The sequence below is a fragment of the Oryctolagus cuniculus genome, chromosome 2 (assembly GCF_051225735.1).
Source record: "Oryctolagus cuniculus isolate XC-2025 breed Fujian yellow rabbit chromosome 2, ASM5122573v1, whole genome shotgun sequence".
In the NCBI taxonomy this organism is placed as follows: Eukaryota; Metazoa; Chordata; class Mammalia; order Lagomorpha; family Leporidae; genus Oryctolagus; species Oryctolagus cuniculus.
This window is the reverse complement of record NC_142868.1, coordinates 99,770,342-100,058,699: the sequence shown is the minus strand read 5'-3', so window position 1 is coordinate 100,058,699 and position 288,358 is coordinate 99,770,342. Positions and strand designations below refer to the sequence as shown.

The 288,358-nt window shown below is 39.3% G+C and overlaps 1 long non-coding RNA gene and 1 pseudogene across 1 annotated transcript; one reads left to right on the top strand and one right to left on the bottom strand.

The window, feature by feature from the left end:
• Window positions 1-103,509: 103,509 nt before the first annotated feature.
• On the bottom strand, window positions 103,510-105,190 carry LOC138843199 (nuclear receptor subfamily 1 group D member 2 pseudogene; annotated as a pseudogene).
• A 50,749-nt stretch (window positions 105,191-155,939) lies between these two features.
• Window positions 155,940-266,564, top strand: LOC149127937 (uncharacterized). The gene is made up of 4 exons (XR_016229637.1): window positions 155,940-156,143; window positions 263,605-263,721; window positions 263,965-264,057; window positions 266,503-266,564. It is a non-coding gene; the product is annotated as an uncharacterized LOC149127937 (long non-coding RNA).
• Window positions 266,565-288,358: the final 21,794 nt, after the last annotated feature.

The window sequence follows — 288,358 nt, the reverse complement described above, 5'->3', positions numbered from 1 at the left end:
TTGATTGTTTGTTGTTGAGTATCTTGAGCTCTGTATAGACCTTGCACATTAACCCTTTATCAGGTGCATAGTTCACAAATGTTTCTTACTATTTTGTGAGTTGCCTCTTCACTTTTATGAGTGGTTCTTAGCTTCTTAGCTTGATGTAATCCCATTTGTCTATTTTTTCTTTGACTGCCTGTGCTTCTGGGGTCTTATGCAAGAAGATTATGCTTATTATATGTCTTGTCCCATTTTCCCAAATGTTACTCCAGCAATTTGGTTGTATCATGTCAGGAATTTAGATTCATTGTGAACTGATTCTTCTACAAGTTGTTAGGTAGAGCTTTTGCTTCATACTTTTGCAAGCAAAAGTCCAATTTTCCAACACTATCTAATGACGAGATTGTCCTTTATCCAGGGCGTGATTTTGGCTTCCTGCTCATTTTCAATTTGGTTTGTTCTCATTTCTCTAACTCTTAAAGATGTATAATTAGCTCTTTACCTTGAGACATTTCTCTTTTTTAATGTAAGCACTTAATGTAATAAGCTTCCCTCTTAATACTGCTTTACTGTATCTTATGGATTTTGATCTTGTATTTTCATTTTCATTTATTTCAAGAAAGTTTTTGCTCTCAGTTTTTTTTACCAAGATGCCAATGTGTTCTGCTATTTGTACTCTCTTCATTATTTCTCTTCATTAAGCTTCCCTAGGATGCTCACCACTACTCTCTGTATCACATCTGAATCATTTTTGTGTGAAGGCAAGAATCCCAAACAACTGATCCTTGATCATGGAGCACTGGCGAGGGCCAGTGGTCAGGGCTGAGCAACATCATTCTGAGGAATGCTACTTTCAGCATTTCTTTGGCCTTGTCTCATTGCAACAAAATCTGTTTGCCAATATTTCATGGAGGCAGAGTCTTGCCTGCTTTCTTGTAACTGAGCCACCTTGCCCACATCCTGTTCTGTCTCAGCTAGCCACAGTGTCTCTGCCACATACTTGTGCAGTAAGAACATCTTACAAGAAGTCGAGGCCATCACTTTCTTTCACTCTCTGGGCTCTCTTGGCCTTCCCTGGCTTGACTGATGGTTCCAGGGTCTGTTTACTGCCCCTCTACTTTGTCTCTCATGTTGGAGAGTGGGGGAAATGTTGAATCTGGCAGCCAGTGCCCAGTTCCCAGCCTCAGTCATCCTTCTCTGCTGTCCCCCATGCCTCATTTCTGTTATCTCCTAGGCTGCCATATTGATAACATAGTTAATTTTAATTGCTGTTTTTAACTAGTTCCAGATCCCTGCAGGGTCATGGGTTACAGATCTCTCCTATTTTTTTCTAGACTAGCAATAATGGGCCTCCTGGCCTTTCTCATCCAAAGGGTTCCCACTCTCTTGCTTTCTAAATGCCTGAAATGGAACTCAAAAGCATTCATATAGAAGCAATAGAAGCGAATTCATGAGCTAAAGAAATCTGTACATGTCATGGATGAAAAGTTTTCTACTCAAATAGAAATTTTGAAGACAAATCAAGATGAAATATCAGAAATAAAGAATTTGCTATGTCAAAAAATACAGTGAATAACCTCAAGAAGAGAATTGGAGATGCAGAAGGTGTATCCCAGCTAGAAATCCTTAAAAGACATCCTTAAAAGTATCTCAGATCAAAAAAAGTAAGAAAAATTAGAAAAATTTAAAACAGTGTTCAAGATATATGGGATTCTATCAAATGCCCCACCATACTGGTCTTAATATGTCCTGAAAGTGTGAAAATTGAAAAATGGACTAGAAGGCCTATTCAGTGATATAATTAACAACAGAAAAATTCCCTAATTTGGAAAACAAAAGGGACATCAAAGTACAGGGAGCCTGTAGAAATGCTAATAAATGTGAACAGAAAAGATCTGCACTGTGGCCTATTGTAGTCAAACTTTTAAGAGTAAAACATGAGAGAAATGTCAGATTACCTTCAAAGAATCATCAATTAGATGGACAGCAGGTTTCTATTCAGAAACCTTAGTCTAGGAGAGAATGAAGAGACATCATCCAAATATTAAACACAAAAAAACTGTGATTCTATAATACTGTATTCTGCAAAGCTCTCATTTATGAATGGAGGTGTAACAAAGACCTTTCATAGCAAACAGAAATTGAAAGAATTCTGCAACACTCATCCAGCCTTACAAATGCTGTTTAAGGATATGCTAAACACATAAACACAGAACTGTCACCATGGTCAAATAATGTGAAAGCATTAAATTTAGTAAAAGTACAAAGGAAACCTAGAGCAAGCAATAAGAATATTTACAGAAATAATGTCAGGGACAATTCATTATTTATCAATATTAACCTTGAATCTAAATTGCCTAAATTCTCCAACTGTATCTGGGAACATGCAGACTGAATGAACATGTCCATATACTTGCTGTCTACAAGAAGCATGCCTCATCAATGAAGATACATGCAGACTGAAATTGAGATCATACTATGTATATTTTATCACCACAATGGACTGAAGCTTTTAGTAACATAATAATCCAGTGGCACTTGTGCAATCCATATGAGACAAAAACATGGGGGTATGTCTTCTTGGAGTTTAATAGCATGTGTTTGGGTGGTCTCCAATCAATTGGTATGTGTATCTACAGCAACATTATGTTTTGAGGTTGTGTTGGAATGACTTCCAGGTTGCTCCTGTGGCCTAATGTGTCTGCTCAACTATCAGCATCATGGGAAGATGGAAGACCAGCATGCACAGCACCATGTGAAATGGGTCCTATGGCACTATGGCGAGAAGCTCCCAACATCTCCAAAGGGCAGTATCTCCTGATTTTCACACTATGTGTAAAATTCTCTTTGTGGAACACAGGACTCCCTTCTACTGAGTAGTGACGGAGCAGAAATGAGAAATAGAATGTCTCAGACTATGATAAATAAAAATATTCAGGAAAATCAATTTAACAGAGTGTATTTAAGTACTTAAAGGATTCATGAATCATACAACACTCAAAACTAGAAAACATTCAGAGAACTCTGTTTAGCAGGATGAACATGGTGGCAAAATAAAGATATTGCTTGATAATGTATAATAAGTTACTTGGCTTGTGTGGATATAATCCAGTGGCAAGTCCTTATTAGAAGCTCATAGTTAAACTTAAGTTTTGTTTCTTTGTTTACATTAGACTTTAGTAAACTTAGTGTTTTCTAAATATTCCTGTAAAAATTTTAAAGAAAAATGCATCATAAATGAGTTTCTAGAAATCATTGAAAATTGAGTTTTCCATTTTCCTGTCTTTGTGGTAAATGTCAGCAACTTGAAATTTGTGCTTGTAATTTGTTTTCTAAATTAGTATTCATAGTTTTATTTAATTTTATAATTTTTTGTATTTTTAAAGAAATATTCTTTTATATTTTATATATATATATGTGTGTCAAACTTCATATACTTTTGTAAATGCCCTTTGCTTTTTTTACTTTTACTTCTTTCATACTAAATATCAATATCTGTTTCTCATTAATTTCTTGCTTTTATTTTGGCTTTAAAATATAAATTAAATTTTTTCTTGATTATTGACTGAACTTGTTAAAGTTATCAATGATGGCTTGTATTATTATGAGCAGTGTCTATGGATGCAAGAAGATGAAAATAAACACATAGCCTTAAAGGTACTTACTTCTGGCCAGCATCTCTCTGCTGATGCTTCATTTTATTGTATATGGTTGTTTATTTTTGTTAGACTTATGTTTTATTTTATGAAATTTTTAATATAAGTATAAATTATATTTAATTAGAAAAATTCTTTGCTGTATTTGATAGTTGGAGGTTGAGGAATGATTTTATGAAAATGACTGTAATGAATAATGTAATTACAAAAACAAAAAAAAACCAGAGTGTCTTGGCTTTCCATGCCTGAAATACTCTCATGAGCTTTTCAGCCAGCTCCGAATGCCTTTAGGGCTGATTCTGAGGCCAGAGTGCTATTTAGGACATCTGCCATTCTATGAGTCTGCTGAGTATCTCACTTCCCATGTTGGATCACTCTCCCCTTTATTTACTCCATCGGTTAGCGTTAGCAGGTACTAGACTTGTCTATGTGTTCCCTTTGACTCCCAGTCCCTTCACCATGACCAACTGTGAACTGAAACTGATCACCTGGAACAGTGAGATGGCATTGGTACATGCCACCTCGATGGGATTGAATTGGAATCCCCTGGTATGCTTCCAACTCCACCACTTGGGGCAAGTCCGCCTGAGCATGTCCCAAATTATACATCTCTTCCCTCTCCCATTCCCACCACCATGTTCAACAGGGATCACATTTCAGTTAATTTTCAACACTTAAGAATAACTGTGCATCAATTACAGATCTAAACCAGTCATATTAAGTAGAACAGATAAAAAAAAACTACTAAGAGGGATAATGTATTAAGTTGTTCATTAACAGTCAGGGCTATGCTGATCAAGCCACCATTTCCCATAGTGTCCACCTCACTCCAACAGGTTTCCCTCTTGGTGTTCAGTCAGTCGTCACCGATCAGGGAGAACATATGGTATTTGTCCCTTTGGGACTGGCTTATTTCACTCAGCATGATGTGTTCCAGATTCCTCCATTTTGTTGCAAATGACTGGATTTCGTTGTTTCTTACTGCGGTATAGTATTCTAAAGAGTTCTTATCCCATAATTTCTGGCCTCAGAATTAGCCCTAAAGGCATTCGGAGCTGGCTGAAAAGCTCATGAGAGTATTTCAGGCATGGAAAGCCAAGACACTCTGGCAAAAGATCTCTGCGAGTGAGATCCCAGTGGAAAGAACAGGTCATCAAAGAAGGAGGTACCTTTCTCTGAAGGGAGGAGAGAACCTCCACTTTGACTATGACCTTGTCTAAACAAGATAAGAGTCGGAGAACTCAGAGGGCTTCCATAGCCTTGGAAACTCATGACTGGAGCATAGGGAGATTACTGATGCCATAGACAGGAGTGTCAATTGGTAAAGTCAACAACAGGAGTCACTGTGCACTTACTCCTCATGTAGGATCTCTATCCTTAATGTGCTGTACATTGAGATTTAATGCTATAACGAGTACTCAAACAATATATTTCACTTTGTGTTTCTATGGGGGTGCAAACTGTTGAAATCCTTACTTAATGCATACTAAACTGATCCTCTGTAAAAAAAAAAAAAAAGAAAAAAGAAAGAAATTATCAATTCCCAACTTGACTCTCACTGGGATTAAACATGACAATAGGTCTGATCTGATTTCATCATCATTTAAAAAAAAATCATCTATTATTTTTCACTTTATGTTTCTGTGTGGGAGCAAACTGTTGAAATCCATACTTAATGTATACTAAGCTGATCTTCTGTATATTAAGATAATCGAAAATGAATCATGATGTGAATGGAAGGGGAGAGGGAGTGGGAAAGGGGAGGGTTGTGGGTGGGAGGGACGGTATGGGGGGGAAGCCATTGTAATCCATAAGTCGTACTTTGGAAAATTATATGCATTAAATAAAAGTTAAAAAATAAATAAATAAATATAAAACTCAAAAAAAAAAAAAAAACAAAAAACAAAAAAAAAACCCTGATCTCACTAAAAACGCTTGCTTTTTTGGTGAAAATAATAAGGCCCTTTCTCATATGAAGGAATAAAACTGAAGTTATGGACAGGCTTAATTTGTATAATAATTCCTTATCTGACTATAACCCCAGCTGTCTGAGCCAATGGTATTAGAGAGGGTTTAATTTTGTTATCCTCAGATCTTCTTAGTTCATGATGATTTCTCTAAAGTAGTAGAAATGCTCATAGACATTTTTTCCTTGTGTAGTCATTACCATGTGGCTAGGGGTTCTGTGTGAAACCTTATTCTAACTTTTTATCTTGTAGTTTAAACCAGATTCTGACCTATATCCTGGTTATTACTATAAAATATAAGAAGGAGACAGTAGTTTATTGGCTAACTATATTAATGTGATATGAGTTATAATGATACAGGTAGTGATAACAAAGGGATTGTTTTTTCCCCCTACCATTGGGGTTATCAAAAAAGTCTAAAAGTTAAGTAATTTTGTGGGGGATAGAATTCTGAGGGAAAGTTCTATAGCATTCTATACTAAGTAGAAAAGATATCATTGCCAGAAATAGAAGGAAAAAGTGGCCATGTACTGGTTGAAGAGAGGAGCTGCCTATCCATGTGATTCTTATCATCAACAACAAGTATTCTCCTTGGCCCTTAATTTCTTTCTGCAGTTCCCATTACTGCTTTCCCCCTCTTCCTTTCTTCAGCCCTACATCTTTTTGCAGAACCTAAGTCAGGCTATGGCTGCTTGTTAACAGACTTCAAGCCTGTGCACTTTTCTGCCTATTCTGCAATGGTAAAGAAAGTATGTTATTATAAAGTTTCTCAATTAGAAATATTTCCTTGTTTAAGCATGTTATTTTATTTGTGATATTTAGGTTCTATAAATAGTATCTTACATATCACTTTTGGACAGAGCTATAAATTTCTAATAGTAGAATTGAATTGTACTGACCCTGTTTATTAAACCTCTACCCTGCTTTTGAATAGCATGTATCACCATATATGATTTTATATTTTATTCTATTCTGTTAGGGCACATGGATGTAAAATTCATAAGGCTGTGATTATTTGATTTGTTTAGCATTGCTAGAACCAGTGCTAGAACAGTTCCTGGCACAAAGCAGTGCTTGATTCATATTTGTTAAGATGCATAAATGAATAATACAGTGAACATTATGCACTAAAACAAAAGATCCTAACCACTGCTTGGAGTATTGACTCTGAGAAAATATATTGGAGGTCCAGATAACAAACTTTCAAGCAACCTTGAAAAATATATGCATTTATAGGTTATAATTTTCTTTTACTGAAATGTTGACAACAGTAATAAAAAAAACCATATATTAAAAAAAGAAAATATAGGGCGGAATAGTGAGGGTGCACACCGATAGTCCAGGAAAATTTAGTTTAATAAAAGTGGAGTTACGGTAGCCTCAGAAAAAGGACCAGGAAAAAATTGCAGAGGAAACTCTTCAGGATCTAGTAGCTGTGACTCTGAGGGCCTACTGGGAGAGCAAGGTCGCCCACCGCGTGGAAGCTGAGCTGTGGGAGCCGCAGGGTCTGTGTGCCACTGTGGGAAGGGGAGTGGATGTGACACAGACACCAGCGGGGAGAGGAGGGATGCCCAAGGCTCCGAGTCCACACATTGGCACTGGAAGGGGAGGTGAGCTCAGTAACCAGAGATATTGGTGGGGAAACGGCGGACAGACTCTAGAGGGAAATGGGCTTTGAAGCAGGAAAGTTCACCAGACTGACTACAGGAGAAAAAAAGGGTGGGGGGATACTGGTACAGACAAGTTTCTCTCTCTGCCAACCTTGCAAAGGCAAGCAAGAGAAAAAGAACAGGCCCCACTCGGGATATACATAATAAAAGGGGAGAGCTAAGGCTACAATTCAGTAGCCTAGGCAACCCAGTGGGAGTCCACAGGACAAACTGAGCTGGCACAGACTCTTTGGGTAGAAGCCAGAGATCGGAAGCTAAATACCCTCAACTCTGCTCAGCCATGCAGTATTACTTACCTCCTGAATAAAAAATAAACTAAATACATAAATAAATAAATAGAGAGAGATTTACCACGCATAACCTGAGGGTGTCACCTTTGCACACCTGTAACCAGGAAGAACCAAGCAGAGCTCTCAGGCCACACCCATCTCAAGCCTCCAAGGCTCCTTCAACAGCAGGCAGTCCACTTAACACAGACATAGTATATATAAAAAAAACTCAAAGCGAGGGAAGAAGAATTAACTATGCCAAGCAACAAACACAAAAATCGAGGGAACAAGATCAATGACAACACTGACACCTCCAAATAAGCAAAACACCCCAATCCAAGATTATGAAGATGATGAGATAGAAGAAATGCAAGATACGATATCAAAAAATTTATGATAAGAACATTTAGAAGTTTTCAAAAGCAAATCCTGAACTACAGAAATCCTTATTGGACAGGATTGAAAATCTCTCTCGTGAAAATGCAATATTAAGGAGGAATCAAAATGAAACGCAGAAATTAGAGGAAGAGGAAAGTGTGATAGTGAAGAGAAATCAAAATGAAATGAAGAGCTGAATAGATCAAATAACAAACACATTAGAAAGTCTAAAAAGCAGATTCAGTGAAACAGAAGAGAGAATATCAGACTTAGAAGACAGAGCACAGGAAAACATACAGTCAAACCAAAGAAAAGAAGAGGAAATTAGAAATCTAAAAAATATTGTTGGGACTCTACAGGATACTATTTAAAAAACCAACATTCGAGTTCTAGGGGTTCCGGAAGGCATGGAGAGAGAGAAAGGATTAGAAGCCCTTTTTAGTGAGATACTAGCAGAGAATGTTCCGGGTTTGGAGAAGGACAGAGACATCGTAGTACAGGAAGCTCATAGAACCCCCAATAAACATGACCAAAAGAGATCCTCACCACGACACGTTGTAATTAAACTCACCACAGTGAAACATAAAGAAAAGATCCTAAAATGTGCAAGAGAGAAACGTCAGATTACTCTCAGAGGATCTCCAATTAGACTCACAGCAGACTTCTCATCAGAAACACTACAGGCTAGGAGGGAATGGCGAGACATAGCACAGGTGCTAAGAGAGAAAAATTGCCAGCCCAGAATATTATATCCTGCTAAGATCTCATTTGTGAATGAAGGTGAAATAAAGACCTTTCATAACAAACAGAAATTGAAAGAGTTTGCCGCCACTTGTCCAGCCCTACAAAAGATACTTAAAGATGTGCTACACTCAGAAACACAGAAACACGGCCATCAATATGAAAGAAGGTAAAGGAAGAACACCTGTGGGGAGAAACTCGGACTATACTGTTACTGGAATTAAGACTTATTCTATACATCTGCTCTCCCACAATATGGCACTGGGAGAGGACCAAACAGCTTCTACCCAGCTGCCTCTCACCAATTTGACAAGCTGCAGGAGCTGCTCCTGATTGGAGGAGAACAGCGTGCTCAGTGTGTGGGTAGCAGAGCACGGATTGGTGGAGAGGACTATATAGGAGGAGAGAGACGGCATAGTGGTGTGGGTTGGTTGGAGAGTGCGTTGGAAAGCTTGCGGGGAAGTTCGTTGCCTCGTTCTTTCTCATTTCTCTCAACTCATTCTTGCTCTGGGAGTTTGCTGTTTGCTTATTCTTACTTTACTATAGAAAGGACTTGTGAAAAAGGGAACAACAAGCGTTCGGTCCAGTGCGGCTCCTCCGCGTGTGGAGGAGCAGCAAATGGTGCCGTGACTCAGATAGGAAGCCTAGGCAGGATTTAGTGTCGTTCCTCCAAGAAGAGGGGGAGCGACAAACAACTACCAGTAAAAGATCATGGGAAGCTCAAAGCATAGACTAGAAAATATCTCCGGGAAAATGGCAGGGCAAAGTCACTATGTATCAATAGTCACATTAATCGTTAATGGACTTAACTCTTCAGTTAAAAGACACCGATTGGCTGATTGGCTTAAGGAACAAAACCCAACTATTTCTTGCCTACAAGAAACACATCTCTCTAACAAAGATGCATGAAGACTGAAACTGAAAGGTTGGAAAAATATATTCCTAACCAACAGAAACCAAAAAAAAGCAGGTGTAGCCATATTAATATCAGACAAAATAAACTTTAATACAAAAACTGTTAAGAGAGACAAAGAGGGGCACTATATAATGATTAAGGGTTCAATTCAACAGGAAGATGTAACTATTATGAATGTATATGCACCTAATTACAGGGCACCGGTCTATTTAAAAGATATGTTAAGGGACTTAGAGGAAGACTTAGATTCCAATACAATAGTACTGGTGGACTTCAATACTCCACTCTCAGAAATAGACAGATCATCCATACAGAAGACCAACAAGGAAACAGTAGATTTAAATGACACTATTGCCCAAATGGATCTAACAGATATCTACAGAACTTTCAATCCTACATCTACAGACTTCACATTCTTCTCAGCAGTGCATGGAACCTTCTCTAGGATTGATCACATACTAGGCCATAAAGCAAGTCTCACCAAATTTAAAACAATTAGAATCATACCATGCAGCTTCTCAGACCACAGCGGAATGAAGCTGGAAATTAGCAACTCAGGAAACCCCAGAAAGTATGCAAACACATGGAGACTGAACAACATGCTCCTGAATGAACACTGGGTCATTCAAGAAATCAAAAGAGAAATCAGAAACTTTCTGGAAGTAAATGAGGATAACAACACAACATATCAAAAATTCTGGGATTCAGCAAAAGCAGTATTGAGAGGCAAGTTTATAGCAATAGGGGCCTATACCAAGAAATTGGAAAAGCACCAAATAAATGAGCTTTCAGTGCATCTCAAGGACCTAGGAAAACTGCAGCAAACCAGACCCAAATCTAGAAGGAGAAGAGAAATAATTAAGAAGAAATTAACAGGATTGAATCCAAAAAAAAAATTACAAAAAATCAGCCAAGCGAAGAGCTGTTTTTTTGAAAAAATAAACAAAATTGACACCCCATTGGCCCAACTAACTAAAAAAAGAAAAGACACAAATCAATAAAATCACAGATGAAAAAGGAAACGTAACAACAGACACCACAGAAATAAAAGGAATCATCAGAAATTATTACAAGGACTTGTATGCCAGCAAACAGGGAAACCTATCAGAAATGGATAGATTCCTGGACACATGCAATACACCTAAATTGAACCAGGAAGACATAGAAAACCTAAATAGACCCATAACTGAAACTGAAATTGAAACAGTAATAAAGGCCCTCCCAACAAAGAAAAGCCCAGGACCAGATGGATTCACTGCTGAATTCTACCAGACATTAAAGAAGAACTAATTCTATTTCTTCTCAAACTATTCAGAACAATCGAAAAAGAGGGAATCCTCCCAAATTCCTTCTATGAAACCAGCATACCTTAATCCCTAAGCCAGAGAAAGATGCAGCACTGAAAGAAAATTATAGACCAAAATCCCTGATGAACATAGATGCAAAAATCCTCAATAAAATTCTCGCCAATAGAATACAACAACACATCAGAAAAATCATCCACCCAGACCAAGTGGTTTTATCCCTGGTATGCAGGGCTGGTTCAACATTCACAAATCAATCAATGTGATTCACCACATTAACAGACTGCAGAAGAAAAACCATATGATTATCTCAATAGATGCAGAGAAAGCATTCAATAAAATTCAACACCCTTTCATGGTGAAAACTCTAAGGAAATTGGGCATAGAAGGAACATTCCTCAATACAATCAAAGCAATTTTTGAAAAACCCTCGGCCAACATCCTACTGAATGGGGAAAAGTTGGAAGCACTTCCACTGAGATCTGGCACCAGACAGGGATGCCTACTCTCACTACTGCTATTTAAAATAGTTCTGGAAGTTTTAGCCAGAGCCATCAGACAAGAAAAAGAAATTAAAGGAATACAGCTTGTGTGTTTGCCAATTTAATTTCCTTTGGGTAAATTCCAAGGAGTGGGATGGCTGGGTTGAATGGTAGGGTTATATTCAGGTTTCTGAGGAATCTCCAGACAGACTTCCATAGTGGCTTAACCAGTTTGCATTCCCACCAACAGTGGGTTAGTGTCCCTTTTCCCCCACATCCTCTCCAGCATCTATTGTTGGTAGATTTCTGAATGTGAGCCATTCTAACCCGGGTGAGGTGAAACCTCATTGTGGTTTTCATTTGCATTTCCCTGATTGCTAGTGATCTTCAACATTTTTTCATGTGCCTGTTGGCCATTTGGCTTTCCTCTTTTGAAAAATGTCTATTGAGGTCCTTGGCCCATCTCTGAAGTGGGTTGTTGGTTTTGTTTTTGTGGAGTTTCTTGATCTCTTTGTAGATTCTGGTTATTAACCCTTTATCTGTTGCATAGTTTGCAAATATTTTTTCCCATTCTGTCGGTTGTCTCTTCACTCTCCTGACTGTTTCTTTTGCAGTACAGAAACTTCTCAATTTGATGCAATCCCAATAATTGATTTTGGCTTTGACTGCCTGTGCCTCCCGGGTCTTTTCCAGAAATTCTTTGTCTGTGCCAATATCTTGAAGGGTTTCTCCAATGTTCTCTAATAACTTAATGGTGTCAGGACGTAGATTTAGGTCTTTAATCCACGTTGAGTGGATTTTTGTGTAAGGTGTAAGGTAGGGGTCTTGCTTCATGCTTCTGCACGTGGAAATCCAGTTTTCCCAGCACCATTTATTGAATAGACTGTCCTTGCTCCAGCAATTGGTTTTAGATCCTTGGTCAAGTATAAGTTGGCTGTAGATGTTTGGGTTGATTTCTGGTGTTTCAATTCTGTTCCATTGGTCTATCCATCTGTTTCTGTACCAGTACCATGCTGTTTTGATTACAACTGCCCTGTAGTATGTCCTGAAATCTGGTATTGTGATGCCCCCGGCTTTGATTTGGTTGTACTAGATTGCTTTAGCTATTCGAGGTCTCCTCTGTCTCCATATGAATTTCAGCATCATTTTTTCCAGCTCTGAGGAGAAGGTCTTCGGTATCTTGATTGGTATTGCATTGAATGTATAAATTGCTTTTGGGAGAATGGACATTTTGATGATATTGATTCTTCCAAGCCTGAGCATGGAAGATTTTTCCATTTCTTGGTATCTTCTTCTATTTCTTTCTTTAAGGTTTTGTAATTTTCATCGTAGAGATCCTTAACGTCCTTGGTTAAGTTTATTCCAAGGTATTTGATTGTTTTTGTAGCTATTGTGAATGGGATTGATCTTAGAAGTTCTACCTCAGCTATGGCATTGCCTGTGTACACAAAGGTTGTTGATTTTTGTGCATTGATTTTATACCCTGCTACTTTGCCAAACTCTTCTATGAGTTCCAATAGTCTCTTGGTAGAGTTCTTTGGGTCCCCTAAATAAAGAATCATAACATCCACAAAGAGGGATAGTTTGAGTTCTTCCTTCCCAATTTGTATCCCTTTCATTTCTTTTTCTTGCCTAATGGCTCTGGCTAGAACTTCCAGAACTGTATTGAATAGCAGTGGTGAGAGTGGGCATCCCTGTCTGGTACCAGATCTCAGTGGGAATGCTTCCAACTTTTCCCCATTCAATAGGATATTGGCTGTGGGTTTTTCATAGATTGCTTTGATTGTATTGAGGAATGTTCCTTCCATACCCAGTTTGCTTAGAGTTTTCATCATGAAAGGGTGTTGAATTTTATCAAATGCTGTCTTGGCGTCTATTGAGATAATCATATGGTTTTTCTTCTGCAGTCTATTAATTTTTGTATCTCATTGATTGATTTGCAAATGTTGAACCAGCCCTGCATACCAGGGATAAATCCCACATGGTCTGGGTGGATGATCTTTCTAATGTGTTCTTGCATTCTCTTGGCCAGAATTTTATTTAGGATTTTTGCATCTATGTTCATCAGGGATATTGGTCTGTAATTCTCTTTCAATGCTGCATCTTTTTCTGGTTTAGGAATTAAGGTGATGCTGGCTTCATAGAAAAAATTTGGGAGGATTCCCTCTTTTTCGATTGTTCTGAATAGTTTGAGAAGAATTGGAGTCGGTTCTTCTTTAAATGTCTGGTAGAATTCAGCAGTGAATCCACTCCTTGGAATTTACCCAAAGGAAATTAAATTGGCAAACAAACAAGCTGTCTGCTCATTAATGTTTATTGCAGCTCAATTGACAATAGCTAAGACCTGGAACCAACCCAAATGCCCATCAACAGTAGACTGGATAAAGAAATTATGGGACATGTACTCTATAGAATACTATACAGCAGTCAAAAACAATGAAACCCAGTCATTTGCAACAAGATGGAGGAATTTGGAAAACATCATGCTGAGCGAATTAAGTCATTCCCAAAGGGACAAATATCATATGTTCTCCCAGATCGGCGACAACTAACTGAGCACCAAAGGGGAAACTTGTTGAAGAGAAATTGACACTATGAGAAACAGTGACCTGATCAGCTCTTGTCCTGACTGTTGATGTAGAATGTAACACTTTATCCATTTTAGTACTTTTTTGTTCTAGTACTATTGATTGAACTCTGTAATTAACACACAATTATTCTTAGGTGTTTAAATTTTAACTGAAAAGTGATCCCTGTCAGGAATCTGGAAAGCGATCTTCTCGGGGCAGAGCCAAGATGGCGGAATAGTGAGGGCGCGCACCCATAGTCCAGGAAAATTTAGTTTAATAAAAGCGGAGTTACGGTAGCCTCAGAAAAAGAATCAGGAAAAAAATTGCAGAGGAAACTCTTCCGGAGCTAGTGGCGGTGACTCAGAGGACCTACTGGGAGAGCAGGGTCACCCACTGCATGGAAGCCGAACCGCGGGAGCCGCAGAGTCTGAGCACCAGTGCGGGAAGGGGAGTCAATGTGACACAGACACCAGCGGGAGAGGAGGGATGCCCAGGGCTCTGAGTCCACACATCGGCGATGGAAGCAGAAGTGAGCTCAGTAACTGGAGACATTGGCGGGGAAACGGCCAACAGAATTTTATTTTTATTTATTTATTTATTTATTTTTTGACAGGCAGAGTGAACAGTGAGAGAGAGAGAGACAGAGAGAAAGGTCTTCCTTTGCCATTGGTTCACCCTCCAATGGCCACCGCGGCTGGCGCACTGCGCTGATCCGAAGGCAGGAGCCAGGAGCCAGGTGCTTTTCCTGGTCTCCCATGGGGTGCAGGGCCCAAGCACCTGGGCCATCCTCCACTGCACTCCCTGGCCACAGCAGAGAGCTGGCCTGGAAGAGGGGCAACCGGGACAGAATCTGGCACCCCGACTGGGACTAGAACCCGGTGTCCCGGCGCCGCTAGGTGGAGAATTAGCCTAGTGAGCCGCGGCGCTGGCCGGCAGACAGAATTTTAGAGGGAAGCAGGCTTTGAAGCAGGAAAGTTCAACAGACTACAGGAGAGAAGGGAAAAAAAAAAAGTTGGGGCGTACTGGTACAGACAAGTTCCTCTCTCCACCAACCTTGCAAAGGTGAGCAAGAGACAGGGAGCTGGGATATACATAATAAAACGGGAGAGTTAAGGCTACAATTCAGTAGCCTAGGCAACCCAGTGGGAGTCCGGAGGAGAAAGGGAGCCTGCACAGACTCTTTGGGTAGAAGCCAGAGATCGGAAGCTAAATACCATCCATTCTGCGCAGCCTTGCAGTATTACTTACCTCCTGAATAAAAAATAAAATAAAATAAATAAAAGAATAAATAAATAAATAGAGATTTACCATGCATAACCTTTGTACACCTGTAACCCTGAAGAACCAAGCAGAGCTCTCAGGCCACACCCATCTCAAGCCTCCAAGGCTCCTTCAACAGCAGGCAGTCCACTTAACACAGACATAGTATAAAAAAAATAACACCTCACAGTGAGGGAAAAAGAGTTAACCATGCCAAGCAACAAACACAGAAATCGAGGGAACAAGATCAATGATGACACTATGACTCCTCCAAATAAACAAAACACCCCAAACCAAGATTATGAAGATGATGAAATAGAAGAAATGCAAGATATGGATTTCAAAAAATTTATGATAAGAACATTTAGAAGTTTTCAAAAGCAAATCCTTGAACTACAGAAATTCTTATTGGACAGGATTTAAAATCTCTCTCGTGAAAATGAAATTTTAAGGAAGAATAAATGAAACACAGAAAGTAGTAGAACAGGAAAGTGTGATAGTGAAGAGAAATCAAAATGAAATGAAGAGCTCAATAGATCAAATAACAAACACATTAGAGAGCCTTAAAAACAAAATGGGTGAAGCAGAAGAGAGAATATCAGACTTAGAAGACAGAGCACAGGAAAACATACAGTCAAACCAAAGAAAAGAAGAGGAAATTAGAAATCTAAAAAATATTGTTGGGACTCTACAGGATACTATTTAAAAAACCAACATTCGAGTTCTAGGAGTTCCTGAAGGCATGGAGAAAGAGAAAGGATTAGAAGCCCTTTTTAGTGAGATACTAGCAGAGAATGTTCTGGGTTTGGAGAAGGACAGAGACATCGTAGTACAGGAAGCTCATAGAACCCCCAATAAACATGACCAAAAGAGATCCTCACCATGACACGTTGTAATTAAACTCACCACAGTGAAACATAAAGAAAAGATCCTAAAATGTGCAAGAGAGAATCATCAGATTACTCTCAGAGGATCTCCAATTAGTCTCACAGCAGACTTCTCATCAGAAACACTACAGGCTAGGAAGGAATGGCGAGACATAGCACAGGTGCTAAGAGAGAAAAATTGCCAGCCCAGAATATTATATCCTGCTAAGCTCTCATTTGTGAATGAAGGTGAAATAAAGACCTTTCATAGCAAACAGAAATTGAAAGAGTTTGCCGCCACTTGTCCAGCCCTGCAAAAGATATTTAAAGATGTGCTACACTCAGAAACACAGAAACACGGCCATCAATATGAAAGAAGGTAAAGGAAGAACACCTACCAGTAAAAGAGCATGGGAAGCTCAAAGCATATATTAGAACTTATCTTTGGCAAATGGCAGGGCAAAGTCACTATGTATCAATAGTCACATTAAACGTGAATAGACTTAACTCTTCAGTTAAAAGACACCGATTGGCTGACTGCCTTAGGAACAACACCCAACTATTTCTTGCCTACAAGAAACACATCTCTCTAACAAAGATGCATGCAGACTGAAACTGAAAGGTTGGAAAAATATATTCCATGCCAACAAAAACCAAAAAAAAGCAGGTGTAGCCATATTAATATCAGACAAAATAAACTTTAATACAAAAACTGTTAAGAGAGACAAAGAGGGGCACTATATAATGATTAAGGGTTCAATTCAACAGGAAGATGTAACTATTATGAATGTATATGCACCTAATTACAGGGCACCGGTCTATTTAAAAGATATGTTAAGGGACTTAAAGGAAGACTTAGATTCCAATACAATAGTACTGGTGGACTTCAATACTCCACTCTCAGAAATAGACAGATCATCCATACAGAAGACCAACAAGGAAACAGTAGATTTAAATGACACTATTGCCCAAATGGATCTAACAGATATCTACAGAACTTTCAATCCTACATCTACAGACTTCACATTCTTCTCAGCAGTGCATGGAACCTTCTCTAGGATTGATCACATACTAGGCCATAAAGCAAGTCTCACCAAATTTAAAACAATTAGAATCATACCATGCAGCTTCTCAGACCACAGCGGAATGAAGCTGGAAATTAGCAACTCAGGAAACCCCAGAAAGTATGCAAACACATGGAGACTGAACAACATGCTCCTGAATGAACACTGGGTCATTCAAGAAATCAAAAGAGAAATCAGAAACTTTCTGGAAGTAAATGAGGATAACAACACAACATATCAAAAATTCTGGGATTCAGCAAAAGCAGTATTGAGAGGCAAGTTTATAGCAATAGGGGCCTATACCAAGAAATTGGAAAAGCACCAAATAAATGAGCTTTCAGCGCATCTCAAGGACCTAGGAAAACTGCAGCAAACCAGACCCAAATCTAGAAGGAGAAGAGAAATAATTAAGAAGAAATTAACAGGATTGAATCCAAAAAAAAAATTACAAAAAATCAGCCAAGCGAAGAGCTGTTTTTTTGAAAAAATAAACAAAATTGACAGCCCATTGGCCCAACTAACTAAAAAAAGAAAAGACACAAATCAATAAAATCAGAGATGAAAAAGGAAATGTAACAACAGACACCACAGAAATAAAAGGAATCATCAGAAATTATTACAAGGACTTGTATGCCAGAAAACAAGAAAATCTTTCAGAATTGGATAGATTCCTGGACACATGCAATCTACCTAAATTGAACCAGGAAGACATAGAAAACCTAAATAGACCCATAACTGAAACTGAAATTGAAACAGTAATAAAGGCCCTCCCAACAAAGAAAAGCCCAGGACCAGATGGATTCACTGCTGAATTCTACCAGACATTAAAGAAGAACTAATTCTATTTCTTCTCAAACTATTCAGAACAATCGAAAAAGAGGGAATCCTCCCAAATTCCTTCTATGAAACCAGCATACCTTAATCCCTAAGCCAGAGAAAGATGCAGCACTGAAAGAAAATTATAGACCAAAATCCCTGATGAACATAGATGCAAAAATCCTCAATAAAATTCTCGCCAATAGAATACAACAACACATCAGAAAAATCATCCACCCAGACCAAGTGGTTTTATCCCTGGTATGCAGGGCTGGTTCAACATTCACAAATCAATCAATGTGATTCACCACATTAACAGACTGCAAAAGAAAAACCATATGATTATCTCAATAGATGCAGAGAAAGCATTCAATAAAATTCAACACCCTTTCATGGTGAAAACTCTAAGGAAATTGGGTATAGAAGGAACATTCCTCAATACAATCAAAGCATTTTTTGAAAAACCCACGGCCAGCATCCTATTGAATGGGGAAAAGTTGGAAGCATTTCCACTGAGATCTGGCACCAGACAGGGATGCCACTCTCACCACTGTTATTTAACATAGTTCTGGAAGTTTTTTTAAATCTTTTCTTCAGTGACACTTTTATATTTAGTATGTGCTTGTATGTGGATTTGTGTTTGTGTGAAGTAGTTGATATTGTATCTTCCTATAACCTAATGAAACAATTGGTATCAGATATAGCATAGGATTTACATGCCAACTGGGTAGTGCCCATGAGAACAGAAATACTTTACCTTCCCCCAGTGTTTCCCAGGGCCAGGGACCCAGAACTTCAGATCATAACCAAGATTTTATTGCTCAGAAGCAGTCAGTTTTGGTCAAACTAGCATTTGCTTTAGCCCAGACTATTAATCTCATGCAAACATGAATGTTTCTGCGTATCAGGAACATTCTGTTTTTGTCATTGTTCCTTGCTTCATTGACCAGACAGATAAATATTTCAGAAGGTGGTGCCATAACAACACAAGGAAATGAAAAATCCTGTACTGATGTCTTCATTTAAGGGAAGGGGTGGGTGATGATATGTGTGAGCTTATGTGAACAAACGGACTGACTCAATCAAGGCTTAGAGAGTTCTAGGCTTTGAGTTGTATGATGTTGGCCACCGTTGTAATGTCTATAAGCCTAAAGTCCACATATGTAAAATGTAGATGAAAATGGACTCTTATGGTTGTTGTGAAAATTAAGTGTGACAATGCATGTTCAACCTTTAACACTGTGGAAAATCACATACACTCCATGAATAGCCTCCTTGAAAGAAAGGGATTCCAAGGCACTGAACACAAACAAGCAACCCAGAGTGCTAGGTTAGGAGGTTTCAGATCACCAGCTACCTCTTTCTCATATGGGTGTACTGAGGATTGCTCTCTTTGGTCAAACAACTCAGCTATCCCTTGACTCTGCTCTCCTTCTTTCTGTCAGGCACTTATAGTACATATCACAGTCCATCAAATTGTGAAAACATTGCTTACTTGCTTACTTATCTCCCTCTACCATTAGAACATAAGCTTCATTTAGCTCAGGGATTTTGTGTATTCTGTACCCATTTTGTACAAACACTGGGAGCAGGTGAATGTACTGAGTGATACATCCATGATTTTTCATTGAATGAATGAATGAGTTCAATGTTATGATTGTTGAAATTTGCATATACACAGGCAGCCATCACCAGATCTTGCCCTTTTATTTTTTATTATTTTTTGTATTTGTCTGCGACATAGGTAGAAAGAGACAGATGGGGAGAGACCTTTTTTCTGCTGGTTCACTCCCCAAATGCCTGTAATAACTGGGACTGCACCAAGCTAAATCCTGGGGCTGAAAGATCAATACATGTTTCCTACATCAGTACCAGGGCCCCAATTTTCTGCCTCCCAGATACTTCCTTTTTAGGAAGCTGGGGCCAGGAACAAGAATCAGACACCAAACCCAGCTAATCAAGTGTGGGTTGTAGAAATCTTAACCACTGTGCTAACCACTTATTCCAACCCTTCCATTTAAATATTATAATGTAGGACTGTGAATTTCTGCTTTATTTTAGGGCCCTTGAGAGGGAGACAGACCTCTCACTATTACAAATCATCATTAATTTATAAAAGATTTATTTGAAAGGGAGAGCATGAGAGAGGGAGTGATGGAGAAGGGGACAGGGAGAGAATGCACACACAAGCAAACAGTTCCATTGCATCCATTGGTTTACTCTCCAAATGTCCCCAAGAATAGCAGCCTGATCAGGCTAAAGGCAGGAACCAGGATCTCCATACGTTCTCCCAGGATGGTGGCAGGGTCCAATCACCTGCTGCCCTCCTAGTCATATTAGCAGGAAGCTGGATCAGAAACAGAGTACCCAGAACTCAAACCAACACTGTAATATTGGATGTTAGAGTTGCAAGCCATGGCTTACCCAAGTAATTCACAAGGCCAACTGCTATTGCATTTTTGAAAAAGATTTACTTATATTTGAAAGGCAGAGGGGCAGAAGAAGAGAGAGAGAGAGAGAGAGAGAGAGAGAGAGAGAAAGGTCTTCCATATTCTGGTTGACTCCCTATATGGCCACAATGACCAGAGATGTGCTGATCTGAAGCCAGGAATCAGGAGCTTTCTTGGGGTCTCTCACACAGGTGCAGGGGCCCAAGGACTTGGGTCACCTTCCACTGCTTTCCCTGGCCATAGTATAGAGCTGGATTGGAAGTGGAGCAGCCAGGTCTCAAATGGGATGCTGGCAATATAGATGGCAACTTTACCTGCTACACGACAATGCATACACTACTATATTTTATTGAAGGGATTAAGCTATGATAAGCTGAAGCCATACCTTCTGTAGCCCTTTTCATTAGATTCTCATGGAAAACATAATTTTAGTAAGTTGGCACAGGTAGTCAAATATGATTGCTGTTAATTCATCCTTATAGGTATCTGATGAGAACAATCCTTATAAAGTAAACATATCAAATGTGAAGTTTCTTATCCTCATCAATGTTAGTCCTCTAATCCATTACTAACAAAGAAAGTAAAGGAGAAATGTTAAGTTCTAACAGATAGAGAAGACTTTGTGTCAGAAAAAACCAGGTTCCACTCAAGATAGCATTGCTTTGGAAAAGTGCCCAGTGTCCATAGGGTCTCAGTTCCCTTAGCCATAAAATTGATGAAGAGTAACTACTTGATGTGGCTGCATTTATAGTGCACAAAATGTATATTTTATACTGCTAGTTTTGTGGTAAACCATCTGTGGCAGTTATGTACCCCTTATAAATGAGAGTAGGTGTGAGTGTGTACGTGTGTTTGTGTGTGTGTAAGAGAGAGAGAGAAAGAGTCAATTGTATATAGAGTGGGAGAACCTTAAGTGTGTGTGTGTGTGTATACATACATATATATATGTATATATACATATATATGGCAAATTCCTCTTTTTTAATGGAGTCTTTCTGTTTTTTAAGATTTATTTATTTGAAAGGCAGAATTACAGAGAAGGCCGAGGCCGAGGTAGAGGCAGAGAGAAAGAAAGAGAAAGAGGTGTCTTCCATCTGCTGGTTCACACCCCAAGTGGCTGCTAGGGCCAGAGCTGAGGCAATCTGAAGCCAGGAGCAAAGAGTTTTTCCATGTCTCCCACATGGGTGCAGGGGCCCCAGGACTTGGGTCATTTTCTGCTGCCTTCCCAGGCCATAGCAGAGAGCTGCATCAGAAGCGAAGCAGCCAGGATTTGAATCGGTGCCCATATGAGATGCTGGCACTGCAGATGGTAGCTTTACATGCTATGCCACAGTGCTGGCCCCAGTCTTTCTGTTTTTAAAGATTCATTTATTTCTTTGAAAATCAATGTTACCAGGGCCAGCACCACAGCATAGTAGGTTAAGAGTCTTCCTGCATTGCTGGCATTCCTTATGGATGCTGGTTTGAGTCCCAGCTATTCCACTTCTGATACAGCTCCCTGCTGATGGCCTTAGAAATCAGCAGAAGATGGCCCAAGTGCTTGGTGCCCTGCACCCACATGAGAGACATGGAAGAAGCTCCTGACTCCTGGCTTTTAGATTATCCCAGCCCTGGACATTGAGAACATACATGGCATAAACCATCAGAGAGAAGACTTCTATCTCTGTCTCTCCCTCTCTCTGTAACTCTACCTCTCAAGTAAATAAATAACTCTTTTAAAACAGAAACTCTTACAAAGAGAGGGTGAGATAGAGAGATAGATCTTCCATCCAGTGGTTCATCCCTGAAGTGTCTGTAATGCCCAGAGCTGTGCTGGTACATCTCCCACATGAGTACAGGAGTCCAAGGATTTAGCCTATCCTTTACTAACATCTTAGGCAAACCAGCAGAGAGCCAGATTAGAAGTGGAGCAGGCCAGACTTGAACTAGTACCTATATGGGATGCCAGTGCTGAAGGTGGCAGTTTTACCTGCTACACCACAGTGCCAGCCCCAGCAAATTTTTCTAATTTTGGTTAGAAATATTAAACTGTGGTCTGTAAAGAAAAATTCCATCTGTGTACAACCATAACTGATAAGTAAAACAGGTCAGAATTTGTGATACAAGTGATATAAGTGATGCTATCAAATGTAAGCAAGGATTAAAAGGCAAAAATTGTTATTTAGTTTTTTTTAACTTTTATTTAATGAATATAAATTTCCAAAGTACGATTTATGGATTACAATGGCTTCCCCCACATACCGTCCCTCCCACCCACAACCCTCCCCTCTCCCACTCCCTCTCCCCTTCCATTCACATCAAGATTCATTTTCGATTCTCTTTATCTGCAGAAGATCAGCTTAGTATACATTAAGTAAGGATTTCAACAGTTTGCTCCCACACAGAAACATAAAGTGAAAAATAATAGATGATTTTTTTAAATGATGATGAAATCAGATCAGACCTATTGTCATGTTTAATCCCAGTGAGAGTCAAGTTGGGAGTTGATAATTTCTTTTTTTTTTTTTTTTTTTTTACAGAGGATCAGTTTAGTATACATTAAGCCTGAAGTATCTGCTATATGCTGGATATACTACCTCAGAAGTAGAGGGAGCCATTAATGTAACAGAGCAGTCTGTTCTGTTCACTTGTTTTCATTATTACTTTTGTGACCTATCCAGTCCATCCTCACTCATATCTCTTTGGCATGTGTAAATACCTATAGGTGTTTGTGTGTCTGTTTGTGTATAGCGTTCTCATTCTGTGGATTTCTACTTATTAATGTCTTTGCAATTATTTACTTAATTTGAAGGACAGAGAGACAGATGAAGGAGTTCAGTAATAATGATTGTTGAGAGAAAGTTGCATATACACAAAAACCTGTCACCACATCAACTCTGCCCTTATTTATTTATTTAAGAGAAGGTACAGACAGATAGACTGAGATCTTCTATCTGCTGGTTCACTTTCCCAAATGCCTGTAACCACTGGGACTGCACCAAGTTGAAGCCTGAGGTCAAAGGATAAATCATAGTTGCTATAGACATGCCTGTGCTTTTTGGGGATATACCATGGACTTGGTTGATGCTTGATTGTGGTGTGTATTTGGATGTTTGAGAAACTTCCACTCTCTTCCAATGTTAGCTGTACTACTTAGCATTGTACCAGCAGTGAAACAAAGTACACATTTGTGTATTTCTCCACAAATGTGCCAGCATTTAATATCTTTACTGGTATGAATTTTCAAAATTTAATAGTATGGCCGGCGCCACAGCTCAGTAGGCTAATCCTCCGCCGGCAGCACCAGTACTCCAGGTTCTAATCCCAGCTGGGGCACCAGTTCTGCCCCAGTTGCTCCTCTTCCAGTCCAGCTCTGCTGTGGCCTGGGAAGGCAATGGAGGATGGCCCAAGTGCTTGGGTTCTGCACCCACATGGGAGACCAGGAGGAAGCACCTGGCTGCTGGCTTCAGATCAGTGCAGTGTGCTGGCCATAGGGGCCATTTGGGGGGTGAACCAATGGAAGGAAGACCTTTCTCTCTGTCCACCTCTCTCACTGCCTGTCAAAAAAAAAATTAATAGTATGTAGTAGTGTGGGGAGCAACTCGGACTAGACTAAGTTACTGGAATTAAGACTTATTCTATGCATCTGCTCTCCCACAATATGGCGCTGAGAAGGGAGAAGCAGCTTCTACACAGCTGCCTCCAGTTCAACCAATAAACAGCAGGACCTACTCCTGATTGGAGGAGAGCAGTGTACTCGGCGTGTGGGTAGCAGAGTTGGGATTGGTGGAAGAGGACTATAAAGGAGGAGAGAGACAACATGCACGAGGAACATCTAAGGGGAACATCTATCTGAAGGAACACCTGTGCAGCCCCCAAGAGAGCCGGCTGGCGGTGTGCCGCTCCCCTGCGGAAGTGGGGAAAGTGGCAGGGGGAACCGCCCTTCCACGGAGGTGGAAGGGATGGCAGCCAACCCGGGAAGAACCAGCAGCAAACCCGGGGAGGGCCGAGCAGACAAAAGAACAGCGCAGGGTCCTGTGTCGTTCCTCCACGAAGAGGGGGAGCGACAAGTAGTATCTCACTCTCATCTTAATATTCATTTTTAAATCTATTATACCTATTACAATGCCTGATAAAGAAGAGACAAGTATGGTGTGTGTGTGTGTCTGTAAATTAGGAAAGTAATCAATCCAAAATCTATCAAAAATTTAGATATGTTGAACATGAATCAATAACTTTTGTAAAAGCATACTTTAAATGTTCATGAAAATATTGAATTGAAAGATAAGTTCATTTTCATGCAAAATATTTTTGAAGTCCATGTATATTCTGTGTAAATCATTTTCCATGCATGTTAAAAGACCTGTCATACATTCACCTTCAAAATGTTTTACAGCAAAATAAGAACATTCAACTCCATTTTCTGTAAATTGTTTGAAGTCCTGTTTTATACACAGCAGGCTATGGTAAATAGAAATACTAAGAAGTTGAATAGGAATTACATTGTTGAGGAGAATAAAATAATATTTGAATAATAGATAAGCATGTGTGTACATGCTATTTTACATAAGACAACTCAAAATTTTAGAAAATTTTCAAAATCATTTTATAAGAAATATTATGTAACAAAATATTTTAAGAAAAATGAGTGTGAGTTGTCTGTCAGCAGCATGCTGGTTATAATCTCTGAGAAAATTCATCAAGGAAAATGGCAAACTAGATGGTCCCTGTGGAGCACTAGCACCTTATTTAAAGAAAGAATATCTTAATTTTATCACTCACGTTGATGTCTTGTCCAAGACTCAAAGGATGTTCTCATGTATCTCTTGGGTCCCATCCATGTACAACTTCACTTTTCCCCCATTTTTAAAAATATTTTATTTATTTATTTAAAAGTCAGAATTACACATAGAAAGGGGAGGCAGAGAGAGAGAGAGACAGAGAGACAGAGAGAGAAAGGTCTTCCATCCACTGATTCACTCCCCAATTGGCCGCAACGGCTGGAGCTGTGCTGATCCAAAGCCGGGAGCCAGGAGCTTCTTCTGGGTCTCCCACGTGGGTGCAGGGGCCCAAGGATTTGGGCCATTTCCACTGCTTTCCCAGGCCATGGCAGAGAGCTGCATTGGAAGTGGAGAACCCAGGTCTCAAACCAGCACCCATATGGATCAGGGTATTAACCCACTGCACCACAGCACCGGCCTCCCCCCCATTTTTAATGCATTATGGTAACACATAAATTGTTTTCCCCTTTGTATATTATTAATGAATTAAAATTTATTTAGCTTCATCCAGTTTTACTTTTAAATAATTTTCTAAGCAATGCTCCTAAGATGTGAGATGTCCAAGAAATTGCACTTATGGATTAGTCTCTTCCCTGGGGAGTAGAACCCCAGTACTATGGACTGTGTTTTGAATGTTTTGTGCTACATACAGAGCTAAGTTTATTACCTCACTTATCTGATTTAATTTTCATGATAATCTGCTATTTCAGTTCATCTTTGCAATAAATTACTTCAAGTATGCTTACAGGATTCTTTTATATATAAATATAATTCTAACTAAAAGAAAATGTCTCACAACTTGGCTGGGCAAGCAGATTCAAACCAATAGCTTGTATTTTACTGATTCACATCTGCATCAAATGATTCATGTTTCACATTGATGTAGCAACTGACAAGTAACAATTCCCAAATCCCAGAATTTAGCTGAAGGATACAACGTTGTCTTAAGAGCATAACCCCTTTCCTCCACTTAAGCCAATTATCTATTATCACAGATATGTATCACTAACAGAACTCAGCATAACCCTAATACAATCCATCATGTGAGCAAAAAGTTAATAACCCTCTCTTTTATATTATTTTTAAATGATCGTGAATTATCAGAGTTAGTTGATTATTTATTATTTCAAGAGTTTGACCCATTAAAACTATCCTAATAGTTTATATTTTATGTTCATGTTCTTATATACAAGCTATCTAATCTGAGCTACCTTTCACTCAGGATAAGAGCCACTGTCATTTATTTGATCAGAAAACATTTATTGAAAGTGTCAGGTTTTCCCAGGACTGAAAGGTGCTAGAAATGAGGAAGGAAATGACTCCAAACCTTAAATCTCAGTTGAAATGAAGAAGAAAGTATTTAAAAATAATAGCACAGCTATAAAATTATAACAGACATACTAAATTTGGAGACTTAACATCTACACTCTTTTTTTTTTTTTTTTGGAGAGGCAGAGTGGACAGTGAGAGAGAAAGGTCTTCCTTTGCCATTGGTTCACCCTCCAATGGCTGCCGCGGCCGGTGCACTGCAGCCAGCACAACGCGCTGATCCGAGGGCAGGAGCCAGGTGCTTCTCCTGGTCTCCCATGGGGTGCAGGGCCCAAGCACTTGGGCCATCCTCCACTGCACTCCTGGGCCACAGCAGAGAGCTGACCTGGAAGAGGGGCAAACGTGACAGAATCTGGTGCCCCGACCGGGACTAGAACCCGGTGTGCCAGCACCGCAGGCAGAGGATTAGCCTATTGAGCAGCGGTGCCAGCCTACATCTACCCTCTTCTAATGTTTCAAATAGAGAAACAGTTCAATAAACAAATACTCTTTATACTGCATACTTGATCGTTTGAAAATGTTGTAGGCCGGCGCCGTGGCTCACTAGACTAATCCTCCTTTCTGTCTCTCTCTCTCACTGTCCACTCTGCCTGTCAAAAAAAATGTTGTTGTAGTGTGCAGAATTGTTTAATGAGCTCTGATATACCTTGGCATTCCTGCTATCAGATCCTCTCAGTAACTAAGGAAGTAGTAATCTTTGCCAGTAGACAAACCAGCTCCTCACATAATCCCATCAAGAAGTACAGGCATTAATTCAGGGAAGTCAATTATTTGTCTGTGGGGAGCAACTCGGACTAGACTAAGTTACTGGAATTAAGACTTATTCTATGCATCTGCTTTCCCACAATATGGCGCTGAGAAGGGAGTAACAACTTCTTCTACACAGCTGCCTTTCACCAACTTGACAAGCTGCAGGAGCTGCTCCTGATTGGAGGAGAGCAGCGTACTCGGCATGTGGGTAGCAGAGTTGGGATTGGTGGAAGAGGACTATAAAGGAGGAGAGAGACAGCATGCACCAGGAACATCTAAGGGGAACACCTGAGCAGCCCCCAAGAGAGCCGGCTGGCGGTGTGCCGCTCCCCTGCGGAAGTGGGGAAAGTGGCAGGGGGAACCGCCAACCCGGGAAGAACCAGCAGCAAACCCGGGAAGGGCCGAGCAGACAAAAGAACAGCGCAGGGTCCTGTGTCGTTCCTCCACGAAGAGGGGGAGCAACATTTGTCCTCTCTTCTTAAATCTAAAATGGTTTCCTTTCATGTGGAGTTAGGACAATAGGAGCTAAAGACAGTTTTATTAGTTACCACAGACCAAGGAAAACATATTATGTCTGTCTTTTTGGTACTGTCTTATTTCACTAAGTATAATGGTTTCCAGTTGCATCCTTTTGTTGCAAAAGATTTCTTTTTATTCACAGCTAAGTAGTACTCCATAGTGTATATATACCATGATTTCTTTATCCTGTCACCAGTTGATGGACATCTGCGTTGATAGCTAATAGAGTACCTAAAATGTAATGTATTGTAATGAAATTGACATTTGGAGATTTGATGATTGTTTACAGCCCTTGCTGCACTATTGAGGAGCAGTGTTTTTTCTTCATACTATTTATTGAACTCTTTACTTATTGTCCCATTAGTCTTATGAGTATAAAGTGAATTGAAAATAGATCTTTGTAAAAATTAAGAATTGGAATAGGAGAGAGAGGAGGAGGAAGTGTGGTAACATGGGTGGGTGGGAGGTATCACAATGTTCCAGGAACTGTATATGTGAAAATTATATACATTAAATAAAATTTTAAAAAATAAAGATAGTTTCTGCTTCTCCATCCATCATATTTTAGAAGTTTAGTGTATTTCTTTTAGCATTTATGAGTTTATTGTATTCCCAAGTAATATTTAAACATCAACTCATTTTAAAATGTACCATTCATGATGAACTTGTATTTCAGTGAATTTTCACCCCCAAATTGAACCCACAAACTGAAATAATATCTTCCATTCTCTTCTTAGAAATCAATCTTTTAAAAAAAGATAAATTTTTTTGAACTGCAGATAAGGAGGTGAAGGAGGGAAGGATAAGTGAGAGACAAAGAGAAACTGATCTTTCATCCATTGGTTAACTCCCTAAATGGCCACAATAGTTGGAGCTGGGCTGGTCTAAATCTAAGAGCCAGGATTTTTTCTGGGTCTCCCACAAGCCTTAGTTACCTGGGCCATCTTACACTGCTTTTGCTGGCACATTAACAAGGAGCTGGGTTATAAATTGCTGCAGCTGGGACTCCAACTAGCACTCTGATAGATGATGCTGATGTCAGATCCAGCCGTTTAACTTGCTGCACTGCAATTTCAAATACCTAAAATATCATTTTATGAAACTTTATAAGTTCCTGAATTTTAAAAACCAATACTCTTATTCTGTGTTCATGGACACAAATACAAGTTTGTAAGTAAAACTGCAAAGTCAAAGAATCACTTTTGTAGCATTGAGAGCTTTTGTGTAATATAGTGAAATAGTTTATATCATAATTTCTGATCAGATTTATGCATCAAAATTCACATTTCAACTGCATTCTTACTTGTCTCCAAGCAATAAAATTCTTTAGGTTACATTTTACGGTTTGGCTATTATTGTCAGGTGGGTATGCCTTTAATATCGGACTGGAACTTAATACCCAGTGTGACGATATTGAAAAGGCTGTGTCTTTATGGAGTAATTAGGTCCTGAGATTCTGATGTTATGAATAGGATTAGCACCTTTAAGAAGAATCCTTCGTGGAAAATGCTGCTGTCACCATAGGAGGGCACATAAATATTGCTTCCACTTGGCAAAGAATGAGCTGTTATGAGATATAGAATGCGATAATGTCTTAGTCTTGGATTTTGCAGTCTCTAGAATTGAGTTACAACTTCTACTTAAATTATCCTGTGTAAGGAATTCTGCATCCTGGAGGGTCTAAGACATCTGTAAAACTATTTTATAAATGTCTAACGAAATTAAGTATGCTAATATTTATTAAACAAAGAAGAATATCACAATTTCTCTTCATGTATTCTCAGGAAATTTACACTTTTCAAGCATCAAAGATGTCTTCCAGACATTCAGCTTCACTTCCAAATTGATTGTTTCCCAGTTTTTGCTTTTTGAGATTGCTCCATATCAATTTTAGCATCATCCTGTGAATATACAGATACATTAAATCATGCATAGTTTCAATTGAAGTTGTGTTGGATCTGTAAATTAGTTCAGTTGGGGAAATTGGTATTTTGACAGTATTGAGTGTTTTCATACATTAATTTGTATCTGCAACTTACTGAACTGTCTTTGATGTATTTTGCAAATGTTTTCAGCACATGTTATTGGTGATTGCACTGTTTGTGTTTTAATATCGGTTCATTGATATAAAATAAAATATAATTGACTTTGAATATTAATTTAGTCACTGACTTTTTAAAATAAGAATTATTTTCTTTATTTGTGAGGCGCAGTGATAGAGAGAAAGTAATCTTCTATCTGCTATTTCACTCCCCAAATAGCCTCAAGCATCAGAGCTGAGCCAGGATAAAACCAGGAGCCTGGAGCTCCTTTGGGATCTCCCACATAGGTGAAAGGGGCCCAAACACTTGGGCCATCTTCTGCTTTCTCAGGCACATTAGCTGGAAGCTAGATCAAAAACAGATCATCTGGGACTTGAACTCCATTGTCAGATGCTCGTGTTTCAAGCAGTGGCTTAATGCACTGTATCCTGATGCCAGCCCCTGACCATCTTAATGAACTCACTTTTTACTCTATCTTCATTTTTATATTAGAGTTTTCTATAAAAACACTTCATCAATCACTATTATTTCCTCAAGTATTTCTTTCCCTTTGTCTTCTCTTTCTGCATTTAAAATTGTATGTATTTTTCTCCATTTACTTTTGTACCTAGTTTCTTGTATGCTATTTTGTTAATTTTTTCTCACAAATTTCTTTTTTTTTAAAAAAAGATTTATCTATTTATTTGAGAGTCAGAGTTACAGAGAGAGGGACAGAGAAAGGTCTTCCATTCACCAGTTCACTCCCCAAATGGCTTTAACAGCTGGAGCTGAGCCAATCTGAAGCCAGGAGCTAGGAGCCTCTTCTGGGTTTGCCACATGAGTGCAGGCACCCAAGCACCTGGGCAATCCTCCACTGCTCTCCCAGGCCACAGCAGAGAGCTGGATAGGAAGAGGAACAGCCGGGACACAACCCAGTGCCAGTATGGGGTGCTGAATCCACAGGCAGATATTTAGCCCATTATGTCACAACACTGGCCCCTCAAAAGTTTTTTCTTGGGCTTCAGGCTATGTAATTTCAGGCTGAACTAACAGCTTCAGGTTCACTGATAGTTTACTTTGTGGTGTCAAGAATACTAAGTAGTCTGTAAGGGCATTTTTCATCTTTGTTAATGTGTTTTTCACACCTAGCATTTATGTTTGATTTTTCTGTGTGTCTACAGAAATGACCCAGTGGATCATGCATATTTTCCATGTTCTGTAAAACAGTCTTTGAGCACAGAGCACATTAATTAAAGATATTTCAGATTGTTATGTCCCATGTTATACCCCTTCTGTTCTTGGCCTTGGTTGGTATCTTGACTTTTTTTGCTTAGTTCTTTGCATTCATTAAAATTTTAGTGTGGAAAGCATAGCAGTAGAGAGATTGGGATAAATCATGCTGTGTCTAGAATTGATATCCTTTATTTTGTTAAACCTTTAGTTTTTTTTTTTTTTGGACAGGCAGAGTGGACAGTGAGAGAGAGAGACAGAGAGAAAGGTCTTCCTTTGCCATTGGTTCACCCTCTGATGGCCACCGCAGCCGGCGCGCTGCGGCCGATGCACTGTGCTGATCCAAAGGCAGGAGCCAGGTGCCTATCCTGGTCTCCCATGGGGTGCAGGGCCCAAGCACCTAGGCCATCCTCCACTGCACTCCTGGGCCACAGCAGAGAGCTGGCCTGGAAGAGGGGCAACCGGGACAGAATCCGGCACCCCAACCAGGACTAGAACCCAGTGTGCCAGCACCTCAAGATGGAGGATTAGCATATTGAGCCACAGTGCCGGCTAACCTTTAGTTTTGAAAGTTGAATTGGCCTGCTCCAAAGTAAAGATAGTTTTTTAAAATTTCATTTTCCTATGATTACTTTCAAACCCCACAACTTTTAAATTCTTGTAGCATTACCTTATGGTAAGAGGTGTGAGCTGTTTTCCAGAGAGGATCTTCCCTGATGTCCATCCAACCCTAAATGTGGGTCTTTTCTTTTGAACTCTGCCTTAGCATTCCCCTCTCCATTCACTTTCTTCTACTGGTAAGGTATTGGTGTTTGTTATTTTATTCTTGTTTACTTGTTGATTATATTTAGGGGTAAAAATATTCACTATTGTTCTGATTAATTTTGTCTGGCATTGGGTCCCTGGTCATGTGGATGAAGTATTCTCAGTGATCCCTGTTCTGTATCTGAGCAAGGCTCTGAAGCCAGCCTCTTTGACTCTTCCTTCCCACTGGTAAAATGGCTTTGTTTTCTATTATGCATTCTAAGATGCTCAAAGTTTTAGATTCTATTTTTATTCCCCAGATGTTTTAAGTCTAAAAAATAGCAGACGGGCCGGCGCCGCAGCTCACTAGGCTAATCCTCTGCCTTGTGGCATCGGCACACCGGGTTCTAGTCCCGGTCAGGGCTCCGGATTCTGTCCCGGTTGACCCTCTTCCAGGCCAGCTCTCTGCTGGGAGTGCAGTGGAGGAAGGCCCAAGTGCTTGGGCCCTGCACCCCATGGGAGACCAGGAGAAGCACCTGGCTCCTGCCTTCATATCAGCGCAGTGTGCTGGCTGCAGCGCGCCAGCCATGGTGGCCATTGGAGGGTGAACCAACGGCAAAAGGAAGACCTTTCTCTCTGTCTCTCTCTCTCACTATCCACTCTGCCTGGAAAAAAAAATAGCAGACATCAGTTGAGGCAGGATTCATATTTTCCACAGTTGCCACAGCCCTTTACTTCAAGAATTGTTTAACCCTATTTTTGAATAGCAGAGGAATCTAATGAAGAAAAATGTTTAAATTTATTTTTTACTTATTAGAAAAGCAGGGTTACAGAGAGAGATATTTTCTACCCACTGGTTCACTCCCCAAATGGCCATAATGGTTGGGGCTGGGCCAGGCCAAAGCCATGTGCCAGGAGCATCAAACAGGTCTCCCACATGGGTACAGGTCCAAAAGACTTGGGCCATCCTTCACTGCTGTCCCAGGTGCAATAGCAGGTAGCTAGTCTTTGCAGCTTATTCTAAGAAAGAAAGCCAAATCACTTTATATAGAGGTAGGACATTGTTATCTTCTTTATTTGGAGCTTACATTTTTTAAGGTTTATTTGAAAGACAGAGTTACAGAGACAGGTAGAGACAGAGAGAGAGAGATCTTCCATCTGCTGGTTCACTCCTCAGATGGCCACAATGACCAGAGCTGTGCCAATCCAAAGCCAGGAGCCAGGAGCCTCCTCTGGGTATCCCATATGGATGCAGGGGCCCATGGACTTGGGCCATCTTCTACTGCTCTCCCAGGCCATAGCAGAGAGCTGAATCAGAAGAGGAGCAGCTGGGACTAGAACTGGTGCACATATAGGGTGCCAGAACTTCAGGCCAGGGCTTTAGACCACTGTGCCAGAGTGCCAGCCCCCTTACATTTGTTTTAAGGAGGTATTTATGGATTTAGCATCAATAAGCAGTCTGTGGAGAGGGAGAAGGAGAGGGAGAGGGATAGGAGAAGGAGTGGGAGAGGATGAGGGAGAGGGGGGGAAAGGGGGAGGGAGAGGGGGACGGGGAGGGAGATGCTTCCTCTGCTGATTCACTCCCCAAATTGCCTCAATGGCCAGAGCTGGGCTGATGCAATGCCAGGATTCTGAAGCCTTCTCTTGGTTTCCCACACAAGTGCAGGGCCCAGGGACTTGGGCAAACTTCTACTGTTTTCCTAGGCCATATCAGAGAGCTGGATAATAAGAGGAGCAGCTGGGACACCAACAGGTGCCATATGGGGTGTTGGCACTATAGGCCATGGCCCCACCCATTATGCCAGAGTGCTGGACACATATGCATTACAATTTTCTGCTCTGTTAATATATATATATAAATACACACACACACACACACCACACTTTGAAATATCACGCAGCCATAAAAAGGACAAAATCCTATCTTTTGCTATGAAATGGATGCAACTGGAAACCCTTATATTTAATGAAATAAACCAATCCCAAAAAGACAAATACCATATATTTTCCTTGATCTGTGGTAACTAATAAAGTATAAAAAGAAGATTTTAAGGACAGAGTATAAAAAAGATGAAAATGAAGAGAAGTCTTTTATATGCTTGTTTTCCCATCTAATTTCAAGAACAAACTAGGGTGAGCAACTTCAAACCCAGCAGCCACCCACCTGGATCTCCCATATGGATGGCAGAAATCCAAGTACTTGTTGCCTCTAAGATAGGTTGGTAGGAAGGTAGAGCAGTAGTGCTGAATAGATGGGACTAAATCCATGTACTCCATCCAATATGGGATGTGGAAATCTGAACTGGAGGCTAAACTCATTGCATCACAGCACCTGCCATCTAGCATCTTTAACTTTATAATGGGTGGCATGATCTTTGATTGTTGTAACCATTGTTTTTATCTTTTATATTCACTTACAATGTAATTTCAATTGTCTGCTTTTCAGCCAGTTTTCCTATATCTGCTATTTCCCTTTTTTCTCTCACCAAAGTATTAACAATTTTCTTACAGTAATAGCAGTAACTTTTTTCAGAACTGCATGCCTTTTTATATTCTTATATCTTTGCTATTTATATCTAACCAGTGCATATTTGCAGTATCAGTCTAAGTCAGCCCAGCACTATGAAACTATGGACAGCCTGGTTAGTCTTTTGATTGTGAAGTAATCAATTCAAAATTCTGTGGGTTTCCTGGCAACTGCCATTTCCATAGCTTCTTAAAGATGTTAGTCTGCTGTGATCATTCACTCTATCCAGGTAGCATATGTGCTACTCTTTCTGGATGTCTATGAAACCCTAAATTTGCCTCTGGTTTCAAAACTTCTATAGTATAATTCTAGACATATTAATCTACTCTTTAATATACTGTAAAACATTGATGGTCATTGATGTTTCTGAGATATTTTTCATATTTTCTAATATTGATTTAACTATTTTTCTGAAAATTATCTATGTCTGCTTTTAATACCATTAATGCCCCTTCCTAAAAGCTCTTCTTTCTTCTTGTAGTAATCACAGCACATCTTATTTCTTAGCATGCACATTCCTTATATTTCTGTTTTTTTTTTTTTTTTGAGTCTGTTACTATAACCTGTGTGTATCACTGACATTTCAGGAAGCCAATGGATATACTATGAACCTGTGACAGTCTTGGTTTGCATTTTCATTGTGAGATCACAAGTTTGCTCAAAAATCTTTTTTTATTTAAGATATAAAAACTTCATGGATTTCATAAATGTAAATTTATGAATATAGTGCTTCTTCCCACACTACTCTCACTCCTACCCACACTCCCACCATTTCCTCCTCCCTCTCCTGTTAACATTCTTATATTTTACTAGGATCTATTTTCAATTTTAACTTTTATTTAATGAATATAAATTTCCAAAGTACGACTTATGGATTACAATGGTTTCCCCCCCATAACGTCCCTCCCACCCACAACCCTCCCCTTTCCCACTCCCTCTCCCCTTCCATTCACATCAAGATTCATTTTCGATTATCTTAATATACAGAAGATCAGCTTAGTATACATTAAGTAAGGATTTCAACAGTTTGCTCCCACACAGAAACATAAAGTGAAAAATAATAGATGACTTTTTTTAAATGATGATGAAATCAGATCAGACCTATTGTCATGTATAATCCAGTGAGAGTCAAGTTGGGAATTGATAATTTCTTTTTTTTTTTTTTACAGAAGATCAGTTTAGTATGCATTAAGTAAAGATTTCAACAGTTTGCACCCCCATAGAAACACAAAGTGAAATATATTGTTTGAGTACTCGTTATAGCATTAAATCTCAATGCACAGCACATTAAGGACAGAGATCCTACATGAGGAGTAAGTGCACAGTGACTCCTGTTGACTTTACCAATTGACACTCCTGTCTATGGCATCAGTAATCTCCCAATGCTCAGTCATGAGTTTCCAAGGCTATGGAAGCCCCTTGAGTTCTCCGACTCTTATCTTGTTTAGACAAGGTCATAGTCAAAGTGGAGGTTCTCTCCTCCCTTCAGAGAAAGGTACTGTGGGGAGCAACTTGGACTGGACTGAGTTACTGGAATTAAGACTTATTCTATGCATCTGCTCTCCCACAATATGGCGCTGGGAGAGGAGAAAACAGCTTCTACGCAGCTGCCTCTTGCCAACTTGAGTGATGACCTCCAGGAGCTGATCCTGCTCCTGATTGGAGGAGAGCAGCATACTTGGCGTGTGGGCAGCCGAGTTAGGATTGGCGGAGGAGGACTATAAAGGAGGAGAGAGACGGCATGCACGAGGAACATCTAAGGGGAACATCTAAGAGGAACACCTGTGCAGCCCCCGAGAGAGCCGGCCGGCGGTGTGCCGCTCCCCTGCGGAAGTGGGAAAGTGGCCAGGGGGAACCGCCCTTCCACGGAGGTGGAAAGGACAGTAGCCAACCCGGGAAGAACCAGCAGCAAACCCGGGGAGGGCCGAGCAGACGAAAGAACAGTGCAGGGTCCTGTGTCATTCCTCCACGAAGAGGGGGAGCGACAGGTACCTCCTTCTTTGAAGACCTGTTCTTTCCACTGAGATCTCACTCACAGAGATCTTTTGCCAGAGTGTCTTGGCTTTCCATGCCTGAAATACTCTCATGGGCTTTTCAGCCAGATCCGAATGCCTTTAGGGCTGATTCTGAGGCCAGAGTGCTATTTAGGACATCTGCCATTCTATGAGTCTGCTGAGTATCTCACTTCCCATGTTGGATCACTCTCCCCTTTATTTATTCTATCGGTTAGTGTTAGCAGGTACTAGACTTGTTTATGTGCTCCCTTTGACTCTTAGTCCTTTCATTATGATCAATTGTGAACTGAAATTGATCACTTGGAATAGTGAGATGGCATTGGTACATGCCACCTTGATGGGATTGAATTGGAATCCCCTGGTATGTTTCTAACTCTACCGTTTGGGGCAAGTCAGCTCCCTATACTAATTAAAAATTGAAGAAATAGTAGGAAAAAAACTTGTTCCTTAACAATTGAGACAAAGATTGTTAAAACTGTTGAAATCTTTACGTAATGTATGCTAAACTGATCTTCTGTATATAAAGAGAATTGAAAATGAATCTTGATGTGAATGGAAGGGGAGAGGGAGTGGGAAAGGGGAGGGTTGTAGGTGGGAGGGACGTTATGGGGGGGAAGCCATTGTAATCCATATTCTGTACTTTGGAAATTTATATTCATTAAATAAAAGTTAAAAAAATCATCACATCTCAAAGTGTGAATTTTATGTCTCTAGGTTACCTTTACCTTTTAGGCACTCTAATATTTGTATTTTTGAAACTGACTTATTTCACTAAGTATACTGTATTTCAGTTGCATCCATTTTGTTCCAAATGATAGCATTTCATTTTTACCACCATGTAATATTCCCTACTGTACATATCTCATAATTTCTTTATCAAGTCTTTAGGTGATAGACATTTTAGTTGAATTCTTATCTTAGCTATTGTATATTGAGTGGAAATAAATGTTTGGATGTAGAAAGATCTTCCATATGCTAATTTTCTTTACTTTGGGTCAATTCCCAAGAGTGGGAATGCTGGGTCATATGGTAGGTCTATATTCAGATTTCTGGGGTATCTCTCTACTGCCTTCCATAGTGGATGCACCAGGTTACATTCCCGCCAGCAGTGGATTAGGGTGCATTTCCCCCTGCATCCTCACTAGCCTTTATTGTTTGTTGATTTCTGTATGAAAGCCGTTCCACCTGAGGTGAGGTAAAACCTCATTGTGGTTTTGACTTGCGTTCCCTGATGGCCTGTGATCCAATGTCTGTTGGCCACTTGAATTTCCTCTTTTGAAAATGTCTCTTCAAGTGCTTTGCTAATTTCTTAACTGTACTGTTTGGCTTGTTGTTGTTGTTGTTGTTATTGTTGTTGTTGTTGAACTTCTAGAGTTGTATATGTATTCTGGATGTTAATCTTCCATTAGTGGCATAGTTTGGGAATATTTTATCCCATTATGCTAGTTGCCTCTGCATTTTGCTGAGTGTTTCTTTTGCAGTACAGAGGCTTCTCAATTTGATGTAATCTCATTGTCAATTTTGGCTTTGATTGCCTATGCTTCTGAGGTCTTTTCCAATAAATCTTTGGCTATGCCAAAAGTCATTCATATTTTCCCAAATGTTCTCTAATAATTTGAAGTTATTGGGTTATAGATTTAGGTCTTTGGTCCATTTTCACTGGATTTTTGTGTAAGGTGTAAGGTAGGAGTTTTGCTTCATACTGATGCATGTGAGACCTGGTTTTCCTAGGACCATGTGTTGAAGGGCTGTCCTTGATTCAGGGATTGATTTCAGCTCTTTTATCAAAGACAGATGGCAGTAAATGCACAGATTGATTTCTGGAGTTTCTATTGTGTTGCTTTTTCTACCCATCTCTTCTTGTACCAGTACCAGGCTGTTCTGATTATAATTGCCCTGTAGTATGTCTTGAAATCTGATATGTGATGCCTCTAGCTTGGCTTTTGTTATATAATATTGCTTTAGCTATTTGAGGTCTTCTGTGCTTCCATATGAACCTCAACATCATTTTTTTTCTGTATCTGAGAAGAATGTCATTGGTATTTTGATTGGTGTCACATTGAATCTGTAAATTCTTTCAGTACTGTGGACATTTTGAGGATACTGATCCTTCCAATCCATGAACATGGAAGATTTTTTCCATTTTTAATATATTTTCCTTTTTTAATTTTTTTAAGTATCATCATCAAGATTTGATGCCCTTGGTTAAATATATTGACATATTTAAGTTTTATGGGTATTGTGAATGGAGTTGATAGTTCTTTCTCAGCCGTGATGTTGTCTATATATTCAAAGGCTATTGAAGTCAAACTATCTTTATTTACAGAGAACATGATTCTATATATATATGGTATCCCAAAGACTCCACTAAGAAACTATTACAACTTAAAAAAATGTTTAGAAAGTGGCAGAATATTAAATTACACAAAATTAAATATGAATTCTTCTTGTAAGTTGTTTTGTTTAAAGTTGTTTAGACTATTAAGCCAATGTATTTGTTTTCCCTTCCATGTAACATTTTTATCTTTTCTGGATTTTTACCCTCAATGTATGAAATTTTCCATGATGTATTTCTAGAACTTGCTATAATATATTGTGCAAAATGGAATGATATCTTCATGATTTAACACACCCAGTTTTTTAAAGAAATATTTTTTATTTTTATTCTGAAAACTTTTTCAACAAATAATTTTATTTTGCTTTGTTAATCAATTATTCTACCTGGTTATTCAGCATTACTTACAGTACTACCCATATATTTCATGTCATTAACATCCATTTTTGATTATGTGTCTGAATTTACTATCTACCTTTATGTATGTATTTATCCATCCTATCTATCTACCTGTAATTCTAATATTCAAGTTTAAGGAGTCCTAGTACTGTGAACCTGTGTCTGTCTTGTTGATGTTGTCATTGTGATATCATCAGGTCACTCAAAATTCTGAAAGTTGTGCTGGCTTCATTCATGTACACAGTGTCTCGGATCTGCTTAAGGTAATTTTAATTTTTAACACTACCAAAGTCACATATTTAACCTTCCTTGATTTTTATAACTCCAGAGATATCTTTCACTGAAATATTCCAATGTGTAGCACTATTTATTTGATCCTAAAATTATTTTAGTAGATTGAATGTGGCTTACGTTACAGCCACTATTTTTTTCTTTCATTTTCACTACACTTTCACTACAAATTCCCCCATATTTACTTTGTAATAGAATTATATAATCTAATTTAAACTTTGATTTTAGAAATTTTCTAATGTGTAGTTCTAGAGATACTAGAACAATTCCATTAAGGTTATTTTCCAAAGTTGTTTGATCATTTCTTGACTCAATATACCAGGGAATGTTCTTTTTTTTTCTTTTTCTTTTTTTAACTTTTATTTAATTAATATAAATTTCCAAAGTACAGCTTATGGATTACAATTTCTTCCCCCCCATAATGTCCCTCCCACCCACAACCCTCCCCTTTCCCACTCCCTCTCCCCTTCCATTCACATCAAGATTCATTTTCAATTCTCTTTATATACAGATCAGTTTAGAATACATTAAGTAAAGATTTCAACAGTTTGCTCCCACACAGAAACATAAAGTGAAAAATACTGTTTGAGTACTAGTTATAGCATTAAATCACAATGTACAGCACACTAAGGACAGAGATCCTACATGAGGAGTAAGTGGACAGTGACTCCTGTTGTTGACTTAACAAATTGACACTCTTGTTTATGGCATCAGTAATCACCCTAGGCTCTTGTCATGAGCTGTCTAGGCTATGGAAGTCCCTTGAGTTCACCGACTATGATCATATGTAGACAAGGCCATGGTCAAAGTGGAAGTTCTCTCCTCCCTTCAGAGAAAGGTACCTCCTTCTTTGATGACCCGTTCTTTCCACTGGGATATCACTCGCAGAGATCTTTCATTTAGGTTTTTTTTTTCCCCCAGAGTGTCTTGGCTTTCCATGCTTGAAATACTCTCATGGGCTTTTCAGCTGGATCCGCATGTCTTAAGGGCTGATTCTGAGGCCAGAGTGCTGTTTAGGACATCTGCCATTCTATGGGTCTGCTGTGTATCTCACTTCCCATGTTGGATCACTCTCCCCTTTATTTATTCTATCGGTTAGTGTTAGCAGGTACTAGACTTGTTTATGTGCTCCCTTTGACTCTTAGTCCTTTCATTATGATCAAGTGTGAACAGAAATTGATCACTGGGACTAGTGAGATGGCATTGGTACATGCCACCTTGATGGGATTGAATTGGAATCCCCTGGTATATTTCTAACTCTATCGTTTGAGGTAAGTCAGCTTGAGCATGTCCCAAATTGCACATCTCTTCCCTCTCTTATTCCCACTCTTATATTTAACAGCGATCACTTTTCAGTTAAGTTTCAGCACTTAAGAATAATTGTGTATTGATTACAGTATTCAACCAAAAGTATTAAGTAGAACAAAAAAAATACTAAGAGAGATAACACATTAAGTTGCTTATCAACAGTCAGGGTGAGGGCTGATCAAGTTGCCGGCACCGTGGCTCAATAGGCTAATCCTCCACCTTGTGGTGTCGGCACACCGGGTTCTAGTCCTGGTCAGGGTGCCGGATCCTGTCCCGGTTGACCCTCTTCCAGGCCAGCTCTGCTATGGCCCGGGAGTGCAGTGGAGGATGGCCCAAGTGCTTGGGCCCTGCACCCACATGGGAGACCAGGCGAAGCACCTGGCTTCTGGCTTTGGATCAGCATGGTGCACCAGCCGTAGCAGCCATTGGAGGGTAAACCAACGGTAAAGGAAGACCTTTCTTTCTGTCTCTCTCTCTCTCACTGTCCACTCTGCCTGTCAAAAAGAAGCACCGGGGAATGCTCTTTAGTCTTCTTTTTAAAATATAATGAAATGGGGGCTGGTGCTGTGGCATGGTGGGTTAACACCCTTGCCTAAAGCACTGGCATCCCATACGGATGCCGGTTCAAGACCCGACTGCTCCACTTCCAATCCAGCCCTCTGCTGTGGCCTGGGAGAGCAGTGGAAGATGGCCAAGGTCCTTGTGCCCCTGCACCCATGTAGGAGAGTCAGGGGAAGCTCCTGGCTCCTGGCTTTGGATGGGCACAGCTCCAGCCATTGTGGCCAATTGGGGAGTGAACCAGCAGATGGAAGACCTCTATCTCTCTGCCTCTCCTCTCTGTGTAACTCTGACTTTCAAATAAATAAATAAATCTTTAAAAATAAAGATAGTGAAATGTTTTACACCAAATACTCATATCTGTTATTTTTCATACCAATTACTCAGTTATGCTCACAATAATCACATGTAACATCTGTATAATGAGTATCCATTTTATTTGTTTTTAGTTTGAAAGATTTTGTCCATAAAAATGTTATGTGAACATAACATTCGTTCATTACTGTTTTTTCAACCAAGAGATACTTTATTGAGGCTGTGGGGCCATAGGCAATGGGCAAGAGGTTGACCTGTGGGGTCAGGTACTTATAATTCTCTTCTTTGGAAAGAGGTTGGGTATGAACACATTTCTTCTTGACATCTCTTTTTGGTAGAACTGATTATAGCACTTGTGGCAGATCATTTTATCACAGTTGTACTTCTAGGCAAGCAGGCAAAGGGAGGGCTCAATGATGCCATCTTGCAGCAGAGCACCAACTGCAGGATGGAGTCTTCCTGGGTGTTTTAGTTTGATAGAATGTGTCCATCATCCAGCTGCTTCCTGAAAATAGGAGATGCTGTTGGTCAGGAGGGATGCCCTCTTTGTCCTGGATTTTGGCTTTGCATTCTCAGTGGTGTTACTGGGCTCAGAATCAAGTGGGATGGTCTCATCCAGCAAGTCTTCACAGAGATTTTTATCTCTGCATTTATGGAGCTACTTGACTGTCTCACTGAAGAGGAAGCTCATTCAGTACTTGAAAGCTGTTTCCTTCCCTGTGTCATACAGTTGGCATTCATGCCAGCAACACAACTGCTGTCCTTCTGTTTGATCTTCTGTGAATAAAGTAGCATTATTTTTTCTTCAGTGTTTTGCAGAATTTAACTTTATTCCTGGATTAATGTAATTTAATTATGATCTGCTTGGCATAGTGATTTTATTCCATCCTGTCCTTGGAATACAATGAGCAGTGTGGAACTCTGGATTTATAGTTCTTGTCAAAGTTAAAAAAAAGTTGGTCATTATTTCCCCAAACATGCACCAGACCATTTCAGAGATCCTACTTAAATGCATAATTGGACTGCTTCTCTCTCCAGCATTTTCAGTCTTTTCCTGTCCTCAAGTTGTGTTTCGATGGCTTATAATGATGTTTTCATGTCCATTCATCTTTTCTTCTGAAAGTCAAATCAGTACATCTTCCATTCAAAAAATTACTCATTTCAGACACTGGAGCTTTAAACTCTAGGAGCTGGTCTGGGAGCTTTCTGCATATTCACTCTGTGTATACTTCTATATAAAATTGTGATTCATGTCTAATAACTGTTGCAGACTCTTCTTTAGTATTGTTGTTGCATCTTTTGGATATAAAAGATACCTACCCTTGCTATTTTCTGAGCGGTATTATTGTCATTGCCATCCCCTTTTGTCTCACTTGGTTTGGTGCTAAAACATAAGATGAGTCCAAATGGTGGAGTCAGCTCACCAGAAAGACCATTCAAATGGGCATACTTCATCCTATAGTGATTTCTTCTCCACATTTAGGCCTTTGACTTACAACAAGGAAGAAGATAAATATGTAGTTCACAACCTGTGAATGTCACAGATTTGCAAATGGGTCTGTATGTAACATTCTGCATCTGTATTGAAATGAGCATGAGTTAATACTGATGTCTTCAACTCTGATCCATCAATCTGAGTATCTTTCTGAGTGCTTACACTTCTTACCTATAGAGACCCACTTCAACAGTGACAAGTCTATCTCATTCCACTTACATATTCCACCTTGGGACACATCATTAACCATTGAAATTTGTGAAGCTAGCTGCATCTCTGCAGGGAAATTCTTCCTGTCCCAGAGCCCAATGCTAGTGCTGTTGCCTGAGTTTGCCAGACTCCTATAAATTTCTTTTTAAAAAGTTATTTAATTTTATGATCAGAGTCAGTGAACTCAGGGGGCTTCCATAGCCTTGGCAGCTCATGACAAGAGCCTAGGGTGATTACTGATGCCATAAACAAGAGTGTCAATTTGTTAAGTCAACAACAGGAGTCACTGTGCACTTCTCCTCATGTAGGATCTCTGTCCTTAGTGTGCTGTACATTGAGATTTAATGCTATAACTAGTACTCAAACAGTATTTTTCACTTTATGTTTCTGTGTGGGAGCAAACTGTTGAAATCTTTACTTAATGTATTCTAAACTGATCTTCTGTATATAAAGAGAATTGAAAATGAATCTTGATGTGAATGGAAGGGGAGAGGGAGTGGGAAAGGGGAGGGTTGCGGGTGGGAGGGACGTTATGGGGGGGAAGCCATTGTAATCCATAAGCTGTACTTTGGAAATTTATATTCATTAAATAAAAGTTAAAAATAAAAAAGAAAAAAAACGTTATTTAATTTTGAAAGAGAGTGAGAGTGAAAATGAGAGAGAGAGAGAGAGAGAGAGAGAGAGAGAGAGAGAGAATGCTTCATCTGCAGGTTGACTTTCCAGATGATTAGAATGGCAAGGGCTGGGCCAGACTGAAGCCAGGAGCCAAGAACCTCATCCCAGTCTCACATTGGGTGGAAGGTTCCAAACACTTCAGTAATCTTCCCTTGCTTTTCCCAACCCTTTAATAGGGAGGTGGATCTTAGGTGGAACAGCTAAGTGCCCATATGGGATGCTGGTTTTGCAGGTGGTGGCTTTACCTGCTGTGCCACAACATGTGCCTTCCACTCACTTTCCTAATTACCTAAGTTTCACCTCACACCAGTTAGAATGTCTTTTATACAAAAAACAACAAAAATTTAGGTGCTGTGATGTAGTGTGCTAAGCCTCCACTTGTGGCACTAGCATCCCAGATGAGTGCCTGTTCTAATCCCAGCTGCTCCTCTTCTGATCCACCTCTCAAGTACTTGGGCCCCTGAACCTGTGTGGGAAACCTGGAAGAAGCTCCTGGCCCCTGGCTTCAAATGCTCCAGCTCCAGCTGCTGTGGCCTTTGAGGAGTGAACCAGTGATTGGAAGACTTCTCTTTCTCTCCCTCTCTCTCTCCCTCTCTCTCCCTCTCTCTGTAACTCTGTCTCTAAAATAAATAAATCAATCTTTAAAAATAAGAACTTTAATTATTTAGAATGTTTATTTGCAATGCTGGGAGACACAGAGACATATAGATATAGTGAAATTCTATAACTTCTAGTTATTATATCAAAAGTGGCATATACATGCTTACCTAAATTTGCCCATATATTGTTTTCTGTGAGGCTAATAACTTGCATTTTTGCATTTGGATCTATTGACAATTTAAGTTATTTTTGTGAAATATATGAGTAGATTTTCAGTATATCATGTTAGGTGTCCAATTTTTGTAGCACTAATTGTTGTCTCAGTTACATTGTCTTTACACCTTTGTCAGTGATCTGGTATTGTACTCATAATGGACTCTCTCTGGACTCTGTTGTATATTTATCTGCTTACAATTCTTTTACCAATTCTGTACTTTCTTGGTTAACTTCTTAGTAAGTATTGAAGTTGTGCAGTGCTGATCTTCCAAGTATATTCTTTTTCAGTGATGAATGGGTTACTCTGTGCCTTTTGATTTTCCACATTAACTTTAGAGTCAGATATTGCGTATAGTCAAAAAATAACTTTCCATATTGTAACTGGGATTATGTTCAGTCCAAATATCAATTGGAGAAGGACTGATGATCTTGTTCGTACTGGGTCTTCTCACCCATTACCATGGAATGCATCTCCAACTTCTTAATTCTTCGATAGCTTTCCACAAAGGTTTTCTCATATAAATGTTTTACATATTTTGTTACACTCTATCAGCATTTACATAATTTGTTAGAATTATACAAAGATATATCTTTGGGGGTAATGTAAATGTGATGTGTTTTAAAATTCATCCAGTTTATTGTTGACATGTAAGACATGTAAGAAAGCAACTGATCTCAAGCGTATGTAATCTTGGTATGATTTATCATTGGTTTCAAAGTAATTTAGTTGGTCCTTTTATATTTGCCAATGTAAGCAATTATGTCCTCTCTGTACTAAGACTATTTTTCTCCTTGAGCTATATGCCTTTTATTTTCATATCTTATTGCATTAGGTAATAAATACAGTAGGATGTTGAAAAGCAGTAGTGAGAAGGGACAGGTTTGTCTTGTTCCTGTTCTTGTGGTAAAATTTAGAGCTTCCCGGCTCACCAAGGGGAGGAGGCAAGATGGCGGAATAGGAAGGGAGCACACTGATAGTCCGGGGAGAGATAGTTTAATAAAAGTGGAGATACTGCAGGTTCAAGGAAAAGTAGGGGAGGAAACAGCAGAAGAAACTCTTCTGGAACGTGTGATTCACAGCGGACCTGCGTGGAGAGCGTGGGAGCCCACAGTTCGGGACACCAGCGGCAGACTCAACACACCAGCGCTGGAACACGAGGTGAGCCGAACCTCAACAGCCCGAGACACCGGCAGGCAAGCGGAGAAAGGAGACTAGAGGGAATCACCCCCGGGGGGGGGGAAGTTCACCAGGCTAACTGGAAGAGAGAGAGAGAGAGAAAAAAAGGTGACTGGTACGGACACGGGTTTCTCTCTCTCCGCTCACTTCTCAAGGGAGAGCAAGACAAAGAGCAGGCACCATCTTGGACATACGTCATAAGCAGAGCGACCTCAGGTCTGCACCGGACCTGAGCCTAGCAGAAAAACCTGACTCTGGGCGGGGCGAATTAACAGGAGATTAGGACCTAGCAAATTTGTTGTGCTACTGAACTGAGACTGTGAAAAAAGAGACGGTGGGGGAGAGAACTCACGGAATTCACGTGAGTACTCTCCAGAGACGTTACAATTCCACAACTTTGGCAACCCAGTGGGAGACTGAAGGAGAATTTGAGCCCACTCTGAGGGCAGAACAGATTCCCTGTGTGGCCCTTGGGAAAGAGCTTACAATCTCTGGCTCCTGTGGGTATATCATTTGCCTGCTAACTACCTCCAACTTCGTTCAGCTGTGCAGAATAACTTCCCTTTTGAATCAAAAAAAAAAAAAAAAGAAAGAGAGAGAGAGAGAGAGAGAGAGGTTTACCACGCCTAACCTGGGAGTGTCACTTTGGCACACCAAACAGAGCTCTCAGGCCACACCCATCTCAAGCCCTAAGGCTCCATCAAAAACAGACAGTCCACTTAATCTAGAGTCATAGTATAACAAGAAAAAGCACCACAGTGAAGAAAGCAAATATCTCCAATATGCCAAATAACAAATGCAAAAACCAAGGTAATAAAAACAAGGAAGTCACCATGACGCCCTCAAATGAAAAAGACACCCCAATTCAAGATTATGAAGATGATGCAATAGAAGAAATGCAAGAAGCAGATCTCAAAAAATTGATAAGAACATTAAGAAGTTCTCAAAAACAAATTCTTGAACTACAGAAATCCTTAATGGACAAGATAGAAAATCTCTCTCGTGAAAATGAAATATTAAGGAGGAATCAAAATGAAATGAAACAACTAGTACAACAGGAAACTGTGATAGTGACCGAAGTGAAGAAGTCAATAGATCAAATGACAAACACACTAGAGAGCCTTACAAACAGAATGGGTGAAGCAGAAGAGAGAATATCGGACTTAGAAGACAGAGAACAGGAAAGGATACAGTCAGACCAAAGAAAAGAAGAGGAAATTAGAAATCTAAAACATATTGTCGGGAATCTTCAGGATACTATTAAAAAACCCAACATTCAGGTTCTAGGAGTTCCTGAAGGCATGGAGAGGGAGAAAGGATTAGAAGGCCTTTTTAGTGAGATATTAGCAGAAAATTTCCCAGGTTTGGAGAAGGACAGAGAAATCCTAGTACAGGAAGCTCACAGAACCCCTAACAAACACGACCAAAAGAGATCCTCACCACGACATGTTGTAATTAAACTCTCCACAGTGAAACATAAGGAAAAGATCCTAAAATGTGCAAGAGAGAAACATCAGATTACTCTCAGAGGATCTCCAATCAGACTCACAGCTGACTTCTCATCAGAAACTCTACAAGCTAGGAGGGAATGGTGAGATATAGCCCAGGTACTAAGAGAGAACAACTGCCAGCCCAGAATATTATATCCTGCAAAGCTCTCATTTGTGAATGAAGGTGAAATAAAGACTTGTCATAGCAAACAGAAATTGAAAGAATTTGTTGCCACTCGTCCAGCCCTGCAAAAGATGCTTAAAGATGTGTTACACACAGAAACACAGAAACACGGTCATCAATATGAAAGAAGGTAAAGGAAGGAAACCAAGGAAGGAAAGCTCACAGCAAAAGATCACAGGGAATTCCAAGCAGATATTAGAACTTGTCTTTGGCAAATGGCAGGGCAAAGTTACCACTTATCATTAGTCACATTGAACGTAAATGGCCTGAACTGTCCAGTTAAAAGACACCGATTGGCTGATTGGGTTAAGGAACAAAACCCATCTATTTGCTGCTTACAAGAAACACATCTTTCCAACAAAGATCCATACAGACTGAAAGTGAAAGGCTGGAAAAAGATATACCATGCCAACAGAAATGAAAAAAGAGCGGGCGTACCCATCTTAATTTCAGACAACATAAACTTTACCACAAAAACCGTTAAGAGAGACAAAGAGGGACACTACATAATGATTAAGGGATCAATTCAACAGTAAGATATAACAATTATCAATGTATATGCACCTAACTACAGGGCACCGGTTTATCTAAAAGATTTGTTAACGGACTTAAAGGGAGACTTAGACCCCAATACAATAGTACTGGGGGACTTCAATACTCCACTCTCAGAAATAGACAGATCAATAGGACAGAAGATCAACAAGGATACAGTAGATTTAAACGACACTATAGCCCAAATAGATCTAACAGATATCTACAGAACTTTCAATCCTGCAGCTAAAGATTTTACATTCTTCTCAGCAGTACATGGAACCTTCTCTAGGAAGGTTCTAGCAATCTATGAACACATACTAGGCCATAAAGCAAGTCTCAGCAAATTCAAAAGAATTAGAATCATACCATGCAGCTTCTCAGACCATAAAGGAACAACTCAGGAATCCCTAGAGCATACGCAAACACATGGAGATTGAACAACATGCTCCTGAATGAACAATGGGTCATAGAAGAAATCAAAAGAGAAATCGAAAACTTTCTGGAAGTAAATGAGGATAACAGCACAACATACCAAAACTTATGGGACGCAGCAAAAGCAGTGTTAAGAGGGAAGTTTATATCAATAGGTGCCTACATCAAGAAATTGGAAAGGCACCAAATAGATGAGCTTTCAATTCACCTCAAGGATCTAGAAAACCTACAGCAAACCAGACCCAAATCTAGTAGGAGAAGAGAAATAATTAAAATCAGAGAAGAAATCAACAGAATTGAATCTAAAAAAACATTACAAAAAATCAGCCAAACAAGGAGCTGGTTTTTTGAAAAAATAAACAAAATTGACACCCCATTGGCCCAACTAACTAAAAAAAGAAGAGAGAAGACCCAAATCAATAAAATCAGAGATGAAAAAGGAAATGTAACAACAGACACCACAGAAATAAAAAGAATCATCAGAAATTACTACAAGGACTTGTATGCCAGCAAACAGGGAAACCTATCAGAAATGAATAGATTCCTGGACACATGCAACCTACCTAAATTGAACCAGGAAGACATCAAAAACCTAAACAGACCCATAACTGAGACAGAAATTGAAACAGTAATAAAGGCCCTCCCAACAAAGAAAAGCCCAGGACCAGATGGATTCACTGCTGAATTCTACCAGACATTTAAAGAAGAACTAACTCCAATTCTTCTCAAACTATTCAGAACAATCGAAGAAGAGGGAATCCTCCCAAATTCTTTCTATGAAGCCAGCATCACCTTAATTCCTAAGCCAGAAAAAGATGCAGCACTGAAAGAGAATTACAGACCAATATCCCTGATGAACATAGATGCAAAAATCCTCAATAAAATTCTCACCAATAGAATGCAACAACACATCAGAAAGATCATTCACCCAGACCAAGTGGGATTTATCCCTGGTATGCAGGGATGGTTTAATGTGCGCAAGACAATCAATGTGATTCACCACATTAACAGACTGCAGAAGAAAAACCATATGATTATCTCAATAGATACAGAGAAAGCATTTGATAAAATACAACACCCGTTCATGATGAAAACTCTAAGCAAACTGGGTTTGGAAGAAACATTCCTCAATACAATCAAAGCAATCTATGAACAACCCACAGCCAACATCCTATTGAATGGGGAAAAGTTGGAAGCATTTCCAGTGAGACCTGGTACCAGACAGGGATGTCCACTCTCACCACTGCTATTCAATATAGTTCTGGAGGTTCTAGCCAGAGCTATTAGGCAAGAAAAAGAAATTAAAGGGATACAAATTGGGAAGGAAGAACTCAAACTATCCCTCTTTGCAGATGACATGATTCTTTACCTAGGGGACCCAAAGAACTCTACTAAGAGACTATTGGAACTCATAGAAGAGTTTGGCAAAGTAGCAGGATATAAAATCAATGCACAAAAATCAACAGCCTTTGTATACACAGACAAGCCATGGCTGAGTAGGAACTTCTAAGATCAATCCCATTCACAATAGCTACAAAAACATTCAAATACCTTGGAATAAACTTAACCAAGGATGTTAAAGATCTCTACGATGAAAATTACAAAACCTTAAAGAAAGACATAGAAGAGGATACCAACAAATGGAAAAATCTTCCATGCTCATGGATTGGAAGAATCAATATCATCAAAATGTCCATTCTCCCAAAAGCAATTTATAGATTCAATGCAATACCAATCAAGATACCGAAGACCTTCTTCTCAGATCTGGAAAAAATGATGCTGAAATTCATATAGAGGAACAGGAGCCCTCAAATACCTAAAGCAATCTTGTACAACAAAAACAAAGCCAGAGGCATCACAATACCAGGTTTCAGTACATACTACAAGGCAGTTATAATCAAAACAGCATGGTACTGGTACAGAAACAGATGGATAGACCAATGGAACAGAATTGAAACACCAGAAATCAACCCAAACATCTACAGCCAACTCATATTTGATCAAGGATCTAAAACTAATTCCTGGAGCAAGGACAGTCTATTCAATAAATGGTGCTGGGAAAATTGGATTTCCACGTGCAGAATCATGAAGCAAGACCCCTACCTTACACCTTACACAAAAATCCACTCAACATGGATTAAAGACCTAAATCTATGACCTGACACCATCAAGTTATTAGAGAACATTGGAGAAACCCTTCAAGATATTGGCACAGACAAAGAATTTCTGGAAAAGACCCGGGAGGCACAGGCAGCCAAAGTCAAAATCAACTATTGGGATTGCATCAAATTGAGAAGTTTCTGTACTGCAAAAGAAACAGTCAGGAGAGTGAAGAGACAACTGACAGAATGGGAAAGAATATTTGCAAACTATGCAACAGAAAAAGGGTTAATAACCAGAATCTACAAAGAGATCAAGAAACTCCACAAAAACAAAACCAACAACCCACTTAAGAGATGGGCCAAGGACCTCAAGAGACATTTTTCAAAAGAGGAAATCCAAATGGCCAACAGGCACATGAAAAAATGTTCAAGGTCGCTAGCAATCAGGGAAATGCAAATCAAAACCACAATGAGGTTCCACCTCACCCCGGTTAGAATGGCTCACATGCAGAAATCTACCAACAACGGATGCTGGCGAGGATGTGGGGAAAAAGGGACACTAACCCACTGTTGGTGGGAATGCCAACTGGTCAAGCCACTATGGAAGTCAGTCTGGAGATTCCTCAGAAACCTGAAGATAACCCTACCGTTTGACCCAGCCATCCCACTCCTTGGAATTTACCCAAAGGAATTTAAATTGACAAACACAAAAGCGGTCTGCACCCTAATGTTTATTGCAGCTCAATTCACAATAGCTAAGACCTGGAACCAACCTAAATGCCCATCAACGGTAGACTGGATAAAGAAATTATGGGATATGTACTCTTTAGAATACTATACCACAGTAAGAAACAACGAAATCCAGTCATTTGCAACAAAATGGAGGAATCTGGAACACATCATGCTTAGTGAAATAAGCCAGTTCCAAAGGGACAATTACCATATGTTCTCCCTGATCGGTGACAACTGACTGAACACCAAAAAGGAAACCTGTTGAAGTGAAATGGACACTAGGGGAAGTGGTGACTTGATCAGCATAGCCCTGAGTGTTAATGAACAACTTAATACATTATCCCTCTTAGTAGTTTTTTTGTCTGTTCTACTTAATATGACTGGTTTAATTCTGTAATTAATACACAGTTATTCTTAAGTGTTAAAAAGTAACTGAAATGTGATCCCTGTTAAACATAAGAGTGGGAATAAGAGAGGGAAGAGGTGTATAATTTGGGACATGCTGAAGCTGACTTGCCCCAAATGGTAGAGTTAGAAACATACCAGGGGATTCCAATTCAATCCCATCAAGGTGGCATGTACCAATGCCATCTCACTATTCCAAGTGATCAATTTCAGTTCACAATTGATCATAATGAAAGGACTAAGAGTCAAAGGGAGCACATAAACAAGTCTAGTACCTGCTAACACTAACCGATAGAATAAATAAAGGGGAGAGTGATCCAACATGAGCAGAGAGATACTCAGCAGACTCATAGAATGGCAGATGTCCCAAATAGCACTCTGACCTCAGAATCAGCCCTAAAGGCATTCGGATCTGGCTGAAAAGCCCATGAGAGTATTTCAAGCATGGAAAGCCAAGACACTCTGGCAAAAGATCTCTGGGAGTGAGATCCCAGTGGAAAGAACAGGTCTTCAAAGAAGGAGGTACCTTTCTCTGAAGGGAGGAGAGAACCTCCACTTTGACTATGACCTTGTCTAAACAAGATAAGAGTTGGAGAACTCAGAGGGCTTCCATAGCCTTGGAAACTCATGACTGAGCATTGGGAGATTACTGATGCCATAGACAGGAATGTCAATTGGTAAAGTCAACAACAGGAGTCACTGTGCACTTACTCCTCATGTAGGATCTCTGTCCTTAATGTGCTGTGCATTGAGATTTAATGCTATAACGAGTACTCAAACGATATATTTCACTTTGTGTTTCTATGGGGGTGCAAACTGTTGAAATCTTTACTTAATGCATACTATACTGATCCTCTGTAAAAAAAAGTAAAAAAAATTAAAAAAAGAAACTATCAACTCCCAACTTGACTCTTGACTCTCACTGGGATTAACCATGACAATAGGTCTGATCTGATTTCATCATCATTTAAAAATATCATCTATTATTTTTCACTTTATGTTTCTGTGTGGGAGCAAACTGTTGAAATCCTTACTTAATGTATACTAAGCTGTTCTTCTGTATATTAAGATAATCGAAAATGAATCTTGATGTGAATGGAAGGGGAGAGGGAGTGGGAAAGAGGAGGGTTGTGGGTGGGAGGGACGGTATGGGGGGAAACCATTGTAATCCATAAATCGTACTTTGGAAATTTATATTCATTAAATAAAAGTTAAAAAAAAAATTTAGAGCTTCCCACCGTTATTTGTAAAGTCAGCTGAAATGTTGATGCAGATTCTATTTATCAATTAAGGACAAAATTACCCCTCTATTCTAGTTTGCTGGAAATATTCATTTTTTTTCATCCACTTATTTCCTAAATGGTGGTATTTGATTTTTCCAAGTTTTTTGTTGGTGTTGTTGACACATTGAATTTATTTACTGTTCTATTGAATTGACAAAACTGTTTCTCTTTTTGTTATAGTAGTTGAACAAATTATAAACTTTTTTTCAGGGGAAAACATACAAATTTATTAAGTGTTTAACAAAGTTAGCTACACATTCAATATGGACTCTAAGAGCTGCAAGATTGCTACACCATATATGGAGCTAAACAAAGAGATTGGGCTTGAGCTCTGAGAGGAAAGGAAGTGACTCAGGCCATGGCAGGTTGCAGGAAGGATGTGCAGTTAAGAAGGGGCTATCTTGTTATGCAATACAAATCCAGGTAGCAGTCAGCTGTGGGGATCTGTCTGGGCAAGAGTCAGACCTATTAACCTTTCCTTCCTGTGAAAAATCTTTCCTCAGCATAGAGGGGGATATCAGATGGAAAAGCCTCTGCCTGTCCCCCTACTGTTACTAATATGGATTTCTTCTTACAGGACAGCTTTCAGAGCCATTCCTGTGTTGGCAGAGGTCTGCAGTTTCTCTGAATAATCACCTCAAAATGTGCCACAAATATGTTTTGGGGTGGAATTTTTGGGGGTGCCACAGTAGCTATGTCAGAAGTTGCCCACAGCTAGAGTATATCAAAATTTCATCCAGAGTTTTTAAAACTGTATGCAGGCTGCAGTGTGCCTGCCACAGCAGCCATTGGAGGGTGAACCAATGGAAAAAGGAAGACCTTTCTCTCTGTTTCTCTCACTGTCCACTCCGCTTGTCAAAAAAAAAAAACTGTATGCAAAATGTTATACAGAGTTAAAAATAGAGTAAGACTTATCTGTTTAGTGAAACCCTGAAAGAAAGCTCAAAATTTTTGACAGCCATTAGAAACAAAGGTAATGCCTTGGTAGGGGACCCCAACTCTCCACACAGATTTCAGCAACATCTGTGCCTTTAGTTGGCATGGGGTATGGGGACTACCCGAAGCTCCCTGACCACTCAAATTATGAACTATTATTATTTGACAATTGAATATATACAGTATCAATTGCATATGAAATATCACCATCTTCATACCTTTTGGATTCATTTAAGAATATTATGTTGTTTATCAGTATCTATGTTCTTGAGAGATATTGCTCAGTAATTCCATTTGCTGAATTCTTGCTGTACGGTTTTCATGGTAGTGGAATGCTAGTTTCTTACCATGTAATCAGACTATTTTTCAGAAAAGTATTAAAAAGTTGGGATAAATTCCCCTTAACTATTTATAGAATATTCCAGCAAACCCCTCAGTAGTCTGCTGCTTTCTACTTTGGAATGTTATCAAATGTAGGCTCAATTTCTGTTTTCAAATAAACAAAGTTATTTATTTATTCACAAATAAATCAATTTATTACAGAAATCTCACATCTTCTTGTTTACTCCCCAAGTGACCAAAACAGCCAAAACTGGGCCAGGATAAAGCCAAGAGTCATAAATACCACCCACGTCTCCTTTGTGGATGGAAAGAACCCAATGACTTGAGTATTTTGAATGTTGCCCACAAGAGTGCACATTTGCAGGGAGCCAGGAGTTGGAGTATAGCCAAGACTTGAAACTCTGGCCCTCCGATATAGGATGTTAGCACCTTAAGGAGCATCTTAACCAGTGCAAAAAAGAAAAAGCACTTGATCCAATTCCTTTGGAAGATATTCCCTATAGAGAATGTCTATTTCTTCTGGTGTGATTTGAGACAGACTCTTCCTTTCCAGGAATTTGTCCATTTCTCCTAGGTTCCAAATACAATATTTTAAAGGACAATTTAAAAACCATTAATCCAGCATTTTATACAGGTTCAGTGAATAGTCTGGTCAGTGATAGTCCATCATTACCAAAGGAAACAACCAGTTTTCTTTGACTACTCTGTACATTTGTTCTAATAAGTAGTCCAGATCTTGACTTGTCATGTTGAACTTGTCTAGTCTTGGTTTTCAGCTTTTCTGGAGTAGGTATCTATAAATGTCAAGATTTTCTTAAGTACGCCTAACTTTGAAGACTTCAACATCCAAATATTTTGTTACCTTTACATCATACCGAGTCTTTCTAAAAGTTTTTTGGGCAGGTGAATGTCTAAACAAAATCTTACTGTACTGTGGATTTCATCTGGTTAATATACAATCTTCTGATATCTTATTTAGATTCCTTTGATATTAATAATATGCTAACAAACTCTTCCTTGTGATAGACCTGGATAATTTGCAAACTGAATAGCCTTTCCATTCCCATCTCAAAAGCACGTTATCTACATTGAGCCTCATGTAATTTAACTTGTTCTGTTCCCAGCCATCCCTTGCTCATGCAATTGTGAGGACTGTATCCAGCTCTCAACCTTTCATCTTTGAACCTTCATACTCCTTATTTCCTTCCCTAGAGATATTATATCTGCATTAGCTGACCCCAGATATGATAGTGATAGGCTCTTTCTGGAATCCAACCCATTGTGCAGTAGGAAACTAATTTTCCCAAGAAAGAGACAAAACCACCTTAATGCTTGCTTGTGAAATATTCTTCTCTTGGTTGCCTTAATATTGTATTTGTTAGTAAAATGATGCCATCTTCCTAAACCCAGCCTGGTTTACTAGATGTCAAGTGACCAAAAAACCCAATCACAAGCATCAGCTCCACCCCCACCCTGATGGGATTTTCTGCTTCTACTTCCTTAACTCTGAAAAGCTATATAAGACCTGTTCTCCCATTACAAGCTGTTGTTCTCTCTGTGCATGGGACGGCAGCCTGTCGGGTTTCCCCTGCCCAACAATAAACCTTTTCTCTTACTCCAAGCATTTGGTGTGTTTTGTGGTGGCCTTTCCTTTCAGTATTCCTTGCTGTCTTACTGTTGTTATGCCAGGAGATTCAAACTAAGCACTGAATGCAAAATTATTTGATTTCTACATAAAGATTTTTGAACCATTGTGAATATAACCTGATGTATCATGTAAGAAAACATGCATTTTGGCAATTTTATTTTGATACAATTTTAATATTTTAAATCTGTGATTTTATCTTTTTTAACTGTTGAAAAATTCACAGAAACTGGATGATATCCAGGTTGGGGGTTAGTTGTCTCTGTGTGCACTTTAATATTCTTTAGATTTTAAATTTCACACCTTCTGAATTCCTCAAAGAGAAATAAAATCTAATTGTTAAATGAAAATTGAGATGCTGCATGTGTGGACTGAATGTTTGTGCCCTCCAAAAATTCATATGTTGAATCTGTGTCCTGAAAAGTCAAATAGATGTCCCCATGCTATAGTTTGCAGTTTGCCCTCCAGAGATTCATGTGCTAGAAGTATAGAGTTCAGTGTGTCGTTGTTCAGGTGGTACAAGCTTTAAGATATGGGGCCTAATGGAAGATGAATAGATCATTGGGGTAATCACCCTCAAAAGTTGTTAATGTGTTTCTCATGGGATCAATTTATTTCCTTGCAGAGTATGTTACAAAGAGAACATGTCTGACTCTTACATCCCTGTGGCTTCCTGTGTCACCCTGTGATCTCTTCTGTATATATCCCTTCCATTGTGATGCTATAGCCATGAGGCCCTCACCAGAAGCAAACTTATGGGGCTGTCTGAACTTGAACATTAATCCTGTCAAACTGTCAGCCAAATAAACCTTTTTCTTTATAAATCATTAAGTCTTAACATTATATCAATGGACAATGAACTAATACCCCCTCAACAATGTTCCTGCTCTTTTTAAAAAATATTTATTTATTTATTTATTTGAAAGTCAGAGTTACACAGAGAGAGGAGAGGCAGAGAGAGAGAGAGAGAGAAAGAAAGAGAGAGAGAGAGAGAGAATCTTCCATCTGATGGTTCACTCCCCAACTGGCCTCAGCGGCTGGAGCTGTGCCAATCCAAAGCCAGGAGCCAGGAGCCTTCTCCTGGTCTCCCATGTGGGTGCAGGGGCCCAAGGACTTGGGCCATCTTCTACTGTTATCCCAGGCCACAGCAGAGAGCTGGATCGGAAGTGAAGCAGCTGGATCTTGAACTGGTGCCTGTATGGGATGTTGGCACTTCAGACTGGGCATTAACCTGCTGAGCCACAGAGCTGGCCCTGGTACGCCTGCTCTTGACTTGCTTCCATTGCTTTCTTTTATAGTTACCCAAAAAGCAATCCCTCCATGCTTCTCAAGAATTTGTTCCTGGATTGACCTTTGCCTTCCCGTGCCAGCACTCCCATTCCCAGATCTTTTCCAGCATCTGCTATCTTAAAAACAAAATTCCTCCCATCACCCCATTGTGCTCCCAGCTCTCAAACCCCATTTCCTGCTCCCTTCACAGCTAATCTTTCTGAAAGAATTTTCAGTTTACTTGTCCCTCACATTCTTAACTCTAAATTTCTTTTGCTGTGCTATCTCAGCTGCCATTCCCACCACTCAATAAAACTTCACTGGCCAGAGTCCCCAATGACCTCACATGACCTAATAATCCACAACCTTCATCCTATGGAGCTTCTCAGATACATTGGGGAATTTGCATTTCCTTTTCTCCCAACAAAGACTCAATTTCAAGCAAACAGATTCACTGAAAAACTCCCTCTTGGTATCCTAGGCTGGAACCTTTAGAGAGACCATCTTGTGCACAGTGCAATTTGTACTAAAGAGCCTACCACTATCAGGTAGCCAGAAGGATAGAGTCCCAGCCCCACAGGCCATGCAGCATACTGGAATGAGAACATCTAAGCCACAGAAACTAAAACTCTGGTACCCATAAGAACAAGAATGCCGCAGAAGAGTGATGCTATGCTGTGATATTCCTTCATACATTATTATTTCTTGTACCCATGCCTTCTACTTAATAAGTTGTCAGTGACTTGTAAGTCCATTAATTTCAAAGATATAGAGTGATTCATATGATGATGCCACCTTTCAGTCTCACAGCATCATGTCATCTGAATTCATATTCTTGCTCTATCAAGATGACAAATTCTGAGTAGTGGCATATAAGACAGAAGCAGTGCATGTCATTATTTAGTCCCTAGCCTTAGCATATTTGAAGTAAAATGAGATTTTTATTCCTAGGGAATTGGATATATAATCTCATTGTGTAAATAATCTCATGTGTGGTGATCCAGACTCACTAATTCTTCAAATAGAAGTGATGACTGAAGACCTGCAGGGAAAAAAGACAAACTTGGATTTAAGATATATACATAGATTTCAATCAGTTTAATCAATTATCAATCAACTAACTACATGCTCACCTCATGAATAGGAAATCAGAGAGTCATTGTTAATCCCTTTAGATTACCCAAACACCAGTGGCAACACCTGGATCAGCATTATTGATTGGTAGCCTAGGCTAACAGGTTTATGCTCAACAAGTCTACAATCACTTTCTGTTTTGGCCACCATGGTCACTGTATTTGTGTATCCACTGTGTAATGAATGCAATAAATTGCAGTGTCAGAGACCTGTTGAAATCAATGGCCCACATCATTCTGTCTATGTGGATGCTTACTGGCTCTGCTTGATAGTTGCTGTCTATTCATTATTAGTTAGCAGTATAACATTCACACACTATAGGCACTCTAATAGGCACACTTCATGCCTCCTACTCAAAACTCCATGTTACAGATCTTTCATTTTCAGTCTTCTGACAAACCAGGTAAAATATCATGTCCTGTCAGTGAAACTATAATTATCAACATTCTTGGCCATTTTCCCCCACAAAATAAAGCAGGTATAATACTCAGAGCTTTGCTTATAACACTACTTTATAGGTCCCTTAGCAGGGTACTACTGTTATTCATCTACTTTCAACTGACATTAATGTACTAAGCTAAGCCAACCACCCATGAACAAGACTCAATTGTTTTTTTTTCTCTGATAGTCATACCGTAGAATGTGTGCAACCACTATTGCTCAGAGGGAAGTGAGACCCACTGTTTGTCAGTTTACTTATGTCTTCTAGGTCTGCTATTGCCTGAGATTTGACTCATCTTTTCATTTATTATTGCTGATACATTTACCTTTCTTTAGAACTTAGTAGGTCTGACAGCTTACATATTTGGTCTCCTAGTCACTTGATACAGCATAGTCAAATACCCAGCCCTCACTACAACCCAATAGCACACCAAGAGCTAGTTTTCAAGTGGTACATATTTAGTTAATATAGATGATATGTTCTTTCTTGAGAACATCTATGGTTTATGGGTTGTGATCCTATCAAGGCTAGCCATGAAATCCAAAGAGTGTATCTTCTCACCAGAAATACCTCTGCTACCAGAGTATCTTTCTGGTTTTATAATAAAGTTGTGGTTTTATAACCCAAATCCCAGAACTACTACAAAATTCTTTCCCTGTTTGAGTTCATGGTATAGCTGGAAGATCTTTTTACCAAATAAAATAGTTTGAGGAGTGCAAATTGTGCTGCCTCTTGAAAGCCTACTAACTGTCAGCCTTCTTTCCTGGTAGGAACTGAAGTCCATCCCAAAAAGGAGACTTTTTTTATAAGAATGGGTCCCAGTATACCTCAGATCACTGGATCCCAACATAATTACTTATATGAAAGTCTTGAATCTTGGTACAGTTTACCTCTCATATTCTTAGATAAGTTTTAATAAGGTATTGTATTATTTAGATTTGCTCAACTGGTTTAACTCACATGGTGGCAGCAATTGAGTGTAATGCTATGTTTCATACAATAACTGAAAACAAATGTTTTCTCATGAGCTAAAGGAGAATGACAAGCTGAGGTTCTGGTAAGACAAAAGGATTATGGGATGGGCAGTGGTACACAATAGTTACAAATTCTATCACAACTGAGATTTTTATGATGATTTCTTTTTATTTTTAAGGGAAAGGGTTTATTGAGGGGAATCCCAACAGACCTGATGGAAGGGGCAAAGAAGGAAAAGAGGGAGAAGGAGAGTGTAAGAGAGATATCAAGAGATAGAGTGAGAGAGAGAGATTAGGAGATGGAGAGAAAGAGACATGTACTCAGAAACAGGTCCACTTAAAACCTTACTTGGGGGTGGGCAAGAAAGCATGAGCAGCAAATCCCATTAAGATGGGGGGTGGAGTTGACACTGGTTATTGGCCCATGGGGTCACCTGGCTTCCAGCCATGTCAGTGGGGGCTAGAGCCTAGGGTGGTGGTCTTTGAATATTACTTCATTATTTTGTTATGAATGTGTTTATGTAAATATTTCTGTGCTTTAAATACTGATCCCTTTTATCATGTTATCATATAACAGTTTGCCTCAGAGTCTTTAAGTATTTTTAACTTTAAATCCTAAAAATTTTAGCTACAAGATATCAAGAAGGGTGACTGTTTATGCAAGGAATGTGCATGCTCTTTTAGGGAGTTGTGCATTTTTGGTTCTAAGTATTTTTGTATTATTTGACATGGAAGTAGAACTGTTATTTCTTTGGGGATTACATTTGTTTTAAGGAGATGTTTTGGATTCAGAATTGATAAAGATCCTATTGTAAATATTAACTCAACTCAGTAAACTTAGTTGGGCTGTTGTGCTGAGTTTGGCCAAACACTGTTATTGATGTTGCTGTGTAGACAAATTGTAGATGTGATTAACATCTACCATCACCTAAATAAAGGAGATTATATATATATATGTGTGTGTGTGTGTGTGTATGCAAATTCATCTACTAAGAACCCAGACTGGTACAGTAAGCAAATACAGACAAGAAAATATAAAATTAAATTTCTAATATGCATATATACTTGTGTTCTGAGAAACAGAATGTAAGTATAATTAGAAAGCTTATGGGGGCGGGGACTGGTGCTATGGCACAGCAGGTTAATGCCCTGGCCTGAAGTGTCAGCATCCCATATAGGCACTGGTTTGAGACCCAGCTGCTCCACTTCTGATCCAGCTCTCTGCTATGGCCTGGGAAAGCAGTAGAAGATGGCCCAAGTCCTTTGCTCTCCTGCACCTGATTTTAAAAACCTGGAAGAAGCTCCTGGCTCCTGGCTTTGGATGGGAATGGCTCTGGCAGTTGCAGTCAATTGGGGAGTGAACTAGCAGATGGAAGACCTCTCTCTCTCTCTCTTTCCTCTCTCTGTGTAACTCAACTTTCATGTAAATAAATAAATCTGAAAAAAAACTGAAAGCTTATAGGTATAATTAGAAAGCCTACTCTTAAGAAGGAGTTTATTATTAAATTAATTAAATATTTATACTTCCTGTAACTCTATTTTTCGAATAAATAAAATAAATCTTTAAAAATATAGAATTCAATAGATCAAATTAAAAATATGGTAGAAAGCATTAAAAACAGAATTGCTGAGGCAGAAGAAAGGGAGTTCCAGTCAGTGCTTCATGGTGGGACAAATATCAAGGGTAAATCTCTTATTGATAACAGAAGGATAGGGAATGATCACCTCTGATAGTGTGATCACATCTTTACCTCCTCTCCTCTAAGGTGATCAATGCCTGGGTCTTAACCCCAAGTGGGTGTAACATTCATGTGCACTGCCAAAATGATCTACACAGTCTTCATTCCAAGTTTGTATCCCATTACAGTGACTGGGTCTCAGGTAACCAGGGAGCTCTGAGCATGTGGAGTCTCACACAGTGATTTCCCAGAGGCCCAGCTACAACATGTGCCCTCCCCTACCACCAGAGTTCCCACAGTCTTAACACACAAGCTCCCACAGCCATTGGGTGCAGAGGGTCCAGTCTACCTCACCAGATGTTCTGACCCAGAGTGGCAGATTTTCCTTGAGCCAGCTGTCTGTGGGTGCTCCTCTTAGGTGGCTTGAGCCCCATAGCTTGTGGTATATTAGGAGCATGGGGTCCTCATTCAATCTTTTTGGGTGTCCAGCCCACTATCAGTCTTCCCCAGTCAGGCTCAGAGTCAGTGATGACCATGGATTTTTCCCTCTATTTAGAATCTCTGGAATATATGTGTACACAAGAACCACTGACTGAATGTTGCTGTATCCCCACCATTGCCAACAGTATTGCTTAGAAGATGCCATCCTGTCTCATCCAGTTGCTGAGTATGTGCATAAAGGCTACTTTAGACTAAAATGGCACCCTCCTCCCCTAATTGCAGTAGGTACCATGGTGGGGGGGGATGGGATGAGTCAAACATGCCCCTTCCATTTCCACTGGGACCAAGGTTACCTTCTAATTTTTGGGGCTCCTGGATAAATTCACACTGGCTAAATCACCAAAGGTTGCTGCAATCTGGCCTAAAATCCATCTTCAAGCTAGTAACCTTTCTGGATCTCCACTGCTGGAGTCATATGCTGTGTCCATGTTCATGCTACACATCCACACATTCCACACAGGTCCCTGGAATTCCCTTTCCTTCCATAGAAGTTCCACTGTGGCTTTTCTTTATATTTATTTATTTTATTTATATTGAAGAATTACAGGAGATGGGTAGAGACATACAGAGAGAGGGGTCTTTTATCTACTGGTTCACTCCACAAATGGCTGAAACAGCCAGAACTGAGCTTCTTCAAAGGGAGGAGCCAGGGCTTCTTCCTGGTCTGCCATATTGCTGTATGGAACCAAAGACTTGGGACATCATCTGCATTCCCAGGGTCACTAGCAGAGAGCTGGGTTGGAAGTGGAGCACCCAAGACTTGAAATGTTGCACATAGGAGATGCCAACACCAGTCCTGCAGTTTTCTAATTCTGAACTTACTGCCTTTACTATTAATCCTTAGCCAAGTATGGTGCACCATTCCCTATTCCACCATCTTGGAATCACCCTCATGTTTCCTTCATCCAGTCATCTGTTAATGGACATGGAGATTGATTCCATATCTTATATATTGAGAATTGAGCTATCATAAAAATTGGGTACAAAAAGTTCTTTCTTATACCAATGTCATTTCATTTGGGTAAATTCCCAGGAGTGGGATGGCTGTGTTATATGGTAGGTCTATAGATTTATTAGGAATCTTCATAATGTCTTACATAATGGGTTACATTCCCACCAACAGGGTATTAGAGTCCACTTATCCCCGTATGCTCACCAACATTTTTGATTATTTGGAAGACAGCCTTTCTAACTGGGGTGATGGGATACATCATTGTGTTTTTTATTTGCATAATAGTGATCCTGAGCATTTCATGAGTCTGTTGGCCATTTGTATTTTATCAATTGAAAAATGTCTTTTAATTTCCCTCGCCCATTTCTTAACTGTATTATTTGTTTTGTTGTTGAGTTTCCTGACCTTATTATTTATCACTAATACTAACTTTTCACCATATGTATGGATTATAATTTTTTTAGATTTTAAGGTTTTTATTTAATGAATACAAATTTCATATGTATAGCTTTTAGGGATATAGTGTTTCTTCCCCTCATTCTCACCCTACCACCTCCCACTCTCATCCCATCGCCTACTCCTTCTCCCATTCCAATAAATATTTTCTACCTCTCTCTCTGGCTGTTTTCATTACAGCTATCCTGTGTGTCTTGAAATCTGGTATTTTGACTCTGGCTTTGTTTTAGTGGTTTAATTTTGTTTTAGTTATTTGGAATCTCTTGTGTTTCCATATCAGTTTTATCATTTTTTTCTAGATCTATGAAGAATGCCCTTCGTATGTTGATTGGGATTACATTAAATTTGTAAACTGCTTTGGATAGTATGGACATTTTTTTGACATTGATTCTTACAATCCACATGGAAGATTTTTTTCTCCATTTCGTGTTTCTTCTATTTCTTTCCTTAATGTTTTGTAATTTTCATTGTAGTGATCTTTCACATCCTTGGTTAAATTTATATCAAGCTATTTAAATTTTTATATGTATTGTGAGTTATGCCGATCTTACACGTTCTTTCTCAGCAATGGCATTGTTTGTTTATATAGATATAACTGATTTTTGAGTGTTGTTTTTATACCTTGAAAATTTGTCAAACTTTTATTAGTTACAATATTGTCTTAGCAAGCTTTTTTTCCCCCAATACATAATATCATGCCATCCACAAAACAGGAATAATTAGACTACCTCCTTTTCACATTGTATTCTTTTATTTGTTTTTCTTTTCCAATGTGGACAAATCTAGAACAATATTGGATAGCAATGGTGGATGTAGTCATCCTTTTCTGGTTCTGGATATTAGTGGGAATGCTTACAATTATTCCCCATTCAATGTGATGCAGGAAGGGAGTTTGTCATACATTGACTTGATTTTCTTCCTTCTGTACTCACTTTGCTTAAGTTTACTTTTTATAATGAAAGGAATTTGTATTTTATCAAATACTTTCTCTGTGTCTGTTGAGATAACTATGCAGTTCTTCATAATTTGTTAATGATATGTATTGTGCTTATTGATTTCTGTGTGTTGAACCATTCTTGTATACTTGTTTCTCTAGCATAAAGCCCATTTGCTCTGGGTGGATGATATTTTTTGATGTGTTGCTTGATTTGGTTATCTAGTATCTTGTAGAGAAACTTTGTGCCAGTGTTCATCACACATATCAGTTTATTGTTCCTTTTTGTTGTATGTTTTTCCAGTTTTGGAATTATGATGATGCTGGTCTGATAGAAGCTTGGCAGTATTGCTTCAGTTTTAAACTGTTTCAATAGTTTAAGTTGAATTTAGGTTAATTCTTTAAAAGTTTGATAGAACTCAACACTGAAGCCATCCAGTCCTGGACTTTTCTCTGTTCAGAGGATATTTATTACAGATTAACCCTCCATCTTGGTTATTAGTCTATTTAAGTTTTCTGTGTCTCATTGTCTCAATTATGATAGATTGTATATATGCAGAAATCTATTTCTTCCAGATGTTCCAATTTATTTCCATATAGCTGTTTGTAATAATTCTAATTATTTTCATTTCAGTACCTTCAATTGAAAGAACTCTTTCATTTATAATGTTATTAACTTGAGTCTTCTGCCCTTTTCCATTAGTTGGGCCAGTGTTTTATTGATTTTATTTATTTTTCCCAGAAAACAAAGAATCTTCATTTCACTGATCTTTGCTTCATTTTTTATTTCAATTTTGTTTATTTCTTCTTCAATTTTTATTATTTATTTTCTCCTACTAATAGGGAGTCTAATTTGTGCTTGTTTTTCCAAGTCCTTGAGATTTATTCCTAGATCGTATACTTCATATCTTTCCAATTTCTTGATGTAGATAATAATTGCTATAATCTTTCCCCTTAATACTGTTTTTGCTGTATCACAAAATTTTGATATGTTATTTTATTGCCATTTGTTGAAAGGAATTTTTAAATTTCCCTCTTGATTTTTTTCTATGATCCTGTATTCATTCAGGAGCATTTTGTTCAGTCTTCATGTGTTTGTATACTTTCTAGTGTTTCTTATTTTATTAATTTCCAGCTTAATTCCATTGTGATCAAAAAAGATACATGATATGGCTTCATTTTTACAGGTTTGTGAGACTTGCTTTATTTCTTCGCATAGGTTCTATACTGTAGAATGATCCTGTATGGATGAAAACTGTAGTTTGTGTCTGTGGGATGAAATATTCTAGATATCACATCAATTTTGTCTGTAGTGTAGATTATCTCTTTTGTTTTTGATTTTTTACCTAGTTGATCTATTCATGATGAAAGTGGAGTATTGGAGTTCCCTCCATTATTAACACCGAGGAGCCTCTATTTCCCTTAAATCCATTAACATTTGTTTTAAGTAACCGAGTGCTCTAGCATTGAGTGTATATTCATTTACTATACTCATATCTTCCTGGAGTCGGTCTTTTTTATCATTACATAATGACTTTCCTTATTTTAACAGTTATAGTTTTGAATTTCATTTTGTTTCATGTTAAAAGAGTTACTCTTTCTCATTTTTGATTTCCATTTGCCTGGAACATCATTTCCCATCCTTTCACTTTCATTTTGTGTGTTTGTTGGTAAGGTGTGTTTCTTGTAGGCAGCAAGATCTGGCTTTTTAATCCAAGCACCTTGTCTTTGTATTTAAATTGGAAAGTTCAGTCCATTTACATTCAGTTATTGTTGATAAATGATGACTTGATCTTATCATCTTTCTGTACATATTCCTGTTGCCTGCTTTGGATCTGCTTTATGCTATTATTAGATTTTCTACATTCAAAATCTTCCAAGAAATTGTATTCCTCTATTTTTGTGGGCAACACAAACTTAACTATCATTTGTAAGTTTGGATGAACCATGCCAATTTCAATTTGTTTATTTTGGAAGGTCTTTATTTCACCTTCATTTATAAATGAAAGCTTTGACGAGTCCAGCATTTTGGGTTGACAGTTTCTTCTTTTTGGGGTGGCTTGAACTATCTCTTCATTCTCTTCTCAACTTAAAATTTTTGATAAGGAATCTATTGTCAATCCTTTAAAGATACTCTGGCTTTTTCTTGCACATTTTCAGATAATTTCTTTGTGTTTTACTTTTGAAAGTTTGAATATAATGTTTAATGTTGAAGATCTTCTCTGATCATGGCTATATGGGATTCTGTGTGCTTCCTGTACTTAGCTGTTCATGTCATTGTCCAAATTAGAGAAATCCTCTGCTATTATTTTACTGAATGAGTTTTTTGAGTCATTCTGCTTTTCCATACCTTCACAAATTCCTAAGATACATTTACTTTTTTGCTTGATGGTGCCCCATGAATCCCAAACACCGTTTTGTTTTCTTCCTAAGTTTTTCTTCTGCTTTATAGTCTGAGATATTTCAAAAACTTTGTCTTCCGGCTCAGCTGTTCTTCAGCCCCACTGAGTCTGTTGTTTAGTCTTTCCACTGTGTTTTCTCTTTGACACATTGAATTCTTCATTTCTAAAATTTCAGTTGGATTTTTAAATTATTTCTTAGCAGAATTCCTCATCTATGTCATCCACAGATTTAACTCATGTAATTTCTTTTCTGTTTCTGAATTACTTTACAATCAACCTTTTGACTCCTTTTTTGTGCATTTCAGCTGTCTCCTCATCTTCACAGTCCAATATTGAAGACTTATGGTGTTCCTTGTGGTATCATATTATGTAACTTATTCATGTTTCTTGTATTTCTGTTCTAATTTTTATGCATCTGGAGAAACTGTTAATATTTCCTCTGAAGTCTTTTTTCTTGGGAATTTGCCTCTAGGCATAGTGGGATGCCAGCAACTTTGGGGGGTATCCAGAGGTGTGTAATGGTGGGGCAGGAGCTCTGGCCAACACTTGTGGGTGGGACGACATTTCAGGATAACCTCCAAATTGTTTATGATAGTGCTCTGTAGCCAGTAGGGTCAAGGAGATTATCACCCTGGCATGTGTGATCACTGCCTCCACCCTTCTCTGTGCCAAGGTGAACCCCTTTGAGCCTGCACCCACCACAAAGGCACATGAACTACATAATCTGTGCATTCTGTCCATTCCCAGCATTGTCCCATGCATTGTCCATTCCCAGCACTCAAGGAATTCTGAACTTCTAAAATTGGACTTGCTAATTGCCCAAGACCCAGCCACACCCTTTGACCTTACTGATTTCTCCACCAATTGCAGTCAGTGGATTCCCACAGTCACAGGGTGCAGTATTCCTATAGTCACAGGCTGCATGGAATCCATTCTGCCCTACAAACCTTCCTATCCAGAAAGCCACCCCATCCCGAATCCAGGTTTGAGGAGGGTAGGGGAATGAAGCAACATAACCTCTGTTCCCAGAGTTAAGAGGGCACATTGGGCTCTGCCAGCTAGTCTTCTTACACTCAAAGTCAGTGTAGATTATGAATTTCTCTCTCTGACAAAGTCTGCCAGATATACTTGGGCTGCTACAGCCTTATTCTGGTAAGATGGTGCTGTTCCATCTAGCTGATATGCAACTTAGTTGAGGGGGTAGAGGAAATAAATATGCCTCCCATTCAAAGAATTAAGTGAGCACTCTTTCTCCTGCCAACTCATCTGCCTGGACTCATTAGAGATCATGAATCAATTTCTCAGACAAGATCAGCAGTGGCACAGAGCTTCCACCGAGTCCTCTCACCTCGCTCTTGGAAGAGAGCCTCCACTCCAGCCACTGGCCATGAGAGTTGCTTGTGGTGACCTGCAAGCTGCTACATGTGTGTACAATCATTGCTCCTTCCCAGAGGCTCTCTTCTTTTTATAGGCCTTTCATTTAAAACTCCATTTACAGATCCTCTCCTGTTTTTTCTGGTATTTTCTTGTAGTCAAAATCAGCATGTCTTTTCCCTATCCAAACATGTTGGAATGTGAGCTTTTCAGATTTTAATTTTATTTTGGGTTTTATGCACTGTAATTATCATCTGATATGGCACAGTAATTTTTTTCCATTTCATGTTTGCAGTGCAATAAACACTATTGATTTATATATTTCTCAAGTTTGAAAAATTTAGCCATAATTTTCCCAAACATCCACCTGACTTTTTTGAGACCTGATTTAAATATATAATTGGAATGATGATTTGTTCAGTCTTTTTAACATTTCTTCTGCCCACATTTTGTTTTGATGTTTTGTATAGCTCTGTTTTCATGTTCACTCTTTTTTGTCTCATCTACACAACTTACATTCGAGAAATTACTCTGTTCAGATATTTTAGCTTTTATATCTTGAAGCTGATCTTGGGTCTTTCTGCATATTTGCTCTGTGTTTACTTCTATGTAAAATTGGAATACATGTCTAAAAATTATTGCAAGGTTTTCATTGGTACTGTTCTCTGCATCTTCAGGATATAAAAGATATCTCTATCTTTTGCTTTTGCCCTTGTTCTTTTGATTCTTTACTCTTGTAGTTTTCTGACAAACATCAGTGTCTGTCAGTCATGAGCACATTGTGTCTTTTTTTAACTTTTATTTAATGAATATAAATTTCAAAAGTACAGCTTATGGATTACAATGGCTTCCCCCCCCATAACTTCCCTCCCACCTGAAACCCTCCCCTTTCCCTCTCCCTCCCTGTGGGGAGCAACTCAGACTAGACTAAGTTACTGGAATTAATACTTATTCTATGCATCTGCTCGCCCACAATATGGTGCTGGGAGAGGAGTAAACAGCTTCTATGCAGCTGCCTCAAGTTCGACCAATAAACTGCAGGAGCTGCTCCTGATTGGAGGAGAGCAGCATGCTCGGCGTGTGGGTAGCAGAGTTGGGATTGGTGGAAGAGGACTATAAAGGAGGAGAGAGACAACATGCACCAGGAACATCCGGATAACATCTGAGCAGCCCCCGAGAGAGCCTGCCGGCAGTGTGCCACTCCCCCGTGGAAGTGGGGAAAGTGGCAGGGGGAGCCGCCCTTCCACGGAGGTGGAAGGATCGGCAGCCAACCCAGGAAGGACCAGCAGCAAACACGGGAAGCGCCAAGCAGACAAAAAAACAGTGCAGGGTCCTGTGTCATTCCTCCACGAATGGAGGAGCGACACTCCCCCCTTCCATTCACATCAAGATTCATTTTCAATTCTCTTTATATACAAAAGATCAGTTTAGCACATATTAAGTAAAGATTTCAACAGTTTGCACCCCCATAGAAACACAAAGTGAAAAAGACTGTTAGAGTACTAGTTATAGCATTGAATCACAATGTACAACACATTAAGGACAGAGAACCTACATGAGGAGTAAGTGCACAGTGACTCCTGTTGTTGACTTAACAAATTGACACTCTTGTTTATGGCCTCAGTAATCACCCTAGCCTCTTGTCATGAGTCGCCAAGACTATGGAAGCCTTTTGAGTTCACCAACTGTGATCATATGTAGACAAGGTCGTAGTCAAAGTGGAAGTTCTCTCCTCCCTTCAGAGAAAGGTACCTCTTTCTTTGATGATCTCTTCTTTTCACTGGGATCTCACTTGCGGAGATCTTTGATGTAGGTTTTTTTTTTTTCTTTCTTTTTTTTTTTCCAGAGTGTTTTGGCTTTCCATGCATGAAATACTCTCATGGGCTTTTCAGCCAGATTCGTGTGACTTAAGGGCTGATTCTGAGGCGAGAGTGCTGTTCAGGACATCTGCCATTCTATGGGTCTGCTGTGTATCTCGCTTCCCATGTTGGATCGTTCTCTCCCTTTTTTATTCTATCAGCTAGAAAATGAAGACACTAGTCTTGTTTATGTGCTCCCTTTGGCTCTTAATCCTATCATTATGATCAATTGTGAACATAAATTGATCACTGGGACTAGTGAGATGGCATTGGTACATGCCACCTTGATGGGATTGAATTCGAATCCCCTGGTATGTTTCTAACTCTACCGTTTGAGGTAAGTCAGCTTGAGCATGTCCCAAATTGCACATCTCTTCCCTCTCTTACTCGCACTCTTATATTTAACATCAATCACTTTTCAGTTAAGTAGAACAAATAAACAAAAAAATACTAAGAGGGATAATGTATTAAGTTGTTCATCAACAGTCAGGGCAAGGGCTGATCAAGTCACCATTTCTCCTAGTATTCATTTCACTTTAACAGGTTTCCTTTTTTTTTACTTTTTTTTCTTCTTTTTTTATTTTTTGACAGGCAGAGTGGACAGTGAGAGAGAGAGAGAGAGAGAAAGGTCCTCCTTTTTGGTGCTCAGTTAGTTGTCACCAATCAGGGAGAACATATGGTATTTGTCCCTTTGGGACTGGCTTATTTCACTCAGCATAATGCTTTCCAGATTCCTAACAGGGATCCCTTTTCAGTTAAAATTTAAACACCTAAGAATAATTATGTGTTAATTACAGAGTTCAACCAATAGAATTAGAACAAAACAAATACTAAAATGGATAAAATATTACATTGTACATCAACAGTCAGGACAAGAGCTGATCAGGTCACTGTTTCTCATATTGTTAATTTCACTTCAACAAGTTTCCCTTTTGGTGCTCAGTTAGTTGTCTCAGATCAGGGAGAACATATATTTGTTCCTTTGGGACTGGCTTAATTCACTCAGCATGATGTTTTCCAAATTCCTGCATTTTGTTGCAAATGGCAGGGTTTCGTTGTTTTTGACTGCTGTATAGTATTCGATAGAGTACATGTCCCATAATTTCTTTATCCAGTCTACTGTAGGGCATTTGATTGGTTCCAGGTCTTAGCTATTGTGAATTGAGCTGCAATAAACATTAATGTGCAGACAGCTTGTTTGTTTGCCAATTCCATTTCATTTGGGTAAATTCCAAGGAGTGGGATGGCTGGGTCGAACGGTAGGGTTATCTTCAGGTTTCTGAGGAATCTCCAGACTGACTTCCATAGTGGTTTAACCAGTTTGCATTCCCACCAACAGTGGGTTAGTGTCCCTTTTTCCCCACATCCTCGCCAGCATCTATTGTTGGTAGATTTCTGCATGTGAGCCATTCTAACTGGGGTGAGGTGAAACCTCATTGTGGTTTTGATTTGCATTTCCCTAATTGCTAGTGATCTTGAACATTTTTCATGTGTCTGTTGGCCCTTTGGATTTCCTCTTTTGAAAAATGTCTATTGAGGTCCTTGGCCCATCTCTTAAGTGGGTTGTTGGTTTTGATGTTGTGGAGTTTCTTGATTTCTTTGTAGATTCTGGTGATCAACCCTTTATCTGTTGCATAGTTTGCAAATATATTTTCCCATTCTGTCGGTTGTCTCTTCACTTTCCTGACTGTCTTTTGCAATACAGAAACTTCTTAGTTTGATGCAATCCCAAATGTTAATTTTAGTTTTGACTGCCTGTGCTTCTGGGGTATTTTCCAAGAAGTCTTTTCCAGTCTTGCTTCATGCTTCTGCACGTGGAAATCCAGTTCTCCCAACACCATTTATTGAATAGACTGTCATTACTCCAGGGATTGGTTTTGTATCCTTGATCAAATATGAGTTGGCTGTAGATGTTTGGGTTGATTTCTGGTGTTTCAATTCTGTTCCATTGGTCTATCCATCTGTTTCTGTACCAGTACCATGCTGTTTTGATAACAACTGCCTTGTAGTATGTTCTGAAATGTATTGTGGTGCCTCCGGCTTTGTTTTTGTTGTACAAGATTGCTTTAGCTATTCGAGGTCTCTTGTGCCTCCATATGAATTTCAGCATCATTTTTTCCAGATCTGAGAAGAAGGTCTTCGGTATCTTGATTGGTATTGCATTGAATCTATAAATTGCTTTTGGGAGAATGGACATTTTGATGATATTGATTCTTCCAATCCATGAGCATGGAAGATTTTTCCATTTCTTGGTATCCTCTTCTATTTCTTTCTTTAAGGTTTTGTAATTTTCATCGTAGAGATCTTTAACATCCTTGGTTAAGTTTATTCCAAGGTATTTGATTGTTTTTGTAGCTATTGTGAATGAGATTGATATTAGAAGTTCTACCTCACCTATGGCATTGCCTGTGTATACAAAGGCTGTTGATTTTTGTGCATTGATTTTATATCCTGCTACTTTGCCAAACTCTTCTATGAGTTCCAATAGTCTCTTAGTAGAGTTCTTTGGGTCCCCTAGGTAAAGAATCATATCATCTGCAAAGAGGGATAGTTTGAGTTCTTCCTTCCCAATTTGTATCCCTTTAATTTCTTTTTCTTGCCTAATAGCTCTGGCTAGAACCTCCAGAACTATATTGAATAGCAGTGGTGAGAGTGGACATCCCTGCCTGGTACCAGATCTCAGTGAAAAGCTTCCAAATTTTCCCCATTCAATAGGATGTTGGCCATGGGTTTTTCATAAAATGCTTTGATTGTATTGAGTAACGTTCCTTCCAAACCCAGTTTGCTTAGAGTTTTCATCATGAACGGGTGTTGTATTTTATCAAATGCTTTCTCTGTATCTATTGAGATAATCATATGGTTTTTCTTCTGCAGTCTGTTAATGTGGTGTATCACATTGATTGATTTGAGAATGTTGAAGCATCCCTGCATACCAGGGATAAATCCCACTTGGTCTGGGTGGATGATCTTTCTGATGTGTTGTTGCATTCTATTGTCAGAATTTTATTGAGGATTTTTGCATCTATGTTCATCAGGGATATTGGTCTGTAATTCTATTTCAATGTTGCATCTTTCTCTGGCTTAGGGATTAAGCTGATGCTGGCTTCATAGAAAGAATTTGGGAGGATTCCCTCTTTTTCGATTGTTCTGAATAGTTTGAGAAGAATTGGAGTCAGTTCTTCTTTAAATGTCTGGTAGAATTCAGCAGTGAATCCATCTGGTCCTGGGCTTTTCTTTGTTGGGAGGGCCTTTATTACTGTTTCAATTTCTGTCTCAGTTATGGGTCTGTTTAGGTTTTTGATGTCTTCCTGGTTCAATTTAGGTAGGTTGTATGTGTCCAGGAATCTATCCATTTCTGATAGATATCCCTGTTTGCTGGCATACAAGTCCTTGTAGTAATTTCTGATGATTCTTTTTATTTCTGTGGTGTCTGTTGTTACGTTTCCTTTTTCATCTCTGATTTTATTGATTTGGGTCTTTTCTTTTTTAGTTAGTTGGGCCAATGGGGTGTCAATTTTGTTTATTTTTTCAAAAAACCAGCTCCTCATTTGGCTGATTTTTTGTAGTGTTTTTTTTTTGGATTCAATCCTGTTGATTTCTTCTCTGATTTTAATTATTTCTCTTCTCCTACTAGATTTGGGTCTGGTTTGCTGTAGGTTTTCTAGATCCTTGAGGTGAATAGAAAGCTCATCTATTTGGTGCCTTTCCAATTTCTTGATGTAGGCACCTATTGATATAAACTTTCCTCTTAACACTGCTTTTGCTGCGTCCCGTAAGTTTTGGTATGTTGTGCTGTTATCCTCATTTACTTCCAGAAAATTTTTGATTTCTCTTTAATTTCTTCCATGACCCAGTGTTCATTCAGGAGCATGTTGCTCAATCTCCATGTGTTTGCATATGCTCTAGGGATTCCTGAGTTGCTAATTCCCAACTTCATTCCTTTATGGTCTGAGAAGCTGCATGGTATGATTCTAATTCTTTTGAATTTGCTGAGACTTGCTTTATGGCCTAGTATGTGATCAATCCTAGAGAAGGTTCCATGCACTGCTGAGAAGAACGTAAATGCTTCTGTGTAGGAAGAAAAGTTCTGTAGATATCTGTTAGATCCATTTGGGCTATCATGTCGATTAAATCTACTCTCTCCTTGTTGATCTTCTGTCCTGTTGATCTGTCTATTTCTGAGAGAGGGGTATTGAAGTCCCCCAGTACTATTGTATTGGAATCTAAGTCTCCCTTTAAGTCCCTTAACAAATCTTTTAAATAAACCGGTGCCCTGTAATTAGGTGCATATACATTGATAATCGTTATATCTTCTTGTTGAATGAATCCCTTAATCATTATATAGTGTCCCTCTTTGTCTCTCTTAACAGTTTTTGTGGTAAAGTTTATGTTGTCCGATATTAAGATGGCTACGCCTGCTCTTTTTTCATTTCTGTTTGCATGGTATATCTTTTTGCAGCCTTTCACTTTCAGTCTGTATGCATCTTTATTGGAAAGATGTGTTTCTTGTAAGCAACAAATAGATGGATTTTGTTCCTTAAGCCAATCAGCCAATCGGTATCTTTTAACTGGACAGTTCAGGCCATTAACGTTCAATGTGACTATTGATAAGTAGTAGCTTTGCCCTGCCAGTTGCCAAAGATATTTTCTGATATATGTTTTGAACTTCCTGTGATCTTTTGCTGTGACGTTTCCTTCATTTACCTTCTTTCATGTTGATGACCATGTTTCTGTGTTTCTCTGTGTTACACATCTTTAAGCATCTTTTGCATTGCTGGACAAGTGGCCACAAAGTCTTTCAATTTCTGTTTGTTGTGAAAAGTCTTTATTTCACCTTCATTCACAAATGATAGCTTTGCAGGATATAATATTCTGGGCTGGCAGTTTTTCTCTCTTAGTACCTGGGCTATATCTCACCATTCCCTCCTAGCTTGTAGGGTTTCTGATGAGAAGTCAGCTGTGAGTCTGATTGGAGATCCTCTGAGAGTAATCTGTGTTTCTCTCTTGCACATTCTAGGATTTTTTCTTTATGTTTCACTGTGGAGAGTTTAATTACAACGTGTCGTGGAGAGGATCTCTTTTGGTCGTGTTTATTAGGGGTTCTATGAGCTTCCTGTACTAGCATGTCTATGTCCTTCTCCAAACCTGGGAAATTTTCTGCTAATGTCTCACTAAAAAGGCCTTCTAATCCTTTCTCCCTCTCCATGCCTTCAGGAACTCCTAGAACCCGGATGTTGGGTTTTTTAATAGTATCCTAAGGTTCCCAACAATATGTTTTAGATTTCTAATTTCCTCTTCTTTTCTTTGGTCTGACTGTATCCTTTCCTGTTCTCTGTCTCCTAAGTCTGATATTCTCTCTTCTGCTTCACCCATTCTGTTTGTAAGGCTCTCTAATGTGTTTGTCATTTGATCTATTGAATTCTTCACTTCATTATGATTTCTCATCACTATCACAGTTTCATTTTCTACTAGTTGCTTCATTTCATTTTGATTCCTCCTTAACATTTCATTTTCGTGAAAAAGATTTTCTATCTTGTCCATTAAGGATTTCTGTAGTTCAAGAATTTGTTTTTGAGAACTTCTTAATGTTCTTATCAATTTTTTTTGAGATCTGCTTCTTGCATGTCTTCTATCTCATCATCTTCATAATCTTGAATTGGGGTGTCTATTTCATTTGGGGGCGTCATAGTGTCTTCCTTGTTCTTGTTACCTCGGCTTTTGCGTTTGTTTGTCATATTGGAGATATTCTTTGGTTTTTCTCATTATACTGTGACTCTAGATTAAGAGGACTGTCTGCTTTTGATGGATCCTTTGAGGCTGTGATGGGTGTGGCCAGAGAGCTCTGGTTCTGCAGGGTTAAGGGTGTGGCAAAAGTGATTCACCCTGATTGTTCTCTTGCTTGCTCTCGCTCTTTCTCTCTCTCTCTCTCTCTCTTTTTGACTCAGTTAGGAAGTAATTCCACACAGCTGAGTGGAATTGAGAGTAGTTGTATGAAATCTGGCCCCTGTAGGTATTCATTTGCTTACCAGAGTCAGGTTTTTCTGCTTGGCTAATGAGAGACACATGCTTTACATATGCAAAATTGCACGCACCGCTTTACTTATGTAAAATGGTGCCTGCCCTTTGTCTTGCTTGGCTTTGTAAGGTGAGTGGAGAGAGAGGCTAACAGTCCGTGCAGATTCCCCTTATTTATTTGATTTTTTCTCTCCTCCAGCCAGCCTGGTGAACTTTCCCCAATGGGGTTTCAGGCCTCCTCTGCAGGCTTTTTCTGCCTTTCCCCACCAATGTCTTGGGTTACCGAGAGGTTTTTAGCTCACTTCCCCTTCCAGCGCTGGCGCGCAGACTCTGCGGCTCTGGCGGGTCCGGCGGGTCCAGCAGGTCTGGCGGGTCTGGTGGCCCTGGCAGCTCCTGCAGTTCAGCTTCCACGTGGTGGGTGACCTTGCTCTCCCCTTAGGTCCTCTGAGTCACAGCCACTAAATCCGGAAGAGTTTCCTCTGCAGTTTTTCCCTGATCCTTTTCCTGAGGCTACCGTAACTCCACTTTTATTAGCTATCTTTTCCTGGACTGTCAGTGCGCGCCCTCACTATTCCACCATCTTGGCTCCGCCATAGCCAGCACATTGTGTCTTACTCAACAAAAGACCATTCAAGATGGGCATTCTTATTCATATGGGGATTTCTGGTCCATGTGTAGGCTCTTTGGCAACAAGGAACTAAATATGTAGTTAATAACCCAAGAATATCATGGATCTACAAATGTGTCTCTGTGACATTCTGCATCTATATTCAACTGATCAAGGGTTAATATTTATGTCTAGGACTCTGATTCAACACATATATCTTTCTGGATGCATCTGTTACTGTCTTATGAAGTCTCACTCCAATACAGGGAGAGAGAGAGGGAGAGAGACAGAGAGAAAGGTCTTCCTTTTCCATTGGTTCACCCCCCAATGGCCGCTGTGGCTGGTGCACCATGCTGATCCGAAGCCAGGAGCCAGGTACTTCTTCCTGGTCTCCCAAGCACTTGGGCCATCTTCCACTGCACTCCTGGGCCACAGCAGAGAGCTGGACTGTAAGAGAAGCAACGGGGACAGAATCCAATGCCCCAACCGGGACTAGAACCCAGAGTGCCGGTGCCACAGTGGGAGGATTAGCCTAGTGAGCCATGGTGCCAGCGCTTTTTTTTTTCTTTTTAAAAAAATTTTTTAAAATTTATTTGACAGTTATAGACAGTGAGAGAGAGAGAGAGAGAGACAGAGAGAAGTCTTCCTTCCATTGGTTTACTCCCCAAATGGCTGCCACAGACGGCGCTGTGCCGATCCAAAACCAGGATCCAGGTGCTTCCTCCTGGCCTCCCATGTGGGTGCAGGAGCCCAAGCACTTGGGCCATCCTCCACTGCCCTCTCAGGCCACAGCATAGAGCTGGACTGAGAGGAGCAACGGGGACTAGAACCCGGCACCCATATGGGATGCTGGCACTGTAGGTGGAGGATTAACCAAGTGAGCCATGGCACCGGCCCCAAGTCTATCTTCTTCCACTTACTTGTTCCACCTTAGAACATGCTACTTAACCATCTCAAAATTGTGAAGCCACACTCTGGTGGTTATTTACTTGCTGAGCCAGAGAACAGTACTTTAACCTTAGTTTGCCAGACTCCAATTGTGGTGGAATGAGAAGGCCATGCCAAGACGGCCACTTGCAACAGAAACTGCCTGGCAACAGGCTGTGAGTGGATGGCTTCAGAAACCAAATGACAATGGAGCCTGCCTGGCAACAGGCTGTCATTGGATGGCTTCAGATACTGCCTGACAACAGGCTGTGATTGGATAGGGCATAGACCGCCCCTTGGCCAGATTGACTGTCTTGGCTATTTAAGCTGCTGTATCAACTGAAATAAATGAATCTGTGGGCTGCTCACCTCTGGCCTACTTTCACCTGAATCCCAGGGTCTGTGTGGTGACTCTGCACCTCTTGCCCACCCCCACACTCCTCCTCTTGGAATGAATCCACAGCAACATCCAATTACTTTCTTTTTTTCAGATTTATTGAAAGTCAGAATTACAGAGAGAGGAAAAGACAGAAAGACATACAGAGAGAGAGAGAGAGAGAGAGAGAGAGAAAGAGAGAGAAGAGAGAGAATCTTCCATATGTTGATTCACCCACCCACATGATTTCAATGTCCAGGGCTGTCCAGGCCAAAACCAGGAGCCAGGATCTTCATTAGGGTTTCCACATAGAGGATAGGGGCCCAAACACTTGGGCCAACTTCCACTGTTTTTTTCCCCCAGATCATTATCAGGGAGCTGTATTGTAATTGAGGCAGCCAAGACAAGAGTCGCCACCCAGTTCAGATGCCAGTATCACAGGCATCAGCTTTACCTGCTTTGCCACAATGCAGACCCCTCCGCTCACTTTTACAATTTCCTAAGTTAGCACTATCCCCATCTCCTTCAATGAGGTTGTTTCATACATTTAGAACACATTATTGCTTATTTCTTTACATTCTGTGTTCAGTTCCTGAACTCCCTGACATTATATATTTTTAATCTATAGACTTTAAAGATCTATAGATTTTGACAGACTCATAGTGTAATATCATCCTCCAGAATAGTTTCAACACTCTAACACTTCCCTGTGCTTCACATACACATCATTTTTCCTCCATATGTCACAAACACTAATTTGTTTCCCATAATTTGGTGTTTTTTTGGGGGGGGGATTGTGCTGTTTTTTTTTTATTGTGTTTTCGATGGAGAAATACATCATCTGTTTACAAAATAGCTCTTGAAAAATACAAGGAGTACAGATACTATAAAACAAAGCAAACTCCAGTCATGAGACACTACATACATCATGCGAAAGCAACAGTCTGATCTCCAGGTTATGAAAACTAGAATTAAAAAGTCACTACACAGAAAATGTCCAAGTTTCCAGCTTGGCAAAACTTGGGTGCAGTTACATGAAACGTTTAATAAACTGAATTTTTTCCCCAATGTGTAAACAAAATGACAAGACTAAATCTGTGCCTAGCAATTTCAATCTAACTCTGAAGCTACACAAACACACAGACACCTTGTACACTTCACCTGTTAGGATGACCATCTTGTTTTCTGTAGGTGGTGGAAGGAAGGGCAAGGTGACTGTGCAGAGCAAAGATGTGGGAAGCAGAATACTGTATACTAGACATTATAAATCATGTGGAAGAGAAAGCTTCAATTAATGCATAGCCTAAGGGGAGAGACTACACTCCAACTTTGGAAAATTAATTGAGGACAGGGAAGTTGAACATGAGAATGCACGTGTGACGGAATGAAGCACAAGGGAAGACTCCAAGCATGCGCGTCAGCTTTGCTCTGTCCAGATGAAGACCGAGTTACCAACGTCTGGCAGCCCTCACACTCTGTAAGGATGGATGTTCTTCCTAATTATGGGAATTATTTTCTTTAAAGAAAGGAGTTCCTAATCTTTTGATAGAATAAAAGAAAATAAAAAGGAAAGCTGACTAGATGTCAAGTGCTTGCTAGAAAATGATTTTTAAAATGTTTCTGTATGTAAAATTCACCGACAAATTTTGGTAAACCAGTTAAAAATAAAAATCAGTCTAAAAATCTTGGAGAAAATGCCTTTTTGCCCACATGTTTAAAATTGAAAGTCGATTTGCTATAGAGAGCAGTTCCATGGAGTGTACAAAATTCTTCTTTATTGAGAGATCAAATGGCCATCCAAGATAGTTAACATGTTTCACAGGCATTATTTTTAGTCACTCTAAAGGTTTCAGCCATGGGACCAAAATTTAGTGTTCTGTGTCATGTAGCCACAGGGTCTTACTGGTTTCACATCATGGCTTAAGAAAATACTGGCATTTTGTTTTCTGTGAAGTACTTCCTACCTCGTGCACACAAGCAAAGGAAAATAAGAAAAAAAGGGTAGGGAGTGCAAAAAGCTTTTCTTGTTTTTGTTTTGAAGACAACAGATTGAAGGCAAAAGAATATTGAACTTTGATAAGCCTGAAGAAAAATACTTGCTGATTGTTGATTTGTATGCACTATAAAACAATTCTATAAATAAAACCAATATATCATTTCTTAATCGCGACCCCATCAAAACCAAGTATGTCTTAATTATTCTTTAAATGTCAAAGGTTTTATCCTTTCACATAGAAACACACATTTAAGGATTCCACCTGGGTATCTGTGACATGATAGCCATTTCCTTTACATTGCTGAATACAATTAAATTGTATGAGTGTCCTGGAGTCTATTTTATATGCATCTATAAAAACACATTAATGCCTTATGATTTTTTAAGAATCATTTTAAAGGTAGATTTACACAGAGAGGACACACACACACAGAGAGAGAGAGAGAGAGAGAGAGAGAGGGAGAGAGAACTTCCATCCTCTGGTTCACTCCGCCAAATGGCCACAAAGGCTGGGGCTGTGCCAGGGCCAAGTCAGGAGGCAGAAGCTTCCTCTGGATCTCCCAATGTTTGCAGGAGACAAAGGACTTGTTTCATCTTCTACTGCTTCCCCAGGTTGTACCAGCAGGGAGCTGAATTGGAAATAGAGTAGCCAGAACTCAAACCGGTGCCCATATATGATGCCAGCACTGCAGGTCATGGCTTAACCTGCTAAACTACAGTGCAGACCCCAACTTTTGATTCTTAATGGTCATAAAGTGGGCATCAGCATTTGTATGTATGAAAGATGTAGTGTTGACTCAAATTTTTGCATCACCAAGATAACTCCCTAGCTATACAATTGCATGATCCTCATCAAGCCATTTTAAAATCAACCTAGGAAGCAGCTCAACTGTGGGGTATTCATTTGGCATATTGGTGAAGATACCACTTTGGACAGAGTTCCTGGGTTAAACTCCTGGCTTCACCTCTGATTCCTCCTTCATTTTAGTACAGACCCTGGTTTGCAGCAGGTGATGATTCAAGTAGTTGAGTCCTTGACCCCAACCTGGGAGATCCTGATTGAGTTCCCTGCTCCTTTCTTTGGTCTGGCCCAGCCTTGGATGTTGTGTGTATTGGGTTTGAACTAGCAGTTGGGTGATCTTACTCTATCTCTGTGTCTCTATGTCTCCCTGTATTTTAAATAGAGATTTTAAATAAGTAAAAAATGTTAAAAAATATGAGCTGACCCTGTGGCAAAATGAGTTATGCTACCACCTGCAACACTGGCATCCCATATAGGCACCAATTTGATTCCCAGATGCATCTCTTCCTGTCCAGCTCACTGTAATGAGTCTGCAAAATAAGTAGAAGATGGCCCAAGTTCTTGAGCTCCTGCACCTATGTTAGAAACTTGGATGAACACCTGGTTCCTGGGTTCAGTCTTGCCCAGCCCTGGCTGTTGTAGACATTGGAGGAGTGAATCAGCAGATGGAAGATCTCATTGTCTCATACTTTCTTTCTGTAACTCTGCCTTTCAAAAGATATTAAAAAGTGAAAAATATTAGAAACTCCCTGACTGAAATCTGAGTTGCTTTACCATGTTGCACTCTGTCAGCAGTGAACATGATTCCTATTTGTGGCCAAATGTTTGTGTCATCAAATATTTGAATTTTTCTATTTGTGATGTATATGTGCTGATATCTTAGTGTGGTTTTCATTTACAATTTCCTAATGTTATATGATGGTAAGCATCTTTCCACATTTTTATTGGAATCTATGATGTAACAGTGTGGTTCTTTCTTGGATATTTACCCAGTTTCAGATTGGATGCATATTTTCATAGGTTTGTTTTAAGGGTATATTATTATAACAATCTCTTAAGGGAATCTTATTAATATAAATAGAACAGATTTCATGCATTTCATAGGTAACAATTCTAAGAATGTAACCATATTTCTCTCCTTCAGTCCCCCTCCTACCTTCCTTTTATTGTTTTTTAAAAGCATTTTTCAAAAAAAGTATTTTTAACTGTCACATATTTCCTAATTTTTTTGCTGTTCTTGTTTAGGAACAGAAGTGGTGTAACACTGAAAGCAAATTTTCAAACATGGGTCCTCCTTTTTGATGTAGACATTTTATTCTTTTACATTGTTAATTTAAGGTTATGACTCATTTTGATGCAAATTGTGTAAAGTCTATATCTATGATCATTTTTGCATGTTTGTCCAATAACTTTAGGTGAATTTTTTATGTTCTTTAGATTTGTTCTGGGCACCATTTAAGTCAATTAAAATCAGTTTCATCCTTTCAAGTTTTCATTTTATTCTTCTTTGGGTTGTTATGATTCAGCATTCAATTATGCATTAATTTTTCTTATTATCAAGGCAAATACATTCTTAAAATTCTAGTGCATTCTTCTGGAATGAACGATTCTACCCTGGCTGGAGGGAAGAGGCTCTATGTCCATCTCTGTGAGCCCTGGTATTGTTTCCTGTGATTCCATGGACGGTTTCCTCATAGTGGTCATTTTCTATGCATGCCCTGATCAGTCCTCAGCTACAATACTCCAGGGTACCCCTACTCATCTTGGGTCTACTCAATGTGCACATATTTCCTTTTTGGGGGCCCATTTTAAATCTTTAATTTTCATTTATTCTAAAAGTTGCTTGTTTAACTTGAATAATACATATATTCTTTCATCATAAATTACATTTGTGAATATTTCCCCTAGTTTTGACTTTTCTCTTGACATTGTTTGTCAGAGGAGATGTTTCTCATTTTCATGATGTCCAGTTAGTAATCACTTATTTCATGGATTGTGCCTTCAGTGTAGTATCAAAAACTCAGCATCACACCCAAGATTATCTAAAATTTTCTACAATATTATTTTCTGGTAGGTTATTAATTTTGATTTCTTGTGGTAGATGTAGGACCCATTGCATTAATTAAGTTAATTTTTGTGAAACTCATGCATAGATTTTCACTGTATTATATAATTGTGGCAAGGCTATCTCTGTTCCATTATATTGCATTCACTCCTTTGTCAATTATCTGCTATCTATACTTGAAAAGATCAATTCTGGGTCTCTATTCTGTGAAGTCATAATGAATGTTAGGTCATAAAATAGTATGGTGTCATTAACAATTCAGATGTCATAATCCTATCATTTTTATGTCATAAACTAGCAATTTTGTTATAGTAATCAATTTCTTTGCCATAAACCTGACATTTGAAAACAAACCCACCCTGTAATGTCATAATTGTTGTCATAAAAGCACTGCAATGTCATAATCATTGGATGTAATTAACCACAACTGTTTTACAATAATAATCTTATGTCATAAAAACCTTCAGTGTGTCACAATTTGATGTGATAAACCAACATGCTAAGCTCATAAAAGCCAATGTGATGTTATATGCCTGTCATTGTGATGTCATAAGCAATCTTTCTTAAATCATAATTTCAATGTTATTAAAAGCATTCTGGAAGATGGCAGCATAGTGAGGGCACACACCGATAGTCCGGGAAAATTTAGTTTAATAAAAGTGGAGTTATCGTAGCCTCAGAAAAAGGATCATGAAAAAATTGCAGAGAAAACTCTTCCGGAGCTAGTGGCTGTGACTTGGAGGACCTACTGGGAGAACAAGGTCGCCCACCGCGCAGAAGCCGAGCCGCAGGAGCCGCAGGGTCTGCGTGCCAGTGCAGGAAGGGGAGTGGATGTCACACAGACACCTGCGAAGAGAGCAGGGATGCCCAGGGCTCCGAGTCCACACATTGGCGCTGGAAGGGGAGGTGAGCTCAGTAACCCGAGACATTGGCGGGGAAACGGCGGTCCGAATATAGAGGGGAGTGGGAAAGTTCACCAGACTGACTACAGGAGAGAAGGAAAAAAGGTGGGGGGTGTACTGGTACAGACGAGTTTCTCTCCCCGCCAACCAAAGAGCAGCCCCACTCTGGATTTACATAACAATGGGGGGAGCTAAGGAACTGAGTCCCTATAATTCAGTAGCCTAGGCAACCCTGTGGGAGTCCTCCGGAGAAACCGAGCCTGCACAGACTCTTTGGGTAGAAGTCAGAGATCGGAAGCTAAATACCATCAATTCTGCACAGCCGTGTGGTGCGGTATTATTTACCTCCTGAATAAATAAATAAAATAAAATAAAATAAAATAAAATAAAATAAAAAGAGAGAGATTTACCACGCATAACCTGAGGGTGCCACATTTGCATACCCGTAACCCGGAAGAACCAAGCAGAGCTCTCAGGCCACACCCATCTCAAGCCTCCAAGGCTCCTCCAACAGCAGGCAGTCCACATAACACACAGTATAAAATAAAAAAATAAAAAAACAAAAGCACAGTGAGGGAAGAAGAATTAACTATGCCGAGCAATAAACACAAAAATTGAGGGAACAAGATCAACGATGACACTATGATGCCTCCAAATAAACAAAACACCCCAAGCCAAGATTATGAAGATAATGAGATAGAGGAAATGCAAAATATGGATTTCAAAAAATTTATGATAAGAACATTTAGAAGTTTTCAAAAGCAAATCCTTGAACTACAGAAATCCTTATTGGACAGAATTGAAAATCTCTCTTGTGAAAATGAAATTTTAAGGAAGAATCAAAATGAAATGCAGAAACTAGTAGAACAGGAAAGTGTGATAGTGAAGAGAAATCAAAATGAAATGAAGAGCTCAATAGATCAAATGACAAACACATTAGAGAGCCTTAAAAACAGAGTCAGTGACACAGAAGAGAGAATATCGGACTTAGAAGACAGAGCACAGGAAAACATACAGTCAAACCAAAGAAAAGAAGAGGAAATTAGAAATCTAAAATATATTGTTGGGAATCTTCAGGATACTATTTAAAAAACCAACATTAGATTTCTAGGAGTTCCTGAAGGAGTTCCATGGAGAGAGAGAAAGGATTATTAGGCCTTTTTGGTGAGATACTAGCAGAGAACATTCCAGGTTTGAAGAAGGACAGAGACATCCTAGTACAGGAAGCTCATAGAACCCCCAATAAACATGACCAAAAGAGATCCTCACCACGACACGTTGTAATTAAACTTACCACAGTGAAACATAAAGAAAAGATCCTAAAATGTGCAAGAGAGAAACGTCAGATTACTCTCAGAGGATCTCCAATCAGACTCACAGCAGACTTCTCATCAGAAACACTACAGGCTAGGAGGGAATGGTGAGACATAGCACAGGTGCTAAGAGAGAAAAACTGCCAGCCCAGAATATTATATCCTGCTAAGATCTCATTTGTGAATGAAGGTGAAATAAAGACCTTTCATAGCAAACAGAAATTGAAAGACTTTGTGGCCACTTGTCCAGCCCTGCAAAAGATGCTTAAAGATATGTTACACACAGAAACACAGAAACACGGCCATAATATGAAAGAAGGGAAAGGAAGAAAACCTGCCAGTAAAAGAGCATGGGAAGCTCAAAGCATATACTAGAAAATATTTCCGGGAAAATGGCAGGGGAAAGTCACTACATATCAATAGTCACATTAAACATTAATGGACTTAACTTTTCAGTTAAAAGACACCAATTGGCTGACTGGCTTAAGGAACAAAACCCAACTATTTGTTGCCTACAAGAAACACATCTCTCTAACAAAGATGCATGCAGACTGAAAGTGAAAGGTTGGAAAAAGATATCCCATGCCAACAGAAACCAAAAAAAGCAGGTGTAGCCATATTAATATCAGGCAAAATAAACTTTAATACAAAAACTGTTAAGAGAGACAAAGAGGGGCACTATATAATGATTAAGGGTTCAATTCAACAGGAAGATGTAACTATTATAAATGTATATGCACCTAATTACAGGGCACTGGTCTATTTAAAAGATATGTTAAGGGACTGAAAGGGAGATTTAGATTCCAATACAATAGTACTGGGGGACTTCAATACCCCACTCTCAGAAATAGATCATCCGGACAGAAGATCAACAAGGAAACAGCAGATTTAATCGACACTATTGCCCAAATGGATCTAACAGATATCTACAGAAATTTCAATCCTACATCTAAAGACTTCATATTCTTCTCAGCAGTGCATGGAACCTTCTCTAGGATTGACCACATACTAGGCCATAAAGCAAGTCTCAGCAAATTTAAAACAATTAGAATCATACCATGCAGCTCTCAGACCACAGCAGAATGAAGCTGGAAATTAGCAACTCAGGAAACCCCAGAAAGTGTGCAAACACATGGAGATTGAACAACATGCTCCTGAATGAACACTGGGTCATTCAAGAAATCAAAAGAGAAATCAAAAACTTTCTGGAAGTAAATGAAGACAACAACACAACATATCAAAACTTATGGGATACAGCAAAAGCAGTATCAAATCAATAAAATCAGAGATGAAAAAGGAAACGTTAACAACAGACACCACAGAAATAAAACGAATCATCAGAAATTACTACAAGGACCTGTATGCCAGCAAACAGGAAAACCTATCAGAAATGGATAGATTCCTGGACACATGCAATCTACCTAAATTGAACCAGGAAGACATAGAAAACCTAAATAGACCCATAACTGAAACAGAAATTGAAACAGTAATTAAGGCCCTCCCAACAAAGAAAAGCCCAGGACCAGATGGATTCACTGCTGAATTCTACCAGACATTTAAAGAAGAACTAACTCCAATTCTTCTCAAACTATTCAGAACAATCGAAGAAGAGGGAATCCTCCCAAATTCTTTCTATGAAGCCAGCATCACCTTAATTCTTAAGCCAGAGAAAGATGCAGCACTGAAATAAAATTATAGACCAATATCCCTGATGAACATAGACACAAAAATCCTCAATAAAATTCTCGCCAATTGGCTGGCACCGCGGCTCAATAGGATAATCCTCCAAAAGGCAGTGCCGGCACACCGGGTTCTAGTCCCAGACAGGGTGCTGTTTCTGTCCTGGATGCCCCTCTTCCAGGCCAGCTCTCTGCTGTAGCCAGGGAGTGCAGTGGAGGATGGCCCAAGTACTTGGGCCCTGCACCCACATGGGAGACCAGGATAAGTACCTGGCTCCTGCCATCGGATCAGCATGGTGCGCTGGCTGCAGTGCACCAGCCATGGTGGCCATTGGAGGGTGAACCAATGGCAAAAGGAAGACCTTTCTCTCTGTCTCTCTCTCGCACTGTCCACTCTGCCTATCAAAAAAAAAATCTCGCCAATAGAACACAACAACACATCAGGAAAATCATCCACCCAGACCAAGTGTGATTCATCCCTGGTATGCAGGGATGGTTCAACATTTGCAAATCAATCAATGTGATTCACCACATTAACAGACTGCAAAAGAAAAACCATATGATTAACTCAATAGATGCAGAAAAAGCATTCGATAAAATTTAACACCTTTCATGATGAAAACTCTAAGAAAATTGGGTATAGAAGGAACATTCCTCAATATAATCAAAGCAATTTATAAAAAAACCCACGGCCAGCATCCTATTGAATGGGGAAAAGTTGGAAGCATTTCCACTGAGATCTGGTACCAGACAGGGATGCCCACTCTCACCACTGCTATTCAATATTTCTGGAGGTTTTAGCCAGAGCCATCAGGCAACAAATAGAAATTAAAGGAATACAAATTGAGAAAGAAGAAATCAAACTATCCCTCTTTGCAGACGATATGATTCTTTACCTAGGGGACCCAAAGAACTCTACTAAGAGACTATTGGAACTCAGTTTGGTAAAGTAGCAGGATATAAAATCAATGCACAAAAATCAACAGCCTATGTATACACAAGCAATGCCACGGCTGAGAAAGAACTGCTAAGATCAATCCCATTCACAATAGCTACAAAAACAATCAAATACCTTGGAATAAACTTAACCAAGGAAGTTAAATATCTCTATGATGAGAATTACAACATTTGAAAAAAAGAAATAGAAGAGGATACCAAAAAATGGAAAAATCTTCCATGCTCATGGATTGGAAGAATCAACATCATCAAAATGTCCATTCTCCCAAAAGCAATTTATAGATTCAATGCAATTCCAATCAGGATACCAAAGACCTTCTACTCAGATCTGGAAAAAATGATGCTGAAATTCATATGGAGGCACAAGAGACCTCGAATAGCTAAAGCAATCTTGTACAACAAAAACAAATCTGGAGGCATCACAATACCAGATTTCAGGACATACGACAGGGCAGTTGTAATCCAAACAGCATGGTACTAGTACAGAAACAGATGGATAGACGAATGGAACAGAATTGAATCACCAGTAATCAACCCAAATATCTACAGCCAACTTATATTTGATCAAGGATCTAAAACTAATTCCTGGAGCAAGGACAGTCTATTCAATAAATGGTGCTGGGAAAATTGGATTTCCACGTGCAGAATCATGAAGCAAGACCCCGACCTTACACCTTACACAAAAATCCACTCAACATGGATTAAAGACCTAAATGTATGACCTGACACCATCAAGTTATTACAGAACATTGGAGAAACCCTTCAAGATATTGGCACAGGCAAAGAGTTTCTGGAAAAGACCCGGGAGGCACAGGCAGTCAAAGCCAAATTAACACTTGGGAGCGCATCAAATTGAGAAGTTTCTGTACTGCAAAAGAAACAGTCAGGAAAGTGAAGAGACAACTGACAGAATGGGAAAAAATATTTGCAAACTATGCAACAGATAAAGGGTTAATAACCAGAATCTACAAAGAGATCAAGAAACTCCACAACATGAAAACAAACAACCTACTTAAGAGATGGGCCAAGGACCTCAATAGACATTTTTCAAAAGATAAAATCCAAATGGACAACAAACACATGAAAAAATGTTCAAAATCACTAGCAATCAGGGAAATGCAAATCAAAACCACAATGAGGTTTCACCTCACCCGGGTTAGAATGGCTCACATTCAGAAATCTACCAACAACAGATGCTGGCAAGGATGTGGGGAAAAAGGGACACTAAACCACCTTTGGTGGGATTGCAAACTGGTCAAGCCACTATGTAAGTCAGTCTGGAGATTCCTCAGAAACCTGAATATAACCCTACCGTTCGACCCAGCCATCCCACTCCTTGGAATTTACCCAAAGGAATTTAAATTGGCAAATAAGAAGTGGTCTGCACCCTAATGTTTATTGCGGCACAATTCAAAATAGCCAAGACCTGGAACCAACCTAAATGCTCATCAACGGTAGACTGGATAAAGAAATTATGGGATATGTACTCTTTAGAATACTATACCGCAGTAAGAAACAACGAAATCCAGTTATTTGCAACAAAATGGAGGAATCTGGAACACATCATGCTGAGTGAAATAAGCTGGGACAAATACCATATGTTCCCCCTGATCGGTGACAACTGACTGAACACCATAAAGGAAACCTGTTGAAGTGAAATGGACACTATGAGAAACGGTGACTTGATCAGCATAGCCCTGACTGTTAATGAACAACTTAATTCATTATCCCTCTTAGTAGTTTTTTTGTCTGTTCTACTTAATATGACTGGTTTAATTCTGTAATTAATACACAGTTATTCTTAAGTGTTAAAAAGTAACTGAAATGTGATCCCTGTTAAACATAAGAGTGGGAATAAGAGAGGGAAGAGATGTATAATTTGGGACATGCTGAAGCTGACTTGCCCCAAATGGTAGAGTTAGAAACATACCAGGGGATTCCAATTCAATCCCATCAAGGTGGCATGTACCAATGCCATCTCACTATTCCAAGTGATCAATTTCAGTTCACAATTGATCATAATGAAAGGACTAAGAGTCAAAGGGATCACATAAACAAGTCTAGTACCTGCTAATACTAACCGATAGAATGAATAAAGGGGAGAGTGATCCAACATGGGAAGCGAGATGCACAGCACACTCATAGAATGGCAGATGTCCTAAACAGCGCTCTGGCCTCAGAATCAGCCCTAAAGGCATTCCGATCTGGCTGAAAAGCTCATGAGAGTATTTCAGGCATGGAAAGCCAAGACACTCTGGCAAAAAAAGAAGACCTAAATGAAAGATCTCTGTGAGTGAGAGCCCAGTGGAAAGATTGGGGCCATCAAAGAAGGAGGTACCTTTCTCTGAAGGGAGGAGAGAACCTCCACTTTGACTATGAGCTTGTCTAAACAAGATAAGAGTCGGAGAACTCAAAAGGCTTCCATAGCCTTGGAAACTCATGACTGGAGCATAGGGAGATTACTGATGCCATAGACAGGAGTGTCAATTGGTAAAGTCAACAACAGGAGTCACTGTGCACTTACTCCTCATGTAGGATCTCTGTCCTTAATGTGCTGTACATTGAGATTTAATGCTATAACTAGTACTCAAACAGCATATTTCACTTTGTGTTTCTATGGGGGTTAAACTGTTGAAATCTCTACTTAATGTATACTAAACTGATCTTCTGTAAAAAAAAAAAAGAAAGAAAGAAATTATCAATTCCCAACTAATTCCCAACTTGACTCTCACTGGGATTATACATGACAATAGGTCTGATCTGATTTCATCATCATTTAAAAAATCATCTATTATTTTTCACTTAAGTTTCTGTGTGGGAGCAAACTGTTGAAATCTTTACATAATGTATGCTAAACTGATCTTCTGTATATAAAGAGAATCAAAAATGAATCTTGATGTGAATGGAAGGGGAGAGGGAGTGGGAAAGGGGAGGGTTGTGGGTGGGAGGTACGTTATGGGGGGGAAGCCATTGTAATCCATTAGCTGTACTTTGGAAATTTATATTCATTAAATAAAAGTTTTAAAAAAAGCATTCTGATGTCAATTGTGATGTTATAAAATCCATTGTGATACCATAGGTCAACCAATATTTAGTCATAATGAATTGTGATATCATACAGCACTATTGTGATGTCATAATCTTTGTAATGACATGTACTAGTGTAATGTCATAAAATCCATGTGATATTTAATGATTGTAATGTTGCAGAACTAAAATTGTTACATCATGAAAATCATTATGATGACAAATCTTTTCTCAATTATTGGGGGACTTTGAATTTTTCTGATTTTTAAAATATCCAATTGTGTATTTCTATGTACTATGCTTTCATTTATGATTATTCTCGAAGTAATGTGATTATTTTACCTTTCTTTTTTTTCCTTTTATAAATGTAATTTTAGTGATTTATTTTTCAGAACTGCCGTTGCAGTTGATTATCACTCTATTATTACTCTTACCAGATTACTCATTATTTCACATAATGGTGATGCTTAAGCTATCATGCACACATGCTTTTGGAAAATCTTAAGCCTTCTGATAAGTCACCCTTTTCACTAATATATTTTTGTTTGTTCTCTTTTATGAGAATTTGCTTTTGATCTAAGAGTCTCAATAGAAAATCTGAGTTATGTTTTCATTATTGTTGTTTAGGTAAGTGGTGTCATATATCCTTGAGTTATGTGTCCTGGAAAAGCTTTCATTTGTTTTCCCCTTTTAATGCAATTATAATGGACTAGTTTAGCACCTTTTATGATATTGGTTTTTCACTCCTTGTCCATTTTTTTAAAATTTTATTTATTTTGGGACTGGTGCTGTGGCATAGCTGGTAAAGCCACCACCTGCAGTGCCAGCATTCCATACAGGTGCTGGTTTGAGTACTGGCTGCTCCATTTCCAACCTAACTCCCTGCTTTGGCTTGGGAAAGTAGTAGAAGGTGGCACAAGTCTTTGGTTTCCCCGCATCTGCATGGGAGAGCCAGAAGAAGCTCCAGGCTCCTGGCTTTGGATCAGCCCAGCTCTGGACATTAAGGCTACTTGAAGAGTGAACCAGAAGATGGAAGAACTCTCTCTGTCTACTCTCTCTCTCTCTCTGTAACTCTGCCTTTCAAATAATAAATAATGTTTTTAAAAAGTTTTTTTATTTGAACCTCAGAGTTATAGGGAAGGAAGGAGAGAAGGAGGGAGTGGGAGAGAGAGAAGATTATCTATCTATCTATATCTATATCTACATATATCTATATCTATCATATATACACAGAGAGAGAGAGAGAGAGAGAGAGAGAGAGAGAGAGAGAGGTCTTCCATTTGCTGCTGGTTCACCTCCTGGATGGCTTCAATAGCCAAAGTTGATCCAGGCTGAAGGCTAGTTTATCTGAGTCTCCCACATAGGTGGTCAAGATCCAAACTCTTAGGCCATCTTCCACTGCTTTTCCCAGGTCATTAGCAAGGAGTTGGATCAGATGTGGAGCATCTGGTGCCCATATACGATCCTGGCATCAAAGGTGATGTCATAACCCGTTAAATAAAAAATTCAGTCCCATGTTGCTTAACAAATTGCTTATTTTTCTCACAGTGATCACAATATGTATTTTATTATATTTGCATTTCCATGTTATTTTGTATTTCTGCCTTTGACATTGCATCTACTACCTTTGTGTCATCACTATCTAGAAGCCTGAGCCTTGCATGTTATCTTTTTCAGTGTGATGTTACCAACCTCATGAAATTGTAACTTTATCACTTTTATGTGCTCATTTTTTTTCAGAGAAATTTAAGGCAAGACCTGACTGTTACCCCTTTATAAGTAAGACTTTGTAAATTTTGTTGATGTTTATGGGGATCTAAATTTTTTTTGAGTTAATCACAATATTTTATTATGCCTTTTAAAGATTACTTTGTATTTTTTGTTTCTGATGCAAATCCATATGGGTTTCATGCAAGTTTTTCTTTTTTTTTTAACTTTTATTTAATGAATATAAATTTCCAAAGTACGATTTATGGATTACAATGGCTTCCCCCACATACCGTCCCTCCCACCCACTACCCTCCCCTTTCCCACTCCCTCTCCCCTTCCATTCACATCAAGATTCATTTTCGATTATCTTAATATACAGAAGATCAGCTTAGTATACATTAAGTAAGGATTTCAACAGTTTGTTCCCACACAGAAACATAAAGTGAAAAATAATAGATGATTTTTTTAAATGATGATGAAATCAGATCAGACCTATTGTCATGTTTAATCCCAGTGAGAGTCAAGTTGGGAGTTGACAATTTCTTTTTTTTATTTATTTTTTTTTTTACAGAGGATCAGTTTAGTATACATTAGGTAAAGATTTCAACAGTTTGCACCCCCATAGAAACACAAAGTGAAATATATTATTTGAGTACTCATTATAGCATTAAATCTCAATGCACAGCACATTAAGGATAGAGATCCTACATGAGGAGTAAGTGCACAGTGACTCCTGTTGTTGACTTTACCAATTGACACTCCTGTCTATGGCATCAGTAGTCTCCCTATGCTCCGGTCATGAATTTCCAAGGCTATGGAAGCCCTCTGAGTTCTCCGATTCTTATCTTGTTTAGACAAGCTCATAGTCAAAGTGGAGGTTGTCTCCTCCCTTCAGAGAAAGGTACCTCCTTTTTTGAAGACCTGTTCTTTCCACTGGGATCTCACTCCCAGAGATCTTTTGCCAGAGTGTCTTGGCTTTCCATGCCTGAAATACTCTCATGGGCTTTTCAGCCAGATCCGAATGCCTTTAGGGCTGATTCTGAGGCCAGAGTGCTATTTAGGACATCCGCCATTCTATGAGTCTGCTGAGTATCTCACTTCCCATGTTGGATCACTCTCCCCTTTATTTATTCCATCGGTTAGTGTTAGCAGGCACTAGACTTGTTTATGTGCTCTCTTTGACTCTTAGTCCTTTCATTATGATCAATTGTGAACTGAAATTGATCACTTAGAATAGTGAGATGGCATTGGTACATGCCACCTTGATGGGATTGAATTGGAATCCCCTGGTATGTTTCTAACTCTACCGTTTGGGGCAAGTCAGCTTGAGCATGTCCCAAATTATACATCTCTTCCCTCTCTTATTCCCACTCTTATGTTTAACAGGGATCACATTTCAGTTACTTTTTAACACTTAAGAATAACTGTGTATTAATTACAGAATTAAACCAGTCATATTAAGTAGAACAGACAAAAAAAACTACTAAGAGGGATAATGTATTAAGTTGTTCATTAACAGTCAGGGCTATGCTGATCAAGTCACCGTTTCCCATAGTGTCCGTTTCACTTCAGGAGGTTTCCTTTATGGTGTTCAGTCAGTTGTCACCGATCAGGGAGAACATATGGTATTTGTCCCTTTGGGACTGGCTTATTTCTCTCAGCATGATGTGTTCCAGATTCCTCCATTTTGTTGCAAATAACTGGATTTCGTTGTTTCTTACTGCGGTATAGTATTCTAAAGAGTACATATCCCATAATTTCTTTATCCAGTCTACCGTTGATGGGCATTTAGGTTGGTTCCAGGTCTTAGCTATTGTGAATTGAGCTGCAATAAACATTAGGCTGCAGACCGCTTTTTTGTTTGTCAATTTAAATTCCTTTGGGTAAATTCCAAGGAGTGGGATGGCTGGGTCGAATGGTAGGGTTATCTTCAGGTTTCTGAGGAATCTCCAGACTGACTTCCATAATGGCTTGACCAGATCGCATTCCCACCAACAGTGGGTTAGTGTCCCTTTTTCCCCACATCCTCGCCAGCATCTGTATTTGGTAGATTTCTGAATGTGAGACATTCTAACCGGGGTGAGGTGAAACCTCATTGTGGTTTTGATTTGCATTTCCCTGATTGCTAATGACCTTGAACATTTTTTCATGTGCCTGTTGGCCATTTGGATTCCCTCTTTTGAAAAATGTCTATTGAGGTCCTTTGCCCACCTGTTAATTGGGTTGTTGGTTTTGTTTTTGTGGAGTTTCTTGATCTCTTTGTAGATTCTGGTTATTAACCCTTTATCTGTTGCATAGTTTGCAAATATTTTTTCCCATTCTGTCGGTTGTCTCTTCACTCTCCTGACTGTTTCTTTTGCAGTACAGAAACTTCTCAATTTGATGCAATCCCAATAGTTGATTTTGGCTTTGACTGCCTGTGCCTCCCGGGTCTTTTCCAGAAATTCTTTGCCTGTGCCAATATCTTGAAGGTTTTCTCCAATGTTCTCTAATAACTTGATGGTGTCAGGTCGTAGATTTAGGTCTTTAATCCATGTTGAGTGGATTTTTGTGTAAGGTGTAAGGTCGGGGTCTTGCTTCATGCTTCTACACGTGGAAATCCAGTTTTCCCAGCACCATTTATTGAATAGACTGTCCTTGCTCCAGCAATTGGTTTTAGATCCTTGATCAAATATAAGTTGGCTGTAGATGTTTGGGTTGATTTCTGGTGTTTCAATTCTGTTCCATTGGTCTATCCATCTGTTTCTGTAACAGTACTATGCTGTTTTGATTACAACTGCCCTGTAGTATGTCCTGAAATCTGGTATTGTGATGCCTCCAGCTTTGTTTTTGTTGTACAAGATTGCTTTAGCTATTCGAGGTCTCTTGTGCCTCCATATGAATTTCAGCACCATTTTTTCCAGATCTGAGAAGAAGGTCTTCGGTATCTTGATTGGTATTGCATTGAATTTATAAATTGCTTTTGGGAGAATGGACATTTAGATGATATTGATTCTTCCAATCCATGAGCATGGAAGATTTTTCCATTTCTTGGTATCCTCTTCTATTTCTTTCTTTAAGGTTTTGTAATTTTCATCGTAGAGATCTTGAACGTCCTTGGTTAAGTTTATTCCAAGGTATTTGATTGTTTTTGCAGCTATGGTGAATGGGATTGATCTTAGAAGTTCTTCCTCAGCCATGGCATTGTCTGTGTATACAAAGGCTGTTGATTTTTGTGCATTGATTTTATACCCTGCTACTTTGCCAAACTCTTCTATGAGTTCCAATAGTCTCTTAGTAGAGTTCTTTGGGTCCCCTAAATAAAAAATCATGTCATCTGCAAAGAGGGATAGTTTGAGTTCTTCCTTCCCAATTTGTATCCCTTTAATTTCTTTTTCTTGCCTAATAGCTCTGGCTAGAACCTCCAGAACTATATTGAATAGCTGTGGTGAGAGTGGACATCCCTGTCTGGTACCAGATCTCACTGGAAATGCTTCCAACTTTTCCCCATTCAATAGGATGTTGGCTGTGGGTTTTTCATAAATTGCTTTGATTGTATTGAGGAATGTTCCTTCCATACCCAGTTTGCTTAGAGTTTTCATAATGAAAGGGTGTTGTATTTTATCAAATGCTTTCTCGGCATCTATTGAGAGAATCATATGGTTTTTCTTCTGCAGTCTGTTAATGTGGTGTATCACATTGTTTGTCTTGCGCACATTAAACCATCCCTGCATACCCGGGATAAATCCCACTTGGTCTGGGTGGATGATCTTTCTGATGTGTTGTTGCATTCTATTGGCGAGAATTTTATTGAGGATTTTTGCATCTATGTTCATCAGGGATATTGGTCTGTAATTCTCTTTCAGTGCTGCATCTTTTTCTGGCTTAGGAATTAAGGTGATGCTGGCTTCATAGAAAGAATTTGGGAGGATTCCCTCTTCTTCGATTGTTCTGAATAGTTTGAGAAGAATTGGAGTTAGTTCTTCTTTAAATGTCTGGTAGAATTCAGCAGTGAATCCATCTGGTCCTGGGCTTTTCTTTGTTGGGAGGGCCTTTATTACTGTTTCAATTTCTGTCTCAGTTATGGGTCTGTTTAGGTTTTCGATGTCTTCCTGGTTCAATTTAGGTAGGTTGCATGTGTCCAGGAATCTATCCATTTCTGATAGATATCCCTGTTTGCTGGCATACAAGTCCTTGTAGTAATTTCTGATGATTCTTTTTATTTCTGTGGTGTCTGTTGTTACATTTCCTTTTTCATCTCTGATTTTATTGATTTGGGTCTTCTCTCTTCTTTTTTTAGTTAGTTGGGCCAATGGGGTGTCAATTTTGTTTATTTTTTCAAAAAACCAGCTCCTCGTTTGGCTGATTTTTTGTAGTGTTTTTTTGGATTCAATCCTGTTGATTTCTTCTCTGATTTTAATTATTTCTCTTCTCCTACTAGATTTGGGTCTGGTTTGCTGTAGGTTTTCTAGATCCTTGAGGTGAATTGAAAGCTCATCTATTTGGTGCCTTTCCAATTTCTTGATGTAGGCACCTATTGATATAAACTTTCCTCTTAACACTGCTTTTGCTGCGTCCCATAAGTTTTGGTATGTTGTGCTGTTATCCTCATTTACTTCCAGAAAGTTTTTGATTTCTCTTTTGATTTCTTCTATGACCCTTTGTTCATTCAGGAGCATTTTGTTCAATCTCCATGTGTTTGCATATGCTCTAGGGATTCCTGAGTTGCTAATTTCCAACTTCATTCCTTTATGGTCTGAGAAGCTGCATGGTATGATTCTAATTCTTTTGAATTTGCTGAGACTTGCTTTATGGCCTAGTATGTGATCAATCCTAGAGAAGGTTACATGTACTGCTGAGAAGAATGTAAAATCTTTAGCTGTAGGATTGAAAGTTTTGTATATATCTGTTAGATCCATTTGGGCTATAGTGTCATTTAAATCTACTGTATCCTTGTTGATCTTCTGTCCTGTTGATCTGTCTATTTCTGAGAGTGGGGTCTTGAAGTCCCCCAGTACTATTGTATTGGGGTCTAAGTCTCCCTTTAAGTCCGTTAACAAATCTTTTAGATAAACCGGTGCCCTGTAGTTAGGTGCATATACATTGATAATTGTTATATCTTCCTGTTGAATTGATCCCTTAATCATTATGTAGTGTCCCTCTTTGTCTCTCTTAACGGTTTTTGTGGTAAAGTTTATGTTGTCTGAAATTAAGATGGCTACGCCCGCTCTTTTTTCATTTCTGTTGGCATGGTATATCTTTTTCCAGCCTTTCACTTTCAGTCTGTATGGATCTTTGTTGGAAAGATGTGTTTCTTGTAAGCAGCAAATAGATGGGTTTTGTTCCTTAACCCAATCAGCCAATCGGTGTCTTTTAACTGGACAGTTCAGGCCATTCACGTTGAATGTGACTAATGATAAGTGGTAACTTTGCCCTGCCATTTGCCAAAGATAAGTTCTAATATATGCTTTGAATTCCCTGTGATCTTTTGCTGTGAGCTTTCCTTCCTTGGTTTCCTTCCTTTACCTTCTTTCATATTGATGACCGTGTTTCTGTGTTTCTGTGTGCAACACATCTTTAAGCATCTTTTGCAGGGCTGGACGAGTGGCAACAAATTCTTTCAATTTCTGTTTGCTATGAAAAGTCTTTATTTCACCTTCATTCACAAATGAGAGCTTTGCAGGATATAATATTCTGGGCTGGCAGTTTTTCTCTCTTAGTACCTGGGCTATATCTCGCCATTCCCTCCTAGCTTGTAGAGTTTCTGATGAGAAGTCAGCTGTGAGTCTGATTGGAGATCCTCTGAGAGTAATCTGATGTTTCTCTCTTGCACATTTTAGGATCTTTTCCTTATGTTTCACTGTGGAGAGTTTAATTACAACGTGTCGTGGTGAGGATCTCTTTTGGTCGTGTTTATTAGGGGTTCTGTGAGCTTCCTGTACTAGGATGTCTCTGTCCTTCTCCAAACCTGGGAAATTTTCTGCTAATATCTCACTAAAAAGGCCTTCTAATCCTTTCTCCCTCTCCATGCCTTCAGGAACTCCTAGAACCCGAATGTTGGGTTTTTTAATAGTATCCCGAAGATTCCCGACAATATGTTTTAGATTTCTAATTTCCTCTTCTTTTCTTTGGTCTGACTGTATCCTTTCCTGTTCTCTGTCTTCTAAGTCCGATATTCTCTCTTCTGCTTCACCCATTCTGTTTTTAAGGCTCTCTAGTGTGTTTGTCATTTGATCTATTGAATTCTTCACTTCAGTCACTATCACAGTTTCCTGTTGTACTAGTTGTTTCGTTTCATTTTGATTCCTCCTTAATATTTCATTTTCACGAGAGAGATTTTCTATCTTGTCCATTAAGGATTTCTGTAGTTCAAGAATTTGTTTTTGAGAACTTCTTAATGTTCTTATCAATTTTTTGAGATCTGCTTCTTGCATGTCTTCTATCTCATCATCTTCATAATCTTGAATTGGGGTGTCTTTTTCATTTGAGGGCGTCATGGTGACTTCCTTGTTTTTATTACCTTGGTTTTTGCGTTTGTTATTTGGCATATTGGAGATATTTGCTTTCTTCGCTGTGGTGCTTTTTCTTGTTATACTATGACTCTAGATTAAGTGGACTGTTTTTGATGGAGCCTTAGGGCTTGAGATGGGTGTGGCCTGAGAGCTCTGTTTGGTGTGCCAAAGGTGACACTCCCAGGTTAGGCGTGGTAAACCTCTCTCTCTTTCTCTCTTTTTTTTTTTTTGATTCAAAAGGGAAGTTATTCTGCACAGTTGAACGAAGTTGGAGGTAGTTAGCAGGCAAATGATATACCCACAGGAGCCAGAGATCGGAAGCTCTTTCCCAAGGGCCACACAGGGAATCTGTTCGGCCCTCAGAGTGGGCTCAAATTCTCCTTCAGTCTCCCACTGGGTTGCCAAAGTTACGGAATTGTAGCGTCTCTGGAGAGTGCTCATGTGAATTCCGTGATTTCTCTCCCCCACCGTCTCTTTTTTCACAGTCTCAGTTCAGTAGCACCACAAATTTGCTAGGTCCTAATCTCCTGTTAATTCACCCTGCCCAGAGTCAGGTTTTTCTGCTAGGCTCAGGGCCGGTGCAGCCCTGAGGTCGCTCTGCTTATGACGTATGTCCAAGATGGCACCTGCTCTTTGTCTTGCTCTCCCTTGAGAGGTGAGCGGAGAGAGAGAAACCCGTGTCCGTACCAGTCACTTTTTTTTTCTCTCTCTCTCTTCCAGCTAGCCTGGTGAACTCCCCCCCCCAGGGGGTCATTCCCTCTAGTTTCCTCTCTCCGCTTGCCTGCCGGTGTCTCGGGCTATTGAGGTTCGGCTCACCTCGCGTTCCAGCGCTGGTGTGTTGAGTCTGCCGCTGGTGTCCCGAACTGTGGGCTCCCATGCTCTCCATGCAGGTCTGCTCCCCTTCCAGCTCCTATGTGTGGACTCGGAGCCCTGGACGTCCCAAGCCTGCCTGCTGTTGTCTGTGTGGCACGCACTCCCCTTTGAGCACTGGCGCGCAGATCCTGGGGCTTCCGTGGCTCGGTCCCGCGGCCGGGATCTAAATTTACCTTTTATTTATGAAAGTGTGTGGCATACTTCTACGTAGTCAAAACTTTTAGTTTTTTAAACATTTATTTTAGGCTGGTGCTGCGCCTCACTAGGCTAATCCTCTGCCTGCAGCACCAGCACCATGGGTTCTAGTCCCAGTTGGGGTGCCAGATTCTGTCCCAGTTGCTCCTCTTCCAGTCCAGCTCTCTGCTGTGTCCAAGGTGTGCAGTGGAGGGTGGCCCAGGTCCTTAGGCCCTGCACCCACTTGGGAGACCACAAGGAAGTACCTGGCTCCTGGCTTTGGATCGGCACAGTGTGCTAGCCACAGCAGCCACTTGGGGGGTGAACCAACAGAAAAAGGAAGACCTTTCTCTCTCTCTCTCTCTCTCTCTCTCTCACTGTCTAACTCTTCCTGTCAAAAAAATAATAAAATAAAAAAAGATTTATTGTAAAGGCAAGTGGAAAAGAAAGATGGGGGGGGATTCTATGTGTTTGTTCACCCACCTAATTGCCACAGAAACTGGGACTGAGAAATCCTAAGCCAGGATTCAGAAATTCCATCTGAGTCTCTCATGTGAATGGCAGGAAACCAATTATATAGGCCATCATGTTCTACTTCCAAAGTACATTAGCAGGAAGCCAGAGCAGTAGTGCAGAATAGGTGGTACTCTAACCAGGTACCTCAATGTTTGATGAGGGCATACCCATTGGTGGCTTAATCCCAACACCACAACACGCTCCCCAATATGCTTATTTAATTCTGTGATAGAGGGTATGACCTTTGTTATAACTGTTGGATTTTTTGTTATTCATTTTTACGCAATTATAATGGCTTGTAATTCAGGCACTAAGTATTAGCTCATATTTATTTCTCCTCTAAAGTTACTTATTTTTTCTTCCAGTAATAATGGTAGGATTTTCACAAATTCAAGACTATTTAAATCCTTGTTGTTTGAAATTATATCTATTATCAGTATGCATTTTTAATGTCTTAGTCTCAGCCAGCCCTAACACTATATGGTCAGCTTGGTAGTGGGACAGCTTTGTGGCACAGCGGGTTAAAGCACTAGTCTGCAGTACTGGCATCTCATATGAATGCTGGTTTGAGTCCTGGCTACTCCACTTCTGAGCCAGCTCTCTGCTATGGCCTTGGAAAGTATCTATTAAAGTATCTATTGAGATAATCACATAGGAGGTACCTTTCTCTGAAGGGAGGAGAGAACTTCCACTTTGACCATCGCCTTGTCTAAAAATGATCAGAGTCAGTGAACTCAGGGGGCTTCCATAGCCTTGGCAGCTCATGACAAGAGCCTAGGGTGATTACTGAGGCAATAAACAAGAGTGTCAATTTGTTAAGTCAACAACAGGAGTCACTGTGCACTTCTCCTCATGTAGGATCTCTGTCCTTAGTGTGCTGTACATTGAGATTTAATGCTATAACTAGTACTCAAACAGTATTTTTCACTTTATGTTTCTGTGTGGGAGCAAACTGTTGAAATCTTTACTTAATGTATGCTAAACTGATCTTCTGTATATAAAGAGAAACGAAAATGAATCTTGATATGAATGGAAGTGGAGAGGGAGTGGATAAGGGGAGGGTTGTGGGTGGGAGGGATGTTATGGGGTGGAAGCCATTGTAATCCATAAGCTGTACTTTGGAAATTTATATTCATTAAATAAAAGTTTTTTTTAAAAAGAGGCTTACACAAAAGGCAAAAAATAAGAACAAAGATGATAATTGAGGTTTTTCAGTATTACTTCAAAAAGCTATTTCTATCTGCTATAAAAGAAAACTATACCTTTGTTTATCTTAGAAAAAAATGTAAAAAGATAGTGCTATCATGTAAAGGACTCATAAAAAACTATACTGTATATCCCATAAAAGTCATGCCTACTTAAGGTAAATCACAATTATGGTTTTTATTGTAATACAAACATCACCATCACCTCTCCTCTTTAAAAATGAGAGGATTTAACTTTGGAACTTACTTAACTAGTCAAAGAAATTCAAGTTCCAGTATCAGTAAGTTAAACAAGATTACAAAATAAGGCATTCTGCTCCCATGACAGTCACAGACCTAGGGAAGTGGGTTCTTATTTTTACCATTTATATAATCTAAGCATTATATAGAAGTCAATCTTTATCCAAAATCAACAAATGATTTTTTATTTTCCAGGGGAATATAAAACCATACATAAAATCCTCAATTTTGGCTATTTCTCCTACTGCTATAAACAGAGACTGAGCTGAGCTATTTAAGAAAGCTCACTTTGAGCAATGGGCATGAAATGTCTTTGACCACACCATTTCTAAGCCTGTAGGTCACACACTAAATGATTTTTCCAATTACACAGGAAATCCCCTTTGACAAAATCCCTGTAGTGTTACTTAGAAAGAAAAACACACACACAACAAATGGACTCAGAATACACATGCACACATACCTGCACACACACATCCCATTATAATAATCATGGTTTCCTTAAACATTAATTAGCTCTCTAGAAAGAATCATAATTCTTTATCATCAAGCTGCAGCATGTGTATAAGGAGCAGCAATGCAATCTTTTTTAGTACAAGGTAAGAATCTGAATGAATTTTTAAATGACTAGTACCTTGAACCAAAGACTTCACCAATGATGAATCCTGAGATACAGTTTTGAAATCTGGACTCAACTGCCTGTTGCACTTTTATATTAACTGTTGCTTAAGTAAACAAAAGCAGCATAAATTCAATATCCTACTGTCTAAACATTTTAAAGCAATGTCATCGTCAACAGGTAAAATACACCTAATTTGGGTCTTCTGACACCTCTTGTTTTGAGTTTATTTTATGATAAAGTTTTTTAAAGTTTAAAATATTGTGAAGACTATATATTTATGTATAACTATATTCACGTACATATACTATGTACTTGATGTACTCATAAACTTTGAATATGTGTGTATCAGTAGGATACCCACACATATGCAGGAACCCTGAATAAACTGGTATGAACTGTGGAATGATTTCCCAGAAATGCATAGAAATTAGAGAAGAATATTATGATTAATTAAAACAAAAATGTCACCTTATTTACATAGTACCTATCTCCCAAGAAGTACATATGCTTTATAAACATGTTTTAGTACATAAACTGGGGCATTGAGGACACCTTCAATTTCATTTTCCACAACCCAGTAACCTGCCCATGCCATATGCCTCAACAGTGGCAAAGCAAAATACAGACATGGAAACCTCCTAACTCCCAAAGTCTCCAATTACCAGACCAAATGGTCTTGGGGTGAACATCAAGTTACCCACCACTCAAACAGAACTTCTATAAAGGATGAATTTATAAGTCCTCTTATATTTGTGATTGTGCGTTATACATTTATACCACAGGGAGATCAAAATGGTTTTTGGTTTTGGCAGATGAAAGTCTAACATTCAGTGTGATTATAATTCAGTGTAACTTCTCCAGTTTAAGTGTGACACAGCTCATCGATCCATTGGGCAGATGTGGTCAATGTCTACTTGTGGCTAAAGAGTTCTTAATCCACACATCTAATGCTTGTTTACAGAGACAGCCTACAATCTGTATCATCTGAAAGTCCTTTGCATCTCCACATAGAGCATACGAGTATAAATAAGCACTGTAGCACAAAGGTACAGTTCGCATCACTTCATGTTTCAATAAATGAAGGCCTTAAGGGTGCACTTTCAAGGCCAAGAGCTCCTCAGAGTGCATGTTGTTTAAAGATCGAAGATCTGGCAACTTCAGAAGTTGTTTTGTAAAAATTGAGGCCTCATTTGGATGGTTTTTCATTATTAAGGTCCTTAGTGCACAGATAAGGATTTCCTGCAAAGCCTCCACAGATTTGACATTTCCTATTCCAGATCAATCTGTGGATACAAGGACAATGGTTGTAAACAAACTCATCTCTTCATCACCAAGTTGGAGGGCATTTAGCTTCTCACTAAAGTCAAACATGGAGTTCAGCAGATCTCCTGCTCCCATTGAGAGTAAATCATCCACACAACATTTCTTTCCACTTAAAAAGGTGACTGTACACTCCTTTGCATCAAACAGTTATGCACATCATACCATTAAAACCTCAAAAGTTCCAGCCTTCAAAAGGTTGACCTGGTCATGCTGAGAGAGATCTCAGAACCCAGGAATCTGCTTTGCAAATTCCACCGCTTCTTTCACTGCTGGTGTGAAGCTCACTGAAAATTCTTCCCAGATTTCATGCCCTAATTTATGTGGATCCACGTACAGAAACTTACTCATTGGACGAACCAGATGCATCCTTCCTCCAGTGTTGCACAGGTAACTATTCTTGTTCTCATTCTGAGAAAATCCATCTATTGGAACTCTATCATATTGACTTTGAGTATAAGCATTGGAGAAGTTCATACAATGTCCATTTGCAATACAATTGCAATATGTTGGGTAATGCATGATGTTCCTCCCTTTCTACTGTCCATTGAGATGCTGATGGCTGATGGAAACTGACTGCTAATCTCATTGCCACAATGGTCATGATTTAAATTATACTGCTCCATATTCTTGGGAATCTGTTCTCTCTGGGGCTGCATGACCTTAGCAGAGTTTTCTCACTGCTCCTGATTAAACATAAAGGTATCCTTGTGGGCTCTGGTGACCATGCTGACCACTTCCTCCTTTGCAAGATCAGAAGGAGGAGGAGGAGAGTTTTTCAGGTTTTCTTGCTCTAGCTGGGGCTTGAGTTGCAGCTGTTCCTGGGCTGGTAAGGCAGTCTATTCACGGTGTTTCTGCAAGTGACCACTGAACTGGCTGTTCATCATGGTCTTCATCGCACTTTGCATTTCAAATAACATCCTCTGCTTCTCGTGCTTAGGAATATGGCCAAACCTAACAGCATCTCTAGGCATTCCCACAGACAGGCACTTCTTGAAGCGACACTGCTGTCACCTGTTCCTGTTCATTCTCATTACAGAGCAGTTTTCATTCTTCAGGCACTTCTTGTACTGGATGTTTTGCTGAATACTTTTCTGAAAGAAACCCTTATATCCTTCACAGGCATGAGCTCCATAGTGGAATCCTGATGCCACACCCCCACAGACTTTACACAGCAGAACCATGCAACTGAATTGTCACACCCACTGTGGCTCTTTTATGCCTAGTGCACCCGACCTGCTTACTTTCATGGAGCAATCTATCGGATCATTCTTCAGGATGCTTTCAATATTGGAGAGCTCTCCGTTCTTGGGATTACCATTGGTATCCGAGTTGGAGCTGTTTGGAGAAGATGGAACAGAAGAGGAGGACTTGAAAGTGTCCTCAGAGCCCTCACTGTGTCAGGAGGCAGGGCTAGAGGCTGAGCTGGAAGAACTGATGTAGGCAATCACGCCTCCCGCATTCACCTTCACAGTGCTGTCCGGAATGGGCTGAGCTGCCCGCTTCCGCAAGCCCAGGCCGGAGGGGGGATGATCGTGGAGCCCCCTCATGGGCAGGGCTGGCGAGCCTCTGAGAACCCGGCCCTGCAGCCGGAGTGCGGGCGGCAGTGAGAGGGGTGGCAGCTGGCAAGAGGCGCTCCTCGCAGGGTCCCTGACAACAAAAGAGGAGGCGAGGCGGCTTCCTGGAGCCAGCACACGGTGGCCACGAGAATCCCTATACATGTTTAATGACACTGAAAGTTGGTACAGTCGTTTTGGAGACCAGTAAGGATGTTCCCCTCAAAATTAAAAATAGATGTCATCTATGACCCATTTATCCCACACCCAGCCATGTGTTTGAATGAAAGGAAATAAACATGGCATAGAGATACCTGAGCTCCCAAGTCCAGCACTATTCACATTAACTAGGTATATATCTACTTTTGTGCAGATTGATGCATGGATAGAGGAAAATGCAATATATAAAAACAACAGAATGTTCTTCAGCCACAAAAAGAATGAATCCTAATACTGGTCATAAAATACATTTAACTGTAAGTTATCACATTAGATGAAAATAGGCAGACATAGAAACGGTTTAGTAAAAGTAGATCTGAAATTGGATTAATGATTACTAGAGACCAGGGATTATGAGGGCAGGGTAGAGAAAGGTTGGGTAAAGAATATCAAAACAGAATAAATACATTTTAATATTCCACAACACAGTAGGGTTACTACAGCTTGTAATGATGTAATTCATGTTTAATTGTTTGAAAATAAATATATTAATATCTCAAAATGGATTCATGGCAGTGACCATAACATGTCAAAAAGTGGTATATTCTCACATACATGAGTGAGTAAAGCAATACGTGTAATTACATATACAAATAATATATTCATGCAATTTTTATACTCTTTATATTTAACTTCCACAAGTAGCAGATTTGTGATATGTTTCCTTGTGGATCTGTTTTATTTCGTTTATCATAATAATCTTCACTTGCTTCCATTTTGTTGCAAATGTCAGGATTTCATTATTTTTTGTAGCTGAGTCTTATTCCATCATGTATATGTAATAATAATGTGTATGTATATAATGTATGTATGATGTATATAATAATAATAATGTATATATAATAATAATGTATATATAATAATAATGTGTTTTTTTAAAAATGTATTTATGGGGCCAGCGCTGTAGCTCACTTCGTTAATCCTCTGCTGCCAGCATCCCATATGGGCGCCGGGTTCTATTCCCGGTTGCTCCTCTTCCAGTCCACCTCTCTGCTGTGGCCCAGAAGGGCAGTGGAGAATGGCCCAAGTGCTTGGGCTCCTGCACCTGCATGGTAGACCAGGAAGAAGCACGTGGCTCCTGGCTTCGGATCGGCACAGCGCTGGCCATGGAGGCCATTTGGGGGGTGAACCAATGGAAGGAAGACCTTTCTCTCTGTCTATCTCTCTCTGTAACTCTACCTGTCAAATAAAAAAAATTAAAAAATTAAAAATTTCTTTATTTGAAAGGCAGAGATATGTAGAGGCAGAGAGAGAGAGAGAGAGATTCTTACATCTGCTGGTTCACTTCCCAGATGGTTCCAATGACTGGAGCTGAGTTAATCCAAAGCAAGGATAAAGGAGCTTCTTCCCATTCTCCCATGTGGGTGCTGGGGCCCAAGGAGTTGATCCATCTTTTACTGATTTCCCAGGCAATAGTAGATAAATGGATCAGAGGTGGAGCAACAGGGACTTGAACTGGTGCCCATATGGGATGCTGGCACTGCAAGCAGTGGCTTTATCTGCTGCACCACAGTTCCAGCCCCCATAATGCCATTATTATTTTTGCTGGAATTGCATTAAACCTATTAATTACTTTTGGCAGCTTGGATATATTGATAATATTAATTCTTCCAATCCACAAACATTGATTTTTCTATTTTTTGTTTCTTCTATTTCTTTCTAAATATATTATATATTTTTTATCAGTGACATTTCACCTGCTGTTATATTTATTCCAAGTTTTTTGTAGTTATTGTGAGTGGGATTTATCTTACAAGATGTTTCTCAGGCATGACATTGTCACTGAAAACAAAAGCTATGGATTTCTGTGTGTTAATTTTATGTCTTGAAACTACCAAACTCTGTAAAGAGTTCCAGTAGTCTCTTAGTGGAGTCTTTTGGTTCCCCTGTATATAGAAACATCATCTGTGTTAAAGGGATAATTTGACTTTGTCTTTTCCAATTTGTATCCTTTTGATTTATTTTTCTTCCTTAATGGTTCTGGATCAGTCTTCCAGGACTGTATTTAATGGTGGTGGTGCTAGTTCTGGATTGTAATGGAAATGCTTCCAATCTCTTCCCATTCAGTATGAGGCTGGCTATGGTTTTGTCATATATTTCTTTGATTGTGCTGAGGGATGTTCCATCTGTACCCAATGTGTTTAAGGTTTTAATCATGAAAGGATATTGTAATTTATCAAAGGTTCTCTGCATTTAATAAGATAATCATGTTATTTTTATTTAGTTTGTTAATGTGATGTATGACATTTATTGATTTGCAAATGTCCAACCTTCTCTGCATATCAGGGATAAATTCCACTTAGTCCAGGTGAACGATTTTACTGAACTGTTGTCAGATTTGAATAGCTAATATTTTGTTGAGGATTTTGCATCTATGTTTGTAGAGGATATGCCAAAATGTTCTCAGGGGAGCACACTCTCCAGACATAGGGCATGGCAGCAGTTCTGTCTCTGCATTTACAGGTTGGATGAGCATATGGGAAGCAAAATATGAGCAAGTGTAACCATTTGTCCTAATATCAGACAAAATATACTTTTAACACAAAACAATGAAAAGAGACCAAGAAAGGCATTATGTAATGAATGAGGGATAAAGTCAACAATAAATTGTGACTATAATAAATGTTTTTTAAAGAATTATTTATTTATTTATTTGAAAGTGTTACACAGAGAGAGGAGAGGGAGAGAGGGAGAGAGAAGTCTTCCATCCACTGGCTCACTCCCCAGTTGGCCTCAATGGCCAGAGATGCGCTGATCCAAACCCAGGAGCCAGGAGCCTCCCCCAGGTTTCCCACACAGGTGCCAATCCAAAGCCAGAATCCAGGAGGTTCTTCTGAGTCTCCCACATGGGTAGAGGGTCTCAAGGACTTGGGCCATTTTCTGTTGCTTTCCCAGGCCATAACAAAGAGCTGGCTCAGAAGTGAAGCACCCAGGACTGGAACCCATATGGGATGCCACTAATGCAGGTGGCAGCTTTACACAATATGCCACAGCGCCAGCCCCTTGTACTTTTTTATAGTTCACCAATAAGGGCATTTAATCCTTTGATTTCTCCTTATTTTGTGGTTTTAATATTAAATTATGCTTATTATCTCCTATAATCTAATATCTCTATAATTTTCTCAGTAATTATAATTCTAATGAAATTTTGTTTATTTATAACATATTCTTGAAAGACTGTTGTTTCTAGAAATTTATCTGTTTCATCTGTATTATTCTTTTTATAGGCGTACAATTGTTTACATACAGCACTCATAATTCTTTTTATTTGTGTATAAGTGTAGCAGTGCCCCCTTTTTTGCTGATTTAGTTTTTTTTTAATTTTTGCTATTTGTTTTGTTTTTTCTTAATTCTCCTGCATGTTATACATTTTGTTCATTTTTAAAAATTATTTACATTAAACCACTTTCATTTTTATTTGCAAGGGAGAGAGAGGCAGAGAGAGACAGAGAGGGATCTGCTATCCACTGATCACCTCACAAGTGCCTTCAACAGCTAAGATTGAATCGGCTGTAGCCAGGAGCCCAGAAGTCAGTACGGATCTTCCACATAGGTGGCAGCAATGCAAACAGTTGAGTCATCATCTACTGCCTCACAGGTATGCATGATGTGCCTTAGTAAGAACATGGATCAGAAGCAGAGGAGATAGGTACAAATCAGGCACTCAGATGTGTGATATGCTTCCCCAAGTGCTGTATTAAGTGCTATGCTAACATGTACCTTCTGTTCACCATTTTGAAGAATCAAATCTTAGTTCATTGATTTTCTGTATTGTTTTTCTCTTCTCTGTGCTATGTATCTCTGCTCTAATCTATGTTATTTTCTTCTGCTCTCTTTAAGTTCACTGGGTTCTTTTTCTACTGCATAAGGTAAAAACTTAGGTATTTGATTTGCAAATTTTGCTTCTTTTTTTCATGTGATAGCTTAGAGCTATATATTTCCCTTTTTGCTTAGGTTTACCAGGATCCCATTGGTTTAGGTACACCATGTTTCCTTTTTCTCAGGATATTTCCTAGTTTCCTTCATGATTGTTTTTTTGTTAATCCACTGGTTAATATACATATATTTATAAGTTTACCACTTCCATTGCTTTTGCTTTATTTTGTTCCACATGACCCTAAATGATAAGTGCAGTGATTGCAGGCATTTTAAATTTCAACACTAGTATTGTATCCTAACATGCTCTGTTCTAGAAAATGTTTTGTATTGCACTTCTACCAGTTGTTATTCTGCTGTTCCTATGTGGAATACACACATGAATGTATCTGCACATATATGTTCACTTAATCTAAAATAGTATTCTATTCCTGTTTGTCCTTACTGCACTACTCTGATTGTTCTATTTACTATTTTTTTTAACTTTTATTTAATGAATATACGTTTCCAAAGTACGAATAATGGATTACTATGGCTTCCCCCCCATACCGTCCCTCCCACCCACAACCCTCCCCTTTCCCACTCCCTCTCCCCTTCCATTCACATCAAGATTCATTTTCGATTATCTTAATATACAGAAGATCAGCTTAGTATACATTAAGTAAGGATTTCAACAGTTTGCTCCCACACTGAAACATAAAGTGAAAAATAATAGATGATTTTTTTTAATGATGATGAAATCAGATCAGACCTATAGTCATGTTTAATCCCAGTGAGAGTCAAGAGTCAAGTTGGGAGTTGATAGTTTCTTTTCTTTTCTTTTCTTTCTTTTTTTTTTTTACAGAGGATCAGTTTAGTATGCATTAAGTAAAGATTTCAACAGTTTGCACCCCCATAGAAACACAAAGTGAAATATATTATTTGAGTACTCGTTATAGCATTAAATCTCAATGCACAGCACATTAAGGACAGAGATCCTACATGAGGAGTAAGTGCACAGTGACTCCTGTTGTTGACTTTACCAATTGACACTCCTGTCTATGGCATCAGTAATCTCCCTATGCTCCAGTCATGAGTTTCCAAGGCTATGGAAGCCCTCTGAGTTCTCCGACTCTTATCTTGTTTAGACAAGGTCATAGTCAAAGTGGAGGTTCTCTCCTCCCTTTGGAGAAAGGTACCTCCTTCTTTGAAGACCTGTTCTTTCCACTGAGATCTCACTCCCAGAGATCTTTTGCCAGAGTGTCTTGGCTTTCCATGCCTGAAATACTCTCATGGGCTTTTCAGCCAGATCTGAATGCCTTTAGGGCTGATTCTGAGGCCAGAGTGCTATTTAGGACATCCGCCATTCTATGAGTCTGCTGAGTATCTCACTTCCCATGTTGGATCACTCTCCCCTTTATTTATTCCATCGGTTAGTGTTAGCAGATACTAGACTTGTTTATGTGCTCCCTTTGACTCTTAGTCCTTTCATTATGATCAATTGTGAACTGAAATTGATCACTTGGAATAGTGAGATGGCATTGGTACATGCCACCTTGATGGGATTAAATTGGAGTCCCCTGGTATGTTTCTAACTCTGCCATTTGGGGCAAGTCAGCTTGAGCATGTCCCAAATTATATATCTCTTCCCTCTCTTATTCCTACTCTTATGTTTAACAGGGATCACATTTCAGTTAATTTTCAACACTTAAGAATAACTGTGTGATAATTACAGAATTAAACCTGTCATATTAAGTAGAACAGACAAAAAAAATACTAAGAGGGATAATGTATTAAGTTGTTCATTAACAGTCAGGGCTATGCTGATCAAGTCACCATTTCTCATAGTGTCCATTCCACTTCAACAGGTTTCCTTTTTGGTGTTCAGTCAGTTGTCACCGATCAGGGAGAACATATGGTATTTGTCCCTTTGGGACTGGCTTATTTCACTCAGCATGATGTGTTCCAGATTCCTCCATTTTGTTGCAAATGACTGGATTTCATTGTTTCTTACTGCGGTATAGTATTCTAAAGAGTACATATCCCATAATTTCTTTCTTTTTTTTTATCTTTTATTTAATGAATATAAATTTCCAAAGTACGACTCATGTGTTACAATGGCTTCCCCCCCCATACCGTCCCTCCCACCCACAACCCTCCCCTTTCCCACTCCCTCTCCCCTTCCATTCACATCAAGATTCATTTTCGATTATCTTAATATACAGAAGATCAGCTTAGTATACCTTAAGTAAGTATTTCAACAGTTTGCTCCCACACAGAAACATAAAGTGAAAAATAATAGATGATTTTTTTTAAATGATGATGAAATCAGATCTGACCTATTGTCATGTTTAATCCCAGTGAGAGTCAAGTTGGGAATTGATAATTTCTTTCTTTCTTTTTTTTTTTTTTTTTTTTTTTTTTTTTTTTTTTTTTTTTTAGAGGGAAGGTTTGTTGTCGGGTAGGGGAAGCCTGACAGGCCAGGGGGAGAGAGCAGAGGGTAAGAGAGAGGAGGAGAGCCTAAGAGAGAGAGAGATAGAGAGAGAACACTTGTTTGGAAACAGGTTCTCTTAAAATTTTTCCAGGGGGCAGGCGGGGAAAGTAGGAGCAGCAAATCCCACTAGGGTGAGGGTGGAGCTGACACCAGTGATTGGGCCATGGGGCTTAGAACTGGAGACGGGGGGAGGGAGGGCAGGGCCTAAAATGGCTAGTGAGGCATAGATCGCACCACAGATAAGACTGCACCATTTTACTAACAAAAATAGCAGTCCTTAGTATAGACACACCACAGTTTATTTATCCATTCACCTATTGAAGAATATCTTGGTTGCTTCCAAGTTTTGCAGTTATGAATAAGACTGCTAAAAATGGACAGGTGTTTGTGTGGGCCCAAGTTTTCAACCCATTTGGATAAATACCAAGGAATGCAACTGCTGGATTGTGTAGTATGAGCATGTTTTGTTTTGTAAGAACCCGCCAAACTCTTTTGCAAAGTGGCTGTACCATTTTTCATTCTATTTTTAGATCTGTAACTCACTTTGAACTAATTTTTGAGGAAGATGTAATGTCTGTGTCTAGGCTCATTTTTGTTACGTATGGATGTCCAGTTGTTCCGGCACAATTTGCTGAAAAGTCTCTTGTTTCCGAGAAACCTTGTATACAAGAGCTGGCCACCAAAGGCAGAAGGTTCTGTGAGGCTGGGGACAGGCGGACAGATACCAGATCACACAGAGTGCAACCTACAGGCAGAAGCGCAGATTTTGGTGACTACAAGATGAAGATCTGCACCACGTGGCAGGAGAAAAAGGGTTTTATAGACAATGGTAGACCAGATAAGTGAAATGCGTTTGGATTTTTGCAAGAAGTATTAACATTCCAGGAACTGGGTAAGAGGCATTCCAGCCATGAGTACCTGGCACGAAATGCAAGTCAGATTTTCTTGAAGGCTTTGTTTATCTTGTAGAATTTTTTATTTTATTTTATTTTATTTTATTTTATTTTATTTTTTTTTAACTTTTATTTAATGAATATACGTTTCCAAAGTACGAATAATGGATTACTATGGCTTCCCCCCCATACCGTCCCACCCACAACCCTCCCCTTTCCCACTCCCTCTCCCCTTCCATTCACATCAAGATTCATTTTCGATTATCTTAATATACAGAAGATCAGCTTAGTATACATTAAGTAAGGATTTCAACAGTTTGCTCCCACACAGAAACATAAAGTGAAAAATAATAGATGATTTTTTTTAATGATGATGAAATCAGATCAGACCTATTGTCATGTTTAATCCCAGTGAGAGTCAAGTTGGGAGTTGATAGTTTCTTTTCTTTTCTTTTCTTTTTTTTTTTTTTTTTTTTTTTTTTTTTTTACAGAGGATCAGTTTAGTATGCATTAAGTAAAGATTTCAACAGTTTGCACCCCCATAGAAACACAAAGTGAAATATATTATTTGAGTACTCATTATAGCATTAAATCTCAATGCACAGCACATTAAGGACAGAGATCCTACATGAGGAGTAAGTGCACAGTGACTCCTGTTGTTGACTTTACCAATTGACACTCCTGTTTATGTCATCAGTAATCTCCCTATGCACCAGTTATGAGTTTCCAAGGCTATGGAAGCCCCTTGAGTTCTCCGACTCTTATCTTGTTTAGACACGGTCATAGTCAAAGTGGAGGTTCTCTCTTCCCTTCAGAGAAAGGCACCTCCCTCTTTGAAGACCTGTTCTTTCCACTGGGATCTCACTCACAGAGATCTTTTTGCCAGAGTGTCTTGGCTTTCCATGCCTGAAATACTCTCATGGGCTTTTCAGCCAGATCCGAGTGCCTTTAGGGCTGATTCTGAGGCCAGAGTGCTATTTAGGACATCCGCCATTCTATGAGTCTGCTGAGTATCTCACTTCCCATGTTGGATCACTCTCCCCTTTATTTATTCTATCGGTTGGTGTTAACAGATACTAGACTTGTTTATGTGATCCCTTTGACTCTTAGTCCTTTCATTATGATCAATTGTGAACTGAAATTGATCACTTGGAATAGTGAGATGGCATTGGCACATGCCACCTTGATGGGATTGAGTTGGAATCCCCTGGTATGTTTCCAACTCTACCAATTGGGGCAAGTCAGCCCGAGCATGCCCCAAATTATACATCTCTTCCCTCTCTTATTCTCACTCTTATGTTTAACAGGGATCACATTTCAGTTAATTTTCAACACTTAAGAATAACTGTGTGATAATTACAGAATTAAACCAGTCATATTAAGTAGAACAGACAAAAAAAAATACTATGAGGGATAATGTATTAAGTTGTCCATTAGCAGTCAGGGCTATGCTGATCAAGTCACCATTTCTCATAGTGTCCATTTCACTTCAGGAGGTTTCCTTTTTGGTGTTGAGTCAGTTGTCACCGATCAGGGAGAACATATGGTTTTTGTCCCTTTGGGACTGGCTTATTTCTCTCAGCATGATGTGTTCCAGATTCCTCCATTTTGTTGCAAATGACTGGATTTCGTTGTTTCTTACTGCGGTATAGTATTCTAAAGAGTACATATCCCATAATTTCTTTATCCAGTCTACCGTTGATGGGCATTTAGGTTGGTTCCAGGTCTTAGCTATTGTGAATTGAGCTGCAATAAACATTAGGCCGCAGACCGCTTTTTTGTTTGCCAATTTAAATTCCTTTGGGTAAATTCCAAGGAGTGGGATGGCTGGGTCGAACGGTAGGGTTATCTTCAGGTTTCTGAGGAATCTCCAGACTGACTTCCATAGTGGCTTGACCAGTTTGCATTCCCACCAACAGTGGGTTAGTGTCCCTTTTTCCCCACATCCTCGCCAGCATCTGTTGTTGGTAGATTTCTGCATGTGAGCCATTCTAACCGGGGTGAGGTGGAACCTCATTGTGGTTTTGATTTGCATTTCTCTGATTGCTAATGACCTTGAACATTTTTTCATGTGCCTGTTGGCCATTTGGATTTCCTCTTTTGAAAAATGTCTATTGAGGTCCTTGGCCCATCTCTTAATTGGGTGGTTGGTTTTGTTTTTGTGGAGTTTCTTGATCTCTTTGTAGATTCTGCTTATTAACCCTTTATCTGTTGCATATTTTTTCCCATTCTGTCGGTTGTCTCTTCACTCTCCTGACTGTTTCTTTTGCAGTACAGAAACTTCTCAATTTGATGCAATCCCAATAGTTAATTTTGGCTTTGACTACCTGTGCCTCCCGGGTCTTTTCCAGAAACTCTTTGCCTGTGCCAATATCTTGAAGGGTTTCTCCAATGTTCTCTAGTAACTTGATGGTGTCAGGTCGTAGATTTAGGTCTTTAATCCATGTTGAGTGGATTTTTGTGTAAGGTGTAAGGTAGGGGTCTTGCTTCATGATTCTGCACGTGGAAATCCAATTTTCCCAGCACCATTTATTGAATAGACTGTCCTTGCTCCAGGAATTAGTTTTAGATCCTTGATCAAATATAAGTTTGCTGTAGATGTTTGGGTTGATTTCTGGTATTTCAATTCTGTTCCATTGGTCTATCCATCTGTTTCTGTACCAGTACCATGCTGTTTTGATTACAACTGCCCTGTAGTATGTCCTGAAATCTGGTATTGTGATGCCTCCGGCTTTGTTTTTGTTGTACAAGATTGCTTTAGCTATTCGAGGTCTCTTGTGCCTCCATATAAATTTCAGCACCAATTTTTCCAGATCTGAGAAGAAGGTCTTCGGTATCTTGATTGGTATTGCATTGAATCTATAAATTGCTTTTGGGAGAATGGACATTTTGATGATATTGATTCTTCCAATCCATGAGCATGGAAGATTTTTCCATTTGTTGGTATCCTCTTCTATGTCTTTCTTTAAGGTTTTGTAATTTTCATCGTAGAGATCTTTAACATCCTTGGTTAAGTTTATTCCAAGGTATTTGATTGTTTTTGTAGCTATTGTGAATGGGATTGATCTTAGAAGTTCTTCCTCAGCCATGGCATTGTCTGTGTATACAAAGGCTGTTGATTTTTGTGCATTGATTTTATATCCTGCTACTTTGCCAAACTCTTCTATGAGTTCCAATAGTCTCTTAGTAGAGTTCTTTGGGTCCCCTAAATAAAAAATCATGTCATCTGCAAAGAGGGATAGTTTGAGTTCTTCCTTCCCAATTTGTATCCCTTTAATTTCTTTTTCTTGCCTAATAGCTCTGGCTAGAACCTCCAGAACTATATTGAATAGCAGTGGTGAGAGTGGACATCCCTGTCTGGTCCCAGATCTCAGTGGAAATGCTTCCAACTTTTCCCCGTTCAATAAGATGTTGGCTGTGGGTTCTTCATAGATTGCTTTGATTGTATTGAGGAATGTTCCTTCCAAACCCAGTTTGCTTAGAGTTTTCATCATGAACGGGTTTTGTATTTTATCAAATGCTTTCTCGGCATCTATTGAGAGAATCATATGGTTTTTCTTCTGCAGTCTGTTAATGTGGTGTATCACATTGATTGTCTTGCGCACATTAAACCATCCCTGCATACCAGGGATAAATCCCACTTGGTCTGGGTGGATGATCTTTCTGATGTGTTGTTGCATTCTATTGGCGAGAATTTTATTGAGGATTTTTGCATCTATGTTCATCAGGGATATTGGTCTGTAATTCTCTTTCAGTGCTGCATCTTTTTCCGGCTTAGGAATTAAGGTGATGCTGGCTTCATAGAAAGAATTTGGGAGGATTCCTTCTTCTTCGATTGTTCTGAATAGTTTGAGAAGAATTGGAGTCAGTTCTTCTTTAAATGTCTGGTAGAATTCAGCAGTGAATCCATCTGGTCCTGGGCTTTTCTTTGTTGGGAGGGCCTTTATTACTGTTGCAATTTCTGTCTCAGTTATGGGTCTGTTTAGGTTTTCGATGTCTTCCTGGTTCAATTTAGGTAGGTTGCATGTGTCCAGGAATCTATCCATTTCTGATAGATATCCCTGTTTGCTGGCATACAAGTCCTTGTAGTAATTTCTGATGATTCTTTTTATTTCTGTGGTGTCTGTTGTTACATTTCCTTTTTCATCTCTGATTTTATTGATTTGGGTCTTTTCTCTTCTTTTTTTAGTTAGTTGGGCCAATGGGGTGTCAATTTTGTTTATTTTTTCAAAAAACCAGCTCCTCGTTTGGCTGATTTTTTGTAGTGTTTTTTTGGATTCAATCCTGTTGATTTCTTCTCTGATTTTAATTATTTCTCTTCTCCTACTAGATTTGGGTCTGGTTTGCTGTAGGTTTTCTAGATCCTTGAGGTGAATTGAAAGCTCATCTATTTGGTGCCTTTCCAATTTCTTGATGTAGGCACCTATTGATATAAACTTTCCTCTTAACACTGCTTTTGCTGCGTCCCATAAGTTTTGGTATGTTGTGCTGTTATCCTCATTTACTTCCAGAAAGTTTTTGATTTCTCTTTTGATTTCTTCTATGACCCATTGTTCATTCAGGAGCATGTTGTTCAATCTCCATGTGTTTGCGTATGCTCTAGGGATTCCTGAGTTGTTCATTTCCAACTTCATTCCTTTATGGTCTGAGAAGCTGCATGGTATGATTCTAATTCTTTTGAATTTGCTGAGACTTGCTTTATGGCCTAGTATGTGGTCAATCCTAGAGAAGGTTCCATGTACTGCTGAGAAGAATGTATAATCTTTAGCTGTAGGATTGAAAGTTCTGTATATATCTGTTAGATCCATTTGGGCTATAGTGTCGTTTAAATCTACTGTATCCTTGTTGATCTTCTGTCCTGTTGATCTGTCTATTTCTGAGAGTGGAGTATTGAAGTCCCCCAGTACTATTGTATTGGGGTCTAAGTCTTCCTTTAAGTCCGTTAACAAATCTTTTAGATAAACCGGTGCCCTGTAGTTAGGTGCATATACATTGATAATTGTTATATCTTCCTGTTGAATTGATCCCTTAATCATTATGTAGTGTCCCTCTTTGTCTCTCTTAACGGTTTTTGTGGTAAAGTTTATGGTGTCTGATATTAAGATGGCTACGCCTGCTCTTTTTTCATTTCTGTTGGCATGGTATATCTTTTTCCAGCCTTTCACTTTCAGTCTGTATTGATCTTTGTTGGAAAGATGTGTTTCTTGTAAGCAGCAAATAAATGGGTTTTGTTCCTTAACCCAATCAGCCAATCGGTGTCTTTTAACTGGACAGTTCAGGCCATTCACGTTGAATGTGACTAATGATAAGTGGTAACTTTGCCCTGCCATTTGCCAAAGATAAGTTCTAATATATGCTTTGAATTCCCTGTGATCTTTTGCTGTGAGGTTTCCTTCCTTGGTTTCCTTCCTTTACCTTCTTTCATATTGATGACCGTGTTGCTGTGTTTCTGTGTGTAACACATCTTTAAGCATCTTTTGCAGGGCTGGACGAGTGGCAACAAATTCTTTCAATTTCTGTTTGTTATGAAAAGTCTTTATTTCACCTTCATTCACAAATGATAGCTTTGCAGGATATAATATTCTGGGCTGGCAGTTGTTCTCTCTTAGTACCTGGGCTATATCTCGCCATTCCCTCCTAGCTTGTAGGGTTTCTGATGAGAAGTCAGCTGTGAGTCTGATTGGAGATCCTCTGAGAGTAATCTGACGTTTCTCTCTTGCACATTTTAGGATCTTTTCTTTATGTTTCACTGTGGAGAGTTTAATTACAACGTGTCGTGGTGAGGATCTCTTTTGGTCGTGTTTATTAGGGGTTCTGTGAGCTTCCTGTACTAGGATTTCTCTGTCCTTCTCCAAACCTGGGAAATTTTCTGCTAATATCTCACTAAAAAGGCCTTCTAATCCTTTCTCCCTCTCCATGCCTTCAGGAACTCCTAGAACCCGAATGTTGGGTTTTTTAATAGTATCCTGAAGATTCCCGACAATATGTTTTAGATTTCTAATTTCCTCTTCTTTTCTTTGGTCTGACTGTATCCTTTCCTGTTCTCTGTCTTCTAAGTCCGATATTCTCTCTTCTGCTTCTCCCATTCTGTTTGTAAGGCTCTCTATTGTGTTTTTCATTTGATCTATTGAATTCTTCACTTCAGTCACTATCCCAGTTTCCTGTTGTACTAGTTGTTTCGTTTCATTTTGATTCCTCCTTAATATTTCATTTTCACGAGAGAGATTTTCTATCTTGTCCATTAAGGATTTCTGTAGTTCAAGAATTTGTTTTTGAGAACTTCTTAATGTTCTTATCAATTGTTTGAGATCTGCTTCTTGCATGTCTTCTATCTCATCATCCTCATAATCTTGAATTGGGGTGTCTTTTTCATTTGGGGGCGTCATGGTGACTTCCTTGTTTTTATTACCTTGGTTTTTGCGTTTGTTATTTGGCATATTGGAGATATTTGGTTTCTTCACTGTGGTGCTTTTTCTTGTTATACTATGACTCTAGATTAAGTGGACTATCTGTTTTTGATGGAGCCTTAGGGCTTGAGATGGGTGTGGCCTGAGAGCTCTGTTTGGTGTGCCAAAGGTGACACTCCCAGGTTAGGCGTGGTAAACCTCTCTCTCTCTCTCTCTCTCTCTTTTTTTTTGATTCAAAAGGGAAGTTATTCTGCACAGCTGAACGAAGTTGGAGGTAGTTAGCAGACAAATGATATACCCACAGGAGCCAGAGATCGGAAGCTCTTTCCCAAGGACCACACAGGGAATCTGTTCGGCCCTCAGAGTGGGCTCAAATTCTCCTTCAGTCTCCCACTGGGTTGCCAAAGTTATGGAATTGTAGCGTCTCTGGAGAGTGCTCACGTGAATTCCGTGAGTTCTCTCCCCCACCGTCTCTTTTTTCACAGTCTCAGTTCAGTAGCACCACAAATTTACTAGGTCCTAATCTCCTGTTAATTCGCCCCACCCAGAGTCAGGTTTTACTGCTAGGCTCAGGGCCGGTGCAGACCTGAGGTCGCTCTGCTTATGACGTATGTCCAAGATGGCGCCTGCTCTTTGTCTTGCTCGCCCTTGAGAGGTGAGCTGAGAGAAACCCGTGTCCGTACCAGTCACCTTTTTTTTTTCCCTCTCTCTCTCTTCCAGTTAGCTTGGTGAAGTCCCCCCCCCCCGGGGGGTCGTTTCCTCTAGTCTCCTCTCTCCGCTTGCCTGCCGGTGTCTTTGGTTATTGAGGTTCGGCTCACCTCGCGTTCCAGCGCTGGTGTGTTGAGTCTGCCGCTGGTGTCCCGAACTGTGGGCTCCCACGCTCTCCACGCAGGTCTGCTCCCCTTCCAGCGCCGATGTGTGGACTCGGAGCCCTGGACGTCCCAAGTCTCCCCGCTGTTGCACTCCCCTTCGAGCACTTGCGCGCAGACCCTGCAGCTTGCGCAGCTCAGTCCCGCGGCTCGGCTTCTGCGGCTCAGTCCCGCGGCTCGGTCCTGCGGCTCGGCTTTCGTGCGCGGTGGGCGACCTTGTTCTCCCAGTAGGTCCTCTGATTCACGCCCACTGGATCCAGAAGAGTTTTGTCTGCAATATTTTCCTGGTTCTTTTTTCTGAGGCTACCGTAACTCCCCTTTTATTAAACTAAATTTTCCCGGACTATCGGTGTGCGCCCTCACTATTCCGCCATCTTGCCTCCGCCCCCCCTCTATTTACTATTGTATATAGGATGTTATCACTCTGACTGCAGCCATGCCTGGTTTCTGTATTTAGAGGTACAAATATTGGTGAATATACCTTTATAACTTTTATAGTTATTAGTGGACTGACCACTTTGTCATATTTTATCTTTATCTCTTGTAGCAATTTTTGTCATAAATCCTACTACTTTTCCTTTTCTTCTTTTTTTAAAAATTTATTTCTTCAAAAGGCAGAGTTACACAGAGATGGGAGCAGAGAGAGAGGGAGTGCTGGTTCACTCCCTAGATGGCTGCCATGGCTGGAACTGCACTGATCTGAAGCCAGGAGACAGGAGTTTCTTCTGGGTCTCACACGCAGGTACAAGGGCACAAGGACTTGGGCCATAATACGGTTTCCCAGGCCATAGCAGAAATCAGGATGGGAAGTGGAGTAGGCAGGACTTGAACCAGCACCCATATGGGATGCCAGCACTGCAGATGGTGGCTTTACCTGTTATGCCACAGTGCTGCCACCAATCCTGTTTTCTTATAGTGATAAAATCTCTTCTGTTCTCTTTTGATTGCTAATTCCATGAAATACATTTCTCTATCCTTTAAGTTTCAAAATATGAAAGTTTTTATATCAAGTGAGTCTTTTATCTTATTAAAGATTTATTTATTTATTTGAAAGTCAGAGTTACACAAGAGAGAGAAGGAGCAGAAAGAGAGAGAGAGCTCTTCCATCCATTGGTTCACTCGCCAGATGGCTGTCATGAGCAGTACTTCACCCATCTGAAGCCAGGAGCCAGGAACTTCTTCTAAGTCTCCCACACCAATGCAGGGGCCAAAGGACTTGGATCATCTTCCACTGTTTCCCCAGGCCTTAACAGAGAGCTGGATGGGAAGTGGAGCAGGCAGGACTCAAACCAGTGCCCACATGAAAAGCTGGGACTTCAGGCAGCAGCTTTACTCACTACATTAGAGCACTGGCCATTGAAATGAGCCCTTTATAGACACTATGTAGTTTAAATTTTGTTGATTTTTATCTAACATTTCTCATTGGTAAATTTTATCAAAGTACTGGCAAATTAATTATGAAAATATAGTGCTTAGTTTTGCCATGTTGTTTTCTGATGTTTTCAGGTCTTATAATTTCTTTTCCTGTGTTGCCTACATTATTGGTTTCCTTTATGTTTAATTGATTTTTTATTACTTTTTCATTTCCTTTTTTATACAGAAAATATTTTATGGCTATTATGGAGATTATACATTTTGTTCTAAAATTGTAATGATTCATGCTAAACTGATACTAACAACTTCATATACATACATATGTTCCAGTCTTTGTAGTTTCTTATTTATTCATGATAATTAATGTTACATCATTAATGTTTATGTTATTGATGTCACAGATTATTTCTTTGTGTACCATGTGCTTATTAACATAGATTTACAATATTTTATTATTTAAATTTTAAAACCCAGTAGAAGAATTAAAATGGAATTAGAAACCAAAATTTCAATAATACTGATGTTTGTATCTTTTTATTTATCTTTCCTGGGAAGTTTCTATACTTATATGTCTCTGGTTTAAAATATAGTGTCCTTTTATCTGCACTGAGAAAATCCCATCTAGTTCTCCCACAAGTTGCAGGGATGCAAGTACATGAGCCATCATCTGATGTTTTCCTTGACACATTAGCAGAAAACTGAATCAGAATCAGAGTAGTCAAGACTTGAACCAGGAACTTCTATGCAGGTTGTGGGCACTGAAAGTACTGGCCTAGTCCAGTGTGCCACAATGTCTACCTCTTCATTTTGTAAAATTAGAAAATAAGCAGTACTCCAGTTTTACTCATTTTCAAAACTGTTTTTGATTATTTAGATTACATTGAAATTCTCTATGTATTGTAGGATGAACTTTTCCCTTCTTTCAAAACTCAGTTGAATTTTGACAGCCACTTTGAATCTGTACATTGTACTGGGCAGTATTGCTTTCTTAACAATAGTAATTTTTCCAATGCATTGATGTGGGATATCTTTCCATTTACTGATGTATTGTTTAATTTCTTTCATCCTAATTTTATAGTTTTAAGTGAACAAATCTTTAATCTCATTGGTTAAATTAATTTCTAAGCATTTTATATATTTCATGTCATTTTAAATGGAATTATTTTATACATTTTACTTTAAGATTGTTCATCATATATTAATGAATAAGAATATACCTGATTTTTCATGTTGCTCTTTCTTCCTGAAGTGTTCTGAATGAATTTCTGAGATCTAACTATCTTGTTATCAATGAATTGGGCTTTTCTACAAGTAAGATTATTCCATCTGTAAAGACACTGAAATTTTTTGTTTGTTTTGTATGGGAATATTTTTGTTTTACTTGTTCTGGCATAATACTGCTATTTTGATGACAAACAGGAAAAACAAATTTTTTTTATTTTTATCTTTGTGGAAAAGCTTCACTATTTACAATTGAAGAATTGAGCTTGAAAATTGCAGGCCTAAACCTCCTTCCCCAAAGCTGGGACCCTGTGGGGCGGGGGTTGTATAGTTTTGGTTCCTTATCTTTACAGCTGCACCTGTGTGAGGATAAGGGGCCGAAGCTGTGTAACCCTTGCCTCACCCTCAGTTAATGCACCAATCAATTCTAGGAGATGTCCTTTGAACTCCCACAGTGTGAGTTGATTTGTTAATGAGCTTCCCAAGGTGTGAGATGATTTGCTAATGAGCTTCCCGTGGTGTGAGATGATTTGCTAATGTGCTTCTTGCAGTGTGAGATGATTTGCTAAATGCTAAATTTGAAAACCCTATAAAAACCCTGACCCTTGACTTCTCAGTGCTGCTCTATTCCTGCTTGTTCAGAGAGCCCCAGCATGCTGGATCAATAAACCCCTTGCTGATTGCATGAGAGTGTCTCTTGGAGTCGTTCCTTGGGTGGCGGATGCTTCTCGACCCTAACACAATCAGGTATGATGTTAACTATAGATATTTTCTACATTCTTCTATTTGCTGTAAGAAATTTCCAGTTTATTGCATGAATGGGTGATACATTTTGTCAATATTCTTCTTGCATCAGTTGATAATGTATGTGATTTCTTCTTGATTCTGTGGATATGATGCATACATTTATTTTTGTATGCTGAGCCATTCTTGCATTCCATGAATAAAGTCCACTTTCATTTTTTATTTTTTAAAGATTTTATTAATAACAATTGCACATATGTATGTGCATATGTACTTTGTGACATTCATTTTTCTCTTCATGCTCCTAGAAGCATTTTTGTAAATGTATTTGTAGATTCAAAATTTATTTTGTCATAATCACTTCATATGTAAATATTATATATGCATTCAAGCATATTATTTTGTGTTAAAAATGAAATAATAATGTTATATAAATTAGTAATCACTAACTTATTATAAAGTGAAAAGAAGGGTATACATAGATAGTATAACTCAGTGAAAGCCAAATTTATAACTATGTATATACCAAATAACATGCCATCCACACATTTTCTATACTCTATATTAACTTCCACAAATAAGAAAACATGATATTGTGTTTTTGTGTCTTTTTTACTTCATTAGCATAATCATTGCCATTTCCATCCTTATTGATGCACATATCAGAATTTCATTACTGTTATGATTGAGTAATATTCCATCACATATGTCTGAATATATATATATATATATACATGCTTATATGTGTATATATATCAAATTTTAATTATCCTTTTATCATTTAATGGACCTCTAGGTTGATTCCCTATCTTCTCCATTGTGCATTTGGGTGTTATAAATATGGGAGTACAAGCATGTGTTTCATACCCTGACTCCATTTCCTATCTATATATTCCCAGAAGCGGGGTAGCTGAATCCTATGATAGATCTATTTTTTGCTTTGGGAGGAGTCTTCATAAAGTTTTCCCTAATGGTTATACTAATTTGCAGCCACATCTCAGTGTATTATGGTGTCCTCTTCTCTACAACATCACCAGTATGAGTAATCATTTCATTTTTGGATGACACCCATTTTTTTTTTGTTGTTGTTGACAGGCAGAGAGGACAGTGAGAGACAGAGACAGAGAGAAAGGTCTTCCTTTTACTGTTGGTTCATCCTCCAATGGCTGCTGTGGCTGGCTCACTGCGCTGATCTGATGGCAGGAGCCAAGTACTTATCCTGGTCTCCCATGGGATGCAGGGCCCAAGCACTTGGGCCATCTTCCACTGCCCTCTCAGGCCACAGCAGAGAGCTGGCCTGGAAAAGGGGCAACCGGAACAGAATCTGGCACCCCGACTGGGACTAGAACCCGGTGTGCTGGCACCGCAAGGTGGAGGATTAGCTTAGTGAGCCACAACGCCAGTGGATGACACCCATTTTAATGATAGTGAGATGACACCTCATTGTATTTTTATTGCACTTCCCTGATGCCTAGTGTACCTGAACATTTTTTCATATGTCTGTTGGTCACTTGAATTTTCTCCTCTGGAAAATGTCCATTCATGTCTGTTGCTGACCTCTTTACTGGATTGTCTTTTTTGCTGTTGTGTTTCTTGAGCTCATAACCAGTTACCAGATACAGATTGCAGATATTCTCTCTCATTCTGTCAGTTTTCTCTTTGTTGCTTTCTTCAATATGTATAAGTTTATAAGTTTCATATACTCTCTTTTATCCATTTTTGCTTTTTGTCCCATGTTTTTGGAAAGCAACAATATGAAATAGATGAACAGTTGCCAAACCAGTAAACCTTTTTTTTGAAATTTTTGATTAAATGAAGCATATGTGTTTATTTCACTTTTGGCATCAAAATTACTCATTAGATTATGAGAATCATTAGAAAAACAGCATAATACCACATTACTGAAGAAATTCACTACATCAGCAATACCTGGCTTACATCATTCTTTGCAACTTGTGGAATACAATTGGCATTGATGTTAGGAGAATGGCTAATAATTGGAAACTGAAGCCGGCGCCATGGCTCAATAGGCTAATCCTCCACCTGAGGCACTGGCACACTGGATTCTAGTCTCGGTCGGGGCTCTGGATTCTGTCCCAGTTGCCCCTCTTCCAGGCCAGCTCTCTGCTATGGCCTGGGAGTGCAGTGGAGAATGGCCCAAGTCCTTGGGCCCTGCACCCGCATGGGAGACCAGGAGAAGCACCTGGCTCCTGGCTTTGGATCAGTGTGATGTGCCAGCCACAGCGCGCCGGCCACGGCGGCTGTTGGAGGGTGAACCAATGGTAAAGGAAGACCTTTCTCTCTGTCTCTCTTTCTCTCACTGTCCACTCTGCCTGTCAAAAAAAATAAAAATAAAAAATTAGAAACTGAGTTTGTCTTATAGAGACAGAGAGATATCTTCCATACACTGTTTACTCACCAGATGGCCACAATGGCCAGTGCTGGGCCAAATCAAAGACAGGAGCCAGGAGCTTCATCAGGTCAACCATGTGAGCAACAGGAACTCAAACACTTGGGCTATCCTCCAGTCCTTTCACCAGGAAATTAGCAGGGAGCTGGAACAGCTGGGACAGGAACCATGGCAATGTGAGATGCTGGCATCACAGGCAGAGGCTTTACTGACTATACCACATTGCCAGCCCCTGGAAAACTTTTTCACTGTAAAGATTACCCTACTACTTCTAATCACTTCTAGATGAGCATGGAGCAATGGCTATATGTATTAATTATAACTATGATTATGTACTAGAATGATAGTCAATATGAATTAAAGTTTATATTGTTTTCAATAGGTATATATGCTAAAATCTAACATTTAAACCATTATAAGTGTACAATTAAGTGGCAAGAAATATATCACATTGCATTGCAAACATCAGCACCATTTCCCTAAAGGATTTTTTTATATTCCCCATAGGAAGTCTTTATAACCATAAGTCAGTAAGTCCCTGTTCCCCTATACCAACATATCTAATCAATAACAGGTCTACTTTCTATATCTATGTATTCATCTATGTTAGTGCCTCATATAAGTCAAGTCATACAATATTTCTCTTATTATTGGTTTATTTAATGTAGCATACTGTCTAACATGTTCATTTATGTGGAGAATTCGTCCACATTTTCTTTTTAAAGTTCAGTGGTTTCTTCCCCCATGAAACTAAAATATCACTCATAAAAGTTGCTCACTTCAGACTTTGGGAAGAACACAACTCCAAACTAAAGGGCAAGCTCCTTGCTACACTCCAAGCCACTCACAGGAAGCAGCTTCCCTTTGTGAAATCAGAAGCTCCCTCCACTGGCTCATCACTAGCTCAGATGCCAGAGTGAGGGATTCTTGGTGGAATCTGGCATTACTAGAAGAGCTTTGCAGACTCAACAAAAGACTGGCACAGGAGTTTCTGTCCTTGGGGTGTGTCTCATATATTTGGGCACTGTTGAGCAGGCATACCTAGTGTAGCCTGGTAAGATGATGTGTACATGGCCCCTAAGAGCTGGCCTGCAATGCTTTTAGCCTATTCAGCGGAGCACCATGGACTGTGGCTGGATAGTTCTGGATTGTATGTTCTGCAAAGAAGAGTCATGCTATGGGCTGTGGAGTGCCTGGAATTGAGGGCCCACAAGTGATTGTCCAAGCTGTTACATCACAGTCATTACCAGATGTTCCTGTGACAGTGTAGGAACAGGAGCCCCAGGCCCCAGGACCAGCATACCAATGGACACTACTCTTTCCCTGGGCTGGGGGACTGCATTGCTACCATCAGCATTACTATGGCTTGAAAATAATTTTCAGAGGTTTAATTCTCATTATGAAATAGTGAGAGGATTGAACCTTTATAGAGTTTAGAGGTGGGTCCTTTGGGGGATTATTGGAATTAGGTGGGGAATCAGGGAAATCTCCCATGATTGAGTACTTAGGATTTAGAGAAAAGACAGAGTCTAAGGAGACACTTGCACGCTCCCTGTCTCTTGCCATGCAGTGCCATGCACTGCTCTAGGATCTGAAAGCAAGGAGGAGGCGATCAACAGATGAAGCTCCATATTCTTCAGCCAGAACTGTGAGCCAGAATATACCTCTTCTCTTTATAACTTGCTCAGTCTCTTACAGGGTGGTACTGGGTACAGAAAAAATAATGCATATATAAATACCCCATTTGCTTATCCATTCATCCTTTCCTGGAAACTTGGGTTGCTTCAACCTTTTATCTTTTGTAAGTAAGACTGTTATAAATATGTGTGCGTTCATATCTATTCCAGCTCCTGTTTTTACCTCTTCAGGTGAATTCCTAGGACCAAAATTTATGATAAATACTGGATAATGTGGTAATTCAGTTTAGGTTTTCTAGGATTTTCAGTACTACCTTCTATGTTGGGTCTATGCTTTTTATATTCACACCAGCAATGCTGGTTCACTCCCCAAATGCCAGAAAATCTGGGACTGGCCCTGTTTAAAGACAGAAGCCTGGGCATCAATGTAGGTCTAACACATGGGTTGCAAAAGCCTAACAACTTGAGCCATCACCTGCTGCTTCCTAGGATGTGCATTAGAAGAAACTGGATCATAAGAAGTGTTGCCAGGACTCACACCAGTACTCAAAATGGGATGCAGAGCTCCCAAGTGACAGCTTAATCCATTGGGTAACAACTTCCCCTAATACAAACATATATAAACATAAACGTATGTTTATATTTATCACAGCATAATTTAGTAGTAGTAGTATTTAGTTGTATATGTATTGGTATACATATAACATAGAGAATTTTTCAGGGAAATGATTTTATTTATGACCCTTAAAATTCATTATATATGTATATATATATATATATATATATATAGTGTGTGTTTGTGTGTACAATCAACATATGAATATATGACTGATGTGATAATTTTGCTTTAAGTATAACATAATTTAAGGAAATTAGGAGAATACAGGCCAGTATTGTGGCACAGCAGGGTAAGCTGCTGCCTCTGATACTGGCATCCTGTTTTAGCACCAACTTCAGTCCTGGATGCTCCACTTACAATCCAGCCCCCTGATAACATGCCTGAGAAATCAGAAAAAGATGCATTACATGTTTGGGCCCCTGACACCTACAGGGAAGACCCAGATGAAAGCTCTCACTTTGGTCTGTCTTAGCCCCAGCTATTGTGGCCATTTGTGGATGAGCAAGCAGGTGGTAGGTCTCACTCTTTGTGTCCTTCTCTGTTAACTCTGCCTTTTAAATATGTCTTTTAGAAGAAATTGGGAGAATAAACAAATGTATATTTCCTTTTATCTCCCCACATACATATTTACCGTGATGTCCATGAAACCTAAAAACATAAACCACTGATAAAAGAGATTTTCTGAAAGATCAATATTAAATATATATCACTACATACCAGCAAGAAACAAATAGAAAATGTTTAGGGCAATAGGCAGACGACAAAAAAATCAGCAAGAGAAATGGAGAAATGACTACATTATGTGATGTCCTTAAACATTTTTAAATCAATATTAAAAAAACAAATGAATCAACAAAAAATACATCACATATCCTGAGAAAATGTAAGACTCTGAAGCCAATAAGCAGCCATTGAGTTGTAGCTGACTTGAAGCAGGTTACTGCACTGTCCAGGCAGGACACTCTCAGGAGCAGGAATCAGGGAGGCAGGAGGGAGCCAAGCAGGGGGCAGCACCAGGGGTGAACAGCCCTCCCACCCCAGGGATGGTGGCACCTGGAGAACGCAGTTTTGGTACAGAACCCAGGACTGGTCTCTTATGTATTCCTTTCAAGACATGAAGAGATGTGTCAGTGCTGTGGAGGAAGCTCTCACAGCTATCTAAACTGTCCAATCAGGAGCAGCGGTGTTAGTGCCTCATAATGACGCGGAATGCTGACGCCACAATTGTCTTCCAGTTCTGCAGTGGAGAGAGGTCTGAAGAGGAACTGATGCTGGGAGATTCCAACAGTAATAACTCGTTTACTCTTCTCTGACCACCTTTCGACACAGGATTCCGCATGACTCAGAAGCCTTGGAAAGGTGACTGTAGGGTGAGTATGCAGGGATGGGGAGGCGGTGTTGGCGGAAGTTGCTGAAGAAAGCCGGCCTCCCAGAGGTCTCTGGAATCTGAAGCCCCATCTCACTGCCGGCTGGCACTTCCTTGGGCTCCCTCCAGTCCACAGTGCTGGGGATGGACTGGCACCCGGGACTCCAGGAGTCCTGTCCCTTCCAGGCAGAGGTTCTGCCTGGGAGCCCAGGAGCCTTCTCTGGGCAGCTTTGTGGTGGCAGCCTGACGTCTTCCTTGATTGTGCAAGGGGGAACCTGTAATCGCCAGGGACGATCCTGGCTGTGCAAATGGCATTCATGCAGATGAGGCACTGTCGTTTATGGGGTCCCCGGTGCCTCCGTTCTCCCCAGGGTGACCTGATTCCCCGGTTCATGAATATGTCAGAAGCAGGGGCTCAGATCACAGACCCTGACCTCTCGGCATAGCACTTTCTAGGGGTTCTGAGCTCATTTTCTGATGCCAACAGCAGTGTCGTAGACTAGGTAAGTTAAGGACAAAACATTTCTATTTGGCTCAAGGTTTTTGTCTAAGTTTTGGGGGGACAGGAGGACACCGTAATTTGGTTCTTTTATATCATTGTAGCTCTCACACATTTCTTTGACAGGCTGTCATTTGTCTTTGAATTTTAAAAGTAGAAAATTTAGCTAGTCACATTTATGAGTGTTTTAAATATTTCTATTGTATGATAACCTTCCCAATCATGTAGCTACAAGCCTAGATTCCTACACTATTTTTAATTTATATTTTAATATGATAGTTTTTTATTATTGGAGATTAGTTGACATAATTTTTATATCTTAAAGGTCTGCATCCTGATGTTTTGATATGTGAAGGGGCATTTAAAAGTTTATGGAAAATTCACATTATCTGCTAATCTAATTTTTCACAAAACTTTTAGTGTCCCCTTGTGCATGTACATTATTTAATGATAGCATAATCAAGCTAACATAGCCATCACTTTAATAGTTTGTAAAAAAATTTAAGTCCTTAACAAGTTGTGAGTATCTATATTCATATTGATTATATTGTGCTAGATGTTAGGTATCAAGGAGTCAATTTATCTCATAAGTGCAAATGTATGTTTTTAACTACCATCTTCCTGTTTCCTTCACACTCAGCCCCTGGCAACCACCATTCTGTTTTGTGTTTCATTTTGACTTTCTTAGATTCCACATGTAAGTGAGCTTGTGTGGTATTTATCTTTCTGTGTCTTATTGGAAGCAGCCTACTGTCCACATTCATACTTTTGAACCTATGTTGTGACAAAGTGGTACCATCTATTTGAGGTTGAGTGGGGTTTCTTTGTGTGAGTATATCATGTTTTCTCTGTTCATCTGTTGGCAGAAATGTGGCTATTTCCATACCTCGTTCTTGTGAATAATGTTCACCTGAATATGGATGTGCAGGTGTATCTTTGAGATAGTGATTTTATTTCCTTTGGATATATATCCAGTAGTGGGAATGCTTTATCATTTGTTAGTCCCTTTTTAATTTTTGTTTGAGGCACATCCATAGTGTTTTCATTAATGAAAATACCAATTTACATTCTCACAATTTATGTGTTCCCTTTTCAACACCACTAGTTCCATACTTGTTATATATGAGCCATTTTTATATATGAGAGATGATAACCATTGTGGTCTTGATTAGCAGTGCTGAGCCCCTTTTCAAATACCTTTTGCCTGTTTGAATATCTTGATTGAAAAAATTGATTATTTTATTTGCTTTTGAATTGTATCTGTTCTTTGTATTACTCCCTTAATCATATGAGATTTGCCAATGTCCTCTTCCACTCTTTTCTCTCTTTTTAGTCTTTCCTTTAGTATGCAGATGTATTTTAAGGTTTTTTTTTTCAGTCCTACTTCCTTATTTTTGTTTTTGTCACCTGTGCATTTGGTGTCATAATGTGAATCATTGTTGTCATTTGGCACAGCGACAGATGTTTTAGGAATTTGTGAAATGAGTTAGTGGATGGGATTATTCTCTCTCACTGTGTGTGTGTGTGTGTGTGTGTGCATCTCTGTGTGTTTTTTTCTTTTGAAGTAATTAAGAAATTTGTAAAAGTGACTTGGAGTAATTGATACCAATGAGCAAATAGAAAAAAAGTGTACCAATTTTATGATCCTGAAATGTAATCAGAGAGGGGAAATTGTTGCTTACCCTGATTTCATCAGTATAATTTTGATCCATGCATACATGTATGAACTCTGTAGTCCATAGGTGTGTATAATTATTGTCAACAAGAAACAAACTCAGAACAGCATCTTACTTGGTATATAAGGTTAAAGGGTGTTAAAGATTAAAATTAGCATCACTACTAATATGGTCTTTGTAAGTATTTTATTAACACTTACATAATCTTTAAATAACTGAATTGGTATTTTGTCGTGCTAACTGGAACAATTAGGCGGCAATACTTTACCTTAAATTGGTGATAAATACATATTTTAAATTGTTTCACATAAGTAAAATGAAGTATTTCTCTACATGTATATGGGATTAATTTGAATTAAGACAGTATCATAGGCCAGCGCCGTGGCTCACTAGGCTAATCCTCCGCCTTGCGGTGCCAGCGCACCGGGTTCTAGTCCCGGTCGGGGCGCCGGATTCTGTCCCGGTTGCCCCTCTTCCAGGCCAGCTCTCTGCTGTGGCCAGGGAGTGCAGTGGAGGATGGCCCAAGTGCTTGGGCCCTGCACCCCATGGGAGACCAGGAGAAGCACCTGGCTCCTGCCTTCGGATCAGCATGGTGCGCCGGCCGCGGCGGCCATTGGAGGGTGAACCAACGGCAAAGGAAGACCTTTCTCTCTGTCTCTCTCTCTCACTATCCACTCTGCCTGTCAAAAACAAACAAACAAACAAAAAGACAATATCATATAAGAAGTATGGATATAAATGGTAGGTTGATTTTGGTGCAAAAATTTCTTGAACTCCAAATAATTCTTTCATACTAAACATTGCCTATGAATTGTAAGGGTCCCTCATATTTATGGTTTTAAATATTTTTGAACCAAAATTAGTGTACTTTAATTTCATGTTCCACAGAATATGTGAAACCCTCTCATATTTGTTGGTCTTCACTTTCTTCTGTGAAGCCCAAACTTAAGAGCCTGTCTGCTGACCCCTAACTGGCCCATGATTTAAGTGCTAATTCTGTGATTTGTACTATTTTGGGAGTTATATATCATAAGCACAGGTATAATATAAACACATTTTCTTTAATTCTCAAGTGTTTCACATTGAACTGAGAATTGAACTGAAACACTGTAATATGGGATGCGGGCATCTTTAATGAGCATCTTAACTGAGAGGCCAAATGCCCACCCTTAGCCTCTCCATGCCATTCCTTTGTTCTGTGTCTCTGTTTTTATGTTAATACTACACATTTTGATTACTTTTTCTTTTGAATCCAGTAATTCTGAGTCCTCCAATTGTGAACTTATTTTCAACTATATTTGGGGTATTTGGATCCTTTGACATTCCATATGAGTTTTCTATATAGTTGTTAATATTTTCTGCTAAAATAAACATATATATCTGTGGATCAGTTAGGAACATGTGGTTTTTATGTACATTTTGTAATCCATGAACCCAGAATAATATTTTCATTTGTGTGATCATTAATTCCTTTCAGTGAACTTTTATAGTTTTCAACATTGGAATCATTTTTTACCTTAGTTAAGTTTAGTGCTAAGCACTTTATTTCTTTTGATGCAACTGAAAATCCAATTGTTCTGTTTATTTTCTTTTCTTCTTAAAATATTTTATTTAGGGCTGGTGCTGTGGTGCACTAGGTTAATCCTCCACCTGTGGTGCCAGCATTCCACATGGGTGCCGGATTCTAGTCCTGGTTGCTCCTCTTCCAGTCCAGCTCTCTGCTGTGGCCAGGGAAGCCAGTGGAGGATGATCCAAGTGCTTGGGCCCCTGCACCCACATGGGAGACCAGGAAGCACCTGGCTCCTGGCTTCGGATCAGTGTAGTTCCAGCCGTGGTGGCCATTTGGAGGGTGAACCAACAGAAAGAGGACCTTTCTCTCTGTCTCTCTCTCTCTCTCTCACTGTCTGTCAAATAAATAAATAAATAAAGATTCTTTTAAATATTTTATTTAAATAAGATGAACAAATTTCATGAGTTTCATATATACATGTTTAGAAGCATAGTGGTACACCCCACCCTAAACTCTCTCCTACCCAATTTTCCAACTTCTCTCCCTCCCTCCTTTCTTTTTTTCTTTTAAATTTTACTATAATACACTTTCAGTTTATGTTTTAAACCCAAGCTTAACCCTGCACCTTAAAATATAATGAATAGTAAGTAGAAAAAAATCACCGTTCCTTGAGTATAGACAAAGCTGTAAACAATAATCAAATCTCAAAATGTCACTGTCACTCATATACATTCTCTTTTTTTGTAATCTGTATATAAGTTACCATAAATCAGGAAAAACATATGGTATTTGTCTTTTTGGGACTGACTTATTTTGCTAAACATAATGGTTTGCAGTCCCATCCATTTTATTGCAAAAGACAGCATTTTAATCTTTATTAAGGCTGAATAGTATTCCATGGTGTATATATACCACATTGTGTTTATCCAGTCATCAGTTGATTGACACCTGGTTTGATGGCATATCTTAGCTGTTGTGAACTGAGCTTCATTAAACATGGGGATAGAGATAAAACAGTTTCATATGCAGATTTTATTTGGCTTGAGTAAGTTCCTAGGAGTAGAATGTCTGGGTCATATGTAGATACATTGTCCGAGTTTTGAGGAATCCCCATACTGTCTCCAGTAATGGTTGTACTAGTTTACATTTCCATCAACAGTGTATTTGGGTACATTTCTCCCCAGATCCACCTTACTGGTTTTTGATTTTTGCATGAGAGCCATTCTTACTGGGATGAAGTGAAACTTATTGTGGTTATTTTCTTAAAGATTGTTTACATAAAAGACAGAGTTACAGAAAGACAACCTTCCTTCTTCTGATTTACTCCCCAAATAGCTATAATGGTCAGGACTGGGTCAGACTGAAGGCAGAGTCAGTAGCTTCATCTGGATGTCCCACATGGTCCAGGACCATGAGCCTCTTCCTGGATGTATTCTCAGGAAGCTGGATCATAATTGGAGCAGCCAGCACTCAAACTGGCACCCATAGGGATGCTTACAGTGCAGGTGGTGACTCCGCACACTGCCCAAAGCATGGCCTCTCACTGTACTTTTTATTTGCATCTTAATGTCTATTGGTCCTGAGCATTTTTTCATTTTTCATTTTACCCTTTGAAAAATGTCTGTACGTGTCCTTTACCCATTTCTTAATTGGATTTTTTGTTTTGTTGTTGTTTAGTTTCTTGAGCTCTTAATAAATTCTGGATATTAATCCTTTATTGCATAATTTGCAAATTTCTTTCATTTTGTTGGATGCCTCTTCACTTTGTCAAAGGTTCCTTTGCAGTACAGAAGCTTCTTAGCTTCGTATTATTGCGTTCACCTAATTTTTTTGCTTTTATTGCCTTGCTTCCTAGGTCTTTTCCAAGAAGTCTTTGGCTATGCCAATTACTTGCAGAGTTTCCCTGATGTTTTTCTTTAGTCATTTGATGGCATTCAGTCATAGATTTGGATCTTTGATCCATTTTGTGTTGACTTTTGTATAAGCTGTAAGGCAGCTGTCTTATTTCATACTTCCGTATGAGTAAAACTAATTTTACCAGCACCAATTGTTACAGAGACTGTCCTTCTCCAAGGATTGATTTTAGCTCTTTGTAAAATATTAATTTATGATAGATGTAAGTTAGTTTCTATGGCTTCTATTCTGTTCCATTGGTATACATGTCTATTTTTGTGCCAGTACCAGGCTGTTTTGATTACAATGGCCTTGAAGTCTGATATTGTTATGCCTTTAGTTTTTTTTTTCAATTGTTCAATATTACTTTAGCTATTCAGGGACTCTTTTATTTCCATGAGTTTTAGCATTGATTATTCTAGATCTGAGGAGAATACCATTGGCATTTTTCTTGGGATTGTGGTGAATTTGTAAGTTGCTTTGGATAGAATTGACATATTGATGATATTAATTCTTCCAATACATGAACATGCAAGCATCTTCCATTTTTTGAGTCTTCATCTGTTTCTTTAATATTTTGTAATTTTCATTGTACAGATTTTTCACATCTTGGTTAAATTTATTTCAAGGTGGTTTTTTTTGTAACTATTGTGAATGGTACAGTTCTTATGAGTTCTTTTTTTTTAAACTTTTATTTAATGAATATAAATTTCCAAAGTACAGAATATGGATTACAATGGCTTCCCCCACATAACGTCCCTCCCACCTGCAACCCTCCCCTTTCCCACTACCTCTCCACTTCCATTCACATCAAGATTCATTTTCGTTTCTCTTTATATACAGAAGATCAGTTTAGCATACATTAAGTAAAGATTTCAACAGTTTGCTCCCACACAGAAACATAAAGGGAAAAATACTGTTTGAGTACTAGTTATAGCATTAAATCTCAATGTACAGCACACTAAGGACAAAGATCCTACATGAGGAGTAAGTGCACAGTGACTCCTATTGTTGACTTAACAAATTGACACTCTTGTTTATGGCATCAGTAATCACCCTAGGCTCTTCTCGTGAGCTACCAAGGCTATGGAAGCCTCCTGAGTTCACTGACTCTGATCATATTTAGACAAGGCGATGGTCAAAGTGGAAGTTCTCTCCTCCCTTCAGAGAATGGCACCTCCTTCTTTGATGACCCATTCTTTCCACTGGGATCTCACTCGAGGAGATCTTTCATTTAGGTTTTTTTTTTTTCCGCCCAGAGTGTCTTGGCTTTCCATGCCTGAAATACTCTCATGGGCTTTTCAGCCGGATCCGCATGCCTTAAGGGCTGATTCTGAGGCCAGAGTGCTATTTAGGACATCTGCCATTCTATGGGTCTGCTGTTTATCTCACTTCCCATGTTGGATCATTCTCTCCCTTTTTGATTCTATCAGCTAGTATTTGCAGACACTCTTCTTGTTTATATGATCCCTTTGGTTCTTAGTCCTATCATTACGATCAATTGTGAACAGAAATTGATCACTGGGACTAGTGAGATGGCATTGTTACATGCCACCTCGATGGGATTGAATTGGAATCCCCTGGTATGTTTCTAACTCCACCGTTTGAGGCAAGTCAGCTTGAGCATGTCCCGAATTGCACATCTCTTCCCTCTCTTATTCCCACTCTTATATTTAACAGTGAACACTTTTCAGTTAAGTTTCAGCACTTAAGAAGAATTGTGTATTGATTACAGTATTCAACCAAAAGTATTAAGTAGAACAAACAAAAAAAAATACTAAGAGGGATAACATATTAAGTTGCTCATCAACAGTCAGGGTGAGGGCTGATCAAGTCACCGTTTCTCATAATGTTCATTTCACTTTAACAGGTTTCCTTTTTGGTACTCAGTTAGTTGTCACCTATCAAGGAGAACAAGTGGTATTTGTCCCTTTGGGATTGGCTTATTTCACTCAGCATAATGTTTTCCAAATTCCTAACAGGGATCACTTTTCAGTTAAAATTTAAACACCTAAGAACAATAGTGTGTTAATTACAGAGTTCAACCAATGGTACTAGAACAAAAACAAAATACTAAAATGGATAAAGTATTATATTGTACATCAACCATCAGGACAAGAGCTGATCAAGTCACTGTTTTTCACAGTGTCCTTTTCACTTCAACAAGTTTCCCCTTTGGTGCTCAGTTAGTTGTCGCCAATCAGGGAGAACATATGATATTTGTCCCTTTGGGACTGGCTTAATTCACTCAGCATGATGTTTTCCAAATTCCTCCATCTTGTTGCAAATGACTGGGTTTCATTGTTTTTGACTGCTGTATAGTATTCAATAGAGTACATGTCCCATAATTTCTTTATCCAGTCTACTGTTGATGGGCATTTGGATTGGTTCCAGGTCTTAGCTATTGTGAACTGAAGTGCAATAAACATTAATGTGCAGACAGCTTTTTTGTTTGCAATTTAATTTCCTTTGGGTAAATTCCAAGGAGTGGGATGGCTGGATTGAATGGTAGGGTTATATTCAGGTTTCTGAGGAATCTCCAGACTGACTTCCATAGTGGCTTAACCAGTTTGCATTCCCACCAACAGTGGGTTAGTGTCCCTTTTTCCCCACATCCTCGCCAGCATCTATTGTTGGTAGATTTCTGAATGTGAGACATTCTAACCGGGGTGAGGTGGAACCTCATTGTGGTTTTGATTTGCATTTCCCTAATTGCTAGTGATCTTGAACATTTTTTCATGTGCCTGTTGGCCATTTGGATTCCCTCTTTTGAAAAATGTCCATTGAGGTCCTTGGCCCATCTCTTAAGTGGGTTGTTTGTTTTGATGTTGTGGAGTTTCTTAATCTCTTTGTAGATTCTGGTGATCAACCCTTTATCTGTTGCATAGTTTGCAAATATATTTTCCCATTCTGTCGGTTGTCTCTTCACTTTCCTGACTGTTTCTTTTGCAGTACAGAAACTTCTCAATTTGATGCAATCCCAAATGTTAATTTTGGCTTTGACTGCCTGTGCTTCTGGGGTGTTTTCCAAGAAGTCATTGCCGGTACCTATATCTTGCAGGGTTTTTCCAATGCTCTCTAATAATTTGATGGTGTCAGGTCGTAGATTTAAGTCTTTAATCCATGTTGAGTGGATTTTTGTGTAAGGTGTAAGGTAGGGGTCTTGCTTCATGCTTCTGCACGTGGAAATCCAGTTTTCCCAACACCATTTATTGAAAGACTGTCCTTACACCAGGGATTGGTTTTGGATCCTTGATCAAATATGAGTTGGCTGTAGATGTTTGGGTTGATTTCTGGTGTTTCAATTCTGTTCCGTTGGTCTATCTATCTGTTTCTGTACCAGTACTATGCTGTTTTGATTACAACTGCCCTGTAGTATGTCCTGAAATCTGGTATTGTGACGCCTCCAGCTTTGTTTTTGTTGTACAAGATTGTTTTAGCTATTCGAGGTCTCCTGTGTCTCCATATAAATTTCAGCACCATTTTTTCCAGATCTGAGAAGAATGTCTTAGGTATCTTGATTGGTATTGCATTGAATCTATAAATTGCTTTTGGGAGAATGGACATTTTGATGATATTGATTCTTCCAATCCATGAGCATGGAAGATTTTTCCATTTCTTGGTATCCTCTTCTATTTCTTTCTTTAAGGTTTTGTAATTTTCATCGTAGAGATCTTTAACATCCTTGGTTAAGTTTATTCCAAAGTATTTGATTGTTTTTGTAGCTATTGTGAATGGGATTGATCTTAGCAGTTCTTCCTCAGCCATGGCATTGCCTGTGTATACAAAGGCTGTTGATTTTTGTGCATTGATTTTATACCCTGCTACTTTGCCAAACTCTTCTATGATTTCCAATAGTCTCTTAGTAGAGTTCTTTGGGCCCCCTAAATAAAGAATCATATCATCTGCAAAGAGGGATAGTTTGAGTTCTTCCTTCCCAATTTGTATCCCTTTAATTTCTTTTTCTTGTCTGATGGTTCTGGCTAGAACTTCCAGAACTATATTGAATAGCAGTGGTGAGAGTGGGCATCCCTGTCTGGTACCAGATCTCAGTGAAAAGCTTCCAACTTTTCCCCATTCAATAGGATGTTGGCTGTGGGTTTTTCATAGATTGCTTTGATTGTATTGAGGAATGTTCCGTCCAAACCCAGTTTGCTTAGAGTTTTCATCATGAACGGGTGTTGTGTTTTATCTAATGCTTTCTCAGCATCTATTGAGATAATCATATGGTTTTTCTTCTGCAGTCTGTTAATGTGGTGAATCACATTGATTGATTTGCAAATGTTGAACCATCCCTGCATACCCGGGATAAATCCCACTTCGTCTGGGTGGATGATCTTTCTGATGTGTTGTTGCATTCTATTGGCGAGAATTTTATTGAGGATTTTTGCATCTATGTTCATCAGGGATATTGGTCTGTAATTCTCTTTCAATGCTGCATCTTTTTCTGGCTTAGGAATTATGGTGATGCTGGTTTCATAGAAAGAATTTGGGAGGATTCCCTCTTTTTCGATTGTTCTGAATAGTTTGAGAAGAATTGGAGTCAGTTCTTCTTTAAATGTCTGGTAGAATTCAGCAGTGAATCCATCTGGTCCTGGGCTTTTCTTTGTTGGGAGGGCCTTTATTACTGTTTCAATTTCTGTCTCAGTTATGGGTCCGTTTAGGTTTTTGATGTCTTCCTGGTTCAATTTAGGTAGGTTGTATGTGTCCAGGAATCTATCCATTTCTGATAGGTTTCCCTGTTTGCTGGCATACAAGTCCTTGTAGTAATTTCTGATGATTCTTTTTATTTCTGTGGTGTCTGTTGTTACCTTTACTTTTTCATCTCTGATTTTATTGATTTGGGTCTTTTCTCTTCTTTTCTTAGTTAGTTGGGCCAATGGGGTGTCAATTTTGTTTATTTTTTCAAAAAACCAGCTCCTCGTTTGGCTGATTTTTTGTAGTGTTTTTTTTTGGATTCAATCCTGTTGATTTCTTCTCTGATTTTTTGTTTGTTTGTTTTTTTTCTTTTTTTATGATTTTTTTAACTTTTATTTAATGAATATAAATTTCCAAAGTACGATTTATGGATTACAATGGCTTCCCCCACATACCGTCCCTCCCACCCACTACCCTCCCCTTTCCCACTCCCTCTCCCCTTCCATTCACATCAAGATTCATTTTCGATTATCTTAATATACAGAAGATCAGCATAGTATACATTAAGTAAGGATTTCAACAGTTTGCTCACACAAAAACAAAAAGTGAAAAATAATAGATGATTTTTTTTAAATGATGATGAAATCAGATCAGACCTATTGTCATGTTTAATCCCAGTGAGAGTCAAGTTGGGAGTTGACAATTCTTTTTTTTTTTTACAGAGGATCAGTTTAGTATACATTAGGTAAAGATTTCAACAGTTTGCACCCCCATAAAAAAAACAAAGTGAAATATATTGTTTGAGTACTCGTTATAGCATTAAATCTCAATACACAGCACATTAAGGACAGAGATCCTACATGAGGAGTAAGTGCACAGTGACTCCTGTTGTTGACTTTACCAATTGACACTCCTGTCTATGGCATCAGTAGTCTCCCTATGCTCCGGTCATGAGTTTCCAAGGCTATGGAAGCCCTCTGAGTTCTCCAACTCTTATCTTGTTTAGACAAGCTCATAGTCAAAGTGGAGGTTCTCTCCTCCCTTCAGAGAAAGGTACCTCCTTCTTTGAAGACCTGTTCTTTCCACTGGGATCTCACTCCCAGAGATCTTTTGCCAGAGTGTCTTGGCTTTCCATGCCTGAAATACTCTCATGGGCTTTTCAGCCAGATCAGAGTGCCTTTAGGGCTGATTCTGAGGCCAGAGTGCTATTTAGGACATCTGCCATTCTATGAGTCTGCTGAGTATCTCACTTCCCATGTTGGATCACTCTCCCCTTTATTTATTCCCCTTTATTTATTTATTTGTTCTAGTTAATATGATTGGTTTAATTCTGTAATTAATACACAGTTATTCTTAAGTGTTGAAAATTAACTGAAATGTGATCCCTGTTAAACATAAGAGTGGGAATAAGAGAGGGAAGAGATGTATAATTTGGGACATGCTCAAGCTGACTTGCCCCAAATGGTAGAGTTAGAAACATACCAGGGTATTCCAATTCAATCCCATCAAGGTGGCATGTACCAATGCCATCTCACTATTCCAAGTGATCAATTTCAGTTCACAATTGATCATAATGAAAGGACTAAGAGTCAAAGGGAGCACATAAACAAGTCTAGTACCTGCTAACACTAACCGATGGAATAAATAAAGGGGAGAGTGATCCAACATGGGAAGTGATTTCTTCTCTGATTTTAATTATTTCTCTTCTCCTACTAGATTTGGGTCTGCTTTGCTGAAGGTTTTCTAGATCCTTGAGGTGAATAGAAAGCTCATCTATTTGGTGCCTTTCCAATTTCTTGATGTAGGCACCTATTGATATAAACTTTCCTCTTAGCACTGCTTTTACTGTACCCCATAAGTTTTGGTATGTTGTGCTGTTATCCTCATTTACTTCCAGAAAGTTTTTGATTTCTTTTTAATTTCTTCCATGACCCATTGTTCATTCAGGAGCATGTTGTTCAATCTCCATGTGTTTGCGTATGCTCTAGGGATTCTTGAGTTGCTAATTTCCAACTTCATTCCTTTATGATCTGAGAAGCTGCATGGTATGATTCTAATTCTTTTGAATTTTCTGAGACTTGCTTTATAGCCTAGTATGTGGTCAATCCTAGAGAAGGTTCCATGTACTGCTGAGAAGAATGTAAATGCTTTAGCTGTACGATTGAGAGTTCTGTATATATCTGTTAGATCCATTTGGGCTATAGTGTGATTTAAATCTACTGTATCCTTGTTGATCTTCTGTCCTGTTGATCTGTCTGTTTCTGAGAGTGGGGTCTTGAAGTCCCCCAGTACTATTGTATTGGGGTCTAAGTCTCCCTTTAAGTCCCTTAACAAATCTTTTAGATAAACCGGTGCCCTGTAGTTAGGTGCATATACATTGATAATTGTTATATCTTCCTGTTGTATTGATCCATTAATCATTATATAGTGTCCCTCTTTGTCTCTCTTAACAGTTTTTGTGGTAAAGTTTATGTTGTCTGAAATTAAGATGGGTACGCCCGCTCTTTTTTCATTTCTGTTGGCATGGTATATCTTTTTCCAGCCTTTCAATTTCAGTCTGTATGGATCTTTGTTGGAAAGATGTGTTTCTTGTAATCAGCAAATAGATGGGTTTTGTTCCTTAAGCCAATCAGCCAATCGGTGTCTTTTAACTGGACAGTTCAGGCCATTAATATTCAATGTGATTAACGATAAGTGGTAACTTTGCCCTGCCATTTGCCAAAGATAAGTTCTAATATATGCTTTGAATTCCCTGTGATCTTTTGCTGTGAGGTTTCCTTCCTTTACCTTCTTTCATATTGATGACCGTGTTTCTGTGTTTCTGTGTGTAACACATCTTTAAGCATCTTTTGCAGGGCTGGACGAGTGGCGACAAATTCTTTCAATTTCTGTTTGCTATGAAAAGTCTTTATTTCACCTTCATTCACAAATGATAGCTTTGCAGGATATAATATTCTGGGCTGGCAGTTTTTCTCTCTTAGTACCTGGGCTATATCTCGCCATTCCCTCCTAGCTTGTAGGGTTTCTGATGAGAAGTCAGCTGTGAGTCTGATTGGAGATCCTCTGAGAGTAATCTGACGTTTCTCTCTTGCACATTTTAGGATCTTTTCTTTATGTTTCACTGTGGAGAGTTTAATTACAACGTGTCGTGGTGAGGATCTCTTTTGGTCGTGTTTATTAGGGGTTCTGTGAGCTTCCTGTACTAGGATTTCTCTGTCCTTCTCCAAACCTGGGAAATTTTCTGCTAATATCTCACTAAAAAGGCCTTCTAATCCTTTCTCCCTCTCCATGCCTTCAGGAACTCCTAGAACCTGAATGTTGGGTTTTTTAATAGTATCCTTAAGATTCCCAACAATATGTTTTAGATTTCTAATTTCCTCTTCTTTTCTTTGGTCTGACTGTGTCCTTTCCTGTTCTCTGTCTTCTAAGTCCTATATTCTCTCTTCTGCTTCACCCATTCTGCTTGTAAGGCTCTCTATTGTGTTTTTCATTTGATCTATTGAATTCTTCACTTCATTATGATTTCTTGTCACTATCACAGTTTCCTGTTGTACTAGTTGTTCGTTTCATTTTGATTCCTCCTTAATATTTCATTTTCACGAGAGAGATTTTCTATCTTGTCCATTAAGGATTTCTGTAGTTCAAGAATTTGTTTTTGAGAACTTCTTAATGTTCTTATCAATTTTTTTGAGATCTGCTTCTTGCATGTCTTCTATCTCATCATCTTCATAATCTTGAATTGGCGTGATTGGGGTGTCTTTTTCATTTGGGGGCGTCATGGTGACTTCCTTGTTTTTATTACCTCAGTTTTTGCGTTTGTTATTTGGCATATTGGAGATGTTTGGTTTCTTCACTGTGGTGCTTTTTCTTGTTATACTATGACTCTAGATTAAGTGGACTGTCTGTTTTTGATGGAGCCTTAGGGCTTGAGATGGGTGTGGCCTGAGAGCTCTGTTTGGTGTGCCAAAGGTCACACTCCCAGGTTAGGCGTGGTAAACCTCTCTCTCTCTCTCTCTCTTTCTCTTTTTTTTTGATTCAAAAGGGAAGTTATTCTGCACAGCTGAACGAAGTTGGAGGCAGTTAGCAGGCAAATGATATACCCACAGGAGCCAGAGATCGGAAGCTCTTTCCCAAGGACCACACAGGGAATCTGTTCGGCCCTCAGAGTGGGCTCAAATTCTCCTTCAGTCTCCCACTGGGTTGCCAAAGTTACAGAATTGTAGCGTCTCTGGAGAGTACTCACATTAATTCCATGAGTTCTCTCCCCCACCGTCTCTTTTTTCACAGTCTCAGTTCAGTAGCACCACAAATTTGCTAGGTCCTAATCTGTTAATTCGCCCCACCCAGAGTCAGGTTTTTCTGCTAGGCTCAGGGCCGGTGCAGCCCTGAGGTCACTCTGCTTATGACGTATGTCCAAGATGGCGCCTGCTCTTTGTCTTGGTCGCCTTTGAGAGGTGAGCAGAGAGAGAGAAGCCCGTGTCCATACCAGTCACCTTTTCTCTCTCTCTCTCTCTCCCAGTTAGCCTGGATACACAAAGGGCAGGGGAAGCACTTGGTCCTTCAACACAGATGGTTTGGAAAGCACTAGTCTAGTTTACCAATGTTCTAGAATGCACCATTAGAGAATGCAGGTAGATGATACAGAGTTTACAAATTCCATCATTTTAATACCAAGTGCATCCTTAAGGGTAGGGTCCATAACTTTTCTAATTATACACATTTTATTTCTCAGGGAGCATGGAGATATGCATATTACTCATTGAAATTTATTTATTTTTATATTTTTGTTTGTATTTGCTTGTTGTATCAGTCTGTATTCTCCAGAGGAATTTACATCAGCAAGTATTATCTCCTTTACTTAGTTCATGATAGATGTTTATCACATCCACAAAATATCTATACCTTTACATCGGCAGCAGTGTTTGGCCAAACTACTCAATACAATGCCTAGCTAAGTTGATAGCTGGAGGTAGAAATTACAGTAGACCCTGTATCAATAGTGAATTCACAAATATCTCCTTAAAACAAATATAAGCTCCAAATAAGAAAATAACAGTATCCTACTTTCACATAAAATGATATAACTTTCTTTCTTAGAACAAATGCAAAAACCTTTTCCCTAGAAGAGGATGTCTGGTCCTTGGGTAACAGTCTCTCTTTTCCTTGATATCGTGTGCCTAAGAATTCTAGGATTTAGAGTTACTAAATAGTATGAGGCAAACTTGTAAGAAGATGACAAGACAATACTTGATGCACACACAAATATACACATAAACATATTCATTACAAAATAATGAAGAAAGTTGTAATAATTCCCACTGTTATTGCTTTAACTGCTCAGTTAACAATAGTATTTGTAACTACCTTCTTTCCAGACCCATTCCATATTCCTTTTGCTTCAGCAGTCAGCTAAGCTGGTTATTCTCCTGTTTCTCATGAGGAGACCCAGGTCTTCATTTCTGGTTATTGTAAAGAACATATCATTCAACTAAATTTCTGTCATTTTCTCAAATTAAATCAAATGAACATGACCTGATCAATGCATCACAAGCCTTATTAAAATACAATAGAGAATGTGAGAGGTAAACTCTATAAACAGTCCAGGCTTTTGTATAAGTTTTGTATAAGTCAGATTATCAACTTTTACATCAACCATTAATTAAGTTGTAAATGACAAGTAAAATTGTATATATTATTGAAGCACACTGTGAAGTTTTGATGTATGCAATAATTGTGAGATAGTTAAATCAAGCTAATAGTAACTTCTTTTAACTCTACTATAGGCTGAAGTAGCAGAGAAACAAACCAATCCTGAGTCCACTGAAAGATAGTCCCCTCTAGGTAGAGATGAGAGGTGAGTCTTTCCTTGCATGGTGTAGATAATTCAACTACAAAACTTAATAAATTACAAAGAACAGTGTTAGCAAGTAAGATACTATAAAGTCATAAATGCATCACAGAAACAAGCAGAAGTAATTCTTCCAAGATTGTATTATTTGGGCCAGCATTGTGATATAGTGGGTAAAGCCATCACCTGTGATACCAGAATCCAACATGGGCACTGGTTCAAAACCAAGCTGCTCCACTTCTGATCCAGCTCCTTACTAATGCTTCTGGAAATACAGTGAAAGTTGGCTAAAGTCCTTGGGCCCTGTACCCACTTGGGAGTCCATGATAAAGCTCCTGGGTTGTGAGTTTAGCCTAGCCCAGCCCTGGCCTTTGTGGCCATTTGTGGAGTGAGCCAGTGGGTAGAAGATAGATCTCTATCTCTGTTTCTCTGTAACTCTGCATTTAAAATAAGTAAAACAAATAAAAAGATTATCTTCATTAGCTTCTTCTGGTACTCACAAATAGCATTAGGGATGAGGTGAGAATCCTGAAAAGAATCCCCATCCTTGAAGTAAAGGACTATGGCAACTGTGGATACTATGAAGTATGGCCTCAACCCTGTTCCCTATTTATTATACAAAATAGAATCTGAAAACACTTGGGGAAGTAAAACAGAACCTAAAATTTTGAACAGAAGGGAAAAATCCAATGGTTTCTTGGAAAACAGCATAGAAAAAAAATTACAATTGGGGGGAACAGGCAGGGACCAGCTTCTGAGCCTTACTCAGATACAGAGTAGGGATCACTGAGAAGGCCTCAGGCACAGTGTCAGCCTAAGACAAAATTACTCATAGCAGCAGTGAATAATTTTATCCCCTAAACCAAACCACCAGGTAAACAGAAATCAAACAATAAACATCACCACACCAACATCTTCCCAGTAGAAGAAAGTGAATGGGGGGGGGCATTTTAAGGCAGAATTCAAAAGAGAAGACTTAAATCTAGGGTTGAATTAACATCAGAGAAAAGCTTCTCTAGAAAACAGTTCACATCTTTTACCACAATGTAATGATGTAAGAATTTAAGTTATAGGTTTTGAAGGTAACCACAGAAAAATTAAATTAAAAAACTAACTTTACTTTGGAGAAGATCAATTCAGCCTTCAAAAATGAAGGTTTAACATAGGGCAAGGATACCAAGTCTAGTAACAGCATGCTTTATCTCAATCTCTCTATTGATTCACTTTTCTACATTAAATTATAGAAGATGCAAAAAAAATCTAAACGAAAACAGTCAAGACACCAACCAAGGACAGGGACAGACTAGGAAACAACATGAGACATAACATTTAAAATAATTTAATTGATCAGCTGAAAATCTGTTTTACAAAACATGAATAATATGCATAATCTACTGGGTCATTTCACAGACACATGCAAAGAATTAAGCAGAAAAGGTAGATGAAAAATGCCTTTCACAAAATAATCAGTAGATTTGACACTGCAATGCAAAGTGCCAGTGAACCTGAAGCTATTAAGTTAGCTTGAAGTTATATAACCTGAATAACAAAAAGTAGTTTGTGAGAAAAAATGAACAAAAACAGCATAGCAGAAACTAGATACAAAATTAAATGCTAAAAATACATATAATTTGAAATGCAGAAAGAGGAGAAGGGGAAGAAGAAATATTTGAGTAAGTAATGGGCACTCACAAATTGTTTTTATAGAAAACCCTAAGAATATACAAAAAGTTGACATAGCAGAAAGTGAATGCATTAAAATGGCCTCAGCCTGCAGTGCATTAAGCCACTGTCTAAAACACTGACACTGGAGCACTGATTGGAGTCCCAGATGATCTATTTTTGATCCAGCTCCCTGCTATGTGCCTGAGAAAGCAATAGAGGTTGGCCTAAGTATTTGTGCTCCTATCACCTGTGTAGGAGATCCACAAGGAGTTCCAGGCTCCTGGCTTCAGCCTGGCCTGATGGTGAGGCCAAATGGGGACTGAAACAGCAGATGGAAGATATTTCTCTCTGTGTCCTTTCTCTATGACTCTGCCTTATAAATAAATCAAATAAATTTATTTTAAAAATATATCCAGTTACAAAAAAAAAATATATATCCAGTTACAAGATTAATATTCAAAGGCAATTATATTTTATTGCTATAAATTAATTGATTTTAAAACCAAACCAGTGCAATTACCAGTAGCAAAAAAATCCTTTATATGTGCTTAAAACACTGGCAAATATATCAAAGAAAGTGCAATAAGTTGCAGATACCAATTTATGTATGAGAAAATTCAATATTGCTAAAATGCCAATCTTTGCCCAAAGTTAACTAATGTACAGATCCAAAACAACTTCAATTGAAACTACATAGGATTTAATGTGTGTATATTGACAGCATGATTCCAAAATCTATATAGAAAAATCATAAAAAGCAAAAAAAAAGGAAATCAATTTGTAAGTGAAGCTGAATTTAAGATAGACATACTTGATACTTGAAAATGTGAATTTCCTAAGAATACATCAAGAGAAATTGTGATGTTCTTCACAGATTCATAAAAATTAGCATGCATTATCTCCTTGTAGACATTTCAAAATATTTTATAGATAATATCTTAGGCCCTTCAGGATGAAGACTACCCTAGAGAGGGCAATCAAACAGAAAGTTGTATCTCAATTCTAGATGTTGTAAAATCTGAGATTAAGGTACTAGCTCATTCTGTCTTGTGACAGCTCATTTTCTACCTGCTGGAAGTATTTATGTGTCCTCCTATCGTAGAAGTAGCCAGAATTTTCCAGCGCAGCTTTCATAACATCAGAGTTAGGGCCTAATTGCTCCATAAATACAAAGTCTTTTCAATATTTTCACACTGGGTAATGAGTTTGAACCTGACATTAAAGCCACAGCCACCTGTAGACCATAGCCAAACAATAAAGTGAAATCTAAAGAATTACATTGCCTGGAAACAAAAAAGAATGTAGCATAACTCAGAGTTCCAATTCATAGGACTGATCATAAATTCTAATTCAAAGTACTTCACTATATTCTGTGTACACAATGAGACTTCAGTTTACAGAATGCAGACTTGAAAATGATAGTTTTTCTATATAAGACTACAAAACAATGTATATGATGAGTCTTATAAAGTGAATGGAAAATAAGTATTACACACAAGGTGCACATGGATTTCTAAGGGATAATTTCTTCTGCATCTTATTAAACCCAGAATCGGGGAAAGTAATAATATGAAATTTCCCAGAAGATCAGGTTCCTAAATAGGAGGTAGATAAGTTATTCTATGTGTAGGGTCACTGCAGACTAAAAGGCAGCTATGAACGTTTCTGGGAATGGCAGGATTCTGTGGAATGTTTATTCCAAGTTTTCAGTTATTTGCCAAACCATTGTATGAAGCTTTGAAAGATCCTGACACAGACACCCTGTGCTGTATATGGGAGCCACAAAAGGTGTTCCAAAGAATTAAAGAACTTTTTAACAGAAGCTACAGCATTAGGAATCCCCAAGTAAGCCATTCACCTTGTTTATAAAAGGATCCCCTTCAGATTAGTTGCCTAAATGAAGGGTTCCTGCCAGGTGTTACTGAACATGCCTAGCTCAGTGAAATTAGGATTAAACTTCTACCTCTTGAGTCTTTGCAGGTAAACTCAAAAGACATGTCTGCTTATTCCTGTGACCTTTTCTAAAAACAAAAGGTAAGTAAAGTTTCTGATTTCATCACATCAAGACTGCTGCACCTTAGGGGACATATGGTGTACCTGTTTCTTTTTTTTAGTCTCTCTGGTAGCTTTTATTAACAAGAAAAATCCTTAATATTTCTTCTATTATAATAATCTATGCTTAGACTAAAAGGTTTTATAATCTGCATAAAGGTAGCCTATTGCCATCCACTATCTGAGAATCTATATGTTCTTTCTATCTTAAGTAGCACTCCAATTGCTTATGCTGATTGATAAACTTGTGTGTTTAAGAACTCAACAACTTCTGAGAGTAATGAAGACCATGCAGGAGACACAGCCATTGGTGGTGACTGAGACTACTCCAGATTATAAAACAAATTTGTTAGCTGAGATAGGAAGAGATTCCAGACCTAGGACAGACAGGGCCCATGCTCCTGATGAGCAGGAAGTAGCTATAGGAGATATGATGACTCTATGTCCTCAACATTTCTTAAAATTAAGGTCTGGAATCTCTGAGGGGGGAATGATATGGGCAGGTAGATAGGATTAAATTAGTTGGATTCATGAGCTGAAAAATCATGTCCTCTGGCCTCATGTGACCTCATACCTTCATCTGATTTTATCTGTATGCACCCACTACATAACCATTCTCCATCTGGAAACAAATAAAAGGTATGGAACATGCTGGGCCCTCCCTTGTTGTCCCATACATCTGGGCACACAGCTTTCTACCCATTTCTCACCTTTGCTTTTGTGATCATATGCTGAAGGTACCTGTGGCTACTCCTAACTGCAAGCTCTGACTTGTGGCTTTCTCACACATGGCTCCTGGCCTTTCTACGACTGGTATGGACTCAGTTCACACTTCTAAACTCCTCTCTTCCTTAAATAAGGCCCTCACTTTCCTGTGTATTTCTCCCACACAATAAATGCTAAAGCTTACAATGTTGATATTCGAGCTGATATTCAGAATTCTTATCTGAACAGATGACAGTGACCCTCGAGATATTAATGTTAAAATAATTAATAAGGGCAACCCATATCAAATGAAGGTTAAATAAAGGCCTTTCAAAATGGCAGAAATTGAAAGAATGTGTCAGCACTCATCCAGCTTTACAAATCATACTTAAGATGCGCTACATATAAAAACAGAAAGAGAGGCAGCATCATCAAAGAATGTGAAGGCAGAAAATATGGTAAACCTATAATGAAAAACCAAAACAAACTAGGAATATTTACAGGAAAATGCCAGAAGTTGATAATTACTGATAATAATCCTGAGTGTAAATGGCCTTAGTTCTACCAATAAAACATACAGACTAAAATGTTTGGAAGAAGGTCCTGGCTACTGGATTTGATTTGACTTAGCCCCTGCCATTGCCAAGATTTGGAAAGTTAGCCAGGTAATGGGAGAGCTCTCTCCCTGTCTCTCTCTCTCTGTGTCTGTAGCTCTGCCTCTAAAATAAATAATCTTAAAAAAATCGATTGGTTGCCAATGTCCCTAAGAACTTGCAAACTCATCACATAGACAGCATTTAATTCCAAAATATAATTCACCATAACCACATACACAGAATCATATTGGAATGTGCTTTGTGTGAGGTTTGCCATTGAAGTCCATTTTTAAAAAAATGAGATTTCTCATCTGAGAGTGCATCGTAAGTTAATGACATTCTGTTCCTTAAAGTGTTATTTGTGGGAAAAAGTCATCTTTACAGGTGGAGAGGACGTAATCTTACTGTTACAGCTTAAATTGTGTTCTCCCAAAGTTTCATAATTTGAAGTCTCAACAACAGGACCTCAGAATGTGGCCTTATTTGAAATAAATACTTTGCAGAAGTAATCACGACAAAACAAGGCCATCAGGAGAGTATTATGAACCAGAATGACTGGCCTCTTTGTAAAAAGTAAAAGTCTGGATGCAGACACACATATAGGGAGAAAGCCATATGAAAGTGAAGGCAAGACCAAGGCTGCCAGGGAGATACAGATCCAGTTCACCACCCCAGCCTTCAGAGGAACTTGCCCTGCTGATACCTCCATCTCAGACGGTCAAGGCTCTACAACTCTAAGACATTAATTTCTGTGGTTATTTTTTCTTAGATTTTTCTGTCTCTCTGCCTTTTTTTAAGCCACTCAGTGTATGGAATTTTTTTGAGATCCCTATCAAATATATCAAAACTAAACTCAAAGTTTGGACTGAGTACAGTAGCTTTTGGCTAACTGTGTATTGACTTATCTTTTCCAATTGCCCCCATGAAACTTTAGGCTGCCCTTGAGAAACAAATATTTAGAAACACACTTTGTCATACAGAAGGACTGTTACAGACACTATTTTCACACAAATAGTAAGCATCTGACAAAATTTTATTTAATGCATTATGAAAGTATCAATGAGAGTCAAAAAAAGCAATTCATCATGTATATAAGAAACTGGGTTTTATTATAGGGAAGAAATGTCTAACTATTAACTTAGATGTAAAAGTAATTTACTTTCTGAAGGTTAATAATATCTTAATGAACTTCTAACCTTCAAGGAATATAGTGCCAGCACCTCCAGCAGCTTGGCACAAACAATGAAACACATAGAGACAAAAATTACAATATACAAGAGAAGCCATCATTAAATAACAAGCTTCAGTTTTGACTGGAGCAACCTAATTAGAACACACTTTAATAAAATAATGTCTAAATGTCAAACAACCATTTTTTCTTATTTAGAATTTGGGATAGTTTTATTCCCTCTACTCATGATGCAACTATGAATTATAATTCTCTGTGTGTGTGTGTGTGTGTGTGTGTGTGTGTGAATGTGTGATGAATATCCTAGAAAATCTCTTAATCTCTTAAAATAAGTTATTTTACTCTCTAAAGAGTTACAAGAGTGGCCAGTGCTGTGGCACAGCAGGTTACTCTGCCATCTGCAGGGCAGGCATCCCATATGGACACTGATTTGAGTCCTAGCTACTCTACTTCTGATCTAGCTCCCTTCTAATACTCCTAGGAAAGCAGCAGAAGATGAACCAAGTTATTGGTCCCTGCACTCATGTGGGAGACCCAAAAGAAGCTCCTGGCTTCTGCCTGACCCAGCCCTGGCCATTACAGACATTTGAAGAGTAACTCACAGATGGAAAATCAGTCTTTCTTCCTGTTACCCTCTCTCTCTCAACTTTGAATTTCAAATAATTAAATATAAATAAATAACAACAAAAATTTATTTAGCAGCTAGTAAGAGTTTGAGATTATTTAACCTTCTTCCCTTGGACGAGAAAGATTTTGACACAGGAATTTTCAGCAGACTTATTGGAAAAGACTTGCTGGAGAGGAAAGCATATCAGCAAATGAGAAGCTGAGCTATGCTGTAGCCATGAGAGAAGCTTAATTTGAACTCACAAAAAGATCTGAGGTTGCAGTTCCCCTTCAGAAAAAGTCCAGTTTCAGATAAAGAGGAGACTTTTCAGTCTTTAGGCATAGTATCCACTCAGAAGAAGAGAGTCATGGGTGATATGGAGATGATACCTAGGAGAGAACTCAGAAGAAGACCACCAAGAGCTAACATTACTGTCAGGTGGCAAAATAAGGACAGTCTATTGATCCTGATGAAGGCATGTGGACCCCAAGACACAGAACCACTTACCAGAGTATTATCACAGCAAACTTATTAAATCATTTTATCACGGCATCTTACAGGTTGTGACAAATGATCTTAGAAACTTTAAAGTTTAAGTAATTTAGATAAGTCACAGGGCTAACTGGTAATAAGGCCAATATTAAAGCTCTTATATCAGTCTCCAATGTTTCCATTATTATTCATGCCCTCTTAAAGGGGAAGGAGAGAAGACAAGAAAGGGCATACACAAGGGATGGAGAAAAATCTACAACATGGTACTAAAATTTCCCATTGCTGTGGACCTTTGATATTACAATAACCCTGACAAGGCCAGTTCAATTGCAAATGTGAGGCCTCATGATGCATCTTCCTCTTGTATAACTTTCAGAAGGAAGGGATCCATGTAGTGTCACAGGTGGATGTTAGGTGGTAGCTGGAGGGCAGCTAGGTACTGGCAACACAATGAACCAGTGGTAGACTACTGAGTGATCCCTTAGACTTCATGTGTGTCTCTCCCTGCATGCTCACTTCTGAAGTCTTTTACTGCAGACAGGGAAGAGCAGCAGAGCATAGTAGGATTGGTTTGGGGGATTAGTGGATTAGGGGAAAACTGGACTCTGACACTTTTTGCCTGGTTCCTGTGCAATTAGAGGCACATCTTCTGGGGTGCTGTTCCAGCAAGTGACACCACAGTTGCCAAGTGGCTACTCATTATTTTGTGATGACATTTGAAACAGAGGCAAATTGGACATCCACATGACAAAAATTGAAATATAACATTATTATATTACACCAGTAAAGAATTTCAACTTAAAGGGTAGGCTTACATACAAGACCTGAGAATTCAAAACTCCTTAAAAATGGGAGCAAATTCATTGACATTAATCTCAATGAGTGTTTAGATGTGACACTAAAAGCACATGTGACAAAAGCAAAAGTTAAGACCACAAAAAAGTAACAAAAAAGCATTCTGCATACTAAAGGTAAAACTGAAAAAGTTAACCCAAAGAATGGAAGAAAATAATGGAAAACCTCAGTCTGACTAAGAAAGCAATACAATGAACACAGAGAACTCAAAAACACACATTGCAATAAAAAATGCACAAAGGATTGATTAGTTTTTCCACTGAACATAAACAAGTAGCTAACAGGTAACTGAAAAGGGGCTCAACACTGTTATTCAAGACTACAATGCTAATTACAATGGTTATTAACTCACATATGTTAAAATGACTATTATGCAAAAATAAAAAGATAAATTAGACCAGATGTGGAAAAAGGGGAATATATAAATCATTGGTGGGAATAAAACTTGGTATATCCAATACAAAAACACTGTGTAGGACTTTAAACAAATTAATTATACAACATATGAAAAACCTACAACAGCATGTGTTTCCAAAGGAAATAAGTATCTCCAAGAAATACCTGTATCACTACATTCATTATCTACAAATACAAGATATGGAAATAACCACATTGTCAACAGATGAATGAAGAAAATGTGACATACACAGAAACACACACACACACACCACACACACACACACACACACACAGAGGAATCATATGCAACCTTAAAAAGGAAATTCTACCATTTTGTCAAAACATGGATCCAAAAATAGGAATAGCTCAAGTGATATTGGGAATAAGGCCTTAAAAGATAATTGCCATACAATTTCAACTGTATATGGAATCTAAGAAAATCGCAATCACAGAAAAGAATGGTGGTTGTCAGGGGATCAGAGCAAAGGAAATCAGAAAACATTTGCAGTGAAGAGATAAATTAATTCAAGATCTTAAACACAGTATTTAAAATATTCAACACAGTATTTAAAAGAATACTCTATTGCATACTCACAACTTGTTAATGTCTTATGTATTCTTTAAAAATGTAACAATGTAAGGTGATGGATATGTTACCTTTTCCTAAGCATTTCATGATTCTTGTATATGTACAAGATGATTACAAAAGTTTATAAAAAATGGGATTAAAAGATAATTTGAATTTTCCATAACTTTTGAAAATCCCCTCACATATAAAACATCAGGTTTCATATCTTGAATATACACACATTCTGTCAATTATACTCCAACAATCTTGAAAAAATTTAAACAAGCAAAAAGAAATAGGCTCCTATATGAAAATATAAATTCAAAATAACAGTAAACTAGACATATCTTCAGGATTGGAAAGGCTTTCTTGGAACAAAATTTTTCAAACACTCATAAATTTAAGTAGCCAAAATTTCTATTTTGAAAGTGTTAATACAGACAACAGCCTGTCAAGGGAGCCTGTAAGTGCTAAGATTATAGCCAAGTGTCAAATTACAGGCCCTCCTGACTCTCTAAAACCTGGATGAAAACCCAGAGTCAAACAACACTTCTCTTTTTATCTTACCTAATCTATGTTACTACGTTACTGGAAACGGAAAACAGAGACCCCTCTAGGAACAGCTAAGCAAAGAGGTCAGCATCCTGGACAAGACCCTGCTGCACACATATTTAGAAAACTGGGGGGAATCAAGTCCTCACAGGGAAGGAAGGAGGAACCGAGGGCCGCATTAGGACAGCTCCAGGCCAGCATGAACCCCATACACAGAACCCACAGTCTCCCTAGTGACAGCTCAGTCCCCACTGCACACCTGGGGAGATGCGGGGCTGCCGCTACACAGCTGCCCAGGGATGGCTCCAGGGATGCGAAGTCGCTGCGAGCAGGGAAGGCCCAGGGTGTCAGGGGTCTCCGGCGCCAGTCTCCCCCAACCCAGGGTCAGAGGGGACCAAGGAAAGTGCTGTACCTGCGGCAATATGGTGCCCACAGATCCCAGAGATGACCTCTGGGAGGCCCACGTCTTCCTGGCCCTTCAGCAGCTCCAGTGCCTCCGCTTTCCCCTCTCTGGACACCCGGGCCCACACACTCACCGAGTCGTGGCGGTCAGCTTCCTAGATGTCCAGCGTCGCGGCCCTCCAGCCCCACACCGTGAGTGAAGGTGGAAAGCGGCGGATTCCGATTGGCTTGGGCGCCTCGCAGCAGCGGCGCCATCTCCTAGGAGCTGGCGCACGCGCAGAACTGTAAAACAGACGACTATGGCATCAAGACTCCTGGATGTCATCTCCCTGATTGGACAGTTTGCATGACACATCACAAACGATGCAGCCAATCAGCGTCCTCCATAGCTGGGATGCCCCAAGCTCAGGTTGTGTGGATGGAAACAGTAGGAGTGGAGGCCTGGGTCAGGAGGGAAACTGCTCCTCCTGGCCCCTCCTCCGTGCTGCAGGAGAGCCTCTCACCTCCCTGCTGCCCTCTGCTGGTGTCGCCCTGTGTCTTCCTGTCCTCCCTGGCGGATTCTTTCTGGAGCTTGCGGTAACCTGCTTCAGGTGAGCTAGAATTTTGTCTGTTGGCTTATGGGCCTCTCTTTTGCCTCGTATTTTTGCTCGTTTTTCTGTTTGGTCGTTTGTGTTGCTTTTTTAAATATTGATTTAAAAATGCTTAAAGATATCACATTTAATCCTTTTTTTCCCCTTTTCTTCTGTTAGTATTTGTTTTCTATTCTGCCTGTTGATCTTTCATATTTTCTATTTGTTTCTTGCTGGTACTTGGTGATCTACTGGATTTTATATATTAATCTTTCCAGCAGTCTGATACATTCATACAGCAGTTGTATTTGTTTTTAGATTTTATGGACAATCTATATAAATATCTCCAATATATTGACCATATATTGCTTAGAAATTTATCTTTACTTTGTTATTGTTTTTTTTTCTCTTTTTCCTCCACTACTTTTCTTTTTTTTTTTTCTATAAAAACTCTTTAATTATGGTGACTTTTTTTTTTCCATTTTTTTTTTAACTTTTATTTAATGAATATACGTTTCCAAAGTACGAATAATGGATTACTATGGCTTCCCCCCCATACCGTCCCTCCCACCCACAACCCTCCCCTTTCCCACTCCCTCTCCCCTTCCATTCACATCAAGATTCATTTTCGATTATCTTAATATACAGAAGATCAGCTTAGTATACATTAAGTAAGGATTTCAACAGTTTGCTCCCACACAGAAACATAAAGTGAAAAATAATAGATGATTTTTTTTAATGATGATGAAATCAGATCAGACCTATAGTCATGTTTAATCCCAGTGAGAGTCAAGAGTCAAGTTGGGAGTTGATAGTTTCTTTTCTTTTCTTTTCTTTTTTTTTTTTTTACAGAGGATCAGTTTAGTATGCATTAAGTAAAGATTTCAACAGTTTGCACCCCCATAGAAACACAAAGTGAAATATATTATTTGAGTACTCGTTATAGCATTAAATCTCAATGCACAGCACATTAAGGACAGAGATCCTACATGAGGAGTAAGTGCACAGTGACTCCTGTTGTTGACTTTACCAATTGACACTCCTGTCTATGGCATCAGTAATCTCCCTATGCTCCAGTCATGAGTTTCCAAGGCTATGGAGGCCCCTTGAGTTCTCCGATTCTTATCTTGTTAAGACAAGGTCATAGTCAAAGTGGAGGTTCTCTCCTCCCTTCAGAGAAAGGTACCTCCTTCTTTGAAGACCTGTTCTTTCCACTGAGATCTCACTCACAGAGATCTTTTGCCAGAGTGTCTTGGCTTTCCATGCCTGAAATACTCTCATGGGCTTTTCAGCCAGATCCGCATGCCTTTAGGGCTGATTCTGAGGCCAGAGTGCTGTTTAGGACATCTGCCATTCTATGGGTTTGCTGTGTATCTCACTTCCCATGTTGGATCACTCTCCCTTTTTTATCCTATCAGCTAGTATTTGCAGACACTATTCTTGTTTATGTGATCCCTTTGATTCTTAGTCCTATCATTATGATCAATTGTGAACAGAAATTGATCAGTGCAAAATCTTGAAATAAATGTATAGTTTTTCAAAAATATACATTCCATACTCTGGTTTCTCTTCAGATCGTATAAATCTTTCGCCTTTTACAAAAATATACATTCCATTAATTTTGGAAAAATTATTCTATACATAAATTTCCAGTTTTCTAGCACCAAAATAAACTTACCTTTTAGTTTCATTCTCCACAAAAATTTTGAAATCCTCATTGTTCATAATATATATAAGATGTGGCCGGCACCGTGGCTCTCTAGGGTAATCCTCTGCTTAGCAGCGCCAGCACACAGGGTTCTAGTCCCTGTCAGGGCGCTGGATTCTGTCCTGGTTGCCCCTCTTCCAGGCCAGCTCTCTGCTGGGAGTGCAGTGGAGGATGGCCCAAGTGCTTGGGCCCTGCACCCCATGGGAGACCAGGATAAGTACCTGGCTCCTGCCATCGGATCAGCAGGGTGCACCGGCCGCAGCATTGGAGGGTTAACCAACGGCAAAGGAAGACCTTTCTCTCTGTCTCTCTTTCTCTCACTGTCCACTCTGACTGTAAAATATATATATATATGGTGCTTATATTTTAATTTTTTAAAATCAAAAATATAATTTATTTTTCAAGTAAGTACATGAAAATTTAAAAAACATGAAAAGTTGTTGGAAGGTTTTCAACTTGGTTTTTTTATTTGTCACATATGTTTTGAAGAGATCACTTGTTCTTGAGACTGGACAGTAGGATAGAAACAGTAAATGCTAAGAAACAGAAAGGAGACAGTAGAAGTTCTGCAGGAGAGAGTATTGGTATCTTGAATCAGTCAGGTAACATTACAGAAATTGAGATCCTGACTTCACTCACAATGTATTAGAAACATCTCATAAAACTTACAGAGTGATTCTATGTTAGAGATCGGCATACTTATATGTGATTTCTAGGTTTGGATGTTGACTTTGAAAAGTGCACATACTCTGTACACATCTATTCAAAGCATTATTAGGAAAAGTATAGTTAGTTTAAGGGATCTGGGCCCGCTTCATCATCGGAACAGTCTTGTTGTAGGCTCACTAGCTAGCCCAAAATGGAATCCCTGGGGCTTGCCAGCATTTTCTATGAGGAAAGGGAGTTAAAAATGTAGTTCCATGAGGCCAGTGCTGTGGCACAGTTGGTTAAGCCACCATCTGCAGTACTGGGATCCCATATGGGAGTTTGAGCTGTGGCTTCTCCACTCACAATCCAGCTCCCTACTAGTGTGCCTGAAGGAACCCCTGGTTCATTGCTTTTGCCTGGGCCATCCCTAGAACATTGTAGTCATTTGGGGAATGAACCAGCAGATGGAAGATATCTCTCTTCACCATCCCCAGTTCCCTAATAGCTTGTCCATGAATCCTTGTGAGTTAGGTGAACATTTTCCTTTTTCTTTTCCACTACAACTCTCACCATCCCTCTTTGATTTCAGTTTGGAAGTCCTAGAGGCATTTTCTTGGGAAGCAGCTATTTCCACCTTCCCCAGCCATCAACATCTATTTCTGCTTGCTCCTAGGGAACTTCGTGGTCAGCAGGTCTCTGAAAGCTTCTGCTATGCAGAGCCTGTGATCAGCCTCTTGCTGATCTTGGTGGAGTCCATGGTTTCTTGTTGCTTCAGCTGCTCCATAAGAACCTTCACCAGTAAAGCCTGCATATTTTTGTATTTTTTAAAAAAATCTTATTTAAGTTACCAAAATTTCATGCATTTCATATACAGGTTTAGAAAGTGATACACCCCACATTATCCTCTGTCACACCAATATTACAAACCTTTTCCTTCCTACCTCTGCTATTCCTACTCATAAGTTTTACAGGATCCATTTCAATTTACTTTATACTCATAAGGTTAATCATACATTCAATAACGAGTTCAAAAATTGGTGTAAAGTAAAAAAAAAAAATTGTTCCTCAACAGAAGAGACAGGGCTGTAAACAATCATCAAATCTCAAAATAAACATTTCACTCCAGTGGATTACATTATAGATATGATATTAGTTAGCACAGGTCAGAGAAAACACATGATATCTGTCTTTTTGGCACTGGTTTATTTTATGAAGTATAATGACTTCCAGTTGCATCTGCTTTGTTGCTAAAGTCAGGATTTCATTTTTTTAAACTTATGAGTGGTACTCTACCATAATTTCTTTATCCAATCAACAGCTGCTGGACATCTGGGTTGATTCCATGTCTTAGCTACTATGAATTGAGCTGTAGGTACAGATAACATGTAGGTACAGATAACACTTCCATATGCTGAATAATTTTGTTTTGGGTAAATTCCCAGGAGAGGGATGGCCTCATCATATGCTAGATTTATATTCAGATTTCTGAAGTGTATACATACTGTCTTCCACAGTGGCTGGACCACTTTACCTTCCCATGAACATTGGGTTAGGGTACTTTTTTTATCCCGCATCCTCACCAGCATTTGTTGCTTTTAGATTTCCGTATGAGAGCCATTTGAACTGGAGTGAAGTGAAATTGCATTGTGGTTTTATTTTCATTTCCTAATTGCTAATGACCCTGAGCCTTTTTTCTTTTCTTTTTTAAAAGAAAAATTGATATATTAGCACAGGTCAGAGAAAACACATGATATGTCTTTTTGGCACTGGCTTATTTTATGAAGTATAATGAAGTATCAATTTATTTGAAAGGCAGAGATACAGAGAGGAAGAGAAAAAGAGAGACAGAGGAAGAGAGAGAGAGGGAGAGCGAGCAAGTGAGCTTGCATCCATTGGTTCACTCCCAAAATGGCTGCAACAGTCAGAGCTGGGCCAATCTGAAGCCAGGAACCAGGAGCTTCTTCCCACACAGGTGTAAGGGCCCAAGCATTTGAGTCATCTTCTACGACTTTCCCAGGCAATAGCAGAGAGCTAGATTGGAAGTGGAGCAGCCAGGACTCAAACTGGCACTATAGGGGATGCCAGCACTGTAGGCAGTGGCTTTATCTGCTTTGCCACAGTGCACTTCCTTTGAGCCTTTTTTCCAGTATCTGATGGCCATTTGAATTCCCTCTCTTGAAAAATGCCAGTTCAAGTCCTTCACCCATTTCTTAACTGAAATGTTTGTTTTGTTGTTCTTGTAAAATTTATGTAGCTCTTTATAGATTTTGTTTATTAACCATTTATCATTTGCATAGTTTGCAAATGTTGAACCATCACTGCATAGCATGAATCATTCCCACTTGGTCTATGTGAATGAACTTCCTGAAGTGTTGTTGGATTCCATTAGTTATGTGATTGTGTGTGGGGTATTCTACAATGAGGTAGTCTACACTGGGGCTCAACTGTTAAGGCTTAAGTGGTTGGAGAGTTAGGGATCATCTTCCTCCCTCTGCAATTGGGGGACCTTAGGCTAACACTCTGTTTTTTCTTATCTAGAAAATGGGCATAGTAGTGGCATCACACTGAGAATGATGTTGGGAGTCTGCTGTGAGTAAAAGTGGTAAACAGATGTATGTCTACTACATAAAAGTGCTCACACCTGAACATGCATATGTGTGCATTGTACATAAAAGCATCCAAACAAGCACATGTACATTCCTGGATGTGTGCCAGATACCTGTAAGGTGCTCACATGCAGACACATGTGAATGCACAAACCTATACCTGGCACACAGGAGGTGCTCATACCTGCACATGGGCCTGCATGAATGTGTGTCTGACATACAAACATTCCCACACCTGAACATGTACACACAGATATGCACCTGTTACACAAAGATGTTCACAGAAGCACATGTGTTTGCATAGCTGTGTGTCTGGTACACAGAAGGAGTTCATACTCATGTGCACACATAAGGCCCCAAAGATGGGAGTAGGCACAGGTTAAGTTGGGTACCCAGGTTCCTAATTCAGACAAGGTGTCCAAGTAGGCCCCAGGCAGAGGTTATGTAGGTAGACTATCAAAAAAATGTCAAAACAATTTGGCACACAGCAGATACTAATAAAAGTTGTCCCCCTTCGGCCTGAAGAAAGTGTGTGACCTACAAGGTGAATAAGCCACATTTGTTTCAGAAAACATTTTCTGGAGCAAATGACCTGCAGAAGGAGCACTTTACAGGCCTCTCAGCTAAGAGGATCATTTTACCTCTGGATTTTGCCTTTATCATCTGACTTTTGCAGAGGAGTTACTGCTGCTGCATTTTCTTAGCACAGGAGCCCATCACTTTTACACCTCTCATGGCAGACACAGATCCAGACACAGGACACAGGAAATTCAAGGGTCACCTGATAAAAATAAGAAGATTTTTTTTCCTATCTGGACATCCTGCAAAAATAGGCTCGGTCTCAGGTAAGAATGGCAATATTATGGTTGGAGGATAGTAGAAGTAACTCCCAGATCCTGAGCGCTACAAAGACAGATATCTTTTTATGAAGATTTATTCATTTATTTGGAAGGCAGAGTTACACACAGAGAGGAAGACACAGCACAGACAAACACATGCACACACATACACAGAGGCAGAGAGGAGAGATACCTTCATCCAGTGGTTTGCACCACAGATGACTGTAATGGCTGGTGCTGAGCCAGGATCATCTTCTGGGTCTTCCACATGAGTAGCAAGTCCCCGAACACTTGAGTAATTCTCCACTGCTTTTCCCAGACCATTAGCTGGGAAATGGACCAGAATAAGAGCAACAAGGATGTGAACTGGTGTCCATATTGGATGCCAGCCTTTCAGATGGGAGCTTTAGCTGCTATGCCACAGCAACAGCACCCCTCAATGACAGGTTTTTATCACTTGTTTTGTCACCCTTATTTAAGTATAAGGAAAATATTTCTTTCATTCCCACATGATTTTGCAATTAAAAAATACAGGACACACTGATAAATTTTAGTTTCAGGTAAATGATGAATACCTTTTATTGTGTTCTTCATTGCAATATTTGGGAATTAATTGTGCCAAAACATTGTTATTTGTTTGAAATCCTAAATTAACTGAGAATTCTGAGTTTTATCAGAAACCATTTGTTGGTTCCTGCAAACCATGGAGCAAAAGTTGGATGAATTACTTCCATTCTGCTTAGGGACTTCCCTTGGGGGTAGGAGAGATTTTATCCACTACTTCCACTAGGATAAACCTAGCTTTATTTTTCTCTCAAGTTTTATTTAAATATGAGATGAAAAAAGGTGATATAACTCACTTATGGATGAAATTTCCAAGTTTTGCAACCAAGAAATTTCAGGTTCTTATTCAATCTCACTTCCTTAAACCCCCCCCCCCCTTTTTGACAGGCAGACTGGACAGTGAGAGAGACACAGAGAGAAAGGTCTTCCTTTTCCATTGGTTCACTCCTCACTGGCCGCTGGCCAGGAGCCAGGTGTTTCTCCTGGTCTCCCATGTGGGTGCAGGGCCCAAGGACCTGAACCATCCTCCACTGCACTCCCGGGCCACAGCAGAGAGCTGGACTGGAAGAGGAGCAACTGGGACAGAATCTGGCACCCCGACCGGGACTAGAACCTGGTGTGCCAGTGCCGCAGGCAGAGGATTAGCCTATTGAGCTGCAGTGCCGGCCAAAACCCTTTCTTATACTCACTCCTTCTGGAATACCAAGAACAGAGTTAGAGGGGATTACTGAATACAAGCACCTTGCACCCCTTTTCCTCAAATGGCCCTGAAAAGTGAATAAAGAAACCATAGCTGCTCAGTCCTCCTAGAGAACAATAATATCTTTTGATTTTTATAATTCAGAATTCATTGCTGTTAGTCTTCATATTCCACAACACATCATCCAATCTTATAGTTCCTTGGTACTTTCGTTTTAAAAATTCTTTACTCCAGAAAGACCTATGAAGACTGTTTAGAAGATAACTTAGAATCCAGAAAGCATTACATTGGAAATGCTTATCGCTCTTCCTAAGAAAGAACTGATAAACACATATGGGTATCTATTTGAGGTATATCCATACACAAGTCTATTGCTAGCTGAAAGCATTTTGTTCACCTGAGAAAGCCCCATCTCTCTTAGAGGAATTTCAGTAAGGCATCACCTGCACCTGGACAACTCAAAAGCAAATATCTCATCAGGTGGACAGCATCTTTATTCAACAAAAAAGTGTCACTTCCACTGTGAAGGTTCAGTCCTCACCAGACAGGATGTGTGCTTTGATGAGCATGATGAAAGCAACCTTTCAAAAACCCTACTCTGCATATATGGGGCATTTTGTGTTTTACACAAACTAAATAAGAAGGTAGAGTGCCCTGATGATGCAGCTATTAAATATGATTATGATGTGACAAAATAGTCAAATGTTTGTGCTGAATGCCATCTAGGAGGCAATAAAAGTGTAGGTGATTACAACAATATAAAGCAACAGAAATAAAAGAAAAGTTGGAAAATACCTATTAACGTATAAATGGTGATTGTGGGAGCATTGTGTGTTTAAGCTTTTCTAATTATTGTCTCAAACCTTAGAAAAATTTTAAATTTTTAAACATAATTTCAAAGGAATTTTTTCACTGGATTACATAAATAACAAGTATTTTGGAACTGTTACAAAACCAACATTAAATCTCAAAAAGCTCAAAGGATAAAAAGTGAACATGAGGGGCCGGCATTGTTTTGCAGTGGGTAAAACTGCCACTTGCAGTGCTGGCATCTCATATGGGCACCATTTTGAGTCTCAGGAGCTTCACTTCCAATCCAGCTCCCTGCTAATGCACCTGGGAAACCAGTAGAAGATGGCCCAAGTCCTTGGGGCCCTGCACCTGTGTGGGAGACCTGGAAGAAGCTCCTGGCTCCTGGCTTTGAATTGGCCCAGCTCCTGCTGTTGTGATCATTTGGGGAGTGAACCAGCAATTGGAAGACTTATCTCTCTCTCTATGCCTCTGCCTCTCTGTAACTTTGCCTTTCAAATAAATAAACAAAAAAAAAGTGAACATGAAAGACCCAACCTTAACAAACATTGGGCAATCACAGATATTCTAAGGTACAGATTGGCTGGCACCCTGCGATGCTTATGTGATGAAGACCACCGTTGCCCTGAAGAGGTGCACTGAACTGGGCAGGTTCTTCTGGGATAAGATATGTGGCAGGAACTTGGATAAGGACAGGAGAGTTGGGAAAGGCATTCATGCTAAGGGCAAATGTCAAGATAAAGGAAGAGAGGTGGGAAAGCGTGCTTGTTTAATTAGAGAATGGTTATTTAGAAAGTGGGCTCAAAAACAGATGCATGTACCCCAGAATTGATATACAACAATCCATTACATTAGAAGAATTAATTGGAATTTTTGAGTTTTTTTTAAAGATATAAGTGTAACCTTTTGTGTATGCTTCTAAGGAAAAAGTGGCTGTCTTTTATGCATGTATGAATATACTATACACATGTATGAGCTGTATACAGCAAAGCAAGTCCTTACTGACAAGAGTGTTTAATCTTCTTCACTTGGTATTGGGGAAGTACCTTCAACTCTCCCTGACAATTTCTTTGTCTATTTAGCCCTAACATGGTTTGCCTTTTTTAATTTTCAAAGTTGTTTTTTGTTTATTTACTTGAGAGGGAGAGAGAGAGGAAGAAGAGAAGGCAGAAAGGGAGAAGGAGAGAGAGAAGAGATAAAGGAGACAAAAGACAGAGCTCTCCTATGCCCTGGTTCATTTTCAAAATAGGTAGAACAGCCAGGAATGGGCTGATCCAAAGCTAGGAGCCAGGAATTCCATCTGTTTCTCCAGTGTAGGTGGCCATGATCCAAGTATTTGTAACATCAACTTGCTGTGTCCCAGGATTTGTGTCCAAAGAAAGCTGTAGTGAGGAGATCAAGCTGGGAATGGAATTAAGGCACTCTGATACAGGATGCAGCTCTCTTAATAGGCATTTTAACCACTAGAGTAAATACCTGTCCCTGCTTTTTTAAGGTAACAGTCATGGTAATTAGACTTCATGCCTATTTGGAATGTCTAGAAGCTTTCGAGTCAGCTTAGGGCAATTCTAGACATGGTAGATTCTGTTTCATGTCTAGCAATATAAGGAGATGCTCCTCTTCCTCGATCTCCTTTTTTCAAACTTGTGTGAAACAAGGATGATAAATCAGCCAGGAGAAAGTCACTGCCAAGGCTGAATTGTGCCCCCTAACCTTAAGTTCTGTGTTGAAATTATAACCTGTAGTACTCTACTATTTCATAGGCAGGTCATTTGTTAGCAGTTAGGGTGAGGTTATACTAGAGCAGGGTGAGTCACAATCTGATGTGGATGACATCCTTATGAAATGGATTTGCAGGCAGACATAGGCAGTCAGAATACAATGTGCACATGAAGGCAGAGATCAGGGGTGTGTGTCTACAAACCAAGGACACCATAGATTGCCAGTAACCCACCTGACACTAGGAGAGAGGCCTGGAGCATATTGCCCTCCACAGTTCTCAGAAACTGCCAGCCCAGCTGAGCATGATCTCAGACCTGCAGACTCCAGATCTGGGGGACAATGCATGTGTCTTGTAAAAAGCCATCCAGAGTATGGTGCTTTGTGATGGCAGCCCTGGAAAACCAACAGGAGTAAAGGCATTCTTGCCATTTTTTCAAATGCAATCTGGCAACTCAGAGGAGCAAATCATATAGTACCTTTTTACCATGACTTTAAAATAATTTATTTTAAAGATAATGAGAGAGAGAGAGAGAGAGAGAGAGAGAAAGTGAGAGAGAGAGACACCGATCTTTAAATATTGGTTCACTGCTCAAAATGCCCACAGTACCTGGAACTGGGCCAAGCTAAAAGCAGAAGCAAGAAACTCAACTCATGTTTCCCAACCAATTATACGTAATCTCTGCTGCTGCTTGTGGAGTCAGTACTTGAAGCTAGACACTCTGGTAAGGCATGTGGGCATCTCAATCAGTATCTTAACCACTACACCAAATGCCAGCCCTCTTAAGTTTTTGAAGTACCTACATATTTTTGTCATCCTGCACAAGAATATGTTTCTCCAGGATAGCTGAGGCCCTGGCTATGGTCATCTTTCATCTCCACATTAAGCCCAATGACTGAGCCACAAAACACTAAGAAATGTTGAATAGATGATGGAGTGAATGAATGGATAAGTATGTTTATGTTCCCTCTCCTTCTGGAAACTGCATCTCCATTTGGCCTAAGGGACATCATCTCCCACCCTCATAGTCTCTATAGTAAAATGTGGCTGCTTCCTCCAGCCAAGGGTGGGGCACAGGGCCTGAGTCTGAGCCTATCACTGCATTCTACACTCTTGCCAGAGTGGCTGATTTCTGTAATTGTGTAATGAGGGCTATTGGCATTTCAAGAAATGGGGAGGGATGTGATAGCATCCTGTTTGAGCCAACAAGGAGAATGAATCTTTCCTGCTTAACAGTGTGGCAGTGGAGTAGGTCTGACAGTGTTGGGGGCTGCCCTTATCCCAAGGTTCCTTAGGCAATGCAAGGTCAAGATATAGATCTCATATTTGATTTGGAGAGCTGGATCATGCTGCTTCTACCGCTAGGTCCACACGTGGGCTTCAGAATTGTGAGCCAAAAGTTTCCTTTTCCTTTTTAACAAATTTGCCTTAAGTTTTCTTTTTCTCCCTCTTTGAAACAATTCTAAAATACATATGATGAGATTTATCATTTTAGCCATTTTTAAATATGCACTTCAGTGGCATTAACTACACTCATACTGTTGCACAGCCATCACATTTATCCATCTCTAGAACATTTTTCCTCATACAATTAAAATTCAGCATTCATTGAACATTAACTTTCCATTGCTCTCTCTACACCCCTGTCTCTGGTGACTTCTCCCCACCCCATGCTGCTTTCTGTCTTTATGAATTTGACTACTTTAGGGATCTAATAGAAGAGGAGTTACACCATATCTGTCCTTCTGTGACCATCCTATTTCACTTAGCATGACTTTAAGTTCACTCATGATGAAGCAAGTGTCAGAAATTCCCTCTTAACATTGATAAATATTCAGTTTTATCGATTGACCACATATTGTCTGTTCACACAGAGATTTCTGGGAAATTAGGTTGCTTCTACCTTTGATTAATGTGAATAATGCTTCTGTGCACATAAACGTATACATAATTTTTTTAAGTACTTGCTTTCCACTCATTTTACTATATGAGGATACTTCAAGTTACTCATTGAGAAGCTGAATTAAAAGATGTTTATTTTGGTGCAAAAATTTCAAAATCCATGTAAACTTTTTTGCCATTTTAAATTTGTTTATTTTAATGTTCTTTTTGATTATCAAAGAAATTATTTAATTATGCTTCTTTGAATGAAATCAAACATGTTTTATGAACTTTGATGCTCTCTCAGTCTCATGGATTTCAAAATTTTCCATGAAAATGAACTTAAATTTTAATTCCATTTTCCATGAACTTTTGGAAATATCCATGTATCCAGTATGTTGAATAATATGGTAATTTTATTTTTAATTTCTCTGGTGAATGGTTATATTGTTTTTAAATTCTCACCAGTTGTGCACAATAATTGGATTCTCTGTTACAACTAAAATAGTTCTCCTTGATACAGAACACCCACCCCTGTCTCATCACAGCTGTTACTCCCTGAGAAATATCCTCTATGGTCTATTAAAACATTTCACCCCCAACTGTATAAACATACATAAATATTAAGGTTTTCCTAGGAGGGATGGTGCTTCGATCTCTCCTAAGTTTTTAGCAATGATAGGAGGCTGTGGTAGTACATCTTGTCCTTTATCAGCAGTCCTATTGCTTTTTAATCTTTCTGATAATCATGGTAACTAGCCTGTAACCTCTAATGGGGATCTCCTTGGAAAGAATTCCTAACAGATCATCTGCTTTTGTCACTATAAATCTCTGAAAGGCCCAAACACTGATAACCATTCAAGACTGGGCATCCATTGACACTGTCAGAAGTCCAGTCCCTTATTTCTGAAGGATCAGAGGGAGAAGGGGTGGAAATGTTGTCTGCACCTATAGGGGGAGGGTCTGGACACCTCATACTCTGACACCCTTAAGCAGGCCTGAGCTCCCTCTCGGTAAAGTACCCATTGTGACAAATAGAAGGTATCAGATGTGTGTTAGTGTTCATCATTTTCCATGCAAGCTCTGTCTCTCTGATAATCTGCATGTGCACAGAACTGAGAGGGCCAAAAACCAAAAGTCCTGGAAGGTATGCACAAGAGGTTCATTGTGAACAAGATTAGAACACACATGGGCAGTAGCCATCATCATGGGAAGAAACAAATTTTTCAAAGAGTAGAAAATAATTTGGATCTTTAAAAAGAAGTCAATGTTAAATCATTAATTTTAAGAAATTGCATTAAGATTCAAAGGATAGGTAATAATTTCAATTTTTTTCCCATTTTCCTTGTCTCTAATCTCTTGGTCTCATAAAACACACCTGCTGCTCATATCCTGAGGTGAGATGGGAACAGGTGGAATGGATGAAGAATGGGATCTCTATCAGCCATGTATTCTTTCCCATGGCCACAGTGCTAATGATGCTGGTTTCCCTTCCTCTGAATCTGATCATTTCTCAGGCAGCAGCCTTCTCTGGCCCTGCTAAATTCTGTAGCCCCACTGTGATTTAGTTTTTGTTTGTTTGCATTTATGCTACTATGGCACAAGTTTTTCTCTGAGGGTTTGGGACAACCTGTGACAAGATTGACTGCCCTAACCAGGAGAAGAACTTGGTCTCAGGGTTACTTTATATGTATAGATACGTAGAACAAAGGAATGGGGATAGGCTGTGATGTGGTCAAAAAGATCAATGAACTCAATTCTCTGCTACTTTGTGGTGAGAGTGTTCAGTTGTTCATGAGGGCATTATGGAATTAATAGAAGTTACTTTTCACACTAGCAGGACCCTAATGGGTATCTCACATGTTCACTCTTTGTTATTGGTCATATTGATAATCAATGGTAATATTTGGGACCCAACTTCACTCAAGGCACTGTGTCAGCCATTCACATGCACCACCTAATTGACAGTCACCAGTCCCAGGAGGTAAGGACTTGAATAACACCCATTTTCCAGATGAAGAAATGGAGGCCATGGAGGTGAAAAAATCTGCCTAATTCACTGTCGAGTTCCCCAGTGGGGACCTGAACCTGGGCCTTCCAAGTCTTTATCTCTGAGCTACTGTGTGAAGACACAGAAGATAATTATATTAACTGTATGCCCATACCCCTAATACCATCACAACTTTTAGCTGCTAGCCAGCTCAACAGACTAAGTCCTATGCCTATGGGAGTGGAAAGGAAGACGCAGAGTTTGTCAAGGGGAGGGGCCACAAATTTGGATTTTTGCAGCATCAGACAGGAAGGACCCTGGAGATAATCTCCAGAAAGGATTTGATGGGAAAAGAATTTGCATGTGTGCTTGGGGAAATGTCCAGGATGAAGAAGACACACACAAGTGAAGGTGCTGGAAGATCACTGCTGGATTTAAAGCAGAGAAATTTCATAATATTTTAGGTTGTTCAGGGTCCAGTTTGCTAGGGAAAAGACCTGATGATATCATGATCAGCCATAGGCCTGGGATAACTAGGGTTAGAGCTGGAAGTTCAATAACAGCCCTACCCACAGCCTGGATGTAAAATGTCAGCATCATCAGGCTTAGAAAACAATGGTTTAATTTTCTCAAAATTTTTTTTCAAAATTAATTTATTTGGGGTGGTGGTACATGGAGACAGAGACCCTGGGAAAGTTTTTCATCAGTTGGTTCAATCCTCAAATGTCCACAATGGCTGAAGCTGGGCTTGTGTCTGGCTGGAATCAGGGTACAGGAACTCAGTCCAAGTCTCCCATGTAGGTGGGAAGGGCCCAAGTGTTCAAACCATCACCTGTTGCCCCCAGGGTTTTTATTAGTACAAAGATGGAAATTGAGCCAAAGCTCTCTAATATGGACATCTTAACTGTTAGTCCAAACACTCCTCTCTGATAAATCTTGTCTTGACCAAATGCACAGCAGAATAGTGTTCATCTGCCCTGCCTTGCTGTGCCATGCCTTCCATTCCATTTTCAGGCAGCTGTAAGGATGAAACAAGGCAAGGGAAGGGTACAGTGATGTGTCAGTGACAGGTGTGTGGAGTCAGTAGAGATAGAGTTGAGTGGTTTTCTTATGGACTACTTGCCAGGTGCATGCTCTAGATCATAATCTAACTGAATCCCATCCAAGAACAGAAAAAAAAAATAAAAACAAAATGTCTTTGGCCATTGTTTCATAGGTTTTAGAGCATAACAATTGTTTATAGAGCATTCACACTGTATGAAGTATTATAAATAATCTAGAGCTGTTTTAAAGTATATGGGAGTATGTGTATAGGACATGTGCGATTGCTAGGCCCTTCCAAACAAGAGAATTGAGCATCAATAGGTCTGGTGCTAGCAGAGGAACCCTGAACCAATTCCCCAAACCAAGGAACAATTGTACTGATGCTACTTTCATTTTCTAGATGGAGAAATGGGAGACTTCTTCTAAGGTCACATAGCCAGTAAGTTGTAGAATGGGGATTTAGATTCAGGTTTTCCTGACTCCATGACATGTTGCAATCTGTTCATTTTACTCTATCAAAAAGCCCTAATTTTAGTATAAACACACACACACACACACACACACACACAGTCAGCTCACTGAAGCAGGAGTAGGATCCAGGGAAGGGAAGCTCTGGAAGCACCACTTATTTTGGTCATAGCAAGGCCCATCATGTTTACTGGGATCAGAGCAGAACTGAGGTTGGGAGACTTGGAAGCCATTCTCACAGATGCACATTCCATTGCCACTGAGGCCATCTGCACATTGGGAGCAAAGGCATGCCTTGTGGATTGTTAGGACACATACCAGCAATGGAGTGTCAGAACTCAGAACTCAAACAGAATCTCTCTCTCTCTCTCTCTCTCTCTCTCTCTCTCTCTCTTTTGACAGGCAGAGTTAGACAGTGAGAGAGAGAGAGACAGAAAGACAGAGAGACAGAGAGAAAGGTCTTCCTTTTTCCATTGGTTCACCCCCCAAGTGGCCGCCATGGCCAGTGCATTGCAGCCAGTGCGCTGTGCCAATCCAAAGCCAGGAGCCAGGTGCTTCCTTCTGGTCTCCCATGGGGGTGCAGGGCCTAAGCACTTGGGCCATCCTCCACTGCCTTCCTGGGCCACAAACACAATCCCTCCTGAAAGCACTTTTCTGGTCTCTTTGAGGGAAACTGATTCATCTGTGTACCAGTCATGATGAACAAGGATGAACTTAGTTTTCTTGAGTCAGGATTTAGAGCTTGAGGGGAGTTCATAAAACGGAATCACAGTAAGATGGAAGTGATAAGACAGGGACCTGCACAATTAATGCCTGGCTTTTCTCTCTAAATTCTCATGTGCTCTGATACTACAAAATGAAGTGAATTCTTTCACAGATTAGCAAATTTACCTCCTATCTCCCCCCAGGTAGACCAGATTTGTGTGGTTCAACAGGCATCATAATTGGGTGAAGCCATCTTCCTGTTCACCTGCCCACAAGTGTTAGTATTGGCCATTTCTAACTCTCATCCACACAGTGCCCCTACTCATGGTTGTAGTTTTCCATTCCCATTGAAAGAACCTTATTACACTATAGGTTTATTGAATGCCCAGAGTTTTAATTTTCTCATAACAATGACAACATTGTTAAAATTTTTTCCTTTAAATAAATAAAGGGGAGAGTGATCCAACATGGGAAGTGAGATACTCAGCAGACTCATAGAATGGCAGATGTCCTAAATAGCACTCTGGCCTCAGAATCAGCCCTAAAGGCATGCGGATCTGGCTGAAAAGCCAATGAGAGTATTTCAGGCATGGAAAGCCAAGACACTCTGGCAAAAGATCTCTGTGAGTGAGATCCCAGTGGAAAGAACAGGTCTTCAAAGAAGGAGGTACCTTTCTCTGAAGGGAGGAGAGAACCTCCACTTTGACTATGACCTTGTCTAAACAAGATAAGAATCAGAGAACTCAGAGGGCTTCCATAGCCTTGGAAACTCATGACTGGAGCATAGGGAGATTACTGATGCCATAGACAGGAGTGTCAATTGGTAAAGTCAACAACAGGAGTCACTGTGCACTTACTCCTCATGTAGGATCTCTATCCTTAATGTGCTGTGCATTGAGACTTAATGCTATAACGAGTACTCAAACAATATATTTCACTTTGTGTTTCTATGGGGGTGCAAACTGTTGAAATCTTTACTTAATGTATACTAAACTGATCCTCTGTAAAAAAAAAAAAAAAAAGAAATTATCAACTCCCAACTTGACTCTCACTGGGATTAAACATGACAATAGGTCTGATCTGATTTCATCATCATTTAAAAAAAATCATCTATTATTTTTCACTTTATGTTTCTGTGTGGGAGCAAACTGTTGAAATCCTTACTTAATGTATACTAAGCTGATCTTCTGTATATTAAGATAATCGAAAATGCATCTTGATGTGAATGGAAGGGGAGAGGGAGTGGGAAAGGGGAGGGTTGTGGGTGGGAGGGACGGTATGGGGGGGAAGCCATTGTAATCCATAAATCGTACTTTAGAAATTTATATTCATTAAATAAAAGTTAAAAAAAATTCTTTCTTTAGCTTTGACCTCCAAGTTGTATGAGTTAATGTTTCCCATTACATTTCATTGAGTTTTGCAGATGGGTTAAAAAAAACAGCCATTGAATAGAACTATATTTTAATGATAGAATATTTCCTGGATGGGAATTTAAAAAAAAATATATTTTAATTATTTGAAATACAGAGTAAAAAGGAGAGATATACAGATCTTCCACTTCCAGGGCTAGACCAGGCTGAAGCCAGGAGCTAAGACCTCCAACTGTGTTTCCCTTGTGGGTAGCTGGGGCCCATAACTTGGGCTGTCATTGGCTGGTTTCCAAGGCCCAATATCAGGAATCTTGATCACAAGTGATGCAGCCAGGGTTCAAGTCAATGCTTATATGGGATCACAGCACTGCACTACAATACTGGTCCCTTCATGGGATCTTGGAGATGAATGCAGGCAAACTCTCATATCGCTAGTAGAAGGAAAGTGAGGTTCAGAAAGCCATGAGTTGTCCAAGGCCTTCAGCCTGCAACAGGAGAGGAACAGGCTGGAAGCAGTGTCACTGAGCCATAACCAGCTGCATATCAGGACAAGATTCTTTTACACATATTCCATTTTTGTTTTCCAGTAACTAGTATATTGTTTTCTTAGAAAAAGTTACTTTTATGTATTTGAAAGTGGGAGAGATAGGAAGACAAGGGTAGATCTCCCTTTTGCTGGTTCATTCCTCAGATTTCTCACCTCTAGATTTATGAAACAAAAAAATACTGTGTTAATGCCACAGTTTGTGGTCATTTGTAATGGTTGTTGGAGGAAATTAGGGTACTTGGGAAGCCCCTGTTATGTGGAAACTCTCCCAAGGAATGGTGATTCACAATTTATGAGACAGAACTTCAGGCCTTTGTGTCTTCTCATCCCTCAGGGATGTAAATTAGGCTGTCAAATTCTCCTTGTCAGCTTTCTCAGAATTGCATCAAAATGTTTTCTGCACCAGTGGATTGTTGGACATCTTCTTTATTTTCCTAAAAATTTTCATTTCTCTGTCTCAACACATCAATGGAGCAGGATTAAGTTGATGGAGGGAAGAATGGGAACTGCTGTCAGTGTGCAAATCTTGCCATTTTAAGCACTGAGCTCAGTTTCTTCTATTGATACACCATTTTCCAGAATCTGTTCCTAAAATGAAGCATTCACAGCTTTTATTCTGTCTTTCTAGAGCACTAGTGATGCCCAGACAACCTCAACAAAAGCCCTCAATATCCTCTAGCTTATTACTGGATGAAACAATGTTGTTAGAAGAGTTTGATAGAACAGTGAATCTGATTAACAATTTCTTGACTAACAGCTCTCTATGATGCCCTTTCAGGAGCTGTGCTGAGGAAGACGGATTGGCTCCAAAACATATTTTCAAGGTGACAATGGACCACATGTTTTATGTGTCTATAATAAAATAAAGGTAAACATACATGGACTTGCTTATAATTGCTATGCCAAATGCCCAATCCTATCCCACTCCTACTTATTTTCTCTGCTTTTCTATTTAGCATTCTCTAATATTGATATTTGCTTATTAAATTAAATCAATATTGTTACTAATACTAAGTAAGTACTTACTTAACATAGTTATTGTCCATTGAGTAGAATGAAAATTCCAGAGTTGGACTTTGTTCATTGGTTTATCACTAGGATTTAGAATGGTGCATGGAACCGAGCTGGCACTGAGTATCTATTGGTTAAGAGAATGAGGCAATCATTGTCACCATCTACAGTGACTCAATAGGATACAGAGTCTATATGCTACCAGACTTGGGATGATATTACAGGCAAAGGAGTTTAACTGAATATCCCAGCCTTATTTTCATTTTAAAAATAAGTTACATTTCAATGCCATCTCACTAGTCGCAGTGATCAATTTATGTTCACAATTGATCATAATGATAGGACTAAGAACCAAAGGGATCACATAAACAAGAATAGTGTCTGCAAATACTAGCTGATAGGATAAAAAAGGGAGAGTGATCCAACATGGGAAGTGAGATACACAGCAAACCCATAGAATGGCAGATGTCCTAAACAGCACTCTGGCCTCAGAATCAGCCCTAAAGGCATGCGGATCTGGCTGAAAAGCCCATGAGAGTATTTCAGGCATGGAAAGCCAAGACACTCTGGCAAAAGATCTCTGTGAGTGAGATCTCAGTGGAAAGAACAGGTCTTCAAAGAAGGAGGTACCTTTCTCTGAAGGGAGGAGAGAACCTCCACTTTGACTATGACCTTGTCTAAACAAGATAAGAATCAGAGAACTCAGAGGGCTTCCATAGCCTTGGAAACTCATGACTGGAGCATAGGGAGATTACTGATGCCATAGACAGGAGTGTCAATTGGTAAAGTCAACAACAGGAGTCACTGTGCACTTACTCCTCATGTAGGATCTCTGTCCTTAATGTGCTGTGCATTCAATACACAATAGCCAAGACCTGGAACCAACCTAAATGCCCATCAATGGTAGACTGGATAAAGAAATTATGGGATATGTATTCTTTAGAATACTATACCGCAGTAAGAAACAACGAAATCCAGTCATTTGCAACAAAATGGAGGAATCTGGAACACATCATGCTGAGTAAAGTAAGCCAGTCCCAAAGTGACAAATACCATATGTTCTCCCTGATCGGTGACAACTGACTGAACACCAAAAAGGAAACCTCCTGAAGTGAAATGGACACTATGAGAAATGGTGACTTGATCAGCATAGCCCTGACTGCTAATGGACAACTTAATACATTATCCCTCATAGTATTTTTTTTTGTCTGTTCTACTTAATATGACTGGTTTAATTCTGTAATTATCACACAGTTATTCTTAAGTGTTGAAAATTAACTGAAATGTGATCCCTGTTAAACATAAAAGTGGGAATAAGAGAGGGAAGAGATGTATAATTTGGGGCATGCTCGGGCTGACTTGCCCCAATTGGTAGAGTTGGAAACATACCAGGGGATTCCAATTCAATCCCATCAAGGTGGCATGTGCCAATGCCATCTCACTATTCCAAGTGATCAATTTCAGTTCACAATTGATCATAATGAAAGGACTAAGAGTCAAAGGGAGCACATAAACAAGTCTAGTACCTGCTAACACTAACCGATAGAATAAATAAAGAGGAGAGTGATCCAACATGGGAAGTGAGATACTCAGCAGACTCATAGAATGGCAGATGTCCTAAATAGCACTCTGGCCTCAGAATCAGCCCTAAAGGCACTCGGATCTGGCTGAAAAGCCCATGAGAGTATTTCAGGCATGGAAAGCCAAGACACTCTGGCAAAAAGATCTCTGTGAGTGAGATCCCAGTGGAAAGAACAGGTCTTCAAAGAGGGAGGTGCCTTTCTCTGAAGGGAGGAGAGAACCTCCACTTTGACTATGACCTTGTCTAAACAAGATAAGAGTCGGAGAACTCAGAGGGCTTCCATAGCCTTGGAAACTCATGACTGGTGCATAGGGAGATTACTGGTGCCATAAACAGGAGTGTCAATTTGTAAAGTCAACAACAGGAGTCACTGTGCACTTACTCCTCATGTAGGATCTCTGTCCTTAATGTGCTGTACACTGAGGCTTAATGCTATAACGAGTACTCAAACAGTATATTTCACTTTGTGTTTCTATGGGGGTGCAAACTGTTGAAATCTTTACTTAATGTATACTAAACTGATCTTCTGTTAAAAAAAAAAAAAAGAAACTATCAATTCCCAACTTGATTCTCACTGGGATTAAACATGACAATAGGTCTGATCTGATTTCATCATCATTTAAAAAAAAATCATCTATTATTTTTCACTTTATGTTTCTGTGTGGGAACAAACTGTTGAAATCCTTACTTAAGGTATACTAAGCTGATCTTCTGTATACTAAGATAATCGAAAATGAATCTTGATGTGAATGGAAGGGGAGAGGGAGTGGGAAAGGGGAGGGTGGTGGGTGGGAGGGACGGTATGGGGGGGAAAGCCATTGTAACCCATGAGACGTACTTTGGAAATTTATATTCATTAAATAAAAGATAAAAAAAAATGTGCTGTGCATTGAGATTTAATGCTATAACGAGTACTCAAACAATATATTTCACTTTGTGTTTCTATGGGGGTGCAAACTGTTGAAATCTTTACTTAATGCATACTAAACTGATCCTCTGCAAAAAAAAAAAAAAGAAAGAAAAAAAAAAAAGAAATTATCAACTCCCAACTTGACTCTCACTGGGATTAAACATGACAATAGGTCTGATCTGATTTCATCATCATTTAAAAAAATCATCTATTATTTTTCACTTCATGTTTCTGTGTGGGAGCAAACTGTTGAAATCCTTACTTAATGTATACTAAGCTGATCTGTATATTAAGATAATCAAAAATGAATCTTGATGTGAATGGAAGGGGAGAGGGAGTGGGAAAGGGGAGGGTTGAGGGTGGGAGGGACGTTATGGGGGGAAGCCATTGTAATCCATAAATCGTACTTTAGAAATTTATATTCATTACATAAAAGTTAAAAAAAATAAATAAATTAAATAAATAAATAAATAAATAAAAAGAGAGAGATTTCCCACGCATAACCTGAGGGTGTCACCTTTGCACACCCTTAACCAGGAAGAACCAAGCAGAGCTCTCAGGCCGCACCCATCTCAAGCCTCCAAGGCTCCTCCAACAGCAGGCAGTCCACTTAACACGGACATAGTATAAAATAAAAAAAAAATTAAAAAAAAATGCACAGTGACGAAAGAATTAACTATGCCAATTAACAAACACAGAAATCGAGGGAACAAGATCAACGATGACACTATGATGCCTCCAAATAAACAAAACACCCCAAACCAAGATTATGAAGATGATGAGATAGAAGAAATGCAAATACGGATTTCAAAAAATTTATGATAAGAACATTAAGAAGTTTTCAAAAGCAAATCCTTGAACTACAGAAATCCTTATTAGACAGGATTGAAAATCACTCTTGTGAAAATGAAATTTTAAGGAAGAATCAAAATGAAACTCAGAAAATAGTAGAACAGGAAAGTGTGATGGTGAAGAGAAATCAAAATGAAATGAAGAGCTCAATAGATCAAATGACAAACACATTAGAAAGCCTTACAAACAGAATGGGTGAAGCAGAAGAGAGAATATCGGACTTAGAAGATAGAGCACAGGAAAACATACAGTCAAACCAAAGAAAAGAAGAGGAAATTAGAAATCTAACAAATATTGTTGGGAATCTTCAGGATACTATTAAAAAAAACCAACATTCGAGTTCTAGGAGTTCCTGAAGGCATGGAGAGAGATAAAGGATTAGAAGGCCTTTTTAGTGAGATACTAGCAGAGAACTTTCCAGGTTTGGAGAAGGACAGAGACATCCTAGTACAGGAAGCTCATAGAACCCCCAATAAAAATGACCAAAAGAGATCCCCACCACGACACGTGGTAATTAAACTTACCACAGTGAAACATAAAGAAAAGATCCTAAAATGTGCAAGAGAGAATCATCAGATTACTCTCAGAGGATCTCCAATCAGACTCACAGCAGACTTCTCATCAGAAACACTACAGGCTAGGAGGAAATGGCGAGACATAGCACAGGTGCTAAGAGAGAAAAATTGCCAGCCAAGAATATTATATCCTGCCAAGCTCTCATTTGTGAATGAAGGTGAAATAAAGACCTTTCATAGCAAACAGAAATTGAAAGACTTTGTGGCCACTCGTCTGGCCCTGCAAAAGATACTTAAAGATGTGCTACACTCAGAAACACAGAAACACGGCCATCAATATGAAAGAAGGGAAAGGAAGAACACCTACCAGTAAAAGAGCTTGGGAAGCTCAAAGCATATACTAGAAAATATTTCCGGGAAAATGGCAGGGCAAAGTCACTACGTATCAATAGTCACATTGAACATTAATGGTCTGAATTCTTCAGTTAAATGACACCGTTTGGCTGACTGGCTCACAGAACACAACCCAACTATTTGTTGCCTACAAGAAACACATCTCTCTAACAAAGAGGCATGCAGACTGAAAGTGAAAGGTTGGAAAAAGATATTCCATGAAAACAGAAACCAAAAAAAAGCAGGTGTAGCCATATTAATATCAGACAAAATAAACTTTAATACAAAAACTGTTAAGAGAGACAAAGAGGGACACTATATAATGATTAAGGGTTCAATTCAACAGGAAGATGTAACTATTATAAATGTATATGCACCTAATTACAGGGCACCGGTCTATTTAAAAGATATGTTAAGGGACTTAAAGGGAGATTTAGATTCCAATACAATAGTACTGGGGGACTTCAATACTCCACTCTCAGAAATAGACAGATCATCCAGACAGAAGATCAACAAGGAAACAGCAGATTTAATTGACACTATTGCCCAAATGGATCTAACAGATATCTACAGAACTTTCAACCCTACATCTACAGATTTCACATTCTTCTCAGCAGTGCATGGAACCTTCTCCAGGATTGATCACATACTAGGCCATAAAGCAAGTCTCAGCAAATTTAAAAAAATTAGATTCATACCATGCAGCTTCTCAGACCACAGCGGAATGAAGCTGGAAATTAGCAACTCAGGAAACCCCAGAAAGTATGCAAACACATGGAGACTGAACAACATGCTCCTGAATGAACACTGGGTCATTCAAGAAATCAAAAGAGAAATCAAAAACTTTCTGGAAGTAAATGAAGACAACAACACAACATATCAAAACTTATGGGATACAGCAAAAGCAGTATTAGGTGGCAAATTTATAGCAATAGGTGCCTATATCAAGAAATTGGAAAGGTACCAAATAAATGAGCTTTCAGCGCATTTCAAGGACCTAGAAAAACTGCAGCAAACAAAACCCAAATCTAGTAGGAGAAGAGAAATAATTAAAACCAGAGAAGAAATCAACAGGATTGAATCAAAAAAAAAAAAAAAACACTACAAAAAATCAGCCAAGCGAGAAGCTGGTTTTTTGAAAAAATAAACAAAATTGACACCCCATTGGCCCAACTAACTAAAAAAAGAAGAGAAAAGACCCAAATCAATAAAATCAGAGATGAAAAAGGAAACGTTAACAACAGACACCACAGAAATAAAAAGAATCATCAGAAATTACTACAAGGACCTGTATGCCAGCAAACAGGAAAACCTATCAGAAATGGATAGATTCCTGGACACATGCAATCTACCTAAATTGAACCAGGAAGACATAGAAAACCTAAATAGACCCATAACTGAAACAGAAATTGAAACAGTAATTAAGGCCCTCCCAACAAAGAAAAGCCCAGGACCAGATGGATTCACTGCTGAATTCTACCAGACATTTAAAGAAGAACTGACTCCAATTCTTCTCAAACTATTCAGAACCATCGAAAAAGAGGGAATCCTCCCAAATTCTTTCTATGAAGCCAGCATCACCTTAATCCCTAAGCCAGAGAAAGATGCAGCACTGAAAGAAAATTACAGACCAATATCCTCAATATTTACAGACGCAAAAATCCTCAATAAAATTCTGGCCAATAGAGTACAACACATCAGGAAAATCACCCACCCAGACCAAGTCGGATTCATCCCTGGTATGCAGGGATGGTTCAACATTCGCAAATCAATCAATGTGATTCACCACATTAACAGACTGCAAAAGAAAAACCACATGATTATCTAAATTGATGCAGAGAAAGCATTTGATAAAATTCAACACCCTTTCATGATGAAAACTCTAAGGAAATTGGGTATAGAAGGAACATTCCTCAATATAATCAAAGCAATTTATGAAAAACCCACAGCCAGCATCCTATTGTATGGGGAAAAGTTGGAAGCATTTCCACTGAAATCTGGCACCAGGCAGGATGCCCACTCTCACCACTGCTATTTAACATAGTTCTGGAAGTTTTAGCCAGAGCCATCAGACAAGAAAAAGAAATCAAAGGAATACAAATTGAGAAGGAAGAGGTCAAACTATCCCGCTTTGCAGATGATATGATTCTTTACTTAGATGATCCAAAGAACTCTACTAAGAGACTATTGGAACTCATAGAGGAGTTTGGCAAAGTGGCAGGATATAAAATCAATGCACAAAAATCAACAACCTTTTTATACACAAGCAATGCCCCGGCTGAGAAAGAACTGCTAAGATCAATCCCATTCACAATAGCTACAAAAACAATCAAATACCTTGGAATAAACTTAACCAAGGACGTTAAAGATCTCTACGATGAGAATTACAAAATCTTAAAGAAAGAAATAGAAGAAGATACCAACAAATGGAAAAATCTTCCATGCTCATGATTGGAAGAATCAACATCATCAAAATGTCCATTCTCCCAAAAGCAATTTATAGATTCAATGCAATCCCAATCAAGATACCAAAGACATTCTTCTCAGATCTGGAAAAAATGATGCTGAAATTCATATGGAGGCACAAGAGACCTCGAATATCTAAATCAATCTTGTGCAACAAAAACAAAGCTGGAGGCATCACAATACCAGATTTCAGGACATACTACAGGGCAGTTGTAATCAAAACAGCATGGTACTGGTACAGAAACAGATGGACAGACCAATGGCACAGAATTGAAACACCAGAAATCAACCCAAACATCTACAGCCAACTTATATTTGACCAAGGATCTAAAACCAATTGCTGGAGCAAGGACAGTCTATTCAATAAATGGTGCTGGGAAAACTGGATTTCCACATGCAGAAGCATGAAGCAAGACCCCTACCTTACACCTTACACAAAAATCCACTCAACGTGGATTAAAGACCTAAATCTACGTCCTGACACCATTAAGTTATTAGAGAACCTTGGAGAAACCCTTCAAGATATTGGCACAGGCAAAGAATTTCTGGAAAAGACCCGGGAGACACAGGCAGTCAAAGCCAAAATCAACTATTGGGATTGCATCAAATTGAGAAGTTTCTGTACTGCGAAAGAAACAGTCAGGAGAGTGAAGAGACAACCGACAGAATGGGAAAAAATATTTGCAAACTATGCAACAGATAAAGGGTTAATAACCAGAATCTACAAAGAGATCAAGAAACTCCACAAAAACAAAACCAACAACCCAATTAAGAGATGGGCCAAGGACCTCAATAGACATTTTTCAAAAGAGGAAATCCAAATGGCCAACAGGCACATGAAAAAATGCTCAGCATCACTAGCCATCAGGGAAATGCAAATCAAAACCACAATGAGGTTCCACCTCACCCCGGTTAGAATGGCTCACATACAGAAATCTACCAACAACAGATGCTGGCGAGGATGTGGGGAAAAAGGGACACTAACCCACTGTTGGTGGGAATGCAAACTGGTCAAGCCACTATGGAAGTCAGTCTGGAGATTCCTCAGAAACCTGAATATAATCCTACCGTTTGACCCAGCCATCCCACTCCTTGGAATTTACCCAAAGGAGTTTAAATTGGCAAACAAAAAAGCGGTCTGCAGCCTAATGTTTATTGCAGCACAATTCACAATAGCCAAGACCTGGAACCAACCTAAATGCCCATCAACGGTAGACCGGATAAAGAAATTATGGGATATGTATTCTTTAGAATACTATACCGCAGTAAGAAACAACGAAATCCAGTCATTTGCAACAAAATGGAGGAATCTGGAACACATCATGCTGAGTAAAGTAAGCCAGTCCCAAAGGTACAAATACCATATGTTCTCCCTGATTGGTGACAACTGACTGAACACCAAAAAGGAAACCTCCTGAAGTGAAATGGACACTATGAGAAATGGTGACTTGATCAGCATAGCCCTGACTGTTAATGAACAACTTAATACATTATCCCTCTTAGTATTTTTTTTGTCTGTTCTACTTAATATGACAGGTTTAATTCTGTAATTATCACACAGTTATTCTTAAGTGTTGAAAATTAACTGAAATGTGATCCCTGTTAAACATAAGAGTGGGAATAAGAGAGGGAAGAGATGTATAATTTGGGACATGCTCAAGCTGACTTGCCCCAAATGGTAGAGTTAGAAACATACCAGGGGATTCCAATTCAATCCCATCAAGGTGGCATGTACCAATGCCATCTCACTATTCCAAGTGATCAATTTCAGTTCACAATTGATCATAATGAAAGGACTAAGAGTCAAAGGGAGCACATAAACAAGTCTAGTACCTGCTAACACTAACCGATAGAATAAATAAAGAGGAGAGTGATCCAACATGGGAAGTGAGATACTCAGCAGACTCATAGAATGGCGGATGTCCTAAATAGCACTCTGGCCTCAGAATCAGCCCTAAAGGCATTCGGATCTGGCTGAAAAGCCCATGAGAGTATTTCAGGCATGGAAAGCCAAGACACTCTGGCAAAAAGATCTCTGTGAGTGAGATCCCAGTGGAAAGAACAGGTCTTCAAAGAAGGAGGTACCTTTCTCTGAAGGGAGGAGAGAACCTCCACTTTGACTATGACCTTGTCTAAACAAGATAAGAGTTGGAGAACTCAGAGGGCTTCCATAGCCTTGGAAACTCATGACTGGAGCATAGGGAGATTACTGATGCCATAGACAGGAGTGTCAATTGGTAAAGTCAACAACAGGAGTCACTGTGCACTTACTCCTCATGTAGGATCTCTGTCTTTAATGTGCTGTACATTGAGGCTTAATGCTCTAACGAGTACTCAAACAGTATATTTCACTTTGTGTTTCTATGGGGGTGCAAACGGTTGAAATCTTTACTCAATGTATACTAAACTGATCTTCTGTAAAAAAAAAAAAAAAAAAAAAAAAAAAAAAAAACAACAACAACAAAAAAGAAATTATCAATTCCCAACTTGATTCTCACTGGGATTAAACATGACAATAGGTCTGATCTGATTTCATCATCATTTAAAAAAAATCATCTATTATTTTTCACTTTATGTTTCTGTGTGGGAACAAACTGTTGAAATCCTTACTTAATGTATACTAAGCTGATCTTCTGTATATTAAGATAATCGAAAATGCATCTTGATGTGAATGGAAGGGGAGAGGGAGTGGGAAGGGGGAGGGTTGTGGGTGGGAGGGACGGTATGGGGGGAAAGCCATTGTAACCCATGAGTCGTACTTTGGAAATTTATATTCATTTAATAAAAGATAAAAAAAAAAGAAATCCTTACTTAATGTATACTAAGCTGATCTTCTGTATATTAAGATAATCAAAAATGAATCTTGATGTGAATGGAAGGGGAGAGGGAGTGGGAAAGGGGAGGGTTGTGGGTGGGAGGGACGGTATGGGGGGGAAGCCATTGTCATCCATAAGTCGTACTTTGGAAATTTATATTCATTAAATAAAAGTTAAAAAAATAAAATAAAATGTAGTAAGAAAATTACTGTTTTCCAAAAGTTAAAGAAAAATTAAGATGAAATCTAGGGGCTGGCACCATGGCACAGTAGGTTAATCCTTGTCCTGTGATGCCAGCATCCCATATGGGTGCCAATTCAAGTCCCGGCTGCTCCTCTCCCAATCCAGCTCTCTGCTGCAGCCTGGGAAAGCAGTATAGGATGACTCAAATACTTATGCCCCTGCACCCAAATGGGGGACCTGAAAGAAGATCCTGGCTCCTGGCTTTAGATTGCTGCAGCTCCAGCTGTTGTGGCCATTTGGGGAGTGAGCCAACTGAAAGAAGATCTTTCTCTCTGTCTCTTCCTCTCACTGTCTATAACTCTACCTCTCCAATAAATGAATAAATTCTTTAGAAAAAGAAGAAATCTATTTATAATCTTATATATTTCTCTCAAAGCAATCCTCTTTATAAAATAAATTCCTAATGTTGGCTTTTTTAAAAATATTCTATTTATTTGTTTGAAAGTCAGAGTTACACAGAGAGAGGAGAGGGAGAGAGAGAGGTCTTTCATCTACTGGTTCTCTCCCCACCTGGCCACAATGGCCTGCTTTTCCAGGCCACAACAGAGATCTGGGTTGGAAGTGGAACAGCTGGGACTCGAACTGTCACCCACATGGGATGCTGGCACTGCAGGCGGCAGCTTAACCCACGATGCCACAGCACCAATCCCTGCTTATGTTTTTAATTTGAAATAATTAAACATGAAGAGCCAATTTTCCATCACTCTGAAGGAGTGATGGGAGTGTGATGCAGGAATGTTACTCTTCAAGGTCTAGCTGAGGAATGGGTAGAGCTTCAGAGACTGTCCATGAGAAGATTGCCAGGAAGATGGTCACAATCCTTCAGCCTGAAGGAGTCTTCAGATTTCACAGTATGATTGTAATAGATGCCCACATAGCACATTATTTAATGGGAGGATTGGGCACTTCCGATCTTGGATTACACCATCACTGAAGAGGCAAATTGTAGTCTGGGGTATGGGATTGGATTTCTGAACAAGAGAACAGGGAACACCTATATCAGATGGTAGCTGGTAGAGCTGTGTCCTGCAAAATAAGATATATGAGGACTGGAAAAATTGGGAGTACATTTGATTTGGAGACAGGAATAGAATGAAACCCCAAAGATGTGTATGCAATGTGCTATGGGAGAAAAGTATTAAGTTTTAATTTGAAATTTAAAACTGATGACAAGAATATGGGGTAGAAAATTGTCGGGGGTGGAGGGGGGGGTCATAATGAAATACCAGATCTCCCGTAGTTGAAGAAAAAGTAACGTGGATTTGTTAAAAGAGATCCTTAAACATGCTATAGACTCATATAGCATAGGACAGTAAACACGGCTGGGCTGCCCTTGTTGAGAGCCTCAGCTCAGAACTTCACTACTATCTCAGTTCAACTAAAGAGCAGGGAAGGCCGGCGCTGTGGCTCACTAGGCTAATCCTCCACCTTGCGGCACCAGCACACTGGGTTCTAATCCCGGTTGGGGTGCCGGATTCTGTCCCAGTTGCCCCTCTTCCAGGCCAGCTCTCTGCTATGGCCCGGGAAATGCAGTGGAGGATGGCCCAAGTGCTTGGGCCCTGCACCCAATGGAAGACCAGAAGAAGCACCTGTCTCCTGCCTTCGGATCAGTGTGATGCGCCAGCCACAGCACGCCAGCCGCTTTCTCTCTGTTTCTCTCTCTCACTGTCCACCACTCTGCCTTTCAAAAAAAAAAAAAGGCAGGGAAGAGGGTCACAGAGGAGGGTGTGTGGTCTAAATGCCAAATGGCCATGGCACAACTGTGAGAGCGGAAAGAGATTTCAGTTACTACCTTTTAATATCTAAACCATATTCTTAATGTAAGGATCCTGTTAAATAAAGCAGACAAGCCACACTTCCTGTCTTGTTAAAACACACTAGCATTTCTCTCAAGTAAATGAGCAATTTGGAGGATGGAAGTGAATCTGTTTTAAATACTATAATCATGAGCTACTCTAGAGTTAAGGCAACATATCGTCCTGCTTCTCACCATGAATTTATTAGGTGCTCTTATATAAGTTTCTTGTTGACTTTTAAAAGAAACTTCTGGTTTTGGTACTTACATACTTATGTTGTCAGCTGTCGGAACAGACACTGATATATGTCTCTCCTCCAGTGCAAATTATTTAGTCATTAGATAATTACTTTCCTCGGGAGTGCAGTTGGAGGAGCCAACCAGTGCTCTGTAGCTCTTTAATAAGTGGAGCAGACTTTTTTAAAGTGCTTATTTCTAATTATTAAATGTTTTAAATAGCAATAAAATGTTTTAGATTACAGAAATAATGTACCATTGCCCCTCGATATACATGGAGTTGGTTCCAGGAGCCTCCTAGATAATGCAGATTTACTGATGTGCAAGTTCTTTGTATAAAAAGGCATATCATTTGAATTTGGCCTGCGTATATCCTGTGTATTCTATAATTCACCTCTAGATTACTTTTAACACTGACTACAATGCAAATACTATGGAAGTAGTTGTTCTACTTTGTTGTTTAGGGGTTAATGACAAGAAAAAGGCTTGTACATATCAGTACAAGCACAATTCTTTTTTCATATTTTATATCCTCAGTTGGTTGAATACACAGATGTGGATCCGTAGACATAAGGTGTTGACTATACAAACCACGCACAAACATATGGGATGCCCATATATGAAAAATGCAAACATGTTTTCTTTTTCTTTTAGATTATTTCTTTATTTAAAAAGCAGAGTTAAAGAGAGAGATCTTCCATCTACTGGTCCAATCCCAAATGGCCAGAGCCTTGCCAATCCAAAGCCAAGAGCTAGGAGGTATTCCAAGTCTCCCATGTGAGTGCAGGTGCCCAGGTACTTGGGCCACATTCCACTGCTTTCCTACACCCATTAGCAGTGAGCTGGATCAGAAGTGGAGCAGCTAGAACTTGAACTGGAGTCCATACATGATTCCAGTGCCACAGGTGGCAGCCTAAGTCACTTTGCCACAGTGTTAGCTCCAACACACACACAAACACAAACACACACACACACACATATATATTCTATAAAACAATGTCTCAGGGACCAATATTGTATAGCAGATAAATGCTTCCACCTGCTATGCTGGCATCCCATATGGATGATGTTTTGAGTTTCAACTGCTCCACTTTCAATTCATCTCCCTGCTAATGGCCTGGGAAAAACAGAGAAAGATGGCCTGTCGGTCCCCGTCTTCGTGGAGGAACGACACAGGACCCTGCGCTGTTCTTTTGTCTGCTCGGCCCTCCCCGGGTTTGCTGCTGGTTCTTCCCGGGTTGGCTACCGACCCTTCCACCTCCGTGGAAGGGCGGTTCCCCCTGCCACATTCCCCACTTCTGCGGGGGAGTGGCACACTGCCGGCCGGCTCTCTCGGGGGCTGCACAGGTGTTCCTCTTAGATGTTCCCCCTAGATGTTCCTGGTGCATGCCGTCTCTCTCCTCCTTTATAGTCCTCTTCCACCAATCCTAATTCAGCTGCCCACATGCCGAGTACGCTGCTCTCCTCCAATCAGGAGCAGGATCAGCTCCTGGAGGTCATCACTCAAGTTGGCAAGAGGCAGCTGCGTAGAAGCTGTTTTCTTCTCTCCCAGCGCCATATTGTGGGAGAGCAGATGCATAGAATAAGTCTTAATTCCAGTAACTCAGTCCAGTCCAGGTTGCTCCCCACAGATCCCCCTTTCTTTTTATTTTTTTGGCGTTGATACGCGCCTGTCTTCGGTGTCCCGTGGCACACACTCTGCTCTGCTTGCTAGAGTTGCCCACAGGTGCTTACAAGTCCTACCAATCAGGCAAACCGAATCCGGGTCCTCTCTTCGCCATGTTGTGAGGAGGTTTTTAGGCGCTGATGCGTGCCTGTGTTCGGTGCCCTGCAGCGCATGCTCTGCTCTGCTAGAACTGCCTGCAGGTGCTTACAAAACCTAGCAATCAGGCAAACCGAATCCAAGCCTTCTCATTGCCATATTGTGGGGAGACTTATTGATGTTAATTCGTGCCTGTCTTCGGTGACCTGCGGTGCATAAGCTGCTAGCCACCCGCAGGTGCTTATCGTCCTAATCAGGCAGACCGAATCCAAGCTCTCTCATTGCTGTGTTGTGGGGAGGCCTTATTTTTCTCTATTTCTCTATCTCCGGGCATTCCTATTTCTCCTATTTTACTTCTATCTACCAGCATTCCTATTTCTCTCATTTTACTTCTAAACTTCTGTTTCTCTTATCCCTGCGGCTTACCGGCGCCCACCCTGAGGCTGCTTCTCGGCGGCTTCCCGGCTCTGAGCCGCTTCAGCCCGCGCTTCTCCCATCTGCACGGCTTGGCTTCGCGCGCTCCACGGTCTCCATGCCCTTCGCGCCCGCACCACGGCCTTGCGCCAGCCCCGCGTTCCCTATCTATTCATGCCCCGTGCTCTCTCTGCACGCGGCGGCTTCCGCGAATCACACAGCGTAGCTCATGTTTCCGCTGCCGGCATTCAGTCCAAGTTCCCCGGACTAACCTGGCGAATTTCAACCTGGCGGCCCACGTCTCTGCCTCTGGTTCCAGATTTTCGCCTTTTGCTCCCCGGGCTGACTTGAAGAATTCCAAGCTGGCTTACGTCTCCGCCTCGGCCTGCACTCGCGGCTTCATCCTCCCTAACATTTTTCTCTACCCGGTATGTTTCCCTAAGTTTTCTTCCAACAACATTCCTCCCTCATTTCTCCTGGCCTCTCCCCACAGTCCGTATCCAAGTCTAAGTTTCTTATAGGTTTCACTTTCACTTTCAACCTGCAGTCCGTATCTGAGTCTAAGTTTCTTCTTGCTTTCACTTTAAATCCTAACTTCTTTCCCACAGTCCATATCCGAGTCTATGCCTAGGCTTTCGATAGCTTCTTCCGGCACCTTTTTCATCCGGCTTTTCCCTAGGCTCTTTGCTAGTCTCTCTCTCCAGTATTTTCCACTTCTTCCCGTTTCTTCCCTCCTAAGTTTGCTATCCGAGTCACGGCACCATTATGTCGCTCCCCCTCTTCATGGAGGAGCGACACTAGACCCTGCCTAGGTTTCCTATCCGAGTCACGGCACCATTATGTCGGTCCCCGTCTTCGTGGAGGAACGACACAGGACCCTGCGCTGTTCTTTTGTCTGCTCAGCCCTCCCCGGGTTTGCTGCTGGTTCTTCCCGGGTTGGCTACCGACCCTTCCACCTCCGTGGAAGGGCGGTTCCCCCTGCCACTTCTGCGGGGGAGTGGCACACTGCCGGCCGGCTCTCTCGGGGGCTGCACAGGTGTTCCTCTTAGATGTTCCCCCTAGATGTTCCTGGTGCATGCCGTCTCTCTCCTCCTTTATACTCCTCCTCCGCCAATCCTAACTCGGCTGCCCACATGCCGAGTATGCTGCTCTCCTCCAATCAGGAGCAGGATCAGCTCCTGGAGGTCATCACTCAAGTTGGCAAGAGGCAGCTGTGTAGAAGCTGTTTTCTTCTCTCCCAGCGCCATATTGTGGGAGAGCAGATGCATAGAATAAGTCTTAATTCCAGTAACTCAGTCCAGTCCAGGTTGCTCCCCACAATGGCCCAAATATTTGGGCACTTATCACCCATGCGAGAAAACTGCATGAAGTTTCTAGCTCGTGCTTTCAGCCTGGCTCAGCCATGGCTATGGCAATCATCTGGAAAGTGAAACAGCAGATAGAAAATTTCTCTCTCTCTCTCTCTCTCTCTCTCTCTCTCTCTCATGTGCGTGTGTGTTGTGTGAGTATAACTCTATCTGTAAGTTATTTAAAGGTTATTTATTCAAGAGGCAGAGATACAGAGAAAGGGAGAGACATGGTGGGGGGATAGGGAGAGAGATCTTCCATTCATTCACTAGCTCACTACTCAAATGGCTGCAACAGCTGGAGCTGGGCCTATCTGAAACCAGAATCCAGGAGCTCCTTCAGGTCTCCCTTCTGGGTGCAGGGACCCAAACAGTTGGGCCATCTTCTATTGCCTTCCCAGGCCACTGTTCAGAGAGCTTGATCAGAAGAGGGGCAGCTAGGATCTGAACTAGTGCCCATGCTGGTGCTGCAGCCAAAGGCTTAATCTACTACACCACAGCATAGGCCTCTCTCTGTATCTCTTTCTCATAAGTAAATTGATCTTTACAAAAAAAAAAAAGAAAAATGAAACTTTCTCATGAAAATAAAAAACAACTAATGCCTTACCCTGGGCTGGCATTGTGGCACAGCATGTTAAACTTCTGCTTTCAATACAGCATCCTTATCAGAGTGCCAATTCAAATCCCAGATGCTCTGCTTTTGTTCCAGTTTCCTGTTGATGTACTTTGGAAAGTAGCAGAATATTGCTTTTATATTATAGTAATTGCCACCTATGTGGAAGACTTTGTTGAAATTCTGCTCCTGTCTTTAGGCTAGCCCAGCCCTAGATATTGCTGTAATTTGGGGGGTGAATCACTGTGGAAGCACTCTCTCTCTCTCTCTCAGTGTGTGTGTTCCTCCCTTTCAAATAAGTATTATTTGTAAAAAGCAAAAGACCACCCATCTGCTTCCCCAGAGTTACACTTCATCCTGAAATAGACACATGTCCTCATAATTACTGTGCATGTTTAATTTTACTAAATAGGTATAACTAACTTGTATTAGTTATTTATTGCTGTGTAACAGTCTTCCCCAAAACATAGCAGCTGTTTGCCACCCTGCACTGTTCCTGAGAGTCAGGGATGGATGAGTGGCTGGGATGGTTGAATGGATGACTCTGGCCCTGGGTCTACAGAGATCACTTCTATTTCCTAACCTATTGGCTGGAAGAAATGCTCCATTCCTCATCATGTGATCATCAGCACAACTGCCTGGATATCTCCAAAACAGGGCACTTGGTCATCCCTTAGCAAGTCATCTCAGAGACAGTGCAACTGAGCATCAAAGACAGAAACTATCATTTTACTATAATCAAATATTGAAAGTGACAGCCACCATGTTTGCCATATTCTGCTGGCTGCACTGGGCAAACATTTTGCATGTGGGAAGGAACTAGAAAACCTAAACACCAGCAAGGAGGGTTCTTTGGGAGTCGCTGTGTAGCTGTTGATTTTGTTATTAAAATTAGATTTTCTTAACATATGTTGCTATGAATGCAAGATCATTTGTTTTCACTGCTGTGTCGTAGCACATTGTATGAATAGAACTATATTAGGTATTCTGTCTGTATTGACTGATTTGAGGGTGGTTTTTATTATTTGCAGTTCTAGATAGCATTGCAATGAACAGATTTGTGTTGTGAAAGGAATTTTCTTTTTTTTTTTAAGATTTTTATTCATTTATTTGACAGGTAGAGTTACAGGCAGTGAGAGAGAGAAAAGTCTTCCTTCCATTGGTTCACCCCACAACTGGCCACCATGGCTGGCTCTGTGCTGATCCAAAGCCAGGAGCCAGGTGCTGCCTCCTGGTCTTCCATGCGGGTGCAGGGACCCAAGCACTTGGGTCATTCTCCACTGCCCTCCCGGGCCACAACAGAGAGCTGGACTGGAAGAGGAGTAACCAGGACTAGAACCCGGCGCCCATATGGGATGCGGGGACCACAGGAGGAGGATTGGCCAAGTGAGCCATGGTGCCAGGCCCGAAAAGAATCTTCAGGAATTGAAAACTTTAAGTGATTTAGTATGTCAGTTTTCAGCATTACAACTGTCACATTTTACTTCAGCATAATTAGATCACCAGAATTATATAGGAATTTCAGTTCCTTCAAACTATTACCATATTTGCTTTTTTTGCTATGCTTTGCCAATCTATATGTGATAGAGTGTCCTGTTTCAGGTGGTATTTTCAAGGTCACATATCTTGGGATATGTTTATGGGATGCTAAGATTATTCTCTGAAGATGAGGGTTTTTGTTAGTCTTATGTATGGTTTTCTACTTTTTTACTGGTATGTATGGGTTTCTTGAGATATTAATCTTTCCAGGTTGTATCTTTTAATTACTCTGAGTTTTCTGTTTATCTGTTTTTGGTGTTTTTACTTGCATCTTTTTAAATTTAGTATAATCAATCCCATCTTTCTTTCATGACTTGTACTGTTTGCCTTAAGAAATTGTCTGAATCTGAGAAAATATATTTTTTTATAGATAAAATATATTTTTTCTTATTTTCTCCTAAAATGTGAAGTTTCTAAGAACACTTGATTCTCTCAGAAATATTTGTTGAGTTTATAATGTTCTCCCTTATTTTTCCAATATTTTATTATGAAGATTTAATATATAGAAACCAAATAAAATACAGTGACATTCTGCATATCAGCCATAGATTTAGTAATTTCTAACATTTTGCTGTGCATCAGTTGGTGTGTGGGCACATTTTTTGGCTGAACTATTTGCAAATAAATTGGAGGCATCCTGACATGTATATCAGTATATCAGTATCCATATTAAAATATGGACAGTCTCTTAAATAAGCACAATATTATTTTTTTGGATATAAAAGCATAACTTTATTTTTTTATGCTTTTCAAAAACTTTAATAAACACTGAAAATATTTTACATGTTAATGGGGGAATACTACATGATGTTTCAACACATGTCTATACCATATATTCAAACAGGGTAACTTGCTTTTCTCCTTACAGAATACTACTTTTTCACTACTATATTTCAAATTCCCATCCCACTTTTTTTGTAGAGCTTAACTTATTTCACCCTTTGCATTTTTTTAACTTTTATTTAATGAATATAAATTTCCAAAGTACAGCTTATGGATTGCAATGGCTTCCCCCCATAATGTCCCTCCAACCCGCAACCCTCCCCTTTCCCTCTCCCAGCTTCCATTCACATCAAGATTCATTTTCAATTCTCTTTATATACAGAAGATCAGTTTAGCATATATTAAGTAAAGATTTTAACAGTTTGCACCCACATAGAAACACAAAGTGAAAAATACTGTTTGAGTACTTGTTATAGCATTAAATCACAATGTAGAGCACATTAAGGACAGAGATCCTACATGAGGAGTAAGTGCACAGTGACTCCTGTTGTTGACTTAACAAATTGACACTCTGGTTTATGGCCTCAGTAATCACCCTAGGCACTTGTCATGAGTCGCCAAGGCTATGGAAGCCTTTTGAGTTCACCAACTCTGATCATATTTAGACAAGGTTGTAGTCAAAGTGGAAGTTCTCTCCTCCCTTCAGAGAAAGGTACCACCTTCTTTGAAGACCTGATCTTTTCACTGGGATCTCACTCGCAGGGATCTTTCATATAGGGTTTTTTTTTTTTTTGCCAGAGTGTCTTGGCTTTCCATGCCTGAAATACTCTCATGGGTTTTTCAGCCAGATCCACATGCCTTAAGGGCTGATTCTGAGGCCAGAGAGAAAACAGACTTCATGTTTTTTAGGTACCAGACTGTTTTGATTGTAACTGTCCTGTAGAATGTCTTAAAATCTGGTGTTGTGATGCTTCCAGCTTTGTTTTTGCTGTTTAAGATTGTGTTTGCTATTTGGTGCCTCTGTGCTTACATCTGAATTTTAGCATTACTTCTTTAGATATGAGAAAATGTCCATGGTATTTTTATTGGAATCTCAATGAATCTGTAAACTTCTTTTTCTAGTATGGACATCTTGGTGACACTAATTCCAATTTTTTTTCTTCTTCTTTTTCTTTCTTTAAAGTTTTTATAAATTTCACATCCTTGGTTAAATTTATTTAAAGCTTTATAGATTTGAAGTAGCTACTCTGAATGGTAGTGATATTTATGTTCTTTCTCAGCTGTGGCATTGTGTATTCAAAGGCAATTGATTTTTTTAAGTTTTTATTTATTTTTTTTTGACAGGCAGAATGGACAGTGAGAGAGTGAGACAGAGAGAAAGGTCTTCCTTTCCGTTGGTTCATCCCCCATAATGGCCGCTATGGCCGGTGCACTGCAGCCAGCGCACTGTGCCAATCTGAAGCCAGGAGCCAGGTGCTTTCTCTTGGTCTCCCATGTGGGTGCAGGGCCCAAGCACTTGGGCCATCCTCCACTGCCTTCCCAGGCCACAGCAGAGAGTTGGACTGGAAGAGGAGCAACCGGGACAGAACCAGTGCCCCAACTGGGACTGGAACCTGGGGTGCCAGCACCACAGGCAGAGGATTAGCCAAGTGAGCCACGATGCTGGCTGGCAATTGATTTTTGAGTGCTGATTTTATATCTTGCAACTTTACCTAGCTCTCTTATGAGTTCCAATAGTCTCTTAGTGTAATTTTTTTGTTCCTCTCTATATAGAATCATGTTTCCTGTAATGAGGGAGAGTTTGACCTCTCCTTTCCAATTTGTGTCCCTGTGATTTTTATTTCATGCCTAATGGCTCTGGCTAAAATCTCCAGAATTATATTAAATAGCAATTGTGAAAGTAGGCATCATTATCTGGTTTCAGATTTTAGTGGAAATGATTCAATATTTCTCAAAATCAATATAATGTTGACTGTGGGTTTGTCATAGGTGGCCTTGATCCTCATGAGGTATGTTCCTTCTGTGCCCAGTTTTCTTAAGGCTTTTATCATGAAAGGATGTTATATTTTATCAAATACTCACTTTGTATGTATTGAGATAATCATGTGATTTTGTTCTCAACTTGTTAATGTGATGTATCCTATTTATTGATTTGCATATGTTTAATCATCCCATATGTTCCATATAAATGATGTGATTTATTGTTGGATTAGATTAGCTTGTATTATATTGAGAATTTTTACATATATTTTCATCAGGAATATGGAAGTATACTTCTCTTTCTCATAGTTTTTCCTTGTTTGGGAATTAAGGTGATGCTTCCTTTTTTCTTTTCACATCCCTGAACCAGTTAAGTTAGTTTGGCTATACCTTTTTCAGCCATGTTGAATCCAATCAGGAGTATGGAATTCTTAAGTAGAAATTTGAACAAACAAGATTTTTACAAATAAAATCCTTATGTTTTCTTTTCATGAAGCATCTTAATGTAAAAGCTCAGTTTCTCCTTGATATTTATCTATCTCCAAGAGTGTGACAGGCTATCACTGAACTAATTAAAAGCATAGTTTATAACTTGTACTGTAGAAGAAATATGGAGGCCGGCGCCGCAGCTCACTAAACTAATCCTCAGCCTTGCGGCGCCGGCACACCAGGTTCTAGTCCCAGTTGGGGCACTGGATTCTGTCCCAGTTGCCCCTCTTCCAGGCCAGCTCTCTGCTGTGGCCTGGGAAGTGCAGTGGAGGATGGCCCAAGTGCTTGGGCCCTGCACCCCAAGCTTTGAATAGTGGCTGCTCACATTAGCTAGTGAAACAGCTACCTAGTGTTACCTTGTCTAGGGAGGGAAGATGTCCTAAGTTTTGCTTTTGTAAACTCCATTCACAAATCTGTCCTAATGAATCTGCCCCTGGTATCTCTTTTACAAACATACAAGACCCACCAACCATTGAAACTGGTCCTAAGTCAGGTACGCTTAATTTAACCCTACCAATGTTGTAACAGGTAAAGCATGATGCTTCTGAACCTATAAATATTGTAATAAATTTGGGATTGTTGCTCATTTTTTTTCAGGAAATTATTCCAGCTGAGCCTACTGGCATTATAAACTGCTTGGATTCTCTACTGTCTCTGATGCTTGTTTGAATGAGGGATTTTCCCACCCCAGGTTTCTGTAACAGTACATATTACAAGTTATAAGAGCTGGGCTTAGTAACCAGAATCATAAATCTTCTCCTTCTGAAGATCCATATTTCTTTTGAAAAGAGGAAATGAAGTGGCCACTTTCTTTGAAAATGAAAAATAGTGACCAAAAAGAAATAGCATGAAGTCCTTAAATGATTTCCTGATAGAGTCAGTAAGACATATTTCTTCACTGAAAACAACTTTCAGAGGGTTTTTGATCAGAAGGAAATCCCAGGCTGCTGACTGCAGCAGGCTCAGAAAGCAGCAGCTGCACTGACCCTCTGGTAGCATTGAGTGTCAGGCATCTGATTCGAATCACCTGATTCTGGCTTCCATAGGAACAGTTCACTAACAGCTAAACACTCTCTGGAGAGGAATAAGTAATAACATGGGAAGTGACAAAAAGCACCTACTGGGTGAAATAGAACAAAATAACAAATCTGAGTCTTATGCTAGAAAGATTTTTGTATGTCATGGTTCTAAAATGAGAAAAAGTTAATAAAGTTATAGAAATCATAAATTATGTATTAATGGTAACAATGATTATAACAACTGATATTCTGAATATCAGAATAAATATAGTAGAAGGATTAATTTACATGAAGGTGAATTGAGTGATCTGATGAGATGTCAGTTTAAAAGAGTAAATTTAAAAAAAAAATCCTCCAAAACCGAAACTTGCATTAAGAAAAAAAGTGAATGACTAGATGACTAGATTATGTTTCTAGAACAAGGATCAAGGAACTCTGAAAATTCTGTGGCATAAAATGATTTGTTTCTATGTTGAAAGCATTCACATGATATCCTCAGTGACTGGATAATTTGGGATGAATTAATTTTGCCCTTTACACACCCATCTGCTACCCAGTCTGGAACTTGGATTTGAACTGGAGCAGATGCAGCAAGGTCAGTTTTTTAATCCTCTGCTCCCTACTTATCCTGAGTCCAGAGAGTTTTTGATGCTTGCTTACTGCTGCAGAAATGTTTCTACACACTCCCCCCATTCCTTTCCTGTATCTGTACTCAATTGAGCAGTGATCTACCCCTCAGTATTACCTTAGCTTGTGGTCTTTTCTCATTATATGTATGCACCTGTATTTATCCCTTCCATTCATCTTCCATATTTATTTCATCACCTTTCTAGAAAAAGAAAAACACCAAACAGTGATGCAATAAACTATTAGGACTTGATAGTGCCTGATCATGACAAAAGACAATCTACTGTTACAAACTGAAGGCAATAAATAGAACTGTATGATTTATATGTCCAACAATTCAGAATCTGTAAAATGCATAATTTTGGAAAATAAAAACTTTGGGAAAATTTTCTCAACTATATCTGGAAATGAACCATGACATAAATTGTTACAGTTGTATAACTCTGATGATTTTGTTCCCAAATTTACCATGGGGATAATGAAAATTGCACATAAATAAAGAAATATAAATCACTGTAGTATACTGTCATAGTACACAGTATATTCCTAGGAAATATACTAAACTATATGAATTTACTGTTTGGTGGAGATCCTCAGTTTGATTATGGAGACAAAGTAGAGAGAGAGAGAGAGAGAGAGAGAATCTTGCATGTATAGATTCATTCCCCAGATGGCGGCAATGATTGGAGTTGGGCTAATCTGAAGCCAGGAGCCAGGAGCCAGGAGCTTCTTCTGGGTCTTCCACATGGATGGTAGGGGGCTCAAGGACTTGGACCATCTTTTGCTGCTTTCCAAGGCACATTAGCAGGCAGCTGGACCAGAAGTGGAGCACTCAGACTCAAAACAGCACCCACATGTGGTACCCAAGTCGCAAAGAGCAGCTTTATGCACTATACTAAAATGCTGGCCCTAAGATCCTCATTTTTAACTTTTCTACAAAGCAAGTAAACTTCAACAATACTTGAGTGTTTAAATAAAAAAATACACTTAAAATGTAGCTTAATTTCTCTAAGACTTTTTAACAAGAATATCAATGAAAATTTGAAGTTATTGATAACGGTTTAATGAAAACACCCTAATTTTTTTTATCTTTTATTTAATGAATATAAATTTCTAAAGTACGACTTATGGGTTACAATGGCTTCCCCCCATAACGTCCCTCTCACCAACAACCCTCCCCTTTCCCACTCCCTCTCCCCTTCCATTCACATCAAGATGCATTTTCGATTATCTTAATATACAGAAGATCAGCTTAGTATACATTAAGTAAGGATTTCAACAGTTTGCTCCCACACAGAAACATAAAGTGAAAAATAATAGATGATTTTTTTTAAATGATGATGAAATCAGATCAGACCTATTGTCATGTTTAATACCAGTGAGAATCAAGTTGGGAATTGATAATTTCTTTTTTGTTGTTGTTGTTTTTTGTTTTTGTTTTTGTTTTTTTACAGAAGATCAGTTTAGTATACATTGAGTAAAGATTTCAACCGTTTGCACCCCCATAGAAACACAAAGTGAAATATACTGTTTGAGTACTCGTTAGAGCATTAAGCCTCAATGTACAGCACATTAAAGACAGAGATCCTACAGGAGGAGTAAGTGCACCGTGACTCCTGTTGTTGACTTTACCAATTGACACTCCTGTCTATGGCATCAGTAATCTCCCTATGCTCCAGTCATGAGTTTCCAAGGCTATGGAAGCCCCTTGAGTTCTCCAACTCTTATCTTGTTTAGACAAGGTCATAGTCAAAGTGGAGGTTCTCTCCTCCCTTCAGAGAAAGGTACCTCCTTCTTTGAAGACCTGTTCTTTCCACTGGGATCTCACTCACAGAGATCTTTTTGCCAGAGTGTCTTGGCTTTCCATGCCTGAAATACTCTCATGGGCTTTTCAGCCAGATCTGAGTGCCTTTAGGGCTGATTCTGAGGCCAGAGTGCTATTTAGGACATCCGCCATTCTATGAGTCTGCTGAGTATCTCACTTCCCATGTTGGATCACTCTCCTCTTTATTTATTTTATCGGTTAGTGTTAGCAGGTACTAGACTTGTTTATGTGCTCCCTTTGACTCTTAGTCCTTTCATTATGATCAATTGTGAACTGAAATTGATCACTTGGAATAGTGAGATGGCATTGGTACATGCTACCTTGATGGGATTGAATTGGAATCCCCTGGTATGTTTCTAACTCTACCATTTGGGGCAAGTCAGCTTGAGCATGTCCCAAATTATACATCTCTTCCCTCTCTTATTCCCACTCTTATGTTTAACAGGGATCACATTTCAGTTAATTTTCAACACTTAAGAATAACTGTGTGATAATTACAGAATTAAACCTGTCATATTAAGTAGAACAGACAAAAAAAATACTAAGAGGGATAATGTATTAAGTTGTTCATTAACAGGGCTATGCTGATCAAGTCACCATTTCTCATAGTGTCCATTTCACTTCAGGAGGTTTCCTTTTTGGTGTTCAGTCAGTTGTCACCGATCAGGGAGAACATATGGTATTTGTCCCTTTGGGACTGGCTTACTTCACTCAGCATGATGTGTTCCAGATTCCTCCATTTTGTTGCAAATGACTGGATTTCGTTGTTTCTTACTGCGGTATAGTACTCTAAAGAATACATATCCCATAATTTCTTTATCCGGTCTACCGTTGATGGGCATTTAGGTTGGTTCCAGGTCTTGGCTATTGTGAATTGTGCTGCAATAAACATTAGGGTGCAGACCGCTTTTTTGTTTGTCAATTTAAACTCCTTTGGGTAAATTCCAAGGAGTGGGATGGCTGGGTCAAACGGTAGGATTATATTCAGGTTTCTGAGGAATCTCCAGACTGACTTCCATAGTGGCTTGACCAGTTTGCATTCCCACCAACAGTGGGTTAGTGTCCCTTTTTCCCCACATCCTCGCCAGCATCTGTTGTTGGTAGATTTCTGTATGTGAGCCATTCTAACCGGGGTGAGGTGGAACCTCATTGTGGTTTTGATTTGCATTTCCCTGATGGCTAGTGATGCTGAGCATTTTTTCATGTGCCTGTTGGCCATTTGGATTTCCTCTTTTGAAAAATGTCTATTGAGGTCCTTGGCCCATCTCTTAATTGGGTTGTTGGTTTTGTTTTTGTGGAGTTTCTTGATCTCTTTGTAGATTCTGGTTATTAACCCTTTATCTGTTGCATAGTTTGCAAATATTTTTTCCCATTCTGTCAGTTGTCTCTTCACTTTTCTGACTGTTTCTTTCGCAGTACAGAAACTTCTCAATTTGATGCAATCCCAATAGTTGATTTTGGCTTTGACTGCCTGTGTCTCCCGGGTCTTTTCCAGAAATTCTTTGCCTGTGCCAATATCTTGAAGGGTTTCTCCAATGTTCTCTAATAACTTAATGGTGTCAGGACGTAGATTTAGGTCTTTAATCCACGTTGAGTGGATTTTTGTGTAAGGTGTAAGGTAGGGGTCTTGCTTCATGCTTCTGCACGTGGAAATCCAGTTTTCCCAGCACCATTTATTGAATAGACTGTCCTTGCTCCAGCAATTGGTTTTAGATCCTTGGTCAAATATAAGTTGGCTGTAGATGTTTGGGTTGATTTCTGGTGTTTCAATTCTGTTCCGTTGGTCTATCCATCTGTTTCTGTACCAGTACCATGCTGTTTTGATTACAACTGCCCTGTAGTATGTCCTGAAATCTGGTATTGTGATGCCTCCGGCTTTGTTTTTGTTGTACAAGATTGTTGTAGCTATTCGAGGTCTCTTGTGCCTCCATATGAATTTCAGCATCATTTTTTCCAGATCTGAGAAGAATGTCTTTGGTATCTTGATTGGGATTGCATTGAATCTATAAATTGCTTTTGGGAGAATGGACATTTTGATGATGTTGATTCTTCCAATCCATGAGCATGGAAGATTTTTCCATTTGTTGGTATCTTCTTCTATTTCTTTCTTTAAGATTTTGTAATTCTCATCATAGAGATCTTTAACGTCCTTGGTTAAGTTTATTCCAAGGTATTTGATTGTTTTTGTAGCTATTGTGAATGGGATTGATCTTAGCAGTTCCTACTCAGCCGTGGCATTGCTTGTGTATACAAAGGCTGTTGATTTTTGTGCATTGATTTTATATCCTGCCACTTTGCCAAACTCCTCTATGAGTTCCAATAGTCTCTTAGTAGAGTTCTTTGGATCCTCTAAGTACAGAATCATATCGTCTGCAAAGAGGGTAGTTTGACTTCTTCCTTCTCAATTTGTATTCCTTTGATTTCTTTTTCTTGTCTGATGGCTCTGGCTAAAACTTCCAGAACTATGTTAAATAGCAGTGGTGAGAGTGGGCATCCTTGCCTGGTACCAGATTTCAGTGGAAATGCTTCCAACTTTTCCCCATACAATAGGATGCTGGCTGTGGGTTTTTCATAAATTGCTTTGATTATATTGAGGAATGTTCCTTCTATACCCAATTTCCTTAGAGTTTTCATCATGAAAGGGTTTGAATTTTATCAAATGCTTTCTCTGCATCAATTTAGATAATCATGTGGTTTTTCTTTTGCAGTCTGTTAATGTGGTGAATCACATTGATTGATTTGCAAATGTTGTACCATCCCTGCATACCAGGGATGAATCCGACTTGGTCTGGGTGGGTGATTTTCCTGATGTGTTGTTGTACTCTATTGGCCAGAATTTTATTGAGGTTTTTTTTGTCTATGTTCATCAGGGATATTAGTCTGTAAGTTTCTTTCAGTGCTGCATCTTTCTCTGGCTTAGGGATTAAGGTGATGCTGGCTTCATAGAAAGAATTTGGGAGGATTCCCTCTTTTTCGATGGTTCTGAATAGTTTGAGAAGAATTGGAGTCAGTTCTTCTTTAAATGTCTGGTAGAATTCAGCAGTGAATCCATCTGGTCCTGGGCTTTTCTTTGTTGGGAGGGCCTTCATTACTGTTTCAATTTCTGTTTCAGTTATGGGTCTATTTAGGTTTTCTATGTCTTCCTGGTTCAATTTAGGTAGATTGCATGTGTCCAGGAATCTATCCATTTCTGATAGGTTTTCCTGTTTGCTGGCATACAGGTCCTTGTAGTAATTTCTGATGATTCTTTTTATTTCTGTGGTGTCTGTTGTTAACGTTTCCTTTTTCATCTCTGATTTTATTGATTTGGGTCTTTTCTCTTCTTTTTTTAGTTAGTTGGGCCAATGGGGTGTCAATTTTGTTTATTTTTTCAAAAAACCAGCTTCTCGCTTGGCTGATTTTTTGTAGTGTTTTTTTTTTTGATTCAATCCTGTTGATTTCTTCTCTGGTTTTAATTATTTCTCTTCTCCTACTAGATTTGGGTTTTGTTTGCTGCAGTTTTTCTAGGTCCTTGAAATGCGCTGAAAGCTCATTTATTTGGTACCTTTCCAATTTCTTGATATAGGCACCTATTGCTATAAATTTGCCACCTAATACTGCTTTTGCTGTATCCCATAAGTTTTGATATGTTGTGTTGTTGTCTTCATTTACTTCCAGAAAGTTTTTGATTTCTCTTTTGATTTCTTGAATGACCCAGTGTTCATTCAGGAGCATGTTGTTCAGTCTCCATGTGTTTGCATACTTTCTGGGGTTTCCTGAGTTGCTAATTTCCAGCTTCATTCCGCTGTGGTCTGAGAAGCTGCATGGTATGAATCTAATTTTTTTAAATTTGCTGAGACTTGCTTTATGGCCTAGTATGTGATCAATCCTGGAGAAGGTTCCATGCACTGCTGAGAAGAATGTGAAATCTGTAGATGTAGGGTTGAAAGTTCTGTAGATATCTGTTAGATCCATTTGGGCAATAGTGTCAATTAAATCTGCTGTTTCCTTGTTGATCTTCTGTCTGGATGATCTGTCTATTTCTGAGAGTGGAGTATTGAAGTCCCCCAGTACTATTGTATTGGAATCTAAATCTCCCTTTAAGTCCCTTAACATATCTTTTAAATAGACCGGTGCCCTGTAATTAGGTGCATATACATTTATAATAGTTACATCTTCCTGTTGAATTGAACCCTTAATCATTATATAGTGTCCCTCTTTGTCTCTCTTAACAGTTTTTGTATTAAAGTTTATTTTGTCTGATATTAATATGGCTACACCTGCTTTTTTTTGGTTTCTGTTTTCATGGAATATCTTTTTCCAACCTTTCACTTTCAGTCTGCATGCCTCTTTGTTAGAGAGATGTGTTTCTTGTAGGCAACAAATAGTTGGGTTGTGTTCTGTGAGCCAGTCAGCCAAACGGTGTCTTTTAACTGAAGAATTCAGACCATTAATGTTCAATGTGACTATTGATACGTAGTGACTTTGCCCTGCCATTTTCCCGGAAATATTTTCTAGTATATGCTTTGAGCTTCCCATGCTCTTTTACTGGTAGGTGTTCTTCCTTTAACTTCTTTCATATTGATGGCTGTGTTTTTGTGTTTCTGAGTGTAGCACATCTTTAAGTATCTTTTGCAGGGCCGGACGAGTGGCCACAAAGTCCTTCAATTTCTGTTTGCTATGAAAGGTCTTTATTTCACCTTCATTCACAAATGAGAGCTTGGCAGGATATAATATTCTGGGCTGGCAATTTTTCTCTTTTAGCACCTGTGCTATGTCTCGCCATTCCCTCCTAGCCTGTAGTGTTTCTGATGAGAAGTCTGCTGTGAGTCTGATTGGAGATCCTCTGAGAGTAATCTGACGTTTCTCTCTTGCACATTTTAGGATCTTTTCTTTATGTTGCACTGTGGTAAGTTTAATTACCACGTGTCGTGGTGAGGATCTCTTTTGGTCATGTTTATTGGGGGTTCTATGAGCTTCCTGTACTAGGATGTCTCTGTCCTTCTCCAAACCTGGAAAGTTCTCTGCTAGTATCTCACTAAAAAGGCCTTCTAATCCTTTCTCTCTCTCCATGCCTTCAGGAACTCCTAGAACTCGAATGTTGGTTTTTTTAATAGTATCCTGTAGATTCCCAACAATATATTTTAGATTTGTAATTTCCTCTTCTTTTCTTTGGTTTGACTGTATGTTTTCCTGTGCTCTATCTTCTAAGTCTGATATTCTCTCTTCTGCTTCACCCATTCTGTTTGTAAGGCTTTCTAATGTGTTTGTCATTTGATCTATTGAGCTCTTCATTTCATTTTGATTTCTCTTCACTATCACACTCTCCTGTTCTACTACTTTCTGAGTTTCATTTTCATTCTTCCTTAAAATTTCATTTTCACGAGAGAGATTTTCAATCCTGTCCAATAAGGATTTCTGTAGTTCAAGGATTTGCTTTTGAAAACTTCTGAATGTTCTTATCATAAATTTTTTGAAATACGTATCTTGCATTTCTTCTATCTCATCATCTTCATAATCTTGGTTTGGGGTGTTTTGTTTATTTGGAGGCATCATAGTGTCATCGTTGATCTTGTTCCCTCGATTTCTGTGTTTGTTACTTGGCATAGTTAATTCTTCTTGCGTCACTGTGCGTGGTTTTTTTTTTTATTACTTTATACTAAGTCCGTGTTAAGTGGACTGCCTGCTGTTGGAGGAGCCTTGGAGGCCTGAGATGGGTGCGGGCTGAGAGCTCTGCTTGGTTCTTCCCGGTTAAGGGTGTGCAAAAGTCACACCCTCAGGTTATGCATGGTAAATCTCTCTCTTTTTATTAATTTATTTATTTTATTTATTCAGGGGGTAAGTAACACCGCACGGCATGGCTGTGCAGAATTGATGGTATTTAGCATCCAGTCTCTGGGTTCTACCCCCAGAGTCCGTTTAGGCTCCTCTGGACTCCCACTGGGTTGCCTAGGCTACTGAATTGTAGTGACTCAGTTCCTTAGCTTTCCGCTTTTGATATGTAAATCCAGAGAGGGGGCCTGATCTTTGTCTCTTGCGAATTCTTCAAGCCTTGCAGCCTTGCGACCTTTGCAAGGTTAGGGGGAAGAGAAACCCTGAAGCTTTTTTTTTTTTTCTTCTTTCCGGTAGTGAGTTTGTTGCACTTTCTGGCCCCCCTCTAGATTCTGACACCCGTTTCCCCACCAATGTCTCAGGTTATTGAGCTCACCTCCCCTTCCATCGCCGATGTGTGGACTCGGAGTCCTGGACGTCCCAAGTCTCCCCGCTGTTGTCTGTGTGGCACGCACTCCCCTTGGAGCACTGGAACGCAGACTCTGAGGCTTCCGCGGCTCGGTCCCGCGGCTCGGCTTCCGCGCGGTGGGCGACATTGTTCTCCCAGTAGGTCCTCCGATTCACGGCCACTCGATCCAGAAGAGTTTCCTCTGCAATATTTTCCTGGTTCTTTTTTCTGAGGCAACCGTAACTCCCCTTTTATTAAACTAAATTTTCCTGGACTATCAGTGCACGCCCTCACTATTCCGCCATCTTGGCTCTGCCCCTCCCTAATTTTTTTTTAAAAATCTGAATTGTAATGCCTAAAATCTGCCCATGAATAATTTTATAGTTGTCCACTTACCATTTCATCTCATTTCTTTTTTCTTTTTTTTTTTTTTGACAGGCAGAGTGGACAGTGAGAGAGAGAGACAGAGAGAAAGGTCTTCCTTTGCCGTGAGTTCACCCTCCAATGGCCGCCGCAGCCAGCGCACTGTGGCCGGTGCACTGTGCTGATCCGATGGCAGGAGCCAGGAGCCAGGTGCTTTTCCTGGTCTCCCATGGGGTGCAGGGCCCAAGCACCTGGGCCATCCTCAACTGCACTCCCTGGCCACAGCAGAGAGCTGGCCTGGAAGAGGGGCAACCGGGACAGAATCCAGCGCCCCGACTGGGACTAGAACCCGGTGTGCTGGTGCCGCTAGGCGGAGGATTAGCCTAGTGAGCCGCGGCGCCGGCCATTTCATCTCATTTCTAAAAATATTATAAATATGTAAGTGCTTTGATGAACTTGAAGTTACCATGATAAAATTAAATGAGCATAAAATACAAGTCTGTACTTAAACTTTATAGCATTTCTTAACATTAGTGCATCCTATAGTACAAGATTCATTGACATTTTATATTCATAAATGGGAATTGGCTTTCAGAAGAACTTTGGCTTTTTAATGAATATAAATTTGTAGAGGGGCCGGCGCTGTGACACAGCAGGTTAATGCCCTGGCCTGAAGCTTCAGAATCCCATATAGGTGCCGGTTCTACTCCCGGCTGCTCCTCTTCCTGTCCAGCTCTCTGCTATGGCCTGGGAAAGCAGTAGAAGATGGCCCAAGTCCTTGGGCCCCTGCACCCATGTGAGAGACGCAGAAGAAGCTCCTGGCTCCTGGCTTCAGATTGGCGCAGCTCCGGCTGTTGTGGCCATCTGGGAAGTGAACCATCAGATGGAAGACCTCTATCTCTCTGCCTCTCCTCTTTTTGTATAACCCTGACTTTCAAATAAATCTTAAAATAAATTTGTAGACTGGAAAGTACCATTTCAGGCTCCAGTGTTCAGAAGGCCTGGAAATTCTAGGCATGCTTACAGGGTCTGGTTTTCTAATTCTCTGTTAATAAGTTGATAATTATGCCATGTCAAAAATTGTCAATTGGTGACACTTTGTTGTTTTGACAAGGCTCAAAATTCTAGGAGTTTAGTAACTTCATGAAAATTATTTTTCCTCTAGATATATTGGAAATATGTAATCCTATGCATGTACTATCTGTTTGAAATGAGTCTCTGTCTCTGTCTCTGTCTCTCTCTTTTTAGTTTCCAAGATAACAGGGCAATGCATTGATTACTTTTGCTTTTCTCTATCATCTGCACATTAAAGAGTGAAGAATGTCAGTATTACTGTTATGACACTGTTTTATGCAATTTATTTGTCATCAGAGAAGTTAAAAAACCACTCTGAAGGTTTCCCACTATTTCAGATATGCAAAACACTTTATTAACTATTATATTTATGTTTTCTTTATCTAGCATTTAGCTGATTTTAACTCAAGTGTGTGTCATTATACTTCTGATTTAAAGGAGAAACACTTCCTCTAATTGCTCAACTTTGGATAGTCTATAAAAGGGAAACAAAAGTTTTACAGGATTATTTCAGAAGCAAGTGATAAATGAATATGTAAGGGAATGGTATGAAATTTTATCTTTTGTAAAACTGCTTGCTCTCCATCAGCTGACCTATCTTAGTTCCAGCAAAAGGGCAGTGGTCAGAGGCCAGGTTCTACTGCAGTGTGACATAGCTGTTAGCATGATTCCAATCTGTGTTGTTTCTGGAGTGTGAGACCCTCTCTCTGTTTATGATAAGAACATATGTCTTCTTCTGAGGATAACATAGCCAGCATATAGAAAAATGGGCTTTTTTGCCTCATGTGCAAGCTCTCTGTATAAGAAATGCATTTGCAGTATCACTCTCCAGAGCATCTGGATAGGTAAAGATTTCACAGACGTGTCTTACACTTACACAATTGTTTAGTATAGAACTTTAAAAATTAATGTACACTTTGAAATATATGGATGATTTAAAAACATGATATTTGTGCAGTATTAGATATACTTTTCACAAATTAGTTAACAAAAATTAAATTTCAAAAAGCAGTTTAGTTTGAAAGAATATGAAAAGAATGGTGATATCTCAGAAGTTGAGAGAATTTGGGAGGTGAAAGTATTGCTGTTTTTGAGTAGAATTATATAGGTTTTATTCATGAGGTCAAATTTGATTGAGGACTGTGAAATCAGATTTATGGTCCCTAAACCAATGACTTCTTAAAGTGATACTATCTTCAGTTATACAAAAGAATGACAGGGAATATTATACTAAATGCAGATTTCTAAGTTCTGAGTCAGTCCCACTGAACCTAACATTCTATACAGGGAGATGTAAACTCTTAATTTTAAGGTCAGACACCACAGAAATAAAAAGAATCATCAGAAATTACTACAAGGACTTGTATGCCAGCAAACAGGGAAACCTATCAGAAATGGATAGATTCCTGGACACATGCAATCTACCTAAATTGAACCAGGAAGACATAGAAAACCTAAATAGACCCATAACTGAAACAGAAATTGAAACAGTAATGAAGGCCCTCCCAACAAAGAAAAGCCCAGGACCAGATGGATTCACTGCTGAATTCTACCAGACATTTAAAGAAGAACTGACTCCAATTCTTCTCAAACTATTCAGAACAATCGAAAAAGAGGGAATCCTCCCAAATTCTTTCTATGAAGCCAGCATCACCTTAATCCCTAAGCCAGAGAAAAATGCAGCACTGAAAGAAAATTACAGACCAATATCCCTGATGAACATAGACACAAAAATCCTTAATTAAATTCTCTCCAATAGAGTACAACAACACATCAGGAAATTCATCCACCCAGACCAAGTGGGATTTATCCCTGGTATGCAGTGATGGTTCAACATTTGCAAATCAATCAATGTGATTCACCACATTAACAGACTGCAAAAGAAAAACCACATGATTATCTAAATTGATGCAGAGAAAGCATTTGATAAAATTCAAACCCTTTCATGATGAAAACTCTAAGGAAATTGGGTATAGAAGGAACATTCCTCAATACAATCAAAGCAATTTATGAAAAACCCACAGCCAGCATCCTATTGAATGGGGAAAAGTTGGAAGCATTTCCACTGCTATCTGGTACCAGGCAGGGATACCCACTCTCACCACTGCTATTTAACATAGTTCTGGAAGTTTTAGCCAGAGCCATCAGACAAGAAAAAGAAATCAAAGGAATACAAATTGAGAAGGAAGAGGTCAAACTACCCTCTTTGCAGACGATATGATTCTGTACTTAGAGGATCCAAAGAACTCTACTAAGAGACTATTACAACTCATAGAGGAGTTTGGCAAAGTGGCAGGATATAAAATCAATGCACAAACATCAACAGCCTTTGTATACACAAGCAATGCCACGGCTGAGTAGGAACTGCTAAGATCAATCCCATTCACAATAGCTACAAAAACAATCAAATACCTTGGAATAAACTTAACCAAGGACGTTAAAGATCTCTATGATGAGAATTACAAAATCTTAAAGAAAGAAATAGAAGAGGATACCAACAAATGGAAAAATCTTCCATGCTCATGGATTGGAAGAATCAACATCATCAAAATGTCCATTCTCCCAAAAGCAATTTATAGATTCAATGCAATCCCAATCAAGATACCAAAGACATTCTTCTCAGATCTGGAAAAAATGATGCTGAAATTCATATGGAGGCACAAGAGACCTCGAATATCTAAATCAATCTTGTGCAACAAAAACAAAGCTGGAGGCATCACAATACCAGATTTCAGGACATACTACAGGGCAGTTGTAATCAAAACAGCATGGTACTGGTACAGAAACAGATGGATAGACCAATGGCACAGAATTGAAACACCAGAAATCAACCCAAACATCTACAGCCAACTTATATTTGACCAAGGATCTAAAACCAATTGCTGGAGCAAGGACAGTCTATTCAATAAATGGTGCTGGGAAAACTGGATTTCCACGTGCAGAAGCATGAAGCAAGACCCCTACCTTACACCTTACACAAAAATCCACTCAACGTGGATTAAAGACCTAAATCTACGTCCTGACACCATTAAGTTATTAGAGAACATTGGAGAAACCCTTCAAGATATTGGCACAGGCAAAGAATTTCTGGAAAAGACCCGGGAGACACAGGCAGTCAAAGCCAAAATCAACTATTGGGATTGCATCAAATTGAGAAGTTTCTGTACTGCAAAAGAAACAGTCAGAAGAGTGAAGAGACAACCGACAGAATGGGAAAAAATATTTGCAAACTATGCAACAGATAAAGGGTTAATAAGCAGAATCTACAAAGAGATCAAGAAACTCCACCACAACAAAGCAAACAACCCACTTAAGAGATGGGCCAAGGACCTCAATAGACATTTTTCAAAAGAGGAAATCCAAATGGCCAACAGGCACATGAAAAAATGTTCAAGATCATTAGCAATCAGGGAAATGCAAATCAAAACCACAATGAGGTTCCACCTCACCCCGGTTAGAATGGCTCACATACAGAAATCTACCAACAACAGATGCTGGCGAGGATGTGGGGAAAAAGGGACACTAACCCACTGTTGGTGGGAATGCAAACTGGTCAAGCCACTATGGAAGTCAGTCTGGAGATTCCTCATAAACCTGAATATAACTCTACCATTCGACCCAGCCATCCCACTCCTTGGAATTTACCCAAAGGAGTTTAAATTGACAAACAAAAAAGCGGTCTGCACCCTAATGTTTATTGCAGCACAATTCACAATAGCCAAGACCTGGAACCAACCTAAATGCCCATCAACGGTAGACCAGATAAAGAAATTATGGGATATGTATTCTTTAGAATACTATACCGCAGTAAGAAACAACGAAATCCAGTCATTTGCAACAAAATGGAGGAATCTGGAACACATCATGCTGAGTGAAATAAGCCAGTCCCAAAGGGACAAATACCATATGTTCTCCCTGATTGGTGACAACTGACTGAACACCAAAAAGGAAACCTCCTGAAGTGAAATGGACACTATGAGAAATGGTGACTTGATCAGCATAGCCCTGACTGTTAATGAACAACTTAATACATTATCCCTCTTAGTATTTTTTTTGTCTGTTCTACTTAATATGACAGGTTTAATTCTGTAATTATCACACAGTTATTCTTAAGTGTTGAAAATTAACTGAAATGTGATCCCTGTTAAACATAAGAGTGGGAATAAGAGAGGGAAGAGATGTATAATTTGGGACATGCTCAAGCTGACTTGCCCCAAATGGTAGAGTTAGAAACATACCAGGGGATTCCAATTCAATCCCATCAAGGTAGCATGTACCAATGCCATCTCACTATTCCAAGTGATCAATTTCAGTTCACAATTGATCATAATGAAAGGACTAAGAGTCAAAGGGATCACATAAACAAGTCTAGTACCTGCTAACACTAACCGATAGAATAAATAAAGGGGAGAGTGATCCAACAGGGGAAGCGAGATACTCAGCAGACTCATAGCATGGCGGATGTCCTAAACAGCACTCTGGCCTCAGAATCAGCCCTAAAGGCATTCGGATCTGGCTGAAAAGCCCATGAGAGTATTTCAGGCATGGAAAGCCAAGACACTCTGGCAAAAAAAGAAAAAAAAAAAAAACCTAAATGAAATATCTCTGTGAGTGAGATCCCAGTGGAAAGAACAGGTCTTCAAAGAAGGAGGTATCTTTCTCTGAAGGGAGGAGAGAACCTCCACTTTGACTATGACCTTGTCTAAACAAGATAAGAGTCGGAGAACTCAAGGGGCTCCATAGCCTTGGAAACTCATGACTGAAGCATAGGGAGATTACTGATGCCATAAACAGGAGTGTCGATTTGTAAAGTCAACAACAGGAGTCACTGTGCACTTACTCCTCATGTAGGATCTCTGTCCTTAATGTGCTGTACATTGAGATTTGATGCTCTAATGAGTTCTCAAACAGTATATTTCACTTTGTGTTTCTATGGGGGTGCAAACGGTTTACTTGATGTATACTAAACTGAACTTCTGTAAAAAAAAAAAAAAAGAAGAAAAAATTATCAATTCCCAACTTGACTCTCACTGGGATTAAACATGACAATAGGTCTGATCTGATTTCATCATCATTTAAAAAATCATCTAGTATTTTTCACTTTATGTTTCTGTGTGGGAGCAAACTGTTGAAATCTTTACTTAATGTATGCTAAACTGATCTTCTGTATATAAAGAGAATAGAAAATGAATCTTGATGTGAATGGAAGGGGAGAGGGAGTGGGAAAGGGGAGGGTTGTGGGTGGGAGGGACGTTATGGGGGAAGCCATTGTAATCCATAAGCCATACTTTGGAAATTTATATTCATTAAATAAAAGTTTAAAAAAAGGGAAATGAAGGAAAAATTTCTATGAAATGTAAATCAAAGATCAAACCAGTTAGTATAATAATCTTATAGAAGCCAGTACCTAGATATATTCTATTGAAATTTTCATACATTGATGGCAAATATAATCTCATAGAAATCCAGATAAGTTAAAAATGTTTTATATAGAAAGTTGAAATATCAGGCAGGCCTAAGATGCCTTGGGAATATAAGTACATGTTGGTTGTCAGAACAACATGAAATTTGATGGAATGCATGACTTCATCACAAAAACTCAGTCAATTTGGCTGCAGGTTTAAAAAGTACAACTGATTTTATTGTAGGATGTGATGGTAATCTCAAAAGACAAGATAAAAAATGGATACTTATGAAGTAAAATATATTGTAGTTAAGTGAGTAGAAACGACTAACTCAGTGGAAGAAATAGATTGAAAAACAGACATAAGCAACATGGGTGAAAAATAGACCAATGAGATTCATTTAAAAAGGGAAATTAAAAACAACACTTAAACTACTTTAGAAATTAAAGGAGTACTTAGAATCCCATATATCTCTATAAAAGGTAAGCAACATATTTCCTGGCCTGATGGTGAGGCCATATGGGGACTGAAACAGCAGATGGAAGATCTATTTCTCTCTGTGTCCTTTCTCTATGACTCTGCCTTATAAATATATCAAATAAACTTATTTTAAAAATATATCCAGTTACAAGATTAATATTCAAAGCAGTTATATTTTATTTGCAATTAATGAATTCATTTTAAAACCAAACCAGTGCAATTACCATAGCAAAAATGTCCTTTATATGTGCTGAAAACACTGACAAATACATCAAAGAAAGTGCAATATGTCACAGATACAAATTCATGTATGAGAAAGTTCAATATTGCTAAAATGCCAATTTTTTCCCAAAGTACACTAATTTACAGATCCAAAACAACTTCAGTTGAAATGACGTAGGATTTAATGTGAGTATATATTGACAGTATGATTCCAAAAACAATACAGAAAAACCCTAAAAAGCAAAATAAAAATAGATAACAATCAATTTGTAAGTGAAGCTGAATTTAAGGAAGACATTTGGTACTTGAAAATGTAAATTTCCTAAGAATACATCAAGAGAAATTGTGATGTTCTTCATAGATTCATAAACATTAACACACTTTATCTCCTTATAGACATTTTGAAATATTTTATAGATAATATCTTAGGCCCTTCAGGATGAAGAATGCCTTAGGGCAATTCAAACAGAAAGTTGTAATTCAATTCTAGAGGATGTAAAATCTGAGATTAAGGCACTAGCCCATTCTGTCTTGTAACAGCTCATTTTCTACCTACTGGAAGTCGTTATATGTCCTCCTATCATGGGAGTAGCAAGAATTTTCCAGCGCAGCTTTCATAACATCAGATTCAGGACCTAATAGCCCCATAAAGACACAGCTTTTTCAATATTGTCATACTGGGTATTGAGTTCCAACCTGACATTAAAGACATAGCCACCTGCAGACCGAAGCCAAAAAATAAAATGAAATCTAAAGAATCATATTGCCTGGAAACAAATAACAATGTAGGAGAACTCAGAGTTCTGATTCATAGGACTGATCAGAAATTCTGATAACAAAATACTGCACTGTATTACATCAAAGCTCTAAATGCTGTAAAGTTGGAGTATGCAATATTATTTACAAACCTTGAACCCATGAAAAGAGAATAAGGGTATGGATTTGCAAATTCAGATGCTTATAAAGTTTAATAAAATGGTATTGTAGGTATTTATATTGCAGTGTAGCAAGTTAATCTGTTCCTTCTGAGGTTAGCATCCCATGTAAGAATGCTAATTTGAGTTTACAGCTGCAGCATGCTTACGATCCAGCTCTTTCTGAATATGACATGGTACATGATCCCTTTGTTAATTTGAAAAACTCAAGTAAATGAAGGGAATGCTTCTGATCATGCTATTTTGATGAGAATATAGTTCTCTTTGGTTCACAAATGATTTTAAAATCATTTAAAAACAATTAACAGTTATCACAGTATTGGTCTTAGGAGTATTAACAATTCAGGTATAGAATCCTTGCACTAAGCTTTCATCTAGCTTCTCTCCTTTGCTGCATTAAATTAAGTTACTGGGCTGGTGTTTTAGTACAGCAGGTTGGGCTGCAGCCTGCAATGCCAGCATCCTATGTGAGTTCTGGGTTGTGTCCTGAATGCTCTGTTTGCAATCCAACCCCCAGATTATGTGCCTGTGAAAGAAGCACAAGAAGTCCCAAGTTCATAGGCCCCTGCCAGCCATGTGGGAGACTCAGATAGAGTTCCTGGCTACTGGCTTCAGTCTGGCCCACTGCCAGTCCTTTTGCCATTTGGGAATGGATAAATAGATGAAAGATCTCTGTCTGTCACTCTATATATTTCCACTTTTTTAAATAAATGATTCTTTTTTTTAACTTTTATTTAATGAATATAAATTTCCAAAGTACGAATTATGGATTACAATGGCTTCCCCCCCATACCGTCCCTCCCACCCACAACCCTCCCCTTTCCCACTCCCTCTCCCCTTCCATTCACATCAAGATTCATTTTCGATTATCTTAATATACAGAAGATCAGCTTAGTATACATTAAGTAAGGATTTCAACAGTTTGCTCCCACACAGAAACATAAAGTGAAAAATAATAGATGATTTTTTTAAATGATGATGAAATCAGATCAGACCTATTGTCATGTTTAATCCCAGTGAGAGTCAAGTTGGGAGTTGATAGTTTCTTTTTTTTTTTTAAAGAAGTTCAGTTTAGTATGCATTAAGTAAAGATTTCAACAGTTTGCACCCCCATAGAAACACAAAGTGAAATATATTGTTTGAGTACTCATTATAGCATTAAATCTCAATGCACAGCACATTAAGGACAGAGATCCTACATGAGGAGTAAGTGCACAGTGACTCCTGTTGTTGACTTTACCAATTGACACTCCTGTCTATGGCATCAGTAATCTCCCTATGCTCCAGTCATGAGTTTCCAAGGCTATGGAAGCCCTCTGAGTTCTCCGATTCTTATCTTGTTTAGACAAGGTCATAGTCAAAGTGGAGGTTCTAAAGAGTACATATCCCGTATTCTTTAGAGTACTATACCGCAGTAAGAAACAACGAAATCCAGTCATTTGCAACAAAATGGAGGAATCTGGAACACATCATGCTGAGTGAAGTAAGCCAGTCCCAAAGGGACAAATACCATATGTTCTCCCTGATCGGTGACAACTGACTGAACACCAAAAAGGAAACCTCCTGAAGTGAAATGGACACTATGAGAAATGGTGACTTGATCAGCATAGCCCTGACTGTTAATGAACAACTTAATACATTATCCCTCTTAGTATTTTTTTTCGTCTGTTCTACTTAATATGACTGGTTTAATTATGTAATTATCACACAGTTATTCTTAAGTGCTGAAAATTAACTGAAATGTGATCCCTGTTAAACATAAGAGTGGGAATAAGAGAGGGAAGAGATGTATAATTTGGTGCATGCTCGGGCTGACTTGCCCCAATTGGTAGAGTTGGAAACATACCAGGGGATTCCAATTCAATCCCATCAAGGTGGCATGTGCCAATGCCATCTCACTATTCCAAGTGATCAATTTCAGTTCACAATTGATCATAATGAAAGGACTAAGAGTCAAAGGGATCACATAAACAAGTCTAGTATCTGCTAACACCAACCGATAGAATAAATAAAGGGGAGAGTGATCCAACATGGGAAGTGAGATACTCAGCAGACTCTTAGAATGGCGGATGTCCTAAATAGCACTCTGGCCTCAGAATCAGCCCTAAAGGCACTCGGATCTGGCTGAAAAGCCCATGAGAGTATTTCAGGCATGGAAAGCCAAGACACTCTGGCAAAAAGATCTCTGTGAGTGAGATCCCAGTGGAAAGAACAGGTCTTCAAAGAGGGAGGTGCCTTTCTCTGAAGGGAGGAGAGAACCTCCACTTTGACTATGACCTTGTCTAAACAAGATAAGAGTCGGAGAACTCAGAGGGCTTCCATAGCCTTGGAAACTCATGACTGGTGCATAGGGAGATTACTGATGCCATAAACAGGAGTGTCAATTTGTAAAGTCAACAACAGGAGTCACTGTGCACTTACTCCTCATGTAGGATCTCTGTCCTTAACGTGCTGTACACTGAGGCTTAATGCTATAACGAGTACTCAAACAGTATATTTCACTTTGTGTTTCTATGGGGGTGCAAACTGTTGAAATCTTTACTTAATGTATACTAAACTGATCTTCTGTAAAAAAAAAAAAAAAAAAAAAAAAGAAATTATCAACTCCCAACTTGACTCTCACTGGGATTAAACATGACAATAGGTCTGATCTGATTTCATCATCATTTAAAAAAAATCATCTATTATTTTTCACTTTATGTTTCTGTGTGGGAGCAAACTGTTGAAATACTTAAGGTATACTAAGCTGATCTTCTGTATATTAAGATAATCGAAAATGAATCTTGATGTGAATGGAAGGGGAGAGGGAGTGGGAAAGGGGAGGGTTGTGGGTGGGAGGGACGGTATGGGGGGGGAAGCCATTGTAACACATGAGTCGTACTTTGGAAATTTATATTCATTAAATAAAAGATAAAAAAAATAAAAAAAAGAGTACATATCCCATAATTTCTTTATCCAGCTCGGAATAAATGATTCTTTAAAAGAATTGGGTGAGAAACATTTCTTTTGAATTCACAGTCAAAAATAAAGATAATTGTCGTAATATAAATCAAGGAAACACCACATCATATGAGTTTAAATTTCAAAATAGGTACCTTGTTATGAAAATAGGCTTTGGGGCTTCTAAGGACTTTCTGAGGCACTGAGCATGGGGATGTAAGGGGTTTGAGATATGAGAAGTTCAGGTGTTCATGAGTGCTTCATGTGCACAGTAAGGAATCTAATTGGCTATGTTAGAGGGTGCATTCAAAAAGGCTAGATCCTTGAAATGAGGAAGAAGAGAAATCTTCTGAATTTGGAATAATACAGTGATAAGGACAATAGATTGGGGGCCCAGATTCACATTATCTATTCAATGGACTTCAAGAGACCTTGGGGAGATTCATGGAAGGTTGTATTTGCAGAACTATCTCTAGCGTGATGGCATTGATTTTGTGGGAGATAAAGACAATGAGTTCTTTAAGGATATGTGAACCAGGAGAATGAGAACTATAATAGGGATAAAAATGTCCAATGGGATTCCAAATTAACCCTTTAAGTACCTATAACAGAGTCCTCCACCTAGTGTCGTGATTGAGATTTTTGTTCAAATAATTATACACCTTAATGAGGTTTAATCTTTTTGGGCTGGTTTCTACCTTTTGAGAGTTATTTATCCAAAAGCAACAAGTTTTCTTGAACAAGGCAGAGGTACCCCACCTGCCTTAGCTTATAGTGTTGAGGGTACAACAATTTTTTAAAGATTTATTTATTTATTTGAATGTTGGAGTTACACACAGAGAGAAGGAGAGGCAGAGGCAGAGGCAGGTGGGGGAGAGAGAGAGAGGTCTTCCATCCTCTGGTTCACTCCCCAGATGGCCACAACAGCCAGAGCTGTGCTGATCTGAAGCCAGGAGCTAGGAGCTTCTTTCAGGGCTTCACATGGTTGCAGGGCCCCAAGGGCTTGGGCCATCTTCTACTGCTTTCCCAGGCCACAGCAGAGAGCTGAATTGGAAGTGGAGCAGACGGGACTCAAACTGGCAGAGGGCACAGCAATTTTACAAAACTACCTTTACCAGGGAGTTGAGACACTTGTGTGGTGCCTTGATTTCCTTGACCATAATCTCCTAGGATGCCTAGAATTCTAAGGAGAAAGGTCAGCCAGAAATATCCTTGAAGCATTTCCCTTTTGAGCCCTACTCATTTCAAGGCTGGGTTGTCCATCACCAAAACTCAAAATCCACCAGATGAGAATTGCACATAAGAGGGGACTTTGGCAGACCTTTTAAACCTCTGGTTAGTGAGAAATTGAGAAAGCACCCCAAGTTGGAGAATGACCCAAAAGTTGGGCCCTTTATAAAAAAAAGATCTCTGGAATAACAGAGGCCACCACACATTGTCCCTTCCACTAGGATGGCAGGGTGCGATATACGTAGGTTCCACAGAGAAAATAGAACATGGTACTCAATAAGGTGACTTCTGCTGAGATATGGAAGTATTTTGTGTAATACTTTGTAGATATGACTAGACTCAGAAGCAAGATAGGATGAGTTTGGTTGCCAAAGACAAGGTTCCTACTGGAGAAAAAAAATTACTTCAAGGCAAATAGGGGGATTTTCCCTTGAGTGTGAGGAGCTTCCCAAGCCCGTTTCAGGTGATAAAAGTAAAGAGGCAGATTTTGGGGAGATAAAAATGGGACTGTTGTTAGCATTAATGGCCATACTCATTCACTGGGAAAGTTAACCCCAGGTGATGACATTGGATGGATCAGAAGACTCACTTCTGGAGGACTGTGAGATTATTTTTGGTGACATTGTATGCCTCATTTTCCCTGATAAAGGAGAAGCAGGATATTCCTCTAAGTCTGTTTCATTTTCCTTTGGAATCCATTGGGGTCCTGGGTTATAATTCCTGGTATCCACTGGTACTCAAGTGATTGATTACAGTAAGTCATATTAAGAATTCCCAAACAAGGGCCAGTGCTGTAGAAATGAGAGAATCAAACGTCAGTGTAAGCATGAGAGCAGTTTCTTGCCTAGAAGGGAAGTGAACCTCTCCTGGTGGAATGTATAACCAGATGCCATTCAGAGGAGGGATTATCACCTTTAGTTGGAACAAATTGGTGCTTTGTTATATACCCTACCAGATGTCTTCACTAATCATTTTGCCCACAGCCCTGAATTGGGAATCAGCAAGGTATCTACTTTATTTTATGGGCATAACCAATAGTTAGAATGATTTTCTATGGTGGTCACCTTTTCTAGCAAAGGAACAACAGGTTGGAGGTCTGTACTGATCTTAACTGAAAGGAATAGGGATAGGGAGATTAAAAGTAGCAAGTTAATATCAGAACCAGTAATGTCAGACATCCTGTGAGGAAAATTAGCCCAAGGATGGAAGAATTTTTTCTGTTAGGATTAGTAGATGGCATCTACTTACTTGACAATTATTTGAAGAGATATCTGAGGCCCTCTATTTGTTCAAGAGACTGGAGATGCTCCATTGTGGATTCTGGAAATGTGGCACTATTGTTGGTATTGGTCTCAGAGTCCACTGTGGCTGTCCAGGATTTTATCAGTAATTGTAGGTCCATGAGTCAAACCATACAAGCTTGACTGCAGTGGGGGTGCTTGAGGAGGCACTCCAATGGAGAGCTGCAGGGAAACTTGGACTGGGTGGTCCCATCTGTGGAGAGAGAACATGTGAATGAGTGACACTTAGCATTCCCAAATCACTCATCCTTTCTCTTGGTCTGGCTATATGTCAACAGCCTTATTGAAAAGAGGAATAATGCATGACTCTAACTCCCACCTGAGATGACCCCCACCAGTTTTGAGGACTTAGCTGCACAATACCCATATATAGTGTTCAGGAGTCATCATTATTCTTTACTTCTACCACATCCTACTTTTCCCACCTCACTGATAAATGTTCCATGATAGATAGCCTTGTTGAGGGGGTCTTTGACCCCAAGAAATTGAAAGAAACCTATGAGTGTTCTTTTGTTCTCTCAGTGCCATTTATGGCTAAGAGTTAGCATGAATCTGACATGAGTCTGATTCCAGATGGAGGGCGGGAAGAAAGTCTCCTTGTCTTCAGCAACAAAATGTGTGTCAGGAAAGAATCACCTGGTTCTTGATTGCTTTCAGAATAACAATAAAGAGAGTTCAAGGTTCAATGCCTTTTTTTTTTGAATGAGCAATAAAGAGGAACAAAGGTCTCTGACTCATTGGAGACAAGCATTACAGAGAGAGGCCCCAAAGCTGTGTGTTTTTTGAGAAAGTGGGGCCCTGTGTCTTCAATGGGGATTTGTGGTTTTTTTTGATTCATTATTTTGGAATGATGTTAACAGCATGGACTTTGTGGCTTGTGAGGATTAGTCTAAGATACTGACGAAAAATACTGAGTGGGGTTGTGGTAGTAGTTCAAGTGTCCACATGTGCTTCCTGAATGCAGGACAGAATCTAATTGACACATTAAGGTATGTATGCAAACAGACTAGGGACTTAAAATCAAGAGGAAGAAGGGAAGTTCACCACCCACAGAAGAAAGAAGAAGCTTGTCACTGGGACCCCCTATCTATCCCTTAGCCTTACAACAGCACTCATATACATATTTTCTCAAGACCTTGGTTAGTGAACTCTTTCATCCTCTGGAAGATGTATATTTGAGGAGGAGTTTGAGCTTATATTGAGTTTATATTTGAGTTTATATTGATACTATTACATCTTTGCTTTAAAATTAAGTAGGATGAGTTAGTATGGATTTATGTTCTTGCCATTTATATGTATTTATTTGTAAATTAAATTGACAAATTTCATTTTAAAACTTTTAGAAGTATTTTAGAAGTATTTTGCAAAATATATCCTTTGCTTGAAAGTTGATAAATTCTATAAAATTACAAATTTATACTCACAAAATTATAATATTATATATAAGGTTATATGTGAATGACTTTTAATTTTTAAATCTTTTTTTCAAAATTATTTGAAATGCAGTGGCACAAAGGGGGAGACACATACATGCACACATACAGAGAGAGAGAGAGAGAGAGAGATTTCATCAACTGGTTCAGTACACAAATGAATGCAATGACTGACTCAGTCAGACCAATTCCAGGAGCCTGGGAACACATCTGGGCCTCCTGTGTAGGTGTCAGTGGTCCAAGTATTTCGGTCATCTTCTTTTTCCCTCATTACCAGGGAGCTTGATTGGAAACAGGTCTGACAGAACTGGAACATGTACTCTGATATGGACTATTGGTAATGCAAATGACAGCTTAGTCCACAGTGCCAAAATACAAGCCTAGCTTATTTTTCTTTTTATTCTTTTCTGCTGACTTCTTTTTTAAAATAGTAAACAAATTTCATGTATTTCAATACACAGATTTAGGAACATAGCAATACTTCTCACCCTCCCTACCCTCCCCCATACTCCCTCTATTCTTCCTCCTCTCTTTTTTATTAGCTTAATTTTAATTGTGAGATTGACAGTGACCTGCCCATTCTAGAAATTGTCTAGCTAATTTTGTGTTCATAAACTTTCATCTGCACTTAGAATCTGTTTTCCTGCTCATTTTCAGATGACCTTTGCTTACTTTTGAGGAATTTTGATGTAACTAAGTTTTTTTTGAAATCCCCCAAAACACAATTTTCAATACAAGTATCTTTAAGTCTAATATTCACCAGGAGTGATGGCATTCGCTATATAAGAGTTAGAGTGATTTTGCTTATATTTTTTATATGTGTAAATTTAATCAATAATTCTAACCATTTCCCATATAATTATTTCTCAGTGTTATTGCTATTACCATTTTTACCCAGTTGTACTCACAGAAATACCAGGATCATTTTATATTATTATGTGCATTCTATTTTTAATTCTAATTATCCTCTCACTTTGTTGCATTCCACTGTAAATAAATGTCCCTGTAAAATAAAAATTAAGCTTTTGCAAAACATGATTAGGGTTTTTACCACTTTCATTTTTGTTAATAATGTCAATAAAAATTTGTAAATCAGCTAATGATGTTTTAGTTGCACATTTTCTGAAAGTTGGATATAGGATTCATTCATACTTTAAATGATATATGTTCTTATTTCATTTTTTTTTATTTGTAGAAACACCAAATTGAAATTGGTATTTAATTTTTCTTTTTTTAGTTTTTTTTTCTTTTTGGTTAAGATATATTTATTTATTTGAAAGTCAGAATTACATAGAAAGGAGAGGCAGAGAGAGAGAGAAAGAGAGAGAGAGAGAGAGGTCTTATTTCTCTTCTATCTGCTGGTTCACTCCTTAATTGGCCACCACAGCTGGAAAAATTAGTATTGAATTTTTCAAAACATTAAATTTAGACACTGATATGCTTAGTTTATTTTATCAAGTTGCAAGAATGGTTCTCAATTTATGTTCCTACAGCTTTCTACTTTGTAAATGAAATTTTAGGGATTTTTAAAAATATTTCAATTATTTGGAATTTTTGGAAATATCTGTAGACATTTCTCTTTGTTACTAATAGCAATAAAAATATAATATTTAATATATCTGAATCATTTCTAGTTTGTGTTAACTTCCATGTATAAGATGAATAATGAGTAATCTGTCTTATGCAAATTCTGGCAGAGGGGACTTGGGCTGATTTTCATCTATGATTTCATATGAGATTATCAATGACATGGTTACTATGGAAGCTATGCATGTTATCTTCTCATTCACGACTTTGCAGAAGTCACTAGGTCCTACTGTCATAATGTGTGTTGCAAGATCACATATATATCATATTTACACCCTATATATTATTTATTATTTATACTACATATTATGTATATGTTACATATTTATCCTAGCCACACAAACACATTATTCTGTCATTTTCATTATGATGTCATGAAATTACTCAATTTCCATAAGATACACTATCAACTTCCATGTACTTTGTTTCTCAGAACTGTGCTGGAGCAGTCTCATGTTCTGTTTCTAATTTCTAATTTTTTTTCTTTGAAGCTTTAAAAGCTAATTTTTGGAATTTTCAAAATAGTAAATTAAGACCTTCTTAGATTCATGAGTATTATTTTCAACTGTGTGATGCTTTCCTTATTTCAGGTCTTCTAATTTTTCTGTATTTTTTAAAATGTAAATTTGTAGCTATTTTTCCCACGTCCTCTAAATATGCTTAGATTTAATTTTTATTACAATATTGTTCATTTATATTTCCAGAAACCATAATATATTGTGCATTATAATTCAACACATTAGTATGACTTTCATTTTATTTTTGAATTTATTCTAATAACCATCATTTTTTATATTTATTAAGAGCATGGCTTATGCCAATCTCAGGACAAGTTACCTGTGGGCAAGTTGGTGTACTTTATCTTTCTAATGTCATCAACTTTCTCTATATTCTGCCACTTATATTACAGTGTTCAAGAACAACATTGCACAGTCATCTAGCATCAGTGTCATCTTTCTCCTTTGTAGGTGATATAGATGATATGATTGTGGACTCTTGGATCTCTACATTGACATTTGATTTTGGAAGCTATATAACAAGTTTTTTTGTGTGTTATATTTCAAATATGTTCTGTTAATGTACTTAAAATATTCTTGATTTAAGCTCTCTGCCAACTGTATTTTCTTTTGTGATTACATGAGTAAGTCTCTTTATCACAAAATCCATGAATACTTTGTTACTTATGCTCTTGCTACAAGAGTACTCACTTCCACTCAATATCAAAATGCATGTATAGTCCTGAAAATACTTGTCTTCCTATTCAGCATGCTTATGTTGAAGTTACGAAATGGCCCATATTTCTTTCAGTTGTCTAACTCCTTCTATGATTGCAGCTTTGGAAACTTGTGCAACAATGGACATTTTGAGATGTTCAAGTTAGTGTATTCTCTCTCTCTATGTATATATATATATTTTTTTTATTTAGATTATAAAAATTATAAAAATGTCTGTATCAAGGTTAGCCAAAATGTTAGCCAAAATATTAGTGCATTAGACAGCATGATCTTTTCTTGCTTTGAATTCTTGAAATATTCATGAGTATTTTTCAGTGTAACTCTAAAAGTTTTATTCATCATAAGATTGTAACATTGATTACAGATTCTACCAAGTTCATATTTACAGTCTATAATCAAAAATTGAATGCCAGGATGGAGCCGTGGCATAGTAGGCTAATCCTCCTCCTGTGGCACTGGCATCCCATATGAGCGCCGGTTTTAGTCCCAGATACTCCTCTTCCAGTCCAGTTCTCTGCTGTGACCTGGGAAAGCAGTGGAAGATGTCACAAGTCCTTGGGCCCCTGCACCCAAGTGGGAGACCGAGAAGAAGCACCTGGCTCCTAGCTTCTGATTGTTGCAGCTCCAGCCGTTGCAGCCATTTGGAGAATGAACCAATGGGAGGAAGACATTTCTCTCTGTCTCTCTCTTTGTAACTCTACCTCTCAAACAGTTGGATGAGACCTTTATTTATTTATTTATTTGACAGGCAGAGTGGACAGTGAGAGAGAGAGACAGAGAGAAAGGTCTTCCTTTGCCGTTGGTTCACCCTCCAATGGCCGCTGCGGCCGGCGCACTGCGGCCGGCGCACCGCGCTGATCCGATGGCAGGAGCCAGGAGCCAGGTGCTTTTCCTGGTCTCCCATGGGGTGCAGGGCCCAAGCACCTGGGCCATCCTCAACTGCACTCCCTGGCCACAGCAGAGGGCTGGCCTGGAAGAGGGGCAACCGGGACAGAATCTGGTGCCCCGACCGGGACTAGAACCCGGTGTGCCGGCGCCGCTAGGCGGAGGATTAGCCTAGTGAGCCGCGGTGCCGGCCATGGATGAAACCTTTAAAAAAATTAAATGCCTTCTGTAAAGTGCCTATTTTTTTATTTTGTTATATATTTTATTACTGCCACCTGAGTAGGTAATTCATATACTAGTTTATGACAGACCTAGCTCCAAGAAAGTATATTTATTTTGGTTTGCTTTATCATTGGTCATCAATTTGCTGGAAATGCTGGAAGTCATCCTAACAACTGTCCAGTTTTCAGGATTTGAGCACATTCTAGGTCCAGAATCATTCTCATCAGCAGCAGATACATGCTGCAGTTTTTCTGGAGATTCTTGGAATTGTTAATTAACATCTGCTTTTTGGGAACTTTTCAAAATTCATTTCCATATTGTGCTGTAATTTTTACAGTTTATTCTAGATACAGTTTTTACCAAATATGCATGTGTATGCTTGTCTTTTATTATGGCTCACCATACAATAATATTGTTACTAAGGGCAATCACAGCAGAGTTTTACCTAGCCCTGTATATCAGTTATATTTTTATTTTATCTTTCATTGTATCACTTTAACTTGTGTATATCATCACTATCCACATGCATGCCATTCTTACACTGTGCACCTATAGCACCTATGGTCCTTTATTGAGACATTTACATTGTGTTGTCATGAATCGACTCAAAACTGTTCAAGTTGTCCTCACAACTTCAATCTTCATGGTCTGTCATATAATTTGGTGACAGTACAATCTTTACACTTTTTTTGAAGATTTATTTATTTATTTGAAAGGCTGAGTTACAGAGAGGAAGAGGCAGAGAGAGAGAGATAAATAGAGAGAGAGAGGGGCCGGCGCTGTGGCTCACTAGGCTAATCCTCTGCCTTGCGGCACCGGCGCACCGGGTTCTAGTCCCAGTTGGGGCGCCGGATTCTGTCCCAGTTGCCCCTCTTCCAGGCCAGCTCTCTGCTTGGCCAGGGAGAGCAGTGGAGGATGGCCCAAGTGCTTGGGCCCTGCACCCCATGGGAGACCAGGAGAAGCACCTGGCTCCTGCCATCAGATCAGCGCAGTGCACCAGCCACAGCGCGCCAGTCATGGCAGCCATTAGAGGGTGAACCAATGGCAAAGGAAGACCTTTCTCTCTGTCTCTCTCTCTCTCACTGTCCACTCTGCCTGTCAAAAAATAAAAAAATTTAAAAAAAAAGACTCCACTTCTAAAAAAAGAGAGAGAGAGAGAGAGAGGGAGAGAGCGCTAGAGAGAGAAGTCTTCCATCTGCTGGTTCACTTCCCAGTTGGCAATAATGGCCATAGAGCTAGAAACTTCTTCCATGTCTGCCATGCATGTGCAGGGGCCCAAGGATTTGGGCCATCTTCTATTGTTTTCTCAGGACATAGCAGAGAGCTAGATTGGAAGTGGAGCAGCCAAGATTCAAATGAGCACCATATGGGATGCCAGCACTGCAGGCAGCGGCTTTACCTGCTATGCCACAGTGCTGCCTCCTCTTTACACTTTTGAGGACACATATTTGCTTCAAAGGTTGCTTTATTTTCAGATACTCAAAATTGGTCATTCGCTTTAAAGGGCCCATACCTTAAATTGAGGCACTCTTACCTTAGCTTCAAGATTATTTACTTAAACTGGATAAGACTTTCTGGATTTAAGCACCTGCAATTTTTTGTATTTTTCAATGTAGGTTTATGACCATTTTTATCTATATCCATTACATCTACTTGTGACTCTGTTTCTGCTTCTAATAAATTTTCCATTAGCAGACCAGTCAAAACACAATGAATATTTTTCATGTTGTATTTGAGTTTGCTACTACCATCTGAGTACATGGAAAATAATCTAATTCAAGCCAATTCTAGCACACGAAACTTCAGGCTACCTTGCCTTGCCTGATTGTTGTTAAAGTATCATCTGTGTAGATTCTGGAAATGTCCAAGCAAATTTTATGTTCATAGTATCCAAGCACATTCTAGGGTTAGTTCTTAGACTTTATGTATTTTTATGTTATAGAATTTAAATTCAACTTTTTGCTTTGGAAATTGAGGTTAATTTTGTTTTTCTTTGAATTAATGTTTTTCTTGTGGATTTGCTCTTCTTTTTACAATGACATACTTTGAGTTTATTTTATAATCACAAACTTAACAATAGGCCAATCCCAGCCATATGAATATCATTGTGAGATCATCATCACTGACAAAATTCTATAGGTGTCCTGGCAACTTTCTGGTACACAGGCAGAGTGGACAGTGAGAGAGACAGAGAGAAAGGTCTTCCTTTTGCTGTTGGTTCGCCCTCCAATGGCTGCCACGGCCAGCGCGCTGCGGCCAGCGCACCGTGCTGATCTGAAGGCAGGAGCCAGGTGCCTATCCTGGTCTCCCATGTGGGTGCAGGGCCCAAGCACCTGTGTGGGGCCCCATGGGCTGGCCAGCCATGGGGTCCCCATGTCAGGGTTTGATCTGATAGCTGTCATTGTGTCTTTATTGCAAGGCGGATGTTGCTAGTTTCATTTAGGGCAATGCTTTCCAGCAGTTGGGACTTTCCAGAGAAGTTGAGTCTGTCTCATAAACAACAAGATGGCGCCGAGGACTGTGCAGTAAGCCTGCCTACTGCATGACACTTCATCTGATTGGCCCAAGGACGCGTGCACACCACTTGAACAAGCAGCGGATTGGAGTGTTCCGTGCATGGACTAGAGCCCGCTAGCGATTGGTTGAATTTCGTATATAAGCTGTGTGTCCAGGAAGGAGGGGGCTTTTTTCTCTCTCCTCTCTTCCTCCTTTCATGCTTTCTCTGTCACTGTTATTTTCTCAATAAAAGTCTACTGAAGACCAATAAGCTTCGAGCAACGTTTTTCCTTTGCGGGCAAGGGAACGGCACACCTGGGCCATCCTCCACTGCACTCCCTGGCCACAGCAGAGAGCTGGCCTGGAAGAGGGGCAACTGGGACAGAATCTGGTGTGCCGGTGCTGCAAGGTGGTGGATTAGCCTGTTGAGCCACGGCGCCGGCTCTCAGAGTTCTCTTAATCAGAGGTTATCATTCTCTCTCCTCAAGGTAACACACACATGTACACATATTTGTAAAAATAATATACACAAAATCATATGTATGTATTTCTTAATTTTTGTTGTACTCTGAATCATTGAATATTCAGTTTTTTGATGATTCAAATTTTCTTCTATAGATCTAGATACTGGTACACATTATGACATTTTGACAATTATGTAAGGGCAAGGATCTTGACCTGGTTTTTAATCCTACAATTTAATTTCTGGTTTATTTAATTTTAGAGATTGTTAGATAGGTAAATGCAAGCAGGGTATGAGCTACAATATGATGTTTTATTTATATTACTGTAATGACAAGAGAGTGCGTTATTAAGGGACTCTGAACTATGCCATTCCGATGAAAAGTAAATTATACAAATTTTGAATGTGTAACTCTAGATTAAATATATACACTTTTATGTTTTCTGGTTATTGGCATAATTTTGTTTTATTTGCATACTTTTTTTCTTATTTTCTATTTTTAATTTATATGTAATGGACTATTATTTACAAAAATCCCTTATATGTGCTGGTCACATTTTTATTGTTATTTTCAAATAACTGAATTCACAGTAATGTAATTATAATTATTTTGTAACAAGTATACATCTTTTGCATATTTTGTTTTATCTTTGAGTTTATTTTTCCCACCCGTGTATATGAAAAGTAACCCAATGGAAGCCTATCCTAGGAATAAACCTATTAGTATGTTGCTTGGCTTTTAACATTGAAAGGCTATCAGCCTACTCAAAACTTTGTTAATTTTCTTTTTTTTTTATTTAGTAAATATAAATTTCCAAAGTACAGTTTATGGATTACAATGGCTTCCCCCCCCCCCCATAATTTCCCTCCCACTCGCACCCCTCCCATCTCCTGCTCCCTCTTCCATTCCGTTCACATCATGATTCATTTTCAATTGTCTTTATATTTTGGCCAGTTTTATTTTTATGGTTGATCAAAGGCGCTTCTAGCCCATATTATTATTCTACCTCCAGATTATATATTTTTAATTTTTGGTGGTTTATATGAGTGTAAGTAAATCATTGGTTCTTGATATATTCAAAGTGTAGATGTAAATGTATCTTTTATTTAAGGTTTTTTTATATAAATGATATAGTGTTTTCATTCTCATTGCTTTTTATTTCATTTCTCAAGTTAAGTGCACATTTAATAGATGTTGGTTCACCCAATTCTCTTGTATATGTTGTGATACTATTATTGCTCCTTCATTATTGACTACTGCTACTTCCAGTGACTAGAATTTAGGTTATATAGAAATGTACATTTCTAGGTTGTGCATTGTTTTAGTTATTGTTGTCTTTTAATTGATTATTGTGACCTGTTTATATCATCAACATCCTATTATAAGGCAGGTCTACTACTATATTTAGGCCATCTTTGCTGATTTTTTTTTTTGTGACATCAACAAGGTAGAAATTATCTGAATTCTTTTGCATCTATTTCATGTCCCCATATTTTCAAAGCCTTCTTGACCCACAATTCTCAATTTGCAGGGGAATTTCCTGGTTGTTCAGAGGACTATAAATTTTTGAACTTCCTAAGTGTATCTGTAAATAGAAATATCTTTCCTTGAGATTTGCATGATAATTTCCAAGATCTTTGTATTATTTTCATTCATTTATCCTTATTTCCCATATGAAATGTACTTTAACAGATTCCCTTAAATTTTCTTATCACTTTGTTTTCTCTCCTACAAGATAACAATTCTATTAATAGTAATCACCCTATAATTTACACTCTAGTATGAGGAATATTTTCATCTTTGCTTTGGATTGGAATTTATGAATATTGCCCAATTATGTCATCAAATCATAGTATGTACCAGTAGTAGCACTGTGAATATTTGGATAAATTTGTTCAATTTTTTATTGTCTTTTCTTTTCTTTTTTTTTTTTCTTTTTCTTTTTTTTTTTTTTTTTTTTTGACAGGCAGAGTGGTGGACAGTGAGAGAGCGAGAGAGACAGAGAGAAAGGTCTTCCTTTTGCCATTGGTTCACCCTCCAATGGCTGCCATGACTGGCGCGCTGTTGCTGGTGCACCGCGCTGATCTGATGGCAGGAGCCAGGTGCTTCTCCTGGTCTCCCATGGGGTGCAGGGCCCAAGCACTTGGGCCATCCTCCACTGCTCTCCCTGGCCAAGCAGAGAGCTGGCCTGGAAGAGGGGCAACCAGGACAGAATCCGGTGCCCCGACCGGGACTAGAACCCAGTGTGCCAGCACCACAAGGCAGAGGATTAGCCTAGTGAACCATGGCGCCAGCCCATTGTGTTTTCAATTCCTTTAAAATTCTGAAAGTAACAACTACTTTTTATATTCAAAACTTCTCAGAGCCATCTAGGTCTGGGTACTATTTTATTCTTTCAAGGATTTTTTCTAACTCTGTATGGATTTTTATGGAATTATATATCCCACTGATGTTGAAATTTTTAATAGTACACTTTTAGATGCAGGACTTGTTTCTTTAAGATTACTTGGGAAGGAACATGATATTTTGTGGAATTTAGTTCCTGCAAAGTTTATATGATTTTTACATGTCATATTGATGTAAACTTAATTATTATATTTGCTCATATTTTATTTGTATTCACCCATTTTCCTGAAATATACAGTTTTCACTCACAGTTGCCTTATTTTTGTCATTACATTTACATCTCTTTTTTTTGCCTTTGAATTCAATGCTATCGTCAATATATAATTTCAGTATATCTTGTTCCTAGCATCTTCAGTCTTCATAGATCTTGATTGGCTTTTTCCTTGTAGATTGACAGCTACTTAAAAAACTTTTAAGTTTCTTTGGATCTTTCCCATGCACATTATCTCTGAATGATCATACACCAATCTTCTTTGCCTTGGTTTGAGAATCACACATCTTTTTTCCAATTTTGGAGTTTTGGAAAACTCCAAATTTATTAATTACATTGAAAATTTTCAGTTTCATTCTAGTGATAGAATCTTCCCTTTAGGATTTTCTGTAATGCGACATTTTCTCTCAATGTAATTCCTTTAATACGTAATATATTGGATCTGTTAAAACTGAATAATTGAACGTAATAATGAAATCAAAAAAAGAAAAAAAAGACTTTTAATTAAATTCCCTTGCATTTGCTTGGCACTTAGTAATTACTACTACCAAGTTACTCAGTTCTGTACAAATACTCACAATTTATACGGCAAAACAAATGGCATTTTTATTTTTCTTTGATTTTATTACTTTCACCATTGCATATCATAAGTGCCCTAGTCTAAGCAGGAAGTAAGACTACTAGTTACTGGCTTTTATTCTTTCTACAAAGTGTGCATACTTACATATCACATTCTTTTTAACTTTTTAATTATATACATTGAAAAAATCATTTATTTCATATATGCAGTTTTAAGAAAATAATACTTCACATGCTTCCCTCTTTCCTACCCATTCTCTGAACTTTCCTCCTTTTTCCTTTACTATTTTTCCCCTTAATTTTTACAATGACTCATTTTCAGTTTGTATTGCACAAGCTTAGCCTCCACTAAACAAAGAGTTCAACAAATAGTAAGTAGAAAAACCCCTGTTCCTCAAGAATATAATCAAATTTTAAGATGTTAATTTTGATCATATACATTACATTTTTAAATCACAAATCAGGGAAAGCATGATATTTGTCTTTTTGGACCTGGCTTATCTCATTAACCAAAGTGGTTTCTAATTGTATCCATTTAATTGCAAAGACAGGATTCCATTTTCTGAATAGAAGAGTAGTATTCTATTGTATGTGTGTGTGTGTGTGTGTGTGTATATATCTGTATATGTATATATATCTATAAGCAAACATATGTATATACAAGTAAACATATATATGTATATAAGTAAACCTATATAAACATAGATATGTATATATAAGTAAACATATATGTATATATGTAAATATATGTTTTTAGGTATATATTTATATATGTAAATTTGTTCATATTTAAATTGACATATATGTAAATGTGTGTATATGTAATGTATGTATATGTAAATGTATGGAGTTTCTATTATGTTGTATGTATTTACATATATGTATAACATATATACATATGTGTATAAATATATGTAATTATATATATTTATACATATATATAAACTTTTTATCCAGTCTTTTTTTTTTTTTTTTTTTTTTTTTTTTTTTTTTTTTTTCTGCATACAAATATCTTATTTAATTTTTCACTCTCTGAATTAGGTGATGTTATCATCTGCAACTTGCAGATGATGAAAACGAGGCACAAGGTGGTTAAAGAACATGACCAAGGTTAAATAACACTGATGTTAACTGCCTACAGTTCCTTGGTTGAACTGGAGGCAGCTGTGTAGAAGCCTCTTTCTTCTCTCCCAGCGCCATATTGTGGGAGAGCAGATGCATAGAATAAGTCTTAATTCCAGTAACAATATAGTCCGAGTTGCTCCCCACAGTGGGAGAGCAGATGCATAGAATAAGTCTTAATTCCAGTAACGGTATAGTCCAAGTTGCTCCCCACAGATGAGAATTAAAAAACTTTAAGAAAGGAATAGAAGACACAATAAAAATAGAAAAATCTTCCATGAACATGGTCTGTAAGAATCAAAATCATCAAAATGTCCATACTACCAAAAGCAATTTACAGATTCAATGCAATACCAATCAAAATGCCATGGACATATTTTTCAGATGTAGAAAACATGATCCTGAAATTCAGAGGAAACACAGGAGACCCCAAACAGCTAAAGTAATCTTATACAGCAAAAGCAAAGCCAGAGGCATCATAATACCAGATTTGAAGACACACTACAGAGAAATTATCATCAAAAGAGCCTGGTACCGGTACAAAAACAGACAGATTAATGGAACAGCATAGAAACTCCAGAAATCCATCCAAGCATCTACAACCAACTTATCTTTGAAAAACAGTTAAAAACAGTCTCTTCAACAAATGTTGCTGGGAAAACTGGATAGCCACATCTAGAAATATGAAGCAAGACTCCTCCACCTTAAACAAAAAATCCTCATTAAATGGATTAAAAACCTAAATTTGTGACCAAATGCAATCAAATTATTAGGGAAAATGGGAGAAACCCTGCAAGACATTGGTATAGAAAAAAATTCTTAGAAAAGACTCCAGAGGCACAATCACAGCCAAAACTGACAAATGAGATTACATCAAATTGAGAAGATTCTTCACTGCGAAAGATGCAATCAGCAAAGTGAAGAGGAGAAAATATTTGCAAACTACGCAACTGATAAAGAATAACCAAATTATATAAAGAGATCATGAAGCTCAACAATGACAAAACAAACAACCCAGTTAAAAAATGGTCAAAAGACTTAAACGAACATTTTTCTTTTTTTTCAAGATTTATTTATTTGAAAGTCAGAGTTACACAGAGAGAAGAGGGCGGGGGGAGAGAGAGAGAGATCTTCATCCAATGGTTCACTTCCCAATTGGCCACAATAGCCGGAGCTGTGCCAATCCGAAGCCAGGAGCCAGGAGCTTCTTCCAGGTCTCCCACATGAGTGCAGGGGCCCAAGTACTTGGACCATCTTCTAGTGCTTTCCCAGGTCATATCAGAGACCTGGATTGAAAGAGGAGTGGCAGGGTTATGACCTGGCACCCATATAGGATGCCTGTGCTTCAGGCCAGGGTGTTAACCCACTGTGCCACAGTACCAGCCTCCGTTTTTCAAAAGAGGAAATCCAAATTGCCAACAGACACATGAAAAATCCTCAGTATCACTAGCTGTCAGGTTAATAGAAATCAAAACCACAAGGAGGTTTTATCTCAGCCCCATTAGAATGGTTTTCATACAAAACCCAACAAACAACATATGCTAGTGAGGATTTGTGGGAAAAGGTACTCTAATCCACTCTTGGTGGGAATGTAAACTGGTAAAGCCACTATGGAAGACAGTATGAAAATAACTCAGAAATATGAATATAGACTTTCCATATGACCCAGCTATCCCACTCCTAGGAATTTAACCAAGGGAAATGAAATCAGCAGTTGAAAGAGTTATCGTACCCCAATATTTATTGAAATTCAATTCACAATAGCAAAGAAATGGAATCAACACAAATGCTTGACAAAGACTGGATAAAGAAATTAAGGAGTTATGTACACTATGGAATACTACACAGAAGTAAAATAAATGAAATCTGGAAGTTTGCATCAAAATGGATGAATCTTGGAAACACCATAATTAGTGAAACAAACCAGAACCAAAGGGAAAAATACCATATGTTCTCCCTGATCCACGATAACTAACAGAGTACCTAGAAGGCTATCTGCACAAGTGAAATTGACACTATGAAAAGCAAAGGCTCTGAACAGCCCTTGTCTCTAGTGCTGAGGAACACTATTTTCTTTTTTTTTCTATTTGCTGAACTCTTCTCTTAACATAGAGTTAATCATATATGTATAAAGTTAAATTAAAATATATCCTAGTCAAAAATAAAAGAGGGAATAAGAGAGGGAGGAGGAAGAGGGGTGGGGATGTGGGTGGCAGGACAGGCAGAGTGGAAAGAATCACCATGTTCCTAAAGTCATAATTATGAAGTGTATGAAGTTTGTAACTGCAAAGCTGCATAATTCTGTATACATTACCACAGATTTATTTCTAAGGGTATAGTTTAAAAATTTGACATGACACCCCAAGTCCTCTTGTGCTAAGAGGGAAAATAGCATTTTAAGTGTTAAAGTGATATCAATAGGATTAATAGGTAAAAAATAATAGAATTAAAAAGGAGTAAGGGCTCCAACATGGGAAGCAGTCCAGACAGAAGACTCATAGAATGGCAATCAATATAAGTAGCACTCTGACCTTAGAATCAGCCCTTAAGTCATGCTTGTCTGGCTGAAAAGACCATGAGAGCATTTCAGGCACAGAAAGCCAAGACTCTGTGGCAAAAAGTTTCTTACATGAAGGACCATCTATGCTTGAGAGTGCAGTGGAAAGAAGTGATCATTAAAGGAGGTACTTCTCTCTGAAGTTAGGAGAGAACTTACACTTTGCTTATGCCTTTGTCTAAATACTGACAGACTGTGTGGATTCAAAAGACTTCCATAGCTGAGGCAGTTCATGTCAAGAGCCCCAGGTGATCACTGAGGTCATATTTACGAGTGTTAATTGTTTGGGCTTGTGCCATGGTGCAGTAGGTTAATCCTCCACCTGTGGCGCCAGCATCCCATATGGGCACCGGTTCTAGTCCCAGCTGCTCTTCTTCCAATCCAGCTCTCTGCTATGGCCTGGGAAAGCAGTAGAGGATAGCCCAAGTCCTTGGGCCCTGGCACCCACATGAGAGACCGGGAGAGAGTACCTGGCTCCTGACTTAAGATTGGCACAGCTCCAGTTGTTGCAGTAATTGGGGAGTGAATCAACAGATGGAAGACCTTTCTGTCTCTCCCTCTCACTGTCTGTAACTCTAACTCTCAAATAAAATCTTTTTGAAAAGAGTGTTGATTGTTAAATTAACAGGAGTCACTGTGCACTAACTTCCCATGCAGGAATTCTGTCCTCGAAGAGCTGTATTAGGGAAGTTAGTAATAAAACTTACTTTCAAAGATTTACTCCATATTAGCATATTAAGTTGAGAATATACTTATGTATCTTATAATTTAGGCCAATGTGTACAGCTCCACTGCTTGTTTTTATAGGTGCTTCATTAAATAACAGCAAAATTGTTCCCAAAGACTTATTTTCTATAGTGTATTTTTTTTTTATTTTTGACAGGCATAGTGGACAGTGAGAGAGAGACAGAAAGGTCTTCCTTTTCCATTGGCTCACCCCCCAATGGCCACTAAGGCCGGTGCACCACTGTGATCTGAAGCCAGGAGCCAGGTCCTTGTCCTGGTCTCCCCTGTGGGTGCAGGGCCCAAAGAACTGGGTCAAACTCCACTGCATTCCTGGGCCAGAGCAGAGAGCTGGACTGGAAGAGGAGCAACTGGGACAGAATCTGGCGCCCCAATCGGGACTAGAACCCAGTGTGCCAGTGCCGCAGGTGGAGGATTAGCCTAGTCAGCTACGGTGCCAGCCTCTATAAGGTATTAAATAAAGGATACTCTTACATCTCATAACCTACTGCTATGTCTGAGTGCTCCCAAAAGATGTTATCATGCTTTTTTGGCTTTTTAATTTTTTTAATAAAAGTTCACTATGCTTTATTATATATAAAATTATATCAATATTTTTATGTTTACACATAAAATACAAATATTTAATTTTGATTTCTGTCTAATCCTAAACACAAATACATGCATACACATCTATAAGCACATGTATATATATATATATATATGGAGGTTTCCAAATATTCATAAAAAATTCACATTGTTTAGTGACATGTTTCCAAGAACTCTCTGAAGTCCTCTCAAGCATACATTAATGTACATTTTTTACATTTATATAGTAATGAACAACATAAAATCATTCAAATGTTAAGATATAACATAAAAAGCTAAGTACAAATTAAAATGTTTTAAACTCACTGTGTAAATATTACTCTTTACTCCAAATTCCTCTAGAAGAACTCCTTTTTATTGGACTCAAATACTGAAGAGTTCCCATATTCACACATTTGCGCCACAATTTTTATAGCTGTTGATTGTGTCATCATGGATGACAGTATTTATTGGTGAAAATTTATTAAAAGAACACATAATGATTATAAGAATAACTATTCACTTAGGCAATAAAATATTTCTCTTTTTTATTAAACTTTTATTTAGTAAATATAATTTTCCAAAGTACATTTTATGGATTACAATGTCTTTTGCACCCCCAATAACTTCCTTCCCACCTGCACCCCTCCCATCTCCCGCTCCCTCTCCCATTCCATTCACATTAAGATTCATTTTCAATTATCTTTATATACAGAAGATTGATTTAGTATATATTAAGTAAAGATTTCATCAGTTTGCACCCACATAGAACATAAAGTGTAAAATACTGTTTGAGTACTTGTTATAGCATTATTTTACATTGGACAACACATTAAGGACAGAGATACCACATGAGGAGTAAGTACACAGTGACTCCTGTTGTTGACTTAACAATGTGACACTCATGTTTATGGCGTCAGATACCTCCCTAGGCTCTAGGCATGAGTTACCAAGTCTATGGAAACCTCTTGAGTTCGCTGTCTTTGATCTTATTTAGACAAGGTCATAGTCAAAGTGGAAGTTCTCTCCTCCCTTCAGAGAAAGGTACCTCCTTCTTTGATGGCCCATTCTTTCCGCTGGGATCTCACTCGCATAGATCATTCATTTAGGTGTTTTTTTTTTTTTTTTGCCAGAGTGTCTTGGCTTTCCATGCCTAAAATACTCTCATGGGCTCTTCAGCCAGATCCAAATGCCTACATTTCATTTTGGTTGCCCTTTAACCTAGATTTTTTTAACCATATTTCCATGGGTAAATTCAATTCTACACTCTTTCCACCTCAGCTTTCTCTTTGCAAATTGATAATACTGTCTCCAGAATTAACCTAAGGTATAATTGATAAAAAGTAAGGCATTTACTCTGTTAATCTGGCCCCTAGAAGATACTTGGCAATGTTAGTCCTGTGTCCAGTTTTTCTTTTCTTTTTTTTTTTTTAACTTTTATTTAATGAATATACATTTCCGAAGTACGAATAATGGATTACTATGGCTTCCCCCCCATACCGTCCCTCCCACCCACAACCCTCCCCTTTCCCACTCCCTCTCCCCTTCCATTCACATCAAGATTCATTTTCGATTATCTTAATATACAGAAGATCAGCTTAGTATACATTAAGTAAGGATTTCAACAGTTTGCTCCCACACAGAAACATAAAGTGAAAAATAATAGATGATTTTTTTTAATGATGATGAAATCAGATCAGACCTATTGTCATGTTTAATCCCAGTGAGAGTCAAGTTGGGAGTTGATAGTTTCTTTTCTTTTCTTTTCTTTTTTTTTTTTTACAGAGGATCAGTTTAGTATGCATTAAGTAAAGATTTCAACAGTTTGCACCCCCATAGAAACACAAAGTGAAATATATTATTTGAGTACTTGTTATAGCATTAAATCTCAATGCACAGCACATTAAGGACAGAGATCCTACATGAGGAGTAAGTGCACAGTGACTCCTGTTGTTGACTTTACCAATTGACACTCCTGTCTATGGCATCAGTAATCTCCCTATGCTCCAGTCATGAGTTTCCAAGGCTATGGAAGCCCCTTGAGTTCTCCGACTCTTATCTTGTTTAGACAAGGTCATAGTCAAAGTGGAGGTTCTCTCCTCCCTTCAGAGAAAGGCACACTCTCCGCTTTGCTCCCTGTGTGTCCTGAAGAAAGGGGACATGCTCCCGAGATTTTCCACGGCAAGTATGCAGAACAGGAAGGGGCATCTATGCGTGTATGGGAGAGGGGAGGGTGCACTGGTGGGTGGTGGCTCCCAGACATTGATCAGCTCTCAGTGATCCTGGGAGCTTCTCCAGCAGAGTCAAGGCTGGGGCCCAGGTGTTGTGTCTCCCACCACCGCTTCCCAGTCTCTCAACACTCGGCCAGTTTTATGGGCTGCCAGGCTCAACGGCACAAACAGGGCAGTTGAGAGCCTGGGGAAGGAAGAAGTCCCATTCCCTACATTTAAATAAGCCCAGTTCTTATTTAGGGTGGGTCAGAGAATGCCTTGTGGCTGGGCCTCCGGCTATATCCCCTGGTAGTTCCAGCTGGGCGGGGCTCAGTGGCCCTCAGCTGGGAGCCCGAGGCAGTGGAGAGGTGGAGATGGAAGATTAGAGTAGGATCTGGCTCATGGCCCCCATGCTGGACCCTGTGGACACATCTGACAGCTGGGGCGCTATGTGTTTGGTTGTATTTCCCAGCAGCAATGTGAAGCTTGTGCAGTAGCTTAGTAGATTGATCTCTCCTCCGTGTTTAATTAACAGACTTTCAATCTGGAGCTTGAGGCCATGGAAATGTAGCTGATTTATTTTCCTGCTTTTCGATTTCTGTCTTCACCCCTTTTTTCTTATGTTATTAGGGATGTCAACTATTATTACCTGCTGCTAACCCCTTTGTAAAGTGAGAAGTGAACTGAAATTAATGCAAGTCTACCGTGTGAGTTAATAATGAGCTGCTTTAAAATGGATTTTCATAAAGTGGAGAGCTATGAAAACATAAATACAGAAAAGTAGCAATTTTTCTCTTCTAGTTCTTTACAGTCACTCAATGCTCCACCAAGCTGATTATCTTATAGTCCATATGGTTTTAATTAAGAGGGTCAGTTACTTTATAAAATTTTTTTTTATTTATTTGAAAGGCAGAGTTGCAGAGAGGCAAAGGCACAGAGAGGTCTCCCATCTGCTGGTTCACTCCCTGGATGGTCACAATGGCCAGAACTGCATGGAAGTCAGGAGCCAGGAACTTCTTCCAAGTCTCCCACACAGATGCAGAGGACCAAGCATTTGGGCCATCTTCCACTGTTTTCCCAGGCCATAGCAGAGAGCTGGATCAGAAAGTGCAGCAGCCAGGTCTCGAACCAGCACCCTTATGGTTTTACCCGCTCAGCCACAACACCAGCTTCAAATTACTTTTCTTATTCTGAGTTTTGTGTTTAATCTATGACATTTTCAACATGGGAGGATATTAGTGACAGATTTTCATAATGACTGTGGTCTGTGGAAGCCTTTGTACAGGTGTTAATGTGAAGACGGGTAAGGAAGAAAAGAGAAAATATGCTCCCCTCCCCCCACAGAGATGCACACACAATACAGTAAAAGATGTGGCTTTGGGCTGGCACTGTGGCTCAGTAGGTTAATCCTCTGCCTGTGGTGCCAGCGTCCCATATCGGCACCCGTTTTAGTCCCAGCTGCTCCTACTCTGATCCAGCTCACTGCTATGGCCTGGGAAGGCAGTAGAAGATGGCCCAAGTGCTTGGGCCTCTGCACCCATGTAGGAGACCCAGAAGAAGCTCCTGCCTCCTGGCTTTAGATCAGTGCAGTTCTTCTGGCCATTTTGGCCAACTGGGGAGTGAACCAGCAGAAGGAGGACCTTTCTGTCTGTTTCACTATCTGTAACTCTACCTCTCAAATAAATAAATAAAACATTTTTTTTTAAAAAAAAGAGAGATGTGGCCCTAAAAACTATTGCTATAGACTTTCAATATAATGAAGTTTTCACTGGGTTAACTGAGTGATTCATAGATTCCATTACAGTCCTGTTGTCACCAGATTACTAATTTGTGAAACTCATTTAGCATAGTAAGGTTACCTAGGAAGTAAAAATAGAAAGGGACTCCTGGATAGAGGTTGCTAGGGTGACAGCATTCTTCCTCTCAAACCCAGTGTGTTTTTTACCTTTTCTTGCATGTACTCCCTATCACAGTGCTTGTGAGTGGACAAGCAGTGATGTGTTTCTGCTGAAAAGAGCTACTTCACACCCAGGAAACAACTGTAAGACACTTTCTCAGCAACTATGTTGTGTGTACATTAATACGAACTTGAAAACAGCCAAGAACAGGATTCCTGGACTATTCAGGATAACTGTCTGTTTGGCACATCATTCCCTGCTCTGCTATATGTTTCTGGCAAGTTCTTTAAAATTTTTAGGAGAGATATGTTTCATATGAGAGACATAATCTGGTAATGAGGCAGTGATGTCTTTAAGAAAAGGTGCCATGTGAGGAAGCAGTCTGATGGTGTCCATTCATCTTCCCATTTTTTTTTTCTGACAGGCAGAGTTAGACAGTGAGAGAGAGAGAGACAGACAGAAAGGTCTTCCTTCCATTGGTTCATCCCCCAAATGGCCACTACAGCTTGCATGCTGCGCCAATCTGAAGCTGGGAGCCATGTGCTTCTCCTGGTCTCCCATGCTGGTGCAGGGCCCAAGCACTTGGGCCATCCTCCACTGTCTTCCCAGGCCACAGCAGAGAGCTGGACTGGAAGAAGAGCAACTGGGACAGGACTGGTGCCCCAACTAGGACTAGAACCTGGAGTACTGGCACCACAGGTGGAGGATTAGCCTAGTGAGCCATGGCACCAACCCATTCATCTTCCCATTAATAACTTTCATTGATGTCTACCACAGGGTGGCAGAAGGCAATCCTCCTTCTGAATTGCATCAAGCCAGGAGGATTCATCTACAGTTTATCTGAGTTTTCTTTGTATGAGGGAATAACCAAAATACTACATTGTATACAGTGTATTTTCTTTTAGATTCATTTTATTTACTTGAAAGCCAGATTTACAAAGACATTGAAAGAGAGGTCTTCCATCCATTGCTTCACTCCTCAAATGGCCACAGTGACTTGGGCTGGGCCAGGTGAACCCAGGAGCTAGGAGCTTCTTCTGGTTCTCACACTTCATTTCAGGGACCCAAACACTTGGGCCATCATCCTCTGCTTTCCCAGGTGAATTAGTAGGGAGCTATATTGGAAATGGAGCAGCCAGGTCTTGAACCAGTGCCCATGTGGGGTGCTGGCACTGCCAGGGTCTGCTTAACCTACTATACCAGTCCCATGTGCATTTTTTCAATAGGGGGAGGGGTTAATTTTTTTCTAATATGACTCTCAAAGATTATAATGTGTAGTAGATGATGATTTTGGTTATATTTTGAGTTTCATTAAATTTCTATATTTTTAAGTTAATGAGTACTAGTAGTTATTTTTTTAAAGATTTATTTATTTTACTTGAAAGTGAGAGTTACACACAGAGTGGAGGAGAGGCAGAGAGAGAGAAGTCTTCATCTGCTGATTCACTCTCCAATTGGCTGCAGTGGTCGCAGCTGTGCTGATCCAAAGCCAGGAGCAGGAGCTTTTTCTGTGTAGTAGTTATCTTATGTTATCCTTGCTTTGGATAAACAAACTCTCTGCCATCCATTTAAAATGCTTTTTAAAATAGGTTTATTTTGAGGACTGGCACTGTGGCATGGCAGGTGAGGCTGCCACCTACAGTGCTGTCATCCCGTGTGGGTGCTTGTTTGAGATCCAGCTTCCTGCCATGGCCTGGGAAAGCAGTGGAAGATGGCCCAAGTTCTTGGGTTCTGCACCGCATGGGAGACCTGACAGGAGCTTCTGGCTCCTGGCTTTAGATAAATCCAGCTCTGGCCATTGCAGCCATTTTCTTTTTCTTTTCTCTTTTTCTTTTTTTTTTTTTTTGAACTTTTATTTAATGGATATATATTTCCAAAGTACAGCTTATGGGCTACAATGGCTTTCTCCCACAATGACTTCCCTCCCACCCGCAACCCTCCACTATCCCTCTCTCCCCTTCCATTCACATCAAGATTCATTTTCAATTCTCTTTATATGCAGAAGATAAATTTAGTATACATTAAGTAAGTATTTCAACAGTTTGCACCCACATAGAAACACAAACTGAAAAATAGTGTTTGAGCATTAGTTATAGTATTAAATCTCAATGTACAGCACATTAAGGACAGAGATCCTACATGAGGAGTAAGTGCACAGTGACTCCTGTTGTTGACTTAACAAATTGACACTCTTGTTTATGGCATCAGTAATCTCCCTATGCTCCAGTCATGAGTTTCAAAGGCTATGGAAGGCTTTTGAGTTCTCTGACTCTTATCTTATTTAGACAAGGTCATAGTCAAAGTGGAAGTTCTCTCCTCCCTTCAGAGAAAGGTACCTCCTTCTTTGAAGACCCATTCTTTCCACTGGGATCTCACTCCCTGAGATCTTTCATTTAGGTTTTTTTTTTTTTTTTTTTTTTTGCCAGAGTGTCTTGGCTTTCCATCATTGCAGCCATTTTCAGAGTGAATCAGTTCATGGAAGACCACTATCTTTGCCTCTGCCTCCCTGTAACTCTGCCTTTTAAATAAATAAATAAATTTTTACATGCTACACCACTGTGCTTGCCCCAAGACCTAACAGGGTTTCTGGGTGCTTATCCTGGGGTTCACTTTCAGCACTAAGCACAGTTATTCTGTGTGACTGAATAGTTCATGTTCCTTCTTATGGAAAAGTTTTTCTCATGTTCTGAGTGATTGGGCTACATATGCCCATAGTGGAAACTAAAACTTAATTTGGCATTTGAACACCCAGAGTACTGATTCCTGTAATCTTCTGAATTTAATCAGAAAATGTGTTTTGAAACATTTGGTCTATGGGTAGGCAGGGCAGTTTTCCTGGATCCCTGTGAGAATTGATGAACTGATGGTGTTTTTCTACCCCACATTATATTCTGAAATTTACTTCCTTTTATTTTCTTAAAATAACTATATTTGTAATTTGCTTCCCCTTCTGAAGTGTTTGTGCTTCTGTCCTCCTTATAACCATGCACATTAATAGCCCTTTTCCTTCCCTTTATGATACTACAAGAATAATAGAACATTGCAGCTCTCTCCCCTGGCAGCACATCTCCCTCAGTACGTCTCTTTGAATTAGACCCTGGGTTAACTTAGTTGCACAAAAGGCATATATCTAAACCCAGTGTACCTAATGAATGAAGTCATCATAAAGTCAATATGCCTTGTAAACCTCTTATCTCTTATTTTGAAATATGTTGTGAATGTGTCTTTTATGTCAGTATCTGTAAGCTGGAGATTTTCTTAAGGCAGAAGGCTGCTGAGGGACAGCACAACTGTAGCTTTGCTCTGTTACTTTACTGTGGCTACTCTCTCACCCTCTCTCTTTATTTTATTAAGATTTAAAAATTTGATTTTAAAGGCAGAGTTACAGAGAAAGAGGCAGAGACAGAAGGATGGGGATCTTGCATCTGCTGGTTCACTCAAGAGACTGCAATGAATAATGCTGGCCCAGCCTGGAAGTCCAACCCAGTGTCCCATGTTGGTGCAAGGACCCAAGTGCTTGTACCATCTGTTTCTGCTTCTCCAGTTGCATTAGCAGAGAGCTGGATCAGAAGTGGAACAGCTGTGGCTCAAACTGGAACTCATGGGGCTGGCATTGTGGCACAATGGGGAAAGCCACCATCTGCAAAGCCAACTTCCCAGATGAGCAGCAGTTCATGCCCCAGTTGCTCCACTTCTAACCTAGCTCCCTGCTGATGGCCTGAGAAAAGCAGATGACTCAAGTGTTTGGGCCATTGTAACCCATGTGGGAGACCCAGATGAAGTGCCTGGCTCCTGGTTTCTATGTGCTTCAGCCCTGGCCATTGCAGCCATCTCAGATGGAAGATCTCTCTCTTTTTTGGCATTTATCTATTTATTTGCAAGGCAGAGATAGAGAAAGGGAGAGAATGAGAAAGAGATTTTCCATCTGCTGGTGTATTCCCTAGATGGCTGCAATGGCCAGAGCTGGGCCAGGCCCAAGCCAGGCACCAAGAGCTTCATTCAGGTCTCCCACTTGGGTGGCAAGGACCCAGGTATTGGATCATCTTCTACTTTTCCAGGGCCACTAGCAGAGAGCTGAATCAGAAGTGGAGCAGCCAGGACATGAACTGGTGCCTATATGGGATGCCAGCATTGCAGGCAGCAGCTTTACCTGCTAATTCACAATGCCATCCCATCTGACTCTCCCTCCTCTCCATAACTCTGACTTTTTTTTAAGATTCATTTTATGTATTTGACAGAGTTGCTGATAGAGATGGACAGATAGAGAGGTCTTTAGTCTGCTGGTTCATTTCCCAAATGGCCGCAGTGGCTAGATCTGAGCTGATCTGAAGCCATGAGCCAGTAGCTTCTTCCAGATCTCCATGTGGATATATGGCCAAGGACCTGGGCCATACCGTGCCACTTTGCAAAGCATATTAGCAGGGAGGTGGATTGGAAGTGGAGCAGCCAAGACCCGAACCAGGGACCATATGGGATGCAGGCCAGTGTCTCAACCAGCTGTGCCACAGCACTGGCCCCCAAAACTCTGACTTTCAAATAAATAAATCTTTTTTAAAGGGTGGACACACGTATTGGATCCCAGCATTTTATTTGGTGGTGGCTTAATCCACTGTGCCACAAAGCCAGACCCACCCTTTATCCTTCTGATGACTTGTGTATCAAGATCTTGGTGATATCTGCTAAACAACTGTTGGTATTATGTTAGCCTCTTCTGTTTTATTTTGGTTCAGATTTGTTGAGTTTATTTTGCCACTTTTGGGTAGCAAGCTGTGATGTCATCAGTGGCTAAAGCTGCCATGTGTTAGGATGGTACTGATTCTACCTTTCTATTTCTTCAAATAGAAGTGGAAAATGAAATCCTCTCAAAACTAACATGCTACAAGTAACAACTGGAAATCAAGCTTCCTTTCTTCTCACCTAACAGACCCAGCTGGTCTCTGTGTTTCTCATTTTAGCCCAAACCTATAGATTCCTAGAGCAGAAGGAAGCTTATTTTTACAAGGAAGAATTCATAGATATGGTTATCCATTCACCTCTGAGAATTAAAGCCATAACTGCTTTTTGACTGGTTTTCAATTTGTGGTGGTGCCATCTCTCACAGGAAGACAGATTCCTCACATAAGAATACACCGAGGTGGAGAAAACTTTATGGAGTGGGTTTTCCAAAGTGAAATGGAATTCTGGCCTGGACATCCTTGAGCTTATGATCAGCAGAGTGGGGAAATTCTTAGCTATGTCCATTCACATCCTTTCCTTTTTGTTCATTGTATTCCTCCCTTACATAGTGCTCTGTGCTCTCCTTCTGTTGCACACACACAAGGAGTGTTTGTGATTGAGGCTGTTTGTGCACCACTGCAGTATCTGGAGTTGCCTTTGTCTCCATCTCTAACCAGAAACTCAGATGCAGAGTGAGGAGGGGACTGCCAGCCTGCCACACAGTGTTTGGGCCCCTTGCTTCTTTACTTCAGTGCAGGAGCAGCCTTGAACAGAGTTGCACTGGGTAGTATTATTTCTTTTAGATTTGAGTGCTTGGATAGCAAAAGAAATACATATTTTTTTGCTTATAGAACAGATTGAGGAGGCACTACATAAAGTCAGCAGCAACTTTCTTGGTTCCTGTTACATGTCAAGATGAGTCAGAATATTTAGGGCCATTTGTTAAATTTTTTAAAAAATTAAAAATATTTATTTATTTTTTTTGACAGGCAGAGTTGACAGAGAGAGACAGAGAGAAAGGTCTTCCTTTTTCTGTTGGTTCACCCCCCAATGGCGATTGCAGCTGGCACACCATGCTGATCCAAAGCCAGGAGCCAGGTGCTTCTCCTGGTCTTCCATGGGGTGCAGGGCCCAAGCACTTGGGCCATCCTCCACTGCATTTCCTGGGCCACAGCAGAGAGCTTGACTGGAAGAGGAACAACCAGGACAGAATCTGGTGCCCCAACCGGACTAGAACCTGGGGTGCCAGCACCACAGGCAGAGGATTAGCCTATTGAGCCACGGCGCCAGCCAATATTTATTTATTTGAAAGGCAGAGTTACAAAGAGAGAGAGAGATGTAAATCATTTATCCACTGTTTCACACCCCTGATGGCCACAGCACCTGGGGTTGGAACTGGATTAAAGTCAGGAGCCAGTATCTTCTTCCACATTTCCCATGTGGGAGTAGGAGCACAAGTACCATTCTTTGCAGATTTCCTAGGCATGTGAAAGAGCTGGATCAGAAGTAGAGCTGCTGTGGCCCAGGAGTACAGTGGAGGATGGCCCAAGTCCTTAGGCCCTGCACCCGCATGGGAGACCAGGAGAAGCACTTGGCTCCTGGCTTCAGATCAGCACGGTGTGCCGACCACAGTGCACCAGCTGCAGCGGCTATTGGGGGGTGAACCAATGGGAAAGGAAGACCTTTCTCTCTCTCACTGACCATTCTTCCTGTAAAAAAAAAAAAAAAAGAAGTAAAGCAGGTGGGACATGAACTCATGCACAATATGGAATACCAGCATCAGAGGCAATGGCTTTCCCACTCTGCTCTACCATCTTTTTTTATTTTTATTTATTTTATTTTATTTGAGTTAAAAAGATGCAGAGGCAGAGAGAGAGGGAGAAAGGTCTTCCATCTTCTGGTTTACACCCCAGATGGCTGCAATGGCTGGAGCTACCCTGAAGTGAAGCCAAGAGCTGGGAGCCTCTTCCAGTTATCCCACATAGGTGCAGGGGCCCAAGGTCTTGGGTCATCTTCTACTGCTTCCCCAGACCTTAGAAGAGAGCTGGATCAGAAATGGAGCAGCCGAGACTCAAAGCAGCACCCATGAGGGATGTCAGCAATGCAGGCAGCAGCTTTTTCTACTAGGACACAGTACCAGCCCCTCTATTCTCTGTTTTATGGAAATACATATTTAAGGGATATTAGAAGGCCATTCAGGCCCTCCCTACAAAACATTTTTAAATAATGATTGGCAGTATACAAGACTGCTTCCAAAGGGAGAGAGCTGCAGGGACAGAGAGGGCAGTGATGTAGAAAGGGTATGACAAATAAGGGAAGATGGGAAGGCCAGAAGAAATCTTGAAAAGTATTTCAAAGGATAAAGTAATAGGACACAGATCATTTGTGCAAATGGCCAAAATTAACCATTTCTATTTTAGGGTTTTCCTTTTTTATTTATTTTTAAATTAGAGATAATTTCTAACATAATTTGTGATATACTTGACGCACTTTTCAGTTTTTTTCTTACAGATAAGATGTGCTTGTAAGATGTAGAGGGGGCTGGCACCTATATGGGCTCCAGTTCTAGGCCCAGCTGCTCCTCTTCTGATCCAGCTCTCAGCTATGGACTGGGAAAACAGCAGAAGATGGCTCAAGTGCTTAGGCCCTTGTACCCAAGGGGGGACAAAGAAGAAGCTCCTGCCTTCAGATCAGTGCAGCTCCATCTGTTATAGCCATTTGGGGAGTGAACCAGCAGATAGAAGACCTTTGTCTCTGTCTCTTCCTCTCACTGTCTATAATTCGACCTCTCAAATAAATAAAATCTTAAAAAGTAATATATAGAGATGTACTGTAATTAAATCCAATGGTACACTCCTAAATATGCAATTAGCATTAAATTTTTAACTTTCATTTAATGAATACAAATTTCCAAAGTACAGCTTATGGATTACAAAGACTTTCCCCCCCGACCATAACTTCCCTCCCACCCACAACCCTGCCCTCTCCCACTCCCTCTCTCCTTCCATTCACATCAAGATTCATTTTCAATTCTCTTTAAATACAGAAAATCAATTTAGTATATATTGAGTAAGGATTTCAACAGTTTGCACCCACACAGAAACATAAACTGAAAAATAGTGTTTGAGCATTAGTTATAGTATTAAATCTCAATGTAGAGCACATTAAGGACAGAGATCCTACATGAGGAGTAAGTGCACAGTGACTCCTGTTGTTGACTTAACAAATTGACACTCTTGTTTATGGCATCAGTAATCACCCTAGGCTCTTGTCATCAGTTGCCAAGGCTATGGAAGCATTTTGAGTTCACCAACTCTGATCATATTTAGACAAGGTCATAGTCAAAGTGGAAGTTCTCTCCTCCCTTCAGAAAAAAGCACCTCCTTCATTGATGAACTGTTCTTTCCACTAGGATCTCACTCACAGAGATCTTTCATTGAGGTGTTTGTTTTGTTTTGTTTTGTTTTTCCAGAGTGTCTTGGCTTGCCATGCCTGAAATACTTTCATGGGCTTTTCAGCTGGATCTGAATGCCTTAAGGGCTAATTCTGAGGCCAGAGTAGTGCTGTTTAGGACATCTGCCATTCTATGAGTTTGCTGTGTATCCTGCTTCCCATGTTGGATCATTCTCTCCCTTTTTTTATTCTATCAGTTAGTATTAGCAGACACTAGTCTTGTTTATGTGAACCCTTTGACTCTTAGTCCTATCATTATGATCAATTGTGAACAGCCATTGATCACTTGGACTAGTGAGAAGGCTTTGGTACACGTCACCTTGATGGGATTGACTTGGAATCCCCTGGTATGTTTCTAACTCTACCATTTGGGGCAAGTCTTATTGAGCATGTCCCAAATTGTTCATCTGTTCCCTCTCTTATTCCCACTCTTATATTTAACAGGGATCACTTTTCAGTTAAGTTTCAACACTTAAGAATAACTGTGTATTAATTACAGAATTCAACCAAAAGTATTAAGTAGAATAACCAAAAAAATACTAAAAGAGATAAAGTATTAAGTTGTTCATCAATAGTCAGGACAAGGGCTGATCAAGTCACCATTTCTCATAGTGTCCATTTCACTTTAATAGGTTGCCTTTTTGGTGCTTGGTTAGTTGTCACCGATCAGGGAGAACATTGATATTTTTCCCTTTGGGACTGGCTTATTTCACTCAGCATAATGTATTCCAGATTCCTCCATTTTGTTGCAAATGACCAGATTTCATTGTTTTTTTGACTGCTTTATAGTATTCTGTAGAGTACATGTCCCATAATTTCTTTATCCAGTCTACTGTTGATGGGCATTTGGGTTGATTCCAGGTCTTTGCTATTATGAATTGAGCTGCAATAAACATTAATGTGCAGACTGCTTTTTTGTTTGCCAATTTAATTTCCTTTGGGTAAATTCCCAGGAGTGGGATGGCTAGGTTGTATTGTAGGATGATATTCAGGTTTCTGAGGAATCTCCAGACTGACTTCCATAGTGGCTTGACCAGTTTACGTTCCCTCCAACAGAGGGCTAGTGTCCCTTTTTCCCCACATCCTCACCAGCATCTGTTGTTGGTAGATTTCTGAATGTGAGCCATTCTAACCGGGGTGAGGTGAAACCTCATTGTGGTTTTCATTTGCATTTCCCTGATTGCTAGTGATCTTGAACATTTTATCATGTGCCTGTTGGCCATTTGGATTTCCTCTTTTGAAAAATGTCTGTTGAGGTCCTTGGCCCATCTCTTAAGTGGGTTGTTTGCTTTGTTGTGGTGGAGTTTCTTGATCTCTTTGTAGATTCTGCTTATTAACCCTTTATCAGTTGCATAGTTTGCAAATATCTTTTCCCATTCTGTCGGTGGCCTCTTCACTCTCCTGACTGTTTCTTTTGCAGTACAGAAACTTCTCAATTTGATGCGATCCCAAATGTGAATTTTGGCTTTGACTCCCTCTATTCCCAGGGTCTATTCCAATAAGTCTTTGCTGGTACCTGTATGTTGCAGGGTTTCTCCATTGCTCTCTAATAATTTGATGGTGTCAGGTCGTAGATTTAGGTCTTTAATCCATGTTGAGTGGATTTTTCTGTAAGGCGTAAGGTAGGTGTCTTGCTTCATGCTTCTGCATGTGGAAATCCAGTTTTCCCAGCACCATTTATTGAATAGACTGTCCTTGCTCCAGGAATTGGTTTTAGATCCTTGATCAAATATAAGTTGGCTGTAGATGTTTGGGTTGATTTCTGGCGTTTCAATTCTGTTCCATTGGTCTATCCATCTGTTTCTGTACCAGTACCATGCTGTTTTGATTACAACTGCCCTGTCGTATGTCCTGAAATCTGGTATTGTGATGCCTCCAGCTTTGTTTTTGTTGTACAAGATTGCTTTAGCTATTCGAGGTCTCTTGTGCCTCCATATAAATTTCAGCACCAATTTTTCCAGATCTGAGAAGAAGGTCTTTGGTATCTTGATTGGGATTGCATTGAATTTATAAATTGCTTTTGGGAGAATGGACATTTTGATGATATTGATTCTTCCAATCCATGAGCATGGAAGATTTTTCCATTTCTTGGTATCCTCTTCTATTTCTTTCTTTAAGGTTTTGTAATTTTCATCGTAGAGATCTTGAACGTCCTTGGTTAAGTTTATTCCAAGGTATTTGATTGTTTTTGTAGCTATTGTGAATGGGATTGATCTTAGAAGTTCTTCCTCAGCCATGGCATTGTCTGTGTATACAAAGGCTGTTGATTTTTGTGCATTGATTTTATACCCTGCTACTTTGCCAAACTCTTCTATGATTTCCAATAGTCTCTTAGTAGAGTTCTTTGGGCCCCCTAAATAAAGAATCATGTCATCTGCAAAGAGGGATAGTTTGACTTCTTCCTTCTCAATTTGTATCCCTTTAATTTCTTTTTCTTGCCTAATAGCTCTGGCTAGATCCTCCAGAACTATATTGAATAGCAGTGGTGAGAGTGGACATCCCTGTCTGGTACCAGATCTCACTGGAAATGCTTCCAACTTTTCCCCATTCAATAGGATGTTGGCTGTGGGTTTTTCATAGATTGCTTTGATTGTATTGAGGAATGTGCCTTCCAAACCCAGTTTGCTTAGAGTTTTCATCATGAACGGATGTTGTATTTTATCAAATGCTTTCTTGGCATCTATTGAGATAATCATATGGTTTTTCTTCTGCAGTCTGTTAATGTGGTGTATCACACTGATTGTCTTGCGCACATTAAACCATCCCTGCATACCAGGGATAAATCCCTCTTGGTCTGGGTGGATGATCTTTCTGATGTGTTGTTGCATTCTATTGGCAAGAATTTTATTGAGGATTTTTGCATCTATGTTCTTCAGGGATATTGGTTTGTAATTCTCTTTCAGTGCTGCATCTTTTTCCGGCTTAGGAATTAAGGTGATGCTGGCTTCATAGAAAGAATTTGGGAGGATTCCCTCTTTCTCGATTGCTCTGAGTAGTTTGAGAAGAATTGGAGTCAGTTCTTCTTTCAATGTCTGGTAGAATTCAGCAGTGAATCCATCTGGTCCTGGGCTTTTCTTTGTTGGGAGGGCCTTCATTACTGTTTCAATTTCTGTTTCAGTTATGGGTCTCTTTAGGTTTTCGATGTCTTCCTGGTTCAATTTAGGTAGGTTGCATGTGTCCAGGAATCTATCCATTTCTGATAGATATCCCTGTTTGCTGGCATACAAGTCCTTGTAGTAATTTCTGATGATTCTTTTTATTTCTGTGGTGTCTGTTGTTACGTTTCCTTTTTCATCTCTGATTTTATTGATTTGGGTCTTTTCTCTTCTTTTTTTAGTTAGTTGGGCCAATGGGGTGTCAATTTTGTTTATTTTTTCAAAAAACCAGCTCCTCATTTGGCTGATTTTTTGTAGTGTTTTTCTTGATTCAATCCTGTAGATTTCTTCTCTGATTTTAATTATTTCTCTTCTCCTACTAGATTTGGGTCTGGTTTGCTGTAGGTTTTCTAGATCCTTGAGGTGAATTGAAAGCTCATCTATTTGGTGCCTTTCCAATTCCTTGATGTAGGCACCTATTGATATAAACTTTCCTCTTAACACTGCTTTTGCTGCGTCCCATAAGTTTTGGTAGGTTGTGCTGTTATCCTCATTTACTTCCAGAAAGTTTTTGATTTCTCTTTGATTTCCTCTATGACCCATTGTTCATTCAGGAGCATGTTGTTCAATCTCCATGTGTTTGCATACTTTCTGGGGTTTCCTGAGTTGCTAATTTCCAACTTCATTCCTTTATGGTCTGAGAAGCTGCATGGTATGATTCTAATTCTTTTGAATTTGCTGAGACTTGCTTTATGGCCTAGGATGTGGTCAATCCTAGAGAAGGTTACATGTACTGCTGAGAAGAATGTAAAATCTTTAGCTGTAGGATTGAAAGTTCTGTAGATATCTGTTAGATCCATTTGGGCTATAGTGTCATTTAAACCTACTGTATCCTTGTTGATCTTCTGTCCTATTGATCTGTCTATTTCTGAGAGTGGGGTATTGAAGTCCCCCAGTACTATTGTATTGGGGTCTAAGTCTCCCTTTAAGTCCATTAACAAATCTTTTAGATAAACCGGTGCCCTGTAGTTAGGTGCATATACATTGATAATTGTTATATCTTCCTGTTGAATTGATCCCTTAATCATTATGTAGTGTCCCTCTTTGTCTCTCTTAACAGTTTTTGTGGTAAAGTTTATGTTGTCCGATATTAAGATGGCTATGCCCGCTCTTTTTTCATTTCTGTTGGCATGGTATATCTTTTTCCAGCCTTTCACTTTCAGTCTGTATGGATCTTTGTTGGAAAGATGTGTTTCTTGTAAGCAGCAAATAGATGGGTTTTGTTCCTTAAGCCAATCAGCCAATCGGTGTCTTTTCACTGGACAGTTCAGGCCATTCACGTTCAATGTGACTAATGATAAGTGGTAACTTTGCCCTGCCATTTGCCAAATAAAAGTTCTAATATATGCTTTAATTCCCTGTGATATTTTGCTGTGAGGTTTCCTTCCTTGGTTTCCTTCCTTTACCTTCTTTCATATTGATGACCGTGTTTCTGTGTTTCTGTGTGTAACACATCTTTAAGCATCTTTTGCAGGGCTGGACGAGTGGCAACAAATTCTTTCAATTTCTGTTTGCTATGACAAGTCTTTATTTCACCTTCATTCACAAATGAGAGCTTTGCAGGATATAATATTCTGGGCTGGCAGTTTTTCTCTCTTAGTACCTGGGCTATATCTCGCCATTCCCTCCTAGCTTGTAGGGTTTCTGATGAGAAGTCAGCTGTGAGTCTGATTGGAGATCCTCTGAGAGTAATCTGACGTTTCTCTCTTGCACATTTTAGGATCTTTTCTTTATGTTTCACTGTGGAGAGTTTAATTACAACGTGTTTTGGTTAGGATCTCTTTTGGTCGTGTTTATTAGGGGTTCTGTGAGCTTCCTGTACTAGGATTTCTCTGTCCTTCTCCAAACCTGGGAAATTTTCTGCTAATATCTCACTAAAAAGGCCTTCTAATCCTTTCTCCCACTCCATGCCTTCAGGAACTCCTAGAACCCGAATGTTGGGTTTTTTAATAGTATCCTGAAGATTCCCGACAATATGTTTTAGATTTCTAATTTCCTCTTCTTTTCTTTGGTCTGACTGTATCCTTTCCTGTTCTCTGTCTTCTAAGTCCGATATTCTCTCTTCTGCTTCACCCATTCTGTTTGTAAGGCTCTCTAGTGTGTTTGTCATTGGATCTATTGAATTCTTCACTTCAGTCACTATCACAGTTTCCTGTTGTACTAGTTGTTTCATTTCATTTTGATTCCTCCTTAATATTTCATTTTCACGAGAGAGATTTTCTACCCTGTCCAGTAAGGATTTCTGTAGTTCAAGAATTTGTTTTGGAGAACTTCTTAATGTTCGTATCAATTTTTTGAGATCTGCTTCTTGCATTTCTTCTATTGCATCATCTTCATAATCTTGAATTGGGGTGTCTTTTTCATTTGAGGGCGTCATGGTGACTTCCTTGTTTTTATTACCTTGGTTTTTGCGTTTGTTATTTGGCATATTGGAGATATTTGCTTTCTTTGCTGTGGTGCTTTTTCTTGTTATACTATGACTCTAGATTAAGTGGACTGTCTGTTTTGGATGCAGCCTTAGGGCTTGAGATGGGTGTGGCCTGAGAGCTCTGTTTGGTGTGCCAAAGGTGACACTCCCAGGTTAGGCATGGTAAACCTCTCTCTCTCTCTCTCTCTCTCTCTCTTTCTTTTTTTTGATTCAAAAGGGAAGTTATTCTGCACAGCTGAACGAAGTTGGAGGTAGTTAGCAGGCAAATGATATACCCACAGGAGCCAGATATCAGAAGCTCCTTCCCAAGCACCACACAGGGAATCTGTTCTGCCCTCAGAGTGGGCTCAAATTCTCCTTCAGTCTCCCACTGGGTTGCCAAAGTTACGGAATTGTAGATTCTCTGGAGAGTACTCACGTGAATTCCGTGAGTTCTCTCCCCCACCGTCTCTTTTTTCACAGTCTCAGTTCAGTAGCACCACAAATTTACTAGGTCCTAATCTCCTGTTAATTTGCCCCGCCCAGAGTCAGGTTTTTCTGCTAGGCTCAGGGCCGGTGCAGACCTGAGGACACTCTGCTTATGACGTATGTCCAAGATGGTGCCTGCTCTTTGTCTTGCTCGCCCTTGAGAGGTGAGCAAAGAGAGAGAAACCCGTGTCCGTACCAGTCACCTTTTTTTTTCTCTCTCTCTCTCTTCCAGTTAGCCTGGTGAACTTCCCCCCCACCCTGGGGGTCGTTCCCTTAGTCTCCTCTCTCTGCTTGCCTGCCAGTGTCTCGGGCTATTGAGGTTCGGCTCACCTCGCGTTCAGTGCTGGTGTGTTGAGTCTGCCGCTGGTGTCCCGAACTGTGGGCTCCCACGCTCTCCACACAGGTCCGCTGTGAATCATGCATTCTGGAAGAATTTCTTCTGCTGTTTCCTCCCCTACTCTTCCTTGAACCTGCAGTATCTCCACTTTTATTAAACTATCTCTTCCCGGACTATCAGTGTGCTCCCTTCCTATTCCGCCATCTTGCCTCTTCCCCCGTACTGTTTATCAGAATGTAAATTCTTTAAGTGTAGAATGAAAAGTTCTGTAGATATCTGTTAGAACCATTTGGGCTGTAGTGTCAATTAAATCTGCTGTTTTCTTATTGATTTTCTGTCCAGTTGATCTGTCTTTTTCTGAGGGTGGAGTATTGAAGTCCCCCAGTACTATTGTATTGGAGTCTAACTCTCCCTTTAAGTCCCTTAACATATCTTTTAAATAAACCGGTGTCCTATAATTAGGTGCATATACATTTATAATAGTTGCATCTTCTTGTTGAATTGAACCCTTAATCATTATATAATGTCCCTCCTTGTCTCTCTTTACCGTTTTTGTGTTAAAGTTTATTTTGTCTGATATTAAGATGGCTACACCAGATCTTTTTTCATTTCTGTTGGCATGGTATATCTTCTTCCAACCTTTCACTTTCAGTCTGCATGCATCTTTGTTGGAAAGATGTGTTTCTTGTAAGCAGCAAATAGATGGGTTTTGTTCCTTAATCCATTCAGCCAGTCTGTGTCTTTTAACTGGAAAGTTCAGGCCATTAAGATTCAATGTGACTATTGATAAGTAGTAACTTTGCCCTGCCATTTTCCCAGATATATTTCTAATATATGCTTTGAACTTCCTATAATGTTTTCCTGGGAGGAATTCTTCCTTTACCGTCTTTCATATTGATGGCCATATTTCTGTGTGACATATCTTTAAGCATCTTTTATAGGGCTGAACAAGTGGTGACAAATTCTTTCAATTTCTTTTTGCTATGAAAGGTCTTTATTTCACCTTCATTCACAAATTAGAGCTTTGCAGGATATAATATTCTGGGCTGGCAGTTTTTCTCTCTTAGTACCTGGGCTATATCTCGCCATTCCCTCCTAGCCTGTAGGGTTTCTGATGAGAAGTCTGCTGTGAGTCTAATTGGAGATCCCCTGAGAGTAATCTGACGTTTCTCTCTTGAACATTTTAAAATCTTTTCTTTATGTTTCACTGTGGTGAGTTTGATTACAACGTGTCGTGGTGAGGATCTCTTTTGGTCATGTTTACTAGGGGTTCTATGAGCTTCCTGTACTAGGATGTCTCTGTCCTCCAAACCCAGGATGTTTCCTGCTAGTATCTAACTAAAAAGGCCTTCTAATCCTTTCTCCCTCTCCATGCCTTCAGGAACTCCTAGAACCCTTATGTTGGGTGTTTTAATAGTATCCTGTATATTCCCAACAATATTTTTTAGATTTCTAATTTCCTCTTCTTTTCTTTGGTCTAACTGTATACTTTCCTGTGCTCTGTCTTCTAAGTCTGATATTCTCTCTTCTGCTTCAGTGACTGTTTTTAAGGCTCTCTAAGGTGTTTGTCATTTGATCTATTGAATATTCTTTTCATTTTGATTTCTCTTCAATATCACTATTTCATGTTCTATTAGTTTCTTCATTTCATTTTGATTCCTTCTTAAGATTTCATTTTCACAAGAGAGATTTTCTACCCTGTCCAGTAAGGATTTCTGTAGTTCAAGAATTTGTTTTTCAGAACTTCTAAATGTTTTTATCATAATTTTTTTAAATCTGTATCTTGCATTTCTTCTATATCATCATATTCACAATCTTGAATTGGGATGTCTTGTTTTTTGGAGTTGTCATGATGTCTTCCTTGTTCTTGTTTCCTCTGTTTCTGCATTTGTTGCTTGGCATTGTGGAGATATTCTTGGGTTTCTTTCTTTCTTTCTTTCTTTCTTTCTTTCTTTTTTTTTTTTTTTTTTTTGCTGTGGTGGTTTTTCTGTTATCTGTTATACTATGACTCCAGATTAAGTGTACTGTCTGCTTTGATGGATCCTTAGAGGCTTGTGATGGGTGTGACCAGAGAGCTCTGTTTGGTTCTTCAGGGTTTAGGGTGACACACCCAGGTTAGATGGGGTAAATATTCTCTCTCTCCTTTTTTTTTAATTCTGCACAGCTGAGCAGAATTGAGGGCAGTCAGCTCTGGCCCTTGTGGGTATAATATTCCCCTGGTCTGTCATAAGGGCCACACAAAGGATCTGTGCAGTCCTCAGTGTAAGCTCAGATTTCCCTGCAATCTCCCACCAGGTTGCCAAGTTTACCGAGTTTGTGGTGTCTCTCAAGAGTACTCATGTCTCAGGCACTCCATGAGTTCTCTCACACACCCTCATTTTTTTTTCACTGTCTCAGTTCATAAGCTCCACACATTCCCTAGATCCTAGCCTCCTGTTATTTCTCACCACCAGAGTCAGGTTTTTCTGCTTGGCTGAGGGCAGGCACAGCCCTGAGGTGGTGCAGCTTTTACATATGTCCAAAATGTCCCCTGCTCTTTGTCTTGCTCACCTTTGTAAGGTGAGTGGAGAGAGAATCGTGTCCATACTGGTCCCTTTTATTTTATTTCATTTTATTTTATTTATTTTTTCTCTCTTCTAGTTAGTCTGGTAGACTTTCCCCCATGGGGTTTCAAGCCTTGTTCCCTCTAGGCTCTTCCTGCCACTTCCCCACCAGTGTCTTGGGCTACTGAGGTTTTGCCTCATCTCCCTTTCAGTGCTGGTGCATAGACTTGGCAGCCGGGGTCCTGAGCCATGGGTGACTGTGCCCTCCACATAGGTTCACTGTGTCCCTCTAGTTCTGGAAGAGTTTCCTCTGCAGTTTTTTCCCTAACTGTTCCCTGAAACTATAGTATCTCCACTTTTATTAAACTATCTTTTCCTGGACTATCAGTGTGTTCCCTCCCTATTCCACCATCTTGGAAGACTCCTGCCCCTTGTATTCTAATAGTCCTTCCTGGTAGCTCAATTAAGTTTTGCCAGGATCTCTGTAAAAAAGGTGAAACAAATTGTATTTCAGGAGAAAATTGCTTTGTGTAGCCTCACATGATTTGTAAATACCCGACACCCTAACTTCTGTCTAATGTTCTCTATCTTGCCACACTTAATTAAAAAACATTTATTTTTCAGATCCATTTCAGAAATTGTCACCAGTTCAAATAGTACTGCTGTAGAAAACTTTCCTGAGCATGTCTTCCCTTTTGCTACTAATGCTATGTTTGGAGTGTGTGACTTCAAAAAACATATCATGAGGCCAATGCTGTGGCATAGCATGTTAATGCCCTGGCCTGAAGCACCCACATCCCATATGGGCATGGGTTCAAGACTCGGCTGTTCCACTTCTGATCCAGCTCTCTGCTATGGCGTGGGAAAGCAGTAGAAGATGGCACAAGTCCTTGGGTCCCTGCACCCATGTGGGAGACCTGGAAGCAGCTCCTGGGTCCTGGCTTTGGTTGGTGCAGCTCCGGCCATTGCAGCCAATTGTGGAGTGAGCCATCAGATGGAAAAATTTCTCTCTCTCTCTCTCTTGCTCTACCTCTCCTCTCTCTGTGTAACTTTGACTTTCAAATAAATAAATAAATCTTTAAGAAAAACAAAACGCATATCATAAAAATTTTCCCCCTTTCAGTAATTTCTTCTTGAACATATACAGTATACATGCAGCTACATAAAATTACTGTGAACTTTTATCCTGCTCTGAAATAGTAAAATTATATTAAATTAGATTTCATGCGATAATAAGCTTCTTAAAATATAAACCAAAAACACAATGACCATATATAAGCTGAAATGTGAAGAACAACCTTATGATCTCCAGATAATTTATTTGTATGAATCCCAGGACTTTTTTTTTTTTTAGTGTCAACGGCTTTCCTAAGGTCTAATTGATTTGCAAAGATTGTGTTTATAGGAGCTTTTTTCTAAGCTTTTAAAAAATTTATTTGAAAATATTGTATATAGAGGAGAGACCCAGAGAGATCTTCCTTCTGCTTGTTCATGTCACAAATGGCCTTGTTGAGTAGGGCTGGGACAGAATGAGGCCAGGAACCAAGATCTTCATCTGGATCTCCCACATTGGTAGCATTTGCCCAAGTATGTGGATCATCTTTCATTGTTTTTCTCAGGCCATCAGCAGGAAGCTGGATCAAAAGCAGAACAGCCAGAAAATGAACCAGTGCTCACATGGGGTGCTTGCATTGCAGATAGCAGGTTTACTTGCTATGTGACAATGCTTGCCCTGTTTTAATGCAACTTCTAAATGAAATTTTGAAGTTGTATGCATTGTAGTTTGCATGTAATTCAAGTTTCTGCCATACTTACTGATACGTATCAGCATTTGATGTAGGACAAACCAGAAAACACAATGGCTTAACAAATAGCCATTTGATTTACAGTTTTTTTTATTTTATTTATTTATTTATTGACAGGCAGAGTGGACAGTGAGATAGACAGAGAAAGATCTTCCTTTTCTGTTGGTTCACCCCCCAATGGCTGCTGCGGCCAGTGCACTGCACTGATCTGAAGCCAGGAGCCAGGTGCTTCTCCCAGTCTACCATGTGGGTGCAGGGCCCAAGGACTTGGGCCATCCTCCACTCCACTCCCGGGCCAAAGCAGAGAGCTGAACTGGAAGAGGTGCAATTGGGACAGAATCCAGCACTGCGACGAGGACTAGAACCGGGGGTGCTGGAGCCGTAGGCGGAGGATTAGCATATTGAGCCACAGTGCTGGCCCTGATTTGCAGTTCTAACTCCATGTTATGGGCTGCACTCAGCTGGGCAGTTCCTATGATCAGTTCAGGAGCAGAAATGAGAGTTTAGTCATTTGGGGAACTGATTGAGGCTTCACTTAAGTGTCTGGGGTTTCTGGTGAATCTTGGCTACATATTATCTCTCTCTTTTTTTTTTTTTTTTGACAGATAGAGTTAGTGAGAGAGAGAGACAGAGAGAAAGGTCTTTCTTCCTTTGGTTCACCCCACAAATGGCCACTACGGCCGGCACACTGCGCTAATCCAAAGCCAGGAGCCAGGTGCTTCCTCCTGGTCTCCCATGTGGCTGCAGGGCCCAAGCACTTATGCCATCTTCCACTGCCTTCCTGGGCCACAGCAGAGAGCTGGACTGGAAGAGGAGCAACTGGAACAGAACCAGCACCCCAACCAGGACTGGAACCCAGAGTACTGGTGCTTCAGGTGGAGGATAAGCCTAGTGAGCTGCAGCACCAGCCTGCATACTATCTCTTCAATAGGCAGGCCCCAGGGTTTTTCAGAACATAACTGTCAGAAAAAGAAAATCTGAGAAGGCAAATACTTTACAAATTGTCTATTTCTGGGGCTGATTCTGTGGCATAGCAGGTAAAACCACCACCTGCAGTGCCAGCATCGTATATGGGTGTCAGTTCGAGACATGGCTGCTCCACTTCTGATCCAGCTCTTTGCTGTGACCTGGGAAAACAGTAGAATATGGCCCAAGTCCTTTTGCCCCTGTTCCCATGTGGGAGACCTGGAAGAAACTTGTGGCTCCTATCTTTGGATCTACAAAGCTCCAGTCATTGCAGCCATCTGGGGAGTGAACCTGTGGTTTGAAGACCTCTCTTTTTCCCTCCCTCTTCCCTCCCTCCCTCCCTCTCTCTCTCTCTGTCTCTCTCTTTGTTTCTCTGCCTCTCCTTCTCTCTCTGTGTAACTCTTTCAAATAAATAAATCTTTTAACAAATTGTCTATTTCTATCACATTTACTGGTATCTCATGGGGTAAATCAAGTGAAATGGTAAAATTCAGGGTCTTTTTTAAAAAAAAAATTTATTTATTTATTTGAAAGAGTTACACACAGAGAGAGGGTGAGGCAGAGAGAGAGAGGCCTTCCATCCACTGGTTCACTTCCCAGTTGGCTGCAATGGACAAAGTTGTGCCAATCCAAAGCCAGGATCCAGGAGCTTCTTCTGGGTCTCCCACATGGGTGCAGGGGCCCAAAAACTTGGGCCATCTTCTACTGCTTTCCCAGGCCATAGCAGAAAGCTGGATCAGAAGTGGAGAAGCTGGGAATCAATCCAGTGTCCATATGGGATGCCAGTCTGCAGGCAGCAGCTTTACCCGGTAGGCCACAATGCCATCCCCAATCCAGGGTTTTGTGAAGGGATGAATACAGGGAAAGGTGCTACTTGGAATCATTACTGGTAAAGTGTACTGCATTAAATATACATTATGTATATTTGTTCATTTTCTTTAGTATAAAATTAATAACAGCATAATGTTTATCTCTGATAACCTCATTTATTTGAACACTCTGAACATTTCTTTTTACTTTTACATTATTATTTTGAAAAATTTGTAGATAATGCTTTCGTTAAACCAATGATAACTTCTGTTTAATCTCTGCCACTTAATATAGGTGGATGCATTTTCCTATATACTTCCATTTTTACAGGTTTATTCCTCCACAGTGAAGCTGATGTTTTCTTGGTTAATATACTTATTATTCTTTATTCATTTTATCATATTATTTTTTCCCACTGTTCAGTGCAGAAGGAAACCAGAGGTTTTATTTTAAGATTTCATTTATTATTGAAAAAGTTTCAGAGAGAGAGAGAGAGTCTTCTATCTGCTGGCTCACCCTCCAAATTACTGCAAAGGCTGGAGCTGAGCTGATCCAAAGCCAAGACCCAAGAGCTTCTGCATTTCCCATGCAGATGCAGTGGCCCAAGGACTTGGACCATGTTCCACTGCTTTCTCAGGACATAGCAGAAAGCTAGATTGTATATTGAGCAGGCAGGACTTGAACCAGCCCCCATATGGAATGCTGGCACTGCAGGCAGCAGCTTTCCCATTATGCCACAGTGTTGGCCTCCAGCGTTTTCTTTGAACTCCTTCCATTCACCTTCTCTCCCAGGTATGATTCTGGGTCCTCCACATGTTTCTAAGAGGAAAGAAAATTAATATATCACCTCTAAGTGTTTTTTTTTTAACTTATTCCCCAGCTTGTCAGTACTCATTTTAGGTGTTTAATCCTAGTTTATTTATTTTTTTTAGATTTTTTTATGTATTTGAAAGTCAGAGTTACAGAGAGGCAGAGGGAGAGAGAGAGTTTTCCATCCACTGGTTCACTCCCCAATTTGCCACAATGGCCAGAGTTGCACTGATCCAAAACTAGAAGTGAAGAGCTTCTTCCAGGTCTTCCACATGGGTGCAGGGTCCCAAGGACTTAGGCCATCTTCTACTGATTTCCCAGGCCATAGCAGAGAGCTGGATTGGAAGCAAAGCCACTGGGACTTGAACTGGCACCAATATGCCAGTCCCAGTATGCTAGTTAACTAAAATGGAAAAATATGGGGCCGGCTTTGTGGCTCAGTGGGTTAACACCCTGGTCTAAAGCATCAGCATCCCAAATGGTCACCAGTTTGAGACCCAGCTGCTCCACTTCTGCTCCAGCTCTCTACTATGGCCTGAGAAAGCAGTGGAAGATGGCCCAGGTCCTTGTGCCCCATCACCCATGTGGGAGACCCAGAAGAAACTCCTGGTTCCTGTCTTCAGATTGGTGCAGCTCTAGCCATTGCAGCCAATTGGGGACTGAACCAGCAGATGAAGACCTCTCTCTCTCTCTCTCTCTCTTTCTCTCTCTCTGCCTCTACTCTATGTAACTCTGACTTTCAAATAAAGAAATAAATTTTAAAAAAAAATTTAAATAGAAAAATAAACATAAAATTTGTTGTCATGGAATATACAGAAATGAATGATGAATTTGGTATGATTATGAAACATTACTGTCATATATAATAATGCAGTTTGGTCTCTTGTCTTTCTGTTGCTATAGCAAAATATATATTTGTTACACAAATTGAGTTGAAACTAAGCACAATAAGCTACATTTTTGGGTCATGTTGTCTGAAACAGTCCTTATTGTCATATAGATGATGTACTGAGCAGTGTTTTAGTGCTACCTATGAAGTTAACACTTAGCATTCTGCAAGAGGAAGTTACCGAGTGTTAAAACACAAATCAGTTAAGTTTGTTTTTGAATTTTTAGAGTAATGGATTCCTTAATACCTTTGAGAAGCTGAATTGGATTCAGGAATAGGATAAGGAATGTGTGGGGTAAAGATTTTACTAGAGGCTCATTTGTTTTTTAAGATTATTTATTTGAAAGTGAGACTTACAGAGATTGGGACAGATAGGGAGACAAAAGGTGATATCTTCTATCTACTGTTTCATTCCCCAAATGCCCACAATGGCTGGGACTGGGCCAGGCCAAAGCCAGCAGCCTGGAACTCCATCTAGGTCTCCCATATTGGCAGAAGGGTCCAAATACTCAGGCCATTTTCACTGCTCTTTCAGTCACATTAGCAGGTAACTGGATTTTAAGTGGAGCAGCCAGGACTCAAATCCTCTGTTTACATGGGATGCCAGCATTGATGATGGAGGCTTAGCCTTCGGCATCACAATTCTGGTGACTATTGCAGGTTCTTAAACAAATCTCTAAGCATGTTTCACAGTGAGTCACAAATGCAGATTGTACTGCAGACATTTCCAGGTTCTCTTTTTGGGAAAGAAATTCCATTGCTTTCACTTTAATTATGTATAATGTTATTTCAATTGGTTATCAGTAGAATAATCATAGACAAGGGCAAAAACTAATTTGTATTCTTTGTCTTACCTATATTTCCTCTCTTACTTAAAAATATTATTAGCTTGATAGAGAAAGAAGTTGATGGACTGAGAAATAGAGAGCTTTGACACATTAATTCACTTCCTAAATAACCATACCAAACAGAGTTGGGGCAGGACTGAAGTCAGAATTGAGGAATTAAATCTAGGCCTCCTTCATTGGTGACATCACCATTGCTTCCCCAGGTCTGCATTATCTGGGAGCTAAAAACTGAAGCTGGCATTGGAAATCATAGACACTCTGAGGTGGCATCATAAACACTAAGCTAAATGTCTGCCCTGCTTTTTAATATATTTTTTCTCTGACATATTGGAAATGATATGCATGGTGTTTTTCTGGAAATTATTTTCTGTCCATTCCCATCATAGTTTCACTGATGGTTTCTTGCCTTTTTTTCTCAATGCTTCTACATACTTCTCCTTAACATTGCCCATTCAAGAGTCAGTATTGCCCCTCTTTTAGCCTGCTGTGCAATTCCCCCTTGACAGATGTGGCCTTTGTTATTTGAACTTCCTGTTTCCCTCCAGCTTGGGCATTTCTCACAGCCTGTAGATCATGGGTTTGACTTTGTTGAATGCTCTGCATGGCTTTCTAAACACTCAACAAGTCTAATGTGAAACCATATCCTTCCTTTTTTCCTTCATATCCATACATAATTGTCAGTGTTTGTTTTGTGACAGAGTTAATATGTTGACTGAAAGTGTAATGTTACAGGTAATGATAGCATTTGAAGACCTGGCTGTGTACTTTATGTGGGAGGAATGGCAGAAAATGAACAATGCTCAGAAAACCCTGTGATGCTGGAGACCTACAGCAAGCTCTTCTCCTTGGGTGAGTAATACCCATCACATGCCCAGTGATAACATTTTCTTGCTATTTGAGAATTAGGGAACACTTTATAATGTTTAATATTGGGCAGGATTAGAATTTGAGTCCATGAATAATCTGAATATCTACCATCTAACAAAAGATTCAAATTGGAACATTTGTTGCATAGCTCCTGAACCAACCTGTAGTCCTTTAAATAACCCAAGATAGTTATTTCACAAAGTCTTACATTGTTTCCTTTAATAGGGCACTGCACTACCAAACCTGACTTGATCTTCAAGTTGGAGCGAGGAGCAGAGCCATGGATGGTGGAAGAATGCCTGAATCAGAGCCTTTCAGGTCAGTCTGCACATAAGATACAGGGAGGCCAAGGCAGAAAGAGTGCAGATGTTGACTGGTGCTCTTTCCATGAATTTTTCTCAAGCCTTACTCCTGATGACAGCTGGTTTTGTGCATCAGACACAGGAGTTCTACAGTATTTAGAGATACCAGTATCTTTCTAACTTCTGTTCTTAGTGAAGATGTTCTTTGATTTAAAAAAATCCAGTCATTTTCTGCTATTACTAAGGCTTTTATCTAGGTTTGATACATTCCCCAAATTCTAACTTGTCCTTCTCTACACTTTCATACTTTTTACTTCATGCACTTACTAGTTCCTTCAGTGCTTGTTAATTAGGCAATGTACAGAAACTTTTTTTTAAGATTAATGTTTGGTTTTGTAATATTTATTTATTAATTTGAAAGTCAGAGAAGGAGAGGCAGAGAGAGAAAGAGAGAGAGAAAGGTTTTCTATCCTCTGGTTCACTTCCCAATTGGCTGTCATGGCTGGAGCTGTACTGATATGAAGCTAGGAGCCAGGAGCTTCTTCCAGGTCTCCCTCATGGGTAAAGGGGTCCAAGGACTTGGGCCATCTACTGCTTTCCCAGGCCGTAGCAGAGTGCTGGATCAGAAGTGGAGCAGCTAGGACTTAAACTGGTGCCTATAAGTGATGTTGGCACTGCAGGTGGTGGCTTTACCTGCTATGCCACAATGCCAGCCCCCAGAAACTTATTTCTAACTCATTGCTCAGATTGAGTTCCCACTCATGATTGTACCCAGGCATAGAACTTTCTCAGGACTGAATCAATAAATGTGAACTCTATCTTTCTTAGTCTCTTTATTTTTTTTTCCTCTGTGCCTCTCAAATAAATAAGAAAATTATAATTTGTTGGAAACATTTGAGGAGTGGGCCAATAGCTAGCAAACCTCTGTTTCAGTTTGTCTTTATCGCTCATTCTGTCTCTCTAACTCTCAAATATGTAAATAAGTAAATGCTAAAAGATGGTGATGGGGCTGGTGCTGTGGCGCAGTGAGTTAACACCCTGGCCTGAAGTGCTGACATCCCATGTGGGCACCAGTTTGAGACCCAGTTGCTCCACTTCTGATCCAGCTCTCTGCTACGACCTGGGAAAGCAGTAGAAGATGGTCTAAGTCCTTGGACCCCTGATCCCGAGGGAGACCCAAAAAAAGCTCCTGGCTCCTGGCTTCAGATCAGCACAGTTATGGCCATTGTGGCCAATTGGGGAGTGAACCATTGGATGGAAGACCTTACTCAATCTTTGCCTCTCCTCTCTCTGTGTAACTCTGACTTTCCAATAAATAAATAAACCTTAAAAAAAAAAGATGGTCATGAGTAAGCCTCTGTGCTGTGACATCAGAAATTATGAAACTGGGAATGATACTGTGGTGCAGTGTGTTAAAGCTCCAGCCTGCAGCACCAGCATTGCATTTGGGTGCCAGTTCAAGTCCCAGCTGATCCCCTTCTAATCCAGCTCTCTGCTAATGCACCTGAGTAAGGAGCAGAGGTTGGCCCAAGTCCTTGGACCCTTGTACCCATGTGGGAGACAAGAAAGAAACTCGTGACTCCTAACTTCATCTTGGCCCAGCATTGGTTGTTGTGCCCATATGGTGAGTGAACCAGCAGACAGAAGACTTCTCTCTGTCTCTATCTCATAGATTCAAATCATTCTCCTTAAAAGTTGTCCTGCTTAAAGTACAGGCACATTTCACTCTTCTCCACCTGCAAGTAAATGATCAGTAAAACTTTTTCATGTTTATGGTTGAAATATCAGAGATGCACAAAACACACAATTTTTGTAAAAATAAACTGGAGAAAAAGGACAGGGAAAAATGGTTGCTAGGTAGTGGGTGAATATTTTTATTAAACATTTGTCCATTCTTTAAAATATTTTATAGGTATTTCATCTTTGTGAAAGGCAGAGTGATAGTGAGAGGAGAAAGAGAGAGAAAGAGGTCCTCTAATAGCTCACTTCCTAGATGCCTGCAACACTTAAGTCTAACTAGTCTGAAGCCAAAACTCTAGAATTCATCTAGTCTTCCCTGGTGTCTCATGGGTTCCCAGACACATGAACCATTATCTGCTTCCTCCCAGTTTACATAGGCAGAGGGCTGTACTGAAAGCAGAGTAGCCAGGGCTCAAATTGACACTGTTTTGAGATGCAGGCATCCCACACGTCATAGCACAAAAGTCATTCTACCATCCTTGAAAAATTCCCATAGTAAAAAGAATCATGTTTGAACATTGGGAAACCTCATGGTACAATTTAATATATTAATGTATTAAGGAGAAAAACCATATAATGGTCATAAATAAGTACCTCATACTGATTTTGTGAAAATCTTATGCCACTTGGATAACAAGTAACTTCATTCTCTTTACATGAGTATGCCAGGAGAAACAGTTACATGTGATTCAGTTACATGATTGCTTTTTTCTCATTTCAGTGGTCATGAAAAGGGATGACCTGATTAGGATCAACCAGGAAAGTCAGGACAAAAATCTGAATAGGGATTTTATGAAAAATAACACGACATCAGCTCTCAAGAGAGTTGAATTAAGAAAACCACTTAGTTTAAATTCAAGCCATATTCCAACACTGATTATTAAAAAGGGAACAAATACAGGATTGAAGCCTGAGGAATGCAGTAAATATCACACTGTGTATCCCCCCAGTGGGCCTGATAAACTACAGGCTGGAGAGAAATTTGATAACACCAAGATACCTGGAAAATCTCTCCAGTTCTGTGAACCTCTTAGTCAGCATGACAATATTCACATCATGAAGCAGCCATTTGGACCCACTGGACAAGCAAAAGTCTTCACAAGAAAGGTGTTCTGTAAATCTGAGAGGGTTCATGTGGCAGAAAACTGTAATAAATCAACTGTCATTTTGGGAAAGCAAATCAAATAGAAAAGCTATAGAAATAGCCTTATAAATGTAATGACTGTGGAAAAGCCTTTTTCTATAAATTATACCTCATATCAAACAGATTTCACACAGGGCAGAAACCTTATGAATCTAATGAGTGTGGAAAAGCCTTTATAAACTGTATGTTATAAATCATACCTCATATCCCACCAGAGAATTCACACCGGGGAGAAACTTCATGAATGCAATGACTGTAGAAAAGCCCTTGGCAATAAGTCACATCTCAGAATGCATCAGAAAATTCACATGAAGAGAAACCTTTTGGACATAATGACTTGGAAAGCTTTTTCCCATAGTTCAGCCCCCATTGTACATCATCTAATTCATATGGGGGAAAACACTTTGGATATAATACATATGGAAAAGCCTTTATCCATAAGTAACACCTCATAAAACATCAGAATTCACATGGAGGAGAAACCTTGTGAATGGATTGAGTGTTGGAAAACTCCACCAAAATAACACAATATAACATCAGAGAATTTATTACATGGTGGGAATCTTGTAATAAATATGAGAAAGCCTTTTGTCAAAAGGAATACCTCATAACACATGTAGTTCAAACAAGGGAGAGAACTTAAGAATATAATGAATGTGAAGGACTTTTTCCAAAATCAACATAACCATGTGACAGAGCCTTTTGCTGGAAATTTCATCCCATACAATAGGCACTCCCATAAGGGAGAAAGGTTGGGACCAGTGCTGTGGCACAGTAAGTTGAAGCCGTGGCCTGAAATGCTGGCATACCTTGTGGGCACCGGTTCTAGTCCTGGCTGCTCTTCTTCTGATCCAGCTCTCTGCTCTGGCCTGGGAAAGCAGTATAAGATGGCCCTGCACCCACATGGGAGACCCAGAAGAAGCTTCAGACTCTTGGCTTTGGATCACTGCATCTCCAGCAATTGCATCCATCTGGGGAGTGAACCAGTGGATGGAAGACCTATTTCTGCTTCTCTGTCTCTCTGTAACTCTGTCTTTCAAATAAATAAAGTAAATCATTAAAAAAAGAAGAAGTTCAAAAATATTATTAGTGTGACAAAAAGCCACTTGACAGAAATCGATCATTATACATCAGAGAATTCACACAAGGGGTTTCTTAGGAGTGTAATGAATGTGGAAGTATATTTTCATGGAATTCAGGCTTGCATAAATATGCAACTCAAAAAAGGTGGTATCCTTCAAGTGCAGTAGATGTGAAAAAACCATAGCCAGAAATTAAACATTGGTCCAGAACTGTGGAGCAGTAGGTTAATCCTCCACCTGCTATGCTGGCATCGCATATGGGTGCCAGTTCTAGTCCCAGCTGCCCCTCTTCCAATCCACCTCTCTGCTGTGGCCTGAGAAAGCAGTAGAAGATGGCCCAAGATGGCTCCCTGCACCCACATGGGTGACCAGGAAGAAGTACCTGGCTCCTGGCTTTGGATCAGTGCAGCTCTGGCCATTGTGGCCATTTGAGGAGTGAACCAACAGAAGGAAGACCTTTATCTCTGTCTCTCTCACTGTCTGTAACTCTACCTGTCAAATAAATAAATAAAAACCTTAAAAAAAAAAAAAAAGAAATTACCGGAGCATAGGGAGACTACTGATGCCATAGACAGGAGTGTCAATTGGTAAAGTCAACAACAGGAGTCACTGTGCACTTACTCCTCATGTAGGATCTCTGTCCTTAATGTGCTGTGTATTGAGATTTAATGCTATAACCAGTACTCAAACAATATATTTCACTTTGTGTTTTCGTGGGGGTGCAAACTGTTGAAATCTTTACTTAATGTATACTAAACTGATCCTCTGTAAAAAAAAAAAAAAAAGAAATTATCAACTCCCAACTTGACTCTCACTGCGATTAAACATGACAATAGGTCTGATCTGATTTCATCATCACTTAAAAAAAATCATCTATTATTTTTCACTTTATGTTTCTGTGTGAGAGCAAACTGTTGAAATCCTTACTTAATGTATACTAAGCTGATCTTCTGTATATTAAGATAATCAAAAATGAATCTTGATGTGAATGGAAGGGGAGAGGGAGTGGGAAAGGGGAGGGTAGTGGGTGGGAGGGACGGTATGTGGGGGAAGCCATTGTAATCCATAAATCGTACTTTGGAAATTTATATTCATTAAATAAAAGTTAAAAAAAAGAAAAAAAAAAAAAAGAAATTAAACATCAACAAACACCAGAGAATTCATACAGCAAAATGTCAATTTAATGAATGTGAAAAAATTATTCTGCCATTAATCAAGTCACATGAAGAGACTCAGAAATGAGAAAACATACATGCATAGAAAAGTCATGTACCATACATCATCTCTCAATGGTTACCTGACAATTCACAGAAAGAAAAAATCCTATGATTTATTGTAATGGGAAATACCTTTATTATTAGGCAAACTTCCACAGAACATAGCAAGATTACAGAGAGAAGTCCCTGAAGTATAATTTGTTTGGAAGAATTCTTTGGTGGAATCACAACTTAGTAAGTATTGGGCAATTTTCATGATGAATTTTGACAGGGAGTGGTTAACCATTCTTCAGAAATTTTTCTCTTACACAACCTGCAGTTTTGGTTTTTCATTGTGAGTGAGATCAAGTATATGAACTGAACTGTGCTCTCTTGTATAAATTTTGCTAATAAATATTTACAAGTTGAGTAACAGTTATTGCAACAGTTATTTGGAATATCATCTTCATCAATTACAAAGTTATTTGTTTTATAGCCACTTTGTTGGCCACCCAGGATTCTTTCCCCACATTATTGTAGTGCAAACCAGTGATGTGACCATAGGCATATCAAGTGACACATGTTCCAGCCATAATAGTGTACCCTGGCCCTGGATAAGAAGTGTTGTGTGCAGCACAAATGAATGAGTTTGTGGTGACCTATATACCCATGAGAAATTTCAACTTATCTGTGTGCACATCTGGATTAGACTCCACTACCCAAGGTCTATTTGAATATGCAAGTAGATGTTGTCCCACACATCACCCTCATTCTTTAAAGGGACAACCTCAAACCCTATAAGTTGCAACACTCATCTGAATTTTCCTGTATTACTGAGTGCATAATGCTTTTTCATTCATGATCCCCCTTTTCTACACTTTTTCATCCTATTCCTAATTGCCTTGAGACAAGAACATGGAATGAAGTCTATCCAGATGGTACCCATTGCAACAGAGAAGCAGGAGTATAAATGTAGTACACTTTTTTTAAAAAAGATTTATTTATTTATTTTAAAGTCAGAGTTACCCAAAAAGAGCAGAGGCAGAGAGAGAGATATTCCATCCAATGGTTCCCTCCTCAATTGTCCAAAATGGCCAGAACTGTGCTGATCCAAAGCCAGGAGCATCCTCCAGATCTCCCATGTAGGTGCAGGGGCCCAAGTACTTCGGCCTTCTTCCACTATTTTCCAGGCCATAGCAGAGAGCTAGATTGGAAGTGGAACAGCCGGGTTTTGAACCGGCACCCATATGGGATGCCAGCACTTCAGGCCAAGGTGTTAACCTGCTGTGATACAGCGCTGGACCCTGTAGTACACTTTTGTCTTAATTTAACTTTACTATAATTTTATAACCTTTTTTGTTGTATTATTCCCTGCTCTTACAGGTGCCCATCATTTTTATTGAAAATGTGTGTGTTTATCCCTTCCAATTTACAAAGTCCTTTCTTGATTTATATAAATCTGATTTTCATTCAGTTAATTCCTCAGAATACCCTCAGGAGGAACACTTTTACTAGGTTGCATGGCTATCCCATGATAACAGGGCTACAAATTCTATGATGCATCTAGCTGCAGTAGCTCTTTTACTTCCCATCTAGATAATAGCTGTGCAAATAATCCATTCCACCTCCATTACTACCCATGAAAAATAGCTCTTCATCCCTGTTTAAGTCCCCACAGCTTCTTACAAGTGTTCATCAAATTAAATCTTATTATAAAGAGATTTAATAGAAAATGAATGGTGTGGCTGCTGGTAGTTTCAGTGTAGGGTTGACTACATACAAGGCCATAAAGCAAGACTCAGCAAATTCAGAAAAATCAAAATCATAACATGCATCTTCTTGGACCACAATAGAATGAAGCTGGAAATCAGCAACTCAGGAATCTCTAGAGCATATGCAAACACATGGAAACTGAACAACATGCTCCAGAATGAACAGTGGGTCACAGAAGAAGTCAAAAAGAATTCAAAAAATTTTCGGGAAGCAAATGAAGATAACAACACAACATATCAAAACTTAAGGAATAGAGTAAAAGCAGAGAAAGTTCCCTCCACTGCTGAGAAAAAAGTCTATTCTGGAACTGTAGGATGAAAAGTTCTGTAGATATCTGTTAGGTTTATTTGGTCTATAATGTTGATTAAATCTGGTTCATTGTTTATTTGCTTTCTGGTTGATCTGCCCATTGCTGAAAGTGGGGTATTAAAGTCCCCCAATACTATTGTAATGGAATCTAAGTCTCCCTTTAAATCCCTTAATATTTCTTTTAAATAGCCAGGTGCCCTGTAATTAGGTGCATATGCATTTATAATAGTTATATCTTCCTGTTGAATTGATCTCTTAATCATTATGTAGTCTCTTTTATCAGTTTTTGTGTTAAAGTCTATTTTGTCTTATATTAAGATGGCTACACCAACTCTTTTTTGGTTTCTGTTGGCATGGAATATCTTTTTGCAACCTTTCACTTTCAGTCTGCATGCACCTTTGTTGGAAATATGTGTTTCTTGTAAGCAACAAATCGATGGGTTTTGCTTTTTAATCCATTCAGCCAGTCTGTGCCTTTTAACTGGAAAGTTGAGGCTATTTGCATTCTATGTGACTATTGATAAGTAATGACTTTGCCATATTTCTGTGTGTACCACATCGTTAAGCATCTTTGCAGGGCTGGACAAGTGGTGACAAATTCTTTCAATATCTGTTTGTTATGAAAGGTCTTTATTTCACCTTCATTCACAAATGAGAGCTTTGCAGGGTATAATATTCTGGGATGACAGTTTTATTCTTAAGACTTGGGCTAGATTTTGCCATTTTCTCCTAGCCTGCAGGGTTTCTGATGAGAAGTCAGCTGTGAGTCTAATTGGAGATCCTCTGAAAGTAATCTGGCATTTCTCTCTTACGCATTTTAGAATCTTCTCTTTTTGTTTCACTGTGGTAGTTTGATTACAATGTGTCATGGCAAGGATGTTTTCTGGTCATGTCTATTCAAAGTTCTGTGTGCTTCCTGTACTTGAATGTCTCTTTCTTTTTCCAAACCCGGGAAGTTTTCTTCTAGTATTTCACTAAAAATGCCTTCTAATCTTTTCTCTCTCCATGCTGCAGGAACTCCTAGAACCGGAAGGTTACTTTTTTTTTATAGTATCCTGTAGATTCCCAACAGACTTTTTTAGATTTCTTTTTTTTTTTTTTTTTTTTTTTTTTTTTTTTTTTTTTTTTTTTTTACAGGCAGAGTGGACAGTGAGAGAGAGAGACAGAGAGAAAGGTCTTCCTTTGCCGTTGGTTCACCCTCCAATGGCCGCCGCGGCCAGCGCGCTGCGGCCGGCGCACCGCGCTGATCCGATGGCAGGAGCCAGGAGCCAGGTGCTTTTCCTGGTCTCCCATGGGGTGCAGGGCCCAAGCACCTGGGCCATCCTCCACTGCACTCCCTGGCCACAGCAGAGGGCTGGCCTGGAAGAGGGGCAACCGGGACAGAATCCGGCGCCCCGACCAGGACTAGAACCCGGTGTGCCGGCGCCGCTAGGCGGAGGATTAGCCTAGTGAGCTGCGGCGCCGGCCCTTTTTTAGATTTCTAATTTCTTCTTCTTGTGTTTGGTTTGACTGTATACTTTCTTGTGCTCTGTCTACTAAGTCTGATATTCCTTCTTCTGCCTCACTGATTCTATTTTAAGGCTCTCCACTGCATTTTTTATTTGTTCTATTGAATTCATTTCATTTTGATTTCTCTTTAATATCTCAGTTTCATGTTCTGTTGAATTCTTCATTTCATCTTGATTCCTCCTTATAATTTCAATTTCATGGGAGAGATTTTCTTTCATGTACTTCATGGATTTCAGTAGTTTGTGCATGTGCTTTTGATTACTTCTATGTAATCTTATGATCAAATTTTTGAGTTTTATTTCTTGCATTTCTTCTATCTCATTATCTTCATGATCTAGTATTGAAGTGTCATGTTCTTTTGGGAGCATGATGATGTTTTCCTTATTCTTGCTTCTTGGATACTTGCATTTGTTTGGCATTTGTGGAGATACTTGTCTTTATTTTTTTCTGCTGTGGCAGTTTTTATCATTGTATTATGACTGTAGATGAATGGACTTTCTGCTTTCAGTGAATCTCTAGAGGCTTGTAGTGGGTGTGGCCAGAGAGTTCTGTTTAGTCTCCAGGGTTAAGAGTGTGCTTAAGGTGACATACCCAAATTTGGCATGTTAAGTCTCCTCTCTCCTTTTTTTAATCAGAAGGGAGTTATATTCTGTTCATTTGGGCTCTTCTCTTCAGTGGAGCCCAGTGCCTGAGTACTAGCCCCAGTGGGTATAATATTTTTCTGCTCTGTCCAAAGAACCACACAAAGGACCTGTGTAGTCCTCAGTATAAGTTCAGATTCTCCAGAATTGTCTCTCATCAGGTAACCAGGACCCCCCAAGCCTTGTGGAATTCCCACTAAGAGTGCTCAAAGTCCCAGCCACAACACAAGTCTTCTCACACACCCTCAGCTTTTTATTTTTTCACAGTCCTGCTTCAGAAGCTTCACACAGTCACAAGTTCTTAGTTCCCTGTTATTTCTCCCCACCAGAGCCAGGATTCTCCACTTGGCTGCTTGCCAGGTGCAGACACAAGCTGGCACAGATGTTATGTATGTCCAAAATGGCTCCTGCTCTATCAGCTTGCATGCCTTGTGAGGTGATTGGAGAGAGAGAAACATGTGTGTACTGTCCTTTTTTTTTTCTCTCCTCTAGTTCGGCTGGCACACTTTCTCCCACTCAGATTTAAGCCTCATTCCCTCTAGGTTCCTGCCACATTTTTGCCAGTGGCTCAGGCTGCTGTGGTCTTGTCTCACCTCACTTTCCCATTCTGGTGCATAGGCTCTCAGCTGTTGGAGTCATGAGCTGTGGGCATGACGCACTCCATGTGGGTCCACCATGTCCCTCTAATGTCAGTAGAATTTCCTCTGTCATTTTTTCCCTAACTCTTCCCTGAGACTACTCTATTTCCACTTTTTTAAAACTATCTTCTCCTGGGTTAGAGCAGTAAGCTCCCTCTCTACTCCACCATCCAATTATTAGCCCATCTCTATACGATTATGACTGTGTTTTTGCCAAATTACTAATTTATACACTGTATAATCAAAATTAAATGCCTTCCATAGAATGCATATTTATTTTGTTATTTAATACTGTCACCTGCATGTGTAATGAGTAACCTGATTTGTGACAGTCCTAACACAGGTACATGATGGGTACTATGGTTTGGTTTACAATTGTGTGGTCATCAACTCACTCTAAATGCTGGAAGTTGTCCCAGCAACTGTCATCTGTATAGGATTTGAGTACATTGCAGTGCCAGCACCATCATGGTCATCAGCATAGGATACATTCTTAATGTTTCTAGATGCTTCTGGAACTGTAAATTATTTTCTGATTGTGGAAATTTTCCAAACTACATATCTGTATCATACTGTAATTTTTCCATTTTATTCTGGACTGTTTTTTCACCAAATATTCATCCACATATTTGTTTTTTAATTATGGCTCACATTAAAATACACATTGTTACTAAGGGCAAAGCAAAGTTTTAACTTCCATGTGCATCAGGTTTCTATTTTTTATTTTGTCTTTCATTTTATTAATTTCATCTGAGTATGTCAATATCCACATGGAAAGCAATCTTAGCACTGCCAAGGTATGATGATTCTTTTGGGCACTTATATTTTCATGTCATGAATGCACTAAATAATGTTCAAGTTGTCTTAGCAACCTCCATCTTTATGGCCTATCAAATAATTTTAGAATGTTACATTCTTTTACCCTTTCAAGGACACTTTTTTATAGCTTCTTTATATTTGAGAATCAAAATTGTCATTCTCTTTAAAATTTCCATGCATTAGATCGAGACAATTTTATCTTGGTTTTAACATTACTGAATTCAATGGCATAAGCTTTCTTTGATTTAAGAGAGCACAAATTTTCTGTATTTAATTGTGTATTTAGAGCTATTTTTATTAATATCTGTTACATCTCCTTGTAACCTTCTTCCTGCTTCTACTAAATTTACCGTTTGTACACACAACTGTCAATATACAACATATTGAAATGAATACATGTCTCTATTTTTCATGTTGATTCAAATTTATAATTATCACCTCAATAAATAGTCAATAAACAAATTTGTGCCAATTCTGGTGCAGGGAACTTCAGGCTACCATGATTTACTTTATCATTGTAAGGCCATCAACTATCTAAATTCTGGAAGATGTCCAAATTTTATTTTCACAGTATATGAGAACAATTTAGGGCCAGTTCCATCACTCATTAGCAGGAGATTTCATTCTTAGCCTGACAGACATTCATGGAACTTGAAATTAACCTTTAATTATGAAAATTTAAGTTAATTCTTAAATTCACTGGAGTCACTCTTTTGCACAAATATTTTAAACTAGGCCAATCCTACCCCTGTGAATCTGTGGCCATGGTGATTTCACTTTTATTGTAAGATCATCATCACCACCAACATTCTCTAAGTTGCCCTGGAAACTTTCAGGTACACAGTGTCTCAGGACCATTTTAGCCAAGGGTAATAATTCTTTCTCCCCAATGTACTATATATATGAATATATGTAACATATATAACACGCATATATTTTAAACATATATAAATTTGCCACTGTGTGTCTAGATACTAGTATATTTCTTGAAAATTATGTGGGAAAATAGTGGGAACTTAATGTAATTTTTGTCCCAGAATTATGTATGTATGTTTAATTTTAGAGGTTGGTAGACTTGGAGACACAGAGAAACAGAGATTATGAGCTACAACTTGGTGGCTTACTCTTCATTCTTGTAATGATCAAAAACAGGATTATTACAGAAATCTGAGCTATTCTTTTCTGATGATAAATACACTATAAAATTTCAAAGTGTTGAAATTTATATTACAAATTATATATATGTACATCTACATTGTAATGTCACACACACACACATATGATTATATATATAAACACCTTTAAAATTCTCTTTGTTACAGGTATAAATTTTTTGAATTTTAAATATTTACTTAGTTTTTAAAATTTTATTTAATATAAGTTTGATATATTTCATATATACGGATTAAGGAATGTAAGTGACACTTCCCCAATACCCTCCCTCCCACACACACTCCAACCCTTTCTCCTCTTCCCTCTCACATTCCCACTTAACTTTTACAAAATCTGTTTTCAGTTCACTTAATGATTGTATAGTTAACCCTACACTAAGTAAGAGTTCAACAAGTCAGCAAATAGTATGAAGAAAAAAAATAAATTTAAAAAAAATCACTATTCCTCAATGGAAAAGACAAGGGCTGTAAACAATCATCAAATTTCAAAATGTGTGTCTAACTCCAATACATTACCTTTTAGGTACTCGATTAGCTACCTCAGATCACGGAAAACATGATATCTGTCTTTTGGGGATTGGCTTATTTCACTAAGTAAAATGGTTTTCAGTTGCATCTATCTTGTTGCAAAAGACACGGTTTCTTTTTTTTTATAACTGAGTAGTATGCTTAGTGTGTATATACCATAATTTTCTTATCAACTCAACAATTGATTGATATCTGAATTATTCCCAGATCTCAGCTATTGTGAATTGTAGTGCAATGAACATGGGGTTATAGATAACTCTTTCATACGCTAATTTCTTTTGGTTTGGGTAAATTCCAAGGAGTGGGATGACAGGATCATATGGTAGGTCTATAATCAGATTTTTTTTTTTTTTGACAGGCAGAGTGGACAGTGAGAAAGAGCGAAAGGTCTTCCTTTTTCATTGGATCATTCCCCAATGGTTGCTGTGGCCACTGCACTCCAGCCAGCGCACAAGCTGATCCGAAGCCAGGAGCCAGGTGCTTTTCCTGGTCTCCCATGGGGTGCAGGGCCCAAGCATTTGGGCCATCCTCCACTGCACTCCCAGGTCATAGCAGAGAGCTGGACTGGAAGAGGAGCAACCAGGACAGAATCCAGTACCCTGACAAGGACTAGAACCTGGAGTGCCAGTGCTGCAGGTGGAGGATTATCCTATTGAGCCATAGCACTGGCCCTATAATCAGATTTGTAAGATATCTCCATAAGGTCTTTCAGAGTGGTTTGCACCAGTTTACATTCCCACCAACAGTGGACCAGGGTAACTTTTCCCCCACATTCTCATCACTTTTCTCATTTGTTTGTTTCTTTTTTTCTTTTTTCTTTTTTTTTTTTTTTTTGACAGGCAGAATTAAACAGTGAGAGAGAGACAGACAAAAGAGAAAGGTCTTCCTTCCATTGGTTCACCCCTCAAATGGCCGCTACGGCTGGTGCACTGCACTGATCTAAAGCCAGGAGCCAGGTGCTTCCTCCTGGTCTCCCATGCAGGTGCTATTCTTTCTTCCCTAGTTCTGACTCTGTTAAAATTGTTCCAAATTATGGAATTTGGTTCAATGCACCAGGTCTTAAATTTAAGGTTTTATTTCTGACTTTTGAAGAACCAAAGAGACAGATTTTGTGTTATTTTAAAGTAATCTATTATGTTCTCTTAATGACTCTTAAGTTATAATTGTTTAAAACAACTGAGTTTTAAAGGAGTTATGATTTGATCAAATCTGATCTATACTTTCTCATGATGTTAAGGGATCTTATTTCAACCAGATATTTTAAGCCTTCTTGTCATTTTTGACAGGCATTCAAAAAATCAAAGTTCCAAAGAATTTGGGCTTTGATATTTCAGGTTGGCTCCCTGGAAATGTCAAAAGATATATGCCTCTCATCTTGGAGAGATACCAGCTAATCAATCAGGCCACTTGGGTTATATTACAGGTACTGTCAAAATGTGAAGTCATGCTAAAGTTTTGATAATATAAAATGCCACTGATACAAATGTCTGAAAGTGAAAGTCTAATGATCTTGTGCTACTAGACATGATGGTTATCTTCATGAGAAAGGCTCAGAGGCCTAAAAGAGTTAAATGTGGGGGCATGATGGCGGAATAGGAAGGGAACACACTGATAGTCCTGGGAGAGACAGTTTAATAAAAGTGGAGATACTGCAGGTTCAAGGAAGAGTAGGGGAAGAAACAGCAGAAGAAATTCTTCCAGAATGAGTGATTCACAGTGGACCTTCATGGAGAGCGTGGGAGCCCATGATTCGGGACACCAGCGGCAGACTCAACACACCAGCCCTGGAACACGAGGTGAGCCGAACCTCAATAGCCTGAGACACCAGCAAGCAAGCGGAAAGAGGAGACTAGAGGGAACAACCCTGGGGGGAAAAGTTCACCAGGCTAACTAGAAAAGAGAAAGAGAAAGTGACTGATACAGACACGGGTTTCTCTCTCTTTGCTGACCTCTCAAAGGCGACCAAGACAAAGAACAGGCGCCATCTTGGACATACATCATAAGCAGAGCGACCTCAGGTCTGCACCGGCCCTGAGCATAGCAAAAAAACCTGACTCTGGGCGGGGCAAATTAACAGGAGATTAGGACCTAGTAAATTTGTGGTGCTACTGAACTGAGACTGTGAAAAAAGAGACGGTGGGGGAGAGAACTCACGGAATTCACGTGAGCACTCTCCAGAGAATCTACAATTCCGTAACTTTGGCAACCCAGTGGGAGACTGAAGGAGAATTTGAGCCCACTCTGAGGGCAGAACAGATTCCCTGTGTGGTGCTTGGGAAGGAGCTTCTGATATCTGGCTCCTGTGGGTATATCATTTGCCTGCTAACTACCTCCAACCTCCTTCAGCTGTGTGGAATTACTTCCCTTTTGAATCAAAGAAAGAAAGAAAGAAAGAAAGAAAGATCTACCATGCCTAACCTGGGAGTGTCACCTTTGGCACACCAAACAGAGCTCTCAGGCCACACCCATCTCAAGCCACTAAAGCTCCATCAAAAACAGATAGTCCACTTAATCTAGAGTCATAGTATAACAAGAAAAAGCACCACAGCGAAGAAAGCAAATATCTCCAATATGCCAAATAACAAACGCAAAAACCAAGGTAATAAAAACAAGGAAGTCACTATGACGCCCCCAAATGAAAAAGGCACCCCAATTCAAGATTATGAAGATGATGAGATAGAAGAAATGCAAGAGGCAGATCTCAAAAAATTGATAAGAACATAAAGCAGTTCTCCAAAACAAATTCTTGAACTACAGAAATCCTTAATGGACAAGATAGAAAATCTCTCTCATGAAAATGAAATATCAAGGAAGAATCAAAATGAAATGCAGAAACTAGTAGAACAGGAAACTGTGATAGTGATGAGAAAACATAATGAAGTGAAGAATTCAATAGATCCAATGACAAACACACTAGAGAGCCTTACAAACAGAATGGGTGAAGCAGAAGAGAGAATATCGGACTTAGAAGACAGAGAACAGGAAAGGATACAGTCAGACCAAAGAAAAGAAGAGGAAATTAGAAATCTAAAGCATATTGTCGGGAATCTTCAGGATACTATTAAAAAACCCAACATTCGGGTTCTAGGAGTTCCTGAAGGCATGGAGTGGGAGAAAGGATTAGAAGGCCTTTTTAGTGAGATATTAGCAGAAAATTTCCCAGGTTTGGAGAAGGACAGAGAAATCCTAGTACAGGAAGCTCACAGAACCCCTAATAAACACAACCAAAAGAGATCCTCACCACGACACGTTGTAATTAAACTCTCCACAGTAAACATAAAGAAAAGATCCTAAAATGTGCAAGAGAGAAACGTCAGATTACTCTCAGAGGATCTCCAATCAGACTCACAGCTGACTTCTCATCAGAAACCCTACAAGCTAGGAGGGAATGGCGAGATATAGCCCAGGTACTAAGAGAGAAAAACTGCCAGCCCAGAATATTATATCCTGCAAAGCTCTCATTTGTGAATGAAGGTGAAATAAAGACTTGTCATAGCAAACAGAAATTGAAAGAATTTGTCGCCACTCATCCAGCCCTGCAAAAGATGCTTAAAGATGTGTTGCACACAGAAACACAGAAACACGGTCATCAATATGAAAGAAGGTAAAGGAAGGAAACCTCACAGCAAAAGATCACAGGGAATTCAAAGCATATATTAGAACTTATCTTTGGCAAATGGCAGGGCAAAGTTACCACTTATCATTAGTCACATTGAACGTTAATGGCCTGAACTGTCCAGTTAAAAGACACCGATTGGCTGATTGGCTTAAGGAACAAAACCCATCTATTTGCTGCTTACAAGAAACACATCTTTCCAACAAAGAAGCATACAGACTGAAAGTGAAAGGCTGGAAAAACATATTCCATGACAACAGAAATGACAAAAGAGCGGGCATAGCCATCTTAATATCGGACAACATACCAGGGGATTCGAATTCAATCCCATTGAGGTGGCATGTACCAATGCCATCTCACTAGTCCCAGTGATCAATTTCTGTTCACAATTGATCGTAATAATAGGACTAAGAGCCAAAGGGATCACATAAACAAGAATAGTGTCTGCAAATACTAGCTGATAGAATCAAAAAGGGAGAGAACAATCCAACATGGGAAGTGAGATACACAGAAGACCCATAGAATGGCAAATGTCCTAACAGCACTCTGGCCTCAGAATCAGCCCTTAAGACATTTGGATGTGGCTGAAAAGCCCATGAGAGTATTTCAGGCATGGAAAGCCAAGACACTCTGGGGGGGGGGGGAAAACCTAAATGAAAGATCTCCATGAGTGAGATCCAGTGGAAAGAATGGGTCATCAAAGAAGGAGGTACCTTTTTCTGAAGGGAGGAGAGAACTTCCACTTTGACCATGGCCTTGTCTAAATATGATCAGAGTCAGTGAACTCAGGGGGCTTCCATAGCCTTGGCAGCTCATGACAAGAGCCTAGGGTGATTACTGATGCCATAAACAAGAGTGTCAATTTGTTAAGTCAACAACAGGAGTCACTGTGCACTTACTCCTCATGTAGGATCTTTGTCCTTAGTGTGCTCTACATTGAGATTTAATGCTATAACTAGCACTCAAACAGTATTTTTCACTTTATGTTTCTGTGTGGAAGCAAACTGTTGAAATCTTTACTTAATGTATGCTAAACTGATCTTCTGTATATAAAGAGAAATGAAAATGAATCTTGATGTGAATGCAAGGGGAGAGGGAGTGGATAAGGGGAGGGTTGCAGGTGGGAGGGACGTTATGGGGGGGAAGCCATTGTAATCAATATGCTGTATTTTGGAAATTTATATTCATTAAAAAAAACTTAAAAAAATATCGGACAACATAAACTTTACTACAAAAACTGTTAAGAGAGACAAAGAGGGACACTATATAATGCTTAAGGAATCAATTCAACAGGAAGATATAACAATTATCAATGTATATGCACCTAACTACAGGGCACCGGTTTATCTAAAAGATTTGTTAAGGACTTAAAGGGAGACTTAGACCCCAATACAATAGTACTGGGGGACTTCAATACTCCACTCTCAGAAATAGACAGATCAACAGGACAGAATAACAACAAGGATACAGTAGATTTAAATGACACTATAGCCCAAATGGATCTAACAGATATATACAGAACTTTCAATCCTACAGCTAAAGACTTTACATGGAACCTTCTCTAGGATTGACCACATACTAGGCCATAAAGCAAGTCTCAGCAAATTCAAAAGAATTAGAATCATACCTTGCAGCTTCTGAAACCATAAAGGAATGAAGTTGGAAATTAGCAACCCATGAATACCTAGAGCTTATGCAAACGCATGGAGATTGAACAACATGCTCCTGAATGAACAATGGGTCATAGAACGATATAAAGAGAAATCAAAAATTTTCTGTAAGTAAGTGAAGATAACAGCACAACCTACCAAAACTTATGGGACGCAGCAAAAGCAGTGTTAAGAGGAAAGTTTATATCAATAGGTGCCTACATCAAGGAATTGGAAAGGCACCAAATAGATGAGCTTTCAATTCACCTCAAGGATCTAGAAAACCTACAGCAAACCAGACCCAAATCTAGTAGGAGAAGAGAAATAATTAAAATCAGAGAAGAAATCTACAGGATTGAATCCAAAAAACCATTACAAAAAATCAGCCAAACGAGGAGCTGGTTTTTTGAAAAAATAAACAAAATTGACACCCCATTGGCCCTACTGACTAAAAAAAGAGAAAAGATCCAAATCAATAAAATCAGAGATGAAAAAAGAAACATAACAGCAGACAGCACAGAAATAAAAAGAATCAGAAATTACTACAAGGACTTGTATGCCAGCAAACAGGGATATCTATCAGAAATGGATACATTCCTGGACAAATGCAACCTACCTAAATTGAACCAGGAAGATATAGAAAACCTAAAGAGACCCATAACTGAAACAGAAATTGAAACAGTAATGAAGGCCCTCCCAACAAAGAAAAGCCCAGGACCAGATGGATTCACTGCTGAATTCTACCAGACATTGAAAGAAGAACTGACTCCAATTCTTCTCAAACTACTCAGAGCAATCGAAAAAGAGGGAGTCCTCCCAAATTCTTTCTATGAAGCCAGCATCACCTTAATTCCTAAGCCGGAAAAAGATGCAGCATTGAAAGAGAATCACAGACCAATATCCCTGATGAACATAGATGCAAAAATCCTCAATAAAATTCTCGCCAATAGAATGCAACAACACATCAGAAAGATCATCCACCCAGACCAAGTGGGATTTATCCCTGGTATGCAGGGATGGTTGAACATTTGCAAATCAATCAATGTGATTCACCACATTAACAGACTGCAGAAGGAAACCCATATGATTATATCAATAGACGCCAAGAAAGCAATTGATAAAATACAACACCCTTTCATAATGAAAACACTAAGCAAACTGGGTATGGAAGTAACATTCCTCAATACAATCAAAGCAATCTATGAAAAACCCACAGCCAACATCCTATTGAATGGGGAAAAGTTGGAAGCATTTCCACTGAGATCTGGGACCAGACAGGGATGTCCACTCTCACCACTGCTATTCAATATAGTTCTGGAAGTTCTAGCCAGAGCCATCAGACAAGAAAAAGAAATTAAAGGGATACAAATTGAGAAGGAAGAACTCAAACTATCCCTATTTACAGATGATATGATTCTTTATTTAGGGGACCCAAAGAACTCTACTAAGAGATTATTGCAACTCATAGAAGATTTTGGCAAAGTAGCAGGGTATAAAATCAATGCACAAAAATCAACAGCCTTTGTATACACAGACAATGCCATGGCTGAGGAAGAACTTCTAAGATGAATCCCATTCACAATAGCTACAAAAACAATCAAATACCTTGGAATAAACTTAACCAAGGACGTTAAGGACCTCTACCATGAGAATTACAAAATCTTAAAGAAAGAAATAGAAGAGGATACCAAAAAATGGAAAAATCTTCCATGCTCATGGATTGGAAGAATCAATATCATCAAAATGTCCATTCTCCCAAAAGCAAGTTATAGATTCAATGCAATCCCAATCAAGATACCAAAGACCTTCTTCTCATATCTGGAAAAAATGATGCTGAAATTCATATGGAGATACAGGAGACCTCGAATAGCTAAATCAATCTTGTACAACAAAAACAAAGCTGGAGGCATCACAATACCAGATTTCAGGACATACTACAGGGCAGTTGTAATCAAAACAGCATGGTACTGGTACAGAAACAGATGGATAGACCAATGGAACAGAATTGAAACACCAGAAATCAATCCAAACATCTACAGCCAACTCATATTTGATCAAGGATCCAAAACCAATCCCTGGAGTAAGGACAGTCTATTCAATAAATGGTGCTGGGAAAATTGGTTTTCCATGTGCAGAATCGTGAAGCAAGTCCCCTCCCTTTCACCTTACACAAAAATTCACTCAACATGGATTAAAGACTTAAATCTATGACCTGACACCATGAAATTATTAGAGAGCATTGGGAAAACCCTGCAAGATATAGGTACCGGCAATGACTTCTTGGAAAAAACCCCAGAAGCACAGGCAGTCAAAGCCAAAATCAACTATTGTGATTGCATCAAATTGAGAAGTTTCTGTACTGCAAAAGAAAAGTCCAGAGAGCTAAGAGACAACGGACAGAATGGGAAAAATATTTGCAAACTATGCAACCGATAAAGGGTTAATAAGCAGAATCTACAAAGAGATCAAGAAATTCCACAAAAACAAAACAAAAAACCCACTTAAGAGATGGGCCAAGGACCTCAATAGACATTTTTCAAAAGAGGAAATCCCAATGGCCAACAGACACATGAAAAAATGTTCAGGATCACTAGCAATCAGGTAAATGCAAATCAAAACCACAATGAGGTTTCACCTCACCCCGGTTAGAATGGCTCACATGCAGAAATCTACCAACAATAGGTGCTGGCGAGGATGTGGGGAAAAAGGGACACTAACCCATTGTTGGTGGGAATGCAAATTGGTTAAGCCACTATGGAAGTCAGTCTGGAGATTCCTCAGAAACCTGAAGATAACCCTACCATTCAAACCAGCCATCCCACTCCTTGGAATTTACCCAAAGGAAATGAAATTGGCAAACAAACAAGCTGTCTGCACATTAATGTTTATTGCAGCTCAATTCACAATAGCTAAGACCTGGAACCAACCCAAATGCCCAACAGTAGACTGGATAAAGAAATTATGGGACATGTACTCTATAGAATACTAAACAGCAGTCAAAAACAATGAAACCCGGTCATTTGCAACAAGATGGAGGAATTTGGAAAACATCAAGCTGAGTGAATTGAGCCAGTCTCAAAGGGACAAATATCATATGTTCTCCCTGATCAGCGACTACTAACTGAGCACCAAGGGGGAAACTTGTTGAAATGAAATGGACACTATGAGAAACAGTGACTTGATCAGCTCTTGTCCTGATGGTTGATGTACAATGTAATACTTTATGCATTATAGTATTTTTTTGTTCTAGTACCATTGGTTGAACTGTGTAATTAACACACAATTATTCTTAGGTGTTTAAATTTTAACTGAAAAGTGATCCCTGTTAGGAATTTGGAAAACATTATGCTGAGTGTAATAAGCCAATCCCAAAGGGACAAATACCACTTGTTTTCCTTGATAGGTGACAACAAACTGAGCACCAAAAAGGAAACCCGTTAAAGTGAAATGAACACTATGAGAAACGGTGACTTGATCAGCCCTCACCCTGACTGTTGATGAGCAACTTGATATGTTATCCCTCTCAGTATTTTTTTTGTTTGTTCTACTTAATACTTTTGGTTGAATACTGTAATCAATACACAATTCTTCTTAAGTGCTGAAACTTAACGGAAAAATTTTCGCTGTTAAATATAAGAGTGGCAATAAGAGAGGGAAGAGATGTGCGATTTGGGACATGCTCAAGCTGACTTACCTCAAACGGTAGAGTTAGAAACATACCAGGAGATTCCAATTCAATCCCATCAAGGTGGCATGTACCAATGCCATCTCACTAGTCCTGGTGATCAATTTCTGTTCACAATTGATCATAATGATAGGACTAAGAACCAAAGGGATCACATAAACAAGAAGAATGTCTGCAAATAATAGCTGATGGAATCAAAAAGGGAGAGAACGATCCAACATGGGAAGTGAGATACACAGCAGACCCATAGAATGGCAGATGTCCTAAATAGCACTCTGGCCTCAGAATCAGCCCTTAAGGCATTTGGATGTGGCTGAAAAGCCCATGAGAGTATTTCAGGCATGGAAAGCCAAGACACTCTGGGGGGGAAAAAAAACCTAAATGAAAGATCTCTGTGAGTGAGATCCAGTGGAAAGAATGGGTCATCAAAGAAGGAGGTACCTTTCTCTGAAGGGAGGAGAGAACTTCCACTTTGACCATGGCCTTGTCTAAATATGATCAGAGTCAGTGAACTCAGGGGGCTTCCATAGCCTTGGCAGCTCATGACAAGAGCCTAGGGTGATTACTGATGCCATAAACAAGAGTGTCAATTTGTTAAGTCAACAACAGGAGTCACTGTGCACTTACTCCTCATGTAGGATCTTTGTCCTTAGTGTGCTCTACATTGAGATTTAATGCTATAACTAGTACTCAAACAGTATTTTTGACTTTATGTTTCTGTGTGGGAGCAAACTGTTGAAATCTTTACTTAATGTATGCTAAACTGATCTTCTGTATATAAAGAATTGAAAAATGAATCTTGATGTGAATGTAAGGGGAGAGGGAGTGGGAAAGGGGAGGGTTGCGGGTGGGAGGGACGTTATGGGGGCAAGCCATTGTAATCCATAATCTGTACTTTGGAAATTTAAATTCATTAAATAAAAGCATAAAAGAAAAAAAAAGTTAAATGTTTTGTAAAATCCTACATGTGCTTTTGAAAATACTGTGTGAAGTAAGCAAATGCCTCTTCTTGTTAATGAGTTTATCATTTTAAACATGGCTGTTTAAAGTCTTTTCTCACCCACAGTTTTGTATATCAAATTTGCTGCTCATTAAACTAAAACATTGTTGGTTCTGTGTTTAGCTGCTCTCCTATAGGTCCTGATGGACTTTTTCCACCCACTTCTATTGTATTCAATAGTTTTGAATTGTTCTGTAAACAGATGAAGTCAATAACACTACAGATTCCAACTGGAAGAAAGTATGGTTAATCAAGGTTACCAAGAACAGAAAGTAATTTTAATTGGTGATAAAAAACAGCTAAAGATTTTAGGAAACTATTACTAAAACTGCTTTATTGTTCTATCTTGTATGTTGTGTTATGTGTGTGCTCATATTGTCTGTCTGCATGGGAAAATTTATTTTGAGCTCTGTCTTAATTGGTTTATCAAGGAAAGATTGTTCATATATTTAACAGCTAAAATTAATTGAAGATACATTTGATTCATGTAACCTAATCTCTTTGTCAGATGTTTTAAATTTGTTGATAGAAACTAAAAATGTTTTATATGTTTCTGTTTGCTGTTTAAACAAGCCATATCATGTTAGATATTTAAGATACATTTAAATACATGTATTCTTAAAATTTATAGAAGGCATTGGACCTTCCAGTAAATATTTTATAAGCTATTATTTCATGGTTAAAACGACTTGCTAAGATTCCATTTCACATTGTCAGTAGGCAGTCTGGCAAGCCTGACTTTTTCCCACATTCCTCTATTCTCTTTAAGATGATCCACTGACTCTGTCCTGAGGGATTCCTCAAGATGTAGTTTGATTTTTATATCATATGAAAGGAGTGACTAACATATTCTGTGTAACAGCATAGCCAAAATGAGAACTTAAATCATAATTTTACAGGTGGATTTACTTCACCATGGGATCCCAAATCCCCTTGGGCTAGATGGTGAAAGTGGCATCTTAAGTTTTAACATAATTATATATATTGGATTAAGTTTAAAAGTGACCATATTTGATTGCATAAAGTTTTAAAGTGGTCATATAGAAGGCACTAATTGTGAAAGTGATCATATCAATAGAATTAATAGGATTAAAGAGGAGTAAATGCTTCTACATGGGAAGCAGTCCATATAGCAGACTCATAGAATGGCAATTGCTCTACGTAACATTCAGTGACCTCAGAGTCATCCCTAAAGACATTATGATCTGGCTAAAAAGCACACAAGAGAATTTCAGGTGTGCAAAGTCAGGACACTTGTGCAAAAAGGTGTGCCTACATGGAGAGCCTCCCTGGGTGAGACCCCAGTGGAAAGAAGTGGTCATCAAAGAAGGATGTACTCTCTTCAAAGGGAGAACTTTCACTTTGCTTCTGGCCTTCTTTGAATATTGATGGAGTTTGTGGATTAAGAAGGCTTCCATAGCCTAGACAGCTCATGTCAAGGGCCTTGGGTGATCACTGACATCACACAAAAGAGTGTGAATTGTTAAATTAACCATAGGAGTCACTGTGCACTAACTTCCCATGCAGGACCTTAAGACTATGCTTAAAAAACAGAGGGGAGAGTATGGTACCCCCACTATGAGTGTGTTAACTTTGCTTCTTTCACCTTAAAGTTCTTACAGGTCTCACCCCTTGGAGAGCCACCAGCAGTGAGATACTGGAGACCTCTCACAGGTGTAATCCAATTGCCTCTGGATTGATGGAGGATCTCAACCACCCAACAAAGGAAGGGGACTGATCCCCTCATAATGATGGGCAAATGTTTTGCTTGTGTCTTTCCAGAGATCACTCTGCAGCCTGTGTGCATAGCAGCCTG